General features: G+C 44.4%; 25 protein-coding genes and 6 long non-coding RNA genes across 49 annotated transcripts in view; 17 read left to right on the top strand and 14 right to left on the bottom strand.

The window, feature by feature from the left end:
* Positions 1-2,069: 2,069 nt before the first annotated feature.
* On the bottom strand, positions 2,070-5,094 carry sumo1 (small ubiquitin like modifier 1). Its single transcript, XM_071479748.1, has 5 exons — positions 4,946-5,094; positions 4,501-4,575; positions 4,061-4,138; positions 3,890-3,961; positions 2,070-3,565 (listed from the first exon to the last, which is right to left on the bottom strand). Exons 1-5 carry the CDS (start codon positions 4,955-4,957, stop codon positions 3,497-3,499), a joined length of 306 nt encoding a protein of 101 aa, XP_071335849.1. The 5' UTR covers positions 4,958-5,094; the 3' UTR covers positions 2,070-3,496.
* Positions 5,095-5,217: 123 nt separating this feature from the next.
* map3k2 (mitogen-activated protein kinase kinase kinase 2) lies at positions 5,218-16,155 on the top strand. Its single transcript, XM_071479747.1, has 17 exons — positions 5,218-6,072; positions 7,720-7,792; positions 8,182-8,300; positions 8,740-8,780; positions 8,873-8,972; positions 9,064-9,177; positions 9,403-9,499; positions 9,620-9,750; positions 9,879-9,958; positions 10,082-10,146; positions 10,249-10,341; positions 10,444-10,683; positions 10,774-10,922; positions 11,019-11,150; positions 11,507-11,636; positions 11,744-11,921; positions 12,180-16,155. Exons 2-17 carry the CDS (start codon positions 7,738-7,740, stop codon positions 12,397-12,399), a joined length of 1,944 nt encoding a protein of 647 aa, XP_071335848.1. The 5' UTR covers positions 5,218-6,072; positions 7,720-7,737; the 3' UTR covers positions 12,400-16,155.
* A 769-nt stretch (positions 16,156-16,924) lies between these two features.
* LOC139622423 (uncharacterized) lies at positions 16,925-18,313 on the top strand. Its single transcript, XM_071479746.1, has 3 exons — positions 16,925-17,438; positions 17,523-17,638; positions 17,816-18,313. The coding sequence occupies exons 1-3, from the start codon at positions 17,309-17,311 to the stop codon at positions 18,308-18,310; spliced, it is 741 nt and encodes a 246-aa protein (XP_071335847.1). The 5' UTR covers positions 16,925-17,308; the 3' UTR covers positions 18,311-18,313.
* Positions 18,314-19,260: 947 nt separating this feature from the next.
* On the top strand, positions 19,261-27,221 carry cyp27a2 (cytochrome P450 family 27 subfamily A member 2). The gene is made up of 10 exons (XM_071479745.1): positions 19,261-19,518; positions 20,316-20,506; positions 20,798-20,997; positions 21,084-21,281; positions 21,415-21,578; positions 23,687-23,853; positions 25,139-25,220; positions 25,348-25,569; positions 25,692-25,822; positions 26,418-27,221. Exons 1-9 carry the CDS (start codon positions 19,261-19,263, stop codon positions 25,806-25,808), a joined length of 1,599 nt encoding a protein of 532 aa, XP_071335846.1. The 3' UTR covers positions 25,809-25,822; positions 26,418-27,221.
* Positions 27,222-28,445: 1,224 nt separating this feature from the next.
* tmem198ab (transmembrane protein 198ab) lies at positions 28,446-43,261 on the top strand. Its single transcript, XM_071479743.1, has 5 exons — positions 28,446-28,781; positions 39,622-39,905; positions 39,996-40,577; positions 40,846-41,045; positions 41,156-43,261. The coding sequence occupies exons 2-5, from the start codon at positions 39,749-39,751 to the stop codon at positions 41,306-41,308; spliced, it is 1,092 nt and encodes a 363-aa protein (XP_071335844.1). The 5' UTR covers positions 28,446-28,781; positions 39,622-39,748; the 3' UTR covers positions 41,309-43,261.
* Positions 43,262-43,311: 50 nt separating this feature from the next.
* desmb (desmin b) lies at positions 43,312-51,587 on the bottom strand. The gene is made up of 9 exons (XM_071479742.1): positions 50,739-51,587; positions 48,346-48,406; positions 48,164-48,259; positions 47,133-47,294; positions 46,807-46,932; positions 46,498-46,718; positions 46,120-46,163; positions 45,685-45,773; positions 43,312-44,354 (listed from the first exon to the last, which is right to left on the bottom strand). Exons 1-9 carry the CDS (start codon positions 51,299-51,301, stop codon positions 44,313-44,315), a joined length of 1,404 nt encoding a protein of 467 aa, XP_071335843.1. The 5' UTR covers positions 51,302-51,587; the 3' UTR covers positions 43,312-44,312.
* A 2,516-nt stretch (positions 51,588-54,103) lies between these two features.
* dnpep (aspartyl aminopeptidase) lies at positions 54,104-61,084 on the top strand. Of its 2 annotated transcripts, none has more exons than XM_071479692.1 (15): positions 54,104-54,246; positions 54,669-54,759; positions 56,098-56,186; positions 56,356-56,469; positions 56,999-57,124; positions 57,575-57,699; positions 57,871-57,955; positions 58,177-58,284; positions 58,589-58,666; positions 59,052-59,132; positions 59,255-59,415; positions 59,511-59,550; positions 59,669-59,770; positions 60,184-60,351; positions 60,782-61,084. In XM_071479692.1, exons 1-15 carry the CDS (start codon positions 54,241-54,243, stop codon positions 60,830-60,832), a joined length of 1,425 nt encoding a protein of 474 aa, XP_071335793.1. In that variant the 5' UTR covers positions 54,104-54,240; the 3' UTR covers positions 60,833-61,084. The 2 variants fall into 2 exon arrangements, with proteins under 2 accessions (XP_071335793.1, XP_071335795.1); XM_071479694.1 differs by having other exon boundaries at positions 54,222-54,368.
* Positions 61,085-62,488: 1,404 nt separating this feature from the next.
* ptprnb (protein tyrosine phosphatase receptor type Nb) lies at positions 62,489-93,877 on the top strand. 5 transcript variants are annotated; one of them, XM_071479669.1, is made up of 23 exons: positions 62,489-62,704; positions 66,707-66,757; positions 68,402-68,512; positions 68,594-68,699; positions 68,797-68,959; positions 69,050-69,500; positions 69,673-69,816; positions 69,938-69,972; positions 70,062-70,234; positions 70,591-70,677; positions 71,321-71,400; positions 71,501-71,565; positions 72,185-72,394; positions 72,510-72,800; positions 72,905-73,052; positions 73,182-73,255; positions 73,388-73,465; positions 90,512-90,631; positions 90,716-90,882; positions 92,164-92,217; positions 92,531-92,595; positions 92,722-92,795; positions 93,208-93,877. In XM_071479669.1, the coding sequence occupies exons 1-23, from the start codon at positions 62,626-62,628 to the stop codon at positions 93,277-93,279; spliced, it is 2,898 nt and encodes a 965-aa protein (XP_071335770.1). In that variant the 5' UTR covers positions 62,489-62,625; the 3' UTR covers positions 93,280-93,877. The 5 variants fall into 5 exon arrangements, with proteins under 5 accessions (XP_071335770.1, XP_071335767.1, XP_071335766.1 ...); XM_071479666.1 differs by having other exon boundaries at positions 62,490-62,704; positions 69,047-69,500; positions 72,525-72,800; XM_071479665.1 differs by having other exon boundaries at positions 62,490-62,704; positions 69,047-69,500.
* Positions 77,781-79,200, bottom strand: LOC139622292 (uncharacterized). The gene is made up of 3 exons (XR_011691188.1): positions 78,457-79,200; positions 78,050-78,089; positions 77,781-77,926 (listed from the first exon to the last, which is right to left on the bottom strand). It is a non-coding gene; the product is annotated as an uncharacterized lncRNA (long non-coding RNA).
* Positions 83,815-90,440, bottom strand: LOC139622411 (uncharacterized). 2 transcript variants are annotated; one of them, XR_011691232.1, is made up of 4 exons: positions 90,426-90,440; positions 84,512-84,601; positions 84,105-84,144; positions 83,841-83,981 (listed from the first exon to the last, which is right to left on the bottom strand). It is a non-coding gene; the product is annotated as an uncharacterized lncRNA (long non-coding RNA). The 2 variants fall into 2 exon arrangements; XR_011691231.1 differs by lacking the exon at positions 90,426-90,440 and having other exon boundaries at positions 83,815-83,981; positions 84,512-85,462.
* Positions 90,783-93,211, bottom strand: LOC139622413 (uncharacterized). The gene is made up of 3 exons (XR_011691236.1): positions 93,015-93,211; positions 92,713-92,775; positions 90,783-90,907 (listed from the first exon to the last, which is right to left on the bottom strand). It is a non-coding gene; the product is annotated as an uncharacterized lncRNA (long non-coding RNA).
* A 1,588-nt stretch (positions 93,878-95,465) lies between the features above and the next one.
* LOC139622399 (tubulin alpha chain-like) lies at positions 95,466-98,861 on the bottom strand. Its single transcript, XM_071479698.1, has 4 exons — positions 98,698-98,861; positions 97,320-97,542; positions 96,723-96,871; positions 95,466-96,629 (listed from the first exon to the last, which is right to left on the bottom strand). The coding sequence occupies exons 1-4, from the start codon at positions 98,698-98,700 to the stop codon at positions 95,655-95,657; spliced, it is 1,350 nt and encodes a 449-aa protein (XP_071335799.1). The 5' UTR covers positions 98,701-98,861; the 3' UTR covers positions 95,466-95,654.
* Positions 98,862-99,478: 617 nt separating this feature from the next.
* On the bottom strand, positions 99,479-101,477 carry LOC139622397 (tubulin alpha-1A chain-like). The gene is made up of 4 exons (XM_071479696.1): positions 101,422-101,477; positions 100,816-101,038; positions 100,569-100,717; positions 99,479-100,484 (listed from the first exon to the last, which is right to left on the bottom strand). Exons 1-4 carry the CDS (start codon positions 101,422-101,424, stop codon positions 99,504-99,506), a joined length of 1,356 nt encoding a protein of 451 aa, XP_071335797.1. The 5' UTR covers positions 101,425-101,477; the 3' UTR covers positions 99,479-99,503.
* Positions 101,478-103,009: 1,532 nt separating this feature from the next.
* LOC139622398 (tubulin alpha-1A chain-like) lies at positions 103,010-104,847 on the bottom strand. Its single transcript, XM_071479697.1, has 4 exons — positions 104,796-104,847; positions 104,456-104,678; positions 104,209-104,357; positions 103,010-104,124 (listed from the first exon to the last, which is right to left on the bottom strand). Exons 1-4 carry the CDS (start codon positions 104,796-104,798, stop codon positions 103,144-103,146), a joined length of 1,356 nt encoding a protein of 451 aa, XP_071335798.1. The 5' UTR covers positions 104,799-104,847; the 3' UTR covers positions 103,010-103,143.
* Positions 104,848-106,594: 1,747 nt separating this feature from the next.
* On the bottom strand, positions 106,595-122,457 carry bin1b (bridging integrator 1b). 9 transcript variants are annotated; one of them, XM_071479699.1, is made up of 16 exons: positions 121,874-122,435; positions 115,658-115,738; positions 115,358-115,412; positions 114,932-115,026; positions 114,029-114,124; positions 113,642-113,749; positions 113,135-113,227; positions 112,166-112,251; positions 111,961-112,036; positions 111,794-111,849; positions 111,549-111,593; positions 110,767-110,809; positions 110,279-110,431; positions 108,462-108,515; positions 108,275-108,376; positions 106,595-107,930 (listed from the first exon to the last, which is right to left on the bottom strand). In XM_071479699.1, the coding sequence occupies exons 1-16, from the start codon at positions 121,952-121,954 to the stop codon at positions 107,829-107,831; spliced, it is 1,326 nt and encodes a 441-aa protein (XP_071335800.1). In that variant the 5' UTR covers positions 121,955-122,435; the 3' UTR covers positions 106,595-107,828. The 9 variants fall into 9 exon arrangements, with proteins under 9 accessions (XP_071335800.1, XP_071335804.1, XP_071335806.1 ...); XM_071479703.1 differs by lacking the exon at positions 121,874-122,435 and adding an exon at positions 120,234-120,392; XM_071479705.1 differs by lacking the exon at positions 121,874-122,435 and adding an exon at positions 116,134-116,319.
* Positions 120,348-125,480, top strand: LOC139622416 (uncharacterized). Its single transcript, XR_011691241.1, has 3 exons — positions 120,348-120,487; positions 123,521-124,389; positions 124,737-125,480. It is a non-coding gene; the product is annotated as an uncharacterized lncRNA (long non-coding RNA).
* Positions 122,658-133,038, bottom strand: LOC139622401 (indian hedgehog B protein-like). The gene is made up of 3 exons (XM_071479709.1): positions 131,663-133,038; positions 127,995-128,256; positions 122,658-124,366 (listed from the first exon to the last, which is right to left on the bottom strand). Exons 1-3 carry the CDS (start codon positions 131,960-131,962, stop codon positions 123,669-123,671), a joined length of 1,260 nt encoding a protein of 419 aa, XP_071335810.1. The 5' UTR covers positions 131,963-133,038; the 3' UTR covers positions 122,658-123,668.
* Positions 133,039-134,326: 1,288 nt separating this feature from the next.
* On the bottom strand, positions 134,327-147,304 carry nhej1 (nonhomologous end-joining factor 1). Of its 3 annotated transcripts, none has more exons than XM_071479713.1 (9): positions 147,219-147,304; positions 144,981-145,139; positions 144,334-144,546; positions 143,820-144,041; positions 143,393-143,531; positions 142,852-142,910; positions 135,276-135,459; positions 134,963-135,072; positions 134,327-134,824 (listed from the first exon to the last, which is right to left on the bottom strand). In XM_071479713.1, the coding sequence occupies exons 3-9, from the start codon at positions 144,517-144,519 to the stop codon at positions 134,750-134,752; spliced, it is 975 nt and encodes a 324-aa protein (XP_071335814.1). In that variant the 5' UTR covers positions 144,520-144,546; positions 144,981-145,139; positions 147,219-147,304; the 3' UTR covers positions 134,327-134,749. The 3 variants fall into 3 exon arrangements, with proteins under 3 accessions (XP_071335814.1, XP_071335815.1, XP_071335813.1); XM_071479714.1 differs by lacking the exon at positions 147,219-147,304 and adding an exon at positions 145,829-145,933 and having other exon boundaries at positions 144,334-144,647; XM_071479712.1 differs by lacking the exon at positions 147,219-147,304 and adding an exon at positions 145,829-145,933.
* On the top strand, positions 146,129-160,811 carry rpgrb (retinitis pigmentosa GTPase regulator b). The gene is made up of 19 exons (XM_071479470.1): positions 146,129-146,464; positions 146,553-146,659; positions 150,672-150,819; positions 151,469-151,594; positions 151,920-152,012; positions 153,242-153,304; positions 153,400-153,558; positions 153,750-153,899; positions 154,022-154,180; positions 154,269-154,424; positions 154,511-154,635; positions 154,869-155,060; positions 155,252-155,438; positions 155,658-155,752; positions 155,920-155,979; positions 156,298-158,439; positions 159,949-160,140; positions 160,228-160,342; positions 160,446-160,811. The coding sequence occupies exons 3-19, from the start codon at positions 150,789-150,791 to the stop codon at positions 160,655-160,657; spliced, it is 4,257 nt and encodes a 1,418-aa protein (XP_071335571.1). The 5' UTR covers positions 146,129-146,464; positions 146,553-146,659; positions 150,672-150,788; the 3' UTR covers positions 160,658-160,811.
* LOC139622396 (nuclear factor 7, brain-like) lies at positions 148,346-150,304 on the top strand. Its single transcript, XM_071479695.1, has 2 exons — positions 148,346-148,450; positions 148,560-150,304. The coding sequence occupies exon 2, from the start codon at positions 148,577-148,579 to the stop codon at positions 149,978-149,980; it is 1,404 nt and encodes a 467-aa protein (XP_071335796.1). The 5' UTR covers positions 148,346-148,450; positions 148,560-148,576; the 3' UTR covers positions 149,981-150,304.
* Positions 160,812-163,522: 2,711 nt separating the features above from the next.
* LOC139622410 (dynein light chain Tctex-type 3-like) lies at positions 163,523-166,270 on the top strand. The gene is made up of 6 exons (XM_071479740.1): positions 163,523-163,661; positions 163,760-164,019; positions 164,321-164,362; positions 165,084-165,207; positions 165,339-165,416; positions 165,768-166,270. Exons 2-6 carry the CDS (start codon positions 163,993-163,995, stop codon positions 165,839-165,841), a joined length of 345 nt encoding a protein of 114 aa, XP_071335841.1. The 5' UTR covers positions 163,523-163,661; positions 163,760-163,992; the 3' UTR covers positions 165,842-166,270.
* A 1,600-nt stretch (positions 166,271-167,870) lies between these two features.
* Positions 167,871-175,587, bottom strand: cybb (cytochrome b-245, beta polypeptide (chronic granulomatous disease)). Its single transcript, XM_071479685.1, has 13 exons — positions 175,435-175,587; positions 175,028-175,120; positions 173,356-173,466; positions 173,106-173,190; positions 172,716-172,864; positions 171,731-171,912; positions 171,351-171,483; positions 171,000-171,092; positions 170,608-170,861; positions 169,682-169,844; positions 169,438-169,584; positions 168,873-168,997; positions 167,871-168,007 (listed from the first exon to the last, which is right to left on the bottom strand). The coding sequence occupies exons 1-13, from the start codon at positions 175,477-175,479 to the stop codon at positions 167,890-167,892; spliced, it is 1,698 nt and encodes a 565-aa protein (XP_071335786.1). The 5' UTR covers positions 175,480-175,587; the 3' UTR covers positions 167,871-167,889.
* A 7,384-nt stretch (positions 175,588-182,971) lies between these two features.
* On the top strand, positions 182,972-209,189 carry LOC139622391 (growth hormone receptor-like). Of its 2 annotated transcripts, none has more exons than XM_071479689.1 (9): positions 182,972-183,227; positions 195,271-195,380; positions 199,097-199,235; positions 200,694-200,863; positions 202,889-203,067; positions 203,150-203,303; positions 204,059-204,146; positions 204,362-204,431; positions 204,633-209,189. In XM_071479689.1, the coding sequence occupies exons 2-9, from the start codon at positions 195,290-195,292 to the stop codon at positions 205,317-205,319; spliced, it is 1,578 nt and encodes a 525-aa protein (XP_071335790.1). In that variant the 5' UTR covers positions 182,972-183,227; positions 195,271-195,289; the 3' UTR covers positions 205,320-209,189. The 2 variants fall into 2 exon arrangements, with proteins under 2 accessions (XP_071335790.1, XP_071335789.1); XM_071479688.1 differs by having other exon boundaries at positions 194,976-195,380.
* On the bottom strand, positions 200,874-203,053 carry LOC139622418 (uncharacterized). The gene is made up of 3 exons (XR_011691243.1): positions 202,917-203,053; positions 201,751-201,894; positions 200,874-201,665 (listed from the first exon to the last, which is right to left on the bottom strand). It is a non-coding gene; the product is annotated as an uncharacterized lncRNA (long non-coding RNA).
* A 950-nt stretch (positions 209,190-210,139) lies between the features above and the next one.
* dusp27 (dual specificity phosphatase 27) lies at positions 210,140-217,917 on the top strand. 2 transcript variants are annotated; one of them, XM_071479661.1, is made up of 6 exons: positions 210,140-210,243; positions 211,144-211,302; positions 211,617-211,735; positions 213,052-213,283; positions 213,466-213,683; positions 214,619-217,917. In XM_071479661.1, the coding sequence occupies exons 2-6, from the start codon at positions 211,187-211,189 to the stop codon at positions 217,402-217,404; spliced, it is 3,471 nt and encodes a 1,156-aa protein (XP_071335762.1). In that variant the 5' UTR covers positions 210,140-210,243; positions 211,144-211,186; the 3' UTR covers positions 217,405-217,917. The 2 variants fall into 2 exon arrangements, with proteins under 2 accessions (XP_071335762.1, XP_071335763.1); XM_071479662.1 differs by having other exon boundaries at positions 210,223-210,243; positions 211,087-211,302.
* Positions 217,918-218,893: 976 nt separating this feature from the next.
* LOC139622383 (glutamic acid-rich protein-like) lies at positions 218,894-223,192 on the top strand. Its single transcript, XM_071479674.1, has 2 exons — positions 218,894-221,876; positions 222,545-223,192. Exons 1-2 carry the CDS (start codon positions 219,698-219,700, stop codon positions 222,865-222,867), a joined length of 2,502 nt encoding a protein of 833 aa, XP_071335775.1. The 5' UTR covers positions 218,894-219,697; the 3' UTR covers positions 222,868-223,192.
* LOC139622386 (protein NLRC3-like) lies at positions 223,064-230,215 on the top strand. The gene is made up of 8 exons (XM_071479677.1): positions 223,064-223,558; positions 223,671-223,800; positions 224,318-224,403; positions 225,134-225,380; positions 225,695-225,751; positions 226,640-228,284; positions 228,865-228,975; positions 229,515-230,215. The coding sequence occupies exons 4-8, from the start codon at positions 225,143-225,145 to the stop codon at positions 229,654-229,656; spliced, it is 2,193 nt and encodes a 730-aa protein (XP_071335778.1). The 5' UTR covers positions 223,064-223,558; positions 223,671-223,800; positions 224,318-224,403; positions 225,134-225,142; the 3' UTR covers positions 229,657-230,215.
* Positions 229,656-237,099, top strand: LOC139622385 (NLR family CARD domain-containing protein 3-like). The gene is made up of 9 exons (XM_071479676.1): positions 229,656-229,673; positions 230,478-230,591; positions 230,704-230,833; positions 231,351-231,436; positions 232,169-232,415; positions 232,531-232,587; positions 233,500-235,144; positions 235,770-235,892; positions 236,433-237,099. Exons 5-9 carry the CDS (start codon positions 232,178-232,180, stop codon positions 236,572-236,574), a joined length of 2,205 nt encoding a protein of 734 aa, XP_071335777.1. The 5' UTR covers positions 229,656-229,673; positions 230,478-230,591; positions 230,704-230,833; positions 231,351-231,436; positions 232,169-232,177; the 3' UTR covers positions 236,575-237,099.
* On the bottom strand, positions 232,594-233,063 carry LOC139622419 (uncharacterized). Its single transcript, XR_011691244.1, has 3 exons — positions 232,941-233,063; positions 232,846-232,909; positions 232,594-232,791 (listed from the first exon to the last, which is right to left on the bottom strand). It is a non-coding gene; the product is annotated as an uncharacterized lncRNA (long non-coding RNA).
* A 330-nt stretch (positions 237,100-237,429) lies between the features above and the next one.
* On the top strand, positions 237,430-244,695 carry LOC139622393 (zinc finger protein 513). The gene is made up of 7 exons (XM_071479690.1): positions 237,430-237,579; positions 237,883-238,127; positions 239,464-239,586; positions 240,255-240,389; positions 240,847-241,353; positions 242,528-242,733; positions 242,952-244,695. Exons 2-7 carry the CDS (start codon positions 238,088-238,090, stop codon positions 243,564-243,566), a joined length of 1,626 nt encoding a protein of 541 aa, XP_071335791.1. The 5' UTR covers positions 237,430-237,579; positions 237,883-238,087; the 3' UTR covers positions 243,567-244,695.
* Positions 244,696-245,252: 557 nt separating this feature from the next.
* plaat1l (phospholipase A and acyltransferase 1-like) overlaps positions 245,253-245,498 on the top strand; it is a 3,852-nt gene continuing 3,606 nt past the window's right edge. The window contains exon 1 of the mRNA XM_071479729.1: positions 245,253-245,498. This exon is cut by the window's right edge and continues 104 nt beyond it. The gene's annotated coding sequence lies outside the window, so the exon portion shown is untranslated.

Below are 245,498 nucleotides of genomic sequence, written 5' to 3'. Positions count from 1 at the left end.
GCCGCCGCGTCGCTGGTGCCGCTGCTGTGGAACCTGAGCTCGGTGGTGACCAACCAGACCATCGGCTTCCCGCCGGAGTTCCGCCTGCCCCCGGAGCCCGAGTCACAGCGCGTGGGCTGCGGCATCGGGGTGGGGCTGGTGGGCGCCCTGCTGATGGTCGTGTCCGGGGTCATCTTCTGCACGTACAGGTCACCGGGGGGGCCAGGGCCCGGGGTCCACCGGGAGGGGCCACGACCTGCACCAGCAGGGAGAGATAACCCTGCGTTTGAGTCCCAGGATCACCTGTGACCTGTGACCTGTGACCTGCGACCTGCGACCTGTGACCTCTGACCTGTGACCTGCGACCTGTGACCTCTGACCTGTGACCTGTGACCTCTGACCTGTGACCTGCGACCCGCGCCTCAGTGTGTGAAGAGTTTCCCGCCGGGACACAGCTGATCATACACTGAGCTCACCTGTGCAGTCATCAGCCACACCTGTCCGGTGGGCGTGGCCTCGGCACAGGAGAACTTCTCACTATCACAGATTGAAACACAGAAAATGTATAAAATAGATCAAGAAATAAACCTTGTGTGTGTGTGTGTGTGTGTAGAAAAAAACTCTGATATTTAATTTCAACTCATGAAAAAAAACCCAAAGTTCTGCAAACCTGACACCAGCTCATGCATCTCTTTCCTTCCCAGCTGGATCCTGTGGCTCAGCGGCTCATGTGTTCATGTCCACAGGGATAATGCCTCTTATTTTGCATCGACCACAGCCTCAGCCACTTCCTCTTCAGGCTGCACCAGTCTGTGTGATGGTGCTGCTTCATGTGACAGTGACATTACTTGGTTTGAAATAAACGACATCATCTCCTCTGAAAACACCTTTATTTTTTTGTCTCTGGAAGGCTTTGACCTTTGACCCTGTCACTTTTGGTCCCTGGTTCTGTGTTGTGAATGTTTATATTTGGTAACTACGGTAACAGAAACATAAAAGTAGGGAGAGTCTGAGTCTTTGTTGAAAATAAATATGTCCTGTTTTCAGGGTCCAATAATTAAAACATAATTCCAGGTGCAGGAGGAAGTCAGTGATATATAACAACACAATAAAAGACACAAAGCTTTGGTGTTTTTTCTTAAATATTTTATTCAAAAAAAGCAAAAGGCTCATCTCCAGAATTTCAAACCATCTGTATCAATGTTCCTCTAATGATGAACAGTCCCTTCACCTCACTGAGATCAGTGTTATGGCTCAAATCACAGCCCGTCCTGCCTGGGGGGTGGGGGGGTGGGGGGAGTCTCGTTCACCTGAGCTGCTCACTGACGCATCAAGGAAGTTTGATAACAGTCGCTCAGGCCGGGAAAATCCAATTGAGGCAATATATCTACTTTCAAGGACAGTTGTGACGTGCCTTTTTATGACGGCTGACAGCCATTTAATCTGTAACCACTGAGTCACTGCTTCACTGCTTCACTGAGTCACTGCTTCACTGCTTCACTGCTTCACTGAGTCACTGCTTCACTGCACTGAGGAAGGGGTCGTTCTTTCCTTTGAAGCTGCTCCTGTTGCCTCATGTCTGGCAGTGGAGACAGCTGCTGTGCCTCTGAATAGACTGTGCACTGACAGCGAAGCAGTCCCACAGGTGCAGTTTAACCATCACCCGCTGACACATTGGTTGATATTATCTGAGGAGTGAAATAACCAGACACCAACGTGTGATTATTTCACTCGTCGGGAGCTGAGCGTCTCCGTTCTGCAACTATCTTTGTTTGTGATTCACCTCCTCACTAATTTCAGGGATGACACGTTTTGGGGCTGCGAATGATCTTAACCTTCTTGAGGAACTTCATACAGATAAAGAGTTTCATCCCAAACACAAAAAGGAAAGCTTTAAAAACAAGCGCTGACAGCACAGTTTAACAGATGACCAGTCGGGCTCTCTGCAAGCTGCTGGAGGACACAATCCACCGAGTTTAAAACACTGTGGCTGTCAGCCAGCAAAATATTTCCAGAACGGGTATATATTTCAATATATAAGTACAGAATGAGACCCTCCAACATAAATTAAAGACGACACCGGAGATACATGTGGTATATCATTCAAACACACTCTAATACTGAATACAACATATACAAGTAAATCACAATGATCATTTAGAAAAATGTTTCAAATCTCAAATATTATCATATCAGGTCAATTATCATCAGAATTTTACAATGTCATTATGGTGCAGTTCTTCGAACATGGCGTACACAGGCTGTGAATGAAAATGACTCAGATCTACAGAAACAAAGTTTCATGACGAGTGGTTCTGAGGATGAGCCACAGAGAGACTGACTGTCCAGTGATCCGCCTGTTTCACACTGTGTCAAAGTGACCCGCTGTCCGCCAAATGCCCTGAATGTAAATACAGAAAACATGGAGTGAACTGCATCTTTGACGTCTGACTTGGTGTCAGACTCTGTCCTCAGGAAATTAACACGAGTGCAAGCTAATGTATTTTTGTACAAATGGACCATGAGGCCGGTTTTAAAGTCGACTGACCAGAAACAGACTTAAAGGAATAGTGCATCCAGAAAGTGTATCAGCGACACTGTGTGCTCAGCTGACCCAGCTTTGTTTCAGCTTCCTCAGACTTGTGTTTTTGCTGCAGAGTGCACGTATTGTGAGGCGGCTTCGACTGTCAAACACTGGGGCAACGTGTCACGTTTTCAAGCAGTTGAAAACATTAAAATGCTCCTGACCAGCCGCTCTGAAACCAGTCGGCACAGAGCTTCTTATGTTAGGGACCTAAAAATCACACAACCATCCTCAGTTTATTGTAACATTAAAATTTTGGTCTTTAAAATTTATGCTTAAATTACAATATTATTCAAAACAAAAGTGTTTGCTGTAGTGAACGACATTTTCTAAAAAACTATTTGTCTAAGTATTTACTGAACTTTGTGGACCCTTAGTGAAACCGTTTGGCTTCCAAACACTGAAATTATACAGGAGCAGTTTGGTGAACACTAAAAAAAAATGTTCACAGCTGCTTTATTTCCTTGAGAGGAAGGTGAAGCAAAGATGTGCGAGCGCTCTCACTGCCTGACAAACACACGATAACTGCACCTGTCTTGCTACTGTCATACACATGTGAAGATGACAACAACGTTTTCCTTTTTGGGTGAACTATTCCTTTAATGCTGCTTGTTCCTTGGTAGCATTACTTGCCTCTGCCCACACCCAGAATGATGGAATAAGAAACAAACAAACAAAAACAAGATGCCATGCGTTTGAATGCTATTGCTCGGGTCAACAACATGATCATCCCTGCACTTCAGAGTACCACAGACCCACTGTCCTTTTCCTCGTCCTTACCTCAGTCCGTTCACCTTCCCACCCTCACACACATGGAAGCCCTGATAGAGTCGCTTTTGATCCAGATGGTTTGAAACTGAACAAAATTACGTACATACATACAAAATAAAATACAAAATAAAAGAAAAAAAAAGTTTTAGAAATGCAGGAGGTTTAATCGTTCCAAAGTCCACCGGTCTGTTCTTGATAAACCTCGATGACGTCCTCGTCCTCCATCCCCAGCTGACAGGAACAAACAGCAAAGACAGGAGAAACATATTTTAGCAACACCACAAGATTATCATTCTTCTTATGCTCTTCACATTTTACTATAATCATTTCTCAAACTATCACAAACTCTTAGCCTGTTATTTCCCCCTGTATGTGTATAACACATCTGCAGAATCAAGCGTTTCTCATCATGTAGTGCACTGCATTAACTAACGTTTACATTGGTGTGTTGCAACAGCCAACTAGAAATTCATCTCATCAGCCAACATTTCACTATAATGTTGCTGCCTTCAGCTACAAGACAAAGGGACGCTCAAATCAGAGAGACAAGGGTACCTCTTTCGGAGTTTGGTTATCTGCAATTCTCTGTCCTTCAAACAGAAACCTTAGCGTGCTCGCCGGGACACCCTGGAAGAAACACATCAACACAGCGATGTGAAATAAGGGCCTCTGGTGCTGTTGGAGCTGAACGTCTACTAAAAGCTCAGACTCCCTCTTTCCTCATACCTGTCTCTGGCTGTAAGACTCCTTCAGCTTTTTTAGATGTGTCGTCATTTTCACCTTAAAGTGGATTTCACTGCTGTCCTGTGGGCAGCAGAAGCACACGTAGAGTTAAGTAAGGAATACTAAATATTAACATACTGTGAGAATATTATTCTTTGTTATATTACAGTATGTGCCACAACTATTATTGTCATCAGCCCTCACAGTCCATATTTGGTGCATCTTAATTAACAAGTAATTACAGTATTCACATGAAGTTTATCACACAAGTAAACATATTCTCTGGCTCATTCAACAGAAAACTCTCGATGAAGTGTTTCGTTTTTTCACTCAGTGCTATTTGTTGATGAAGGAACAGGTACATCAGCTCCTAATGTCCACAGCGACCTATTACCAAGTTCAGCACAGTGGCTCCCTTCCATCAGCCTTGCATTTATACACACCTGACCGATCACTTTTAATTTGATGTATTCTCCGTCCTTCTTATCCCCACCGTCTTGGCTGGATGGTTTTGTCTCCTAAAAGAAACAAGACACAAACAAAACACAGAACATTTAAACGCCACACACACATTTAAACGGGCCTATAGGCTCGACCTCGCTCACTTTACCAACACTGATACTCACATTTCTGTATATATCGGTTTCAAAACGCAGGTGAAGCTTCATGTTTCGTATCAAAACTTTGAAAATGAACTAAAACCGAAGCTAACTGCTAAGCTAAGCAGCAAAATAAGCAGTGAGCCCTGGGCCTTGAGCAACATAAGCTAAAGGTTAGCATGTTAGATAACCACATACGAGGCAGCAGCCACAAAAACACTAATTTACCCTTTTTTTTCATTTCGCTTCATCTCGAACAATAAAAGACTCTTTGAAGTTGATATCTCACCGTGTCTGACATGTTCTTGCCTCTGTGTGTGTGTGAGAAATGCTCCGAGAACAGCGTTAGCGTTAGCTTCCAGTCGCAGCTTTAGCCTGATGTTATGAGAATTCAACATCGAACGGAGGTGACGACACAAACCAGTCCTTTCAAAATAAGATGAAAACATTATTGACAAGATTTTGCCAAAGTCTCTTTAGCTCTAAAAAAAAAAAAAGGAAAATTAAAGCAATTAATCAGTGTTGTCTTAAGGTAAATTTATATTCTTTATAAACTGGCAGCATAGACTAAATTTAATATCAACTTTGTAAATAATTTATATGTGTATAAGTACATTGTCACCTACTGAGATTTTAAAATCTTTTTGTAAAGCTACTCCTAGATCAAGTAATTAAAATTAAAACCACACTGAACCATTTTCTAAATGTCACTATTTCAAAGTGTATAAAATACAGCCAGTAAATTACAGGTATATTAACCCACTATACACCTGGATAATCATTTAAAACGTAGGGTCTATTTTACTCCTTTGTGTACAAACGTTATTGACGTGATGTTTAGGCACTTTAGATTTAAACTGAATTTCTTTGACATCAAAAGTTGTGTTTTTGTGTGAGCTCCCAACGAGGCTGGGAGACTGTCAAGTCTGCCAAAATGAAAAATGACATTTCCGGTTAATAACTGTCAACATAAAATACAAAATATGTATTTATGCTTTTCCCTCCCACACTGTGCTTTTATTTTGTCAGGGAAATCCGTCAGTTTCCGGTAGCGCTGTGTTCACTGGCCGGTAACTTGACATGATCGCGGAGGCAACAGCGAGCGGAGCTATCGTCAACCAGTGTGTAAAGTGTCACAAGATGAGAGCTGCCCGTTGACTTTGCATTTTCTCTGCCGCGCAGAAACGAGGCCACTTTCTCGGATAAGCCGTCATCTTGTCGTTTCCCTGCCGGGAGAGACCCTCCGGGCTCAGCTGGCGGCCGTCGGGCCTCGTCGTCGCGGCCCAGCAGGACTCGAGTGAAGTTGAGAGCGGACCGCCAAACTTCTGCTTCCTCCGGCGGCTCTCCGCGGGGCCCGGGGCTCTTGTCACCGGCCCTGTGGATGAGGAAGTGAGAGCGAACCTAATCAGCCCCCAGGTGAGATGATGGAGGTGAAACAGTTCGGTTCTGACCCGACATCTGTTCGGTTGATGGTTGCTTTTGACGGAGAGCAGAGTTAGCATTAGCTTAGCTTGTTAACTTCCCTGGCCTGACAGCTAGCTGGACACGGAACTCTTCGGCTGGCGTTAGCCACCTAGCTTCCCTTATCAGCCATGTATGAGCAACTGACCGTGTTATGGTCATATTTCAAGATGCCACAGCATTCAGAGAACACGTTTTGGCCGTGGCACGTCCTGTCAAACTGGCTAGCAACAGTTGTTAGTCAGTTTAGCTTACGGGGCTACTCAGCTAGCGCTAGCAAGTTAATTTAAGGCTAATTGTCCAGTAAAGGAGGCCACAGCAGTGGCAGTGTTGTTGGTACCAGCTTGGCTGTGATCAGCTCAGCACACTGATTTGCAAAGGACGTGAATTGTTTGATTATTGTAAAGTGCTAAGCTAATGTTGATGTTGCAGCCCACTCTCACCAGCGTGATGGAGTAGTCAGATTTTACGTCACTCGGAGACAGTGATCAATCAGTGATGATCAGAGACCCTGATCGGCAATATCCAATCAGCTCCTGATCAGCAGAGGCCATCTTGACTGTGCAGACTTTGATTTCCAGTCCCGCTGCACAGAGTCTGGTGCAGAGCCTCTGTCTGTAGTGTTGCACCACGACTTCACACCATCAACTCACACTTCACAGGAATATTGTGACAGCTGGTGATGAGTGTGCAGAGGGAGAGCCCAGGAGTATAGCTGCAACTTGTGATTATTTTCATCATCATTTAACGTATTGTATCATATATTACCTTTATTAAATGTCATGATGCGTGCTATTGGATGCCTCTGCCCCACTACACTTCAGAGGGGATTATTGCACATTTTCCTCCACTTAAGAGCTGATTAATCTATTAGTTGATAAACAGAAAAACAATCTGCAGCTGCTTTGATAATCAGTGAATCATTGCAGTTGATTTTCAAGCAAACACTGAAACAATGCCCCACGATCTCTGATTCCTGTCTGCTTTTCTTTGTCATTTATCACTGCAAACAAAATATTGTTGTGTATTTGGACTTTTTCCTCACATATGGTTTTGAGAAGTTGCAATGGGCATTTTAGACTAAATGTGTATTTGTGTAGTCAAGTTGATAATGAAAATAATTGTTCCTTCATTTACACATTAATTTCACAGCTTTATCATGTTGCAGATTAAGACTTAAGTATCTGGTAACTAGTGATAAATTCATACTGTCACTATTATTAAATAAAAAATGCCCATGGATAAATTGACCAAACTGTAATTGTGAAATTTCCTCCTTTAATGCATTTTGATTTGTGGTAAACAGTTTTGTTTACAACGACACAGCTTTAGATTTATTTCAGGCAACACCAGCTGGAAACCACGACTCCCAGTTTGCTGCTCCACCATCATGTGATCATGTGATGTGATGACACTAGCTGCACGACTCAACACATGTTCTTCTAACTTAAATAGATGCTGTGATGAAAAGATTTTCGACACACACACACACACACACATCTGACCCCTGTAGACGAGGGGTCTCCTGCAGCAGCGTCAGGCTCGAACTTGTGTCCCGATCAGCTGCGTGTCGGGATTCATGTTGTGCTTTTGCTGTTGCAGGAGAAAGGAATCCCTTTGATGGGAGAATCCTCTTTCCTGGCCTCCTGGGTCAATCGCCGTGCCATGATGATGGGTATGTATGCATGTGTGTGTGTGTGTGTGTGTGTGTGTGTGTGTGTGTGTGTTTGTGTGTGTTAAGACAGCATCACTGTTTGGCAGGAAGCCAACTTGTCTTTTGTCAATCCTTCAACCCAGGGAATGTTTTTTTTTCTCCCTGAACAATGTTTCTTTGACATCTTCACCTCACAGTAAACCTTTGTGTTATGTGCTTCTATGCAAGTGTTACTATGGTTACGCTCTTTCTACCTGAGCTGTAATTGTCATTTAAACGTAAATATGTTAGTGTGTGAGATGTTTTTGTGATCACCTGGATTTTGTGATGTTTGTCCAGTTTTTCACCCTTTAGGTTTCATCAGTTTTAAGGTCTGTTAAACAAACTGAAATCTTGTTGTTGTCGCTCAGATGAGCAGGAGGCGCTTAACTCAATCATGCAGGACTTGGCCGAACTGCACCGCTCCAGCCGTCCTGCCATGTTCCTGTCAGACCTGGGCAAACCCAAAGCCTCCTCGCCCAAGAACCAGGTAAACACGGTGTGAGGTGAAAAACACGAGAACAAGCAAAACTGTCAGTCAGAGAACATGAAGAAGCTGTGAAGTAGTGTTAACGAATCTATTACTCTGACTCATTAAATGAAGAATTTAAAGACGGTTCATTATACTTAGTGTTTGATAATGAGATTTCACAATAAAGGCCTTTTAGGGAACATGGGGGTTTGAATGTGAAACTGGAAAATGTTGCAACAGCAAGTTTACACAGAGAAAGAGACCAAACCAAGGACGCTTCATCCAGTAAAACCACTGCCTCTATTTTGTGATCTGTGTTAGATTTGAATAATTTCCTGATATAATGTCACAAATGAATTTAGGAATCGGATGAAGGGGTCAATCAGTGCTCAGTCTGTGTCATCCTCATCTGTCAGTGCTCACTCACTCACGCAGGTTTCTCTGCTCCTCCCAACAGAACGACGTCAGGGTGAAGTTCGAGTTCAAAGGGGAGAAGAGGTGAGGCTTCTACCAGGTTCATGACTTTATTATCAGCAGTGCAGACCTGTAGCTGTGCCCTCCTGACCTCTGACCTCTCTTCTTCTCTGCAGGATCTTGCAGTTCCCTCGACCCGTCAAGCTGGACGACCTGAGGTCAAAAGCCAAAGTGGCGTTCGGTCAGACGATGGACCTTCACTACACCAACAACGAGGTGCGAGGCTCCACAGGCTGGTGCAACTACACACTTTTTCTTACTGCTGTTGAGTGAAATATTAAGAGGAAGTTGTCTTTTCTTTTTGCAGTTGGTGATTCCTCTGACCACTCAGGACGACCTGGACAAGGCCGTGGAGCTGCTGGATCGCAGCGTTCACATGAAGAGCCTGAAGATCCTCCTGGTGCTCCAGATGTCCTCTCAGGTCAGCAGCTCCCACCGTCTTCCAAACATCTGGAGAAAAAGCCTCCATCTTGGATTTTACACAGTTTACAGCTTCAGAGACACAATGTGATGTTTTCCAGTGGTGTTTTTAGTCTGACTGACCAGATATTTACCTTATATCATTAAAGTCTCTCTTTTTTATTTTTCATCGGGTTTTGTCTTTTAAAAGTTAACAGCCTGTTTTGTTCCTGTTCTGTTTCTGCAGAACTCTTCCTCCAGTATGGACCTCTTGCCGTCCCACGAGGAGCTGGACAACACAGGATTCAGGGTTGCAGACAAGAAGAGCATGCTGACTTTGATAGGTGAGGAAACCCCAGACAGTAAACAAACTCAAATATTATCTAGCTCCACACCTCATCCCACAGATAATGATAAATAAAAATCTTTCTCTTTACCGTGGTTGCTGCTCCACCAAACCTCAGGTTCCCATTCGACAGATCGCAGCTCTCCTCCTCCAGGATACATTCCCGACGCTCTCCAGCAGGTGGCGAGGAACGGCTCCTTCACCAGCATCAACAGTGAGGGAGAGTTCATCCCCGAGAGCATGGATCAGGTGAGTGTGTGGAAGGCAACAGCATTTGGTATTTAACAGAATATTTTTGACACTCCACCCAAGAACAAACGGATCAGTGTTCCTGCGCTGAGGAGGACGTGCTGACTGAGTGTCTTTGTTTTCGTCAGATGTTGGACCCCCTGTCCATGAGCAGTCCGGAGAACTCTGCGTCTGGAAGTTGTCCCTCTTTAGACAGCCCGCTGGACAGGTGAGCAGCTTGACACTAACAGATCAGAACCTTCACCACTGCTCTTTAATAACAGGTGACGTGTAACTGAAACAACACTGATAATGAAATAAAGGCTCAGCTGTTGCTTCTGTCTTCATGCAGCGACTACCCAAAGTCCAGGATGCCCAGAGCACAGAGCTACCCAGACAACCACCAGGACTTCCCGGGTAAGTGTGTGTTGTCTTGTCCTTTCTTCTGGATGTCACTTCTTCCTATCACAAATTGTGTTGTTGTGGGTTCTTCATCATCATCATCCTCTTCCTCTGCAGAGTACGACATCCCGGTGTTTGAGAAGTCGGGGAAAGGGGGAACGTATCCTCGACGATATGGAATTCCCTTCGGCCTTCAAGACTATAGTGATGGTGAGTGTTTGTTTTTTTTTTTAAATAAGATAAATGATTTGTTGATGAATTGTTCATATTCCTCATCGTTCATGCTTCTCCTCCTCTTCCTCTGCACGACAGGGAGGAAGACCTTCCCTCGGGCTCGGCGAACGCAGGTTCATGGCTTCCGCTCGCCGGTCAGCTTCAGTCCGACCGAGCAGTCGCCCAGCACTAGCAGCGGCAGCAGCGTCTTCACCCCCGACCTGGAGGAGGCCCCGGGACCTGCCAGAAGGCCACGGCGGGGCAGCGACATCGAGCCCAACCCCAATCCGCCGACCGCCCCCACCCTCTCGGTCATGGACATCAGTCCACCCAGCCGCTGTGAGTCGCCGTGCTGGTTTTATCTGTCAATGCGACAGCGGCAGAAAGTCTTTCTCCTGTGATTTCATTCTGTCTGTCGTTTTCCTCCAGCTCCACGAGCGCCAACCAACTGGCGGTTGGGAAAGCTGCTGGGTCAGGGCGCCTTCGGGCGGGTTTTCCTCTGTTATGACGCCGATACTGGACGGGAATTGGCAGTGAAACAGGTCCAGTTTGACCCGGAGAGTCCGGAGACCAGCAAGGTGAGGATGATTCAGACCGTGTGTCGCTGGTGCATCACAGCTGGAAACAGCAGAGATGACAGAGAGATGACTGTGATGTCTGTGTGGCTCATGTAGGAGGTGAGTGCGTTGGAGTGTGAGATCCAGCTTCTGAAGAACTTGTGCCACGAGCGGATCGTCCAGTACTACGGCTGTCTGCGAGACACCATGGAGCGAACGCTCTCCATTTTCATGGAGTACATGCCCGGCGTGAGTGACGCTCAGTGAACTGCTGAGGATGATAAAAGAGTCTGAATGTGTGTGCAGCTCAGCTCAGTGTGGAGGGGTCACATTTCAATATTATAATCAATCTTTATTTATAAAACACTTCCCACAACAAATGTTACAAAGTGCTTCACAAGGCAACAAACGGAACAGATGAAATAAAAGTAGAGGCAGTAAGAATAACTGTTAGAACCATTGAAATGATGAGATGTTAAATCAAAACAACAATAAAATCCAGCAAAAACGGATCAGAACAAATAAACGGGTAAAGATGTTGTTGTAGTCAGAGATGGACACAATCAGTGAGAAATATAACAAACACTTCCCGTTGCGCTGCTCAGGGCTCCATCAAGGACCAGCTGAAGTCGTACGGAGCGCTGACGGAAAACGTGACGCGCCGCTACACCCGGCAGATCCTGGAGGGCGTGTCCTACCTGCACAGCAACATGATCGTCCACAGGGACATCAAAGGTGAGGCGCTCTCATTGTTCCCCAAAATTCATCAGGATTTTACTGTTTTCCACCTGACGACACAGCTGTAACAGCTGTTTGATAAACTCCGCGGCTTCCTCGTCCAGGAGCCAACATCCTCCGGGACTCGGTGGGTAACGTGAAGCTGGGCGACTTCGGGGCCAGCCGGCGGCTGCAGACCATCTGTCTGTCAGGAACAGGCATCAAGTCGGTGACCGGGACCCCCTACTGGATGAGCCCGGAGGTGATCAGTGGAGAGGGCTACGGCAGGAAGGCCGACATATGGTGAGAGCTCGCCGGCTTTAGATGTTTAAAACTGTCGTCATCAGTAAAAGGTGACGAGTTAACAACAGACGCTCTGAGTGTAGAAGCTCTCTGTTTTTATTTCATGGTGTTAGTGGGATAAAACACCGTGGGGAAACTCTGGATTTATCACAGCTCTTGTAGGCAAAGGCAAAACATGCAGAAGAAATTGTATGAATGTAGATTTTTGTACATTAAAGACGAAATCTGTGTTTGATCGTCCTGTAACTTTGCCCTCAGGAGCGTTGGCTGCACCGTTGTGGAGATGCTGACCCAACGACCCCCATGGGCAGAGTTCGAGGCCATGGCAGCCATCTTTAAGATTGCCACCCAGCCCACTAACCCGGTTCTCCCCGCCCACGTGTCGGACCACTGCCGAGAGTTTCTCAAACGGATCTTTGTAGAGACCAAGCAGCGGCCGTCTGCTGATGAGCTACTGAGGCACATCTTTGTACATTAACCCCCCCCCCACCCCCCCCACCCCCCGAACCTTGAAACCCCCCGCCCGCCTGCCGAACTGCCAGATACGGCCTTACCTGATGGGGCGTCCTGCCTCTGACCCCGCTCCCCCCACCTCCGAGCTGAAACCACATCTGACCAGGAAGGACGGGCTGGATTAAGGTGGGGTGTGTAGGTGGGGGGTGGCGCGTACCTGCTCCTCCTGTCTCTGTTTGTATGAGACTGCCATAGAGGACATGATTTTTATTTTATTTTTCTCCGCAAGTTGCACCTTAATTTGTCAGGACGGAGCACTTCCTCCTGAAGCGATGTAAAACGACTCTTTGAAAACGTCTCCTTTTTTATGTTTGTACGGTTTCTCTCTTCAAACCTTTGGAGTGGGACAGTGTCGGTGTTGTGGACCTACAGGAGGTGAGGCCTGACTCCCCCCCCATCTCGCTGACCCGACCCCAGAATGTAGTCTCCTGCCAAAACCCAGAGCGCCGGTGATGACCTGGGCCCGCTGCTATAGACGAAACTGCAGAGAACACTCCCCAGCGACAGTTCCCACCCACCCCCACTGCTCTGCTCTGTCAGATGACACGTTTCGCCTCTGCTTCCCCGTCTGTAAACCACCCTCCCTGCTCCCGCCCCCCCTCCATCTTCGTTCTTTGCCGTGTGCCTTTTCTGTTTTTAGACGCAGTGTAGGAACGAGTCTTGAGTTTGTGGATAATCTGTTGTTCTTAGTCGCAGTCGTTTTGCCTCCTGGATAAAACTGCCTTGGCACCGTTAGCCCGAATCCAGCTGATCTCAGTTCAGCCGTAGTGTCCGTTTCTGCCTTTTCTGCTCAGCTCATTCGCTTCATTTCCTGGCAACAAAATGCGCTTCAGACTTTTGGTTGTGAAACTTGCCACTGTTTGTTTTAAGTTTCACCTTCCAGCTGGTTCTCAGACAGCGACCGGGACTTTTGCCCCAGAGACGGGAGCAGTTTCCAGATGTGTTGATTTCTCTCTTCGGTTGCTTTCCTCCTCTGCTTCTCAAAGTGACCAGTGGTCTGATTGGTTGACTCTCGTCAGGGCAGCTCAGCCTCTGACGAGGAGTCGGGTGGATTCACTGTGAGGACGTTGACTCTTCCTGGTACGTCACTGGTGCAGCAGCAGCTCACATTCTGGCAATTTTGTACAAATTAGCATCTGAATGCTGAGGAGAATGTTTAAGAATATTTTAGTTAAATAGTTAAAATTTAATTAAATGCAGAGTCATTCAAGCCTAAATAAGTAATAGTTATATCAACTAGAGCTAAAACAAGTTACTTGGCGATTGTTTGGAAATGATTCTGTTGAATATTTGCAGATGTTTTGAGAGTTTTCACAGTTTATAGATGAAACAGTTGAGAAAATAATGGTCGGATGAACTGACGGTGAAAATGATTCAGGTGCATCAGAATTATTATTTGAGTGAGGAAACATAAAGTAAGTGAACCATCCTCAGAAACTTTCTGAAGACCACTTGATTACTTGAAGCACTGAAACAAAAGAGGAGCGTTTAAAGAGTTGATCTGACGCTGCAAGAAGCTCACAGCTGATTGGCCGGATGTCTGGCTGTATGACGCTGTCCCACTGTTTTTTGTTGTTATTGCTCAATAGATTTCAAAGTAAACAAGTGTACGACATGTGTAAGACATTTCCAGCTGCTCATCGTTTAACCAACAGGTACATTTCCAGTTAAAATGTCTCTTCAGTCGGTACCTTCAGCCTGTGTCATACCGGACTCTCATCGTGTCAGACGTGTTTTATGTTCGTGTTCTTTGTTTTTGGCCTCACATGCACTCCCACAGAACAGGTCCACACTTGAAGTCGTTTACAGTTTCTCTCAGAGCTTCGCTCCTGAACAGCGCTCAGCCTGCAGCCTCTGCCGTCGCCAAATCAGAACCTTAACTCGTTACTTTATCCAAACCACAAACGCTCCGATCAACGCGTCGTGTGTCCTGCTCGGCCGTCGCTGCAGCTTCCTCTCCGCTCTGGCCAAGCGTCAGTAACGTCTTTCTGTTGAGTTTGATTCATAGAGGTTGTTCACGGCATTGGCTCCACAACTATGCACCAGTAACAGCGGACAGAGGATGAAATAAGTTCTGTACAACCAGCAACACCTCGGCCTGGTCCCGCTTTGGATGAGAAGTGATGTTTTTAGGCAGCTCTGTCAGCAACCAATCATAATGCTAGATGGACTAAATGTCCCACCTCTTGCTCCAAAATAGAGGACAATGATAGGTCCACTGAGCTGGGTTATCTCAGCACTCAGCTGATCTGTTGTCACGTTAATCAGAGTCCTGATGTGTCAGTGTCAGTGTGCATGAGCAGCACAGTTGTCAGTTGTGGGCAGAGCTGCAGTCATATTAACTCACTTCCCACCATGCACTGCAGCTGGTTTGGTTTGGTCTGGAGGTCCCGGAGCACGAAGCAGAGTGACACACCAGGGTCTGTGTGGTCATGTCAGAGCAGAGCTGCATGTTTGTTTCTTGGTCTCATTTCACTCCCCGGCGGTGACAGGATTTCCTTGCCAGGATGAAATTAGATGTTGGTGGATCGGTACTGGGTTTGTAATGGTGTGTAAAACCTGTGGGTCGACACACAGCTCAGTCTGGTTTGTGTTTGGTACTGATCAGTAATGAAATGACTGATACACACATGTACCTGTGACACTGGTACGAAAACAAAACTCATGGGGTCGGTCACTGATGGCACCTGTTAAACAGCTGCCTCTTCTCGGCCTTGCTCATCGTCCAGGAGAGCCAGGCCACAGTGACTCAGAGCTACTAACCACAGGCCTCATTTTTCCCTGAAGGCACTTAAACTTGTCTGAAAGATTCAGACTGTTGTTGCTCTGTGGTAAGTGTTCAGCTGCAGTCATCACCGGTAGATCTGCACAGGTTGTGGAAGTTTCTCTTTTCTGTCCAGGAAACAGAAACAAACTCCTCCTTCACTCATGTTATGCATTTTCAGAACGGTACCAAACAAAGCTCCAGAGAAGAAAAAGTCATTTTAGAATATTTGCCTCCTGTATTGAGTTGGAGGCGGCGGACAGTGAACTGTCTGGTACAGATGGAGATTCAGTTGTAAACGCCGCCAGCACTGGTAAACCTTGATACGCACTACCATTATGCACTATCGATTATTCACTGATGCTTTTTCACGATTCCTCGTCAGCTGTCGCTCGTGCAGCTCGGTTCGGTTCAGCGACCTTTTCTTTGCACATTTTAAAGACTATTCTTTATTTTTACACAAGTGTGAGAGTGTGAGAGTGTGAGAGTGTGTGTGTGTGTGTGTGTGTGTGTGTGTGTGTGTGTGTGTGTGTGTGTGTGTGTGTGTGTGTGTGTGTGTGTGTGTGTGTGTTGATGGTTCAGTTAGCAATGACCTGTACATGAATGTAATGTCTCATTTCTACCGTCAGATGGCCTCGTTCACCACAGTGGATTAACTCTTTGGTACCAGTATTTGCCACCTGCAAACGCCAAGATACACCTGTAGTTCTCTCTTAGTGTCTAAAGCCACTGCTGCCACTCCTGGATGTGTGTGTGTGTAATTTGTGTGTGTGTGTGTGAGTTTGTAAACGTGCATTTACTGCAATTTGTGCTCATTGGACACTGCACCCGAAATGCCTTGAGCATTCTGACTGTAGGGGGTGAGAACATTAAAATAATAATGAAAATGAAATTTAAAAAAATCATGTACAAATGTATAAAATGAAAATGTACCCTTTTTTTTTTTTTTTTTTTTTTTTTTTAAAAAGAAAAGTACACTTATATCCCACATGTTTGGTCTCTGTGTATTGTAAAAGAAGCCATGTTTATAATTCTAATTGGTTTGTGACCAATACGCCTGTTTATATCAGATCTGTATATCAGTGGTACGCATAATTTTTTAATATATATTTTTTATTTTACTTTTTTTTAAATGGGAGATTGTATGCATGGTTGGGTCCTGAGAGACACAGCGGTGCCGTTGAATGGTTGCTGTTTTTTGGCAAAATTCTGGAGTATTGCCACAGCTCTGTGTTCATAATTACAACAATTATGACTATGACGATGAAAACAATAAAAGATATTTATTTCACATCTGTCTGTTGTATTGTTGTTTCATACAAACAGCCTCAGCCTGTGCCTCTGTTTGAAATCAATCTTCAGATTTGTGCTTGTGATCCACACACATAATAATGTGAAATTCATCCTGGATATAAATACTGTAGAAAATAAAAACAACTGAAAAATTAGATTTAAAATTTACAAATGTATATCTATGAATAGAGTAATAATAATATTACCTCATAATTTTGATAATCATTTAACATGATTTTTTTTTTTTTTTAATAATCAAGCAAGCCCAACGTTTTTATATTTCTTTTATCTTTTACTGGCGGAAATAAGTTTTTTTTTTTCCCTGCAAATTTATGACTTTATTATCTGAAGAGAGATTATAAATAATCTCAGATTATAAATCATTGCTACTTTAATATCGAAGAATTTCCCGAATTTTTATTAATTTGCCCTTTGGTTTCAATGAAATGAGGAAAATAAAGAAAATATACACCTAAATAAAAGACTTAAATTATGTATTTAAATTAACTTAAATTTCTCCTTCTTCCTTTGGCCTAAAACACAACAGATTTTTATGTTATGATTAAATTATACATCAGTTTGCAGTGTTTGCTCTTTGAGGGTTTGACCTTTTGACCTTTCTTGAAATGATCAGAGTTGGTACTTCATGCCTTACCCTCATTAATACAGTCTGTACAAGTTTCATCAGTGAGAACTATATCAGCGTAAAGTCTCATTGAATGAAGTCAGTTTGCTAAGTGGCTAATTCAGTGCTTTGTGTTTTATTCTGACTTGGTAGGTTGATGACAGCAGAAATGACTTTTTCAAGTTTGTGAAGATGACCCCAGAAGAATTTGACATTTTGCTGAGGAAAGTTGGGCCGCGACTCGCCAGACAGGACACCAAACTACGCAAAGCTATTCCAGCAAAAGACAGGCTGCCGTTGACCCTGAGGTTTCTGGCAACAGGTAAATATGACGACTGATACACCTGTTGTGTGCTGTTGTCTGAGGCCTTCATCTGTTTCTAGTCGTCTTCCCGTCCTCTTGCAGGAGAGTCCTTTAGATTCCTCAGCTGTAAATACAGGATGGGATGCAGCACTGTCTCAAAAGTCATTTTCGAGACGTGTACCGTCATACGCCAGCTGCTGAAAGAGGAGTTTCTTCAGGTGACACACTGCCAGATGTTTTACACAGCTGCATATTCGTACTATTGGCTTATAAATGTGTATTTGGTCCATGCCAGCCCTGTTTTTCCTCCTTACCATTATTATTTTTATTCTTGATTAATCAGCAGATTATTTTCCCAAAGCTCAGTGTGATGTTCTCAAATGTCTTGCTTCCAGTTGCCAAAACCTGAGGCTGCGTGGCGGACTGTCGCTGAAGGCTTCCTGCAGAAGTGGCAGTTCCCACACTGCGTTGGAGCTCTGGACACCAAACGCATCTCCATTCAAGACTCGGGACACAGCGGCGGCAGCTTCCGCAGCAGCAAAGAGTGCCCGGTGCTGCTGAGGGCTGCTGTCGATGCAGATTATAAGTTCCTGTACATCAGTGTGGGGGCTCAGGGTGAGGATTCAGACGCTTCTCTTTTTGAAGACTCAGACTTCAGAAGAGCTCTGGATGAGGGTTTGCTCCACCTGCCACCTGCAGAGCCTCTGCCAAACTCAGATATTAAGTTTCCGTATGTGTTTATCGGGGATGCGGTGTATCCTCTCCGCTCTGACCTCCTCACACCTTTCTCCAGCGAGGACATGGACCGCAGTCAGAGGTCCTTCAACCACCAGCTGTCCAGAGCACGCCGGGCTGTTGAACACGCCTTCAGCATCCTCGCAAACGGGTGACAGATTTTCCACACCAGCATCCACCTGCACCCAGACAAAGTGGTGAAGGTCACTTATGTCTCCATAACTTCCTGTGTGGGCGGCACTCGGAGGCCTACCTGCCTGTCGGACCGTCAGACAGCGAGGATGCTGACAGGACTCTGGTGGAGGGGACGTGGAGAGGTGAAGGTCTGGGTGTGATGAGACCAGTCCAGAGAGAGCGGGCGGCCAGCTGCAGCCGTCAAGGGGAGGAGGTACGAAGCATCATAAAGGACTACTTCTTGCCTCCAACGGACAGGGCACTGTGATTGGACGGCTGCCTCTGACGTGAAGTCAATTTTATTTATATCACCTAAATCACAAATGTGCCTCAGAGTTTTGTTTCAGATTAGTTTTATCAATCAATGATCACAATCTTTAGTTATTTTTGTCTAATCAGTTAATTACCTCATCTCTACACTATTAAGGACTCAGTGTGAGCAAAAGCTGTGACAAGAAGTGATTATGAATTAAAACATTATAAAGTGGATTAAGTAAATCCTCTTTCCTTTGCTGTAAAATAGTGAACATTCACTTTCAACCCGAACACTGCAGCAGCCCTGCATGACCTGCAGGTGTCAGCATCACACCGAGTATCAGAGGATCAGCGCTCCAGCTCACTCAGCTCAGGAGTCATCACACTGTAATCAGGCTCCTGTCAGGTCAGATGTGTTTTACTTATTGTTGGAACATCACTTTATTTTCTATGTGTTCTCTATTCAGAGACACAGCAGAGGGATTTATGGACAGCCTGGAAAATCTGGATTACATAACAGTACAGTAATAAATGGTTAACAGGGCAGTGGGCGCAGTACTGGAAACCGCCTGTGGGAGGGTGAAAACAATAAAACTGCTCCGCTCCAAACAGACTCACACAAAACAGTCGCTTCAACAACACATTCGCTCCATCCAGAACGCACAGCTCCCACAGCATGACCTCCCCGGCGGCCGCAGCCCGGCCTCTCCGCCTCTCAGCACTCTGCCGCTGGGCACTGCCGGCGGCCCGGGCCGGTCCGCAGCTCGGACCCGGAGCGACCGCCGCCGTCTCGGTCAGAAGAAACTTGAACGTCCAGGCGACAACTGAGGCAGGAAGGCTGAAGAGCATCGATGACCTGCCGGGCCCCAGTATGTCCACCACTCTGTACTGGCTGCTTGTCAAAGGATATGCGGACAAGGGCCACTTACTGCAGGTACACAGCGCCAGGCTGCACAGGACTGAGCACAAAACCTGAGTGATAGTTTTTATTTATTAAGTCCCTTCACTGATCTAATGCTCATCACCTGGGCTTCTACAGATTAGATGGAAGGATTTGTCTTTTTATTAAAATTATATATATATATATATCTTTGGTGGTAGTTGGAGGGTATGTGCAGTCTTGACATTTATTTTTAGGCAAATTAATTAGAAATGTTTTTCACTTTACCCTAAAGTTTGCAGGTACATTAACTGTGTCTACAAGTTTATGAAAATGAAGTAATTATCTAATTTTCTCAGACTAGCTAAATGTTCTACAAATATTTTGCATGCTACAGTAGCCAAGAGTTATTTTACTGTTTGAAACTTGTTGATTGCTGCAGGCTTTTGCACACAGGAGTAGAGCAAACATTTAGATTATTTTATGCAAATGAAAGTAGCAATATTATTATTATTATTATGTACAATACTGTAGTTAGTGGTGGAGCATGCAAACTACTTAAAGTATTAGATGGAGTATAACCTCATATTACTGCATTCTTTTTTTTGATGCATGTAAGTACTTTGTGAAGCTAATTTGATTATTTTACACGGTTAGATCATTAAAACTCTATAATTGTTGAGCTAATTATATATTTTGTTAATCAAAATAGTAAAGTAACCAGTCACTTTAGATGTGATAATTTTTATAAAGAACTGTATAAGTATCTCATCAATCAGTCCCTGTGTAAATGTGTTTGGTTTAAATTCCAGTTTACACTTTTAATTTTGCACACTGTCACTATGTTCAAGGGTCTACAGAAGAGTCTGTACGGACCCATTTGGCGCTCCAGGTTCGGCCCATTCGACCTTGTCAATGTGGCCACTCCAGAGCTCATCGCTCAGGTGATCCAACAGGAGGGTCGCTACCCGGTCCGGGCCGAGCTGCCTCACTGGAAGGAGTACAGGGAGCTGCGAGGACAGGCCTACGGTCTGCATGTGGAGTGAGTGGAGAGAGACGACATAGCAGGATTAATAATAACCTTTAACTGAGGATGTCACCTCAGGTCACCTGACAAATGATGACCAAAAGTAACAGAAAAAATGGCCATAAATCGTAATTAGTCTTTTTCACTTTTTAATTGGAAGTCAGGCTTAAACCTCTGTAGAAAGCCTCTACTTTGCTGAGGTGTCCATGATTTCATAAGAACTTGTGAAGGAGTTCCTCAGGACACCTTCATAGGTCTCCTCAAATTTGTAATCTGAATAAACATTAAAGCCTTTTCACTTTCTAGCACAGGACCAGAGTGGTACCGGATCCGCAGTGTCTTGAATCCCAAGATGCTGAAGCTGCAGGAGGTGTCGGCTTTCACCACCACCATCCACGGCGTGGTCGGAGATCTGCTGCGACGCATCGAGTTCCTCCGCTGTCAGAGTCAGGACCAGGCCACAGTTTCAGATGTGGCGTCTGAGCTCTATAAGTTTGGCTTTGAGGGTAAGAGGTACTGCAGTAACACCAGCGGGGGAGGCCACAGAGGGAGGTGACTCATTTGACTCCTTTCCTGAATTCATCCCCTGCAGGTATCTCCTCAATCTTGTTTGAGACCAGGCTGGGCTGCCTGCAGGAGGAGATTCCCCAAGACACACTGCGCTTCATCGCCGCCGTCAACAACATGCTGACACTGTCTGATCTGGTCCTCCTTTTCCCGAGCTGGAGCCGCAGCATCCTCCCCTTCTGGAAACGCTTTGTTCAGGCTTGGGATGACCTCTATGACGTAGGTAGGCAGCAGATGAAAGACAAAAGAGAAAGTTTATGCCTTCTGGAGTTCCGATTTTCGGATTTAGTTGCACGTTGGTAAAATTTTGTTCATGTTTGCATCCATATTTTTTGGCTCGTGTGTTTGTACGGTAGCTCAGGCCCTCATCAACAGGAGAGTGGCTGAAATCGAAGCCCAGGTGAGCAGTGGTGAGCCGGCAGAGGGCATGTACCTGACTTACCTGCTGTCATCTGACAAGCTGACCAGAGCCGAGGTCTACATCAGTGTGACAGAGCTGCTGCTCGGAGGAGTCGACACGGTGAGGGGGGGGGTTGGTGCGGCTGGTACCAAGGGTGTGGTTTTATTTTGTCTGGTGTCTCTAACAAGGTTGAAGATGTCATGGCTGGTTTTCCCTCAGATGTTTGCAGCTGTTTGTGCCTCTATACAAGATAAACATCACTGCACAGCGAGATAAGTCCTCACAGGAAACAGTGAGACTTCAGTTGGTTTGTGACCCAAAGAAGCAGTTAAAGTGATCTAAACATCAAAGGGAATCATGCTTCAGGTGGAGTTTGAGTTGGAGTTTGAGAACTGGGATGTTTAGCTTCCCCCATGTTACACCATGTAGTAATAGTTCACCACAGTTTGTACAGTCACTTCCTGCTTCTAGAGAAAATCATCATTGTCAAATGATGCTCTGTCCTGCACTGAAGTCATCAGCTGGGAATGTCCCGTCTCTTCAGAATAACAGGACCATTTATTACTCAGAAGAATTGCTCTTACTTTCAACCTTAGGTGAGTAGTGCACTGCCTGTACCTGCATTTTTAAGACCTGACTTTGCTGAAGCCAGCTGTTATGGCCAAATTCGACTTTGAAAATAACCAGAGCTGAAACCTGATAGTTTGTTGGAACCTGTAAACATTGTAAACACCAAGTCAGAGGTGTGGACTTAATCTGGGACTCGTTGATCTTGATGTTCGACTTAACACAGGACTTCACAGCCAAATCTTACCTGACACCTACCAAGCAGTGACCTTGACCCACATCTGCACAAACACACAATAATAATATCAATAATAATTTAATGATGATGTTACAATCTGGATTTCTATACCAGTGTCTGAGAAACAGCTTTTCACTACGTGCCCTTGAGCAAAACACTGAACGTGTTGAACAAACGAGTTGTAGTGATGCCTGGAGGTGCAGAACCAGCACACATGCTCCAGCAGTTCTCTCAGTCTGGCTGTTGTGTAACTCAAGGTGTTGAGAAGAGCAACAACCACACAAGTTATTTTTGTGTCACCAGGCAACAGATCGTGACTTTGCTCTTGATATTAAATTCCCTAAAGCTTTGTGCTGCTCTCATTGAGATCATCACAGTTTAGCTCGAGGGAATCAAAACCTCCAACTGCAAAAACAGGCTGACAGTCACTGCTGCTGCTGCTGCTGCTGCTGCACACACGGCAGCCCCAGAGCCTGTCTAGCTACATTCCCAGGTGGGGTTCAGACTTGTTGTCACTGTTTCATCCATGAGCTGGAGTTTGTGAACTCTGTGACAGCAGCGAGATTCTATCATTAAAATAAACACAAGAGGACTGATAAAACAACCACAAGCTGTTATTGAGGTCAAGAGAAAGTTAAATATTGAAAGCTACATGACTTGATTTTCAAGAACAAATGTAGACGTTTTCATCAGTGGAATTTTAATTTAGTCAAAAGTGATGATTTTAGATGTTATTTTGTTTTTTCTGAGCAACGTCTGTCAAAAAGAGGAATTTGGTTAATGATGACATTTTACTTTTTTTAACAGTTGTGTTGTGGTGTGTTAAAACAAACTGTCAGCAGTGGGTTCCCATCCCGGATGAGAACCTGATGGAGCTCGGTTCAGGGCTGTTTCTGAGATTTCTTATTACAGCAGAGCAGGTGGAGACACCAACACTAACGAACATTTGTCTTGTTCTGCAGCTTGTTGGAGCTTTAAGCAGCAGCCTCAGGCTGTTATTATAAGCCACAGTTGGGCCTTATATATAATGGGTATATATAGGCTGTATATATAGTGGGGTAAAAGAGCACACACATTTAAACTATGAGCCGACATATTAGTTTGTGCATACAGCTGTCGGCACTGTCTGTAAGTATCATCTGACATTCCATTGCCTATGTATATGCTAAATATTTAATCTAAATATTTAATCTCATTACGCTCTCTAAGGGCATTACCAGACAGAAACTATCCCATTAGACTGCTACTCACTGAGTTTTGGACACTTTTCAAGTGTGAGCACACAACATACTCGGAACCTGTTTAGAATCAGCGTGTAGGATCTTAAATGTTTCTGTGTTTTCTGTTTTCTGTGTGAGCCACATCAGAGACAGATTTCTGTTGCTTTGTGACGGACTGTTTGTCGCCTTTTCCCTCCTCTCAGACGTCCAACACCTTGTCGTGGACGTTGTACCACTTAGCGAGGGACCACAGGGCTCAGGATCAACTGTTCAGGGAGGTGAACTCTGTGTGTCCTGACAGACGGGAGCCGACCAGGGACGACCTGAGCAGGATGCCCTACCTGAAGGCCGTCATCAAGGAGACCTTACGGTGAGCTGACGGCGTTGTCTCAGAATAAACTCGTAGAAGCAGAATCAACTTTTCATGAGATTTGTGAAATTAACAGATTCATTAACACAAGTGTTACTGTAGAAAACAAAACCCCATCCAATGTGCTCCAAGTAGTGAAGTGTGTCACTCGTGTAGGAGGAGTCAGCCTGACTCACTAATACAAATAAAATCTTTTTGTAGCTGTGGTTACTCACACCGGAGTGGTTAGATAAGTGCTATTACATGTCATCTTTCAGGTGCCGCTTCAGGAGGTGATAGTTTAGGCCTTAAGTTTTTCCATTATGTTGAATGGAGAAAGCCACAGCTGAGTCACATGGTGTGAACTGCAGTTGACAGTATATTGGACATTAGCCTACATGTCAGACATGTTTGTAGTCCTCAGACCCTTGTAGAAGGACTTCAGTGGTGTGACACCAGTTCACGCAGCTGCTGGAAACTCATTGACTCAGTGAAAATCTGTCGGTTTAAATCTGTAGAATCTGAAAAGACTCACCCTTGAACACAGAAGTAACACATCATGAGGAGTGTAGTGCAGTCAGTCATGTGCGTAACCAAGCACACAAACCATGCACACACAGCTTTCACAATATCATATGATGCAACAGTACAAATTAATATCCACACGATGTTGGGATTTGTTCTTACCTGATATTTTCAGTCCAGATATCAAAGTCTTGATTCATCTCCTGCATGAATCAGAAAGAGTTCAGCAAAGGTATCAGAACAATTATGTCTGGCACCAATATATATTATTACAAGTGTTAAGTGTGATAAACTGTGGACCACTGCTGTGTGTACTACATGGTCACAAGTAAGTGGACACCTTCCTCAAAATGTTACCACTCTGTAAAACATCTCTGCTGTGGTTTAAGATTTTTATTTTCACAGCGTCCACGTCTCTCACATGAGCTGGAAGGAGTCGGTCTCCGTGACCAGTAGCTGCACTTTTCTACTTTAACTCATGTAAGATTTTGAAGGCAGAACTTTAACTCTTAATATCTCTACATCCTGGTTTTACCACATTACACAAATTACCTGAATTGTTACTCCGTCACCTGTCATGTTTAGGAGGAAGTGTGATAGCCCTGGTTGATATTTGTCATCAGTTTTATCACTGTTATCTGGTGAAGTTGGCATGAAGCCAAGTGTAAAAAACACCATTCACAATGACCAAGGAGGAAAGACAAATAAGCACGAGTTGTTTCCGGATCATGTTTCTCACTGATCTGGAGCTTGATTGTCTCTGTGTGTTTTCCTCCAACAGCCTTTATCCTGTGGTGCCTGGAAACGGACGCTTTGTTTCAGAGAATGAGGTGATTGTGGACAACTACTGGTTCCCAAAGAAGGTGGGGACACAGAGCCAGAACATACCTCCAAGTGCTCCTTTAACTTTAATATCAGAACTTCAAAAACAAGCTGTCAAAAATAAAAGAAAGTGCTGTTTAAATTATCTTTATTATTTTTTCTTTTCAGACTCAGTTCCATCTGTGTCATTACACAGCCTGTCACAATGAGGCAGAGTTTGTTGACGCAGAGCGCTTCATCCCGGAGCGTTGGCTTCGTCCTGACTCAGCCAGAGTGACGCCCGGCTGCTACCAGCACCACCCCTACAGCTTCATCCCGTTTGGTGTCGGGGTGCGAGCCTGCGTGGGGAAGAGGGTGGCGGAGATGGAGATGTATTTTGCTCTTTGCAGGGTGAGCGACAAAGAGACACTGAAATCTCATTGTTGTTTTCCAGACTAATAATGAGTGAGGAAACAAACCAAACTTACTGATCCAGCAGCAGCACACTGACCAGTTTGTGTGTCGCCCTGCAGCTGATGCAGCACTACAAGGTCCAGCCAGAAGACGGTGCCCCAGAGGTGGAGCCTAAAACTCGAATCCTGTTGATCCCAGCAAAACCCATCAACCTGCGCTTCCTGCCCAGAGCCTAACGAGGGCCGTACAGGTGCTTACAGTAAAACACCCCTACAGACTAAAACTACACTCAGATGGTTTTTGGTTCTTAAAACCCCAAATAATTCTTCTGATGGAGATCAACACTTCAGATAAAACACCGAAGAAGAAAATGTGGATCTTTAGCTTCAAGTACAACGATTATTTTTATAGAAATTAGATAGAAAGTCTGGTGTTTGTCAACCTGCCACACCAGAATCTGCATTTCCCACAGTTCTCCAGCAGTGGTGTTTATCACAGCTGTTATCATGGCCATAGTCAGGATGGACAATATTATGAGAATAACACAATTTTCCTTTAAGTACAGCGTAGTTATCACACAGTAATTTACATTTTTGAACATAAATTGCAAATTTATCAAAATGTTTTCCTCTTAAACCAAGTATATTACTTAAAAGTGACACATGAATCAACTTCTATCAACAGTAGGAACAGTGGGAATCACAAAACATTTAGAGACAAGTTTTTTTATGCAAACTGTTGAATAAAAATAAGTCTGATGGTCTCTGGACTCTCTCACATCTTCATACAAAGTGAGGTTTTCTTTTTCTGTTGGTTGTAATTTCCTGTTATCCTTGTTTTTCCAGGAGAAGACAAGGACCAGAAGGACTAGCTTTGGCTCTGTGATTCTGCAGACTAATGATACACACACACACATTCTCAGCCTTTTATTGAATAACAATAATCATATTCACTGCATATATCTGTAGAGCAACCAGCTGCAGACTCTGTGCATGTGTGTGTCTATGATTACGTGTCACTGCACATCCTCAGTAAAAGCTGCTGACTCACTTTGCACAAAAAGCTCTTGTTACCAATTTGTGATTTCACAAATCCTTGTTAAGGTTACGCTGCAGTTTCCAGTTTCAAAGGCGTGTACGGACGACACACCGGGTCCACACTGCCCCCCTCTGACAGTGAGCTGGAACAGCAGCCTTTGACAGCACCGTCGTGGTTTAAGTTTTAATAACTCTTACTTTTATTCACCAGCTAAAGACGTTTGTCACATTCAGCACAAGGTTTCTGTTCAGCATGAAACGTAAAAACTGGTTTTATGGAGGAGGGAAGGAAAGGACGAAGTGATGATGCTGAACTGAAACATCTGGAAGTTCCTTAACTTTTGCTTCTACAGGTTACGAGTAACAACTTGTACATAAAACAAGAATATGCTAAGAGTAAAATCTCTAATAATTCCACAGGGTCGTGGACGTTTTCTTAATGTTCTCCATTGAGTTGCAACGAAATGTTACTCAGTGACTGAAATAATCTCTCAACATATCACTTTCATATTCCTGCAGATGTTATTTTTCTAACAATGTAACTACAAATATAAAATATATTTAAGTATGTAACAGACAAACATAAATGTGTAATAAATGTGTTTCAGTGTATTTTTGTGTGGCCTCATCCTTCTCAGGTTTAAAGGGTCAGTTTGGACTGACTCAGCGACAGGAGGGAAACGCCTGCAGTGTTTTTATCTTTTTATTGTACTGACCTGAGCATGTTCCTGATTTGATTAACTTGTCTAATCATGTAGTTAATCCATGTGAGGAGTCAGGATGTTTATTGACCATGTCATGATGAAGCAGACAGGTCAGCTGGAGCTTGTTTCCCTGATGCCCTCTGTTGGCCAACCAAGATTTCCATGTCTTTTTAGGTTATGAAGCAGGCTTATGTTTCCCCGTCCACCAACCGCCCTGAGGGAGGAGATGTAAAACTACAAATAATATCCTCTTATGAATTTAAACACTTCAAATAAAGCACAGGAAAAGAGTAAAATATGGGACCGTTAAAATACTTTTAAAGCCTTATTAATTTGCTGTGTTTGTTATTATTTTGAAAGGTAAATCCCTCCACTTCCTGTGGTCTCACTCTGTTGGCTTGATGTCTCTGCTGCTGCTGCTGCCACATGCACTGCAAAAAAGTTCACAACCCAGTGATTTTATTTTCCCTGTGCTCTGTTTGCAGTGTGGCTCCTGTTTGTGGTGTCATGTACATTTACTCAAGTATAATTGCTCCAGTTACTGGTTAATTAAACATGTACTGATGGAGTTTATAAAATACAATTAATTCATCTTCTCAGCTCTGCCAAACAGAGACACTCTGACCCTGGGGGGGGGCGACCCCTCCATAGTGAGAACCACTGGACTGAAATTAGCCAGTTTTACTTAAATACTTTGAGTACATGTTGTACTTTTACTAAAGTAGGATTTTAAATGCAATTGCTTTCAGTGGAATATTCATTTTCACAATGTGTTATTGGTGCTTTTCAGTAAAAGACAATAATACAACAACAATATATCATTTATTATAATAAAATTATAGTTATTTATGCAAATAAATAAAAATGCTCTAAAGTACAGTGAGGGGCAAAAGTTAAATTGCACTACTTTGTAATTTTGCCTACATGTACAATTTTACAGCTAAAAGATATATATATTTTCAACAACATTAAAAGTGGTTAAAACAAAAGATTACCAAACTAAGTGTGAACATTTCTGCTCTAAAACGAGTCCTTGCTCAGTAACGCTGTGTTTGAAGGCTCAGCCTGCGGGAGGCGCTGCGGGATTTCCTGACTTCTCCATCTCTCTCTCGCTTCATGTGATGCAGACTTTGTCCGGACCCGTCACTTTCTGCAGCGGAGGCCGCCGTCCTCCCCCCGACACCACCCTCCATCTCTCACCGCCCCCCGGCCGCACCGGAGCCGCACATCTGCACACACAGTCCCGCTTCTGGCCGGAATGTAACCCGGGTTATTCTTCATTACAGCCCGGTTCCTGTGCCCCCCCCCCCCCCATGGAGGACTGAGAGAGGTCGGGGTCCACCGCCCTGCTGGCCGCCGGGGAGAGAGGCCGCTCCACACCGACGGGAGGACGCCCGGGTCGGGGACGACATGCTCGGTGTTTGTGGCTCGGCCGAGGCGCGTCCACCTGCCGGGGATGACGAGCACGGTGCGTCTCCTTTGTCTCCACACGCACACGCACACGCACCTGCTGTCAAACACCGTGAAAGCCTGTTTTCGTGATTCAGCAGGTCAGCACCGGGCCTCGGAGGCTGAAACCCGGGTTAGATCCGGGTTCGATCCGGAATGTTGGGGTTTAAATGGAGGCCGAGGTCGGTGATGTCTGACCCGCATGGCCGCACCGGGGTCGATCATCGAGGCAATGGCTTCTGAGGATGGATGGATGGATGGATGGATGGATGGATGGATGGATGGATGGATGCTGTTTTTACCAAAGAGAGTCGGGAGGTCATCTCTCCCAGCGGTCCCTGAAGGGGTCTCAGTCTCAATAAGCTCGGTTTAATGTCAGGTTCTCAGTGTTTAAGAGTGTAGGAGTAATAATTAGATTATAGGCTGTTTTTAATTTCCAGATGTTGTTGCATCTGCTTTGGGAGCCAGTTTTGAATTCATCTGAAGTTATTTTGACTGATTAATCTCTTTCAATTAATCGATAAATTAATCAATAAAAACACACTCTAGTTTGAGCTTCTTAAATGTGAAGATTTGCTGCTTCTGTGTTTTGTATCATTGTAATTGAAACAACACAATTTATTGGTTTGTACAATTGATTTATGGACATTTTTCAGTATTTTCTGATCATTTATGGTCTGAAATGATTTAGAAAATTAAAATCCATGAGGTAATTAGTAATTAGTAATTAGTAATTAGTCTGTTCTGGGTTTAACTGGAGTTAACTAGATAACTTGAGAAGGCCCTGGATGAACTTTGAGTCTGAGGCGTTTAATGTGTTTCTATTTTTGGTTGATGGAGATGTGTGAGGAGCTTCGGAGGCTGGAGACACTCGGGTCCTCCCTGAGCGTTGAGTCGGATCTTATTTTATTATCTTTATTTTATTAATTAGAGGAGAGAACAGTGAGGAAAGGATGTAGGAGTTGGTCGTGGAAGTGGCCTCTGGATTCCTGTGACTGTGAAGGTTTGAAGTGTTCACTGCAACAGTAATATGTGTTTTAACGATGTGTCAGCTTGTTTAAACTTCCCCAGGCTTGATGCAGGTTCAGGTGAGTATAGGTGTAGTTTGAAGCAGGTGTCACTGCAGGAGGGAGGGGGCGGACGACAGCTGCAGATTGGATTTTTCTGTGATGCTCAGGTACTGAGTGATGGTGACGGGTGTTGTGGTGCCTTCAGGCAGGTTGTTTGTATCACATATATAGAGAGACATGTGTTTTTTTAACCTTTCCCTGCTCCTAGAACGACAAAGACGGTTTTTGAAAAGAGAAAGTCAACATCCTTTTTTAGAAAATGTGCGTTTTTGTTGAGCAGCAGCGCTCTCACAATGTCAGCCACTTCAACATCTAGCACAGAGCGCACTTAACCTTGCATACTGAAAAATACAACACTGTGAGTGTGCTTTAAAGGCACATTTAGACGAGACCAACTCCAGCTGTTTCTACACCCACAGGGACCAGAAATAGACCTGCATGGGAATTTAAAGTTTTACCTCTTCATGCTCCCTGGAGGTCAGTGAAAGGCCCTCTGGGAAATGTAGGACATGGGCAGCTGAAGCAGGAGAGGCAGGTCAGAGGAGAGCTTCAAGTTCACAGACTGAAGCTGTAAGACGGACAGAAACCCTGCCGGCGCTTTGTGTATTCATAGTCTTATCAGCGCAGTCAGGCGGCACAGCTCGAGCTCTGTGGCCCGCCGGGGGAATGAAGAAATACCACAACATGTCACCTCGGATCCACTAGTGGGTCAACATCTCCGGCATGGTGCTGCCCACATTCCTCCCTCCACCCCCCCACCCCCACTCCTCTGAGCACTTTCTACTTTCTCGTAGAAGTTTGTGTTCATCAGACTTCAGTTCTTTCACATGACTCATCTGTTTTAACACCTCACTGTCACACAGATCGAAAGCGCTGCAGCTGTTGGAGAAAACACACCGGTTGTGCTCCGGTGTTGCATTTAGTTGCCGTGTTGTGCATCAGCTAAAGTCTGAGAAGCTGCAGGAAGCATCACGTCAGACTCTTCTCCGAGGCGTTCAGGGTCCAGCAGTGAAGATGGGCTCAGCGGCTTCAGCTAATTAGTGCACGGTCTCAAACGGCGAGCGGAGCCCCGCAGGCTGCTGGGGGCCAGATGTTTGTTCAAAGACTTGGAGCCTGTTGTCGGGGCCCAGAGGTGCAGCCTCAGGAGAGTCTGGAGTCTGGATCCAGCTTCAGGATTCAAACGAAACAGGCAAAATGTAGCTTAGATTATTTTCTGCAGAGTGAGGTCATTTATCAGGAAAAACATCCACAGCCTTCACTGTGAGGATTTACTGCTTTACATCACTGTAAACGGGAATATTTACAATGAACTGGTTCAATAATAAAAACTACACACAGTTGTTTCTAAGCTGCTTCGCTGCAGATTGATGAATTCAAACAGTTTCACAGTTACGTTGGAGGGAAAGTTTGACGTTTATATGTCATAAATGACTTAAAAGCTTAATTCTTCAATCATGAGCCTTGAACATGTTTCACTGCTGTCTGACACATTTTCATTGAAGTCAGCTGATCAGTGAAGAAGTCCTGAGTCCAGCATGTAGAAGTATCTCCGTTTTAAAACGACCGCCGTGACCTCGGAGTGAGGTCACAGCGGCCTCTGTGAGGTGAGGCTCGTTATCCTCAGCCGCTGAGGCGTGAGGCTGCAGCCTGCCGACGATCGAGCGTCATCGAGCCACCTGCTGTGTGATCACGCTGTCACTGGAGCTGACGTGTGAGGGCGAACAGAGAGGATCATGGGGAGTTCCTGCACGTGCGTCTGTGTGTGATTAGTTAAGTTGAGTTAGTTGCAGACATTGATCGGTTTTCAGGAGACACGCAGCCTCTGTAACGATGGCGTCTGGTTGTTATTTGAAGGACTTCCTCGCTGGTTCTCTGTGTGGCTCCTTTTTGCTGAACTTGAACTGATCTGGCTGGGCGGGGCTTGGGGCGGGGCTGAGGGCAGTGACTGCTTTGTTGTGACATCACAAAGTCCCAGAAGTCCTGACGGCTGGTTTTAAGGCTCAGTTTCTGAATACAGGCTGTGTGCATTTCTCTGTGGACTGAGGCTTTGATACTTTCACAGTATTATTATAGAACCTAGACCTGCTTTATAATCACAAACACATGGACATCCACCTTTAGACTGGGTGGAGCTTTAAGTGACGCTGACCAGAGTTAAAGAATCTGTGCTCAAACTCCTCTCTGTCGAACCTCTGGTGTCAAACACAGATTTCCTGACCTCACTCCTCAGAGTTACAGACACACTGGGATGTTTTCAGTTTCTCCTCCATGGGAACAAACATCATTGATATTCCTGAGCAGCTCCCTCGGGGCGGTTGGTGGACGGGGAAACGGCGCCCCGGCTGAGGGATGTTCAGTCATACTGAGCAGCAGGAGGGTTGTTTTTACGCAAGAGTGACTCGTCAGCTGAGAGCAGACGAGGGCGTTTAGTTCCTAGAAGTCCTCAAACATGCTGCGGCAGGTCAGATGACACCTGAGAGGAACCTGTTGCTCCTTTGCTTTTCAGTGTTTTTCTGATTGTGAAATTGATGCAGACAGAAAGTTCAGAGCACGACATTCGCTCCAGTCTCGTTATCTCGGCGTTCCACAGACTGGAGGATTATCTAAGCCGCTCAGACGCCACACAGGCCGATGTCAAGTGATCGGCGTGAAGACGATGAAATTGCATCAGAGATTTTTGTCCTCGATGAGTCAAACGAGTCGTTAAGTTTTAGGTATAAACACTTAAACACATGAATCTGAAGCAGCTGTTCGTGTCTGTTAGTTTTGCTTTAAGTCTGAAGTTAAATCTTCATTTCTGAATTTCTACTGAAACTATTTTTAAAAACTCAGTTTTGAGCTGCAAATCAGAACCAACCAGGCTGGTTGGAGCAATTTTCAATGAATCGATTGTTTCACAGTTTCTCAACCTGAAGTCTGAATAATTTAAATATTTTTAAAGATGTTTCATCAGTGTTTTCTATTCTTCAGACTAAAATAGTTTGTGTAGAGGCTCGTGATCGATGCTGCCCTCTCAGCACTCTGTCAGGGTGGAAACAGTCTGACATGGACAAAGACCTCAGTGTCATCCTCCTCCTCCTCCTCCTCCTCCTCCTCCTCCTCTTCCTCCTCACTGCGATTCCCCATCAGCAGATTCTCCACATTCTGCCCAATCAGAGGAAATGACAGCAGCCACACATGGTTTCATAAGTGGAGCAGCCCATTCAGCTCTCAGCCTTATGTAACCTGCTCAGCGAGCGTCTGAGGAGGTGTGAGAACGCCTCGGCCCTCTTGGCGCTGGCGGTCGTGTCTAATCCTCGCAGAGTCGTGCCGGTGTTTTTGGGAGAGAGCCGACGAGCGCTGCAAATAATCTTCATCTAAACACATGTGGTTGTTCTCGTGATGGTTTTGGTTTCACTCTGAGCCTGAGGGGACGTTGAGATGGACGGGTTCTTGGCTCTGAAACTCCGTCCTCAGCAGAAACCAGCACCTGCTGGACAACAGTGACAACCACAACACACTTGAAAGCCTCTTCTTCTGCCATTTTAATTAAGAAATCAAAGAGAAGATGATTGAGCAACGTCTGTGTGTGGAAAAACAAGAACGTCCCAACAGGAGCTGCACATGTTCCCTCCTGCTGGCATCTGTTCTTGTAAGTTAGCTGGAAATATGTGAATGGCTTTAAAGCTCCATCCAGTCTAAAGGCAGATGTCCATGTGTTTGTGATTATAAAGCAGGTCTAGGTTCTATATTAATACTGTGAAAGTATCAAAGCCTCAGTCCACAGAGAAATGCACACAGTTATTGTGCAGCAGACAGAATGTTTTGGATGCAGATGGACAGACACCTTCAGTCGGGGTGGGGGCCCCCGTTTGTTCCTCTGGATCCTTCCCTGGAGAGCAGAGCTGTCGTGTCCTGACCCGTGTGACCTGCCTGTTGTCAGTGGTTCTGTCTGACTCAGACACGTGACCACACACACACACACACACACACACACACACAGATGTCATGATCCTGCCGCTGTCGGCCACATCCTCCCCTGCACACAGTCACGTTTCCACAGCAACTCTGGCTGGCATTGATCGCCACGTGCAGAGGGACGGAGGTTGGGGTGCCAGGTTATCGGCAGGGTGATTGACGACAACAACCCCTCTCCCTCGCCGCCTCTCTCCCGGAAGCTGACATGCAAACCGGTGACACACTCAGTCTTCCGCTGCAAGCGGCGGGACTCTGGCAGCTCGCTCTGAGCTCGTCGTGAACGGCCCCTGTTTCTGGCAGCTCACCCACCAGCAGCCTGTTACCTTGGATGGCTCATGTGTGACACTGAGAGACAGAGAGAGGTCTGTGTGCATCGCAGTCTGCAGCTCAGCTCCTCATTAAAGCGCCGGCGTTCAGACGCTGCGAGGAGGGAAGAGGCTTTGGATGAGAACATGTTGCAGCCTTGGTCGAACCGGCAGATTTCTCAGGTCAGTGATGCAGCGAGGACGAGATTTATCTCACTGTCTGCTGCACTTTATGACCTAAAATCAGGCTTTAGTTTTCTCACTGAGTCTTTAAGATACAGCAGAGATGTAAACTGTGATGCAGAGCTGGGAATGATCCATTATCATGACGATCGTATTTTATCAAAATGAATTCCAAGAAAGTTTTAGTTTGTTTGTTGTGGATAATTTCTTATTGCTCTTAATGTTATTTTGATTCATTTCTGTTTATTTTATGTGATTTTTAAAGGCAGATGTCCATGTGTTTGTGATTATAAAGCAGGTCTAGGTTCTATATTAATACTGTGAAAGTATCAAAGCCTCAGTCCACAGAGAAATGCACACAGCCTGTATTCAGAAACTGAGCCTTAAAACCAGCCGTCAGGACTTCTGGAACTTTGTGATGTCACAACAAAGGAGCCACCACCCCCCAAGCCCCGCCCACCTGGACCCACCATCCAACCTTGCAGGATTCGGTTTCTCAGATTGTTTACCTGGAATCAAATTTCCAGCCTTAAACTGAAGAAGGTGAAGTTCAGGAGAACAAAGTTCAATATTGTGATCGTCAATATTTTAGATTAATCGCTTTATCAGCTGATTAATAATGAACATGGATGTTTGCAGCATCACTTTAATAAATACATGAATCCTCCCTGTTAAACTCTAAAGGAACCGTCGACATGTTTTTTATGAATGTGAGCGGATTTTTTTTCCATGTTGCACCTGTTCTTGAACACATGGAGGCTTGTGCGTCGGTTTGTCTTGTTTTGAATCGTGGGAGTCGTTGCCAGTGCGAAGGGTTTGGAGCGCAGCTGAGGCGCAGTGAGTAATGCATTATGAGGCTGTTGCGTAACACAACACGGTGGGAAGGCCGCTGGCTTTTTTCTCCTCTCCTTCCTTTCCCTTCTCTTTCACCTCATCTCTCCTTTTTCAAATTTCTCCTTAATCTCATCACTGCATCTTTCTCTGCAGACGGGGGGGGGATGTACCTGGTTTATCAGAGAGGAATGACATTCTGGGGTTTCTGCTGCCTTCCTTCCTTTCCTCTGTTTTTCCTACTTTGAAATGTTCTTTTATTTTGTTCCCTTCCTCTCACCCTTCGTGCTTCCTTGTTCTCCCGTGTCCGGAGAACCAGCTTTAATCACCAAACGGAGGAGAGATTGGAGCAGGAATATTATTCAATGAGTGCACGGTGAGCAGATGTAATGAGTCACAGGGTTATGAAACCTACACGGTTAAAAAAGTGAAATTAATTTAAACCGAGAGAGGTCAGAAAACATCAGGGCGACAAAGAGGACGCATCTAGAGAAGTGAAGTGAAGTTTGATCCAGAGAACAAAGATGGAGTCTGCTGACCTTCCTCTGTCTTCACGCTCTTTACACCTGTGGGCTCCTGAACGCATCACTGTTCAGCACCTGCCTCTCCAGAGTTTCCTGCAGGCGCCTGAACACATCAGGACGTTCTCAGCCGCTCCACAGTTCATGTTTTCAAATCCTTTCAATTACTCAGGAGCCGGACTCTTCGGCCTGATGCTCGTCAGCTTCTCCGCCGGTCTGTGCGCTCAGTGTATCAATAGACGGAGCTTTCTTTATTCATGAAAAGGCTTCGCTGTCTCCCAGCCGCTGCCGCCGAGTTCACACTGATGATGTCATTGGTGAAAATGGCTGCACATCTGTGTCAGTGTGTCTGGGTCTAATCGACTGATCCACAAACAGCTGGAACCCTGCTCAGCGGCCTTTCCTGTGCTTTTTGTCTGATTCCTGTGTTTAGAGATCAGCTTGTTTTTTTTTCACTCCTGCAAAAATGATTTTAAATCCTTGCACCAAATTCCGATGATCAGCTGATCAGACTGAAGTTACTGACACTGCGGAGGAGAGCTCAGGCTGGCTCTGACTCTCTCTGTAGCATCATCACCAGGCTGTGTTACTCAGTGTGACGTGGCGCTCAGGTTCGTCATATCCAGCCTGTCTCCATCGGTTTGAGTCGACACAGAAGCTGCAGAGGCAGAATTTGTCTCGTCGTCCAAGAAACATTCAAGAGTTTTTCTTTCTCGCACCAGCTGCATCGGTCTCTTCCAGGCCTGCTGCCACTTTTACAGCCATTCTGTGGCTCCGGTGCAGAAAGAAAGCTGAGAGATGACAGGAAACCAGCCGATACTGGAACACATTCAACACAGGCTCCGGGTCCTTCACGCACCTGCAAACAAAACCGAACATGGCTCCACAGAGAACCAGTGGTCAGCATCTCTGCAGGGCACCCTTCATTTTTTAATATATAATAATAATAATAATAATAATAATAATAATGTAAAGCTGTGTTATATTGTCCATCAAGGACCATGTGAAGATGAGTTGTTATGATCTGTTCACATCATCAAGATTTTCTTTCATAACTTCAATACTTTGACTTTTTAACTAACAGAATCAACGTTTGTCAGTTTACAACATAATTACATAATAATTATTTTTAATAATGAACAACATAATAATTTACAACATAATTTATATGAATCAAATAATGAACTCAGAAGATGTTCAAGAATTGTTAAAAACAAACTTGAATTTGTGCCTCAAATATTTTTGAAAACCTGCTGATGTGATGTCATAATGGTGTGTGTGTGTGTGTGTGTGTTTGTGTGTTAGTACAATAACACTGCAATATTTAGCAGAGCGTTGCTCTTGGAGCACACACACACACACACACACACACACACACACACTGATGTATAGGAAGACATTCAGAGGGAACAGAGGAGGCCATTGATTGGCTCTCACACTGTTGCTATGGGAGTTTAAGCTGCTCTTCCATTGGCCAAGCCTTGGACCAGGCCTGAGTGCCGGCCGGCTCTCTGTCAGCATCCCACCGTTGTCATGGCAACAGACAGGAAGCAGGGCAGGAGGAGGAGAAGGTTGTTGTTGTTGTCGCTGATTTGAACAGGAGAAGAAGAAACTCCTGTCGTTCGTTTCCTCTGTTTATTTTCACAGAGATGATCTGACTGCAAACACAGAAGCTGCACACTTTGATCTGCGGCGGTACGAAACAGCTTAGTGCTTCCACACACACACACACACACACACACACACACACACACAGGGTCACTCGGTAGCAACCTGCTAATCCTCCACAAAAAGATGATTATTAATGTGACATGTTTGGATGAAAATGGGGATGAACATGTAGAGAAAGAGGATGTGTGTGTGTGTGTGTGTCTGTGTCTGTGTCTGTGTGTGTGTGTGTGTGTGTGTGTGTGTGTGTGTGTGTGTGTCTGTCTGGTTTGTTGTGAAGAAATTTGTTGGGATTTTCTTGCACAATTCATCCTCTATTTCCTAATGACTGTTTCTGTTTTGGCTCTATTCAAATGCAAAAGCCTGTGTACACACATTTGCTTCCAGTAAATGAATAAAAATGGCGACTCAGCCACACGTCACGGTGGTTTGGTTGTGAGCGGCTCAGTCACAGTGACTCTGTCGGGGCTCGTCCAGCAGGGTCAGAGGTCACTCTGGCTCACAGCTGCGTCGGTTTTAATCCACCTTCCCTGCAGGAAAGTGAGACGGACGACGTGTTTACCTGCTCCGCCCCCTGTCTGACAGCAGCGAGCCACGCTGTGGCGGCAAAACAACTGAGAGTACAGAGGATTTTTTATGATTGGTCCAGTGGTCATTTAACCCTTTGATCTCAGTTTTCACTCCTTTGATTTACAGACTTTAACTCTTCGTCGAGCTGCTCAGTTTGGGTACGAGTTTGAGATGAGAATGATTTCCTCCCATCAGAGGACGGTGTCAGGAAATAAAACCTTGTCAACAGGTCTGTGTGTGAATCTGCTCCATCAGGACTGGAGCCTCAGGGACGTCATTAACTGAAGAGAAGAAGAGAAGGAGGCTTCCAGGTCAGGAGAGCAAAACAGGAACAGACGAGTGAGAGATGGAGGAGAAGAGGGAGGAAAGATGTAGGGAACAAAGAAGGAGAGAGGAAAGGAGAAGAGGCAGGGAGGGGTGAGGGGGGAGCTCGTGATAATCAGAGGAAAGTTCCCCAGACAGGAGTTGCATAAGCACCTCTGACCCAGAAACCTCCCACAGCTGGACTGAACTCACCCCGAGGAGGGGACGACAACAGCTGGAGGAGGAGGGAGGAGGTGAGAGAGGAAAGGAAAGGAGAGACAAAGAGAGTGAGTGTCCTCCTCTGAGCTGTTACTAACTTTATTTGCACTCTTCAACGTAACATCATCGGCATCTCAGCATTTCCCGAGGTCTTGAAAATCCTGGAGAGTTTGGGAAATTCAAGAATTTGATTTGAGCGAACCTGAATTTTGATTTCTGCCCCGCTGTGTGTCTTTGTGATAGTTTACTCATCCGTGTGTGTCAGGAGTCGCTGTGCAGCTGCAGACACACACACACACACACACACACACACACACACACACAGATGCTGAGTAACAGAAAGCGAAGGAGAAAGTGCAGGGAAATGTTTTCACCAGGAGCTGTGTTAAACAAAAGACGGTAGTGGAATACAGATGAGGCTGAAGGCGAGGACACAAGCGAGGGAGGGGCCATTGTGATGAGGCAAATAGAGGGAGACGAATCAGAAAGCACTTCAACAAGCTGAGGAGATAAGATATTGATAAGATAGATTTCACTGATCACAGTGAGACATTGTCCTGTGACAAAAAAGACACTCAGGGTGGAGGGAAGGAGCCGCCTTCACTTCAGGTCGTCATGAAAACCATTATAATCACAAAGCCTGATGGGAGATTGACTCGATGTTCTCTTTGTGCTGGAGTGGCCTGGAGAACGACGCTTCTTGTTCTCCTTAAACGCCTCACAATCAAACACGAGGCTCTGATTGCCCCCGTCCACCGAGCCCGAACCCCCGCTGCTCTCGGAGCTATTATTATCCACTGTTTCCGCCATCAGGGGATGCCACACTGTGTGTGTGTGTGTGTGTGTGTGTGCGTGCGGACACTAAACTAAATCTGTTTTACACTGCAGTAAATTTGAAAGCCACTTTATTAGAGGGGGTTTGGTTTGTGGCAGTGATGCTGATCCTGTGGATGATGCTGCTGGTTTTTCCTGGTTGAGCTCATTATATTTAAATCGGATAAACTGCACTGACAAATCACACAGTTACAATCAGTTCGTCTTTACACTGATTTCTGCTTAGTTCCATCTTCCTGAGATCATAAAATCAGTCTCAGTCGACAGTGAGTTTTTTGTCTTGTTTGTCTGAGCTTTCTTGAACGCATTAACCTCAAAATTTGAATATAAAGGTCAATATAGTTTAAAGGTAAATTTCATGGTGCAGGATTGAAGTGTTTTCTTCCTCTTCTCCTCAGGTGAAACCATGCGGCTGGACAGTGCTCCTTAGCCTCCCCTGTCCCTCGCCTCCCACCTGATCACCTCTCCTCCTCCATCTCTCCTCTCCGCCTCCTTGTTCCCTCCTTCTCTCTCCTCCTGTTCGCCATGACGACCACCCTGGAGATGCTGCTGGCCCAGTCCGACCAGGAGCTGAGCCCCGAACGGCTGGACGGCTGCGAGGAATCCGCCGGCCGTTACAAGGTGGTTCCCTCCGTCGTCTGCTCGATGTGTTGTCTCTTCGGCATCATTTACTGCTTCTTCGGTGAGTTGGGAATTCTCTGCTGTGAGCGGTCGGTTTCCTTGTTGAGTTGCAGCCCTGTTGATGGCGTCGTGCTTCTTCTTCCTCTTTCAGGCTATCGCTGCTTCAAAGCGGTGATGTTCCTGACGGGCCTGATGTTCGGCTCCGTCGTCATCTTCATGCTCTGCTACAAGGAGCGCGTGCTGGACACCCAGCTGAGCGTGGAGGCCTCGGTGGGCATCGGCCTGGGCATCGGCACGCTCTGCGGCCTCGTCACCATGCTGGTTCGCAGCGTGGGCCTCTTCATGGTGGGCCTGCTGCTGGGCCTGCTGGTGGCCGTGGCCACCCTGGTTGGCATGGAGGAGCTTTCCGACAGCCCGCCGCGCTCCGTCTGGGTGCCCCTTGGCGTGCTGCTTGGCCTGGGCATGCTGTTTGCCGTGCTCACCCTGCAGTGGCAGCGTCTCTTTACCACGCTGTCCACGGCAGTGTTCGGGGCAGCAGTGATCACAGTGGCTTTGGACTACTTCGTGGAGCTCTTCGCCCTTGTGTTGTACATGTACGAGCGGATGAAAGCAGCGCCGGGGAAGCCTGTGTGCTGGCTGACGTGGGTGGTGCTTGGAGTGTGGCCCGCCCTCACCCTGCTGGGTGTCGTGGTCCAGTGGAAGGTGACGGCTGAGGGATACTCCCACACCAAGGGTGAGGAAAACCAGAGGTGCTTGTGTCTGAAACTGAAAACTAGTAGCACAGTCTGACTGGTTTGGTTTTGTGATGAGAGCCAGATCTTGTGTGGTTTGTTCCACTGTTCCACCTAAAGCCTGATCCCAGAGGTGCTGTCTGTGAGGGGTTCGGAGGGAGTGTCCCCAACAGCAGCACGCTACTGATGTCTGAACGTTTCCATGTGAAACCTCTGAAAACACAAACACGTCACAGATAAAGTGTCCTCACCACCCTCTGTCCTCCGCAGTGATCATCAGCCGGCAGCAGAGGAGGATGCAGGTGATGCGGATCCGTCAGCGGGACGACCGCTACCGCAACAAGAAGAAGAAGAAGCAGCAGCATGGCTCCGCCTCCCACCATCACCACCAGGCCAAGCAACTTGCAGAGCCCGCCTACCGCCGCAAACCCAACCCCATCCGCCGCTACGACACGGACGTCCTCTCACCGGTGAGGAGCCTCAGTGACGCTGTTTTGGTTTCTGTTTGTTGCTTTGTTGAGGTGTAAGTGTCGTTGTCGTTGAACAACCTTCAGGTTTGAACCGAACTCTCTTTTTCCAGAGCTACATCCAGAGTTTCCGAGACCGGCAGGTGCAAGGCCAGCCCTTCCCGGGACGGCTGGTTGGAGGACCCCATGCCGTGGTGGATGTTGGCTATGACTGCGGCCCCACGGCGCCCCTCACCGGGGCAGCGGGCCCTTCGCTTCGGGTCTGACCACTTCTCACTCTCCCAGACACCTGAACGCACCACAAACAAGGGAGATACATGACTGTGCGATAACAACCAGACCTGGGTGCAGTCACCCTGCACTCGAACACACCACCGCTGGGTTTCATGCAAAGATTCTGGGTTTAAATACAATCTGGGTTTAGCCCCCACCTCTAAGAGGATTAAAATGTGTTTCAGGCTGGATTTACAAACACGTTTAACCCTTTACTCGTTCAGTTTTAGATTACAAAGCTCCGCCCTCCTGGTGGACACCTGGAGCGTCAGTGTGGTGCAGAGGTTCGGTCGACCTCTTTTCACTGTCTCTCCGTAGATTCAAATGCACAAATGCATGCATGCACTTACACAAACACACACACTGCAGCTGAACTCGGCAGCCTGCTGTACCCAGCCCCGACCTGTACGTCTCCATCTCAATGCAAACCAGATCAGGGATCGGAGCTTCGGTGCAAACCGCCTCAGGTTCAAACACAGGCATCATACGAAGAATCCCAACACAACTTTGCCCTCGTTCATCGTGCAGTTTTTCAGCTGGGGCTGTAGACGCAGCCGGTTCCTCAGCCTCTTAAAGACCCAACAAACTTCAGCTATAAACAGAAGCGAGGCCCTTAAATGCATCAGTCGCTGTCTGTGCCATCTGGACTACAACACTCCTCTTTACTGATGTTTCTAAAGGGGGAACCCTCGGTCACCCTGGTGCTGGACGATACACTTCTTCTCTCTGAAGGCTGGGGAGTCTGTTTAAACAGGTGCCTTGCCCCTCCTTGGACTGTACCACTCAGCATCAGGAGGGGGGTTACTGGCAGATCTCCCATCGATGGCTTGTTTTTGCATTAAATGTGATTTTCTCGAGGTGGGGGGGGGGGCAGTAGCCATAGAGCTACAACAAGCAGGGTAGAAAATACTGTAGTGAGTTTGGCTGGTTGTCTTCACAGATGCCTGGATACACAAGGAGGATTTGCTTCTAGCCGACAGCAAGCGAGCCATATTTACACTGGCACCTCGGGAGGTTTCACCCAAACACACGGAAAAAGATTTTTTTTCAGAGCAGAAAAACATATTTCTGTGATTATTTTTCACTGCAGTGCAAACCGTCGGCTCTCCGAGAGATTATTTTACACCTTTAAGTGTTTAAGTGTCGCGTCAATCTTTCCATCGCTGGGACAGAACCTTCTTCCTATTTTTAGCCATAAAATAATGCAGCACATCTTTGGAGGAAATTTGTGGATCAAAGCTTGAAGTTTCATTGAGACTCAGCTCTTGTGTCTCAACTCGACGTGTTGAGTGTCTTCTTCTTCTTTTGTGCAATAAAGGAAACTTCCCGCCACAGTGTGACCGGTTTTCGTGCCTCCTGTCCGAGGTGCCGGTGTAAACAGGGCTCGGGACCCGTGGCCATACCAACCTGTACTTAGACCAATGACTCCTCCGTCATGTGCATTGATTTTCTTTATTTGGGGACAACACGACATTTTCGTCCACAGTGAAAATGTGAATGCTTTGTTATCGTCTTTATCTTTTTTAAAGGAAAAGCAGATAAATGTGTGGGAGGGAGACGCGGTGGGAGGGGGGGGTAGATTTTTATTTGACATGCATGATAGTGCCCCTCCATCCCGCCCCCTGATCCGCCCTCGTGTGGCTTCGTTTCGGCCCCCACCAAACACCCCCTGCCCTTTCACGTACATCGATGTGAAACTTGTACATAGGTCACGGCACTTACTAACCTTTGTCTTACTTTTACTGTTTTATCTTTTCATTTCAACAGTTTCTTTTTCTTTTCTTAGGAGTTGAACTTGTTCTTTTCCTGTGGGATGTATTTATTTGCTGATTTATTTATTTCTGTGAAGGAGAGTGCAGTGTCATCACTGTGGCCAGTGACTCCGTGCTTTTTTTAAACTGAATTCTGACTATGATTATTAAAGCATGTGTTCCTCTGGGCCTGTGCACCATCAGTGTGTGAGTCGTCTTTTAACACAAGGACATGCAGACGTCGATCAGCTGTAACATGAATCCACTTCACTTTTATTAGCCAAAATTATCTGAAAGTCACAGGGGATAACAGCCCCCCCCCTCTCTCTCTCTGGTGCTTTCTTAGTATTCTCTACCTCGCACAACCTCTCCTTCTATCTCTTCATCTCCAGACGCCTTTTAATCTCCTCTTCCATCTTCTCCTTTTTCCCCGCATCCCTCTGTTGATAAGGACAAACACAGGCACATACAGTCCGCCTCCTGATTGGACAAAGCAGAGACTCTGACCTTGAGGAACAGCACAAGATGTAAGAAACCAGAAGAAGAACCAAGTATCTGTTCACTTTACTGCATTTCTGATGAGCTTGTGGATCTGTGCACACTTTAATGATTAAAAATGGTCATAAGCTGAAATGCTAAAGCGGAGGATTTCCTGCAGGTTTTCTGTGACATTTAACTGTAATTGCAGGGTATGAAGTGGAGGCAGCGTCAGAGTGTGTTATTTAGAAATGCTTTTACCTTTTTCTTCCTCTTTCAGATGCACAGGTTGAATATTTGATGCACTGCAAAAATCTCCATTTTATCAAGTCTGTCATTGAGTCTTTTTCCTGATTTTACTGCACCAATCTTATTTTTTCTTATTTCAGGGTAAAGACATTGATCTCTGCTGAGAAGAGGTTAAAATAATCTTGTCCATCGCTTCTTTAAATAAAATAAGGTTTTGAGGCATCATTTAAACACAGGACTGATGTGATTACATGGAGATTTTCTGTCGTGCAGCCTGTGCACCCACAGATGCACATGTATGTTGCATCCAGCTAAACCACACAGATAAATAGACCCTGATAAAGTTACCCTGCTTTACATCCACATATTGCAGTAACTTTCAAACAAGAGCAGTAATGATGAGTTTGTAAAGTCTTTGTTTGCTTTGTTTTATTTGTGCATCTTTTTTTTTTTTGTCTTTTGTTTTTCTTCATCTGTCCGACTGTGGAGGGACGGATTTCCTCTCTTCTTCTGCAGGTGATTACATGATGTCCTGCTGGTGCTGCGTCGACTCGCTGACAACCTGGAGGGCAGAGACACAATCACTGATGTGGACGCACTGAGTCTAAGCTTGGACAAATGAACCTGACTGTGGACGGTGGTGAAGCCGGGAGCATCTCAGAAAACAAAGCAAGTATTATTTCTCTGGAGAAACACTCTGCTTTCTGTCTGTAGAGTTTCATGCATTAAGTCTCTTCATTTCCTGGTAGAAACACAGATACACTGTAAAAATCCTTTTCTCAAACCATTTGTCTGCAAATGAGTGAGTTTTTTGTGTTGATTTTTTTTAAGCTCAGACCTGCTTGGTAGTTTTCTAGTTCAGTGAGATCAACTTTTTGTTCTTGTCCTTTTTCTCTTTGTCTCATTTCATCCATTGTTTTAGTGCAGCGACCGTCCTCAGACTTTCCCTCTGAAGAGAGAGGACCTCGTTTCTAGAACATGTTTGAAGTTGATTTCTGCTGGTTTGGCACTTGTCCAAAGAAAATAAGGTTCTCGGGACTCAAACAGATAAAAATGATTTTAAATCTGGAGATTTATTCTGTGATTTATGTGCTGACATGTCCCAGCAGGCCGTCCTTCTCCACCGTCTGCAGGGCTGCACGTGAGCCGAGCTAAACCGTGTTTTTTTTTTATTGATAAAGCAGCAGCCCCGACCTGTCAGAACGCGTTTTCCCAGAATGCTTTGGGATGTCTGGATGCCACTTAGGCTGAACTAGTTGTTGCATGTGTTGTTGTGTTTACTTGGAAAGATGTGGAATGCCTCCCGAATGTCGTGCAGCTGAGGCTTTGATGTATAATCATACATCAAAATTATAAACATCATAAATCACGAGACCTGAATTCGCTGGAAAATTGGCACATATAGCTTCCATCAACCTCATCTGAGCCATGAGGTTTATTTTTTTCAGCGTCAGACTCTTTGTCAGTTTAGAGCCGAACAAACAGGAGCAGTGACCCAGTCTAAATATTGATCACTGCAGACACGAAGCCATTAGTTTAGGATCAGAATTTATAGATTAGACAAGTCAATATGTGAACAGAGTGGTTTAAAGTGGCCGGAAATTTTTAGGAAAAGAGGTTTTTGTTGACTGTTTGTCTAGACTTTTGTTTTTCATCAGATTTACTTACAAAGATTATTTTTGGTTTGTTCTCGAGATTATTAAACGAGAAGAATAACTCATGAATTTATGGGTTAATCTTAATCCACAAAGCTGCTCCAGCTTCTTTTATTTTGAGACATTTTTCTAAATATAACAAAAAAACTTTAAAATTAAAAATAGTTAATAAAGTTTTGTTTTTAAATATCAGGTCTCACTGTGTGTTTGTGTGTGTGTGTGTGTGTGTGTGTGTACCTCTCCATCGCGGGTCTCGATGGTCTTGATGAGAACAGTTTTCTTTGAATGCATCTCAGTGGCACGCTGCTGGTGTTCAGGGCTGGTCTCTGTTTAAACAAACATCATCATCATCATCATCATCATCATCAGTATCAACATGTCTGACTGTCAGTTATTCGTGTGAACATCAACCAGATCAGAAGTTGAATTCTTAACGTATTACAAGCAGATTATCCATCAGTAGCACAGATGAACTAATTTATCATATTAAACCTTTTGTATTTAAATCAGCTGTTTTCAGAGCATCACATTCTAAAACTACATATTTAAACCAAGCTGCATCAAAAATCCGGTGATGAAACTGTAATGAGGGTCACAGGCTCCAGACTGTGCTGGTTTCAGAGGTGTGTGCCCTCTAGTGGTGCGTTCAGGTGACAGTGGATGCAGTCGTACCTCGGAAGCTCAGGGTGGAGTAGCTCTGCACGGGCAAGGTGATCCTGCAGGGACAGAAAACAGGCAGATTGGAGGTTTACTGTTTAGCAATCAGTCTCTTTTCTGTCTCTAAAACCTGCTCAATCAAACCCTTTTTTTTCATTTTACAGACTTAAATCAGTAAAATTATTTTGAGACTTAAATCACACTTTTTTTTTTTTTAATAAGTAAAAACAAAAAGTCAGGAGGTTAAAAATAAACCTGGTCACCAGTTTGAAATGAGTTCAGGAAATCAGGAATTACAGAAACTCATTATTAAACTTTATTAAATTTATTATAATTTATCTTTTGTGCAGGTTAGATATCAAACACCTGGTCCAGCTGTTTAATCTGAGTCACCTGCTCTCCTCTCCTTCCAGCAGCTTCCTGTAGGTGGCGATCTCCACGTCCAGCGCCATCTTGACGTTGAGCAGGTCCTGGTATTCGCGGAGGTGGCGCGCCATCTCGTCCTTCATGTTGGCGATCTCTGCCTCCAGCCGGGCGATGGTGTCCTGGAAGCCGCTGGCCTCGCGTCCGTGACGCTCCTCCATGTCCCTCATCTGCCTCATCAGGGACTCGTTCTGGATTTGTTACAGAGAAGAGAAGTCTGACATGAGGCCGATCTCAGGGGGTAGATCTTAAAAGTGTGTGTCTGTGTGTGAGACGTACGGTGCCTTTGAGTGAGTCGATCTCACAGGTGTAGGCCTGGATCTGGTGTCTGAACTCCATGGTCTCCTGCCGGGCCTGCTTCAGTGCCTCGTTGTTCTTGCTCACCGCCTGGTTCAGGTCAGACACCTGCAGGGGCAAAGGTCAAAGTTCAGGTGTTAAAACTACCAGGGTCTGCTGACCTACAGGTGTACTCCAGGACACTGTGACATCACTGTCACCACCCAAATTTTGATTAAATATTATTTTATTATATTGACGACCTGCAGATACACCTGAGTTAATAATGGTAACATCTCTCTCTCTCTCTCTCTCTCTCTCTCTCTCACCTTGGACTTGTACCAGTCCTCGGCCTCTGCGATGTTCTTGGCGGCGATGCCTTCGTACTGGGCTCTGATGTCTCTCAGCGCCGCCGTCAGGTCTGGCTTGGACATGTCCATCTGGATCTGGACCTGAGTCTCCTGCATCTGGGTCTGCAGCTCGCGGATCTCCTGCAACAGGAGGAGGAGGAGGAGGAGGAGGAGGAGGAGGAGGAAGAGGAGGAGAGAAGAGAGAAGAGAGAGGACAGGTCAGATGGGGGTTAAACCTGGATATGTGTGAGTGAAGCTTGTAAACAACCTGATTCAGTGCTAAAGTTATCGTCTTAAAGAGGCTTTTTATAAGTGTTCCCTGCTGTTTCTTCTGGACTGGTAAATAAACAGCTGCTAATGCTAATTGCATACAGCTCCTTTACAAGTGCTTTGTGCTTCTTATGAATCTTCTTTATCACCTCTACCCTTTGATTTAGCCTGATTACTCATCACTGGTGGTTTGGTGATCACAGTATTAATGCTGCAGCAGCCACTTGGCTTTGGCACCAGTCTGGAAACACACACACACACACACACACACACACACACACACACACACACACTCACACATATCTAAGCTTACAAGCCTCTGCTGTTCAGACACAGTGGACGTCCACTGCTCCTACACACAGTAATTTTAGCCGTACATCTGCTGCGGGAGATTTCAGCACTCGGTGCCAACACACAAGCTTTGTGTCTGAAACTGTAGCTGTGCTTCACCAATCCTCTCACTGGTCATCTCACACACACAGAGAGAGACAGATGTAGCAGCAGATGCTAACAGACAGACACAAACAGGCCACCAGCAGCACAGTCAGACAGGACACTAGCAAACTTTCAATTTCATTCCTAAAGAACTTAGTTAGTTCCCTCAAGTTATAATTTCTGCCCTTAAATACTCCAAACAAATGTTATTAGCACTTGTAATGCATAGATCTGTTGCTGTAAAGTGCTGACATCTTGTCAACAGAGCACTGAAATGTGGCCAGAGAGACAGAAGAAGAAGGAACCTCCTCGTGGATCTTCTTCAGGAAGGCGATCTCCTCCTGCAGCGTCTCGATGCGGCGCTCCAGGTCCAGACGAGCCAGAGTGGCAGCATCCACGTCCTGCAGAAGTTTGGTAAATCAGTCAGTGTTCAACCTTTCCCTGTATGATACAGATATAAAGCAGGGGTGTGACGTGCAGGACTCACCGCCCTGAAAGCAGCCAGGTTGTTTTCTGCTTCCTCTTTCTGGAGAATCTCCTCCTGGAGTCTGGAGGAGGTGACAGTCATCGCTGATTAACTGAAAACCATCGGGGCTGAGCTCCTGAGCTCAACACTACAGTTTTATTTCTCTGTTTAAATTCTTTCAAGGACGTTGTTCAGCTTCCTGTCAAATCCAAACATACTGAGTGAAATTAACCTAAAAAAAACTCCAAAATAAGCTCCGCCCACGAACAACTACAGACATGACCTCACTGCCTCTGTAGATTTAGATGTTTGCAAAAAAACATTGTTTGCAAAAAGATTTTATCAGTCAAACATCTGACCAGAAACAACTCGTTTATTGATGTAATACCAGATGTTATTGTAATCCTCTTCAGCAGTGAACACACACTCATTTTATTTATCACACCAGAGAAGCACCTGACATCAAAATGTACCGAGGAGACAAAGAGATTAAGGACAGAGATGGAAAATTCAACATCTACGCAACCGGCCTGAATAAAACGACCTCTGGACAAAATCCCGACAGCAATAAAAGGAGATAAAACCCCAGATAAAAGCTCCATTTTATTCCAGTCTGAGTGTAAATCCCTGTAAAAGACCTTCCAGTGAATATTTAATATTTAATTTAAACTGCAGTAGCGCTGTCTTCTCTCTGAACCGCTATAAAAGTGGCACTTGAGATGTAAACAGAGTGAGGGAGAAAGGACAGACCATCAGAGATCCTTCAGATATGTCTGAGCTCTTTCCTCTCCTTTTATAGAAGAGGACAGTGTAAACACAGTGTGTGTGTGTGTGTGTGTGTGTGTGTGTGTGTGTGTGTGTGTGTGTGTGATGAGCTCTAACTTTAGTCAGACTCGTGCAGTAACACACACACACATTAGTCATCGTTAACATCGTCACAGAGAATTTTCTGGATTGAAAACAGCAGCAGACGAGAGTTTGACTTTAGGTTCATCTTCACTTCAGTTCATTGTGTATTTATAGAAACATACACATGATATATGTTTGTTTTGTTGCATTAGTTTAGCTGTAATTCTGTGAATAAAAGAGCCAATACAGCGAAAATCACTGCAGCACTAAAAGCAGCATTTGTATTTGTTAATTAATGTTAATTATAATGATCTTTAAGCAGAAATAAAAGTAGAAACTTCATAACAATCATGTAACAATAGTCAATTACAAGCAAAAGTCCTTCAGACATTTAAGTTTTATCAGCAAAATGTCCCTAAGGTCCCAAACCATCGGTAGAAAGTAGAATATTTATCCTTGAAATGTAGAAGAAAGTGTGAAATAGCATAAAATGAAATGTAAAACTACATGAAGATGGTTTTTAGTTCTTAAAATCACAAATATTTCTTCTTATATATAATAAAACACTGCAGTGTAATGTTAAAGTTAACTTTCCACTTCATGTTTTAGGCTGTTTTCAGCATCACTGGTATGTTGTGTGCAGGATATAAAATAGAAAATGTGAACTTTATCTTTAATGGTCACACACATGACTCTGCTCAACAGTCCAGCTCCTCGTTCTCCTGCTGCTGGAGTAAAATATGAAACTGTAATTGCTTGTTTCTCTGTTTCTCAAATTGAAATTTAACGCTGTAGTTTACACTGTGTCAGGTAATTATTCTGCTTCTCAGCCTCCGTCGAATTATTTTTAAAAAAAAGTCTATTTCCCTCTTAATCCCACACAAGCGTGTCAGTCAGCGTCGGAGTCAGTGGACGAGTTCAACCTCAGCTTGGTTAAATTCTCCTCCCACCACATCAACAATGAGTCATCCTCAATCTTCCTCCTCTTATGAGCAGAAATTATTTTTATTTTGTTTTCACAACTTGGTTCAAAATGTCTGAGTATGATCCTGAACTTTGGCTAATGAGTCTACGGAGGCCGATGCCCCGCCCACTAAGGATGAATTAGCCAATAGCAGGCCTCTGAAGTTTGTGTTCGAGCTGCTTCTTATCAATCATCTTTGTTATATAAGCTTCTGAATATTAAGCTGGAGCTGAAACACTGACCTGCTCCTTTTAAAACCAGCAGCAAGTCACCAGGTTAAAAATACTTTGTGTAACCACAACAAACAGCAGGTGACACACACACACACACACACACACACACACACACGTCTGTGTCATCACGCTCACACACACACCTTCATGTGGTCGGAGTGCATCAGATGTGTTTATTCACACTCCGTCACGCTGTCGAACTGCCTCCAGAAATCTTTCTTTTTTTTTTTTTTGCTCTCTCTCTCTCTCTCTCTCTCTCTCTCTCTCTCTCTTACTCACACTCACTCACACTCACACACACACACACACACTAGTAACCTGGTAACCTCCTCTTAAAGAGACACACACACCCTTCTCGCCCCTCCCACCTGAGTTTGAGCTTGTCGAGGTCGTCGGTCAGGTTGTCCCGCTCCACCTCTATGCGCGACCTCTGATTGGTCAGGATCTCCACCTGCCTCCTCAGCTCGCTCATCTCCTCCTCGTACAGGTCGGCGATGCGGGTCGGCTCGCGTCCGCGCAGGCGCTCCACCTCCACCGCCAGCGCCTGGTTCTGCTGCTCCAGGAAGCGGACCTTCTCGATGTAGCTGGCGAAGCGGTCGTTCAGGTGCTGCAGCTCGGCCTTCTCGTTGGTGCGTGTGGTCAGGAACTCCTGGTTGAGGGCGTCGGCCAGGCTGAAGTCCAGGGTCTCGCCCATGCCGGCGTAGGAGCGTGCGACGGAGGCCCTCGACGACGCCATTGGGCCCCCGTAGTAGCTGGAGGAGACCCGGTAAGTTGGCACCGACTTGCTCCGGGTCACCTCATAGACCCTGGAGGAGACATGGCCCCCAGCGCCGCCACTGTGGGCATGCAGAGAGCGGTTGAGGGAGGGCGAGGCGTAGGTGCCGTGGCCGAAGGTGCGGCGGTAGGAGGAGGAGGAGCTGTAGGAGGCCATGTTGGAGGATACGGAGAGCCTGGTGAGGGCTGCAGCAGAGAAGAGCACTGAAGAAGAATCTCCTGCCCCGGGCTATTTGTAGTTACCCCCTCCCTTGCTTTCTACCCCCCTCCTCCCTGTGAACTACCCTCCCTATGTCTCTCAGGTCTCTCTATCTCGCTCTCTCTCTTTCTTTCATTCATCTCTTCCTTCCTTCCTTTTCTCCCTTCCCTCCTCTTCTCCATCCACCCTTCATCCTTTCTCTCCTTTTCTCTCTTGCTCCAAATTCTCTTTTCTCCCCCGTGTCTCTTTCTCTCTCTCCAGCCGTCCTTTATTTTCCTTTCTCTCTCAATATCCTTCCCTTCTTTACCCCCTTACCCCTCTCACCTTAGCTCCTTCCTTCCTCCTCTCTTCTTCTTCCCATTTCTTTCTTCATCCCTCTCTCTTCTCCTCTCCTTTGAACTTCTTTGGTATCATATCACTTGTTTTGCCCATTTATACCGAGACAAATGTGGATTTTTCATGAAGAAAAATCATGAGAATCAAATGTTTGCAAAGAAAATTGTGACTTTATCGCCAGTGTCGCACAATTCTGCAAAAGTCTTTTCGTTTCCACGTCCAGGGTCAACGTTATTAAAATCAACACTTTCTACAACATCTGTGCGTTGCCAGATGTTTTGTGGCAAAAGCTGCCACACGGCTACAGCATCACTCATCATCCTCAAGCCGTCAGGACTTCTGTGACTTTGTGATGTCACAGGATTTGGTTTCTCTGAGTGTTTACCTGAAATCTGCTATATTTTCATTACAACACTCAGAAAACGGTCAGCCAATCAGAAGAGAGGGTGGGTCATTTTGGATGACAAACGTCTTCGTTCTCTCTCAGATTCATGAGAAAACCTTCCTCTCCTGCCTCCGTGATCTCATGACATAACAATGCGAGGATGCGAGGACGGTGGCTTTCAAACCTCTGTGTCGTCCTCACATGGTGAGGCGGCGCAGGTTGTTAATGACGGCGCCCGAGGGGGGAAGAGCTTTGACTAACCTGCCTTAAAAAGGAAAACTATCCCATCCTGAGAGACTGAGAGGGACAGCGTGTGCCGGCAGGAGAAAGCCCACATTCACAAACAAAATGTGCCATTAATGATGACATCAGCGGGCAGTGTGACAGTGGGGTGGATTTAGAGGGAGGGTTTCCCTCTGTAAGTCTTTCATTTTTAAACTCAACGATATCTTGACTTTATTCTTGATAGAAAATATTCTCTTATTAAAACATACAAGAAAAAAGAGAAGATTTATGTGTTTAAAATGTAGACTTCAGTTGATCTCGATTCTAAAATGACAGAAATTAGGATGAGGAGCGGAGTGGGTCCATCATCACTGTGCAGTATCAGAAGACGAGTGAGACCGACATCAGGATTTGGGTTTATAGTCTGAAACCTGCAGCTGGAGCTGGAGCCCATGTTGTGCTGCTTCACTACCTTTTTTTTAATTAAAATATTTTATTGCACTTTGACATAAAATGACTTGTTTTTGACGTTTAGATATTGAACGTCTTTTATCAAAAGAAACACTGAAAAACTGTTCCTAATAGACGCTTGAATCTCAAGATTTCTGGGTGTGATTTGGCTTCATGTAAAGTGAGTTGTGGTGTCTGCAGGTGAACCAGTATCATCCCAGTGATCTTGAGTGAGAACTGTTAGAGCACAGTCCCGATAACGTGCTGCTGCTGTTAAACCATCAGAAACACAGAACAGTGCTGGTGTGTGTTACAGAAACTCCCATAGGATCCCAGTATGTCCAACACTCCCACTGCTGCGTCTCCGCTGCAGCCTGTTGCTCTCATGTCTATTAATAGAGTCTGAATCCTAACGTGTGTGTGTGTGTGTGTGTGTGTGTGTGTGTGTGTGTGTGTGTGTGTGTGTGTGTGTGTGTGTGTTTTCATCCCTCTGGGCTTCCTCAAGAGCAGGGGAGACGATGTGAGCTGACAGCTGAGGCAAACATCTCTTCATTGTTTTCTGACTCTCCTCTTCTGCTTCCTCCTCCCTCCTCCTCCTCCTCCTCCTCCCTTGGTGTTTAGGACCATATAAGGCTGGTTCCTGTGGTGATGCAGTGATAAATGGCTGTAAACTAACATGAGTGAGTCAGGAAGAGACAGTGAGGTCTTTACATAGGAACTTAAAATAAAACCAAACCAATGATTCATTGATTGATTCCAAGCAAACGCACTTTACTGATCGTTGCATTCGTTCATTGAAGTCACTGAGTAAAAGCAGAAAGATGGACCAGCACCAGCTTCCACCTCTGAGCTGCTCCTCACCTGTTCCACCTGCAGACCCCTCACATCTGCTGGCCAATCCCTGCTCTTCATTCCACACAGGTGAGTGAACATTTTCCATTGTTGGCCCTTAATTGTGGAATAGTTTGCCACTCAGTATTAGACCTTCTCCCTCCAATATTATTTTTAAAAAAAACCCCATCTCCTTTCTTTAATGCCACCATGAACACATGCTTGACCACACACCTGCAAATCTCTTTCTGATTTTATCCAGATATTATACTTTTATTAATTTACTAACATCCTATTTATATCTGCATTTTTATTTAATCGTTTTGTTTTTTTCTTGGTTGCAATCATCAATCAAATAATCCCATCTTTTAATCTCTCTGTAAATCACCTTGTTGTTTTTACATGTGCTCTTTAATAAAACGTGTATCATTGATGAAATGACCCTGAAATAAATGAACAACTGAGATTAAAGTTGAAAACCCTTTAAAAAAGTTGAATGCAGTGTTTTTCTGAGCAGTCTGTGCGGGCGCTGTAGTTCACCGCCTGGCCGCTGGGTGGCGCTGTGGCGCGGTGTGTCTCTCTCTCTCTCTCTCTCTCTCTCTCCTGTCCGGTCATCCGTGTCCTTTCTTTCCTGTTGCTCTGCGGAGTTCAGGCTGTGAAAGTCCAGTTAATGCAGGTAAGCGCCATAAACCGGTCTTTTTTATTGTGTCCGCGGTGTGCGAGGCGTTGCTCCCTCACTCAGCTGCGTCGACCTCGGCGAACACAGGAAAAGCAGCGAAGAAGAAGAAGCGCTCGCAGGTTAGCTGCCGAAGCTAACATCCGGTGCCTCTTTTATCGGACAAATCCGGGGATTAAGCCACTAATTAGTCTTTAAAAAAAGTTTATCGGGAAAGTGTTTGTAATTTCGTTAATATTTTTAAATTATTAACCAGTGTCGTCTTGGTTTTTATGTCTGGTTTCGGAAAGTAGAAGCGAAGGCTCAAAACTTTTGCTAACTGTCCGAAGTTGGAACTTGCCGCCGCGGCTGCTAGCTTTGCTGTCTCACTCCTTGAGGTTATTTTCTCACTTTTGTCTTTTTTTCTGGCTGTTTTCTGTCAGAGTTTGATCATGAACAGCTCCAGAGAGGCCGTGCAGTCCGCTGCCAAAGAGTTTCTGCACTTTGTCAACAGAGGGGTGTCTCCATATCACGGTACAGTCTCAAAACTGGGATTTATCCTTTAATTTCACTGATTTTTCATCAGCACAAACCCAACATTTACATTTTTTGACCATTAAAAGTGTTTAATGGTGGAGAGTCACTTTACCTGCACATGTTTACGTACATTTTTCCAATATAAAACCCCTAAATATTCCAGTATTGATTTATATCATGATAGATTTTATGGACTCTACAGACAGGATCAGTCATGTCAGTCCTGCACATTAATTTACAATGATATATCCATATTAATCCATAAATGTACTGAATGTTAAACTAACAGATCCCTCAGTACAATTATTTTTTGTGTCTTTATTGAACAAACTCCCAAAAAAAAACCGGTTGAACGTGCTGTGGCATCAAAAACCTCCTGCAGCTGCTGAGCAAATCATAACATGTTATTTATGATTTATACTGCTTGAGATGAACAGTTCAGAGGAGGTGTTTGATTAAAGACGATGATAACCTGGCACCTGTTTGAAGTTTGATATGAAGTTCTCTCTCTAATGATGAGAAAACAAAGAGATGTGCATGTGTCAGCGTTGAACAGGTGCCACGTCGAGGAGCGGTCCCGTTCAACACATGACTTTGAGCTTGAGATAAGAGAGAGTTTCTGCAGATGAAACATAATTTTATAATGTCTCTCACCTTTGCACTCTGATCTCTGATGTCCGAGAATGTGCCGCTCACAAATAAAGACCATAAAGGCAATAAAAATTTGCTTTATTTGGATTCTGCATAAGTGGTCTATAAACTGCGTTCCAGTCAGTTGTGAAGGAATTTCTTCATGTATGGAAACAAAAGAGAAATGAAATAAAAAAACAAGCCCATGTTTGAAAGAAATGCACAAGTTAACAGGACTCATGAATGCAGCTCAGAAAGCTCAGCAGCATCCAAAACAGGACAATAAGATTATATTTTAATGAAGTTTCACAATAAAATGGACAGGATGCTTTACTAGTTTCTTAGACTTTATTCTTTGCAGCCAATGAAACAGTCATGACTTCAAACCTCAGATACAAACTTAGTCTGCAAAACCAGTATTCATGGATGATTTAAAAAAACCTGATCAGTCATTTTTAATCATACCTGATGGGTTTTCTCCAGGAAGTGCTTCAGGCTGAGAGAGACAAACCCTGATTTAATCAGGCTCCAGGCCGTCAGCATCACTGATAAAAAACTGAAAAGTCATGTCCCACATAATCAGACTGGTACAACTAGTTTCAGCCTCAGTGAAAAATCACTCAGACCTTTACAAAACCCAATAAACCTCAGTGCAGCAGTGAACAAAAACGTCATCATTTTTCCCTCCTCTTTCTCTCCCTGCAGTGGTTGAAGAGTGCAGACAGCGTCTGCTGGAGGCAGGATTCATCGAGCTGAAGGAGACGGAGCAGTGGGACATCAAGCCGGCCAGCAAGGTGAGCCAGGGTTAATGGTCTTCTGCAGGGGGGTGAACACAGCTGCCTGCAAGGTGTAAAGGATTTGACATGCTGGTGGTTTGTTTCTTCAACTCCAACTGAACTAGATTCATTATTTTTGGCAGCTTTAGTGCTGGATGAGAATCTGTCATATCTCCCCTCTCTGCAGTACTTTGTGACCAGGAACTTCTCCAGCCTCATCGCCTTCGCTGTGGGCGGACGCTACCTGCCAGGAAATGGCTTCTCCATGATCGGAGCCCACACAGACAGCCCCTGCCTCAGGGTGAGAGCCCGCCCACTTCTACCTGTCAAATCGCAGTCTGCCTCTCACCTTGTTTACCTCCCTGGAGACCAACTCAGGAGACTGGGGATGTGAAATCCACCAGCAGAAGTGAGCTCAGATACACAGGAAGAGAAGCAGCTGAAGTGTGAGGAGACACTGATGTGGTGAAGAGTCGCACATGAAGAGTTTTTCATATTATTGTGTCAGATGTGAGTTTCTCCCTCTGATGTTTGGGCGACAGGAAGCCAAACTGTCGCAGCGCGTTGTGCTGACCAGAGGCGTCTGCTGTTTGTGCTGTGATGCAGAAAAATAAAAGCACATCACATTTATGAGGCATCAAATGATACAGCTAAAAATGGGTCAACACTGGCTACAGCCACATCATCGGGAGGGGGGGGGTAGGCACAGTGTGGGAGTCTTTAATGTTAAATCTGAGATATTGATTTGACACAGGAAGCAGAGGAGCGCTGTTCAGTAGATCAGGTGTTTGTTTATTGGTTTATTAGAGGTCACGTTTTCTGTGTTTCAGGTGAAGCCGAGGTCGAAGAGGACGAAGCAGGGCTGTCTGCAGGTCGGGGTGGAGTGCTACGGCGGCGGCATCTGGAACACCTGGTTTGACCGTGACCTGACCATCGCTGGCCGTGTCATGGTCAAGGTACCAGGATTATGAATAATATGACTCATATTGTCAGCACCTGGAGGATGTTTAGCTGCAACTTATTAGCATGTAAAACAGTAACTGTGAGTCATAACATCCATATGATTATATAAATACATCAGACAAAGAATAAGAAAATAAATGTGAAAATATTAACAGGAATAAATAATTAAAAATGTGGAAATATGATGAGAAATATATAAAAGCAATACAGGAAAAGCATTTTTAAAATTATTTTATTTCTCTTTATATTTCCACATTTTAAAAAATTATTTATTTTACTTATTCCTGCTTTTATTTCCATGTTTACTTTCTTATTCTTTTATAGATTTATTCTCTTTCTGGCCTTTCTGTGCATCCATACAATGCAGCTACAGTTTGAGCAGATGTCTTCCTCCTCCTCATCCTCCTCCTTTTCCTCCTCCTCTGCTCCTCTTCCTCCTGCAGAGTGACGGCAGGCTGCTCCAGCGGCTGGTCCACGTGTCCAGGCCTCTGCTCAGGATCCCTCACCTGGCCATCCACCTGCAGCGGGACATCAACGACTCCTTCGGCCCCAACAAGGAGAACCACCTGTCAGTAACAGCAGCGTATCTGGAAACATTTATTCTGTAGAGATGAGCTTGGATTCGTTTGTCCTGTGGAGTCATCTCTTTGTCAGAGTATTTATTTCACTGTTGTGTGTCATTGCTCCAGTTTGTGTCATAGTGTTAATGTGTGTGTGTGTGTTTGTGTGTCTGCCTCAGTGTGCCCATTATCGCCACTGTCGTCCAGGAGGAGCTGGAGACGGGCTGTGCATCCTCTGGAGACGCCTCCGCTGCTGCCAGCACGGTAAAAATAACACTCACACACACACAGACACAGCAAGCTGCAGGGAAACTTTAAAACTTAGAGACTGGATCCTGAAGTCTGAGCTTTACAACCGTCCTTAAGAAGCTGCTCTGTTTTAGGATAACTAGTGACACTAAACACCTTCTATCAGCTGATGTTTTAAACACATGAAGAAATGAAAGAAGTGAAAGATGACGTGTTGCACCGTCGTCCCTCCTCAGGCGGAGAAACACCACCCAGCCCTGGTGAAGGTGCTGTGTTCGGAGCTGAGCGTGGAGCCAGAGGCCCTGCTGGACTTTGAGCTCTGTCTGGCCGACACTCAGCCCGCGGTGAGTAAAACATTGACCACGTCTGTCACCTGTGTGAGTCCAGGTTCTCACCCTGAAGCACGGTCTCATATTTCTTGTAACGCTGGCACAGAATGAAGAATTCCTCATATTTCAGCTGCAGCTCGAGTCACTGTGGCGTCTGGATACAAACAAATCACTAATGTAACTGCGTCTGGAGGTGGCTCCAAATAAATCTGTCCTCTGTCTGTGTGATCTCAGATCCCTGTTTGAACAATAATCCCACAGTGGGAGGAAACAGAAACCAGGAGACATATTTTCTATCTTCCTCTCCTCCTCTGTGCAGGCTCTGGGAGGTGTGTATGAGGAGTTCATCTACTCTCCTCGTCTGGACAACCTGCACAGCTGCTACTGCGCCCTGCAGGTCAGACATCACCAGAGCTTTATCCTCAGCTTTTACTCTGTTTTTTATTTTCTGCTCTGAACTGTGATGATCTCTGTGGACTCTGTTCTCTCATGCTGCTTTCAAACACATTTATTTCTACAGTTCAGTTTATTTACAGACTTTCAGCAGTTACTCTTCATGAGACAGCCTCATAATTAAGTGCTTGATTAAACAACTTAGTGCTTCTCTGGATGAACAGCTGCTAAATTCATTAACATGAAATCATTTGCTTTTAAAAAAGCACATGAGTCACAAAGCATTCGTTTAATTACACTCAGCAGGAGTTTTAACAATGAAAAGCTTTGTAGCTTTTAGTGTGCTGCCGACTTTATTTCTCATTTCTCACTTCCTGTCTGTCCCTCAGGGGCTGATGGCGTCCTGCTCTGGAGACTCTCTGGCCAAAGACCCCAACGTCCGCATGATCACTCTGTACGACAACGAAGAGGTGAGCGCTGACGGGACATTTCCTCAAACGTGCTGCGATTTTAAAACAGAACTCGTTCCTCACGTGACATCAGGAATAAAGCTGAGCGTCTGCAGTGACGGTGTAACGTGTGTGTCCTGTAGGTGGGGTCAGAGAGCGCTCAGGGGGCTCAGTCCAACCTGACGGAGCTCATCCTCAGCCGCCTCTCCTCCTCCCCCTCCAACCTCACCGCCTTCCAGCAGGCGGCGCCGCTCTCCTTCATGATCAGCGCTGACATGGCGCACGCCGTGCACCCCAACTACCAGTCAGTGTCGACAACGAGATTTTTACTGACGTGATGTTTCTGTTCAGGATCATTTATTATTCTATTATTATTCATGTCTGATCACGTCTCCTCAGGGAGAAGCACGAGGAAAACCACAGACCGTCTTTCCACAAGGTGAGCAGATCGATTTGTTGATTATTGTTTATAGATCCTGATCTGACCTCATCACCACCTGATACAACGACACTGATGTGACTTTAACTCATGTTTGTCGATGTCATTTCTCTCTCAGGGCCCAGTGATCAAGTTCAACAGTAACCAGCGCTACGCCACCACGGCCGTCACCGCCTCCATCGTTAGGGAGGTCGCCAGCCAGGTTGGCGTGCCCCTGCAGGTACAGCGCGCGCGCGTGTGTGTGTGTGTGTGTGTGATTATAGATGAACTGTTTGCAGATGGAGGCTCAGCAGCTTCTCATCTCTTCGTGCGTCTTGAGTCACTCGGCAGCAAACACAGATCTCCTAGCAACGTGCCGGACGAGCTCCAGAACAACAGAGGAGAAGAAAAGCGTCTGTGTGTGAAATAAAGACTCAGAGTGTTTTATTAATGGCATCATAAGAAAAAAACAAGGTGACGGCCCAGATGATGAAAGACCAGAAACGTTTTCTTTTCCAGGGCTGCAGCTACTGTCACAGAAAAAACTCGCACTAATCTTAGAAAATACAGAGAGGACGCTTCTAAATATGGAAATCACATGTGGTGTTCAGCATCCGATCATGCGTTTGACCTGTGACCTCTGTTCCTCTGCAGGACGTCATGGTCCGTAACGACAGCCCGTGCGGAACCACCATCGGACCCATCCTGGCCGCTCGCCTCGGCGTCCCCGTGGTCGACATCGGAGCTCCGCAGCTCTCCATGCACTCCATCAGGGAGATGTGCTGCACCTCCAGTGTCCTGCAGAGCACCACCCTCTTCAAGGTGAACACACACCTCCTCTCTGAGCGACATTAGCAGCAGCAGCATGAGACAAGTCAGGTCGACTTCTGCAGCAAAAAGGAAACACAAACACACAAACACTTTACAGAGGTTTTCTCTTCAAACCTTATTTTATACGCCTGCTGACATTTGATATCATTCATTTTCTTTAAATGAGCACAGAGTTGACTCAACATCTGACGGTCGTTATGAAGTCAGCGTCCTGCAGAGCTCCTGGGCTGAGCTGGAACAATGAGCCGAGGAACAGAGAGTCAGAAAAAACAGATTTTTGTCACAGCTCGTTTCAGATGAGTCAGACGAGGTCTTTGCTTTTAAAGCTTTGTTTTTGCTTTTACTTTATTGCAGATATTTGTCACTTATTTTCACTTTGTTTTTAATGACGACCCCACTTCCTGTCTGCTTCCTCCTGCAGGGTTTCTTCGAGCTGTTCCCCACCGTGAGGAGCACGCTGGTCGTGGATTAGAGGCGGGAGGATCGTTTTCAACATAAGAACACATGAGGATTCAACACATTAATGCAGAGTGTTAACATTAAAGATAGTGTTTGTGTTGAAAATGACAAATCCTTTTTTAAAGACTGTGATTTCTCTACTGTGGATGATGTTGTGCACCTGCATATTAATTATATTCCCTGTGAAAATCGCATACAAAGACCACACGAGCACTTCCTGATCTTTATTGTTTAGAAAATATTAAAATATAAAAGCTGAACAGCCTTTTCTTGAGTTGTCTCCTCTTTGTGTCCGACAGAGAAAAGCTAAATGAGGAGGTTTCTTCCTGCAGGAGGACGGCTGCTCTGATTTAATTCCACCTCCTACATTTTAATAAAACACTGAGGAGCCAGATGTGCTGCTCTGCCAAGTATCTGAGCAGGTTTTTGGCAGAATGAGAGAGACTTCAGATCCATGTGAGCCACGTCATGATGCAGAGTCAGAGAGTGAAGAGGCTGGAGAGGAGAAACATCCACACTGCAAAAAATGCCTGTTTTCCTCAGTCAGGTAGTTTTTACGGGCAGTTTTATTCCTGCAGTTATGTTAGAAAGGAGTCGAGATTCCTGTCAAGGTGGAAAAAGATCCCCCTGGTTCATCGTGCAGCACATTTCCTGCAGATAAACTGAAAAAACAACAGTTCAGTACAGAAACCTGCAGTGAACGACCAGTGCTGAGACTGTCAGAAGTTATTTGAATGTTGACTATACACAAATAATGCAGCCATCAAATATAAGAATTAAAGTGCATAACAAAATTAAAACATAATTAGAATCATGTCAAAATTATACTTATATTCATTTTTTAAAAACGCACATGATAAAAACAAGGTAGCATCGATGCATCAGTGTATATTTACAGTCTCGACTCAAATGTGACCATTAAAGCTTCATTCTCAGATTTCATTTCTCTGACATTTTCACACCTGAATCCTGTTGAGTGAGAAACTGAAGCACCTGTGCAGGAGGGATCAGCAGCTGCAGGCCAACACTGCTCACCAGTGGCCTAATAACAGGAGCAGTAGCACAAATCTTCATATTAACCTCCTGTTCCTCCTCCTCTGTCTCATGTTGACATTGTTACTGTGTCTGCTGAGGGATAATGTGATTAAAAACAAATCAATTCAGGAACACGCAAGAAAATATCCAAGGAAAAAAAAGCTGAAACTGGATTATAGGACCTTGTGTTCATTTGTGCATATTAAAACACAGAGGGATCAGAAAGTCTTCAGATATTGCAGCTTCATAATGAAATAAAAAAAAGTTTTTTTTGTGTGAGCTCAGCTTCTCCACCTTGACTGGAGTCCACCTGTAAAAGCTCAACTATGGGGACAAGAGTTGCGACTTAGACACAGCTGGAAACATCAGTTTTGTGCTTTTAAACCTTAGACAGCAAAACCAACCTGTGGCTTCCAGGGGCCTCCGGGGGTCTGGGGCCCACTCTGCCTTGCAGGAAATAATGGAAACAGTCGCACAGCGATGGGCAGAGTGTTGAAGCAGTGTGAATATGGTTATTTACATTATTGTAGTTTTTTATTTGCTCAGTTAATTTCTTGCAGTGTGGCGCCTCCTCTTGCCCGCCTTTTCCGACCAGCCCTTGTCTCTCACACACACACACACACACACACACACACACACACACACTTCCTCTCCATCAGTCCTGTGCAGCAGCAGCAGCAGCAGCAGCAGCAGCCTCCTCCCGGAGATGGAGAGCTGGTGAAGGCGCAGCAGCAGCGGCGGCTCTCCCCTCCTCTCTCCGCTGGATGTACCATGAGGTCTCCGCGGCTCCTGGCGGCTCTGTGCCTCCTCCTCACCGCCTCCTGCCGCCTCTGCGCGGCCGCCAGACACGGTAAGAGTCCGCGGATCTGGTGCGCTTCTCTTTTTCATGAAGTCGGTAAATCACGACCTCCCCGGTGAGAGGTTCCTGTTGCAGTGTTCCTGTAGACACGGATCCTCTCAGCAGGGGTCCGGAGAGACCGTACAGCACTTTACCCTGCAGTTTCTATCTTCTTTACAGATTCTTTATCAAGGATATTGTAAAATTAACAGTTTTTCTTATGGAGTTTTGTTGCTCCTCCCATCTGTTCTACTCTACTCTGTGCAGATGCAGGTTTATATGTGAATATTATTACTAAATGATGAGCTGTAATATTCAGATAATAAACCTATAGTGAGTTTTATTCATCTGTAAATATGTGATCAGTTTTGCTTCTGTGCAGGCACCAGGCTGCAGATCAATAAGAGAATTGATCTTATTGTATATATTTGCTTTTCCTGCCTCTGATCTGTGAAATAAATTGCGTCACTGGCCGTGTCTGTACCTGAATCAGTCGTTTTGTTGTTCAGTCTGCAACGACAACAACAAACACAGGAAGGGAGGTGGTGGTTGCTCTGAGAGAAAGTAGTTCCAGCCTCTTTGCTGTGTGTCTGTGAGCTTCACCTGCAGAAGCCTTGGTCAGTAATAACATTTTGTTGATTCCAGGTGAGGTAAATGTAGAATAATGTGCCATGAAGCTGCTGTTTCAGGCGTATTCACTTCCAGAACAGGAGTCGGTGAAAATACAGATGAAGTGTGTTGAGTATCAGAGACTCAGTGACCACAGTGAGACGGCTGCTGGAGTCACCGTCACAACGTCTATTTAGTAACTGCCCTGCAGCTTTCAGTCATATCAGACTGTCTTCCTCAGCACATTGAATTTCTCCAGGCTCTGATTTGAGGCCCCCGACCCCTTGTGCTCCTGAGCTTTTGTCTGCAAGGCCTATTCAGTATCGTCTCACTGCTGGGAACCACAGAGACACCAGATAAGACTAAAAATACAGATTATTATTAAGCCACTGAGTCTGTAATTGACTCATAAAATAACGTGACAGTGAATTAAATGACAATCTCCCCCAAAAAAAGCAATGAATGCAGCTTTGAACCGTCGGTTCAGCTGCTTGTGTTTCCAGCAGATAATAAATGATAATGTAGGCAGTAAAGCCCAGTTAATAAAGACGACCAACAGAGACATGTGATCATTCAGCCTCTGCGAGGTCTCACCTGAGGGTTCATTGTAGTAAAAAACATATTGACACCTGTGCTGCAGTAACACAGGTTGAATGTAGGTGTAAAAATCCCCGCAGGAATATTAAAGCAGCATTATAGGACGTCATGCAGTCATGACTCACAGCCGACCCCTCAGCGCCGTCTGCTCTCAGTAATTACAATGGTTTCCTGTTTCCTTGATGCACTTAACGCAGCGCGGTGTTTCAGCACCGTGGAGAGCGACCAGCAGAGCCGATGAAATCCTCCTCATCCCAGCGGCAGCTTTCTAATCTGAAAATATGACAAGAAGAAGGAAAACACGATTCAATTACACCCCGTATGGATTCATACAGGGGTTCTATTATCTGCTCTTCGCCAGATAATGTTGTTTTAATACTGTGTGATACTCCTACAGAGACTCTGAATGTCTGTCTGAGCAGTTTAGAGTTTCATGACAGTTCAGATTTAAAGCTCCGTGTGATGAGTGTGAGTCGGTGTAAAGTTAAAAGTTCAAAGGTTAACTTAGCTGTGGAGGGTTATAACCTCTCTGGCCCTGCTGCCGCTCAGCGACACGACGCAGGCTGACTCATTCCACCTTAAATACCCTCTGGCAGACCAGAGGACGAGCTCGCTCTCGCAGCAGCAGCAGCCACAAATGCCAACAGCACCATTACGAGAACAACACTGACTCCAATCTGCAAGTTAATGGACGATAAAAGCAAAGCACAGAGACACTGATGATGATGATGATGATGATGATGATGATGATGATGATGATGGTGGCAGGCTGGGGTTGAGTGTCTGAGCTGATCATGAGTCAGCCTGATTTTTTTAATTAAACCTTTTGACAGAAAACACATTTTAAATAAATAATTGTGCAGTTATTTTAATGGATAATTGGCAGTGGCTTGCATCACCTTCTCCGTCTTCAGTCAACAGAACCGAAGACGTTAGTCATGCTTTAGTCTCCTGTTGCAAATAAATGTGATTACTGGGAGACAGGGTCGGTTAAAATACCTTCATCATCATCATCATCATCATCACTCCTGGTCTTCAGCAGTGGGGTCCTGACCAGAGGTCAGCGAGCAGCAGCCAGACATCGTGTTTTCTTGAATTAATTCCAGCTGCTGAGATGTTTTTGAATGCAGCTCCTGAACGATGTGAGCAGTGGCTTCAGATTTCTGCCTTTGTAATTCTAGACGCCACTCAGCATATTGAAGCTTTTATTTTGTTGGCCGCTCCCCTGCACAGAAGCAACCACAGGCCAGAAAACAAAATGGAGCTGGTGCTGTGTGTAACCTCGGAGGAAACCCTGTATGTGATGGAGGGGAGAGAGCCAGACGGTGACTTTCCACAGTACCTACTCTCTCTAATTAGATCTAACTGGAGAATTAAGTTTTGTTTGTGAGACAGGGAGAAAAGCTGGAGGAGTTTCCCCTGAGAAACATGAAGCGCTGCTGCCGCCTGAAGCCACTGACTTGAGTCTGAGCTGAGTCATTTTCATGGTTTTTCTGTTGAAACTGAAACAAACAGGAGGAGATTTTATTTGTTTCTGTGACTCCCTGGATTAAAAAGCTGCTGCTTAGTCAACTTTCCTGCACATACCCCCCCCCCCAGATTCCCTTCTCCATTTTTTACAGTGCACATATCAATCTGCTCATTCGAGATTCAATTACACAGAAATCCCTTCTAAAGAGTTGGTAATGTGGTGTGTTAGTGGAGGTGAGTGAGTGTGGTGTGACTGACAGTGATGGAGATCTTCTAGAAACAGAGAGGAGAGGCGAGGAGGGAGGACAGGGACAGAGAGAGACGCCGGGAGGAGGGAGGGATGTGTGGGTGGAGGAGAGGGGACAGAGCAGAGATTAGTCATCATGTTGAGTTTGGATGGAGGCGACGGACGGATGGATGGATGGATGGATGGATGGATGGATGGATGGAGGCAGAATCTCTCCGTTCTATGTTTAGCTGCGTCTGAGCTTCTGGTTTAATGGAGATTCCCTCTCAGTCATCAAGCAGGGCTGTAGTAGAGAAGACGACCGTCTCCATCATCTGCAGAGTATCTGATGTTTGAAATCTGTTCCCGCCCTGATCAGTGATGTCACATCAGCCCCTCTGACGTCTCTCCTTAACGCTGAAATCTAAACTGCTCCTGCAACATCAGAGAGGAAACAGAGATGAGAATGGAAAGGAAGGAGGTGGAGGAGAGCTGAGTGTTTGTGTGCAGGTTGTTCTGAGTCCTGCAGGACAAAGTGTATTTTCTTTAGTTATCACAGGATGTGTGAATAATACAGAGGACTGTATAAATCCTTAATGAAAACTCTGCTCAAACAGGCGTAAACAAACAGAACGGAGCGAGCGGCGTCACATCTGCTGTTTACTGCCTCGCAACAGATCAGGGCCGGGGAAAAGGTCAACTGTAACACACACATACACACACAAACACTTTCCCATTCAAAGACGCTTAGCAACACAAGAGCGACGTGATATTATCTGTCTGTTACAGTCCTGTAATAGACTGAATTTGCATGGTTTCATAATACAGAGATCAGGTAGAATTGAAAAACCTATTTAAAAAGTTGAAATTTAAAAACCTTCCCTGAACTGAAAGTGTTTGTTTTTCGTCTTGTTTCCACACTCATTAACATTATCACCATTAATGACATCATCCTTAATTGCGACACAGTGTTGACTCTTGAGCAAAACACCATCAACATTATCAGACTTCGTATTTTCAGCTCCAGCTCTGTGTTCCTGCGTTTCACAGGCCTCCAGGTGGTTCTGAAAGTTCGGAGTTTCTCAGTGTTTTCTGTCACTTTGTGTTTGCAGGTTGCTTGTTTGAGAAGAAACTCTGTCCCAGAGATCAGCTGTGCAACGACGGTGAGTGTCTGAGTTCACATTCACGTCACACGCTGTCTTTGTCCAGAGTTGTGCTCCAGCACATGAAGAAGACGATGCAAGTATTTATGTTAAAGGTCACATGTTTTACGCTTTTCCGGTTTTCATAATCTTATATAAATTCACACGTTCTTGAAGCCAAGTTGGAGCTAAAACCTCCCCAGTAGCAAGCTCATATTTACGGTACCCTGAATGCCACGTGACAAGAATAGTAAATCGCCCAGGAGTGAGTGATCCTGAGTGATCCCAGCAGGCCACAGTTGCAGCAGCAGCGACGCCTCTGATGTCTCGTCTGTCCATCAAACAGTCAGCAGCTGGTTAGCCGTCACAGCCTCTAACAGGCTTGTCCATAATCCCTCAGTGGGTCTCCTGCTTCCTTCCTGCCTGTTCAAACACGATGAGGATGTCGTTACAAGAGCGAGCACCTGTGTGCCTCAGCCTTCAGACACGGCTGCATTATTGATGGCCGAGAGTTTCTGTGTCCAACCTGAGGATGTTTTGCTCCCTGTTCCGAGCCGAGGCCTCATAGTGTTGATGCTTCAAGGAAGTGCATGTACTGAAATGCATGAAAAAGGCAGAGAGAGTAACAGGTTGTATTTCAGACTCTATTACACAAACAATCAATGTTAGAGTCTGAAACATCTGTAATCTGTTGAAATGATTCAGTAAAATCGGTGGTGTTCCAGATTGCATTGAAAAAACAACTAATTTTGTGTACTTCTTACTTGTGGAATATAAAAATGATTTTAATGAATCCAGACTGTGATAACAAATAACCTATTTTGTGTCCTTAGATACCTCTAATCTGTGTTCAATCTGTGGAGTATAATATAATATAATTCCAGACTGCATTTCACTTCTACATGTCAGGGTTTGTTCTGAGTCGTCGGTTATTGGAGCGTGAGTGAAGGTGACGTGTGTGAGTGATGATGCTGAAAAGTGTGTGTGAGAAAAGATCAGTTTGTGTGTGAGGCTCCTGACAGAGGCTGCGATAACCTGGCAGAAAGAAAGGGACGGGGCGAGCGAGAGAATAGAGAGAGAATAGAGCGAGACTGGAACATAAACAAGGTCTCCCTCCGTCAGCTGCTCTCGGCCAATCACAGCCCATCCCTGGCCGTCTCTATGACAACAGTGACATCACTTGCCTGACGACTGTGTGTCTCCCTCGTGTGTGTGCGCGTGTGTGTTTGATGAGAGATGGGAGGAGACAGAGGTGATGACTCACCAAGGGCCACACACACACACACACACACACTCACTCTGTGTGTGTGTGTGTGTGTGTGCACTTGAGTGCGTTGGGTGTGTTTTTTGAGACTTGTCTATGTGTTTGTGTACTTCTGTTGTGTTTTCATACACTACATTGTGTGTAGGTGTGTGTGTTTGTATTTGGTTTGTTTGGGAGTATCTGCACATTCGTTATTTCATCAGACTCACACAAAAATGTGATTTCATTGGTTAAATTAGAATATTAATGTGATGTTAATGTGATGTTCATCCAGATAGTAAAATACCACGACCCCCGTCCCGTGGACTGATTCTGCTGTTTACCGTGCACACACAGAGACGGGAGGAAACAGCTGATGTCTCCATGTCACTGGCTCTGAGTTGTTGTCTCCTCCTGTGCAGATGGTTTGTTCGGACAGTGCCAGGCCCCTCACCAGGAGCCTGTCCGGTACCAGGTGTCTGTGCCCGTCCTGCACAAGCTGCAGGAAATCCTCAAAGAGCTGATGGTGCAAGGTGAGTCTCTGCAGCTTGAGATGCTCACTTTTCCTTCAGGGGGTCAGAAAAAAGTTGGGTTGACTGATGTTTCCTGCTCAGGTCTGACATGGAGGGATGACGTGACCCAGGCGATCATCAGCCGAGAGCTGAGTCATGTTCCAACCGTCGGCTCCGCCTCTAAACTTCATTTGAAGACGCCCAAACAGTAAGTCCAGTAAAGACCAACAAGCACAAAAGAAAACACATAAATAAAATCGTGCTTATCATTTTTAGATAATCTGAATCTCTGTCTTATTTCCCAGGCCCTCCAGACTGTCGGGCTCCGGTCAGCGTAGGGTTCAGGGGCCCGAGGATTCAGCTGACCCCGAGATGATGCAGCAGTATGTGGACTACATGATCCTCGATCCCTCCCGGTCCTCCGTCCACATGCAGACGCCCCTGCTGGACCCCTACACCTACCACCAGGTGGGTTTGGAGAGGGGGTTATAGCAAAGAGGGGCCACTGACACAGACCCCTCCCTCCCTGACCTGACGTGTTGTGTGTCGTTGCAGCAGCAGTACGGCTACCAGGAGGAGGAGGAGCGCTCCCTCAACTCTCTGGATGATAACCCAGCCTTCCCGCCCTTCGCCTCCCCCTCCCGCTCCAGATCCAGAGGAAACCCTTTGGACCGAGACCATCAGCTTCTCCAGGACCTGGTGTCTTTTTACCTCACCTCCCCTTCCTCCTCTTCTTCCTCCTCCTCCTCCTCCTCTTCCTCCTCACCTGTGCAGTCCCTCTCCCGTCACAGGGGGGCGGTAGCAGCAGCAGCAGCAGCTGCAGGTTTCCCCTCTTCACTGGCTTCCTCACCCTCCTCCTCATCTTCCTCTTTCTTCCCGGAGCTGGACTTCCCTCTGGACTACGGCGAGGACTACATTTCCCAGATGTCCCAGCTCAGCAAACAGCAGCAGCAGGAGCAGGCAGAGAAGAAGGCACAGAAGGAATACAACAGCCTGTCAGGGCTGGACGGTGAGAGAGGAGAGAAAATAAAGAATAAAAAAATAAAATGATCTTAAACAACTGATATCAGTGCACAACCAAAAATATGTCTGTCCTACTGGAACTGTCTTCATTTGGTGTTTCTGAAGTGAAGTGGAGACACAAACTGGTGCTAATGAAACCCATGTGCTGTGTTTGATAGAGAGCTCTCTGCAGAGACTGGCTCTGCTGCTCGATCACTACGGCCTCGACATCAAGGACCTGTCCCCCGAGCAGAAAGACAACGTGCCGGCCGCTCTGAAGCAGCTGCAGCTGGAGAGCTCCTTCGCCCACAAACAAACCAAAGGTCGGGGAGCTCAGCAGCTGCTGACATTAACGTCTTTTAAAAGGCACTAAACAGATATTTAGCAGTTAAATGTTACAGATCACAATAAACAAGAACCTTATGTTTTTGTGTTTCTATCCAGATAAATTCGGAAACGATGCAGCCACAGGAAAGAAGGTGAGAATATTGTCTTTTATTAATGTTGTCACTGTTTTCTTGTAGAGGGGCCCTTTAATTTCCTGTCGTCTTTTATCTTCATCCGTCAGATCACAGAGGGTGCAGTGGGATTCAAGATGGCCGCTCCAGAGGCTCCACCTTCCACCATCAAGTCTCCCAAAACAGAGGGGCCCCAGAAAGAGACGGCTCCCACTGCAGCATCCAACCGAGACAAACCGGGGAAGGAGACGGAGGGGTACGGCTACATCGTCACCAACCAGAGGTCAGTGAGCCCTGAGTGAATGAATGAGTGAGTGAGTGAATGAACGTGGTGTCAGGTTATGGTTGTTTTCATGTTGTTTTCATGTTGTGAAAGACTGGAGTCTGTGTGTGGATATTAAAGATGGAGGTGAAAGGAATATGAGTATCAGCTCAGGACAGGAAAGGAAAGGAAAGGAAAGGAAAGGAAAGGAAAGGGAGAAACTGAGGGAACGAGTTGAATAAAAAGTGAAACAGCAGAAGCAGGACCTTCAAACTGTTCCACCTCTGCTCGAGCGCCTGAGTCTGTTCATGTGTGTTGACGCGTGTTCGTATGTTGATGTGTGTGTGTGTATGAATGTGTGTGTTTTGTCACCGCAGCCCCCTCAGTCTGAACGACGGGGTGCGACTGCTGGAGCTGCTGTCAGAGAGGATCGGCCTCTCCACCGGCTCCTTCATCAACATCAGGTAGGACCGAGGGCGCCCCGTCCTGCTCGCTGCCTCCGGATCCTCCTTATCGCAGCTCGTTTGCTGGATCACTGACTCTTTTTTCACGGGATTGAACCTGAACCTTCGCCTAAAGCTGCTTTTGGAGGCTGAACGCCAGATGAGACGTGAAGTCTGGTGGAGCTGAGGAGCAGTGTGTTGTGTCCTGCATGTGGAAGTGAATCACGGCTTCTTCCTTTTCCTGCTTGATCTAATCGCTCACCTTCCAATGACCCCTGACCTTTGACCTAGAAGTGAAAACTGTTCAGATCACAAAAATCTCCTCCTCATCAAGTCCTTTTATCCTGTAATTAATTCTTTAATTCATATGTTTATTAGCTTCTAAAAATACATCAATAATAATGATTTAATTATATAATATTGCAGTAAACACCCACTGAGTATTTTTACTGTGAAGTATTAGTACTTTTACTTCAAAAAAGGAGATTTTTGTATTGTATCTACTGGTGATGTTGGCTCTCGTTTCAGTTTTCTTACGTACGGTTTAAACCTGAGAGTCCACAGTGATCAACTAACATGTAATTCAACCAACAACATGACCAGAAGCACAACAGTTAGACAACAGTCACACGTGAATCTGTGTTTGTGTTGTTGTTCTCCACAGTGTTGTCGGACCTGCCATCACCTTCAGGATCAGGCCGAACTCCAAGAACCTGACAGCTGGAGGGGTGGCAGAGACGGCAGGTACGTTCCAAAGCTTTTATTTTGAAAGTTTGGAAATGTATGTATACATTTTAAATAAATTCAGTGCTGTTGAGTTATTTTAAATGTTTTACATGTTCAGTTGCAGAGAAGAATTTCCTGGAGTCAGAGACGGGCCTGAAGGTGCTGCAGAGCGGCGTGGGAGAGGTGGGTGCTGTGTTCGACGATTGAGGGAGGAAAATATTATTTCCTACCAATACTGTTGCTGTGACAGACATTTTATACATTTCATACGATGGGATTAATGTGCTGCTTACATGTTCAAGCTTTAATCACTTCAATGCCCCAGAATTTGTCATATATCCTTTATTTAAAAAGCATTACTTTCCATGGCTACACCTTCATTTCTTTTAGCTTTTGTTCCTAAAGTGCTAATTCAGTTGAACTTGACTCTGAACTCTGGGTATTTGCTTGGTCAGTGTGAGCAGCAGCAGGATGTTTGGTGAGTCAAAGTATAAAAGCAACAACTTCACTCTTTCTTCTTTAATCCAGTTTATTTTAGACACTTTGAACACTTTGTGCTCATTGATCACTTGTATCTCAGGGAATAAGTAGAGAAACTTCATGATATTCTTCGACAGTCTACCTTAAATCCACTTAGACAGAGAGTGCCTCACATTCCTGAGGAGGCCCACAGAGAGGAGGGAGGAGGTCTGAAAGGTCAGGAGAGACAGTTCGTCCCAGGAGGAGGAGAAAGAGAGAGGTTGTGCTGAGCTTGATGCGCTCATTTTGCCCATCCCATCCTTTTTCTGCCCTCCTGCCACAGAGGAATGATGGGAAAGCTTTGCCCCTGGCGACCCGAGTCCAGCCCGGCTCCCGCTGGCTGTTTGCCACTCTGGTGGCCATGGCCTGCATCAGCGGCATCCTGGTGGCAGCCATGACCATCGCCTGCCTGCGTCACCACGCTCACCGCCTGGCAGCGAAGAAGCTCGGCCTGGGACCAGAGGGAGGCAGCTTCAGCCACCAGGAGTACCAGGTGAGTACCAGGTGTAAAAACACTGACGAATGAGGGGAGGGAAAGAGCAAATGTACTGTAGAAACTCTTGTAGTACTGAGGAAAAAACACATCGTACGCATAACTGGCTCACCAGGACCTGTGTCGCCAGCACATGGCCTCCAAAGGCGCCTTTGGACGCCTGGAAGCCGCTGCCCTGGGCGCCGTGGGAGGAGCGAGCGGAGGTGGTGGTGGAGGAGCTGCTGGTGTTGGGGGAGGAGTAGCAGGAGCGGCGGCAGGCGGCGGCGCAGACTCAAGAGTGAGCAGCGTGTCGTCCCAGTTCAGCGATGGAGCCCAGCCCAGTCCCAGCTCCCACAGCAGCACGCCGTCATGGTGCGAGGAGCCGGCACAGGCCAACATGGACATCTCAACCGGACACATGATACTGGTCAGTTACTGGGAGACGGGAAGAGGTGAAAAATTCATCCTCACAATTATTATATATAATATATAATATATATATATAATATGAAATAAGCTTTATTTATAAAGGCCTACATGGAGGACCACCTGAGGAACAAGGACCGTCTGATGAAGGAGTGGGAGGCGCTGTGCTCCTACCAGGCTGAGCCCAGCGCTGTCTCTGTGGCTCAGAGCGACACCAACACCAAGAAGAACCGCTGTCCCGACTCCGTGCCCTGTGAGTCCAGCACACAAACACCTGTTCATTCAGATCACAGCAGAAACACAAGCAGGACCAGCTTGTCCAGGTCGTCATGTGGAAGTGTCGTTAAAAACAGAAACATCACATGATAATCATCTGTTCCAGACGATCACTCGAGGGTGAAGCTGAAAGCAGAGATCAACCCTTCGCGGTCCGACTACATTAACGCCAGCACCATAGTAAGTTCCCTCCACTGTCATGATGTCGTGTGCCATCATCATGTCAGAGACTATAAGATCCATCTAAACCATTTCCTGAGAGAACACAGTTGCTCTGAGCCTGGGATGACCTCTGTATGACCTCTCCTCCAGATCGAGCACGACCCCCGGATGCCGGCCTACATCGCCACCCAGGGCCCCCTGTCACACACCATCTCTGACTTCTGGCAGGTGAGAACAATTAATGCAATGTTACTTCATGTCCTGTACATCTGTACTGTTTGATGCGGAAACTGAACTTAACAATTTATTTATTTTTAGCTTCAGAGTGACTTGCACTTTCTGATTATATCATTATGTCTGATGTCCATCATGAATAAATCCACAGAAATCATATAAAAAGATCCTCTTCATATCTGCAGATTACGTTTTTGTGTTTACATCAGTATCAAAGTTATCCAGTGATAGTTTATGTATATTTAAAGGTACGTTGTAAGGAGGAAATGCTGATTTATATTTCAGCATTCTTTTAATGATCATTTCTAAATGGCATAGTGTCTATTTGACAGTTCCGGTCTGAGGTCTGGAAATTACCTATTTATTTAAATACTGACAGAAAGAGCTGTTGAGCCTGAAGAGGATTTTCATAGAGCACAGGGGATTTGAATGAAATGACAGCAGCTAAGACACTGAGGAAACACTGGGACTGAGCTGAGGACCTCCTGCATCACTCTTCAGGCTGTTTATAAAGCAGTGGGATGAAACGTCCTTGAGCTGAAGGCCACTGTGTGTGACAGCACAGAGCAAAACCTCTCTACTGACAGAAGGACCAAATCACAGGAGAGAGAAAATACAATACAAATAGTGCTGAATAAGGAATGAAAGATGCCTTATAAGACTGTAAATCCTTAAGAAGGTATACTACGCTGTCTATCCTAATAGCTCAGGCTGTTATAGGACTCCTTGGGATTACAAAGGGTGTGAGTTCAATTCTTAGGAGAGTTTTTGAATTTTGAAATTCAATACTCAATGAAAACACTCAAAGTCTCAAAGAAATAGTGCACAGACGTCTGATTAAATAGCTCAGGCTGTGAGAGAGCTGCCTGCTACATCTGACTGTGCAGGTTCAACTCTTAAAGGGTTTAGTGATTTTAAAAAAGAAAATCTAAGACCAGTATGAAGGAGTTAAGGACTCTAAGAAAAAGGATATAAGTGTGTTTCTCTGACTATGCTTGTTCAATTCTAAAAAGGTTGAGCCACTTTTCAAGTCCAGCACCCATATGGAAGACTGAAGGACTCTAGGAAACAGAGTGTGTCTGGTCAAGTAGCTCAGGCCAGTTAGAGGACTGGTTGGACCTTCAGATGATGAGAGTTCAATTCTTATGAGACTCAGTCAGTTTTGAAGTTCAATGCAAACACTCAAAGTCTCTGAGAAACAGCGCTCAATTGTTGGGACCAGTAGCTCAGGCTGCTATAGGACTGGTTGGGATTGTAGAGAATGTAAGTTCAATTCTTATGAGATCCTGTGAATTTTGAAATGCATTACTCAATGCAAACACTCAAAGTCTCTGAGAAACAGCAGTCACAGGTCTGACCAAATAGCTCAGATTGTCAGATCGTTGCAAAGAGAAGTTCCATCCTTATGAGGCTTTGTACATTTTCCAAGTCCAGTTCCCTAAGTGAAGACTCAAAAGCTTGAGGCTGTCATGTCAATAGACACGGTGACTCACCGCCTGAGAGCTTGAGGCTGTCGGTTCAATCAAATGGCCAAAATAAAAAAAAACAAACAAAAAAACTCCATCCCTGGTGGCGCAAGTGGTTAAGTGCCTCACAGATTAACTGGAGGACAAGGGTTCAAATCCCATCTAACCCAATCATTTTTGAAGGCCAGAACCCAGAAGGTAGTCTTTAGATTGCTCAAAGAAGTGGGTTTGAAAGAACCGATATGGTGGCTCACAGGGTTAGTTCTGTGCTTTGCAGTTTTGAGGTTGTGGGTTCAATACCCAGTTAATTTTTAAGTAGAACAACCAGAGAGAATAACTGAAAACCTTACAATGAGACCCTTTCAGGGTACCAATACCAGTGGCATATGGTGTTAGTGAGCTACTCCAGAAATCTATAGGTTGTGAGTTCAATTCTTGCTTATTCTTATTACTTTTGGCATCCAACACCCAAGGACAGACTTGAAACCTTTAAAAAAGGTTGTGATCATGTGTTCACCCCAGTAGCTCAGAGTGATAGAGAGTTATATTGCACAATTGGAGGTTGTTGGTTCAAGTCTTGGGTAATCCATCTACTTTTGATGTCCAAAACTGGAAACCTCTAAAAAAACACTTTTTATTTCTTAATTTTAACTAGTTCCATAGCTCAGGGTGTTTGAGGGCTATTTTAGAACATTGGAAGAAACCTGTTGGCTGGTTTGCTCCAATACTGAGATGACAGAAAATGTCAAACATCATCTTTTCTTATGTCCAACTTGTTAGCGCAAGGAGATAGAGTGCTCTTCTCAAGATTTTAAGGTTTGAGGTTCAAACCCCAGGCAGGGATGCAACTTTTAAACTTCATGGAACAGCACTCAAAGGAAACAGTCAAAAGGTCCAACAAAATCATGGCAACTATGCCTTGCTTGATAGCTCAGAGGGATATATCTCCACCCTGGTGTTATAGGTTGTTGGATCGAATCTCACAGGAAGATGCAACTTTTAAACTTCATGGACCAGCGCTCAAAGGAAAGAGTCAAATGGTCCAACAAAATCATGGCAACTATACCTTGCTTGATAGCTCAGAGGGTCAGACCTCTACCTTGTTGTTGGAGGTCCTGGGTTCAAATCCCACAGGAAGATGTGACTTTTAAACTTCATGGGACAGCGCTCAAAGGAAAGAGTCAAATGGTCCAACAAAATCAGGGCAACTATACCTTGCTTGATAGCTCAGAGGGTCAGAACTCTACCCTGTTGTTGGAGGTCCTGGGTTCAAATCCCTCAGATGGATGTCACTTTTAAACTTCATGGGACAGCGCTCAAAGGAAAGAGTCAAATGGTCCAACAAAATCAGGGCGACTATACCTTGCTTGATAGCTCAGAGGGTCAGAACTCTACCTTGTTGTTGGAGGTCCTGGGTTCAAATCCCTCAGATGGATGTCACTTTTAAACTTCATGGGACAGCGCTCAAAGGAAAGAGTCAAAAGGTCTAACAAAGTCTTACTACCTGTGGCTTGCATGATAGCTCAGAGGGATATATCTCCACCCTGGTGTTATAGGTCGTTGGATCGAATCTCACAGGAAGATGCAACTTTTAAACTTCATGGAACAGCGCTCAAAGGAAAGAGTCAAATGGTCCAACAAAATCAGGGCAACTATACCTTGCTTGATAGCTCAGAGGGTCAGACCTCTACCTTGTTGTTGGAGGTCCTGGGTTCAAATCCCACAGATGGATGTCACTTTTAAACTTCATGGGACAGCGCTCAAAGGAAAGAGTCAAAAGGTCCAACAAAATCATGACAACTATGGCTAGCTTGATAGCTCAGAGGGATAACTTACTCCCTTGTTGTGAGAGGTTGTTGGATCGAATCCCACAAAAGGATGTAGCTTTTAAACTTCATGGAACAGCGCTCAAAGGAAAGAGTCAAAAGGTCTAACAAAGTCTTACTACCTGTGGCTTGCATGATAGCTCAGAGGGATATATCTCCACCCTGGTGTTATAGGTCGTTGGATCAAATCTCACAGGAAGATGCAACTTTTAAACTTCATGGAACAGCGCTCAAAGGAAAGAGTCAAATGGTCCAACAAAATCATGGCAACTATACCTTGCTTGATAGCTCAGAGGGTCAGACCTCTACCTTGTTGTTGGAGGTCCTGGGTTCAAATCCCACAGATGGATGTGACTTTTAAACTTCATGGGACAGCGCTCAAAGGAAACAGTCAAAAGTTCTAACAAAGTCTGAGTAACTATGACTGGTTTGATAGCTCAGCGGGATAGAGGTCTACCTTGTTGTTGGAGAGCCTGGGTTCAAATCCCCCACAAAGATGTAACTCTTATACTTAACACTTTTAAAGTCCCCTACACCCAGAGAGTAGCTTCAAATACAAACCGAAAACTCTTTCTTTCGGGGAGGAACTTGTGGTATAATGGTTAAGTTCCTCCCCACAATGTGGTCGCATGGGCGACAACCCCGTAGTCCCCGGTTCGATTCCAGCTCATGTCGAAACGACAAAAACCCAGTTGGGCAGTAGCGAATGGGTGAGGGGGCCGTGTCCCCGCCTCCCCAACCCTGTAGTCCCCGGTTCGATGCCAGCTCGTGTCCAAATGACAAAAACCCAATTCGGCAGCAGGGAATGGGTGAGGGGGCCGTGTCCCCTCCCCGAGGTTGGGAGAGGCAAAAGCAGGGGGTTATGCAATACACAACAGCATCAAGTTCCAAATTTTTTTTATTAAAACATACATGAATCAAAGCATGCTGGTAAGGGAGGCGTGCTGGTAAGATACAAAATATTTCAAATGTTGACTTGTTGCTTAAAGCCGCCTATCTCAGGCTGCCTTTAAAGGCCTGAGATAGGCGGCTTTAAGCAACAAGTCAACATTTGAAATATTTTGTATCTTACGTCCCAGCTGAAGCGCAGGAACGCCGTCTCCTCCGTCCGTGGCTCTGTGGCGCGTCCGTGGTCCCCTCCAGGCACTGGACCGGTGCAGCATCTGAGTTAACATACAACAAAGCTGAGAGTCAAAAATTGAACAATAACAAAGTTTTGTGGAATTGATAGCTGACAGTGAAATGTGGAGGTGAGAAACTGCATATTGTTGTGGATTTGGACTGACCTGAAGACTCCTTGTGAATGTTCCATTGTTCTGCAGCCATCTACAAAGCAAAAGAGAAAATAAGTGTTAATCAATTTGATTTGGTGTTTTTTTTGCAAAAAATGTGGACAAAGATGTAAAACAAGCACAAAGAGTGGAAGAATGACACAACAAAGACGCACAAAAGCACAAAAAACGGGAGCAAAACGACAAGAAAGAAGCACAAAGGACAAGAAAGAAGCACAAAAGGACAACAAACAGAAGCACAATGAGGACAAAGAAGCACAAAGGACAAGAAAGAAGCACAAAAGGACATCAAACAGAAGCAAAATGACCACAAAGAGACGCAAAACAACCACAAACAGAAGCACAGTGACTAAGATTTGAAGCATAGAGATAGTTTTAAGGCTTAAAAGATGAAAACTCACCCGTTTTCCTTCAGAAAATGTGTTTGTCTGAGAAGGCAAACACAGAGAGCAAGAGAGGGAGGAGGGGTGATGAGTGCACAATCAGCACACCTGAGGAGCTCTTCTTCTTCTGTGTGTTTGTTGGCGGCTCAGTGTATGTGAAAAGGTGGATATCGCCACCCAGTGTGTGAGAGTGTGTAGTGTCATGGCTTTCGATCAAGTGAATCCTGAAGAAAAAGAATAAAAATATAAAAAATATATTATTCCTAATACTAATAATGATGATGGTGGTTACACCCTATTCCCTAATGCGGCCTGTATTATAAAAGCTAGCAATCCCCTTGTGATTTCCCTGAAATTGTGTCCTGTGCTGGATGATGATTTTAGACTCCATGCCTGCCCTGCCTCAAGTTGTGTTTCTTGGTCTCTCCCTCTCTAAATGATATTTCCTACAATGCATGAGTATATGTTGTATATCTTCCAGAGTGTTACACCACTGACAAAGATTTGTTGGACTTTTCACTCCTGAGGAGTTGGGGTGGAGCATACACAAGTGCACGCACACACACACACACACACACACACACACACACACACACACACACACACACAGAGAAAGACCAGATTGAAAAGCTTTGTTGAGTCTGAGTGAGTCTAACATTTGTAGATACAAGCTGGTACCAAGAGAACATCAGCAGCCGAGCACTCTCTCTGCTTCTAAACTGTTTCTGACAGAAGATTTTGGTATCTTTGACTTTAAGCAACAACTAATTATTTCAAATATTTTGTATCTTACATGGGAGCCTAAACACTGGAACGGCATCTTCTCCGTTGGTCTGTATGACGTCTCCGGTCCCCTCCAGGCACTGGACTGGTGCAGCACCTGTGTTCAATTCAGTTCAATTCAATTTTATTTGTATAGCGCCAAATCATAATATACATTATCTCAAGGCACTTTACAGGGTCAGGTCAAGACCTTACTTTGTTAAAGAGAAAAACCCAACAGTTCCCACAAAGAGCAAGCACTCGGTGACAGGGCGGAGGAAAAAGTCCCTTTTAACAGGGAGAAACCTCCAACAGAACCGGGCTCAGGGTGGGGGGGTCTGCCTTGAGCGGTTGGGTTTAGGAGGAGATAAAAAGAGGGGGTGGGGGGAGGAGAGAGGACAGAAGAGAGAGAGAGAAAGACCAGGAACAGCTGTGTCGGTAATGGTGTTATCAATAATAATGACAGGTAACAGTGGTTAATAGTAAAGATGAGTAGTGGTGGATCTGGATCCTGCTGCTCCAGAGGCAGAGAGACCCGCAGAATGAGGACAGAGAGAGGGAGAGAGAGGAGAAGCACAAACTACGGAGGAGAAAAAAAAATACAAAGTTAATGGCATGAAGTCATCGAGAGAGAGAGAGAGAGAGAGAGAGAGAGAGAGAGCGCCCAGTGAATCATGGGAATCCCCCAGCAGTCTAGCTCTATCGCAGCATAACTAAGGGATGGGCCAGGACATACCCGAGCCAGCCCTCACTATAAGCTTTACTAACTAACATGACTTTTGTGATGACAGAGGAGTCATTATTAACATGAACAAACTGGAGTCTATCTGACAGATGTGACTTAAACCAGCTTAGTGCGGTTCCTTTGATGCCGACCATATGCTGTAGTCTCTGTGATAGAATCTTATGATCGATGGTGTCAAATGCAGCACTAAGATCTAGTAGGACAAGTATAGAGACAAGTCCATTGTCTGAGGCTATGAGGAGATCATTGGTAACCTTAACCAGAGCTGTTTCTGTGCTATGATGGACTCTGAAACCTGAGTGAAAATCTTCAAACAAACCATTTCTGTGCAAATAATCACATAACTGGTTTGCAACAACCTTCTCAAGGATTTTGGAAATAAAGGGGAGGTTGGATATAGGTCTATAATTGGCTAAAAGATCAGGATCAAGAGTAGGCTTTTTAAGTAGAGGTTTAATTACTGCAACTTTAAAAGCCTGTGGTGCATAACCAGTTGATAAAGATAAGTTAATCAGACTTGATAAAGAGGTGTCGATTAAAGGAAAAACTTGTTTGAACAGCCTTGTTGGAACAGGGTCTAGAAGACAAGTCGATGGTTTAGATGATGAAACTGTTGAAGCGAGCTCAGAGAGATGTACAGGAGAAAAACAGTCAAAATATAAGCCAGTTACAGTGGACTCTGAGGTTGCTGAACTGGACAATACATCTGAACCAGCTGTGGGGAGGAGATGGTGAATTCTTTCTCTAACAGAGACAATTTTATTTGTAAAGAAGCTCATAAAGTCATTACAACTGAGGGCTAAAGGAATAGATGGATCAACAGAGCTGTGGCTGTCTGTCAGCCTGGCTACAGTGCTGAACAGAAACCTGGGATTGTTCTTGTTTTCTTCTATCAATGATGAATAATAGGATGTTCTGGCTTTTTTTTATACGCCAATAGGCTGTCTTTCAAGGCCTTTAGAGATTCTTCCAGGTTAGTAAACCCCATCTGACTCAATCCTTTTTGAAGGCCAGAACCCAGAGGGTAGTGGGTGGGGTTAAGGTTGTGGGTTTGATTCTCCGTTAAAATGTGTTTGTCTGTCACACCTGAGGAGCTCTTCTTCTTCTGTGTGTTTGTTGGCGGCTCAGTGTATGTGAAAAGGTGGATATCGCCACCCAGTGTGTGAGAGTGTGTAGTGTCATGGCTTTAGATCAAGTGAATCCTGAAGAAAAAGAATAAAAATATCCAAAATATATTATTCCTAATACTAATAATGATGATGATGATGGTTACACCCTATTCCCTAATGCGGCCTGTATTATAAAAGCTAGCAATCCCCTTGTGATTCCCCCTCCCTGCTTCTAAACTGTTTCTGACAGAAGATTTTGGTATCTTTGACTTTAAGCAACAACTAATTATTTCAAATATTTTGTATCTTACATGGGAGCCTAAACACAGGAATGGCGTCTTCTCTGTAGGTCTGTAGAACGTCTCCGGTCCCCTCCAGGCACTGGACTGGTGCAGCACCTGTGTTAACACCGCCTGAGAGCTTGAGGCTGTTGGTTCAATCAAATGGCCAAAATAAAAAAAAACAAACCAAAAATTCCATCCCTGGTGGCGCAAGTGGTTAAGTGCCTCACAGAGTAACTGTAGGACAAGGGTTCAAATCCCATCTAACCCAATCATTTTTGAAGGCCAGAACCCAGAAGGTAGTCTTTAGATTGCTCAAAGAAGTGGGTTTCAAAGAACTGATATGGTGGCTCACAGGGTTAGTTCTGTGCTTTGCAGTTTTGCGGTTGTGGGTTCAATACCCAGTTAATTTTTAAGTAGAACAACCAGAGAGAATAACTGAAAACCTTACAATGAGACCCTTTCAGGGTACCAATACCAGTGGCATATGGTGTTAGTGAGCTATTCTAGAAATCTAAAGGTTGTGAGTTCAATTCTTGCTTATTCTTATTACTTTTGGCATCCAACACCCAAGGACAGACTTGAAACCTTTAAAAAAGGTTGTGGTCATGTGTTCACCCCAGTAGCTCAGAGTGATAGAGAGTTATATCGCACAATTGGAGGTTGTTGGTTCAAGTCTTGGGTAATCCATCTACTTTTGATGTCCAAAACTGGAAACCTCTAAAAAAACACTTTTTATTTCTTAATTTTAACTAGTTCCATAGCTCAGGGTGTTTGAGGGCTATTTTAGAACATTGGAAGAAACCTGTTGGCTGGTTTGCTCCAATACTGAGATGACCGAAAATGTCAAACATCATCTTTTCTTACGTCCAACTTGTTAGCGCAAGGAGATAGAGTGCTCTTCTCAAGATTTTAAGGTTTGAGGTTCAAACCCCAGGCAGGGATGCAACTTTTAAACTTCATGGAACAGCACTCAAAGGAAACAGTCAAAAGGTCCAACAAAATCGTGGCAACTATGCCTTGCTTGATAGCTCAGAGGGATATATCTCCACCCTGGTGTTATAGGTCGTTGGATCGAATCTCACAGGAAGATGCAACTTTTAAACTTCATGGAACAGCGCTCAAAGGAAAGAGTCAAATGGTCCAACAAAATCATGGCAACTATACCTTGCTTGATAGCTCAGAGGGTCAGACCTCTACCTTGTTGTTGGAGGTCCTGGGTTCAAATCCCACAGGTAGATGTGACTTTTAAACTTCATGGGACAGCGCTCAAAGGAAAGAGTCAAATGGTCCAACAAAATCAGGGCAACTATACCTTGCTTGATAGCTCAGAGGGTCAGAACTCTACCTTGTTGTTGGGGGTCCTGGGTTCAAATCCCTCAGATGGATGTCACTTTTAAACTTCATGGGACAGCGCTCAAAGGAAAGAGTCAAAAGGTCCAACAAAATCATGACAACTATGGCTAGCTTGATAGCTCAGAGGGATAACTTACTCCCTTGTTGTGAGAGGTTGTTGGATCGAATCCCACAAAAGGATGTAGCTTTTAAACTTCATGGAACAGCGCTCAAAGGAAAGAGTCAAAAGGTCTAACAAAGTCTTACTACCTGTGGCTTGCTTGATAGCTCAGAGGGATATATCTCCACCCTGGTGTTATCGGTCGTTGGATCGAATCTCACAGGAAGATGCAACTTTTAAACTTCATGGAACAGCGCTCAAAGGAAAGAGTCAAATGGTCCAACAAAATCATGGCAACTATACCTTGCTTGATAGCTCAGAGGGTCAGACTTCTACCTTGTTGTTGGAGGTCCTGGGTTCAAATCCCACAGGTAGATGTGACTTTTAAACTTCATGGGACAGCGCTCAAAGGAAAGAGTCAAAAGTTCTAACAAAGTCTGAGTAACTATGACTGGCTTGATAGCTCAGCGGGATAGAGGTCTACCTTGTTGTTGGAGAGCCTGGGTTCAAATCCCACACAAAGATGTAACTCTTATACTTCACACTTTTAAAGTCCCCTACACCCAGAGAGTAGCTTCAAATACAAACCGAAAACTCTTTCTTTCGGGGAGGAACTTGTGGTATAATGGTTAAGTTCCTCCCCACAATGTGGTCGCATGGGCGACAATCCCGTAGTCCCCGGTTCGATTCCAGCTCATGTCGAAACGACAAAAACCCAGTTGGGCAGTAGCGAATGGGTGAGGGGGCCGTGTCCCCGCCTCCCCAACCCTGTAGTCCCCGGTTCGATGCCAGCTCGTGTCCAAATGACAAAAACCCAATTCGGCAGCAGGGAATGGGTGAGGGGGCCGTGTCCCCTCCCCGAGGTTGGGAGAGGCAAAAGCAGGGGGTTATGCAATACACAACAGCGTCAAGTTTCAAATTTTTTTTATTAAAACATACATGAATCAAAGCATGCTGGTAAGGGAGGCATGCTGGTAAGATACAAAATATTTCAAATGTTGACTTGTTGCTTAAAGCCGCCTATCTCAGGCTGCCTTTAAAGGCCTGAGATAGGCGGCTTTAAGCAACAAGTCAACATTTGAAATATTTTGTATCTTACGTCCCAGCTGAAGCGCAGGAACGCCGTCTCCTCCGTCCGTGGCTCTGTGGCGCGTCCGTGGTCCCCTCCAGGCACTGGACCGGTGCAGCATCTGAGTTAACATACAACAAAGCTGAGAGTCAAAAATTGAACAATAACAAAGTTTTGTGGAATTGATAGCTGACAGTGAAATGTGGAGGTGAGAAACTGCATATTGTTGTGGATTTGGACTGACCTGAAGACTCCTTGTGAATGTTCCATTGTTCTGCAGCCATCTACAAAGCAAAAGAGAAAATAAGTGTTAATCAATTTGATTTGGTGTTTTTTTTGCAAAAAATGTGGACAAAGATGTAAAACAAGCACAAAGAGTGGAAGAATGACACAACAAAGACGCACAAAAGCACAAAAAACGGGAGCAAAACGACAAGAAAGAAGCACAAAGGACAAGAAAGAAGCACAAAAGGACAACAAACAGAAGCACAATGAGGACAAAGAAGCACAAAGGACAAGAAAGAAGCACAAAAGGACATCAAACAGAAGCAAAATGACCACAAAGAGACGCAAAACAACCACAAACAGAAGCACAGTGACTAAGATTTGAAGCATAGAGATAGTTTTAAGGCTTAAAAGATGAAAACTCACCCGTTTTCCTTCAGAAAATGTGTTTGTCTGAGAAGGCAAACACAGAGAGCAAGAGAGGGAGGAGGGGTGATGAGTGCACAATCAGCACACCTGAGGAGCTCTTCTTCTTCTGTGTGTTTGTTGGCGGCTCAGTGTATGTGAAAAGGTGGATATCGCCACCCAGTGTGTGAGAGTGTGTAGTGTCATGGCTTTCGATCAAGTGAATCCTGAAGAAAAAGAATAAAAATATAAAAAATATATTATTCCTAATACTAATAATGATGATGGTGGTTACACCCTATTCCCTAATGCGGCCTGTATTATAAAAGCTAGCAATCCCCTTGTGATTTCCCTGAAATTGTGTCCTGTGCTGGATGATGATTTTAGACTCCATGCCTGCCCTGCCTCAAGTTGTGTTTCTTGGTCTCTCCCTCTCTAAATGATATTTCCTACAATGCATGAGTATATGTTGTATATCTTCCAGAGTGTTACACCACTGACAAAGATTTGTTGGACTTTTCACTCCTGAGGAGTTGGGGTGGAGCATACACAAGTGCACGCACACACACACACACACACAGAGAAAGACCAGATTGAAAAGCTTTGTTGAGTCTGAGTGAGTCTAACATTTGTAGATACAAGCTGGTACCAAGAGAACATCAGCAGCCGAGCACTCTCTCTGCTTCTAAACTGTTTCTGACAGAAGATTTTGGTATCTTTGACTTTAAGCAACAACTAATTATTTCAAATATTTTGTATCTTACATGGGAGCCTAAACACTGGAACGGCATCTTCTCCGTTGGTCTGTATGACGTCTCCGGTCCCCTCCAGGCACTGGACTGGTGCAGCACCTGTGTTCAATTCAGTTCAATTCAATTTTATTTGTATAGCGCCAAATCATAATATACATTATCTCAAGGCACTTTACAGGGTAAGGTCAAGACCTTACTTTGTTACAGAGAAAAACCCAACAGTTCCCACAAAGAGCAAGCACTCGGTGACAGGGCGGAGGAAAAAGTCCCTTTTAACAGGGAGAAACCTCCAACAGAACCAGGCTCAGGGTGGGGGGGTCTGCCTCAACCGGTTGGGTTTAGGAGGAGATAAAAAGAGGGGGTGGGGGGAGGAGAGAGGACAGAAGAGAGAGAGAGAAAGACCAGGAACAGCTGTGTCGGTAATGGTGTTATCTTTACTATTAACCACTGTTACCTGTCATTATTATTGATGAGTAGTGGTGGATCTGGATCCTGCTGCTCCAGAGGCAGAGAGACCCGCAGAATGAGGACAGAGAGAGGGAGAGAGAGGAGAAGCACAAACTACGGAGGAGAAAAAAAAATACAAAGTTAATGGCATGAAGTCATCGAGAGAGAGAGAGAGAGAGAGAGAGAGAGAGAGAGAGAGAGAGAGAGAGAGAGCGCCCAGTGAATCATGGGAATCCCCCAGCAGTCTAGCTCTATCGCAGCATAACTAAGGGATGGGCCAGGACATACCCGAGCCAGCCCTAACTATAAGCTTTACTAACTAACATGACTTTTGTGATGACAGAGGAGTCATTATTAACATGAACAAACTGGAGTCTATCTGACAGATATGACTTAAACCAGCTTAGTGCGGTTCCTTTGATGCCGACCATATGCTGTAGTCTCTGTGATAGAATCTTATGATCGATGGTGTCAAATGCAGCACTAAGATCTAGTAGGACAAGTATAGAGACAAGTCCATTGTCTGAGGCTATGAGGAGATCATTGGTAACCTTAACCAGAGCAGTTTCTGTGCTATGATGGACTCTGAAACCTGAGTGAAAATCTTCAAACAAACCATTTCTGTGCAAATAATCACATAACTGGTTTGCAACAACCTTCTCAAGGATTTTGGAAATAAAGGGGAGGTTGGATATAGGTCTATAATTGGCTAAAAGATCAGGATCAAGAGTAGGCTTTTTAAGTAGAGGTTTAATTACTGCAACTTTAAAAGCCTGTGGTGCATAACCAGTTGATAAAGATAAGTTAATCAGACTTGATAAAGAGGTGTCGATTAAAGGAAAAACTTGTTTGAACAGCCTTGTTGGAACAGGGTCTAGAAGACAAGTCGATGGTTTAGATGATGAAACTGTTGAAGCGAGCTCAGAGAGATGTACAGGAGAAAAACAGTCAAAATATAAGCCAGTTACAGTGGACTCTGAGGTTGCTGAACTGGACAGTACATCTGAACCAGCTGTGGGGAGGAGATGGTGAATTCTTTCTCTAACAGAGACAATTTTATTTGTAAAGAAGCTCATAAAGTCATTACAACTGAGGGCTAAAGGAATAGATGGATCAACAGAGCTGTGGCTGTCTGTCAGCCTGGCTACAGTGCTGAACAGAAACCTGGGATTGTTCTTGTTTTCTTCTATCAATGATGAATAATAGGATGTTCTGGCTTTTTTTTATACGCCAATAGGCTGTCTTTCAAGGCCTTTAGAGATTCTTCCAGGTTAGTAAACCCCATCTGACTCAATCCTTTTTGAAGGCCAGAACCCAGAGGGTAGTGGGTGGGGTTGAGGTTGTGGGTTTGATTCTCCGTTAAAATGTGTTTGTCTGTCACACCTGAGGAGCTCTTCTTCTTCTGTGTGTTTGTTGGCGGCTCAGTGTATGTGAAAAGGTGGATATCGCCACCCAGTGTGTGAGAGTGTGTAGTGTCATGGCTTTAGATCAAGTGAATCCTGAAGAAAAAGAATAAAAATATCCAAAATATATTATTCCTAATACTAATAATGATGATGATGATGGTTACACCCTATTCCCTAATGCGGCCTGTATTATAAAAGCTACCACTCCCCTTGTGATTCCCCCTCCCTGCTTCTAAACTGTTTCTGACAGAAGATTTTGGTATCTTTGACTTTAAGCAACAACTAATTATTTCAAATATTTTGTATCTTACATGGGAGCCTAAACACAGGAATGGCGTCTTCTCTGTAGGTCTGTAGAACGTCTCCGGTCCCCTCCAGGCACTGGACTGGTGCAGCACCTGTGTTAACACCGCCTGAGAGCTTGAGGCTGTTGGTTCAATCAAATACCCAAATTTTTTCAAAAAAAATTCCATCCCTGGTGGCTCAAGGGGTTAAGTGCCTCACAGGGTAACTGGAGAGCAAGGGTTCAAACCCCATCTGACCCAATCCTTTTTGAAGGCCAGAACCCAGAGGGTAGTCTTCAGATTGCTCAAAGAAGGAGCTTTCAAAGAACTGATGTGATGGCTCACAGGGTTAATTCTGTGCTTTGGAGTTTTGAGGTTGTGTGTTTGATTCTCAGTTATGTTTTAAATCGAACAAGCAGAGAAAAAGACTCACAATTTTACAATGAGACCCTTTCAACGTACCAACACCAGTGGCTTATGGTGTTAGTGAGCTGCTCCACGAAACAAGAGGTCAGGAATTCAAATCTTGCTTATTTGTATTACTTTTGACATCCAACACCCAAGGACAGACTTGAAACCTTTAAAAAAGCTTCTACTGTTGTGTTCACCTCAGTGGCTCAGTGTGGTAGAGTGTTACACTGGAGAGTTGGAGGTTGTGGGTTAGCTGTCTACTTTTGATGTCCAAAACTGGAAACCTTTAAAAAAAAAAAAAAAAAAAGACTCTTTAATTCTTAATTTTAACTAGTTCCGTAGCTCAGGGTGTTTGAGGGCTATTTTAGAACGTTGGCAGTAACCTGTTGGCTGGTTTGCTCCAATACTGAGATGACAGAAAATGTCAAAGATCATTGCTTCTCATGTCCAACTTGGTAGCTCAAGGAGATAGCTCTCTGCCCTGTTATTGGAGGTCCTGGGTTCAAATCCCACAGGTAGATGTGACTTTTAAACTTCATGGGACAGCGCTCAAAGGAAAGAGTCAAAAGGTCCAACAAAGTCTTGAACCACATGGCTTGCTTGATAGCTCACAGGGATATATCTCCACCGTGGCTTTGGAGGTTGTGGGGTCGAACCCCACAGAAGAATGCAATTTTTTAAGTTCACAGTTTTCAAGTCCCACACCCAAAGAGTAGCTTCAAATGCAAACCCAAAACTTCTCCAATTGGGGAGGAACTCGTGGCGTAATGGGTTCGTTCCTCCCCACAATGTGGTCACATGGGTGACAACCCCGTAGTCCCCGGTTCAATTCCTGCGCGTATCCAAGTTACAAAAACCCAATTCGGCTCTAGGGAATGGGTGAGGGGGCCGTGTCCCCTCCCCGAGGTTGGGAGAAGCAAAAGCAGGGGGTTATGCAATACACAACAGCATCAAGTTTCAAATTTTTCTTTATTAAAACATACATGAATCAAAGTTGTGCCCCCTCAGCAGGGAGGCATGCTGGTAAGATACAAAATATTTCAAATGTTGACTTGTTGCTTAAAGCCGCCGATCTCAGGCCTTTAAGCAACAAGTCAACATTTGAAATATTTTGTATCTTACGTCCCAGCTGAAGCGCAGGAAGGCCGTCTTCTCCGTCCGTGGCTCTGTGGCGCGTCCGTGGTCCCCCTCCAGGCACTGGACCGGTGCAGCATCTGAGTTAACATACAAGAAAGCTGAGAGTCAAAAATTGAACAATAAGAAAGTTTTGTAGAATTGATAGCTGACAGTGAAATGTCAACGTGAATATTGCATATTGTTGTGGATTTGGACTGACCTGAAGGCTCCTTGTGAATGTGCCATTGTTCTGCAGCCATCTACAAAGCAAAAGAGAAAATAAGTGTTAATAATCTCAATTTTATCCACTTTTTTCATCATTTTTGCAAAAAATGTAGAATTTGTGTTTTACTGTCATGTAGTTAGAATAAAATATACACAATTATTTGTGATATAGTGAGATAAGAAATAAAACTAGAATTAATCATAACTAAGGACATGACAGTTGCAATAATTAGTCTGTCTATGATGATATGTGTAGGTGACAGGGTTGACACTCATACTCTCCAAATGCCACTCTGTGGAAAGTATCAGATAAAAGAGCCTGATCCTTGCTATGTTACATACACAGTATGAGGATGAAACAGAGTACAAGCTGAGAGGAGTAATACAAATGCAAATGTATGATTTCCAGGTGCTAGTGTGTCCACCTGCATGAATTCCCATTACAGCTTGTTGGGCCAACACAAGAAGCTATGAGGCTGGAGCTGGGTCAGGCTGTGGAAGGAGTACACCTTTAGTGAGTGGGTGGATTAGTCAGAGACGCAAGAGGCAGCGTGACTACAAAGATGTAAAACAACCACAAAAAAGCACAAAACAACAACGAAGAAGCACAAAACGACAACAAACAGAAGCAAAACAACCACAAATAGATGCAAAGTAACTAAGATTTGATGCAAAATGACAATGAAAAGATGCAAATTGACTCGCAATAAAAAGTGAATAATGTAGTGAATGCTGTTTGTGATGATCTTTGTAGACACAAAGAGCGCTCTTGATTCCAAGGCAGAAAAATAAGTAAAATGGCAGCACGGTAAATACAAAGTGATTAGATAGAGATAGTTTTAAGGTTGAAAGATGTGTCCGCTGGAGCAAAACTCACCCGTCATAGCTGAAAGCTGACCCCCTGGTTTTTGTGTTCACCTTGTGTTGATTGATATCAGCGTGGACTGCGATTTTTTGGGCTCCATGGATGATATTTTCCAAAGTAAATAGCTCCTTCAGAAAAGAGAGCAAGAGAGGGAGGAGGGGTGATCAGTGCACAATCAGCACACCTGAGGAGTTGGGGCAGAGCACACACACACACACACACACACACACACACACACACACACACACACACACACACACACGCAATATAGTCAAGAACAGCATTAAAATGAAATGAAACATTTTAAATTAGTTTTTTTTCAGGTTTTAACATCTAACAAGAAACAAACCATGACATAGGATGAGGTCAAACCCACTGAGCAAACATCATCCCACCAATAGCTCTAAGTTGTAGACTCCACAGTCGCACCTGAATCCGCCGCAGACCCGAGCACCTGCTGACGGCTTCTCTCTAAGAACTGACCCCTGACCTCAGAGCTGTGACTTGTGTTGCAGATGGTGTGGGAGAACGGCTGCACTGTGATTGTGATGATGACAGCTCTGGTGGAGGACGGAGAGAAACAGTGTGACCGCTACTGGCCCGATGAAGGCTCGTCCCTCTACCACATCTATGAGGTGAGAGAGCTCCAGGGGGCAGGGGCCCACTCTGACAGCACCACCCACTCATTAAAAGGTGTCTCTCCTGTGTGTTTGTGTCAGGTGAACTTGGTGTCAGAGCACATCTGGTGTAACGACTTCCTGGTGAGAAGTTTCTACCTGAAGAACGTGCAGACACAGGAGACCAGGACGCTCACTCAGTTCCACTTCCTGAGCTGGCCGGCCCAGGGCATCCCCACCTCCACCCGCCCGCTGCTGGACTTCCGCAGGTACTGCTGCTACCTGTATCAACACCTGAGAGGGAGGGTTCATACAGACAGGGCGCAGAAGTGCACTGCACAATAATTGAACAATAATGAAGACTTTTACAGAAATAATTACACTTAAATTACAGATAAACGTGACTAAATATGAGGAGTTTTTGTTTAGGTAAATTCAAAATTGAAATGTGCTCAGTTTTGCTGATGAAGCCTGAGTGATGTGACTGAAAGCTCCAGAAATGTTAACTTTAAAGTCTCGGTTTCACATCGTCAGCCATGTTGGAGCTTTTGCTTTAATTTGACAGTGATGACACACATTTTCATAATTAGCAGTGAAACTCAGATATTGTATCAACACTGATGACACAACAACAGCTCTTTCTCCCATCCTTCGGTCTTTCCTCCCCCGCTCCCTCCTCCTCCCTCCCCCCCGTCACTCCTCTCCTCCCACCCTGTGCGATGGAGGTCAGCGGGGCCTTGGTTTAATTTTGAACATATCTGTCTGTGTCATTCTTGTGGTTTGCAGCTAGTAGTCTGGGTCCAGTTGCATAGTCACAAAAATGATCATGGACTGATGTGGCTGCAGCAGGAGGTCCATCGCCGAAAACCCCTTTTTTCACCCCCCCCCCATCTATCTATCTATCTATCTGTCTATCTGTCTATCTTACATGCAAACTGCTGAAAATGAAACCGTTCACTGACTTATGTTATTTAGTCCTTCAAGTTTTATTTTGAAAGTTTTTTTCTGATTGGAGGGAAACACACTTCCTGCTTGTATATTTAACCTGTTGACAAAGTTTCAGTCCAGACACATGAACGAGCATCACAACAGTTGTATATATAACATAGATATTGTGTTTCTTTTAATGGTGATAATACACATGATTACCAGTCGGAGTTTTTATTTCGCTCCTGTCTAAGCTCATGACAGAGTGATGTTAGATATACACTTTATTACACCTGCACAGCCACATCATCCGCTTCTCTCTCTTCGAGATGGTTTTTTGGTTTTTCTGTTTCATGCTGTAGCGACAGTCGAGGTCGACAGGAAGGTCAGGGAGCGGTGCTGTTGACCTGGACTGTGTCACATTCAGAGGCGTTTCCAAAAAATCAGAAACACTGTGAATATAATGTCGTCCAGTACAACACCACCTTTAACTATGAGCTCAATAATAAACACGTGAATTCACACATTCACTGAAAACTGAACATTATGTCCTCATCAGATTACCATCACTTGATTGGCTGATTCATATGCTGACTGACTGTTTCTCATATTTCTCGCCTCAGGAAGGTGAATAAGTGCTACAGAGGACGCTCCTGCCCCATCATCGTGCACTGCAGGTAAACTTCAGTTTTCATTTATACCATCAAATAAAGACAAGAAGCTAATTTAGATTTTTAAAACCGTTCAGATGATGCAGATCCGCTCTATAGCAGGACCACATCAGTCCACTAGGTGGTAGACATGCAACATTTTTGCAGTGTTTCTGTTTCATCTGAAAACTGAGAAACTTCACCGGTGAATATTTATTTTCCAGTGTAAAGCACATTGAAACTTTATTTAGTGTTACCATAAAGCTCTCTCTCATGCATCAGTGAATGTCTGAATTTTATCAGTTAGATCCTTTAAAACTCTGTGATGCTGTTTCCATAGCGACGGTACAGGCCGGACTGGGACGTACATCCTGATTGACATGGTTCTGAATCGCATGGCTAAAGGTGAGGTCTAGAGGCACAGCATGTGTTTATATATGATCGTGTTTATGGGCTGAGATGTGCAATGTTAACGTGTTTCACCAACAGTCACCGTGATGTAAAAGTGAAACTGCCTCTCACCTGTTCCAGGTGTGAAGGAGATCGACATCGCTGCCACACTGGAGCACGTCCGCGACCAGAGGCCTGGGATGGTTCGCACCAAGGTGAGTGAAAGAAACAGCATTTCATATCGTAGACTGGCACAAGTGCATGAACAGTCCCACCACCATGAAACAGATAAATTCAGACGGAACCTGAACTACACCTCAGAGGAGGAGAAATCAGTGAAGGAACTGAAAACCAGGCTGAAGATCAGTGATTCTCAAACTTTATCACAACTTCAAACTGACGCAGATCAGACTGAAAACAAATCCAATACTTACGTCCAAAGTAGCTTCTGCCTCAGAGGCTGAGAGAGGAGGGAGAGCTCAGCTGCTCAGGTGGAGTCAGAAGTCTGCTGCTCCTCCGTCTCCACCCTCCACCACCACCTGACGGCCTGCAGGTGTAGAACAGGGCGGTTTAAAAGTCAGTACGGAGGCATCAATGATAATTCATTGTCTTTCTTCCTGTTTCCAGGACCAGTTTGAGTTTGCATTGACCGCCGTCGCCGAGGAAGTCAACGCCATCCTCAAAGCTCTGCCCCAGTGAGACCAGTATAATCCAGACCCCCCCCGCCCCCCCACCACCTGACTCTAGCTCTCACTTACCTTTGCTTTTCTCTCTATGATGATGATGATGATGATGATGATGATGATGATTGTCATGATCTGTGTGTCGGGTGATGCCCTGAAATGTAACATGACTTTCAGGTGTGGGGGGATTTACCTTTACACAGGTGTTTATCTGATGTTTAAGTGTTTGTGGCGCCGCTGTGATGTGTTCAGGGACATTCAGAGGAAAAAGATGAAGCTCTATGTCCCATCACACTTTAACTAATGTTTTCAAATCCATCCGGAGTCCAGCGTCATTTTAACACAGATCACTGGTTTAGACTCAGAAGTGATGGGATGATGTTGCTTGTTCACACATCTGTAACCCCCCCTCCCTCCTCCTCTTCCTCCCCCTCCTCCTCACTGCGTCCTTTGTGCCATTCAGATCATTTGAAGTGGATTGATCGTTGTTTACCTCATGCAAGTCAGAAAATGAAATAAAAAAAAGAAAGAAATGCTATTCTATGAAAAAATAAAAGCTATTTTGTATCTGTGAGACCTTAAATAAATCTTTTTGTGTTCAAGTGCTGCAATCACTCCGTTCGACTTGTGACTTTCCTCATCTGACACACAAAAACAAACACAAATGATTATTCTACATCTACTGGCCTGTATATTCAAATATTTATATCATTTCATTTTTTTTAATTTTTTCCAAAAATCTAATTATGTGCTTTTTATTAATCTTGTAAAGTCTCAAATGTTTGACACATAAATAACAAATGAACAGCTCTTAAATAAATGGTGACACTTTTTATTTTCCCAGGGATCAACATGTATTTGTTGTCCAGTCTGACTCCAGGACTAAATATTTGACATCTTATTTCAGTCATCTTGTCTTTAACAGGAAATAACATGAAGCATCTTAAAAAGAAGGAGCTCAGGTAAATTAAATAAACACTTTAAATATTTTTTCAACCTTTTAAAATTAATGACATTAATATATTTGCATTAGATGTGAATCTAACTGATTTATTTTTTCTATTTCTTATTTAATATTTAACATTTTGTAAGACGGATTATACAACTTTTATTTATCTGCCCCCTGAGGCGTCACTGCTTTTAAATACCATGTAGGATTTACTGAAGCTGGTTACAGGTGATAACTAGTGATGAAATAGCTCGATTGATTTTTTGTCTGTATTTGTGTCTGTGGACGTCCTCTGAAGAAAAAAGCTGTGGCCCCATCTTCTCCAACATCCCTGCTCCTGCCTCACTGATAAATCTTTTGTTCCTTCTCAGTTTGTTTCTCGAGTCCTGACCCAGAAACGAAGCTTTCTGCTGTCCCTCAGATCTCAGAGGGCTTACCCTAGAAACGCCACGTTATCAGACCCCGCTGCTGCTCCACAATTAGACGACACTCGCCCCCATCACAATAGCTTCCAAACCATCACTGAGCTCCAGCTGCAGGAGATTAAAGCCTCGTCAGTTATAAACATAATGGAGGTTTAATCCACTGCCAGAGCAGGTCAGTGAAGTAATTCTTCATCATCGTCATCATCATCTCCACCTGGGGCTGAAGTTTAACTCGTTTCAGAATCACAGGCTGCAGTTTTGTGCACAATTACAGACAGAAACAAAGCGTAAGACTGTGCATTTCTAATTAAAGGATTAATACTAAATTCTGCTGACTGACACTAAGAAAAGTGTCAAAATCCACTTTATGACAGTGAACTGAAAACCTCTGAGTTTAGACAACTGGACAAAGTTTTACACTTTAGGCTAATGAATAAAAATATTTTACACCTTTTACCAGTCACATTACTTTTACTAAATCTTTAATACTTGAACACTGCAGGTCTCCACCTCATTTATCTGTTACTGTAAATCAGTTTCTTCTGAGAAATTATTTAGCATTTTATGTCATTTCTCTGGTTTTTGTGATTTGCTGACTCATTTATCTTTGGACAAAACCTGACATTTAACCTTTAACCTTGGACTTTTCCTTTCATCACTTTCTGGGGTGTCATTGACTAACCTGCCAGACCTTCACCTTTAACACTAAGTCATTAACATGATTCAAACATGTCTTAATGCAACATTATTAAATCATTACATCATCACTGCTCGGCAAACATGGCTGCACACATCAGCTGATTTAAGGAGTAAACACAGGAGACGTAATGATTTCTTGGTCTTTATTAGTTGGGATGAATAAAAATGAGGCAGGAAACTCATGTAGCTCACTGGAATGTGCAGAATTTGAAGGAATGAGTCCAAACTTTGTAGCGACAACACTTTTTGGTGTTCAGCTTCTTTTTCTGGGATTGGTGGACTAATGGAGCTGCATCACGCAGCAGATGGTTCAGTGACCTAGTACTCCTCGCCCTCATCCTCCTCCCCGATGCTGTCGGTTCCCACCTCCTCGTAATCCTTCTCCAGGGCGGCCATGTCCTCTCTGGCCTCTGAGAACTCTCCCTCCTCCATCCCCTCTCCGACGTACCAGTGGACGAAGGCCCTCTTGGCGTACATCAGGTCGAACTTGTGGTCCAGCCGCGCCCAGGCCTCGGCGATGGCGGTGGTGTTGCTCAGCATGCACACGGCCCTCTGCACCTTGGCCAGGTCTCCTCCAGGAACCACAGTGGGAGGCTGGTAGTTGATGCCCACCTTGAAGCCTGTGGGACACCAGTCCACGAACTGGATGGTGCGCTTGGTCTTGATGGTGGCGATGGCAGAGTTGACGTCTTTGGGAACCACGTCACCACGGTACAGCAGGCAGCAGGCCATGTACTTGCCATGACGAGGGTCGCATTTCACCATCTGATTGGCTGGCTCGAAGCAGGCGTTGGTGATGTCAGCCACAGAGAGCTGCTCATGATAGGCTTTCTCTGCTGAGATAACTGGGGCGTAGGTGGCCAGAGGGAAGTGGATACGAGGGTAGGGCACCAGGTTGGTCTGGAACTCCGTCAGGTCCACGTTCAAGGCGCCGTCGAAGCGCAGGGAGGCGGTGATGGAGGAGACGATCTGTCCAATCAGCCTGTTGAGGTTGGTGTAGGTGGGACGCTCGATGTCCAGGTTCCTGCGGCAGATGTCGTAGATGGCCTCGTTGTCCACCATGAAGGCGCAGTCAGAGTGCTCCAGGGTGGTGTGGGTGGTCAGGATGGAGTTGTAGGGCTCCACCACAGCTGTGGACACCTGGGGGGCCGGGTAGACGGCGAACTCCAGCTTGGACTTTTTGCCGTAGTCGACAGAGAGACGCTCCATCAGCAGAGAGGTGAAGCCAGAGCCAGTTCCTCCTCCGAAGGAGTGGAAGATGAGGAAACCCTGGAGCCCTGTGCACTGGTCAGCCTGCAGGGAGACAGTTTTTAAAATGTTGTCACGTCACATGAATCAGTGGATTTTACTGTTAAAATGCCAAATGTTCAACAGATCTGAACTCACCAGTTTACGAGTCCTGTCCAGAACCAGGTCGATGATCTCCTTGCCAACTGTGTAGTGACCACGGGCATAATTGTTGGCAGCGTCCTCCTTTCCAGTGATCAGCTGCTCAGGGTGGAAGAGCTGGCGGTAGGTGCCAGTTCGCACTTCATCTGCGAAGCAAAGAGTGATGCTCCACTTCACTCACAAGTCGAACCACTGAACAAACTGGATTTGGGTCCATTTTTTTTCTTGGGACTTTGAAATTTATTGAACCTCATTAATTTTCTGCTTCTACATTTGAGAACTTCAGTTTCATTTAATGAAACTTGTTCGTGAAAAACACATTTACATGTTGGACAAAACCGCCCTTGTTTCAGTTGAATAAATATTTGATTACATGTAAACTTCCTGTTTAATCTTGAGAGAAATTGATGTTTATTCCTGAATAATGTATTAATTAGGAAATGGTGTTTAAACTGAAGTTATCAAACTAAAAAACTTACTTCATAATTCTGACATTTTTAGATTAAACTATTATATATATATAAATCATTTAGAAATAACTCAGATTAATCAAAGGCCCTAGTTTCGTCTTTATTTAGTAAAATCAGTGTTTACCTATGACTGTGGGCTCCAGGTCCACAAACACAGCTCTGGGGACATGTTTGCCTGCTCCAGTCTCACTGAAGAAGGTGTTGAAGGAGTCGTCTCCCCCTCCGATGGTCTTGTCGCTGGGCATCTGACCGTCGGGCTGGATACCGTGCTCCAGACAGTAGAGCTCCCAGCATGCATTGCCCATCTGTGTGCCGGCCTGGCCGACATGCATAGAAATACACTCACGCTGTAGGAAGAAAAAAAAAAAAAAGAGGAACAAAAGATCAGTCACCTTGCTTGACAACCACCGACAGGAATCTGCACCGTAAACCACTTCACATGTAAAATGTTCTTTAATGGTGTTCTGCTGCTGTGCTGGTTTGTACAGCAGCTCCTCCTCTGCAGTGAAGTCACTGACCCAGATCACACACCAACTACTCCACAGGGCCTGCGCCTGTCACCAGGATATGCCCTGGTTTGATTTTTATAATAAGCACCATCACAGTTCTTTCACTGCTTAAAAGACAAAGTCATCTCAATGTTGTCCACAGAAACCATTTGCTTTTTTTAATAGCCCACTATTTCTCTTACTGTGGTCGGACATCTGCAGGCTAAACTACATTTCAGAAATTTTGTGCACGCATGTGCTTTGGTGAAATTTAGGCGGGAACTTTTCTGAGAATCCCCAGCCTCAGGTGACACTTTCAGCAGACCTGATGAATCATGCATGCTGAGTCACACCGCAGGTTGCTGCAGGCCTGTGGCGGGTCCACTCTGCCCCCCCCCCCCGCCCCAAAACTGAGCTGGAGCGGAAGCAGCAGCAGCAAAAAAAAAACCCACCAAAGGGGAGGAGTATCACAAACACCCCCACCTCCTCCCTCCCCCATGCTACTCGCTGCAAAGCCCTACCTTTGTGTAACGTTCACGGACAGGGCGTTATCTGATGGCGCCCGCCAGCTCACATGTTCCAGGCTCGGTTCCTGCGCTCACGGGAACAGCCGGCCACACGGACACACGGCTCTGCAGGAGCCACTTTAATTCATCCAGCGAATAAGACGAACTAGTTCCGCCGTGTTTTTGTCCGCCATCTTTTTTTATTTGAAACTGCGCCAGTAGTTTGGCCTCGTTCCACGTCACACAACGTTACGCACACACTGGCGGGCTCATCACCGCCAACTCCACGTTAATACAACACAATTTAACGGATTTCACGCAATTTTAAAACTACATATAAACTCTTCAACATATAAACACCTAATATTTGATCATTCGGAACTGCATATAAGACAAAAAAATGTAGTTTTTTTTCAACCTCAACAACAGCAAATCTTTCACCGATGTTGTAAAAAATAATAATAAATCGAGTAGATGTTTTTAAATATATTTTGGCTTGAATACTCACCATTTTTCTGACAGTTTTTCTCCTTCTCTCCGACGTGAAGTATCGGTGGCTGAAGGCAGTTCTGAGGAGCGGAAGAGGAGCTGGTCGTATTTATAGTTTCGTGTTGGGGCGGGGCCAAACTGGCGGTTTGAATTTCCTGCCGGCGGGAGCAAACGTTAGCCGGTGCTGCGTTCAGGTGTAGCCAGAAAATCTCAGCTTCTTACAATAAAAATTAATTTAAGACTTTTTAATACTAAGCAGAATATAATTTGATATCTTTTTCACAGTCAAAGAATGACGGAAAACCAATGAGAACAACACGGTCCATAATTGTTTGTTAAGTACATGGATTTATTTCCCTCATTCATTAGGTAACCCTCATTAAACTGGCTTAACCAACATATATGTACTAAAAAAAATCAATATACAGAGGATTGGCAGCATGATTTGTCAATAATTTTGTAATCAAGAATAGTTCGTATAATGGAAAGGTCAAACAGTGAAATAAATTATATCCTCTCATTTATTTAATGAGTGAAGACTGTGCACTGTTTCGAACACCACCGGAGAACCTCAGGTGTTTATGATGACAGGTGCTGCACATGGTGGTGTGCAGCATCGGACTGAAATGTTTTAGTGCTTTTCAAGTGAAGCACGTGATCAGAAACACGTCTCAGTTTATTGTTTGAAGACAAGGACACACATGTGTGACCATATGTGCAGTCATCCACATTTGTACAATTTATCACATTTCATCTCTATTATGTCTAAAAACAGTAAGAAGACACATTGCGCAACCCTGCTGGTTTTGTTTGTTTATTTCATATTTAATATTCCTCCCCCTCTTCCTCTCCTTCATCGCCGATGCTGTCGGTTCCCACCTCCTCGTAATCCTTCTCCAGGGCGGCCATGTCCTCTCTGGCCTCTGAGAACTCTCCCTCCTCCATCCCCTCTCCGACGTACCAGTGGACGAAGGCCCTCTTGGCGTACATCAGGTCGAACTTGTGGTCCAGCCGCGCCCAGGCCTCGGCGATGGCGGTGGTGTTGCTCAGCATGCACACGGCCCTCTGCACCTTGGCCAGGTCTCCTCCAGGAACCACAGTGGGAGGCTGGTAGTTGATGCCCACCTTGAAGCCTGTGGGACACCAGTCCACGAACTGGATGGTGCGCTTGGTCTTGATGGTGGCGATGGCAGAGTTGACGTCTTTGGGAACCACGTCACCACGGTACAGCAGGCAGCAGGCCATGTACTTGCCATGACGAGGGTCACATTTCACCATCTGATTGGCTGGCTCGAAGCAGGCGTTGGTGATCTCTGCTACTGATAACTGCTCGTGATAGGCTTTCTCTGCTGAGATGACTGGGGCGTAGGTGGCCAGAGGGAAGTGGATACGAGGGTAGGGCACCAGGTTGGTCTGGAACTCCGTCAGGTCCACGTTCAAGGCGCCGTCGAAGCGCAGGGAGGCGGTGATGGAGGAGACGATCTGTCCAATCAGCCTGTTGAGGTTGGTGTAGGTGGGACGCTCGATGTCCAGGTTCCTGCGGCAGATGTCGTAGATGGCCTCGTTGTCCACCATGAAGGCGCAGTCAGAGTGCTCCAGGGTGGTGTGGGTGGTCAGGATGGAGTTGTAGGGCTCCACCACAGCTGTGGACACCTGGGGGGCCGGGTAGACGGCGAACTCCAGCTTGGACTTTTTGCCGTAGTCGACAGAGAGACGCTCCATCAGCAGAGAGGTGAAGCCAGAGCCAGTTCCTCCTCCAAAGGAGTGGAAGATGAGGAAACCCTGGAGCCCTGTGCACTGGTCAGCCTGCAGGGAGACCAAATATCAGAATTCCTTCCATACTTGATTACACCCTGAACTGAAATATGACATTTTTGCAGGCAAACTCACCAGTTTACGAATCCTGTCCAGAACCAGGTCGATGATCTCCTTGCCGATGGTGTAGTGACCACGGGCGTAGTTGTTTGCTGCGTCCTCCTTTCCTGTGATCAGCTGCTCAGGGTGGAAGAGCTGGCGGTAGGTGCCTGTACGGACCTCATCTGTGATTGGAGAACACCAAAGATACAACAAGTGGTTCTCAAATCCAGTTCAACCTGCAGTAGGCCTACACGTTTGCATCAGAAAATCAAAATCTTACCTATGACTGTGGGCTCCAGGTCCACAAACACAGCTCTGGGGACATGTTTGCCTGCTCCAGTCTCACTGAAGAAGGTGTTGAAGGAGTCGTCTCCCCCTCCGATGGTCTTGTCGCTGGGCATCTGACCGTCCGGCTGGATGCCGTGCTCCAGACAGTAGAGCTCCCAGCATGCATTGCCAATCTGGGCTCCAGCTTGGCCAACGTGGACGGAGATACATTCACGCTGCAAGAACAAGTCGTTCAGATGTTAAGACCTACTTCAAAATAAAACAAAATTACATCGCACTCTTACATTAAAGTTTTAAAAAACGAACAATCAGCTGGTTGCAGCCATGTTTTAACAAGGCAATGATTCACTTTAGGTAAGTGGGAGAAAAATCTACAGTCCTTCACAAGCCAGTTACGCCATGAAGGGAATTAACTGTAGGCTACTACAGAATAACATGATGAGGTCATGTTTGCATCTCTGAAAACTAACAGGTCTCAAATTAGCCTTTACAGAAGAACAGTGCTGTCATAATCTCCCAAACATTAATGTGCACTGCACACATGTTATTTTCTGTGTTTTGTTCTGTAACTAGGACACAAAATAAAAGTCGTCCTCACCATGTTTTCGTCTCTGGAAGCAGTCCCTTGTTCACCTGAGATGAGTGGTTGGGGATGTTGTGTCAGGTGTGAGTGCACAAAGCTGCTTTATAGCGCAGCATCACCAGGCAACAGCTTGTCGTGTTGTGGTAACTAGAGGAGCTGCAGAAGCAAACAGCACCTCCCTCAATGAAAGATGAGGAGGAAGAGCACAAAAAAGACAATCTACTGGTATGCTCTCCTGCACAGATCTAAGAAACAACGGCTGTTGTTACACACATGAGTAACTACCAACAAGTGGCTGTGAAATACGACCGATAACTGTTGGCTCTCCACTCAAATTTCATATTTCACATTTAAGACATGTTAGTTGTTGCTGTGCAGCGACCAGGCAGGTGTTCAAACTTGTTCCAGGATACTTAAACAGGCCTGGAAACATGGCTGATGGATCAAACTTATGACCTTTCAGTTACAGGATAAAAAAAGTTCTGTATATAAAAAATACTTCTCTAATGGAGCATTGTTCAAATTAAAGGTCCCACATTTTACACTTCTCCTGTGGTTTATCTGAAGTGTTGATCTCCAGCAGAAGATATATTTGTGGTTTTAAGAAGCAAAAACCATCTCAGTGTAGTTTCACATCTCCTCTCTCAGGCTTCTCTCTGGAGCTCTAGTAACAACAGGACTGTGAGCCAATCAGAGGAGAGGATCTGAGCCTCAGTATTAATATAGAGCCTAGACCTGCTGGCATGGACATCTACCTTTAGACTGCACTGGACCTTTAAACTTGGCCCTGTTATATGGCCTCCCTTTTCTAATCTCACAGAGGAGAGAAAACCGATACCTCCCCAGAGTGACCTGAATAGGCTTTTGTTACAGATCAGCATTACATCACCACTTTGGTCGAGATTCATTTGCAATGCAAAGGTGACTGCCTGCCTGGGGAAAACATTAGAGCACGCTTCTCTCTAAGACAGGTGACATTTGAGATTATTGTGTCTTTTCCAGCAGGTTACTGAGCATCGATGATGTGATAAATATTCCCTCTGAGTTTTATCACACCGAAGAAAAAACACAGCACTAAATTTAAGTGCGTTGTTTTAAGGTAAAGACTTGGTGAGCAGTGATTGTTATAATGCAGTTCCTTCCTAAAAAGAGGGAAAACCTTTGAGGAAATTACAGTGTCTGGCAAAAACAGTTGTGTTTCTCTTCAGACACTCTACTGTATGAGCTGAAAGCGGCTCTTTTGCTACCTCTGCATCTGAAGGTAACCTTAGAGACACGCTGACAAACTGCTTCCATCTGCCAAGAAACGATTGCCAGAACATGCTCCCATTTAGTTTCCCTAGTTACTCTTTTCTCAGGCCGTCTTCGCTCCTGGATGTCAGCTGATCCTAACAGGCGAGGCTGCGGTTCAGAGAGGTGTGTGTGCATTTCACTCAACGGCAAACACTCTCATTGCTGGAGTACACAGATAGCTAGAGGGAGAAACTAATCTTCAGCACACAATGGGGAGGTGGTGGCTGCTGTGTTCCTGCATATTCTCATTATTACAGGACAGACTTTTTTACCTTTTCTAACACATTTTCACACAAATAAAACAGACAAATGCTCAGCAGCTTTACTTTATTTCCCATTTTATGCTCTTGTTTTGAAATGTTAAATCAATATGTGATGTTGTTACAGTTTTGTGACTGAAACTGTGGCTTAGATATGTAAAGAATAAAACCTTGTGTTACACTCTTAATATTCCTCCCCCTCTTCCTCTCCTTCATCGCCGATGCTGTCGGTTCCCACCTCCTCGTAATCCTTCTCCAGGGCGGCCATGTCCTCTCTGGCCTCTGAGAACTCTCCCTCCTCCATCCCCTCTCCGACGTACCAGTGGACGAAGGCCCTCTTGGCGTACATCAGGTCGAACTTGTGGTCCAGCCGCGCCCAGGCCTCGGCGATGGCGGTGGTGTTGCTCAGCATGCACACGGCCCTCTGCACCTTGGCCAGGTCTCCTCCAGGAACCACAGTGGGAGGCTGGTAGTTGATGCCCACCTTGAAGCCTGTGGGACACCAGTCCACGAACTGGATGGTGCGCTTTGTCTTGATGGTGGCGATGGCAGCGTTGACTTCTTTGGGCACAACATCTCCACGGTACAGCAGGCAGCAGGCCATGTACTTGCCATGACGAGGGTCGCATTTCACCATCTGATTGGCTGGCTCGAAGCAGGCGTTGGTGATCTCTGCTACTGATAACTGCTCGTGATAGGCTTTCTCTGCTGAGATAACTGGGGCGTAGGTGGCCAGAGGGAAGTGGATACGAGGGTAGGGCACCAGGTTGGTCTGGAACTCCGTCAGGTCCACGTTCAAGGCGCCGTCGAAGCGCAGGGAGGCGGTGATGGAGGAGACGATCTGTCCAATCAGCCTGTTGAGGTTGGTGTAGGTGGGACGCTCGATGTCCAGGTTCCTGCGGCAGATGTCGTAGATGGCCTCGTTGTCCACCATGAAGGCGCAGTCAGAGTGCTCCAGGGTGGTGTGGGTGGTCAGGATGGAGTTGTAGGGCTCCACCACAGCTGTGGACACCTGGGGGGCCGGGTAGACGGCGAACTCCAGCTTGGACTTTTTGCCGTAGTCGACAGAGAGACGCTCCATCAGCAGAGAGGTGAAGCCAGAGCCAGTTCCTCCTCCGAAGGAGTGGAAGATGAGGAAACCCTGGAGCCCTGTGCACTGGTCAGCCTGCAGGGAGACCAAATATCAGAATTCCTTCCATACTTGATTACACCCTGAACTGAAATATGACATTTTTGCAGGCAAACTCACCAGTTTACGAATCCTGTCCAGAACCAGGTCGATGATCTCCTTGCCGATGGTGTAGTGACCACGGGCGTAGTTGTTTGCTGCGTCCTCCTTTCCTGTGATCAGCTGCTCAGGGTGGAAGAGCTGGCGGTAGGTGCCTGTACGGACCTCATCTGTGATTGGAGAACACCAAAGATACAACAAGTGGTTCTCAAATCCAGTTCAACCTGCAGTAGGCCTACACGTTTGCATCAGAAAATCAATATCTTACCTATGACTGTGGGCTCCAGGTCCACAAACACAGCTCTGGGGACATGTTTGCCTGCTCCAGTCTCACTGAAGAAGGTGTTGAAGGAGTCGTCTCCCCCTCCGATGGTCTTGTCGCTGGGCATCTGACCGTCGGGCTGGATACCGTGCTCCAGACAGTAGAGCTCCCAGCATGCATTGCCCATCTGGACACCAGCCTGACCAACGTGGACGGAGATACATTCACGCTGCAGGAGCATAGGAAATAGGTAAAGTTACACACCTTTGAAATTGCACCGTGCAGCCTGGATTCACAGTTTGTGATTTAGCATGTGCTTGAAAGGCGTGAAACTGCAGCAGCTTACCATGGTTAGAAATTCCTGCTGCTGACGTTGAGGATCTGCAGCGGAGGTCAGCCGTCGGTGTGCCTGCTGAGATTTGTCTGGTACTTATAGTTCCTCCAAACTCTATGGTAACAAGCTTTGTTGTCAATAAATGGGGGGTTAACTGGGTGTAGCAGAGGGGAAAAGCCAATAATTCAGCTGTGGAACACATTGTGCAAACATGCTCCGCCACACATCAATAACCCTTCGTCCTGCACCAAGATAATGTATAACCCTGACCCCACGTATGTCAGGCACATAGAAGCCATTTAAGCCACAGGCAACAAAGCAAACAGTGCATTGTTTTAGTGTTTGTGGAGTGCACTGAAGATTAATGAACTCTCTGAGATCTTCATGGAGATTTTCTAAAGTCAGTAGAAGATATTCAGTGAAATCCCCAAATATTTGCAACCAGAGACTTTGCATAAATCCTTCTCACCACCTACGAACAGAACAGTAATCCTACACAGAATTAAACCTTTTATTCTGGCTATTTGTAGGGGTTAGGTTGAGGAGAGCCAGGGTTAAACTGATGCTTGAGTAAGATGAGAAATCCACAACACGAGACATCCACAAACACAAAAAATACAAATGGATCACAGGCACAGATTTAGCAGAATTATTTCATTGAATCTGTAATGAGAGAAGAGATATCAGTAGCAAATTCATGTTTACTCTTTATAGAAATTCATACTTTTATATACATTTATGTCACTTTCTGCATGTGCAGTGTACAAACTGACCAAACGGTCAAACTTTTTAAATAAAATTAGCAAAAGAAATGATAAATAAAAGTTTGAAATGTGTGATTAAAAATGAGCCTCTCTGGCCTTGAAAATATCGTAGTGAGTTTTGTGCTTCTGTTTCGTGTATGTATGGAAAAAACAGGTGCAAGCGACAACAGGACCATCTCAGTTTAATGTTTAACCAAGAGGAATGCTACAGAACTGTTTAACCCCTGAGTATATTTATTCTTTTTTAATGAATGTGTCATGTTTATGTTACAAAAGCTTTTATCTATCAAGTTTTATGTGTTTTTTAAGTTTCACTTTCACAGAGGACAAATGTGCAGAAAGTGTATTTTTACTGTAAATGCAGAATCTGTTTGGCTGAGGCTCAGAACCAAAAAGTCTGTGGTTAGTTTCAGTTCAGTCTCTTTGGTTCTTGTCCTGTTCCCTTTCTGCTGTTTGATCCATTGTTGCAGCAGAGGAAGCGCCCCCCCCCCATCGCCCCATCGCCCCACCCCTGCTGCTCTGTTGTGTTTTCCACATGATTGGGTGTCCTGTTGTTATAGAGACACTGGAGGTCATAGTGCTGCTGCTGGTATGAAGCTCAAAATGTCAGCAACAATGTAGATTTGCAGCCAGAAGCCTGGGTCCAGTTCATTATATAATATAAATGTCATTAACACTGAGTTAAATTTAACACAGCTCATTTTTTTATAAAGCAGGCTGTTTCCTAAAAGTTTTCCCAGATTTCTACGACATGATTTAATAATTCAGCACCGCCTGTGTTTATTATAACCAGTAAATCTGATCAATGGACTGAACTGAACAAACCTCCTGTTAACGGAGCTGAATCCAGACCACAGCACCACCTGCTGCTGTATAAAGTAACTGCAGTGTGTACGTGCATCTTCTCACTGTCAGGAAGTTCACAAATATTTTAATTTTAATAAATACACTGCACACAGGCAAATCAATCAATGTAACTGCTGTTTTACTTTGAGAGGGAAGATGTGACTTTAACATAATAAAGTACAGTAATAAAGACACTGCACATGTTGTTTCATTCATCTTTAATGACTGATTTGATCCAACAGATGGTGCATTAGTTACCACATGTTCCACATGACTTTGATTTCTGCAGGAGATTTGGTTTGAACCACTTTATAAGACAAGCCCATCATTCAGAACCAAAGGGTTTACATTTTAATGGTTTAGCCTCATGTAGCTGTAGTACGCAGTCTAGACCTGGTTTCTCCTGGGAAAGACTCAGGTCCAGTCAGATAGTCCCCGCTGGACTGGACAGCTCAGAGATCCAGAGTCAAAAGAGTCAAAGAAAAATATTTAAAGAGTTAGATAACACACATCTCCTGTGTCAGAGTCCTGTGTCTAAATCAATGGTAAAAAGTCAGAAACAGTGGTGACTGAAGATTCATCAGCAGCTGAGTTTGATAATGTTTTGCATTCATGCCTCAATAAACAAATGATTCAAAAATCAAAATAAAACCATATGCGCTTTAGAAAATTGAAGCCACACACCAAGACATGTCCTCAAAATGGCCAATAAAAGAAATGAAAAACTACTGTTCCCTTTGACAATCCTACAAGCCCAGGAAACTGTAATAGATTCTGACAAAGCAAGGCGAAGCCCTGCGCACATACTGTGGATATCTGGTGTTCTCCAGGGCTCTAGTCCAGGACACCTGCATTTTTTAACAATCACGACCAACCTGGTGTCACAGTGTTTGTTGTGTTACAGAGTAAATGACAATACAATCAAATGCTTCATGCAAGGAACTGTGAAAAGTTCATTTTTCAAAAACTGTTGACAAAACACAACATAAATACTTTGACATTCATACAGTACATCCATGACGTATTTCTCCTCTTTGAATATTGCTCACACACGGTTTTGTGTTTGATTTGAGTTCAGCAAAATATACATAATTTAGGAAAAAGAAGAAAAGAAAAAGACAAATGAATAGATTTAATATGTGTCGTTTAATTTAACATCTCAAACATTTTAGATAATTGTGCATCTATCATCCTTTAACTTTGACACTTGTTGAATTTGTTTTGCATAAATCTGAGTCAGTGATGAGTAAACACTGACACCGATTTTAACTGCACAAACAAATCATCTGGTGTCATAGCCACAAAGATGTCCCTGTATTTCAGTGCACGTTTCTAACCATGCTGTTCCAAAACATTTTGCTGTGTAGACAGATATTTAATGACTCAGATAATCATCTGAGGAGTCCGGGGCGGAGAAGAGAGCAGAACCCGAACTTCAAATCTTCTGGGTAAAGTTTTCAGGGAAAACACCTTTGGCTGAAATATCTTTCTTCTGCGACCACTGAGACTCCTGCAAGCCCATGAGCCAGCCGTCATCCTGCAGAGAGACACAATGCAAACCGAAGTTCACTGCAAAGCCTTAAAACGCCACACGACAACACGACTGATGCTTAAGTTTAAATAAAGGTTACACACCCCGACGTGCTTTCTCAAGTTGGACGGTAAATTTCAGTCGCGGTAAATATTCAAAACGAAAGGAAATTTTCTTTTTTTCTTATATTTCAAACGCAGACTTCAGATCAGGTCGTGATCTGTGCTGAAGACTCAGTAGGATACTGACTGGTTCACATGTGACTGAAGTCATAAGGTAAAGGTAAAAGGTAAAAGAAGTGTAAATATAAAAGAGACAAATAGACATGGAAAGGTTAAACTGCCACTGACCTGTTCATCTGGGTTGTCAAAGGCCAAAACCAGAACAACATCTCCCATCTTCAGCTCCAGCTCGTCGCCGTCGGTGGCGGTGTAGTCGTGTATCGCTTTTACCTGGAGTCAGGAAATAAAGGTTTGATTGAATATGAACTCAATAACACACACATGTTGTTTTAAAACCAAACTGACGGAGTCTCACCTTGTAGAGGAATCCTGGGGGGAGGTCGCCATCGGAGCCATTGGTCACCGAACTCTGTACCAACAAATAATCAGAATCCAGGTTTATTATTAAAGAAGAAAGAAAAGGTTGATGTGGTGAAAAGATCTGATGAAGAAAATCTGAAGGATTAAAAAGAGAAGAGAAGATGAGGTTTTCCTGACGTTCACCAGAATGCGAGGGATTCTGGACCGTGGTCATTTCAAGACCCCACTGAGGTTCCACCTACGCCCCTCTCCACCCAACTCTACCTGGGCCTCTTCATCATCGCCCCAGCCACCCTGTTCCACATTGGCGCCATCGTCATCCCAGCTGGGCTCGGTGTACGTCTCTGCGGCGTAGCCTCCGTCCTCGTTCCAGCTTTCCTGACCTTCAGCCGTCTCTGCATCGTCCCAGTCAGGCTGGGTGTAGCTCTGGGCGGTGCTTTCGCTGTAATCCCAGCCACCCTCAGCTTCTTGTGGATACTGGAGGTCTTCATCCTGGGGTTCCTGCTCTGGGGCGGATTGTTCTTGCTGTGAGGTCAGGGGTTGTGGAGCGTTGTGGTGGGTTTGGAAGGACGAGGGAGGGTAGGTAGACATATTGTAGGGAGTGGATACAAGAGAGTGGATAATAAAGGTGACGACCGGGGTTGTGCAGGGGACGGTGAGGCCGGAGGAAAGACGCAGTTTACTTCACAGCCCATGAATTTGGAAAATATAGAAGGAAGAGCAGCTGTGGTTTTCAGCTCAGATGAACCCGTGCTTACCCATGAGTCCCATGATGGCGCCTTCCGTGCAGCAGTAAGAGACAAGACAACGAGTGAGCTTCCATCATCATCTTTACCCACATCAAACACTCAGACTGTGTGTCACTGTGTGTTCAGGCTTCAAACTGAGAGACTGAGAGACTTGACGGCTCATTAACTTATCACCTCTGTGGGTGGATCAGAGCGTCATGGTGGTGGATCTGTGTCGGTGAGTCCCGACCTACGATTAACAATAATGCATCGCAGCATTTTGTGTTTGTGTGCAGAATCCTCCTCTTAAAGTCTCCTTGATTGTATTTTCTATTTTCTCACATTTATTTTATTTTATGTTTGTAAGTGGAACCAAAGAAAAAGGCTGAAACTCGGCTGCCTGTCAGGATCCTTTTATCGATCACCATCATCGATAAATCTGATCAGCCAATAAGTGTCAAGCAAAACAAACATGCAAGTGTAAAGTGTGGCTGAATGGGCATGCAGGTACAAAGCCACACACACACACACACACACACATACACACACACACACACACTCCTCCGCCCTAGACAACGCGGGCTGTGTTTACAGCAGACCAAGACACTAAAAGTGTAAATTAATGAGTCTTTTTCTGGCCTAAAATCAGTCAGATTGAAAAGATCTTGTGCTGCCTTCAGTGTCTCACTAACGTCTGTAATAAACCGTCCGATACTCTGCATGGAAACAGCCTCTGACCCTCCACCTCTGACAACACACACCCACCTTGGGAGCTGGAACTGTGACGGGCTGTACCACCTCCACATCCCAGTCCAGCAGGTTCACCCCTGACCAGGGCTCACACTGCTCCACACACACACACACACACACACACACACACACAGCAGGGTTACTATCTGGGCAAATGATTTCTGTAGCCGTGAAGAGTCACGTTCAGCACAACTGGACAATCCGGGCTCCACTCCCCTGCTCTGATCCTGCTCAGACTCATGTCGTCAGCTAGTCTTCCTGACCTTCATATACTTATACATATGTCTGAGTCCACCTCAGAGACCTGTATGTGGAGGGGGTCAGTCGGTCTGACCTGCTGTGTCATCGTGGTCGTGGAGTCTGTGTTAGCGTCAGGCTCTGAGGCCTGGTCCTCGAACACGCCGCCGTGCTGCTGCTGCTGCTGCTGCCTCTGGTCCGGAGACGGCGTCAGTCTGGGGGGAGGCCGACTGGGAGGAGGCCCGGGCCTCTGCACCACCAAGAGGGTTAAAGCGAAACCACACAACACACACACACGTGCACACATGCAGAGCAGTGAGGCAGACAGAGACACATTAGTACACACAACATGATGGATGAAGAGTTTTTTTTATTATAAACCTTTAAGTGTTTGAACTTTTCTCCTGATGACACTTGTTTGCTCCTGAAACCTTAAACAAGATATAACTTAACACAATTTAGTGCTGACATTGTGTTTCTGTTTCTTTCACTGTCAGAAAACTGTAGAGATGATTCCAGTATAAAATACAGTCGCTCTCAAAGGCACATAATCAGGAAGTCAGTGTGTTATTTGGTGTTTTTTACCTTTGGTGCTGAGCTGGCTGATTCACTGTGGTTGGCTTCGTCACTGAGGGAAAGAAAAAGAGAGAAAATGAGGAAAAACGAGGTTGAAGTAACAGAAGAGAGAGAAGAGACAGCAGATAAAAGATGCCTCAAACTCATCACACGTGCTGCTCTCAGCTGTTTCTCAGCAGGTGAAACGTGGCCGACATCACTCAGAGCCAAACATGCAGACACACAGCTCATCCAGAGATTTACTGTCAGGTGTAAAAGCAGGGAGCGGACAGGACGTGTCACCTCAACACAAACACTTACAGCCTCAAAAACCTGAACATGATTTGTTCTCACAAAACAGACAAAAGGCATCATTTAACAAAGTCACAGGACATCAGGACAAATTATGTTTTTATTTCTGATTTTTAGTCTTGAAATATTGTGATTTTTGTCAAATTTGACTTTCTTGTAAAATCACAGCTTGTTCCTCAACACAGGTTTTTTTTTTTATTATGACTTTATTCTTAAACATTACTTTTAACATTGTCATGGTATTTTACTCAGCTGCAGTTCCTGGATAAATACTCTTATTTTGAAGGGTTTATGAAGGTATGTCTTGGATTCATATCATGCAGGAAAAGTCTTTTATACCATCATTAGATTTTATATTCTCACAGAAACCAATCACAGCTAAAATAAACGTTCTGGTTTAAATTGACAAAAACCAACAATAATCTCATGTTTCAGGTTAAAAAAGAAGCAAAGTGAAAAACAGGCTCAGCCACCGAGCAGCAAGCAGCAGCACATTTTACCTCTTCGCTCCGTCTCCTGTCGTAGCTGCTGCAGTGCCACCTTTTCTGCAGCAGGGGGCGGCGTGAGGGATGTTACTCTCATTTGTTTTACACGTTGAATAGTTTAAATCTGAAGTGTTTGAACCATGGAAGCATTACTGAACAGGGACAGGCCCAGGGGCCCCAGGATTTCTGGGTCCCAGGGGCTCGTTGTCTTATAATCCTTCCATGGTTTTAACCTTACAACTGTGTGTGTGTTGACTTACTTGAGCTGCCGCTGCTCCTCCAGTTTGGTCATGATGTCGTTCAGGTTCTGACTGAGCTGAGGAGACACACACACACACACACACACAGAGCAGATAAATATCACCCATCAATCAAATGATCAATCAATCACTTCTAACAGTGTGATCAATCACAGTGTTTGACTCACCTTGCTCATTTCTTTGTGGAACTTCTCCTGATGACCTGCCAGGCTCTGGAATGTGTTAACATAGACGCCAACACGACTGCACACACACACACACACACACACACACACACACACACACACACACACACACACACACACATTTTTAAATATTTGGAACAAGTCGTCAGTAAAGATTTTGTAGAGTTTAAAATAAAAAGTGTCTCACCTGTCCCACAGTGCTGGAAGCTCGTCTTGTAACTCCACGTTCAGCTCCTCAAAAATCTTCTGAGCTCGGCCCAGATCCTCCTCCGCCTGCACACACACACACACACACACACACACACACACACAGTGAATATTCATCTACTGAGTGTCTGTAGTCCACGTGGTTTAAGACAGTTGACACAGGCTCGTGCAGACAAACACAAACAGGGTTCAATCACTACGCATGTGAACGCCGCGAGGCCGTCACATGACAACAAAGGCTGTTTCTGTCGAACACATACAGGTAGCTGAGACACAACAACACTGACTGGGGATCAGATCACACCGAGGCTCTCTGCACATGATCAGCCGTCCTCAGAGGTCGTCTGTGCAGCAGGTTATTATGACTCATCGTTAGGTTTTGTTGCCAAGCGACATCTATGATCGGAGCAAAGGGAAAAGTCCACGTGGAATATGACGCAGGAGAGCGGTGTTCGATTCCCATCTGTAAGTAGCAGTTTATGTTTCTGTTATCCATCTTTGTTGTCATGGTTACAGTAATAACCATGACAACAAAGATCGTCTGGTGTTGAGGAGCTTCTTATTTTAACCCAAATCACCATCTTTTCCTAAACCTAACCAAGACATGACCGTTATTATAGTATCCGTGGTGACGGAGGTAGGTATGATGCGCTCAGGGCAGCCTGCGTGTTTGTTATTGTATCCATGACAACCTAGGTCAATACGCCTGCGGCTGTGGGGGCGATATTTCAGGAGACACTGCTGTGGGTCGTGAGGATGAGCTCGGGAGGATTTGGATCCCCTGATCTTGAGACGGTGGTCGTCTGGGGTTTCTACCTCTAAACCCTTTGATTGTCAGGTTCTTTGCTCGTTAACGCCACAATGCTGATCATGTGTAGAGAGCCTGCGGGGGACCAGGTGAACAGTTTTGGGGTGGGGGGGGGGGGTCAGCCATGATCCAGAGTTTCACCTGGTTGTAGGAGAGGTTAGTCTGAGCCACCTGGTGGGCTGATATCAAACCCTGAGCCCAGCTGGGAGCCGCCATCTCCAACAGGGCTGCTGGCTACCCACACACACCATGCAAGAGGGAGAGAGAGAGAGAGAGAGAGAGAGAGAGAGAGAGAGAGAGAGAGGTGGACAGAAAAGGTAGAAGTGGTGGAACAGACGAGAGAGAGGGAAAGACAAAAAGCAAACAAGAACAATTCAAGACAAACGCAAAAATGTTAATGAGCATTTACTTTGTGAGGGTTTTAATTAATACAGACAAGAGTCAATCAGCAAACTGCAGGTTAAGGTGGTATGACTCATTCATGCATCAGTAATAACCAATACCACCTTAAGTCTAAAAAAAGCTCAGAACTATTCCTTTGAATTTCAGTAAAAGCACCACAAACAAACAGGTAATTAGATTACAAAATAAAGGACACACACACACACACACACACACACACACACACACAGACACACTCGTGGTCACCTTGGCGATCTTGGCCTCGTCCTTCTTCTTTCCTTTCTGTAGGGAGGAGAAGTGATGCCGGGCGCTGTCAAAGTCCACCATCTTCCTGTCGCGCTTCGCTATACGAGCCTGCAGCAGAGCCCAGGTCAGAGCGCTTTAACATCACCTCACACACACACACACACACCAGCCTGGCACCAAAAGAGCGTTTCATCCGCCACAGAAAATAGTCCCCAAGTTTAGTGCCACACTTGGTGTAGTGGAGCACAGACACACAAACACACTGACGACAGTAAATCAAAGAACAGCAGCCTTATCCTGTTATCCTGATTTTTCAGAATAAAAGCCTTTTCTTCAATATTATTCAATACAAACACACATTCTAGTTCAGAACAGAAACATACAGACCTTGATGTCAGGGAACTGAGTCAGGTATGTGTCCATGCAGCCCAGGGATTTGTCGGTGATGTTCTGGTGGTAGTCTAACCACAGGGTGTCTGTGTCCTGAAACACAACCCAACAACACCACTTAGAAACCCACTGGTTCACCACTACAACCACTTTACACTGGATTTTCACACTGCTGCACTGAACGACTGTTTCTCCTGGTGTTTGCTTGTGTAGCCTCCAACATGCACCTGCTACAGTCCTCAAATCTCCTGCTGACATCAAACTATCTGCTCACAACAGCTCAAATCCAGCTCTTGTTTCTGCATTTTCTCTGTGAATCACCTGATGCTCAGAGCTTCTAAGGCCAGGACAGTCATGTTTACAGTCCAGCAATGTGAAAACATCTCTACCATCTATACCACAGCTCCACAGAGAATATTAAAGTCTGCTCTAAAACCAAACTGAACATGTCTACTTCCTCTACCACAGAGCTGAACCAGTGTTTCCCACAAACTTCAGAGTCTCTCCACAAAGCTGCTGCTGTGGAAACGTGTGTCACTGATTAAAAAACCCGCCCTGGTTGGTAGGATACACTGGAAGCTTCCTACACTTTACCTCCAAGTTATTGTCCATCTCCTTCTCTATCATCTCCTTCAGGGGGAAGGAGAGACGCGTGCAGTTAAGAAAAACAAAGTGTTAGCAGGTAGAAAAAGAAGGAACAGACACAGAACGAGACGACAGTGAAGTTTCCTCAGGCTGTTTGAGGTGAACGTGAACAGGAAGGATGCATCGGGATCTGTCTGAAATTTAGGACTCATGACAGAAGTGCCTGTGTTCAAATGTGAAAAATAATTTCCTTGATTTCCTACAATTTGAAGGCTCAGAGACCAGCTGAGAGTAAACTCTGCTTCCTGGTCTCACCTCTACCAGCGTGTCCATCTCCTCTTTCCCGAACCATTCGGGTTCGTACATGTCGGCCAGACAGTCCTGCAGCCGCCGCGACGCATCATGCAGAGCTGAAACACAAACAGGCAACACAACAACACACAAATTCATTTGCATATATATTTCTGCTTCCCTGCAGAGACAGATTTATTTGTGCAGGTAAACAAAAATATCTCTACATATTAAAAATACTGGAATCAGCCGATTAAACAAACACAGTGTGTATGTTTTAGAAAATCCCACAGGATTTAAATGCTGCACCACATGAAACGTCACTTTCTGCATCAGTGCTTTAATCACAGTGCACTTCATTAAGTAATTAATGACAAACGGCTGCTGCAACAGACTGCTGTACTGTGTAGTGGGAGCGTGGAAGTGACGTGAATCCAAACACACACTCACTCTTCACTGCCGTCACGTAGGCTTTCAGGTCTTTCTGCAGTTTGGTGCCTTCAGCCTGAAAGAGCAAAGAAAAGAAAATCACAGTTAAAGGGTGAATGAACAGGATGGATTAAATGGAGGTGGAGGACTGGGAGCTAGAACAACAGATTAAAGCTTCAGAGACAGATTTGACACTTTCTGACTTCTCAAAAATGCTGCATCAGAAACAAGCATCACGTCCTGAATCTGCTGATAAAAAAACAGTTTAAGTCTCAAATAAAAAATCAAAAAGAAAAGTGAAGGTGGAAATCGGCTCCTGACCATCTGCTTGTTGAAGTTGGCCACCATCTCCTCGAAGGCAGCGTCTCGGGTCTCATCTGCTTTGCCGAGCTTCTGCAGGACCTGCAGAAGAGACGAGACAAAAGCACAACATCAGTCGGATTTTGATCTTTTAAATCCGTCTGCTCTGATTTCACTCCAGCTCCTTTGTTCAGATCTGTAACTGGAGGCATGATCGGTCTATTTTCAGGCCGCCTGTCAAAGCCATGTGTCTCCCCTGTGTCTGCAGTGAACACCAGCTGTGTGTGTGTGTGTGTGTGTGTGTGTGTCACAATATAGAGGTCAAAGGTCAAAGCCTCAGTGACCTGCTGACACATGTAAAGCAGTCATGATAGGAAAAATGTTGCTCTGTCAAAATAAGAGTTTTATTAGAACAAAATGTAGCCAGCAACTTTTTTTATTTTAATATTCTTATAATATTTCATGTATTTATTTCACTGAGGAGACGTGACACTTACATCAGCCTCTGCTGGTTTTTATGTCCTGCTGCTTCCACTCTGTGTGAACAGGTATAAAATGATCACCATCTCATCACTTTCATTCTCCCATGATGCTTCACTGACATCAGTCGTTACACCTGTACAAACTTTATCTCACTGACTCCACGGCGTCGGCTCCACTAACTGATGAGAGACAGAGCAGAAATCATGAAGTTGGTTTCGTGGTTGTTAGTTGAACAAGGTCACCGGTGACTAATCTGATCAGATGACTGACCGCGAGCACATGGACGAGCCTCCACCGCCTCCACCACCTGCCACCCTAATCCTGTGACGGATACACAAACCACCATCAACACGGCGGAGGGGACTTCCCCACTGCTGCAGCGCACACACACACACCTGCTCAGTGAGCGTCCACACACTGAGTCTGTTTATAGCTCTCAAAGGAAACACATCAACCAAGTCCACTACACGTTTTACCAGGTAAAAGTAAAAATATATATATCTAATAATTACTGACTGTTAATACTGAAGCAGTTTACAGCTGCTTTAACAACTTTATGTTCCCAACCTGGGGGTCGGTCCCCTCCACAGGGTCCCCAGATAAATCTGAGGGGTCGTCAGATGATTGATGGGACAGGAAGAGGGAGGATTTAAATGAAACAAATCGTTTGTATCTTAATCCAAAAAGTAACCAGTATCTATAGCTGTATAATAAACACAGTGCAAACAAGTGGTCTATATAGTGGCAGTTCATAGAAATACTCAAGTAAAGTACAAGTACTTCAAAGCTGCAGTACTTGTGTAAAGGCACCACTGAGTGAACACAGTCTGTGTCGATATGTGTTATTTATACTGTAAATCCAGGTACAATGGAACAGTGTGTGGAATAGTGGACCACTGTAGTCGTGTGTGTGTGTGTGTGTGTGTGTGTGTGTGTGTGTGTGTTAACAAAAGCCCGTAGCTGCCGGTGTTTAATTTCAACCGCCAAAAATACACACACGGGCAGTTTGTGGGGTATTAAGAGTGATGAGAAGGAGGCCTGGGGGAGGGAAGGTGGGGCTATAGATAGGTACACCCTCCCTACACACACACATATCTGAGCCCTGCCCACAGCAGTGAGGCATGCTGGGAGTCCAGCGAGGGCGGGAGGGACAGGTGCTCAGGCCAAGCAGGGCAACTTCGAGGTTTGATAACTTTGGGTTCGAGTTACTCGTCTTAGAGAGCGGTAAAAATATCTCATCTTTTTTTGAGACGTGATTCAGGCAAATAGATATTTTGAGAAGGTTTTCACATATTATAAAGTCCTGCGTATTATAGTGTTGAGTTACTGACATTATTTTATAATAATAATTTTAATAATAATAATAATGTGGAGGCTTCTGGAAACATCTCCTTTCTTTATGGTTTTTTGCATTTTAATCTTTTTTAAGACACGTAATTTTACACACTTGTAGAATTTATTAGGTTGAATCATTTATTTATTAGGTTCTTGTGACTAAGGCTGAAACCGCTCAACATATTCATCTCCTCTCTGCACACAGTGAAAACATGCTCCACATGTTCCTCTGGAAACTCAAGACAAGAGGAATCAACTATTTCATTATTGTAAAGTTACATTTTTAGTTAATTTTAGTTGAGAATAATGAGATGTGTTGGTTAAAATCGTGCTAATGAAAGGTGGGGTGAGACCTTTGGGTGCTGAGAGGGGGAGGTTAGTGTCATGGGGTCCTGCCTCTTTGACTCCCAGCACCACACCGGGTCTCTGGCTGCTTTCTAAATGGCACCACCTCCTCCTCCTCCTCCTCCTCCTTCATCACCACCACACTCATCTGGGTTCCTCTGAGGGAAATCTTCCCAGCATGCTCTGCAGCACAGCTGACGTTCCGACCACGGTGACACCCAGAGGAGGCTCGGGATTATTGTGTCAGCTGGTCTGAATCAAATTATATTTTACAGTGAAATATGAACCTCTGTCAGCCTGAGCTCACAAATGTCATCGATTTACTCATTCATTCATCTGAAACTGAATCTGTGACTCTGCTCGTTACTGGCAAAAGTAATCAGATTACTGCAACAGGTCAGCAGCCTTCTCAACACAACTCCTCAATGTGTTGAGAAACAACAACACGAGTGGCATCACGTTAATCTGAAACAGTGGTGATTCATTAAAACGATCAGCTGATCGATCGATTGACAAAGATCCCACAGAAAATAAATCTGATGGTCTGAGTGCAGAGTACTCGCTCCTCTGATAAAACACACGACAGTTGCAGGTTAACAACCTTTAAAGCTGCACTATTTTTATGTAACAATGGATCAAATGACAGTGTAATGTGACAGGTGCTGCTCATCACCTGAGCTGAACGTGCAGCTCTGCAGAGTCTTCCAGTCGCTCATCGCTCTCATTAAGTCGTTTTCAGCTGGTTTCAGAGAAAAAACTGTTAAAAGAAAGTTTGCACTGTTTTCTAGAGACCAGTCAGAGCAGCTGGTGGACATAGTGGAGCATTAGCAGCTTCCTCCGGAGCTGGTGGAGACCAAACACTGAGCTAAAAGAGGGAACACTGGTGGAATTTTTTAAATGTTGCCTCTAATAAGAAACAGCACATAACAAATATAAGAATAAAGTTGTAATTTTACTACAAAAAGTAATAATATGATGAGAATAGTCAAACCCTCAGCTCACAGGTTAACAAACATGATCGTGTTCAGTGCTGATGCTCGAATTAAAAACAGCTTCATCTCATTTTATCGTTCTGAGCCTTCTCTTCACTGAACAGGACGGAGGCGGGAGAGTAAAGGGCGAGTGAGTGTGGAGTTGAGCGAGGTGAGGGGTGGAGGGCAGCGTGCCAGCAGACAGACAGCTGAAGCCGGCGCTCCCCTCCTCCACCTCCACCGGCCTTCAGAGGGAAGATGATACTCTGACCTTCCTCTACGCTACCAGCTCTCCAACCTGAACGCCTCAGTATCGCCAGTTTGTCACACTGGCTCCAAAACACGTCTTCCAGATAAGAAGATAAGAAACTTCAAATTCCCACAAGATTTCACAAAATCTTATCTCCCTACACTTCCCTGAAATGTAAATTCTGGTGGAAAATACTAAACCCATGTAATGTTACTTTAATTTCAGACTACATTTGACAGTTTTTGTATCAGATTTGGTCTAAAATATCAGAACTAGCTGATGTAAACTGCTCTTTATGTCATAATAACCTTCAAAATTTCCACATACATGGCTTTTAATGCCAAACCAGGGTTTCTTTCAAAAATGAGCTGCACTTTATACGATAGACATGTTCTTCTTTCCTGGTTGACAGATTTTCCACATCTTCCTGTGGGAATCCTCCTGATCTCAGTCTAACTTCTCTATATAGTGAATACACATTTCACGTCCCAGCAGGTCTGAGAACGTTCAGCAGTGAGTTACAGCGGCAGCAGCTGCTATTTAAAGTCCATTTGAGCGCTCCTGAAATGATTGATCGGGCTCTGCAGACTAACAGCAGGAGGACAGACCAGCACAGAGGAAGTCCTTCACTGCAAAAATCACATCAATTCATTTCTGTCTGTAAAATGATCCTAAAAAAAACAAAACTGCTTTCTTCCTACAAAGAGATGACTATCAAACAGGTGGAGGTTAACCATCTAAAACACTTAAGGTCAAGATCCTGGTTTTGCTCAGTGTCCTGCATAAAATCCAGATGTGCAACACAGCAGTGCAGCGCCCTCACTCCCCACCTCAGCACAGAGACCCCTCTCACACTGGAGATGGACACAGGGACCTAGACTGGCTGAAGTAGATGAATCCTCTGGATGCTGGTTGCCAGGTTTGGTGTCACCGTGTCTTTATAGAGACTGAAACCAAAACCTGTCCGTGAATAACCTGTGCAAAAGCTGGAGATGCTGCGCGGATGGATACACTGATATTCCTCAAGAAATAGTCCCAGCAGCTAATATTTCTGTTGTAAACAGTGAATCAGTGATGTGTATTTCTGCATCTTCCTCTTGATTTAAATGAGATATTTGTAGGTTTTGTGACTGCTACATAGCTAACGTTAGCATTAGCAGCTGTATAGAAGAAACGTTGTGGGCTCAGCATCAAATTTCAGTCATTTACTCACCAGCAGCACTGAAGTTAGCATGCTAACCAGCTAGCCCCGGAGATAGCATGCTAACCAGCTAGCTCCGGCCCGTCGTGTCACTTTCTGTTAGCGGCTAACTGTAGCTTCCAACCTGCCCTGAAAACTTATTATAATTATAACCTCTTATTATTATTAGTAGTAAAAAGCTGTTGTCCATCGACAGTCAGCTCCACCTGGTTCCGACAGGTAGCCACGTTTGGTGGCAGAGAAAGCTCACAGAAGGCCCCTGTGAGGTAAGCTAAGCTAAGCTAAGCTAAGAGAAGCTAATTCACACCTGACTGTACGTCTGCAAGAGAAACAAACATTTATCCCAATAATGCCGAACAGTTCCAAACCCTAGCAAGCAGTGGCATATTTTATTCATATTTGTTTGAAGAAAATCTAACTTTAAGAGAGAGGCCGTTGGAGGTTTGGGGATAAAGCAGTGAAGTGTGTGCAGCACAGACACAAACAGGCTGGTTTAAAGTGTAAATCTCCTCCTGGTGTCGCACTGAGGTGATTAGAGGGTAAAACCTCAGCAGGCTTAAGCAACAACAGTGATTAGGACAATAATAACTCAGAGGGCTGGACGCTGAGGACAGGGACAGACAGAGAGACAAACAGGTGAAGCTGCACCATGACTCATTCATATCTGGTTTTAATATAATAACAAGTGTAAACTGTTTACATCGCCCCCCTCCAGTGGGAAGCATCAGCCCTGCAGCTGCCTTGCTCAAGGACACTTCAGCAGTGTGTTGAGCCTCTGAGCAAATCTCTACACACAGTGAAATAACAAATATCACAGTTTAATCACCTCAGGAATCACAGTAATCAGTGTGGGAACAGAAGCTCTTTTACTTTGAAAGGACACAAACTAAACACCACTTTATCACATTAAATGCTCTAATTATTCATTTAACCTGTTACCTAAAGGGGTAAAATCCCCTTAACTTTACCAATACCACAAAAAGCACCCCTGGACTAAGTGGAAATGAAGGGGTGGATATGAGGTGAGCACATTAAAGAGTCGTTGGAGGGTTAAAGTCTTTAAAGTGTAAAATGTGCAGAATCCTAAATTAGAAATGTAAGAAATGAAGCAATGGAGCATGAGCTACTTTCCCTTCATTTACACAGCAGGTTGAAACCACAGACTTCTCACTGAGAAGGGTTGAAATACCAGGAGTCGAACCATGATGGGAAAATTAAAGCCTTTATATCAAAATTATAAGTTCATGAATGCTCCTATTATTAGCTTCTAGTTTTTAGTTATTTTTACCCACCTCATAATAGTGCATGTTACAAACCGCCAGGAAAGCTGTGCTGTTTGAAAGTACATTTGTATATTATGGTATATAATTTAAGGTGGTATTAATGGTTGTAAGGTGGTATTAATGGTTTCCTGTGCGTTTTGAAGCTTTAAAGCTGTAAACTTGTGATTTTCCAAAGGCACTGACAGACTCTTGACTCCAGGGGTCTTGCTGCCTTTAGATACCTTGATATATATGAATTAGTACGTTGGTGTACATTGACACCAACGTTAAGCGGTGAATGAAGCGGTGTCTGAGGGTGACAGGCACGGGGGTCCGGTTACACAGAGCAGCGGGACACCGTGTCCCTGGAGCCTGCAGTGCACCGCTCACCTTCTCCTGCGCCCTGGTCAGCCTCTTCTGGACGTTGATGGCCAGTTTCCCGGCGGTGACCCCTTTCCCTATCTCGGCCATGGCGCAGGGTGTGGAGGGCTCCCCGGTTCGTGTCGGGACCAGCGAGGAAGAGGAGAGAGGGGGAGAGATGTCGCTGAGGGAGAGCCTCCTCTGGATACCCACGGTGCGTAAAACCCCTCCGGAGGGAGACTTGGCTCGTTGCGCGTAACTCTAATCCCGGTGACAGCTTCTTAAAGGCGCAATGCGTAATTTAATCCGGGTTATGTGTGACGTGACAAAAGAAAACACAAGAAAAGAAAAGAGAAAACCAACAAACAGCAGGTGGAGTGTGGTGAGGAGAGCAGCGGGTCGGATGCAGCTCTCGGCTCTTGCTGTTAGTTGATGGAGACTTGAGCTGGACATGCAGAGATATTGTGTTTCCTCCTCATCCTCTTAAAGGCGCAGCGGGCCGGTATTATTAGCAGACAACTGTTGCACACATGCACCAGGCGCTGCTGTCTTTACACACGGCTTTATTTATGCGCACAGAGCTGTTTCCAGTCAGATGTGAGGGCTAAATCAGTACTGCCCCCCCCCCCCCCCCCCCCCCAGCCCACAGAGGCACATTCACCAGCTGCAGATACAGAGTGAAAGACATGAAGCAGGGGGCTCCTGCTTGGTGAACAGGAGGCCGGTAGATGTCAGTAAAGGTGCGCTCAGGTGTCAACAGGTGAGCCACGCCCCCTTCAGATCAGTCAGGCGGAAGAACGAAGCGACACGCAGCTCATTTCCATATAATTTAATGTCAAAAATAAATCTTTTTAATATCTCTTCACCCATAATAACTTCATAAACATTACTGGATTTTCTGTAAACAAATAACACTTAAATACACTCTATCATTAATCTACAATCTCTGTATTAAAGCAGTAAAACAACCTATTTACAAAGAGCACAACCACCCTGTGGACACTATCACACTAAATCCCTTCATTTCTTTACTTTACAGTTACATCAGTTGGTTTTTAATATACATTATAATATCAATGATGGATTAAGGGCAAGGTTTAAGGGCTTTAGGAAGTAAAACACCTTTAAATTGGCCAGTGACTTTCCCCTTAATTCACACATGAATTTAAAATATATTTCATAAATTTAATTTTGGTTCATATTCAGGTGAAAGTGAATGAAATTTGAATTGAGGTGTTTTGAATGTTTACCCAGATTAAGGGTAAATTAATTCACAGATTGAATATATTAAGGGTTTTAAATGGGTTTTCTGCTTAGATTAAGGGTTAAATTGATAATTAATATGTAAATTAAGGGGGAAATCACACACCACTTAAAAGCCAATTTCAAATTAAGGTGTTTTGATGTGTTTAGTTTTTTAAATTAATGGACAAATTAGAGGATCTCTGGCTCCCGTACCAAACTACTCATATTTAGATTAAAATGTATGGTTCATGGTGTAAATGAAGGATTAATTAGAGGATTATTGTTTCAGAGTGTTTTCAGGATACAAAGTCTTTGAAACATCTGTGTTTGTGAACTTTTTTGAGGTCATTCTGACTCTCAGTGCTCTTATATTCTCTCTCTGAATCCACCTGTGTCACTTCACAGTGTCTTTCTCCCTCTTTTCCCCATCAGGCCTCAGCAGGAGCCCAAACGTCTTCCATCCTGTCAGGTAGTCCATCACGGTCCTGTCCAGCCCGACAGGCTTGTGTTTGGGGTCCGTGTCCATCACAAGTTGAGGGGAGCAGGTTCCTTTCTGTCAGTTTTTACCTTTTGTCCTCCCTCACCTGTCGTCCTGGGCCACGCCCAGTGGATGGAGGCGTCCTGAGTCCAGCAGCATCCTCCCCAGCCAGTGTAAAAGCTGAGAGTACCAGTGGATCCCATCACTGTGGTGTCCGGTGGTACCAGTCCAGCTGTGCATCAGCCTCAGCGGGGAGAAGGCCCAGTGAGCCAGGGAGTGCTGGTCCACCACGGCGTAGCAGGACGCCACCACCCTGTCCACCACCACCGTCCCCTGCTGGGTCAGCGGTGCAAATGCCCCCCTCCTCTCCCTCAGGCTGACCCGGGTGATCCGAGACAGATGCCCCTCTCTGTGCCTCTGTCCCGGTTTACCCTCCGACACCAGCACACATTGTCCTGGCCGGGCGTCACTGGCGTACACAGTCCTGAGGGCGCCATGGGCCGGCACCGCCCCCCCTGAGCAGTTCCCCTCAGACACAAATATCAGGTGTGCAGCAGTGAGAGAGAGCTGTGCCCCGGATTCTGTCTGCAGGGTGTAAAAGAGTTTTCGGGTCACGGGGTCACGGTCCAGGAAGGTCAGGACTTGGCTGTAAACCAGCTCACCGCTGCCGTCACTGCCCGTCGAGGCCAGGACTCGTTCTCCGGGCCGCAGGTCGCCGATGGGCTTCTGACCGCTGCCCTCCACTGTGACCAAAGCCCCCCCAGGGAAACAACCTCCAGACTTGGCCGCCACTGAGTGGTCTGAAAGACAGAGAGACAGGGAGGTTAGAGGAGGAGTCTTCATTCTTCAAGCTCAGAGGCTCAGGCAGGAAGAAAAATACAATACAGAGATCAGAAAAATAAAAACAGAGCCTATTTAAATAGATTTTTTATTTTGTTATTATTATTATTATTATAAACATGTCTTTTTTTGGCAGGAACGAGCTTCTGTAGAAAAGAGCACGAGCACATCATAAATCTTTCCAACTCCCTTTAGCTAAATATTGACTTTCTTCTTTACGGGACATAAAAGAACAATAACTGAGCTGCCAGATAAAAGCTCCTGTTTGCAGCTCTGAATAATGACTGTGTGTGTGTGTGTGTGTGTGTGTGTGTGTGTGTGTGTGTCCAGGCAGGATTGTGTTGGTGACAATGCGTCCAGGCACTTGAAAGTGACACTTGAGGACAGTCTGAAGACTATCTGGGGATAAATATTTGGGGAAGGCGGGAAAGCCGAGGCCAGCTGATAAGATAAGTCAGGTGAAGGAGGAAGGAGCAGAGCAGGAAATTCAGCCAGCAGGTTAATCATCTGACAGACCCACACCTGAGTCCAGGTCAGACGTTCAAAACATGTCCCAGGTTTTTTTTTTATTTATCTATTGTAATTATCATATTTTTATATATTTACATTAAAAAAATATATTTTCAACAGATCCCAATAGGAAGCTTAAGTTGACATTTTATCAAGATATATTAAAATGGTGGAATAATTGTGTTTATTAAGTCTGTATTTTGAGTTATATCATAATTTTCTCATCAGTGTCTCTGTCATGTCATGATTCTGAATTCCTAACAATTAATCTCAGATTATTTAATTTGAGAAAATGAATCAGATGCTTGTAATTAAATCCAACTTGTGACCAGCTCGTGACAACAGTGTTATCTTCCACAGCCCTTTTACACTTGTCATAATGTTAACGACACTTTAAACTTCCTGTTGTGGTGTTAGATTACCAGGCTCTGTTCGTTTCATACAACACAATCGATTTTATTTAAAACCCAGAACAAATTAGCAACAAAATAAAATGCACACAGATTTTTCAATAAATATGTCAACTCACACCAACGGATCACAAACTTAAACCTGTTATTGAACTTTCAGTCACCTGAAACCACCAGTGTGAGGATGAAATGTCCCTTTTTTGATCAATCTTTGGTTCTTATTTTGGCTGTATATTTATGTCCTGGAGTCGTCTCTGAACTTGGTTACGTCTAACCACATAATGGCACCCTGGACTGGAAATAATCTACAAAATAAACTCCATTTGAAATAGGAAAAATAAATAAAAATAGATCCTCTGAAAGGCTGATCAGGACATAAAACATCTCATGAAACCTCCCGGGTTTGAGACTTTAAATCATCATGAGTGAGATCTAACAGAAAGAGTCACAAACAGTTTGATTTTAAAATAAAAAAGTGACTTTCCTCTGACAGTATTAGTGAAAAACTGAAGATATTACCTTCCTAACTCTGTTCCTGGTTTGACCACAGTAATATTTCTCATCCTGTGGATGTGAAGCAGCAGAAGTCTGAGGTGAAATGTGGTGATTATTAATCCCTGTTTGCTCCTTGTCTCATGTCTCCCCCTGTTTTTCAGTCCAGTCCTTCACCCACAGGGTGCCGGTGCTCTGCTGCCCCCTAGTGGTTCTTCCCTCTTGCTGATTACAGTCCAGCTGCCCCCCTTTCAGTGCCTTTAAGAAGGATTTGGGGGATTTGTTGTCGGAGAGCCCATCAGTTACAACTTTTCCTCAGCTGGGTGGATTTATCTTCATGATTTCTTTTCTTTTCTTTGTCTTGTTTTGAGGAATTTCGAAGAAAAACAGGAGAAAAAAGGAGAAATCAAAAATTTGAAAAAAATACCAACTTGATTGGTTGCCCTTCTGATCAAGTCAAGGACTGGGCCCTCGCAACCCGATCTGGGAGGGAAGGAGAGAGGAGGAGAAGACACAGGAAGGGAAAAGAGAGAAAAAGTAGGAAAAAGAAGAAAGACAGAGGGAAAAAGAAGGAAAATCTCATTACCACTCAGTGTAAAATGTGTCAGGGGGTGTTTACGTGGGTGTTTCAGCTCTGATTCATTTGTAACAAGAGTGTGTGACTTTCAGCACATCTGTGTGTCCACACTGGGATGACACAGTTGTGTTACTTTTCATGCTAACTGCACATTTTCCCCAATACACACTGCGTGTTGCTATGAGCAGTCCACATGCTGAGTACGTGCCATCTAGTGTCTGTGCATCTTGTCTGGATCAGGGGAAACCGATGTGGACCAAATCTGGACGTGGTCAGACCTCAGCAGGGTGTTAAAGACCTCTGTAAACTCCAGGTCCAGGAGGAGACTGTGGAGGGACCACATCACCAGCTCCGACTACACCGCCTCCCTCCACCTGAGAGCCACCGTCCTCACCGACAAGTGAGCCGCCTCCTCGGGTTCCTTCCTGCTGCTCTGTGCAGACGTCAGATCAGTGTCTGATCTCAAGGAGTCCGGCAACGACGACCTGCTCACTACCTGAGGAACCCTTTTCTGGATGAAGTTCACCGATAAATAAAAACTCTTTGTGGATTTATTTTTGGAAGCATCCTCACTTCACAACTTACACTTAATTCAGTGTTTTAATGTTAACTTGAACTCCAGCAGAAAGTGAAACTGAAGCTGAGTCTGCTTTAACAAACTACCACAGCTCATCTAAGCCACGAGGGACCTCACAGGAACAGTGCACTAACTCTACCAAGGAGGTTGCTTCGATCTTCTTCCCTCTGCCAACATCACACAGACGCTTTTCTTTCCCTAACAGACAAGGACGATGGCAAACCTCCTGCTGAAGCCCCACAGCAAACATCTTTCATTTGCTAAGTGTCAGGTCTTACACACTGATCCTCTCTGCGTTTGCTCAACCATTTGCGGCCATAAAGTTTGTTTATACGTTAGGAACCGTGGGTAAACAGGCGTTATTGTCCTGATCTTCTGAAATCACCAGACCTGAGGTCGTCTGACGCACAGATGAGCCTGTGTCTGTGTGAGGAAAGCAACAAAGCCACAAACAGCTCAGAGAAGCTAAATTTGAGATTTGCAGAACCTGAGGAAACATGGGGTGAGGATGATGAGAGAGGAGGAAGAAGAGGGAAAATATAAGAGCTGGCCACTTAATTAAGATGCAAGCAAGAGGAGAGTTAGTGATGAAGGACAGAGGAGAGGAGGGAAGGAAAAAGGCAGCAGAAGCAGTTCCTGTTAGAAGCTGCTGTCGAACTCCTGTCGCTTTGATCACGGCACAAAATGAATTCAGTGCTTCTCTGACCGATGGACGATGAGAGAGGTGAGGGCTCAGAGTCCAGCTCAGCCTGTGAGGTGGAGGTCTTCTCCTGGAAGCAGCAGAGACCGCTTCAGACCTGGTCCACACACACTCAGAGAGAAGGTGTGTTTGTTCTCTTTTCACCAGCAGATGAACATCCTGTCAGGGTCTATCCTCAGGAGACCCAGCTCTTAAAGGCCTCAGTGCTCCAACAGCTACTTCACACAACTACTGTCACGCTCCACGTCTCTGAGGAGGTTGTGTTTTTTTAAAGAACCCTTTAAAAACACTCCTATCATGTGATCTGCACTGGGTCTCTCACCTGACTTGACGCTGCAGTGGATGTGGGCTTTGGACTCATAGTAGACCCAGTCGAATCCGGCCTCCACTGCCAGCCGGGCCAGCATGGCGTACTTGTTCCTGTCCCGGTCCGAGGTGGTGATGTCCACCGCCCGGCCCTCGTAGTGCAGCGACTCCTCTGAGTGGTGGCCGTCCTCGTCCCAGCCCTCGGTGACCCGCAGCCGGACCCCGGGCCAGAGGTTCATCACCGAGATGGCCAGAGAGTTGAGCTTGTCTTTGCAGCGCTGCGGCAGAGGAGACAGTGACTTTATTCTGACTTTATATTTTGATGAGCAGCTTTAAAAGAAGAAGAAGAAGAAAAGAAGCTGCCAGCTTTTCTTCTTCCTCTTCTTCTTCGTGTCTTGTTTTTACGCTCAGAGCCTGCAGACATGACCCTTGAACTTTTTTCTGCTGTTTGTTTGAACTTTATGACGATGTCGGAGTTAAGGCCCCGCCCTCTGCTGCCGCACCCACAGCCTCCACTTTACAACCAGTTCAGAAACTGATGGACTCTGGCTCTTCACAAAGACCCATTCTGCCTGCATCCATCCACTTCACCAAACCCCCGTCACCCCCATCAGCCCGGTCACCCCTCTCCCCCTTGTCTGTGGCTTCAGCTTTCCCACAATGCACCCCTGCTGTCCCAGCTCGGCCTGATGTTTGCTCTCTGTGGTGAGCGAGGGGAGCCAAGAGGCTATGTTGGGGATAGAGGGGAGTTGAGGGGGTGAAGGGGGGACTGTGAGGTTACAGGGTGGTGGTGGTGGTGGGGGTGACGGGGGTGGCAGCTACATGAACAAGAGGTCCTCAGCGTCCCTCTAAACCTGGAGTCTGGTCAGGGTGAGCAAACAGAAGGTGAGAGGGCCCATTGAGGGACTCGTTCAACTCCCTCCTGCTCCGGCTGACGCAAATAAATCCCCCGGTCTGCCCCGTTTACCTGATCCACACCCAGGGTGCATCAGGGTGCTGGGGGGGGCGGGGGCGTCAGTATCTCAGGTGACCTTTCAGATACACCTGGTCTGAACAGGTACAGGTAAATATCACGATATGATGATAATCTGGCGGGATGATGAGTTAAGAGACATAACAGCTGTAAATTCAAGATGTTGTTGGAGCAGAACTTGAAGGTACGAGTCTTTCGTGGTCAGACCTGGTCCCGGGTTTCAACACCCCTGGGACAGATGAGCCAGATGTTCAGGAGCCAGCTGGTCCAATGGGAGCTGTGGGCATGAACATCACAGCCAGCAGCTGTTGGAGGGCAAACTTTAAAAAGTCTAAACTGTGACACTCTGGTCAGTTAAAGGTCACAATCTAAAAGCTGTGGAGTCTGTAGCTGCTCTGATGTGGACTCAGCCTGGAGGATGGGGGGTTTATCAGCAGCCCAGAAGGAGCTGAGAGGAGCCAGCTCCAGACTTATTAAATGCAGCTTGTGTAGGTGCGGGTCAGACTCTGAATGCATGTCTCAGTGATGCAGCGTTTCCTGAATCTCTCCCTGTTGAGGCCGAAAACTGGGATTAAACCCTATAAATGTCTTTTTCCATGTTGGCTGTGATAAGAATAGCTCGGTGGCTCGGTGGCCACAGATGCCTTTTCACAGTGTTCAGTGTGGATTTTAACGTCTGATGTTTTCTCTCTGCGGTCAGAGCAACGAGCTGGACTTCATAAATCAGAGATTTTGTTGGTTTTCCCTTCAAGGTGCGCGGATCGCGGGCTTCTGCAGGAGCGGGGTGTGCACCAAACCGCAGGCCGACAACACGCGCCTGTGCACACTCCCTGCTGCAGACGGCCCCTGTGAGCGGCCCCTGTGCAGACGGCCCCTGTGCAGATGGCCCCTGTGGGCGGCCCCTGTGAGCGGCCCCTGTGCAGACGGCCCCTGTGAGCGGCCCCTGTGCAGACGGCCTCTGTGAGCGGCCCCTGTGAGCGGCCCCTGTGCAGACGGCCTCTGTGAGCGGCCCCTGTGCAGACGGCCCCTGTGAGCGGCCCCTGTGCAGATGGCCCCTGTGAGCGGCCCCTGTGAGCGGCCCCTGTGCAGACGGCCCCTGTGAGCGGCCCCTGTGCAGATGGCCCCTGTGAGCGGCCCCTGTGAGCGGCCCCTGTGCAGACGGCCCCTGTGAGCGGCCCCTGTGCAGATGGCCCCTGTGAGCGGCCCCTGTGAGCGGCCCGCAGGCTTGTTTTCCTCAGATGGGGACAAAGTGCGCCTGGTTCCACAGCGACGAGTCACTTTTATTATTTTAGAGCCGCGATTTGCTGAAAGCGAGTGATGCGCCTTTGTGCAGCAAACCTTTATGCCAGATTATTGTCGGGTATAAATAACTTAACCTTGAACCTTTTGCTTTTCGTTGCAGCTGTTTTGACAGAAATATGAATTCATTAAAAGGCCGAGTTAAATGTGGAGAAAGACCCTGAACGGCCGCGGCTGTTTGCGGCGGCAGCGCCCGGGAAAAGCGAATAAAAACTAAAGAGGCAAAAAAATCTGTATAATTAAGGCTTGACACAAGTGAAGCGGGCTATTTTTGCACATGTGCCCTGAGAAAACAAACAAAAAAGTAACACGAAACAGCAACAGACAAACAGGAGGCTGTCTCCTGCGGCTTGGAGCGACGGAGGAGACCAGAGGAGCGCACTCCTCCTCCCATGGACAGGTTCAAGAGCTGCTGTGATGCCTCCTGCTTTCCCTGCGCTTTCTGGATAATGTGACAACTGGAGGGAGAAATCAGAGCCTGAACCTCGGGAAGGCTCCATCTCTCCCGCGTTCACGGAGCCGCGGCGGCGCGCTTTCACTCCACACGTGGGTCCGTGGACATAAACGCAGCCCGGGGAGGAAGCCCGCGGCCACAGGAGCCAGATATAAATACTTTATTCCTGGGGAAATTGGGAGTCAAATAAATTCCACCCAGGGCCACATCAGTGACGGTGTCGTAAAAATGTTTGACAGTCCAAAAGGCGACTGTTAACTCTGGGCAGTCGGGCTAAAAACGACAACGGTAAACATCAGCACACGCTTGACCCGGGCTCTAACTAAATACGACTTTTGGCTGTTTTTCCACCCAAAAACATGACGTGAAACAGAGGACATAGTGTTTTAATTAAGAGCGACCGCTTTTCCAGACATTTTTAGACGCGGGGTTGCCCTCTTTTACGCACGAACTGCCCGCAGTGAACCTCTGAAGCTGCTGTGGCGCAGAGGAGCGGAGCTGAGATTCAAACCGGTCACTCAGCTGCAGCCGCTCCGCAGAGCTGACGGAACACAGAGGCTTTGTGACCATCTGCGTTTCCAAAGAGGAGCAGCACTGCAAGAAATGTCCATCTTAAAACTGGTTTTATTTCAGAGAGAGCCAAAGCTGCTCCTGCGCGTCAAATCAGGTGACAGTTTGGAGAAAGTGGGCAAAACGTCACATGTTCCCCTGAGACAGCGTTAAAACGATTCAGCTTGAAACAGATTTTTGGAGAATTGCTCTGAAAAGCGCGTTTTGTCTGACAGGAGTAATTTTTTCTGCCGTGACGAACCTTGAGTCAACACGAGAAAGATAAGTGTCCACGCGTTTAAAGACTGGGCAAAGTGCAGCAGGTAAAGCGCTGAAATACCTCCGCAGCAGAGGGTTTCTGAGCCGAGGGGCCCAGGCTAAAAGGCACTAGGGTAGCCGGGGGTGTTACCTGTGTCATCATGCGGTCTGCACCTGTGTTCTCCTCATCCTTGAAGATGATGTCGGGGTTGTAGTTGGGAGTGAGCTCCTTGAAGCGCTCAGAGTTCCGGGTTATTTTCCCTTCGTACCTCCCGCTGGCCCCTAACGTCTTCTCGGCCACGTTGGGGCTGAACTGCTTGTAGGCGAGCGGCACAAGCTTCCTCGGTGACCGCCTCTTGCCATAACCTCGGCCCGGTCCACAGCCCTCGCTGACCGGCGAGAGGAGAAAGGCGCACCCGGCGAGGCACGTCACCAGCGTCGGGAGCAGCATTCCGCCCCGGGCCCGGTGTGTCACTCCCCCGGCGGGTGGCCTAAATGTCACCGCTTTATTTCTTTAGATGTGACCCCTTGCGTGGGCTCCCCTTGATAATTTTAGAGTGGACGTAACGGAGCAGGACTCATCCCCGAGTCCCCAAAAGTCGCCATTCCCGGCGCGTAAAAGTGGCCAGTGCGCCGCTGGAGACGAGCTGGAGAGACCTGAACCTGTCCTCTGCTGCTGCCCCGAGTGCACGCAGAGGCAGGGGCATAAATAGGCGAGGTGAGTTTATCTTGGCAGGCAGGTTCAAAGCGGCCTCTCTGTGTCGGAGCTGTGAGAAACGCGCTTCAGACAGACACGGAGGCGCGCAGTGCGTAGGCTGGCTGCGCCGGCTGGGCTCGGCGGTCAGAGGGTGTCCCCGCAGCGGTTTCTGCCTCTCGGGTTTGTCTCAATGCGTCGCTGTGGCGCAGGGCTGTCGGCAGAAATGGAAATGGAAGAGATCCTACTACAGTACAGATGAGGTGCCGCGCCCTGCTGGACCTGCCCTCTGCTCCGTCCTCTCCTCCCACCGGGGGGGCGCAGGCCCCGCGGCCGCCTTCATCTGTTTACTGTCAGCTGTGGCTTCAGCCCAGAGACTGTCCGGGCTGCCCTTTGGACCCCGGGCTTCAAGTCAAGACGCAGGTGCGACCTGCAAAACCTGCAAAACCTTCTCACCCCCCCCTGTAAGATTTTAGACCCGCTCCAGAGGGAACTAACAGTCTGTGCTGTGAGTGAGGACGCACGCCTCTGACCATGACCCCTCACCTTTATCCGTCCTCTCATCCTGCACAGGATATACAGTGACATCAAAGTTACCCTCACTCTGCTGGGGACCTCCAAGAAAAACCCTCAAGGACCACCGTAAGGGCCCCGGACCCCAATTTGGAAAACCCACAACCTCAAGAGAAAAATCAACCAGTATTATTTTGTGGTGAAGTACTGAAATATACCACGTTCCTTGAACCTGCTTTTCAATCTCAGCTGGTGACTCTTTTTTGTCATTTCCTACATTTCCCAGAACCCCCTTCCACAATCTGATGATATTCACCTGAGAGGCAGAAATATGTTTATAGGTTTATAGCTGATTTGTGACAGTTTACATCATCTATTTTTGCAGTAGTGTGAAGAATTACGTTGATTTAAAGATTTAAATAAATTTATCACAGTACGAGTTTGATACTTTATCACAAGAAATAAGGAGAAAATCCCAAATAAATCCTCGTGAGAACCTGTGCTCTTAGATTCTGGGATGTTTGGTGTAAAAGGTCCATCCATCTGTGTCACATCCACATACTGTGATGGGATGTTTTATCCACATTGACAACCACTAACTGGAGATGCTGAAAATAACTGGATGTGAACATCTGACCACAGGTTACTAAACACGGACCCAGACAATAACATGGGCCCTGAAGTGACCTACAGCTGCTCTGTTTTTGTTGTTGAAGATGTTCATGGTTGACGGTCTGTGCCGAGCTCTGTCCCCGCACAGGTTACCCAACACCCAGCCGCCGAGCCCAGCGAGCCCTCTGCTGATGTCATACCCTCCATCACAGGAGGCCAAACTGGGGTCTGAGAACTGCCAGGGGGTCTTTACAAGGGTTTTCAGGGGCCCATAATAAGTTTCTGTTGTTTCCTTTCACCAGATTTTGGGACAAACAGATAAAATGTAAAATAAAATTAAAAAATAAACTATAGAATCTAGACCTGCTTTATAATCAAAAGTCATATGGACATCTACCTTTATACTATATGGGACCTCATTATTAGGGGTGGAGTTACCAGGAACTGCAATGGAAAAGTGACAAATAATACACCAATATCTTCTCGTGTACCTGATGCATTTCCCGTTAAAATGAAACCACACAGAAACACTTGAAATCCTTCAGAGCCGTGCAGACAAACACCGACTTCAATAGCATTCCCCAGATGCTACAACACCTTGAGTCAACATCTCACTGTGCTCTGAAAGGAGAGAGGCTGCTCTATCACCCGCTGTCAAACCGTTATCCTCCATCTGTCTGAGTCCAGGACGAAACTAATGACTTCAGAATGACTTTAGATATAAACACAGGCGATTCTGTGGTTTAAAAAAAATATAGATAAAATAATCTGGAGGCTGCATACAAGGAGAAAAGGATTCTGTTGATTAAATCTAATAAAAGTGAAAGTTACTGCGATGAAAAAGCAAAAAAAAAAACAAAAAAACGTCCTTTGGAGCTAAAAAGGCCTCGACATGTTCAGTTTACAGCTGTTTTAAGTTTTTGAGTTATTTTTTACTGTATTTTTTCTATTTACTGTAACTGAATCTGTGAATAACACAAAGGAAACTCATCAAAATTATATTCACATCTTTAATCAACAGTTTGTGTGACTTTCATAAAACCCCCAAAATCAATAAATCGGTTACAAACTACATCGAAGTTCATTGTTCAATAATCACATAAAAAAATTCAACTAGTCACCTGTTGAATTACCTGAATGTTTAAAATGGAGGTTTACAGCAGTTATCAGATAAAAACACGCCTCATATCGCAGTTCACAAAATTATTAAAATAAGAAAAATGTATTTATTCAGTTAAATGTTGAATCTAAAAGTTCATGTGATCAAGTCTCGACTAAATTAAAACCACATAAAGTGTCTAAAACCATAAAAGTGAAGAGGATTTGAAGTCAGACCCGTTTTCCATTTTCCTCCAAGTGGAAAAAAAAGCACTTTTTCTACTGAAGTTCTTAATTGTGTGTTTGTCCTACTGCTCGGCCTCATCTGAACAGTCCCACTTTCTTCTTCTTAGGTTTGGACGGTCGCTCGGCAGGTTTGGACGTGTTGGGCAGAGACTGGAGGACAAGGAGGACAAGGAGGAGAAATTCGACAAATTTTCCACTTCAGCAGAAGTTTCTTTGGAACCTTTGATGTGACAGGACTTTAATGATAAAAGGTGAATATGTGAAGCTGACGTCCTCTTCCACTCCTACCTGTTGTACTGTGGCTCTGTCGGCCATCTTGGCTGTAGTCGTGTCTGTCTGGCCGTTGTGGCTCTGTTCTCTGTCCCTCTCAGCTGTTTCCCTGCTGACAGATCCGACACCTGAAGGATGAGGACACAGACGATCAAACACGCTGTTGATTTAACATGACGCTCGTGGTGAAATCTTCTAAATCAAATCTCGTGGCAGCAGATTCAGGATCAAAGAGAAATGCAGTTTTTTTTGCTGCACCTCATGTGGCTGATTCTGAATGAACTCTGAAGCTCATCAGCAGTGAGCGTCCTCCACTTTAAACCACACACACCTAAAGATGGGGCGAGGTCAGCTTCCTCTGCGGCAGGCGGCTGCTCCTCCTCGACGGAGTGCTCCTCTGACAGTTTGCGTTTTCGCGTGAGCGTGGTTCTGTGAGCGATGACGGAGGCGTACAGGTGCTGCAGGTCGGCGTCGAAGCCCAGAGCCGCCTCCTCAGAACACACCAGAGGAAGAGCCTGATGGGAGGAGACAGACGTTCATTACTGCCAACGCCAGGTATGTTCACCTTCATCTTTACCTCCAGTAACATGGTGTTAAATAAATGTCACCTCAAATGTCCTCTCATCATAAACAACAGAAACAGCCAAACAACTTGTTTTAGATGTTTCAGACGTCTCATTGTGAAAATGTTTAGGCTCAGTTTATATTTTAAGAGCTTATGTGATGGAATTGTGCACCATTTTCTGCTCTGGATGTATTCTTACTGGAGATTTTAGCGTGTTTGAAACCTGCTTTCAGTTCTCTTGTCTGTTTTTGTACATTTCATGTCTTTATTTAGATTCTGCAGAGGTTTCAGGTGTGAATTCTCCTCAACATACATACATCTGTCTGTTCAGTTCTGCAGCCTTGAAGCCAATAAATAAAAAGAAATAATTAGATGCATGAACTGAAAACATGATTTGAAGTTCCCTTTCAGGCGCAGCTTGGTGCCTGAGGGTATGTTTGTTTTATGGCGCTGCTGTGGGAGTCACATGTCTGAGGTGTGATGCAGGGTGTGCTGGGGCTGCGATAAGCCTCTAATCAAAGCTGCATTATTGGCACAGCTGACCACAGGTAGACTGGTGAGCAGGAACAACTGAAACACACACACACACAGCAGCTCCGTCAAACCACAGGCCTGACAGATAAGGGTGCGTGTAAACTCCTGCGACATTATGCGAACACACGGCCGACGCATAGAAAAACACACACTATTCACTAAATCCTGATTTTTTTCTTCCCCCGATGGAGGACAAACTCTCCAAATTAGCTCCTCAAATATTGACCGGGAGAAATTGGTGGTCTCCTGCTCGCTGTCAGGGCAGAGGGGCTCCTAAACACACTTTGGTCAGGTTTCGAGGTTTCGCATTGATTTATTTTTGTTATTTGTTTGTTTAAATATCGTAAAAATAAATGTATGCTCTGCTGAGGCTTAGTTCTGCTTTGGGCACAGAGAAACCAATGTGCTGAGGGGAGAGAAAGCAGCAGAAAGCCGATCCTTATTCTCTCTTTTTATTCCCCCGTCAGTGACCCCCTCCTTCTCTGGCCGCCAACCGGCTCACTTCAGATGATTTGATCTGAAATATTGTGTTGAATCCAGCCGCCCTGAGGTGTATTAGACGGTAGTTTAAAGCCCCTCCTCTATTTCTATAGAAGCCTGTTTCTCCCAAAAAAGAAGAACGAGATTAAAAAATAAAATTTCAAATTCAAATGATCAAAATGATATTATCACAATTTTGACTTAACAGGGAGACTTAATTCAAATGTATCTTATAATTTTTTTGGTATTTTCCTCTGTTATCAAACCCTGTATGTATTTCTACCCCTGTCTGGGCAGACCTAGGCTTCCACACCGCTCTGTATTTTGGGAAAGGTATAAAAGTGGTAACAGGGTGTGAACACAGCGGCGGAGGAGGAGGATTGTTATCTGCTGCTGCCGACCAGGAATGAAATGCCAGACGGAGAATAAAAAGGTGATTACGGCAGGTCAATAACCTCTGGCCCGTTTTGTCGAGCTGAGTAATGTTCTGGAAAGTTCCTCCCTGAACAAAGTCCTCCAACCACAGAGGAAACGAGCAGGGAGGAGGAGGAAGAGGAGGAGGAGCGCTCACCTGGTGGCCACACCTCCAAACGCCGCCCCCCCGCCCACAGTAAAGCATGTGAGGGGAAGGTGATGAGAGGAAAGGGGGAGGGTTGGCAGCGCGTTGGTGTTTCTCTATTATTAGCAGGTAAACAGCTCTGGTTTTAGACTCGCTGCTGCTGCTGTTGTTGTTTTTTAAGCGGGGGGTCTGGTGCCGGAGAGTCTCACACTCACTTTCCCTCCTCCTCGCCTCTGTCGCTGACCTCATGTTTGCTTTCCCTCATTCCTCTCGACCTCATTTTCTCTCCATGTGACCCCAGCTTCCTGTCCCCGATCCAAGAGTGATGTGTCGCTCGCCGTTTGAACCCCGAGGTCTGGAGGTCACGTCCTCGGAGGATTAAACTCCTCAAGGACGAGGTGAAGGTGCAGGGTCTGAACAGGAGGACGACAAGGTTGACTGTGTGTTTTAGATCCTGTCCCAATTGAATATTGACCATTCAATTCAATAGTTTAACATCAATAAATTCCACTGATATATGGAAAAACACGGCAGCATCATCGGTCTCAACCTGTCCCAGGACTCTGCTCTGACGCCATCCTCCCCTTCCCTCCGTCTCCCCCTCACCTCTCCTCTGACCTGGTTTGCTGCCGTCACATCCCCCTTCAGGGTGGTGACACAGAGAAAGAGCCTGATGTCCCATTAGGAGTCAAAATAATATCTCAGGTCCAGTTATTAAAAGGCCTCCAGTGGCCACCGCGGGGCGAACAGCCCACTGTCTCTAATTCAGTTCGATGTGGTGGAAATCTTACGATACGTCACTTTTCTTCTGCCTAAAGAGTCTGAACGAGGTCCTGGCAGGAAGTGCAAAGCATGAATATTTTATAGACTTCATTAATGTGTCACTTGACGCCCTGGTACACCAGGACCTCCATATACAAATGTTTACTGTTGAAAATCTACTGTAATCTACTGAAACAGAAGCATCATTATCAGATTTTCTCTCGTGCTCCAGGTGTCGTCATCGGAGTCGCCTCAGATTCTCAAAATGTGAAGCAAAGCATCAGGTTTTGTTTTTACTCTTTAATATCGACATCAGCCCTGAAAACATTGCACTGTTTTTGAGTTTTGACAAAAATGTCAACTTTTATTTGTATCTCTACACTCAGATTCTGATACTGGCCTTAGAAACCTCGTGTCAGCTCTGGTGTCTGCAGGTTTGAGGGAAAGAGCAGAACGAGCCTTCGCATGACAAAAGTTTCTTGTCTGAACTGTGAAAATTCGTCTTCTGTCAGCTGAGGAAACACCAATATTTGTTTGTGGCTGACATTCATTTTAAAGCTGGCTCGGTTCACCGCACACTTACAAAATGTTGCTGTAACAGGAAGTGTTAAGTGTCACAAATAAAATACAGTATCCCAGGAGGCGGTTCTTGCAAATTGCGCCCCAGCGTGTTCACGTGCCGACAAGTGCCGCTGCCGTGTTTTGTGTTCACTGCTCTCATGTTGCTCGCAGTCTCATGATGTCTTTGCGGGACGCCGCACTCGGCCGGTCCAGGCTGGGGCTCGGCCCAGCGACCAGCAGCTGAAGCAGGGGAGCAGCCAGGCCACAGAGGCCCTAATTACAGAGCCCGAGTGGGGACAACCCTGTGGAAACTGTGTGCAACTGACAGAAGCTCAGGAGGAGGCGGAGGAAGAGCTACTGTACGGAGATGTTTTTGTTTTGCCATCTTTAACTCATCATAGAATAAAACTGCAGCTACAATTTAGGATTATTTTCATTATTTCATGTTAAAAAAATATCAGAAAATTGTGAGAAAAGTCCATCTGAAGTTCCCAGAGCCCAAAGAGACGTCTTCACAGGTTTTATTTGTGTGACCAAACCCAAAGATCTTCAGTTTATAAAAAGAACTGCAGCAGATCTCACAGTGCAGCAGCAGGAGTCAGAGGAAGTTTAACATTTGGTTCAATAAGCTGAATATTCTGTTCAACATCGCTCATATCAGCCTCGCCTACTTATCACCCAGGCCCTGAATTCCTCAGGTCTGTGAGATAAAGAGCTGCTCGCTCTGTTTGAGAGTCAATGATTTACCGAGGAGGAAGAGGAGGAGGCTGCCACCTTCCTCCCCTCTGTGGGGTCCTTGTTCTTTTCCTTTCCTCCTACTCCCTCACTTCTTCTCTCACTTCCTCTGCCCTCCTCTGACAGGCAGCTTGTTTTGAAAGCGTCTTGAAGACCCAGTGCCTCAAACAGCAGCGACTACAACATCATTTATGTTGTGGCTTCAGTTGTGAGTCTGTTTGTGTGACGCGAAGCTTCACAGTTGGTGTGGAAGAACTCCACTGAGCTCTAACACCTTTGTGGCTGTGTTGTATTTATAGCTGATGCAGGGGGTTAGCAGGAGTCCTGCTGTACATACTGTACCTACGCCGTAACACAACACCAACACAACACTACACACGCACATGATCAGGCCACGAGGCTTTGATTATAACTGTATTTACGTTCTTTCTTTTATGTCACATTATATCAAACTTTATATTAAGTACATTAACGATGTGAAAGAAGTGATGGTGGTCCAGTGTTCTTTATCATCCTCAGTGTCCGTCATCTCCACCGACATCACAAACTCACAAACTGTGACAGTATCAAAGCGCTCAGTCCTGCACGGCTGCCTCCATCAGCTGAATGAAAAAAGACGTTTCCTGCTCTGCTCTAAACTTTGAGCCTCTGGGTGAAGCAGACAGATATTAGGATTCGTCTGCTCCTGTCGTGCCTGCGCAGAAAGAGCTACGCAGCATCTCAGGATCATTTTTCATCCGTCTGAGCACATAATCATTACAGCTGCTCTCAGTGGAGACGGAAAACTGCACAAAACTGCAAAGAAGAACAGGATAGTTTCTTGTTCATTCTCATTTTGTTTTTCAAGCAGAAACTGAGCAGAAAAACCTTCAGCTTCAGCAGGACGAGCAGGAAATTTGGAGTAAGGAACGCCACAATTGGAAGCCACAACATTTTGGCTGGAGTGTGTGATTCTGTGCAGCTTGAGTGAGGTGTTTCGGTCAGACGTGGCCACTAATTGTCACATGTCGTAACACTGCAGAGCGGTCGCCGTGGGGCTGTGAAGCGGGAAACGGGCGACGTTCCCAAACGGTGACAATTCAATTCAGAGCTGACAACTGTGACGCTGCGCCGAAAACTGCAAAGCATGCGTCACAGTGAGACACACACACACACACACACACACATTTCTGCACATAAACATGAAGATAAGGAACGCAGCCTCAGTGACACACACACCAACTCTCAGCTCAGAAAAACCAAAAGTATGCGTCACAGCCTGCTCTGTGGACAAGCAGACACTCCCCTCTGCCAGGTCATGAGCTGCTGCCACCACACACACACACACACACACACACACACACACACACACACACACACACACACACACACACACACACACACACACACACACACACACACACACTCCAAATTTAGGTCCTAAGGGAAGCTGATGTGATCCTAAAAGGATTTGAATTTTTTTTTCATCCTTCAGCTCCATGACCAGCTTTAGCCTGTACCCAAGTTAAATCCAAGTGTGTGTGTGTGTGTGTGTGTGTGTGTGTGTATCAGTGGGAAGCGTAGGCTAATTCCACCCATGTAAATGTTGACCTGAGCTGGGTGGGGTGTTTGTGTGGTGACTGGGTGGGGAGGGGCTTTCATGGAAAGCTGCAGTAGAAAATAAAAGCTCCTGCTCCTGTCATCATCGTCTCTCTCTCGCTGCCCCTCTGCCCTTCATTCCCCTTGGTGTGGGCAACAAAGGCCACAAATGGCGCAAGCACAAACACGCACAAAGAGGGGGTGATGAGGCGGATATTTGCCCGCTCTGCTGTCTTTTGGCACTCGGCACGTAAATATCTGCGTAAATGTCAAAGAAGTTCAAGCTCGAGGGAGAAAAAAGTGAAGCTGGTGGTTTTGACGAACACAGGAGACACATAGAGGCTGAGCTGAACCTGTGGCTCTGATCCGTCTGTTAGTCATTCATACAGCCGCTTTTAAAGCAACAGTTTTTGGGAAATAGGTTTATTCATTTCCACTTATTCATTTTCTGGCATAGTTAGAGGAGAAGATCGATATCACTTTGGAGAAGCTGCGTCCAAAGCCAACAACATCCACCTACCAGCACCTCTACAGCTCCCTGATTCACACGTTACACCTCCAGTCTTCAGTCTGCACACAAATGAAAGAGTAGAAACAAGGTGCTGGACGAAGACTAAGTCCTCAGAACACTGAGGGCTCGTGTTGTGTTTACATGTGATTGTTTTTCCAGTCCTCTGATTAATGGTTTCATCTATTAAATCAAAGGAGACGTCTCCAGATGTTTCCAAGCTTCATCTGAAAGTCCTGAAGTTTAACAGCTGGGCAAACTCTATTCACTGAGGAAGACCGTGAGATGAACAGAAAGCTGGTAAGGGGACCTTGAGTTGGGAATGTTTTTCTAACTATCTTGACAAGTGATTTTATTAATTGATTATCAGCTGATCGGCTTGTTGATGAACTCAAAGCAGGTGCACGTTCGTCACAGACGTTTGAAAAAATTATATATCAGTTCTGAGCATGGCGAGAGAACGTTGCCACGGAAACGGACACAGACAGCAACACAAACAAGTCACACACACACACACACACACACACACACAAGCATGCAAAGGCCCTACCCTGATAGATAAATACTACACACACATGCCAAACGCCTTCACCCTTTCTCTGATGCACACACACACACACACACACACAGTGGTCCATGCAGTGTATGTGTGTGTGTGTGTGTGTGCGTGCTCCTCTGTTTGACGCATCCCGGTGACATTTTTCCCGAACACGTTTTATTCCAGTTTGGACTTTGGTCTGGAGGCGGCCTCCTCGCAGCCCGGTGGAATTTGCCATGAGAGAGGAGACTTTGATCCACTGCAGCGTTTCTCTTCTTCTTCTTCTTCTGTGGTCTCTGACTGTCTGCTCGCCCTCCTCAACCATCACACGGTCACCAATAAGCTGAAAACAGAGCCGCCTCTGTGACCCTGATGTAACTTTCCATGACTCCTTGTACCTGAGCTGGAGCCTTTCCACAACCTAAAAATGTGAATCTTTCCCGGTTTGTCCTTTTGCAAAAACAGGCTGTTTCCTCCCTGAAACCACCACATGATGCAAGTGATGAGCTCAACAAACTGTGGATTATCCTGCAGAGTCACCCAGGAAATTTTCCTACACTCAAGTTCTCTGATGTTCATCTTTAAAGGTCACACATTTGAGACTTTGTCCGTTAAGTGTTGAATCCATGAGAAGCTTTGGCAACGACAGGTCAGCGTGTGTGTGACCCTCAGTGACCCTCAGGTGACTGAATGTAAAAATAAACCAGGAGGGAGACAACAGACACACCTTGAAAATTCCACAGGTAGATCTGAAATGTTCAGTCAGTCAGCCACACACACACACACACACAAGGAGTCAGGGGTCAACACAGTCAGAGATGAGAAATTCCACACCTTAATACAGTAAACACACACACATAGAAACTCTGAACACTCAGCTCCTTGCCTCATCCTGATTGGCTGACAGTAACTCGCAGTGACTCTAAAGTGAGTAACGGCAGCCAGACAGAGCTCTGCTTGTCCTTCCTTCATCATTTGGTTCTCGCCGTGCTCGCCACGGTTAACAATCAGAAAACGGAGCAGAGCGCATGGTAAAAACAGAGCTGCGAGGACTCCGGTGTGTGTGTGTGTGTCACTGACCTCTCACCTTCGCAATGAAGTCCTCTCTGTGGGTCTGCTCCTCAAAAACATCCGTCTGCAGCCGCTCTGGGTTCAAACACACACACACACACACACACACACACACACACACACGTTATAAAAGGTCTGCTACAGTTCAACCTTCACTCCAACCACGTGGTTCCCAACCTGTGGATTAAAGACCCTCCATGGGTTCCTCTGATAAATCTGAGGAACCATGTTGGAACAAATCTATTTATGTTTGATCTTTTAAAAACCTTCAAATCAAACAGAAAAAAATACAGTTTTGAACACGTCAAGGCCAAAAGCTGTGATGTCGCTGAACTATTGTTCATCCTGACTGATTGGTTCACACTGATTCTCACGTTAATTCCTGAACGAGCTCATTTAAATGTGGATAAAAAGCAGAGTTTCTGATGATGCTCCAAAAAAAACATCCACATTTCTTAATGTTCTTATTACTGATTTAAAATAAACACGTAAAATACATTTGTGCTGATATTTGCTCCATGTCAGTTGTGTTATATGTGTGTTACATATGTGTGTACCTCTGCTGAGTGTGGCGCCGTTCTCCCTGTAGTCCTGGATCTCTGCGTCCTTCCTCACCAGCAGACCTCCCAGCTGCTCCACCTGCCGCTGCAGCAGGCGGCTCATCGCCAGCAGGGGGCGCACCAGCTGAGCACACACCTGAGGACACACAGGAGGTCCTGTCAGAGAGGCTGTGGGGTTCGACTGCTCCTCCTCAGGCTGGACACACTTTTACAGGTTTCACCTTTTATATCACTTTAATTGTCATTTCTGTCCTTGAAGTCTGGTACAACCGTCCTTAACACTGAAATTTGTACATTTTGTTTTAAGTAAATACATCGACAATGTTCAGATTGGGAATAAAGAGGCCGTATAAAGCATCACAGGTTCAGAGGTCACAACAACGTCACAGCCACTGAAAGTTCAAACCTGACACGTGGACCGTACCAGTGTGACGGGGACGGGGGTGCAGTGGAACTCCCAGTAGAAGGGCAGCCCTGCCAGCTCGCTCTTCAGCCTCATGCTGATGTCGCCGTCCTCCTGTCGCGTCAGGGACATCTGAGCCTCATCGGCAGCTCGCTCGCCGCCTCCTGACAGACAGGGCTGGACCACCTCACACAGGTGGGAGAAGAAAGCTTTGACTGGGGCTCGCAAACGCCTGTTCAGCTCCTGGTGGAAGAAAACAGGATCATCATCATTAAATCTTTTATCTTTTGTTGGCAGATTGAAAGACATAATATTTAATATAATATTTAAAGCTCCACATAGTATAAAGTTAGATGTGTTTTTTGATTGTAAAGCAGGTCTAGTTTCTATATTTCCTGCATTGTCATTGCACTAATGTGTAACTTCATAACAACATTTGTCAGACGCGTCCTTCCTCTCTAAGTGAGCACAGTCACACCTCCTTGGGTCAGTCAGTAGATCTTAAAATGCCGCAACACAGGTGCCACATGTGTACCTGTGCTCGGCTCTGGATGGCAGCCGAGTCCATCCTCTCCTCCCACACACAGGCCATGTCAGTCAGCAGGACGTGGTACGCAGAGTCTCCAAACCAGATCTTAGTCAGGAGCTGGCAGCCGCTGATGGTCACAGGAAGCCAGGGGCGCTGGAGGAGCACGTCAGCTGGGGCTCCGCTGACCTCCATCACAGCAGAAAGTATGAAACTTACACACTAAATGGAAAAGAGACCCACACGCTGTTAGGAGACCGACAGGTGGAGACTTCCACGTCTTGGATGGACCTGAAATGCTCCCGGTTGAATCATTAGGTCACCTGTGGGAGAAAGAAGCAGTACCAGAAGCCTGTGGACATAAAACCTGAGCAGCAGCGAGTGAAATACAACTCCCATGGTGCATCTCAGTGAGGAACATCCAATCACAGAGCTTCTAATTATTTGTCACAAAAACAATCAAACTAGTCCTGTTTTAGGGTCCAGATGACACACGTTTGTTTAATGTGACAGTTCATCAGTGGGGTTCAAAACAAGTAAAAGCTCTTAACAAAATGCATGTTCTGAGATGGCCCTGGAAGTTGATGCCTAGGAAAACCCACACCCAAAACACGGTGCAGTTTTCTTTTTTATCAAACATTTTTTCTTTTCTTCACCTCTGAGGAATGCGCCCCCAAAGCCTGGACTGAGATCTGTTAACGCCGCGACAGACGCCGTCCTGGCCGCATAATCACCACCCTGCTCCAGGGAGACCGCGGTGGCAGCTCCTGCGGGCTCCCGGCTCCTCTCTGCTGATCTGTAATGGGGCTGTTTTTCTGGGAAAGAAAAGAGGTATTTCTCGTCAGTCGCCATTTGACACACAAAGGCGCGATTCAGAGGGTGACTCATGCCAATTTGGAAATCGCAAAAACACCAAATCAGTAACTTTACGACGACAATATACAGCTATACAAAGCTGGAGACGGATGCCAGTGGTTGGAGAGCATCAGGGCAGGATGTAGTCCTGACACGCTGCGTTCTCGCCTGCACCAAAGCCCATTCATAAATCTCAGTATTTAAGGTTCCCTTGCTTCGCAGTAAAAAACCAGTAACAGCACCAACATAAATAAATTCTGTTTTTTTAAACAAAGTTTTCAAGCTAATTCATGTCGAAAGTACGATGGTAAAGAGAACAAATTGAATTTACAAATCTCTGAATTTTAAAGTTTTCTTATTTATTAGCAAATACAGTTATTAGACATCTTATGCTTTTAAACTGTGGCTGAATTTGTATCAGCTATTCTTCGACTCAGCAACTATCTCGCTAACAAAATTAACCATATTTATTGCGAAAATGCCAACATTTAGTCATAAACTGCCTGTTTTGTTGGCTAATTCGAGGCAGAACATGTTAGTTGTTTTTCTGCCGGACTTTCTCTGACATAATTAAATGTTTATCAGTCATTACAGCATCTTATAACACATCTGGAGACACAATAAAACATGGAAACAAGCGCATCCGTACTTTAAATGAACCAGCCTTTGCTACAAGAGAAGCAGCTCCGGTGCCGGATCTTGTTGAGAGCCACGTATTGCAACTCCGTAGTGAAACAACAGCGCGTTTCAAAGGTTCCGCTCATAACAATCCTGCTAATAAATGGAAAATCTCTGTTTGTGAGCGATGGGTTAAGATATACATGGAATACCTGCGAGAGCAACACTTGTAGTAATAAAATGTTGTATTTTTTATTTCAGTTTTAGGGCATTATTTCTTTTTATAATAATAAATTCGTGAACTTAACTGTTTTACAGCTTTCTTACTGGAAATGAAAACTAGTGTTGGTGCCCATGTTTTTTCGGTCCGTAATTTCAACCAACGTTAATTCAGTTCACAAGTGGTTTTAACAATATGCACAACTATATTGCATTAACCATCTTAACCATTTAAAAAAATATATTCTTCTGTATAGATATTTAAATGTTCGCTCGTTCTCATTGCCCCTAAGCATGATGGGAAGAACACTACTGCGCATGCTCACGGCGCCGTATGTATACGGAAGTAACCCGAAATCCAGAAAGTTTTTGCTGCACGCGCCAGCCGGACAATTCCTGCAGGACTGGAAAGGCGCCCTTCGTGCTTTTTATACATCCATGCTCAAAAGTAAGTGATTAATTAATGATTGTAAAAGATTTTCGCAACATATGACCGTGTTTGTGACACGACAAAAATGTCTGCCAACCATTCTTAGAGACTAAAAAAGACGATTGGATTCAGCTTCGCACCAAACAACAGCTTCCGCCGGGTGAGTCCAGCTACACCACTGCTGCTTCGACCTGCTGACTCCACAGGCTAAAGGTGAGTTTTCAGAAAAATAACAGGACTCAGAGACAAGGTAAATTTCAGTTAAGTTGGTAGAAGGCGAAGGGGAGTGATGACACCTGGGCAACCTGACCTTCAACCTCTGGAGCAAGATGAAGGACATGGTCTCCGACGGTCCTGTGGTTCTGGACCCAAACACTGCTGCTCCAGGACTCATCCTGTCTGAAGATCTGATCAATATCAGAGAAGGAAAGGAGCAGCCGCTCCCTGAAGATCCAGAGAGGTTTGATCCTTGCTGCGTTGTCCTGGGCTCTGAGGGTTTTAACTCAGGGATTCACAGCTGGGATGTTGAGGTTGACGACAATGCGTCCTGTGGACTGGGTGTGTCAGTAGAGTCTGTCCACAGGAAGGGAGTCGTAACGCCTGGATCGTGGTTAATATGGTTATATAAGGGTAGATGCACAGCACGGTCACCTCCAGCTCTACTCACTGATCTCCCAGTGCAGAAGAAGCTCCAAAGGATCAGAGTGAATCTGGACTGGAACAGAGGAAAACTGTCGTTCTCTGATCCTCATACTAACACACACATACACACCTTCACACACACTTTCACCGAGAAGCTGGTTCCAATCTTTTCCATTACGGATAATTTTGCAGTGAAGATGGCACCACAGAAGGTCTCTGTGACAGTGGATTAGAGCAGTTAGAAATAAAGAGGATGATTATATTTAGAACATTTTTTTATTATTATTTTTTTTCATTCTTAAACTGCATCTGTTCTCCTGCTGTTCCATTATTGCAAAGGTATAAAGGTATGTTGTTGATCTTTGCATATATGTAAAATGATTTCACTCATTTTCTTGTCTTTATATTTGGATTTTTTTGGCCTTTTTAGTTTTATTGATATTGTGTTGTTCCCAATTTTTTTATTTATTTTTTTTATTTTGACTTTGTGTGGAGCTAGGAAGAGCAGCAAACTGATGGAGATCCAAATAAAAACACTTTAATCAATAACTGCATGTTTGATCATTGTTCAGAATCAACGAACTTTATTTGAAATAATAAAGCTATCAATACAAAAAGAATCAGCAATGACATAGGTACAAGTTCATCTGTCATCTATATTCAAAAACTAATTCAAGTCGAAATAAGCTGGTCGTGACAGCAAATCACACCAAACTACCAACTGAATTTACACATTTTAAACTTTACTGACTTATAGGCAAATACAGTTATGAGGTAGCTCATGATTTTAAACAGTGACTGCATTGGTATCAGCTATTCTTCAACTCGGCCACCATCTCGCTAACAAAGAACAATATTTAATGCAAAAATGCCAAATTTAGTCCTAAACTGCCTGTTTTGTTGGCTAATTCGAGACAGAAGAGGTTCCCGAGCGAAGCTAGCTAAGAGTTTGTTTTTCTGACGCGGTGGGCTTTGTCTTACATACTGACATGTTGTTCAGTAATTATCCGGCCACACCATCTTATAACACATCTGGAGACACAATAAAATATGGAAACCAGTGCAGACGCAGCTCTGGCGCCGGGTCTTGTTGAGAGTCACGGATTGCACCGCCGACGTCAAACAACAACGCGTTTCAAAGGTTCCGTTTGTCGAGCGATGAATGAAGGAATCTGTCAGTGTGTAGCAGAGCTCCGCCCCTCATCTGACTGGCCTGAGATAAACAAGGAAACAGGTTGTTACCAGGTTGTTACCCTTCCACTGCCGATCAAATTCAGCCTCATGACCAAACTAACAGCTTCCTCTGAGTGAGTCCAGCTGCACCACTGCTGCTTCGATCTGCTGACTCTCCAAACACTGAAGGTGAGTATGACAAAAAACAGGGCTCAAAGTGAAAGTAAACTTCAGTGAAGTCAGTGGAGGGGTAAGGGGAGCCATGACTGACTGTACTTTCTGTCTGCTGTGTTTTCAGCTTCACTTACAGACTAAATGGCTTCCAGATCAGAGGAGGATCTCTGCTGTCCGGTCTGTCATCAGGTCTTTACAGATCCTGTTCTTCTGTCATGTAGCCACAGCTTCTGTAAAGACTGTCTGAAGAGCTGGTGGAGAGAGAAACCACAACGACTGTGTCCAGTTTGTAAGAGAAGATCTTCAAGAGAACATCCACCTTGTAACCTGGCGTTAAAGAACCTGTGTGAGTCCTTCTTACAGGAGAGAGATCAGAGATCTTCAGAGGCTCTCTGCAGTCTGCACTCTGAGAAACTCAAACTCTTCTGTCTGGACCATCAGCAGCCAGTGTGTGTCGTCTGCAGAGATTCAGAAAAACACACCAACCACAGATTCAGACCCATCAATGAAGCTGCTCCACAACACAAGAAGGAACTTCAGGAAACTCTGGAGCCCTTAAAGGAGAAGTTAGAGGGTTTTAAACAAGTTAAAGTGGAGTTTGATCAAACAGCAGAACACATTAAGGTCCAGGCCCGACACACAGAGAGGCAGATTAAGGAGCAGTTTAAGAAGCTTCACCAGTTTCTAGAAGAGGAAGAGGAGGCCAGGATGGCTGCACTGAGGGAGGAAGAGGAGCAGAAGAGTCAGATGATGAAGGAGAAGATGGAGGCTCTGAGCAGAGAGATAGCAGCTCTTTCAGACACAGTCAGAGCCACAGAGGACGAGCTGAGAGCTGAAGACGTCTCATTCCTGCTCAACTACAAGGCTGCAGTGGACAGAGTCCAGCAGCGCCCCCTGCTGGATGATCCCCAGCTGGGCTCAGGAGCTCTGATAGACCAGGCCAAACACCTGGGCAACCTGACCTTCAACATCTGGAGCAAGATGAAGGACATGGTCTCCTACAGTCCTGTGGTTCTGGACCCAAACACTGCTCATCCAGATCTCATCCTGTCTGAAGATCTGATCAGTGTGAAACTAGGACAGAAACAGCAGCTTCCTGACAATCCAGAGAGGTTTGATAAATACATGTACTCTGTCCTGGGCTCTGAGGGTTTTAACTCAGGGACTCACAGCTGGGATGTTGAGGTTGGAGAAAATACAAGCTGGTTACTGGGTGTGTCAGCAGAGTCTGTCCAGAGAAAGGGAAACATACAGTCTGGATTATGGAGAATAGGGTTCTATAAAGGTGAATACACAGCACGGTCACCTCCAGCTCCATCCATTGATCTCCCAGTACAGAAGAAGCTCCAGAGGATCAGAGTGAAGCTGGACTGGAACAGAGGAAAGTTGTCATTCTCTGATCCTGATACTAACACACACATACACACTTTCACACACACTTTCACTGAGAAGCTCTTTCCATTCATTTTAACCGGGTATCACCTCCCAGTGAAGATCGTACCCCTGAAGGTCTCTGTGACAGTGGAACAGATCAGTTTCAGATAAAGAGGATGATTATATTTATAATATTTCTTAAGGGGAAAAGTCAGTGAATTTAACCTCTTACGCTATGCCTGTCCTCCTGTTGCCTCGTCATTGCAAAGATATGTGTAGTTTTCTTTTAGTTCCCACTTTCTTTGGTTGGACAGCAGCAGGGGTGCCAGCCCTATGAGAGGACTGCTTCCAGTTCACTGAGCCTCGCCTCTGTTATGGCAAATAAATGACTTTTCATCACATGTATCATTACTATGGGAGGCAGAGGAATAACTAAACATAAGAAACACCCAGCATAGACAACAAGAGAGAGAGAGAGAAGCCATTGGTAACTGCTAAGTGAAAGAAACAAATAATAAAAAATATAAAAGAGCTCCACTTTAACAGTGTGTTGCATTTTTGTTATTATTGTTTTATATTTTTATGTAAAATCTTAATTTGATAAATAACTGGTAACTATAGCAATCAAATAAATATAGTGGAGTGAAGAGTACAATATTTCCCTTTATGTTGTGGAGTAGATGTATAAAGGAACATAAATTGGAAATACTCAAGTCCAGTACAAGTACCTTATAATTGTACTGAAGTACAGTACATGAATATATGTATTCAGTTACTTTCCACCACTACAGAAATACTACTATGTAAAAAAAACAAACAAAAACAGCTTCAAGTCTTAGGAAAACATCCTGTCCCTTTAAAGTGGCCAGCCTCGTAACCTAGGAGACGTTTTGTTTACTTCCGGGTTGTCCTGGTCGAAAACAAGAGGGGCACCTACACGCCCACGACACCGAGCAAAGCGGATTAAAATCCCGCAGAGATGGCAGGAGAGACTGAGGACGAGATACCAGGTCAGTGACAATAGTTTTCTTATTATTCTTCACCTCCTCAGGCTCGTAACAGCCCGTTTAAGATTCTAAACGTTAGTTAGCCGCCATTATTTAGCGAATTAACGGTCCAGATAGTTAGTTAGCTTCTTCTTTAGCCGGCTGGCTAACCGAGAATAAACCATCTATATATGCTTTAATCTGTCGGTTAATGATGTATTCAGCTTGTTTAATCCTCACGACTGGTTCAGTGTTTAACTGTATTAACTATTTATATTCTTCTGTTTTCTCTTTGTGAAGTACTTTAAAAGTTTATTTTGAAACGTAAATGTTAATACGTTATCTATTGGCTTTAAAACCCTCGTATTACTGTATTATAATGATTATACTTATAATAACGTGAAAAGTCAATGTTTGGTTTGGTTTTATTTTGTCATACTTTACATATTCTGACTGAAGTATGTGAAAATAATATTAGTTTTAGATGCACTCTTACTGACCTTTACAGGACTTCCCACACATTTGTAAGGAAAGAACAATTTCGACCTCCTGCTTTTTGATCCACTGCAAAAACTATTTGATTTCTAATGATTACTTACTGCAGTATAAAATTGTCAGATTAATCAGTATCTGAAGCAATAATTCTTCACTTGTTTCCTTCTTCTTCTTACAGAGTCAGGAGCAGTTTTCACTTTTGGAAAGAGTAAATTTGCTGACAACGTCCCCAGTAAATTCTGGCTCAAAAATGACATCCCGCTCAAAATAGCTTGTGGGGACGAACACACCGCCTTAATAACAGGTAGGAGCCATTGTTAAGCTTTTCAACTGTGCTAGGAAAGTGTTAAAAACTGTTGCAATACTCGAGTTTTACCCTGACTACAAGTTTTCATTCTGTTGTTTGGACTGTGTTACTCAACCATGCATGCAAGACATAACAGCTGTTAACAGTTGGCTTTTCCCAACGAGGACATTTTTTCTTGCTTACAATGAAACAATGAGATGAAAAAAAAACATTTTTGCAAAATAGTCGGCCTTGTACAGATGTTATGTATCACTTCAAAACAAATCCTCAAGCTGAAGCATCATAAACACCAGCTCAGGTTGTGCTGTCTGTGTCTCCACAGAAAATGGGAAACTCTTCATGTTTGGCAGCAACAACTGGGGCCAACTCGGTCTGGGATCCAAACTGACTGTGAACAAGCCTACATGTGTCAAAGGTTGGTTTTTAAATAGCTCTCTGTTCCCTATTTTAGTCTAAAGAGGAGTGAGTATTGTGTGTAAGTGCTGCCACTGACAGCTGCCGTCAGCCTCTTCAAAGAGAAGTGAAGAGAGAGTCTGTCAGAGGAGGAGACGCCTCCTTCAGCCACGGCAGGAAACATTTACTCAAGCTCTGCAACATTGTTTGTTCAACGTTTTTTTAACTATTATTTTATTTTTTTATTGATCTTGTTCTTCCAAATTGCTGCAGCTACAAATGCACAGAAAAACCAGTCTATGATTAAACTCCTCACAGCTCACAGACAAAACACAACTTGTAATAAGGAGTAGAAAGTAAACAATACAGACCAGTACTATACTGAGTAGTTTACATGAGATTTTATGGATTCATATTTTGTGCCAGCAGAGACAGGTGTGGTGTCACTTAAACATGATTTCCGTTTATCTTTCATTGCATTGTGGGAATTTTCACATGTAAAAAATTGATTAGAATGTGAAATGAAAAATGCAAAGTAAAAACATTTATAGAATACAAGGTAACAGATAGGGACACGACTTTAGGAGCAGAAGAGTAGAAGAGTCCTTCTGAACAACTGTAATCCCAGTCTGGAGGGTCCCTAATCTGCTGTAATCTAGAGACACACAGAGGGAGGGAGATGGAGAGACAGCAGGTTTCTGTGCACTACTGCTAATATAAAAGTATTAAGGAGGTTTGATTCCCAGCATCTTCTTCTTTAAACCTTTAAGTTCATTAAACTAATGTTGTTTTGTTTGTGTGTTTGGTTTTATATAAGATTGTTCTCGAGTTTACATGGTCATGTTTTTGTTTTTATCAAAGTAAAAATTTAGTTGGGAGATGATTTCAGAAAAGGTCTGATTTTTAAATATGAGCATTAAAGTTCTTGACCTCAGTCACAATGACAAAAGTGCAGAACACCAATCCCAAATTAGTCCCAACTCAAAGTTATTTAGGAGCTTTTCCAGGGTTTTCATTCGTTCATTAGCCAACATGGATGAGAAGTCCTAATGAAATCAACACACCTACTGGCCTCACACGTCAGCAGATCTGTCTCCATGACAACGTAGCAAACTCCCTCCCCTTATGAAGACGTTGGGATGTGGGATGGTTGAAAGTGCAGGAAAAAGCTAGTAAATGGACCCTGAGTTAGGATCTTTGTGTCAGACTTTTCCGAGGTGAAACTGCTTAAAATCATTTGTGTAATTTCAGCTCTGAAGAGTGAGAAGGTTCAGCTCGTGGCCTGTGGAAGGAACCACACTCTCCTCTGCACCGGTCAGTGTCTGAGTGTTTTCAGTCAGTTAAAGATGAATTTTAAACTTCCTGTCTCGCTCACTTTGTTTTCTTCTTCTCTGGTGTTTTCTCTGCAGCTCAGGGAAAAGTGTACGCTTCAGGGGGGAACAGTGAGGGGCAGCTGGGACTCGGCGACTGTGAGGAGAGGACGGCGTTTCAGCGTGTGGATTTCTTTGATTCACATGGACCAATCAAAATGCTCGCTGCTGGTTCAAACACCTCGGCTGCTCTCACAGGTGAGACTCTGCCTCATCGATACTTCACCTGAGATGATGATTTTAATTAAGTGGCGAGACGAGTGTCCTCTATGTTCCATGTCTCCTCTTTTCATTCTCATCAGTCATATTTTAACAGGCTGTTCAGAGGCTTTAGATCAATGACTGTACTTGATCTGTTTATGTTTGCCCCCCCCCCCCGCCCACCGCAGAGAGCGGAAAGCTGTTCATGTGGGGCGACAACACGGAGGGTCAGATCGGTCTGGGGAAGGAGAGTCACGCCTGCTCGCCACAGGAAGTCAGCGTGGGACGGCCGGTCAGCTGGGTGTCCTGTGGATACTACCACTCTGCCTTGGTGACAGGTGAGCAGAGACAAGCTCAGGAGCCACAGGCTGCAGCTGATGTCTCAGTAACTCACTTCAGCATTTCTCTCTGGACTGAGTTTTGGTTTCAGTTGTTTAAAGTTGTTTCCTCTGTGTCTCAGTTGACGGAGCTCTGTACACGTTTGGTGAACGTGACAGCGGTAAACTGGGTCTGGGCACCGACCAGCTGCCCAGACACCGAGTCCCTCAGCTGGTGAAGAGCATCAAGGAGCCGGTGACACAGGTGGCCTGTGGGGGTGGACACACTGTGGCGCTCACAGGTAACAAGCAGCAGACTCAGGAGGTGGACGCTGACCAACCATCAGATCCGGTTTGTCTTCGACTCCTCTCTCTCTCTGTCTCCTCCAGACGACGACGTGTACACGTTCGGCCTTGGCCAGTTCGGGCAGCTCGGTCACGGGACGTTTATTTTCGAGTCTCGGCTTCCACGTCCGGTCGAACACTTCAAGAAGGGCCGGGTCTGTCAGGTGGCCTGTGGAGAGAACCACACCGCTGTCATCACTGGTAAATACTGCCTGATTTTATTATCATCCAGCCCCTGTTTCACTGCCGCCACCAACCTGAGACGCTGCTGTCATGTCTGTTTTCAGACGGGGGTTTGCTTTACACGTTTGGAGACGGCCGTCATGGTAAACTGTGCCTGGGAGAAGAAAACTTTACCAACCAGTTTAAACCAACTCTGTGTCCTCGGTTCCTCAAGTATAACGTTCAGGCAGTAGGTGTTTCACCTGAGTTTAGATTTTATTTCAATTCATTTGTTTATATATTGGAAAGATGAATAAAACTGAGGTTTAATGTGATAATGTTCACAGTTAAATTCACATTCAAATGTTTAATGTATTTGTCTATTTTATTCATCACTGTTATTGAAAAGAACCTCTTGTTCTGTTAAATAAAAAAAACCAAAAATCATACAAATGGTGAGCCGTGTGTGTTGTGCGTGTCCAGGCTGTGTGCGGCGGCTGTCACATGGTGGTGCTGGCTCGGCCGAGGGATCGGAGCTGTGCTGAAGTGGTTCTGGAGGAGGACGACGTGACTGAAGATTACCTGGAGAAGCCCTACGTGGAGCTGCTGGGGGACACGGCCAACTCCTCCACCCTGCAGAGGAGCCTCTCCGCCCGGGTTCGCAGGAGGGAGCGGGTGAGAGCTCGGAGGAGGAGGCAGGAGTCATCCATTGATCAAACAGTGTATCTCACTGCACTGGCAGATTCATTCCCCTCATACTTGTCTATATTTAGAAATAACGTTGTATTAAATATGTAAATATGTTTCCGGGTGAACGACCACGTGACCCCTGGTTAATCAAACGCTCTGCTGATGTTTCCCCACAGGAGCGATCTCCAGATCAGTTCGGCGCCATGTTCCGCACTCTGCCCGCCATGACGCCCGGCTACCTCCACCCGCCGCTGCCCATCTCCAGCCAGACCATCCCGCCCAGACTGCCTCCACCTGAGCTGGCCCACAGAAAGGTGCTGAACGGCACTCACCAACACGGGAGCACAGGGTCAATCCACCAGGGTACCTACCTCTCCTAACCCTCCTCCTCATGTCTCCTCCAGGTTTAGGACACAAGTAAAAGCATCATAAACATTTGATTTTAATGCTCGACACCCTGGGTTCAGAATGCTGTGTATGAACGTTGCTTATCGCTGCATCAAACCAGGCTGAATCAGGAACCATGTGGTCACCCCTGGACCTGACTGGACTAACATGGTGTCCTGTTTTCTGCCTCGTCAGCGCAGGCAGGGGGCGAGACAGACAGCGTCGTGGAGAGCCTGACCGACACCGACAGCGTTAAAGGCCTAGGAGAAACCACAGACTTCCTCAACATGGTGAGAGACGAGGAGATCCCAGAGGCCTTCCCTCTTCCAGGGATGCTGTTCTTTATTTGACCTCTGACCTCTGACCTCCATGTGGACGGCAGCATTAGAGCTGAATGTTAGAGTTGATTTTTGTCAGTAATATCTGCTCATTTCCTCCTTTTTGTTCCTCCTGATAGACACATGTGATGAAGATGGACCCCAGTGATAAAACACTCACTCTGTCTCCAGTTCAGAAGGTAACTTTGTCTGTCAGACACTTAGGAAGACTCGACTGTTCAACATATTGAAGAGTCGACTCAACTTTTATTTCTTTAGCACCTTAAAAACATCTGTTTTGTTGGAGAAGAGTTGAGCATGTGTTGTCTGGTGGTTGAACACTGATTTCTGTACGGTTGTGCTCTGATACATTGATTAGGCTCCTCTCTTTCCTCTTTCTCCCATTATTCCCTCATTAATATCTGATTTTCTCTCTCTTGAGTTGTCTGCATGTCTCTTTCCCGCTCTAATGCATGCTTCTTTTTCATCCTCTTCTTGCTGTCTCGTGCCGGGCGTAGAGGAAGGGTAAGCATGGTAAGACCTTTAAAGGACAGAAAGAGACCCAAACGAGGGAGAGAAGCCTCTCGGAGCAGAGCAGTTTCTCTCTGACGTCCCCGTATCGAAAGAGAGAGACTGTCCTTCCTCGCCAGGCGTTACCCACTGAGCTCCTGAGGAGCCCCAGCGCTCGCTCTCTGGCCTCTCAGAGTCCACAGAGACAGAAGACATCAAGGCAGAACAAAGAGAATCTGATTATGGCCGTGGGGGAGCTGGAGAGGAGGCCCAGTAAAAACAAACCTCCGACTGTGGGGGACATCAGGAAGGCAGCGTCTAAGCAGCGTCACAGGCCAATTCAGGGTAAGAGCCAGCTGATAGAGGTCGGCAGGAAGCAGGAGCCAGGCTCAAAACAAAGTCCTGAAGCAAAAAAGACAGCCTCAGGTGTTGGCTCCAAATCTGAAGTGGCCAAAGTTAAACAAGTGCAGGCTAAAGCTGTGAAAAGCAAACCAACCGTCGTTCAAAGTAAACATCCAGGAGTTAGCTCGCCAGGTAAACGCAGCCACACAGGCTCACCTGGCTTTCACCTGAGTGAGGAAAGCACGAGCAGCTCTCACCTGGTTTCTGAGCTGAAAGGAGACACCAGATCTAAAGAGGACACAGATTTGTCTAAAAAATCTAAGAACGAGAAAAACAAAAAAGCTGCTCAGTCAAAAAAAGAAACTCAGAGAGAGGCGTCAGATCTGGGCCTGCTCGCCGGAGCCGCCTCACTCGCAGCTGGATCAGTGTTAGTGCACGAGGTGGCGTCCAGAGGCCGTTTTACCTCGCTGGGGTCACCCCTGTCTGACAGCAGCCGTGGGGACAGCGCGAGGAAATCAAGAAGCAACGAGTCTGAATCCTACGCTGCTGATTTCAGCAACAAATCAGCGGTCAGCATCAACATCACACCTGCGTCTGAGAGTCGGGACGAGAAGGGAACGAGTCAGGATGAGAGTGAGGAGCAGACAAACTCTGTAACAGTCAAACAGGAGGAGGAGGATGAAGATGAGAAGGGGCAGAGAACAAGTGCGGACGTAAGCGAGGTAGAAGAAGAGGAGGAGGAGGAGAGCCACAGTGGCAAGAAAGCCACAGAAGAAGAAGATGACAAAGACAGTGACACTCTTCAGCCAGAAGATGAGTCGGAAACTGACGTAGATGAGGAGGAGAGCAGGGGGGTGGAGGAAGACGAGACCGCTGCTGAGGAAGAGGAGGAGGAGGAGGAGGAGGAGGAGGAGGAGGAAGCAAGTGGAACAGAAGGAAGTGAAAGTGAAGATGAGACTGAAGGGAAAGAGAGCAGAGGAGGTGATGCAGAGGAGGAGGAGGAAGGTGAGGAAGGGTCAAGCCATGAGACAGAAAGCAAGAAAGGAGAGACTGAAAATGAGGAGGAGGAGGGTGAGGAAGAAGAGGGAGATTTGGAAAGTGAGGGTGAGGAGGAGGAGGGTGAAAGTGAGTCCTTAAAGTCTTCAGAGGAGAGAGAGGAGAGTGATGAAGAGAGTGAGAGTGAGGAGGAGGAGGAGAGAGAGGAGAGTAGTGCCGAAGAGGAAGAGAGTTATGAGGAAGAAGAGAGTGAAAATGAGGAGGAAAGTGAAGAAGAGAATGAGGAAGAGAGTGAGAATGAAGAGCAGGAGGAAGAGGAGGAGGAGGAAGAAGCAGAGGAAGAGGAGGAAGAGGCAGAAGAGGAAAAAGAGAGTGAAGAAGAAGAGGCAGAAGAGGAAGAAGAGGAAGAGGACGAAGAGTCAGAAAAGGAACATGAGAGTGAAGAAGTGGTGGAGGAGGAGGAGGAGGAAGAAGAGGAAGAGGATGAAGAGGCAGAAAATGAAAATGAGAGTGAAGAAGTGGCAGAAGAAGAGGAAGAGGAGGAGATGGAGGAGGAACAAAAAAGTGAGGAAGAGGATGAGAGAGAAGAGGCTGAGGAGGAAGAGGTTGATAATGAAGATGAGGAGGAGGAGGAGGAGGAAGAAGGTGACGAAGAAGAGGAAGAGGAAGAGGTCCAGAAGAAAAAATCTGCTGAAGTCAAAAGACAAAGTGTGAAATCTTCGAGCAAACAGAGGTCAGGGGTCAAAGGTCAGACAGCAGGGGAGTCGGAGGAGTTCTGGGGCGACGTTTTACCTCAGTACCTCAACCTGAAATAACTGAGCTGTGAGACCATCAGTGTTTTCATCGCTGATTAAAGGGAAACTGACATGTACAGTGGGGCCTGCAGGGGCCCAACAGCGGGGCCCCTGAGCTGCTGGACTGTAAGAGAAGTGAGTCCATGTGTTTTCTGTGGAACAACACAGGGCCCTGAGCTTTCTGCTGCTGCAGTGACACTCGGTGCCTTTCTGCTCATATTTATTACATCAGCTCTTCATTCTTTCTTTCTCTGACGTTTTATTCAGATCTGCTTTTGTGATCCCATCATCCTGTGGTGGTAGAAATCTTTCATAAACTGATCATTTGTCTTAAGTTTTGCTTGTAAAGTCTTTGTTTACTTGTGTTGCGGCAGCTTCCTTCTTGTTTTCTCTTCTCTCTTCTCTTGACCTTCTGCTGTGAGGCTCCGTCAGCAGGCAGCGCAGCCAGTCAGTCAGTCTTAGTCTCCAGACACGGTGCCTTGATCTATGGCAAAAACAAAGCTTTACATATTTATGCAGAATGATCCTTTTACCTCCTTTATTTTGCTGTTTTCAATCATTTCTGTCCTCTGTAATAAATATATGTGCTTCCTTCGGTTTGTGTTGTTTTTGTGTGTCAATTCAAAGTACGGCAACTTTCAGAAATTAAATAAGGATAGAGGGTTCTTCCTACATCTGTCTATAAACACACCTGACTGATGCCAGAGGTGATGTTTTCAGTTCACCATAAAGTGAGTCTCATGAAATCACAAAACAACCACTGAAATCTGAGAACTCAAGAATAAAGTTGTGGTATTTTGAATAACCAGGCTTTAATCATTTTCTGATGTCATGAACTTTTTCTCTCAAGTCCCTCTGCTCCAACTTCTGCTTCAAAACATGTCGTCATTTCATGCCAACATCCTCAGATCTGTTGTAACGAGGTCCTTAAAGGTCTCATCCAGTCTAAAGGTAGATGTCCACGTGTTTATGATGATAAAGCAGGCCAAGGTCATAAATACACACAGCCTGTATTCAGAAACTGAGCCTTCAAATCTTCTCAGACTCTGATGTCTGATGCTTTTCCTCTCAGCCGGTTTGTTGAGGGTTTGTCTGGTTTCAGGAGCAGGTGGGGCCTGTTTTCTTCTTCCTGTCGCGTCATCGTTTGTGTTTTATAATCCCAGCTGTAATCCCTTCCCATCATTCCCTGCTGTAGTCCTGTAGTTTACTTTCTTTCTCCAGCACTAAGAGCTTCCATTTCCTGCTGCAGTTTTTCTGTTGTCTTATTCTTTAATCTTACTTTGTGTGTCCTTTCCTCCCAAACCTCCTTTTCAATACATTGTGTTTCCTACAGTGATCAGCTCAGCAGTAAACCGTGCTCAGGCCTTGTATGTGCAGCTTTTCTGCCTCGTCTCAACTGGTAGAAGTAGTGAAAAAAATTATACCCAGTTATTTGATCCTGTAGCTGTAAAGTATAAACATGAAAAACAAAAACTAATTAAACTGAGCCTCATACGACACGTTGTTAATTCTCTCTTTTTTTGTCAGGATTTGATGAAAGGATTTGTTCAAAAGTGGAGCAAAGGTGAGGAGGAGGAAGACGAGAATGAAGAGGAGGAGGAGGAGGAGGATGAAGATGACGACAGTGATAAAGAGGAGGAGGAGAATGATGCGTCAGCTGGGACAGAGGCGCCGTCCTCACAAAGCTTGGAGGAGTCGGCGGAGGAGACTCAGAGTCCTGTAGGTTCACGGAGCTGAAGTCAGTGTTTGATATTCATCTGTTCACTGTTCCAGTCGCCACCAACGTGTAACTTGTGACCTTTACAGAGGCCTGAGGAGCTGAAAGAAGAGTCTGTGCCTGACGGAGAGCAGAAAGGTGACTCACATTCGTCTGTTTCCCCTTCGAGTGGCGTCTGCTCGCTGGGGCTGGGGTCAGGGGACGGTTGGGTTGAGAATCACAGAAAAGAAACTTGAAAAGAAAATCCAGCTGCTGTTACAGTGGTTCGTTGCTAAGTAACAGTTGAGCTACTGTGCAAATTAATGAGGCTGCACGTGTCTAAAGTCGGGGTGTGGAGGAAGAGGAGGAGGAAGCACAACAGCAGGAAGTGATAGTGAAGATGAGACTGAAGGGAAAGGGAGCAAAGGGGGTGATGCAGAGGAGGAGGAAGGTGAGGAAGAAGAGAGGGATTTGCAGAGCGAGGGTGAGGATGAAGATGGTGAAAGTGAGTCCTTAGGAAGAGGAGAGAAAGGAGAGTAGTGCTGAGGAGGAAGAGAGTGAAAAACTTGTAACCTATAAGTTGGGCAAGTTTTTTATTTCCATCATTTTTTCATTTTTACCTGTAAAAGAAAATATAAATGTTCTTCCAGTTTTAAAGAATGTTTTTAGAAATGTGGTCGATGATGTCTGATCTCCACAGCAGCTGAAATCACTGAGGAGCCCGATGCCACAGTTGACGGCACCAAACCAGCCAATGGGACGACAGACATCAGCTCAAAGAGCCAATCAGGCTCCAACAAAAAGGTAGAGGGCTGGAAGTCTGTTTGTGCAGCTCATAAAACGCAAACACCTCCCACAGCTCTCTCCTCTGTCCTCCCCCTCTCTCCTCTGTCCTCCCCCGTCTGTCCTCCCCCATCTCTCCCCTGTCCTCCCCCGTCTCCCCCCTGTCCTCCCCCTCTCTCCTCTGTCCTCCCCCGTCTCTCCCCTGTCCTCCCCTCAGCTCTCCCTCTTCAGACGCCTCTCCTTCTCCAGGTCGAAGCAGGCTAGCGACAGGGACCAAACCCCGGTGGACAGCACCGTCAGCAGGGAGGACGCCATCCAGGGAGAGCCTCCGTCCCCCACCATCACTGGGGGCAGCAACCCAGGGATAAACAGAGGTAGAGCACAGCAGAAATCTCTGCCCCCTGGAGCCAGAGGGCCTCGCTCTGGTGCCTGTGCAGTACTGTGATCCCAGGACTAAACTCTCAGGTGGCCTCAGTTATCTCCAAAAGTCAGACCAAAGTGCAAAAAGTTCTTCAGCAACACTTTACTGTGTTTTCTAGCAGTTCCCCTCGGGGAACACAATCAGTGGTGCGCAGTACCCTCCAGCTCCTCTGTGGCGTTTGAACTCTGCTGGGACTGGTTTTATGTGAATACACTCATCATGTCAGCCTGAATCACAAAGTGAATACACAACAGAGACACTGCAGACTCACATCCATGAAGATCTGTTGTCAATGTCTCTGACCTCAGTCCAGAAACAGTAAACTAACGTCCTCCAGTGTGACATCGCTGTCGTGTTGATAATCAATTAAGTGATTGCCCAAGGTGATGTCCTTCACAACACAAATCACTGCTTCAGTTTCATGCAGACAAAGAAAAGCTGCACAAATTGTTAATATAATATAAAATATATATATTTTTGCTCGCAGGTTATTTCAGCCAGGGTTCATATTATTGAAACCACCTCTGCCTGCTCCTCCATCTGTACGTTCACTTCCTCTTTGTCAATAAATCTATGTCATGGGCTGTGCAGCAGGGGTGATTTCAGAAATTTAGGGCTGCATTGAAGTGTTTTCATTATTGATCAATCTGCTGATTAATTTATTGATGAATCATTCATTGTTTTGTCTTTAAATGTCAGAAAATTGTGAAAAATGTTAATTGAATTAATTTACCATCATAGAAGTTTCAGAAAGATTCAGACTTTAGAAGCTGGAACCAGATTTTTGTCAGTTTTTGCTTGAAAAATAAGTGAAACAACGGATCACTTATCAAAATTGTTGCTGATTAATTTTCTGTCGATTCACTATCTATTACTTGAAAAGAGTTTAAGTTTCCAAAATGTTTTGATGCATTTTTCATTGCAGCCAGTGTAACTGCTGTGAATCCAAAGATTTTACGTCAAGTCAAATCCAAACTGTCATATATACAAAAATCCTGGACTGACTATATAGTTTTATTTCCCTTTCCCTGTATTTTAGTGCAGCTTTAAAATCAACCACTATACTTTAACCACTGTTCACAAGTGACCTACAGCTGAGCCTCTTGCACCAGTAGGACCAGTATCACCCAGCTGCTGGGAGGTTTTTAACTTTCACTTTTGTTAATTTGTTGTGTGGAGTGTGTCCTACCCAGCAGCTGAACCTCAAGCTGTGTGTGTGTGTGTGTGTGTTTGTGTGTGTGTGTGTGAGAGAGTTTTAAACTGTGAGGATGTATATATTCTTATTTATTGCGACATGGTCCTTGCACATTTGCACTTTTGATGTGATCTGTTTGCATTTAAAGGAGATGCATCAGTTTTATATTCTGTCGTGATAATCTCATTTAACTGACTCTCATGTTAATTTTTTTTATCACTCTGGATTTTTGTGACATCAGTGAAACATTTTGATATAAAGCTGAACACGAGTCATTATTTTTGTATTGTGAAAAGCTGAGTACATTAAAAACTACATTAAAAATGTTTTTCCCTCTGTTTCTTTTATAACTTGTTGTTTTAATAGAGAAATATGACATTGTGAGAATGAAAATTAAAGTCATAATTTGAAGGTTGTGTAAAAATGGAAAGAAAAACATCAAATATATATGAATAATGTGGACACTACTACTGAATGATTTTATTTCCCACACATACAGCTTTACATTTAATATTTGATCTGTACTCATACTCATTTGTGAAAAAATTAAGAATTTTGAAATGTGGTGATAGCCCAATGATGGTTTAATAAACTTATAATTTCTGATAATAAATTACAATACAACTGAGAACAGACTGTCACAAATATTGATAAAATCATATAAATAACTTAAATTGAGAGGTAAAATAAAAGTAAATAAATAAATAATAAATAAAAAAAAGTAATGTATGATTTTATTTTGATTTGTCCAGAGGATTTTAAAAAAAAAATATGTGTTTAAGTGCTTCAAAATGTGTGTAATTAATATTTCCCCAGCAGAAATAGTTTAAAATATATTCAGACTGCACAGATTTCGCTCTGGAGCATTAGCATTAGCATTAGCATTAGCTCCCGTTTTGTTTCTGGAGGTGACGTGAAAAGTTAAGTAATTTATTAGAATGCTAACTTCAATTGGAAAGTGACAGAAATATAAAAAGTATATTAAATATAAAAAAAACCAAGAGTTTCTTCTAGACTGGTAATTAAATAGCTGCTAATGCTAACGTCAATAGCAGGAAAGGTAATAACTGGTTAGCTCCCCCTGTGTTCGCCCGGCGGGCTGCGGGCACCGCCCGGAGGGACCAGGCTCATGCTCAAGTGTGTGGGTGAGTTTAAACAACATATCTTTGGACGCAGTATCTGAAAATATCAGTTTGACTTGGAAACAAGTGTAAATTTGACAGTTTGCAGTCGTTTCTTTCAGGTTTTGGACTGGACTTTATTGTGCAGTTCCATTAGTGGCCAGCAGGTGTCAGCCGCGCCCTCTCTGCGGGGCTCCCGTCGCTCTCGTCGGCCGTCGTTGACTGTCGACAGCCCGCAGGAAGTCCGCAGCCTCCTCCGTGTTTTTCTTCCAGCAGCTTCGCGTTTTCGTCTATTTCTAATTTTAACAAACAAACAAGCCCCGCATCTCCTGTTAACCAGCGGCGAACGACGGGAATGATGGAGTATCAGAACGGCAACGAGGTTTGTCCCTGAGTCGCCATTTTTGTTTTGGTTTACCGGGATAGCCACACATTCTCAGCCTACACCCGAAAAACTAGTATCTACCTCATTTACACTGAATTAAACTGCTAAACTGTCCACTGTCTCACTAATGATAATAATAGTAATGTTTAAATGATTGTGCTGATGTTTAATCTCATACTGTGTCCTTTCCGGGTATGTAATGATACTGTATGGACTGACGGACATGTAACCTGGATGTGTTCAGTGTAGTCAGGGTCTGAAAACCTGCATTGACCTGTTTGTTATTCTCTTTTTCCAGGGCTCCTTCAGCTCTGAAGAAGCTGACAGCATTGTCAAAGAGGTGATGTTAATCACATTATTCCACTCTATCAGGCCTCATCACTGTGTTTCAGCTCTTTGTGAGAAGTGAAATATTTAAGTCCAAATATGTCATTATTCAGCCTTTAATTAGAGCCTCACAACTTAGTTATTTCTATGAAATTACTTTGAAATTTCTCAGGATGTTATAAAAGGTTACTTCACACCCAGATAACTTTGATTCATGCACCTGGAGTCTTTTCATGAATAAATGAAAAGCACAGGAACAGTAATGATAACAGTAAGACAAGCCTGGATAATCCTGTTCTGTCATCGTTTTAGTCTGGATTTCACTTTAATTAGTGATGTGATGTGTTTTAAACTGAGCTGTATTTTTGCACATAGCTAGGGGCTGCACAATTCAACCAATATTAGTTCCTAACTTTTTGAAGTAGTGTGAAAAAACACCACATCAGACCATGAACACATGATCAAATCATGGCTGAAAGCTGCTTTTAGGGCTGTTTTTTTGTCACAGTTAGAAGAAATTGTTGGAAAGACTTTGTGTTCCCAGAGCTTTTTATCTAAGTGTTGTTCACTGCTGCTGCGCTCAGGTTTCTGACTGTGATGTTTATTGAAGTGCAGAACAGTGTTTGCTCTTTACTTTAGTGTCCTCAGGGTGAAACAGCATCCAGTGACTTCCACATGACTGTAAACTCATGGACCCGTGTGTGTGTGTGTGTGTGTGTGTGTTTGTTTCACAGTGCATCGAGGGCGTCTTAGGTAGTGACGACTACAGCCAGAGTCAGGTGAACAAGTGGACCGCCAGCATCGTGGAGCGCTGCCTAACGCAGCTCGTCAAACAGGGGAAACCATACAAGTACATTGGTATGAGTTTGTCTGCGTCTCTGTGAAATGAACCTTTTCAACATGAGAGTTACATTTTGTGTGCACATCTATACCTAAATGTTTTTGCCATGTTGTAATCTGTGATATTCAGACCTTGTTTGTCTGTGCAGTGACGTGTGCTGTGATGCAGAAAACAGGAGCAGGACTCCACACAGCTAACTCCTGCTACTGGGACACTGCCGTGGACGGTGAGGAGACATCCACTTCTGATTCACATGGAGAGAGTCTGATCAATTCAGAAAATAACCACAGATAACCAAAATCCCACAGCAGAGTTACAGCTCCACAGAATGGTGCAGAAATAAAAGGGAATTTAAGAATTTAAGACTTGAATTATTCCACAGTCTATTGTGATTAAATGTCCTCTGAAAATCCATGTCATTACAATGATCCCTTGTTGCATGTCAATCTTTCCTCTCTGTTGTCAGCTTTTTAATAATAAGAACATAAAATGCTAATGAGAAAAAATCAGCTTTGGATCCTCCTGGTCCAAAAGTTCAGACCTGAAAATCACTGTTTTCATTTTCTTGTCTCTGCAGGAAGCTGCACTGTGAGATGGGAAAACCACACCATGTACTGTGTAGTCAGCGTGTTTGCTGTGGCCATCGCATAGAACACACACACGCTGAAATATACATGTTGATATATATATCTATAAATATACTCAAATGATCACCACTACCATCAGAAGAGGAATGCAGTGTGTCCCTATGAACAGCAGGGGGCCACCAAGTGCCAGAGTCCACATCCATACAGCTGTTTGAACGCCTCAAAGCTTGACCTTTAACAGCTGGATTTTCTTCAGCCTTCAGATGCACATCATCATCTTAATGTATTTATCTTCTCATGTCACTGCAGTGCTTTAATAGCTTCACATTAACCTCTATGTATCACTGACGCCTGACAGACGGAGCTGTGTCCAACACATCCAGTGTTTTTGTTCCCTGTTTATTCTGTGTATCATGTCAGAGAGAGAAAAAGGACTTTTGTACTCAGATCAGTTCGCTGCAGGAAAATAAACAGGAGATTTCTGAGCAACACACTCTGACGTTTGAGTTGTTTTTTTTTTTTAATGATTTATCTTTTATTAAACTGTCATGTTCAGTTTTAATTGTCTTGTAGTTTTTCTCCTCTGCTTACCTGGTTCTTTATATCCACTGAATGACTGTAGACATGAACTTTTAGTGCACTTGACTAAAATGAGGCTGTTTTTCATCGCAGTGTTTTCTTTGGTCACCTGTTCTCATTAAGGGGGGAGTTCTCTATTCTGTGTGAAGTGGTTTCACAAAGTGTCTGCTGCTGCACATCAATAATTACAACATGTTTTAGGTGGAGGAATTTCTACACAGCTTTTCTGAAAGTTCAATTTTATTATCCATAAAAGGAAATTCACTTGGTCCTGTGTGCAAAAATGTACACAAAGACTGAAAAAATCTGACTGACAGCAGTAAACAAACCACACACACACACACACACACACACTGACAGGTTTCTCTGTGATAATTAGCTGCTGTTACATTTATTTATAAAAAATTAGAGATGCTCTTAAAACAGCTCGTCCACCAGTCCCTCCATCAGTAGATCCAGAGTGATGTCATATATTCACGTCCTGTTTTAGCCAATTGTCCAAAATGCAAACACATTGATATTAAACAGAGGGAAGCAGCAAATCCTCACGTTTCAGAAACTGAAACAGAAAATATTCAGGATTCTTGTCTTGATAAGCGATCAGTCGACTGGCGATTCATTTTCTCCATCTGCAACTTGTTAAGACAGATTTTGATGAGTAAACTTTATTAGCTGTTGATGCCTCTTCAGAGCTGTAACTTCATTTAGTATTCAAAGTTTTTGTTGAACTGTTGTGGAAATAATCATCAATTTTGAAATGAAAATCATGTCATTCTTCAGGTGTCTGTCACATATAGGATTAATAAAATTAGTAACATATGTCAGCCTATATTCCTGCTGTCTTCACGTCTATGCTTCTGTTTTCTGCTGAATTTACATAAAAAATACGACATTCAGTCTCTTTTTTTCAAGAAGGATCACATGATCACGTAAAAAAACTAAAACAACCAAACGAAAACAAATTTAAAAAGCTCCATCCGGGATTCACCAGCTCATTATGTCTAAAACTGAAAAAGAGTGAAATATTTGGCACACTGACACACACAACTCAAGCAGCCAAAGTTTTAAAGCAGTGTCTTCTCTCATTTTTTCCTCACCAGGTTTGGAAACTCAGAAATCATGACCGTGTCCACCCCTGGCAAAGCACAAAGACAGCTAAAAAAAGTTTTGAAAGCAGCAGCAGGAGCAGCAGCGTTTCACTTACTGATGTAACACAAAAGGAGAACAAAGTAATGTGGAAAATACCACAGGGGTATTTCCTCCTTTTTTGAGCAAGACTGCCATCTTTGCAAAACGTTTGTGGTGAGAAGCAACGAGCAGAGGAACAGTCAAGTTCAGCTGAGCAGTGAGGAGCTGCTGATGTCTCTCCTCCCAACTAAATTCATGTACATTCAAAGACATAAAACTTGTGGTGTAAAATGTGCAGCTCAGTCTCAGGTCTGCGTTTGACCTCCACTGCTACTTGGGAAGTTTCCTCTCTCTCGTTGTTGTGGTCATTTTCCAGCAGTTGTAGATTTTCTTTTCTTTTTTTTTTTAGAAGTTTTCTTTGTTGAAGATGAACTTGACGTCGGCCTCTGAGTGGGACAGACACTGTTTCGACAGAGATTTCCCCAGCTGAGGCGGACCACACAGGAAGACTCCCACTTTAGTTCTGAGGACACAAAACACCATTTAATTGATTACCATGACATGATATATTATCACAGATATGTATGTTTTAATACATGCATAACAATGACAGGCTTGCAGATGCTATGCCGATATTTAACTCTAACTGTAACCTATATTAAGTATGCCGAATTAGCTATTAGCAGTTCCTGTTTGCTACGCATTATGGATTATAGTGACAAATATCACTGGATTACTTTGATCCTGAAGAAAAAGTACAAATCTGATCATCCTCAGGCAAGTTCTGCAGTTACAAAGAGCATTTCTTTTCTTTTTGGATTTTCTTTTTAAATGGCTTAATTACTGTCTTTTTTGCAACGTACAGCCAAGATAATTGAATCCCAGGAAAGTGTAAGTCACACTGAATCTAAAAGTATGTGTGTGTTTTCTGTGTGTTCCCATTTGTCTTGATGCAAATTGTGGCAATTGGACGTTCCCTGGATTTCCAGCTAGCTGACTTGCTTCTGTTCCTCTGTACATAAGGTATTAGTCAGAAGACAAATATAGACTTGTAGTGTGTTAATACTTTTCAAAAAGTGCAAGTGAAACATCACACAGTTGGTTTCTTGTATAAAACAGAAGAAAACACTGTGGACAATGTGTCAGATAATGTGATTTGAAGCCCTCTCAACCACAAGTGCTCAGAACAGACGTCTCTACATGACTGGAGTTAAATGTGGTAGTTGGTAGGCGGTGGCCCAAGTGGAAATAGTAGCAGCAGTTATTGCATTAGTAGCGTTACATTAAAAATCACTTTGATATCGTCTTTGATTTAAAGGTCAGTGGGTGCCGGTGGGATCACTGTACACTGTGTGTGTACACTGTGATAATGTGATAAAAGGCCTCACCCTGGGTGCTTTGACGCAATGTTGGTGAACTCGTTGTCCCAGTTGGGTTTCCCATAAAGTGTCTTCTGTTTGAGCCCTGTAATCGGGTCGTTCTCCGCCTCGTGGTGAACACGGAAATGAGCCGCCTGACGAGAGGAAAAACTGAATTTAAAGGACTTTTTCAGCAAACAGACATGAAAGCAGTTAGTCAGTGTACAGATGTGTGACCAGGTTGTCAGACACTAAAAGTTCTTCAACCTTTTCAGATGTTACGTTATCATATGTAGAGGTTGGAAAATGTGCAGCTTTTCAGGAAGTACAAAAACTTTTATGGTTTTTACTTAAAGATTAAATTTTTGAGTATGAGTGAGTCTTGAAGAGGGTTTTCTACAACATGTCCTCAACACACATAGTCTTAAAAGACAATAAGGTGCTTTAATGGAGAATTTTTAACCTCAGTTGAACAGATGCCTCCAGCCCTTTATAGCAGAAAAGCAGTTTTGCGGTTTTCTCTTTGGTTTAGAAGAAGACAAGGACACATCAGGAAGAGAAGTGACCATGTGTAGGTTTGAAGTCTCCATCGTACCTCGGTCTCCTTCCAGCGGGTGAGGTAGATGTTGTAGCTGAGGAAGTCGGTCATGCCCTTCTCCGTCATCTGACCCTCCAGAGACTGCAGCAGGTCTGCAAACCACTCGAAGGCCTCCGTCTCCGGACACAGCCAGTAGAAGTAGATCTGAGCAGAATGGCAACAAACAACATGAGTCACTGTGTTTACCAAAACATGCAGGAATTATCTGGGATTTTTTTTGGTGAATTTTGGTCCCTCTCACCTTCTTGGTGAAGATGTCCTGGTTGTTCTGGATGCGTTTGTACCACACAGACTTGAGGATGGAGGCGAAGGGAGTCACTCCGATTCCCGCGCCCACCAGCATGACCACCTCGTAACGAAACACGTCTTCGCTGGCAGTACCAAACGGGCCATCGATGGCAACCCTGAGAGACATAGACAGAGATACTGGTTATGATGGATGGATGGATGTACAGTATCATGTTATTATTCTATGTTTTTCAATGTAAAATCTTAATCTGAAAAGCAACTGCAGCTCTCATATAAATATAGAAATACATAAATTTGCCTGACATGTAGTGAGTAAATGTACTTTCCTATAGTGCTCAATGCAAAGAAAGAGTAAGAGTGGGGAAGAATAATGCAGAACTAAATTTCAATATAGTCACCCACCGTGTAAGACGACCAGTGTCACTTCAACAAATTTTCATTCGTCAAGTTTCATTTCATCAAACAGTAATGTGAGAACTTCTGAAATCTCAAAATCTTGCTGAAAAATGAAATCTGTTTTTTCTACATCTAGAGCAACTCAAACCAAGGTGCTTGTCAATGGAAAATAACATGTATGTGTAAGTAAGCAAGCAGCAAACTGCTCTGAAGGTCCTGTCAGCAGAGGCAGCAGCTGTGGATAAAGGCCTGAAGAGAAGAGAAAATGCTGCAGCTTGAGCAGCAGGACCCACTGTGGGTCACTAACTGGACGCTGGAAGATTATATTCTTTTATATTATATTAGATTATATACACTCCTGAAACCGAGAACAATTGCAGACACACACAATAAACCCCCCCCCACTGACAGCCTCTCAAAGGAGAGCGGGATCGAGGAGGCAGAGGCTGCAGTTAAACGCAATCAAGAGCAATTCCAGACATAATTTTCCTCTTTCATCACCCACTTCCACACATGTCATACTTGGGCAGTTTCCAGGCCTCCTGAGTCTCGTTTTTGTCTCCCCCACAGGCCTCGTACAGCGCCTGAGTCCAGTCCCCGACGATACGGATGTGGGCGCTGAAGTAGTCCTCCTCGGGGGCGGAGGTCAGGGTGAAGGGGTGCCACTCCAGCCTGGAGATGGAGGGACACTGGATGAAGACGTACTGACCCACCTCCATGCTGAAGCCTTTCCTCTTCATCTGCAGCTCCAGAGTCTTAGAGGGGTGCATCACTACCTGCAGACCAGGTACAGGGTTATAGTGGGGTTAGAGATAGAGGTTCAAATGTCTCTGCAGCTGAAAAAAAGCTTAACTTCAATGTGTCTGAAAGGGTTCAGTGTCTTTACTTTGTCTTATAATCAAACACATACACACCTTGGTGATGACCACTTTCTGGTGGGCTCTATAGATGCGAACGATTCGCTCACACACATAGAGAATCATTGGCCCCAACACCCACTTCCATGTCTGGAGAAAGGGAAATGATACTAAATTATTACTCATGATTATTATGAATAATGTTCACAGCCTAAAAGATGATGTAATTATCTAACATTATTTTGGTTGATATGAAGCGTACAAAAAAGCCTTTTCACACTAGACTGAAATACAAAAGGAAACACTCAAAACATAAAGCAAAACAATTTCCTGGTTGTTATTTACAGCAACACTGTATGGAAGCGAAGGTGTCCTGCAGTGAACACCCTGCTGTCTTTAACAGCTCACCCCCGGTGGGTTTCCAGCAAACACTGGTACAGCACAGTTAGACCCATTTTTTCCCCAGTCTTCAAACTGGTCAGCGCAGGCCTCTGGTTTGTTGGTCAGCAGGCTGTCATGTGTCTGCCCTCGCACAATACGCCTGCAGTCACAAACACATTATTATTAATGATTAAACAATGATCAGAAGTATTATTATTATACATGAGTCACATTTTAGGACTCAATAGTGGCTCAGTGCACGTTAGCTTGGTGCTACTGAAATGCAAATTTGTTTATTTTATTTAATTGTGTATCACATTTAGTTTAAATTTAATGCCAAACTGTGAATGACCAGTTCCAAACCAGGTCCAGTAGAGGTCTTGTTTGAGTGAGGCTGAACTTCTCACCCATAGCCGTGGAACACCAGGCCGATGAAGAAGATGATAAAGAGATGGTGGGTGTACCAGAACACCTCGAAGTACGACCTGCGGATCACCTCCATGGACGAGGTGATGATGAGGATGAGGGCGAGCGTGATGGCCACGCCTGTCAGCCCGGCGATGGTGGTGAACATGACGATGGTAGGGTTCTGCATCAGAAAGCAGTTTGGATTGTTAGGGAAGTAAGAGTTCACTAACTTTTCTTCTCAGATAAAATCACACAGTTCATTAGTCACATTGTGGGTTGTGGTCACGGGGTCGTCCCCTTTAACAGTTCCTCAGTTGTTTCCACTTTAATCTCAACACCCCTGCAGGTCAGGTTTATTAGCTAACTTCCCACATGTACCAAATGTCTGTTTTGTCGTAGTTCCTCTCACTGCTGAGGCTGAACAGAGGCACATACTCCTCTGGTTGGTCTGCTGGTTGGATTGTCAGGAGACGAGGAGTAAATACACCAAGGTTGAAGTTAGCTTGCTGTGTGTTTAGTGCCATGTTCTCTCGAGTGTATTGCGACCATGTTGCATGGTGATTCTTCAGCGTTTCTGGTCTCAGATACAGAGCAGGTGTTGATCACTGAGTCTTTAAATATTAGACTTTGTTTGAGGCGGAGGACATGAGAAGCTGTTTGTTTTGATGCCACAAACGATGTAATGGTATGCATGGTGTGTTTTGGCTTTATAAGAAATACATTTGGAAGTTAAATACTGTAAAGAGGAAGTTTCTAAAATGACAAAATATTGGCAAAGACAAATGCCTCCAAAGAGGAAGTTTGTCAGATGAAGTAATACTTTTTTTAGACACCAAATTTAGCAATCCAGCTTTGGTAATTTCACTCTTTAGCAACACAAAAAGCATCCAACTACAAGATATTGAATATTGAATATATATTGAAAAAAAAAAGAAAAGACACCACACAAGCATGACCTTGTATTCTCCAGTGACCACAACTCACCGTCTCGTTGGTCCTGATAGGGTTCAGGAAAGGTAGGTTGTCCCCGTTGCCGATTTCAGAGAGGACAAAGGGCAGGAGGCTGCTGTTTCGATTCAGTTGGGCGTCCATGAAATACTCAAAGTTAAACAAGTGTGCAACAATGTGCACGGCTACGAAAAGGAGAGAAAGGAGATGTATATGAGTTAAGTCAGTGAAAAAAGATCAAGAAAATGAATTCAAAGGTTCATAACAGGGAATTTCATGACAGAGATGTGGGATGTAAAAAAATTGTGCTATAATATCAAATGAATAATATTTTCCAACTCAGTAAAGGAAAATCTAAAATACTCTTGTTCAGGTCAATAAACAGCATCTTTCTCTGGTAAAGACTTTGTCACACAAAAACATTACCTGTATGGAAGGCAATCATATACGCCACCAGTTTGTGAAAGGTGATGTTTCGGTCCAGTTGACGGGCGGCTGTGCGGCTGCAGCACTGAATGCAAACAAGAAAGACAAATATAGTAATGTTGAAATAATGAGGCGTGAGAAATAGGAGAAAATCTGTAAATTTACTCCTCTAATAATGATAAAACCTGGGAATAAAAACATTTTTTCTATGATCTAGAGTTTTGGAGTAAACTTTAGTTTTCATGGGTACCTGGATGGTGCCACGGAGGAAGGAGAGGAGGTTTCGGCAAACTGGCAGCAGAATTAACATACAGTTAAAGTTGAGGGCGGCAGCAGGAGCTCGGGCCCAGGACAGGGCATGCTGATGAGACAGAGAGAGGGACGATTAAATAATACATTTCCTTTAATACTGGCAGGCATGTGCTTCCTTACATTTGACCCACATTTTATTTAACACTGTATAAATGTTGAAATAATCCCTCCATCCTTTACATTGTTTATATCCACTTATCCCTAGTAGGGTCCTGTTGAGCTGCAGCTTATCCCAGATGGCACGAACCAGTACAAATACAGTATCTTTATTTATTAGTGTTAAAGTCACAGTGGTAATGTAATGCAGTTAGAACTAAATGCTGGTGAAAATGCGCGTGCCATCAATATACTTCCCTTCACAATTAACTGATACGAATATTATCTTTAATCCTGAACCTTAAAATCATCTCAGCCTCAACAAACTAAACCTTAACTTTTTTATTTTACAGATCTCCTGATACTTTGAGGGGTAAAAGTTAAATTATACAACAGTAATTATGGATATTGTTCCTCATCTCTTTATATTTGTGATGATATTTGGTTCCATGACATACAGGTAAAAAAAGTAAGAGCCTCCGTGTTTCACTTCTGCTGACTTGAGGCCAGCTGTGCAGCAGGTGGTATCAGCTCAGCGTGAACTCAGCTGCAACCGCAGACAAAACTAGACGTCAGCCCTCCTTCCCTTTGCTACGTGCATGTTTTATTGTATGTTGACACAAAGCCATGTAGATAAGGTGAGATTAATGTGGGCGTGGATGTGTTTATTTATCAATTCTGTGAAGTGTTTACATGGTGCTGGGGATTTTAAACTGTGTCATTTCGTTACAGGAAGGACATGAATAATTCAGCTGATAAAATTCAAGCTTTGTTTCTGTGATATCTAAGAAGAACTGCCCTCATAGCACTAGTCAAACCCACAGGGCTTTATTTTAAACTCTAATGGATATATATTAAAAAAAAGACCCAACATGTCAGATTTATATTCTTATAAACATCCGATAGCTTCAGTTCACACAAGCAGAACAGTTACCTGCCAAAAAAACTTCTCTGCATCAATCATTTTTTACACTCTGCTGGTTTTTATCTGAGGAATCTTTAAATATTAAATCAAACTGAAATAAATCAGTGTCGTGACTGTAAACACAAAGCAACCGAGTGGTGAAAATGTTTGATATCATAGAAGATTGTAAAAGCATCAAATATTCTGACTCCAGAGGCTGGAACCAAAGTGTTTGGTGAAAACTAACAAACCTAAATGATTGTTCAGTCATTAAAACTGTTGCAGATGAATTTCCTGTTGATTGATTAATCGATTCATTGATCAATCTGTATTCTGCTGCAGTTTAAGGGAAGAGAGGAGGTGTGGGTGGATGTGCTGCAGTGTCTGTTTGAGTATGTTAATGATGGGGTCTCCTAACAGCTGCTGCATTATGAGGAACTGAAAGAGACCAGGTCCTTTTTTTTGAAATGACTCGTTTTATATTTTCCTAGAACATTAATTATCTCTGTTGAAGCTGAGAACAGACACTTAACCCTGTAAATGAATCAAAATCAGTGAAGAAACTGTAAATTTAAATATCAGAGCGAGTGATGCTGCAGGTCAGACTCACCCCGAGCAGGACCCTGGTGTAAAACCATCTCTCCACCAGGAAGTTAATGTAAAACTGCACAAACAGGTATGCATTGATCCCCAGCCACACCAGCTGAAACACACATCCAAACACCTCAGGTTACAAGACAACATTACACCAATAATTCAAAATTCATTCAGGGACGAAACGACTGGATCAAGACAGTTTCAGCAAAAAAGCCAAACTCAACAAAAACACAACACAAACCTGAGGTGTGTTTTATAATTTAAAGTTAGATTCAGATTTTACTCCAGTGGTTCCCACACATTTTAGGTCATAACCCTTCAAATGAAAACATTATCTAGTTGTCTACTAACTGCATCTCACAAAATATTCCTCACTATAAGGCGAATAAAAATAGCTGCAATTAAGGCAAAAATACTCACAATAACAAAGATGGAGAGTCCTTCATTGGCAACAAAGTTCCCCATGGTGAGAAGAGCCTCTGAGACTGTGTGTGTGGAGGAGAGTGTGTCAATGTGATAATGTAGAAGGAAGCAGGAAGCAGTGAAGGAGGACAGTAAAGAGCACAGTGGCCTGATTACTCACCTTATAACCTCTGTCAAGAGCAAATGAGGAAGTCTGACGTCCCGCCAGTCGCTGGTTCATTCCTCATTAATTCCTCTAATCAAAGAACTTCCTCATTGAGTCTTTGTAAAAAATATGACTCCTGGTGTTTATCTGTGAAATGTTTAAGCACAAAAGCTGCTCAGAGACCAGGGAATAATGAACCTTAATCTTTTATATCTAGTAGAAATAACATACTTAAAGCTGCCCTTTTCAAGAATTCATATTAAAGATCGTTAAAGATTAAAAAGCATTTTTAAAGATCAGTAATTTTCTTATGGCTGCAACTTATAATCACTTGAAAAATGTCCATGAAAAGTTCCCTGAGTCCAAGAAAACATGACATAACGTCTTCAAATGTCTTGTTTTCTCCGACAGTCCGACAGTTTAAAGGTCCATATTTTACACTTCTCCTGTGTTTTATTTGAATGTTGATATCCAGAAGAAGATATGTTGGTGGTTTTAATGTGTTAACTCTGGAGGGCAGGTGACCGTTGAGGAGGAACTTGATGTTTGATGGTGACACTGTGAAGTCGTAGGCAGAGGAAGTGGAAGGTTTCTAAATGTGAAGTAAAACAGAAGATTAATTGCCACACGCTTCCTGTTTCAAGCTTAAGTGCAGAAAGGGAAACACCTGAACCAAAACCTCAAATTAGCTCAAAAATCATTAAAAAAAACAAGTGAAAAATTAAACGATCAGTCTGTGATCTCAGTGTCTCAGGAGGATGGACGGCTGTTTGATCTGAACAGTTCGGGCGCGTTCAGTAACTGGAGCTTTGAAAGAGCGAAGCTGAGCTGCAGCCTTTTAGTTTTCACTCTGTAATGAAATGAGCTCGCAGCAGAGACACAGCTGCATCTCATTTCCTGCTGTGAATAAAGTGCTGATTTCACTCTCAGGAGCTTTGACAGGATCCAGGGGTCCTTGTTGCACAGATATCAGAGGTGTTTGCAGAGACCTTTAAGAGGAGGAGGGGTGTCTGTGCTGTCTGTCCTGAACCCTGAACTGATGATGATCTAGTGGTTAGAGGTTTTCTAGGAGGTCTGTGAGGAGGTCCAGGGTCTTTCAGAGGGACTCATGTGTCTTCAGTTTCACGCCTTAATAAATGAAAGTCATCCCACATTAAATCGACTTATTCGAACGTCTGCAGGGTCATTGCTTTATCTCTGTATGTCAACATCCTTTACCAGCCGCAGAGGCTCGTCCTACTGGCTCTCTTGTTTGAGAACGATCATATTTTTATTTTGAAAAAATCTAAATTAAAATACAGAACCTATATACAGTGAAAATATAATCAGGGTCAAATTTTGAAGTTTGATTTAGGTTGAAAAGAGCAACGCAGTAAAACTGCTTTCAACACAATTGCAGGAATTAAAATCCGACTTTCACTCAGGATTAATGTCAATCAGATCACTGCTGATGGTCCCGAGGGATTTGATGTCGTAGATTATATCACACCAGCTGAAGTTAAATCCTAAAATGGTTTCCCTTCTCCACAGGAAGTGCATTTGAGGCTGCCGCTGAGCAAGGCACGGCTTACTGTATCTGTTGACATCTGTCTGGTGCTCGGTGATTAAAACTGCGTCCACAGGAATTTGTCTCCACTAATGCAGCACATCACTTGTTGTGCAACATGGACAAACGGTGTCAGTGCGTTACTGCCACCTAGCAGGACACAACAGAGGGTGGTCGGTGAGTGATGTAGCTTTATTATGAAAAATGAGGAGTAAAAGATGGAGTCATCAGAGTCCTCTGTGAGGCCTGGAGTCGATTTGTAGCTGTGGGAGAGAAGCAGAGAAAATGTTTATTCACCCTGATTTTATTTCACGGTAATTCAGACAATGAACAGAAAAAAACAACCAGTAAGAATCTGATCAATGAAGCACAAAAGAAGAAAACTATTTTAATTAATATAATAGCCTTGTGTGCATGTGTGGAAAACTGTGTAGTGTGTGTGTGTGTGTGTGTGTGTTTTACAGTATTGGACTCATTCTGTCACATCTCATGTTTGTCACTCTGCCATTAAACTTCAACCTTGTTCAGTCTGAATAATGTATTTTCCCCATTCGCTTCCACAACCATCTGTCTGCTCGTTCGACACAGCTGGAAACACACACACACACACAGAGTATAGATGCGCTGTATAACAAACCTACATAAGAACATGAGCTCGTATCCTCTCACTGACATGTGTATCTTTGTGTGGCTGCTGAGCAGAAACATGTCTCTGGGTTTAAGAGACGTTTAACGAGCCTCTCAAAGCTGCTGCTGTAGTTTTACAAACCTCTCTGTCGCTTCACCACAGTCATGTGAATAATTTACAAAGGTTTTATTATTATATTGTTATTGTTATTATTACTGCTAAATCATTACATCCAAAGTGATATGAGTTAAAGGCATTTTTCCAAGTTAAAGCTTTAAACTCTCGAAACATCAGAGACCCAGACTGAGATGAGGAGTCTGTTGAGACCAGAATCAGAGATTAGCAGACGGATCAGAACCGTTAGTGTAGTTAGCATCTTTTATTTGTTTATGTTGTTTGGCTCTGGCTCTGTGTACTGACAAGGTTTCAGGGTTATTTAGCCCCGCCTCCCCTACCCCACAAGTTGGTGGTTCCCTGGCTGTGTTTTTATGAGACTGTCATTGGTTCACTGCAGTTCAAGGTGGAAACACTCAGTCATGGTGCTGACTGGGTCAAGTCTGCAGAATGTGGCCTAGTATCCACAGTCTGACGTCCATATTTTGTGGATTTCCAGTTCAGCCTGATTCATAAGAACATCCACGTCCCCGCAGAAACCTTCAGGTGGTTCAAGAGGCTGTTTCCTTGAAAGTGTTTGAGTGGGTCTTATGCAGGGTCGTAGATCACCTGTTGCGTCTCCTCTTCAGACTGTTTCTGGTATTTTCTTTAGCTTTAACCATAATTTGGCAGTCGCCCCCTCACCCTGAGCAATCAGCAGAGAAGAGAGCACTTTATGTAAAATGTCAAAGTTGGATGGATGACGCAGGATGAAGCATTGTGGCATATGCTAAATGATAAGGACTGCTGCTGGAGGTGAAGGTTAGAGCAACATTCACATGCTGTGTAATTTAGACAAAAGGCCTTCCAGTGATTTTCCTTCCTAATCTGGGGGAAGGGGATTAGATTTAATCTGTTGCATAGCGACTGTGACATCACCACCGACCCATTTCACAATGCATAATCATGAAGTGCCGTGCCAGACTGCGGTCTCTCCTTTACATGTCTGAGCCACCGAGGACGCTGCATCTGAAACCTCTGCGCTGCCAAGCACAACCAGGGCAGGGAGGCTTCAGGACTTTCTGGTTCCCTGGACCAGGGGTCATATTCGGGGCTTCTGTGGTACGACGTGGAGTCCATCTAAATGCAACTAAAAGTTCCTAGCTAGTTCTTTCTCTTTCTGCTGGATTCACCAAATTAAATTTAAACTTTTCTGGTGTTTTATTTGAAGTTTCAGATAAGATTCAGAGCCTCTCTTCTGATTGGCTGACTGTTTTCTGCAAGGTTGGATGGTGGGTCCAGGTGGGCGGGGCTTGGGGCATAGCAGGGACAAAAAGGCCTTTAATAATTCATTAAATGCAGGAGTTTAATGACATTTATATCACATTTTAATCAGAATTTCCCGGCATCAATGAGCTGGACTACAAGTGATCGTGGGTCACATCATTGAGCCAAACTGCTGGTCAGTCATGTGACGTGTGACATGGACTGTAGGGGTTGGGGTGTGGGGTCGTGGTGTACATTGAGGTTATAACCCTTAAATCTGTGATAATTGCTTAGAAATTCCACTTGCTGTTACTGTGGTAACCGTGTTTTCTTTTGAAGTGAGACACATCAAAGGAGGAGTCCTTGATGATGGAACAAAGAACTCTGATGTCATTAAGAACGTGATGGCACAAAGAGCTAAATGAAAGATTTGCACAGCTAAGACATTTTACCTTTCACGTAGTACTCAGTACACTAAAGTCAGCACAGAGCACAAAGTACACTGGTGTTGTTCACTGTCTCAAAGACAAGAATCTCAAAGATGGATCAAACAGACGTCATGAGTCTGGACTCTCGTGTGAAGTCCTACATTGAGGACTGGGAAATGGATGTCAGACGAGAACTGAAGTCTGCCAAGATGCGGCTCTTTCAGGTGGGTACGCCACCTAGCAGAGTCTTGCTGAAGACTGAAATCGAGACCCTGACTGCAGTCCTTGATCTGCTGCAGGGGAAGGGACCACAGGAACCCCCCACCATGACCAAGCTCAGGGAGGAAAACGCTTCTCTCAAGGCGAAGCTGCGTGAGGCCGAAAGCAAGCAGAAGGAGGCCGCCAGCAGCCTCTTTGCCCACAAGAAAATCAACAGGGACCTCAAAAACCAGCTTTATCAATGTCGGGAGAAACAGATCCAGACTTTAAAAGCAGCAGACAAGGCGAACCAGGATATTCTTCGTCAGCTGAAGGAGGTCGAGCTGATCTCCGCCACCAAACTGAGCGTGGAATCAGCTATCAATATGGATCTCACCTGCCAGCTTGAGGAGGCCCACAAACAACTGCAACAGCAGACGGAAGCCAATCAGGCTACAAGAGAAGGTATGGATCTCTGTGTCAGCGCAGAAGACATTCAGGTCCAGGTAACGGAGAACGACCACAAGCTGGAGCTCCCAGAGGAGGAGGCACCCAAAAACGAGGAGGACAAAGAGGCTCTTCAGTCCAACATGGAGGAACTAAAGTCAGACCACCATGTTGTTGATGAGGAGTGCATTGAGAAAAAGGAGGAGAAAGTGGTTTGCCTCAAGACAACTGAGCTGCAGAAAATCACAGAGGCTGCAGTCACTGAGATCTGGGAGCAGAAACAGGCCATGATGAGGAGCCAGAGACTTGAGATCGCCAAGCTCCAGGCTGCCGCGAGGACGGCCGAGGAGCAGCTGAAGACCCAGGATCAAGAGTCAAAACAAGTCCTGCAGAGCAAGGAGCAAGAGTGGGCGCTGAGGTTCGAGGAGCAGGACAGGCTGTTAAAAGAAATGAGCGAAAGGAAGCGCCGGAGAAGGAACTGGTTCGTCAGGATGTTCGTCTGCGGCTCTGGACGAGCTGCAGAAGAGTAGGGGGATTGTGTATGGGCTCAAATTAGGGTCAGTAATAATGCTGTCACACATGCACTGCAACCCAGTGCATGTGTGACAGCATTACCCAGAGGAACTGCATGTGACACAAATGTCACTTGGATTGGACATTAAACAGACTTTACCCTGCTCAGAGTCTGTGTAATGTCCAACTGAGCCCATGATTTTGAGCTTGTAAAGTGATGTTCATGTGTGAGCATCACTTTACAAGCTTAAGCCTTATTGACCCTAATTTGAGCCCATATTTGAGGTTCCTAACACCCAGCCATCCGTGGAGGGGGGATCTCTCTTTGAATTGCCTCTCCCGAGGTTTCTTCCCCCATTGGCTCGTAGGGAGTTTTTCCTCGTCTTCTTAGAGAGCTTGGGCTGGTGGGGAGCCGTGGTCGATTGGCCTGTAAAACCTACTAAGACACTGTAACTAAAATTTGCAATAATCAAAAATAAAAACATTGCAATAAAATTGACAACCCCATCAAAAAAAATCATACAGTTTTGTGTCATGCCTGTAAATAATTATTACTGTGACAGTTTATTTTAAATCCCCTGTGTGGGATTTAATTAATGAACGGTTTAAACGCACTGTAACGTAGTTGTATACACTGATTAGTGTGTTTCACTTTTAGTGGGGGCTGCTGTATAAATAGCAAGATAGTAAAATGTGATTTTATAAAATATGTCCAACTGAAGAGAAGTTGTAGTTTGATCTGGAGCACAAGACTCTTTATTCTGGATCTCATCAGTTTTCCTCAGCTGGCTTTACTCCACCCGTCAGCACCCGTCTTCTTTGCATGGTCTCTGCAGTGCTACAACATGCATGAATCATGCATGAGCTCCTTTCTGCAGGACCGGGGTGCATATTAATATCATTGCAGTTGTATTTTTAAGTGTGTTTATGTGTGTGTGAGATCTATCAGTAGTCATCGATCATACTGCCTGAAGAGGGCCAGTTGTTCATTTCACTTCTCTGTAAATTGTGAGTTTTCTGCAGGTTTTTAAACCATCCAGTGAGAAACTGAAACAATACGTTATGTTCACTGCAGGGTGACTGAGTCATGATCTCCAGCCCTTGTATTTCTCAGTTTGCCTGTTTTCTGTGTGGGTAATGTTTTCCAGGGTCTAATCCGTGCCTGGGCTCAGTTACAAGTTTATAGTACAACCATAAGTGTTCTTCCACAACCGACACGTTCGTGTTGAAGCTGATAGAAAATTGTACTTAAACACACACCACTGCTCCCCCTCCTTCACATCGGCTCACATTTAGTCGCCTGGTTGCCTTCTTCGCTGCATCCCGGGATCTGGATCCGTTTGATGAATCATTCAGAGGAGGATGCACTCCAGCTAATTTGAGCCATGCCTCTCAGCTGCGGGGCACTGAGCAGTCATGCTGTTCTCATTGGTAAAACATCAGTGAGGAGACAGTAAACGAACAGAGCGACATGCACTGGAGGCCTCTCAGCACGGGAACCAAACAAGCTGCTCTGGAGAATAATCTGATTATTTTTGTCTCTGTGGGGCAAAGCTAATACTGATCTGAGGCGACTGCTCTTTCACACGTCGTATGGGGCCGACTGTGCTGCTGCAGGGGCCAAAGTTTTCCTAAAATACACATCACAACATGCAGGAATTTACATGGTCACGTCTCTGCATTAGACTTAGTATTTTCAATATTTAAACATTTGAGTTGTTGGCCCCTTGATAAAAATATATTTGTGATTGGCTGAAAGATTCTGCCTTTATAAAACTACAGGATCTCATGAAGGCATTTTGAAACAATAATAGTTTTTCCAGAAGAAGCAAAGTTAAGGCCAGAGAAGAGTCACAAATTAAACTACGGTTCAGTTACAGCCTCAGAACACAACAACTAAATGGTTGAGATTTTTTTTTTTCAATAGCTATTCTGAGGAAGTATTAACCACAACAACAATAATAATGTAATACTGTCTCATAATTTAGATTTAATGATTTTGGTTTGAGTGTAATTTTGATTTGGTGAATCTCTCTTTCTAAAATGATCATTCTGACACATTAGAGCTGTGTGAATCTCAAATGTAATGATGTTCACTAACTCTCACTAATTCTGAGTCGTTTTATTTTTGTCTGTTTGCATCTCCCAGGCTCTGATCTGTATTTTTTATTGTGGCTGCCTGCTCCTCCAGACGCCCTCCAGCGGCGCAGAGCGGGGCGGACAGGGGGTGTGTGGATCTCGGGGGGGGGGCTCGGAGCTCCAGCTGGTGTTTGGCTCATGACGCGGGATCAGGTGGAGGAAAATCTTCTTACAGAGGAGCGTGGCAGTAGAAATACACGGAGGAGGCAGTGAACGCAGCACTGATCACCAGCTCCGTCTCCTCCGCAGAGTTCACCCGGACTAGCAGCTGCGTCGACCGGCTGCCGGCTGCTCCTGGCCCCCGTGTGAGCCCGGTCTGAGGGATCACCTCCCGGGCAGCTCTGAGGCAGCAGCAGGCGGCTCCCCGGGGGGTCAGTTACCTGAGAGGTAAGACAGACTCATGCTTCATCATCTGATGTGCAGACAGCGCCTTGTTCATTAAACTTTTCTCCCTAATTATTTCATTAAAAACATCATGCATGTAATGGGCGGTAAATTTAGCAAAAGTAATGATGATAATTCAGTTTTATGTGGATCTGGACTATTATATTCTGTCATTTTATCTTTGATCTTTAATCTGCTCTTTTTGAGACTAAAACCTTAAATATGTGATTGTTAAGTGTCATGAATTAGTTTTCCAGCTAAACAAAGTGTGTGTGCAGCGTCGCCTGTAGAAAAGCTGGTGTAATAGTTCACTGACAGGTAAACAGCTCTTTGTACCTGTTTCACCTGTTGCACATGTTCTCGCCCTGAACGTCTAGAAAAAGACATTTCAGTGATAAAGAGGCAAAACTAAAAAGCGTAAACGACACAGTGACACCTGTGCAGATCCATACAACACTCTGAGATGCCAAACATCAGTTTGATGTAATCATGGACTTCATTGTTAATTTTCTGGGTTTGCAGGCGTTAAACTTTTACATAGATTTTCCACCTTTGTCAAGAAATATGAGAAGGTTCTGGAAAACCATTGAAATGAAGGTTATAATCTAAAAATAATAAACTATAAATCATAGAAACTACATTTATTATGTTTATTCAATAGAAAATTACATCTATGAAATTATTTTTACTTTTTTGTTTCCATTAAATCCTCTCAGTCTGACAACAACAGACAGAAGTTGTAGTGGTTGTGGTTGTGGTTGTGCTACCTGCCTGATGTTGTGCGATGGACTGACTGCAGTGATGCTCGTTGTCACATATTATGCTTGTTGTGATTGTTCCTTGGTTTGATGTCTTTTTAGTCCCTGCCACTTTGCTTTATACCAGGCGGCCACTGTTGTAAATTAAATAATAATTTGTTCTGATTGACTTGACTCGTTAAATACTTCAAAAACATTTTAACACCATTGATCAGAGCCTAGATGACGATTGCAGTGGATTTAGGTTTAGTTTTTCTCTGCCACCGCGGTGACTTTGGTGTTACTACAGAACACAAAACTACCCACCAAACTAACACAACTGCCCCCGTCCTCTGGAACCTACACTTCCTCCATACCCACATGTGCTAGAACAGATAAGACTGGGATCACTTGTCACTTCGGCCACACCTTGAACATGCAGGGGAAAACAAGATGTTTTCTGTGGCTGATGTCCGTCAGACACTGAACTAGAAATCAAGATTGATAATAAGACAAATCTACAAAAGGACTGACCTAAAGTGAAGGTCTGTGGGAAGTTTCATTCAAAGAACGTGAACATAACTCCTGCATGTTTGATCAACTGTGACCCGTCTCGTCTCCGCTGGACTCTTTGGTTCTTTAGTCTGAGCAACCTGCAGCACTGAGGCAGATTTTCAAAGCACAGCTTGTGCAGATCAAAACATTTAATACCCAGCAGCCTTTACAGTTAAACCCCCAGTGTTCAGAAAGCTTAAAATCACAAAGTAAAACACATACATTAAGCTTTTGTTGTCATTTGTCAGACTGCTGTTCGTCTGAGTTGTTGCAGATCTGACAATGAATAAATGGCTCTGCAGAAGATTTACCATGTGCTAAACCATGTGTGTAGTTTACCTCATGAAGTTAAAATTTAAAGCTCTGACCTGAAGTGACATACTCCTTGAAATGAATGTATAAGCTGATTTATGAGTCGATGTGGAGAAGGGGAAACGATGGAAAGATTTTTTTCACATTGGTACATACAGATTAATCACACTGAGAATGTGGAGAGGCCACGAGGAGAAATGATTATTAAAAGAACAGCCTCTCTAACCTCTTCGGTGATTCTCTCATAGTTCTGATGAGTTGTTTAGTGGATTCTGGATGTTTCCTGATCGGTCGACGTACTGTGCAGTGTTGTGATGTGGCTGATCGTCCTGGAACTCGACACTTATATTCACTACATCGTTTGTTTCCTCCTGTTATTATTGTTTCTGTCCAGGCAGTGTTGTCATGTAACCTCCTCTTAAAATATACAGATGCAGTTATTAAAAAATTCCAACTATAACAATATTTTTCATAATTATATTATTATAATTGATATTATTCACTATTTTGTGACATTTATAGACAAACAATGAATCAGCATTTTGTATATTCCATGTTAGACATTGGTGTGTTGGCGTTTCAAAGAGTTAGACCTGAAGGAAGATCAGGCTGGGATCAAACATGTTCATTTCAATTAATTTGTACTTTGCGGCTGTGACCTTTTCCATCAGTGCTGTGGTGTGTTATAATTAAATTTTCAATTCAAAATGAAAAATAACCTTTCAGCTGAAATATTACAGAACTGTTCACAGGGCAGAAAACTTGCACCTGACCCTGGTGAAGACTTGAGACTATCTAATCAAACCTGTCGCATAGTAACACAAGATAAGATCCTTTATTAGCCCCACAGTGGAGAGATTTGCAATGTTACAGCAACAAAGTGGAGGGTACAAAAAAAGAAACTGCATCATGTCAATATCAAATACTTAAAAAAAAAAAAACAAGGAGCAGATCCTAGACAGACCCTCAGAAACTGAGGTCGGGTCTTGTTGATTTGCTGCCTGCACTTTGTTTAAAACTCCTGAATCCTGCTTATGTAAGGATGAAATCAGTGTTCAATGGAAGCGAGAGGCAACAAGGAATTTCCTTGAACTGCAGTTATCAGCATTGTATAGTATGTGCTGTCTCCTGTACATTTGATTGGAAGATCCATTTAAACATATACGTTAGTTCCAAGAGTCACATGTTCATTATCTGAGCAGAGCAGAGGAAGCTGCAGGCGTCTTGTTTTTCTCAGCACAGGGAACAATGTCTCTGAACAGGCCTGAGCAAAGAGAATTAAATTAACTCCATGTTAAAGGGCAGAGACGAGACTGAGAATATTAAAGATTTTCTCTTTTAAATATCTGCAAAACACCAGCGTGTCACATGGTCACAGTCGCTGCGTCCCAGTTCAGGGGCCTCATCCTTCAGAAGCTGCGTCTCAGGACTGACCAGACTGTCCCATTTCAAAGGCTCCTTCAAATGTGGCCTTCGTTTTCTGGGCAATGAAGCCTCCAATGGATGGACCCTTTGTGGCCCAACGTATCCCAAGATTCATTGCGCGCCTGTAATGACAGCAAACAACACAGACAGAAACCTGAGGATTACAGTTTTAAATGTTCGGTACAACTGCTAAAACCGAGGGCCTTGAAACGGGAAAAAAAGTTATCTGTTGTTAAGGGTTGCTTGGCAACAGGAGCAGCACTTTGGGACGCGAGCAAGGCTGGTGACGTGAAGTAAAAATCCTCCGTAGGCCAGACCGTCTCATTTCGACGGCTACAAAGGGCCAAACCTTCTCAGACCACGTCCTCCAAAAACTGTGGCACAAACATTTGTCTTGAGCATCAGGTCTGATAAGTCCAAGCATGATTTCCTGTGAAGCCCTTGAATCCTGTGCAGGACAGTCGGACTCCACCTGTAAACACTAAAACTACTAGAAACAGTTCATTCATAATTAGTATAAAACTGTGGTTTGAACTTCAGTCATTTCTACGTCATTGCTGAACAGTAATGTGATGTTGTTGGAATGAGCCGTCCGGCCGCTGTGTTCACTGTGTCTGTGTGTGTCAGCATGTGTCAGCCTGCTCTTGATCATGATAGCTGTCTGTTAATTAGTGACAGGTCAAAGTGAACATGGGATTATATAACACTGCAGCGTTAATGCCAGACGTAACATGTGACTCCCTGTGGATCGAATGCCCCTGTCTGTTCAGATCTGTGTTTCCTGTGTGTGTGTGTGCGTGTTGCCTGAGGCGCTGTGTGAGCTGTGATGGGTGGATGCTCTGACCACTGCTGGAATGGAGCTCCAGAGCAGCGTACATCCTTCAGATAAGACTTATCACTGCGGGATCTGCACATGACGGTTGGAGCCGAGGCCGACAGAGCGTCTGACAGAAACATCTTGTCAGTTCTCCGTACTGCTACGTGAGAGCTGGAGCAATGATAACGTTTCAGGGAATGAGTTTTAATGCCGGTTTGCAAGCTCCACCTGTCACTCAAAGAGGCCACGCCCTCAATTCTCCATCACTTTAGTCCTTAATAAAATGTAAACAGGTGAGTTGTATAAATTCAGCCGTACAGGTGTCATGAAGGAGGAAATGATCTCTAGAGACCAGAACAGTTTCTGTACCAGGCTGTAAACATGTTTCTTTCTGCTGTAAAGTTGGACATTTGAACATGGGAGTCTGTGGGACTGACTCACTGCTGGAGCCAGACTCCAGTGGTCGTTAGAGGAACTGCAGCTTTTGTCACTTTCACGTCGGCTTTGTTTTTTTAGCCTTGGCGGTTCGATATTTCAGGACCATAAGTGTACCTTGTGTTCATGTTCCTCCACATGTGTGTGCTTACGTGCACCATTGGTGTTTTCATCAGGATGTGGGACAGTTATCTTAGCACACCTGCTGAACGCACCTTCAGATTTGGCACAAACATTCATTTGGACTTCAGTCTAGTGGCAGTGACTGTGAGTTTCCAGAACCTTTAACTATGAAAACCATCTTTAACTAACCTGGTTCAAAATGTTTTGGGCCTTAAGCATCAAATACCTACATTTTTTAAATTACAGATGATGCACTGTGTGCACTGGAAACCTATTACTTAAAGTTATTTTCAATAGTTCCTTCATTTCTGAAATGGTATGTCCGCACTGACAAAGCAGGTTTTGTGCTGTTCTGAGTCTGACAATGATAAACTGAATGCAGCAATTAATTCAACTGAATGTCACCAAAATCCATAAACCTCCTCCGTCTTTAAGTGACTGCGTTTCTGTAAAATCTCCTTTTCCTGTTTGTGTTGGGATTTAATGAGAATCTTTGTTGTTAAAGGTCAGAGACTCGTCTGTGTGATGAAACAGCAACAACCCCACAATTTAAATAAACCTTATCTCTTATTTTAAAAAGCTTTATAAATGTCTGCGCTGTCAGGATGAATGTCTCCGTCTCTCCATCGCAGCCCCTGCCGGCTTTCACATGAGGACAAACAATCATATTGATCAGGGGTTTGCAGTTCCAAGGAGAGAATGTCATAGAGACAGTTTTAGTATAAATGAAACAGTCCTGTGGTTACACAGGAACAACTCGCTGCTTTAAATGTCAACGTTTGTATTGAGAAAGGTAGAAAGAAAAAAAAGATCTTGTTTTTTTCTGCACAGTGTTTTCAAAGCCGCTGCAGGTTGTCGACACGCTGGGGACACACAGGGCAGGACAAGACTGCTTTGGACCCACTGAGCCGAACTACAGGTTTAAGTTAGCAAGAAACTGTTCAGGTGAAAAATCAGCAACACTTCTAATTCGTTATCCATGTTGCTTTCACCACTGGTAGTCGTGACTGATCAGACCCAATCAGGGAGCGACTGTGGGTGTCTGCGTCATTGTTTCCAAAGGTCTCCGATTCTACCAGACTAGAGACCAGACTAGAGACCAGACTAGAGACCAGACTGGACTAGATTAATTGACTAATTGTTGCAGCTCTAAACAGTTGTAATTATTTTCAAGCCTGCTGCTAAAACCAGCTGATTAGATGGAAATCAAACATCTTTATCCATTCATGAATGTGAGAGCGTCCTCGTCTCCAAACTGGACGTCATATTTCACCTCCTCCGAGGTTCAGTTCAGTGAGGATCAGCTGCAGCCCCGAGGGAGCGACCACTCCCACCGTTCAGGGTCTCTTCTCTCCGCCACTCGATATGTGTGAGTGCAAACAAGTGAAGCTACTTAACGGGGCTGACTCATAGATCTACTGAGGTTTTCCTGTGTGACCGCTGTGCAACGAAAGTACTGAGAGCCACTGAATGAAAACGTCTTTTATGAGTTTGTGTATTTATACTTTTGGTTGGTTGGTATATGCCACGGTCAGCAGGGACATAAGCAGTGATTGAATATGAACGTGAAGGAGCCTCACAGTAAAGGAGAAAAAGGAAAGTTGAAAAAAAGAGAAATAAAAAGAGAAATGATATAAAAGCATTCATTGGTATTTTGCAGATCACTCACAAAATATTCACACGATGAGTTAAATTAACTGATAATCAAAAGGATTAATGCAGCTTTTCCAACTCATGTCCCACTTGAAAATCTCACAAATGAAGCCCTTTTTATTTTGAATCATTTTAATTTTGAGGTGATGTATTGAAGGTGTTGCCAGTCTGCTGTTGTTTCCCTTGCGGATCAATGGTAGTGAGACTTTGGTCAGACTGCTCAGTAACCTGCCTCCCTGTGTACTGACATCCTGTTGTGATGTGTGCGCGGTGTCCGGACGCGGCGCCGCTTCACGTTAAGCTACGCCATGCGGTTGTATAGATTTCCCTGTCAGCCCGGGGGTCATCAGAAAACCTTTCCTGCGGGAACTGATGTGCCGCTGTGTGGGCAGGGAACTGGTCGTCAGGGAAACAGGTAAAGCACGTGAAGTGATTGGCTGTTGAGGATCAGATAGCGAGGCAGGCGGGCTGGAGGGATGCTGCGTTCACATGACAGATGAACCTTTAAGAAATGGGTCAGACATGAGTTTATTAATGCTGCTCTGTGTGTGAAGGTATTTCTGTTTGTTATTGATGCTTAATGACTGAGCTCAACGGGCTGCAGCTCCTGTAGTGTTGTGTTTCTCTGTAACACACACAATGTGCAACACAGAAGCTGGAACAGGTTGTAAAGCAGCCGCTGGGCTTAAGTACCACCGGGTGATGGATTTGGTGCTGGGCTCCAGTTTTCTGGGCCCAGAACACGAGGGTTGAATGATTTTAATGAATGAGTGTGTGATTTTTGGAAAATCCAGAAAAACGTGAAATCAGAGGGGATTTCTCGCCTTTTTTTAAGCTGCAGACAGTTAATCACATTAGATGTCATACGTTTTCTACTCAATTACAGGTCTGCACATACCCCAACAATTTGGTACTAATTACATGGAGAATGGAGACCATTTATTAAAGTCTAACTGATACTTCCTTCAAGTCAATGTCCTGCAGCTGACCATGTCAAAGCAGGAAATTTATGGGGGGTAAACACCATAACAACTCAAATTTGTTTTCCTTTTGGGAATTCTGGTATTTATTTAACTATATAATTCACAGAATTTAAATGTATTAACCCCACTGAAGACCTGCTGATACTGGAGGTAATGAGTTAATGACTTAATTTCTAAAATTGATAAATAGTATTTTGGAATCTATTTTTGGGGCAGAATTAACGCAGGGTAAATCCAGCGTGGCACAACAAAGACCGACTTGTTGACAGTGTCGTCTCTACAGAGTCACAGTTGATTCATCATTCTGATCCCTCACAGTTCATTCACATCACTCTTTCATTTCCTTTTTCATTAAATATATATATATATATATATATATATATATATATATATATATATATATATAACACAGTTTCTTGTCATGTAGAAAATGATTTTATTTCATTATCACAGGTCAAGTTCACTTCAGTTCTCCTTTAAAAAAAACTGTAAATATCATAATAGTTATATTAAATGCTGAAGTGGCAGCAGTGACACTGACTGTCACTTTCCCAGCTTTATGACCCTCATGTTTTATCTAGTTTGGTTTTTCTAGTGGCGTTTGAAGAGGCCTGATGAAGGAGCAGAGAGGTGGAAGTCATTGCCCTGTTGCACTGAGAGAGAAGTGATGTTGACTGCTGTTTGAACAGCTCAAAGCTCCATTAATCATACATGTTTAGTTGTGTATTAGTGAGTTTTATCATTGTTTTCCTAGTAGAAGAGGTGGAGCTGTTTCTGCTCAAAATGTTCCAGCACTGATCTTTGAACCTGCTACAGAATATGACTCATATTTAATGATGTAGAAAGTAGTACTTTTTCTTTCGCCTAAGTCCTTAGTACATTAGTACTGCATGTACTACTCAGCAAAGGAGCCTCTGCTTGCCAAAGTCCTCAGTCTATAAAACTACATGTTATTATTTCATACACTTTGCAGTAACACTTTATTCCCTTCAGCCTTGAGTCAGATTGTGCATCTGTCAGACACATTGTTGGTATTATTAGGGTCCAAGGACGTGGAGATGTGTTGCATAAATGACTTTAGCCTGAAATAAATGAGCCTTCTAAGAGCACACATGGTCACCTTTGTATCTGTGACAACAATCAGGTGTGGGAGTGGTTTTACCACGTGTACTGTGGATTTACAGGCCAATGAAAGAGGCTATCAGTGTGATGTCAGTCACATAGTAATCACAAGTATACAAAGCTGGGTGTTATCAACGTTATACCTCAGCTAATGAGCGGTAATGATACATTAAACTGTGCAGTCATTATGGCCACAGTAAAAGAGTGAATACAGTCCTTTAATGATGTCCTGACGCTGTTTGTCTCTGAGGACGAAGCAGCTGCAGCGGGGGCTTGTTCAGTGTTTCTGCAGCGTGGAGTAGGAACAGCAGTGGATGTGGCCCCTCTGGGTTGAACCAGATTAAACAGACTACAGACGAGTAAAGACATTCACAGAAGCTTCTTCTTGGCCTGAGGAGGAGTCACATGGATGAGGCGTGTGCGGGGCTTTCTCCTCCGGCTGCTTGTATAATGTTTGTGTGACAGGAAGTCATGAATGAGCTCAAACCCTGGAGTTGTAGTGAGGAAGCCTGAAGGAAATGGGCTTCATTCATAAATGTTTCCTAAACGAAGCACATGACTATGGTGTCTCCTATAAATGGAGGAATCTCTGTTTGTCTGTCAGTTTTCTCTACCGCCGCTCATCCGATCGACAGGTGGGCGTGTTAATGACGACCTGAGAAAGTGCAGAGTCGACTGGGAAGTTTTTTGGATGAAGCTACCAGCCATATTTTACTCTCCAGTGTTTTATCTGAAGTGTTGATCTCCATCAGAAGATATATTTGTGGTTTTAAGAACCAAAAACCATCTCAGTGTAGTTTTACATCTCCTCTCTCAGGCTTCTCTCTGGAGCTCTAGTAACAACCATGCAAACACCCAAGTATTTGTGTTTCTGGCCTTGGGCGTGCACGGGCCTGCAGAGGGTTTATGCATCTGGCCTTTGGACTTTCACTGAAAAATGTGATGATGAGGCAGTTTCAGTTCTAAGAACCCAGCCTCAGCTGGGTCGTGCAAATCCACAGAGCTGCATCTGAGCAGGGAAACAAAATGAGCCTGATTTATCACGAGTGACTTTCAGATCCTTAAACACCGTCCATGGGTTGTGGTTTTGGTATAATCTCCAAGCTCCAGTCTCCAATTAAAATCTGAGCTGTATTGACAGTTCTGTCGGTGTCGGTGTGGAGTGAAGAGGGGAGGACGGCTGATGTGGAGGGATTAGACAGCTGCAGTTCAGTTTGTGTGTTTGGTGTTGTGGTGTCCTGGTTGATCTTGCGGAACAAACACTTGTCTCTGGGCTTTTCGTGGCAGTCATTTGGTCCTGTGGTGTGTGAGGGTGAGCTGAGGCTTCCAGATAGAAGCCAACAAGGCCTCGTTTTAATCCTCCCCTCCTGCAAAGATCAAGGCCGAGATTATTCACAGTGATTGTTGTCTTAGTGCTGGAGGATCAAGCTGCTGCTGTTTGCATGTCACTTCTGTCATCCTGCTCCTCATAAGAGCAGACTTTGAAAGCCCTAAGCTGCCATGTGACTTCATTACTTCCACCAGTTCAGAGTCTTGGAGCTGGTCCTTTACATAAGGCTTTTAATTGATTGTTTTCTCCAGTTGTTTTATGTCTGATGTCCCTGGTTGACTCTCAGACAGATGTCATGTAATTAGATCAGCTGGCAGAGGAAAGAAGGAATAAATGAATTGAAGGAAAGAAAGAGAAGGCAACAAAAAAGTAGGAAGGATAAAGAACAGGATAAAGGAAAATAAGGAAGGACGTAAAGAAGGATTGAAGGAAGGAAAATGGAAAGAAGCCTGAGGAGGAGGAGAAGAACGTGGGGGCTGTAGAGACAACTGAAGCTCGAACTGAATCATGTCAGATCGAGGTCAAGGACGCTCGATTAATCAGATCCACAAATGAAATCAGTTCATCAGGACTTGGGTCAGAGCTGGTACCAGAGCCAGACCTGACCGAGGCTCCCTGCAGCAGCACACTCACAATAAGAGTCAGCTGTTTGCCTTTTGATTCAGATACACTGACCTCTGTTGCACGCCGGGACAGATCACGAGCTGTGTCCACGGGCCTCCGACCTCAGGACGTCTTCCAAGGACACAAATGTTTTTATAACATCAAGTTTAGACAGATTCACCATCTGGTTGATTATTGATCAGATATGAACTGATTTAATACATACGTTTTCACGCTCCAGTCTGTATTTCATTCTAACACTGACGCATCATTTTTGTTTGGGCTGACTGATGGCACGTGTTTTCTGGCAGGTGGGCTGACCCTGATCCTGCCACCTGGTCCACCTCCAGGTTCAGGATCTAAGTCAGGCACTGGTTCATTAAGTCACACTTCAGTTTCCAGTTCCTGGGTTCCTGGAAAAGTTGGGAGAGAGTTCTGTGCAGCCCTGGTTGGTTAAAGGGATTTGATGGCAGGGAGTTTTTGGCAGGTGGACTGACCTTGAACCGGCAGAGTCCTGCCTTCACAGGTAAACGCAGCTAAAGTTTCTGATGTAGAGTTCCTGGATTTAAAAGCTTTTTAATGGGGTCCTCAGTTCTTGGACGAGGTCCGTGTCATGTAGATTAAACTGATCGTTGGCCGGTAGCTTTCTGTCAGATGAGCCAACAACTGTGGACACAATGATCACCACCTGACGGTGGAGGGAGGACCTCTTTTCTATGACATTTGTGCAAAGGAATCATTTTAGACGTAATTTTACATATAGTTCATATTTTCTGCTGTGATGTTGTGTGCGTAAGTTCTGTCCTGACGTTCTGCACATGCTCAGTGGTCACTGACAGAGCTGTTCACTGGACTAAGCTGATTAGAGTAATGAGCTTTCAGCAGACCTTTAAAGCCCAAAGATCAGTGGGTCTGATGAGCAGAAGCCTAATTAGTAGTGAGGGACACATAAGGATCTGTGTATGTCCCCTTCACATACTCATACTGCACAGTATCTATATTTATATACTGCATATCATCCTGTACAAGGGACCGACCAGCTCTTCTGTACAGGAAGCCACTGAAACGATGCAGCTGATGTTTAATGAGATGTTTCTGGATGAGTGGTGATTAAAACGCTGTCATAATCATAACGTTTATTCTTTATCGGTCAGATTCATTAAGACCCTGCCCACCTCAAAGCCATTTACATGCTGAAATATGTCATCAATAATCAATCAATAGTCAAAGCGTCCTCACAATTGCACAAACAAATGGGATGAGGACTAAATGTAGTGCACTCAACCTGTCTCCGACCTGAATGACCACACAGGTCGTTTTTTTCAACGCACTGATACCTCGGTTGTCATGGTTACAATAATAAATAACGAACTGAACATAATTCAGATTTAAATTGATTAATTCGGTTTGAATACAGCTTGGAAATGAAATGGCAAAAATAATCTAATGAAGAGAAAAACTAAAAAATTTAGTCATATATCCTTTTGTCTGTTTTGCATCTGATTTTTAATTTAAATGAATAATTAAATGATTTGCTCCCACAGGAAGAGACTGATTTTAGGAGCTTTTTTCACTGCAGCAACTGTGGGAACAGAGTGGGAGGAAATCCCTAAAATAAGCTCAAATTAGTTTTTCTATGATCTACTTTGTTTCCAGGAAAACGATCGGAGTGATTCTTTGGAGAGCGTACATTCTTGAGGGGGAATTTCTTGTGGCGTTGGCATCACTGAGGACTGATTTGATGTTAGAGAGGGGGCAGTGAGGGGGCTGTCGCTGCTCCTCGGAGCGATCACGCTGCTGCTCTTCAAAGACTGAATGTCCACTTTCCTTGGGTCACATGTCTCTGCTGGCGGATGTGAAGAGCTGTGGGGTCATGAGGTGCTGTTGGGCGTTTTCTCAGCCTTGAGCTCATGTGTTTGTGTTGTTTGTTTGTTTCTGTTTGTGTTGACAGGAGGACAGAAGGTGGCAGGATGCTGTGGCTGCTGCTCGCTCTGCTTCCTGTGGTGGGCTGCAGCAGGCTCGTCATTCAGGATGTCACTTATAAAGAAGGACAAGACCACAGTGAGTCTGAGTCTCAGTTTTTCTACTCGACATTCTACTGAAACCAGACGTTGTGGACAAGTTGTGTATTTTTTTAACAGCAGAAAATAATGAAGGAAGCAAGCCTCTTAATTAAACCAAGCAGCCAGTTCATTAGCAGCTTCCTAGCTGATTAGATTACACTTGACCTGAGCAGCGTGTTTGAACTGAACTGGGCTGTTAATTGTGATCTCATGAGGCCCCAAAGCTCCACATCTCACTCTTCTTCTGTGGTTTATCTGAAGTGTCGATCTCCATCAGAAGATATATTTGTGGTTTAAGAACCAAAAACCATCTCAGTGTAGTTTTACATCTCCTCTCTCAGGCTTCTCTCTGGAGCTCTAGTGACAACAGGTCAGTCAGCCAATCAGAGGAGAGGATCTGAGCCTCTCTTCTGATTGGCTGACTGTTTTCTGAGTGATCTAATAAAATTATAGCAGATTTCAGGTAAACACTCAGAGAAACCAAATCCTGCAAGGTTAGATGGTGGGTCCAGGTGGGCGGGGCTTGGGTGATGCTTTGTTGTGACATCACAAAGTTACCAAAGTCGTGACGGCTCGTTTTAAGGCTCAGTTTCTCATTTTGATTTTATTTCAACACATAAATGTCCAAATGTCTGATACAGAGCATATTTGTGCAGGTCTAAACTGGTCCCAGTAACAAACAGAAACTCAAAAGTAAAATTAAAGTTATCAAAGCAGCAGAGCTGTGAGTCATCCTCCCCGCTGAGGTTTCATTGAGCCGCTGACACGTCCAGCTGAGCGTGAATAAAGTGGCCGACACAGCTGGCCGCCGTCTGAGCCCGAGCCCGACAGACAGCTGCTAATTTCTTTTAAAATAGTCACAAACCCTTGTGGAAAGTTTCCACTGACCCCAGCGTGAATGTCACTGCACCACATCTACTGGACGGTTACCAAATCGATCGGTTAAAGTGGAGACCGGAGCTGCACAATATTATTTCTACAATACATCTGACCGCCAGCAGCTCGCCCACTGTTGTGACAAAAGGATTCATCCTTCGTTGGTTTGTTTGTCAGCAGGATTACACAAAAACTACCGAACCGGTTTCCACTGAACCTGGTGGAGGACTCGGTTAGACAGAGAAGAGGAGGCTTTCACATCGACTGGACGCTTAAATCAGCCTGTCACATGTTAATGTGTCATCAGACCTGACTGAGATTTGTCTGCTTTTGTTCCTAATGAAAGGTCATTTATGCGTTTGACAAATGTCACAGCGACCGAGTGCATTTGTTCGATACCACAGTCACAGTATTTCATGTCCAGGTGTCTCTGTGTCTGTCGCCTGTAGCAGCTTGTTTCACACACTGAATACATACCTGAGCTGTAGATCGACAGGTATAATAAAGAATCACGTTGTCAGTGCATTATTTCAGATTTCAGAGAAACTGTGCTCTGACCACACAGGAATATACACAGGCTTATTTCAAAGCTCACAGGAAATGAAATGCCACTCACAACCTTTTGCTGCTGTGGGGCTGTGTCACCACGGTAACCAAACGATGCTTCTCATCAGAATAAAAACTGCATGTTGCAGATCAACACACGTGTCTTTTTCTGGATAATGGCACCAGATCACACTTTAGAGCGTTTACAGCTGGTGTTAATGATTTTATCTCCGCTGGATTCTTCCTGCTTTGTGATGAGATCTCAGTGTGGATTTACAAAAATCCAAGCACAGTGCAACTAAGAGACCTCCAGATGTGCCGCAGTGCTCTTGTGGATATCAACACTTCAAATAAAAATTTGGGACCTTTAAGAACCAGTAACAATAATGGATCACTGAGTGGGCCGACCAGACGCAGGCCCCCTCTCCACAGCGGTGCCGTAAAGTCACGACTATATGTTCATGTGATGGATTATTCTTCAGCCAGTGTGAAGTCTTTACAGGTGGATTTTTATGAAGAGATGAAAGGAAACAGGAGGCTGCCTCGGTTTTAAAATGTGGTGATGAAAAGAACACGTATGTGAGAACAGAAAATATCTTTCCTTTTACATGATTCATCTGAGAGTAATTCTCCTGATTATAGCCACTTGTCACCTTGATGTAAAAACTGATTTAATTCTCTATTTAAAAACAAACGGGACATTACAGGCTCTGTCCAGCACCTGCAGCACAATCTGATCTGCTTCAGGTGTGAAGCTTGTTTTGTGACCAGTGGGCGTCCTTTCTTGCTTTAATTCTGAGAAGTGGAGGTTGTTGATCAGAAAGTCCCTGCAGCGTGGCTCACTGAGCTTCTTACAGCCAACACAACAGGTCTTTGTTTCCCTGCTGCCCTCACTCCGCAGCTCCGTGCATTCTCTGATGGATTACTGCCGGCCTCCAGCTGCCATGATCTGTGAAGGGCATGTGATGTCCGGCTTTTTCTTTTACATGATAAGCAGGACGACGAGTCTTTGCAGTTACATATATACATGAGGAAGGAGGAGAGGAAATACTGCATCTCAGGGGGTTCAACTCTTGTTTAACTTGACAGGATGAACCGTAATAAATAAAGGATTTAAAGGTTAATATTTTATCTTCTCCAGTGGTTTATCTGAAGTGTTGATCTCCATCAGAAGATATATTTGTGGTTTTAAGAACCAAAAACCGTCTCAGTGTAGTTTTACATCTCCTCTCTCAGGCTTCTCTCTGCAGCTCAACAAGTCAGGAAATTAAAAAACACACAGACGTCTGCCTACTTTACATGGACCTTTATTAATGACAGTTAGAATTAAACAGTTGTCACCATCAGGTTAGATGTTGTTCTTCTCATGGTTTAACTCGTAAATAAAATAATCTTAAATCAAGTTAAAATATCTCTGTTCAGAATAGAAACCTTCAGAGATCTGTCTCACTTCCACACCTTTGCCTCTGATGATGTGTTTTGTGTGTTTTTTTCTTACAGTGTGTTGGTCTGTGTGTGTGTGTGTGTGTGTGTTTGTGTGTGTTTGTGTGTGTGGGCAGCTCTGTTCTAACTTCCTGCTGTTTTCAGATGCTGATTAGTTTTCCACTGCTGCTCTAAATCACAGTCATGAGACCAACAGCCTATCAGGGGAGGGAATAGATTGTGTGTGTGTGTGTGTGTGTGTGCGTGTGTGCGTGTGTGTGTGTGTGTGTTTGAGGTAGAAACAGATGAAATTAGGAGATGGATTTTGTTGAAGTGAGAGAGAGGAGAGATGACAGTTGGATAATTGATTTCTTTCCTTCCCCTGTAGCTCTGTGTGTGTGTGTGTGTGTCACTGAATGGCCATTTTGATGCCTCTCCATTATCTGTCATTGCACATATTTATATTGGAAACCACAGTTTACAGACATGTTATCCGACACAAAGGAAATGTGTGTGTTTGAGTGTGATAACAGAGCTGCATGTTAACTTTTGCAGAATGTAGGAGAAATCTACAGACACAGATAAACAGAGTTTCTAATAGTCTAAAAGAAGAAAATTGACCTGCCAGTTGTCGCACCTTAAAGCTCCACACAGTCTAAAGGTAGATGTCCATGTGTTTGTGATTATAAAGCAGGTCTAGGTTCTATATTAATACTGTGATACCCCCCCCCCCACCTGTCTGGACTCGCACATGCATGAAAACACCTGTTCCTGCTCAGAGCTGTCAGCTGTCGCCGCGGTGCGGCTGCAGACACCTCGATGGGGCGGGCTCGCACTGACTCACCTTTGTGATTGTGTTTTTTTTCACAGTGGAAGTCGCCGTGACAGCGAGGCCTCACATCTACTACTGCCGCTCGCCCAACATGGAGGACTTCACCTGCTGGTGGCATCCGCTCGACAACCTGACAGACGGAGAGGAGGTCGCCTACGTCCTCACCTACTCCAAAGAGTATGAACAGTAGATTGTTTTTCTGTTCACACAACTTTATTGTCCTGAGTTGTCTGCATTTATTCTGATGGCAAAAATGTGATGCTCTCATGATGTCATGCAGCGCTATGAAGTGGTTATTTAACCTGGGTCTTTGTCAAAACCACAAAAAGAGACAGAGAGGAGAACAAAAACAAACAGAGCGACACTGTTGTTCCTCATGAACACGAGCGTCACATGACACAACACAGGAGAGCCGGCTCCTCAGGTCACGGCTCCAGGAAGAATCCTCGACATCAGACTGGAGCTACGTCACCACACAGAGTTTACTCCATCGCCCACTTAAACGTGGCGTGGAGATCCCTCCCCAGGCAGCTTAACCCAAATTCACACCATGATTCACATGACCACGGTGGGTCAGCAACTCACATGTGACCTCAAAGTCAGTCAGAGGTCACATGGAGGTCATGAGAACCTAGTCCAGCTACACACACCTCAATAAGTCTCCTGACTCTACCTGTGCAAAGCGTTTCAGGCTCCACATCCCTGCAGCAGAACCTGATGTTCACTGCTGGATCGCTGTGATCCCCCATCACCGGAGCGAAGAGGCTCAAACCAGACAGAACAGCCTCAGATCAAAAGTACGCCACAGTTTCTGGGTCAGTTTGATTTCTCATGCTCCACTTCAGCGTGAAGCTTTTAGCTCATCGATGTTGCAGAGCTGCTCTGAAATCCTGAACCCAGCCTCACGTGGCCGCAGACAGATGCCAGCCTTCCCATGAGGTGCACACGGTGAAGAAACTGCTCCCAGTAATGAGGACAAATTGGATTGTGCCTTTGACCCGACACAGCTTCATTGATTGTTGTCTTGTCTCTCCTGCCCAGGTTTGTGTGTTTGCTCTAAACGACAAGAACAACTGGGAATAAATGAACAGTTTAATAAGTGAATTATGGTTAAAGTCTGCAAGCGTGAGCTCAGTGTCGTCTCTGAGTTAGTGGAGGATGAAGACTGAAGAATATTTTTTAAAACAAATGTCTTTAGATTTGACTTTTTGGACACAAACGCTCCTTTAGACAGGGTGTGAAGGAGAGGTGATGAACACAGGAGCTGCCTTCAGGTCCATCCTGTCATTTATTATTGAGGTCAAATTAGATCAACACAAACCAGCTGACTGAGAAAGCCTGAAGCTTTTTCCCGCCCATACGTCAGTGAGTTCAAATCCTGAGGAGATGAAATGCTAAAGTACATCTGGGGCTTAAAAAGCATCACAATTAGGGCTTAAAACCAACATTTTTAAAACACTACAAGCTCTTTACAAGCAGTTAATACAAAAGCTGCTTTTTTCTTTTTCTGTATCCAGGACAGTAAATCTGTGTCATATTGTTATACATCCTTTAAATGGAATATGAAATTTCTTCATCGAATGGTTGATGATTGAATGGTTGTTGATGGTTCATCAAAGCATTGTCTTTTCACAGCAAAGGGCCCACACATGAATGTCCAGACTACGTGACTGCAGGCCCCAACAGCTGCCACTTCGACAGCAGCCACACGTCCATATGGAAGATCTACTGTATGAATGTGACCGCCATCACCGCCCATAGGAACTACACCTCCCAGGAGCACTGCCTGGACGTGGCAGAGATAGGTGAGGACGGCTGGGGATGTCTGGTTTGAAAGTTTGTCTCAAAAACTTAAATATTTCAAAGGAATTTGGTGCAAAATGAAGCCAAGGAACATGTGATCAGTTTTTGGTGCAGAAATATAAGTGGGTGACATGGAAGCAGGGTGGGGCACGTGACTTCAGTGGCAGTGGTTCACCCAGAAAACGCTCTCATGCTCGGCCAATCAGCAGAGCACCAGGAGACTGACCCGTGGTCAGAGCAGCAGGTGTCTCCAAAAGCATTCAGGCATAGCATAAGTAATGTGAGATGCCTTCAGGCGTCTCTGACTTTGATTTATATCCACGTTTATATTCCCCCCAGAGTAAAAGCTTTGTTTGTTATGTGGATTAGTTGAGACTGAATAAAAGATCTGTTGTATTCCTCTTTTCATGGTCATGGTCACAGACCTTCTTGCATTTTTCAGCACAACAACCACAGCTACACACAAATACATAACAGTGACAAACATGTTAAAAGCACTAGAAGCAGCTGGAACTAGGATGAATTTTCTTAATTATCAGGAACATGTGAAACAGTTTATTTGCACTGCTGTGGAATTAGCTGTGGAGCATTTTTTTTGTCTTTCAAACCCATTTAAGAGATGCTCACACTCTTTGAAAGGCTCTTATTTTGGAGGAGATTCGGTTTGAGAATAGCAGGAAGCCTCCGCCAGCTGTTAATCTTGTTTATTGGGGACCAAATGTCTGTTATTATCCAGATGCTGCAGATTTGGACTGGATGGGTCCACCTCCTGAGCTTTGAGATGCAGCAGAGTGGAGGTCTGCTCTGTGTCATGTGAAAAAACAGACATGTGTGATTTATCAGCACTAAAATGTGTGTAACAGTCATGCATGTGAGTCCTTGTGACTACCATGGTGATCTTTTGTTGGTCTCAGATGGCTGAGGTCAGGGACGTCGCTGTTATCACGGCCCTGCAGGGAATTGAACCCACGCCTGCAGATAGAGGAGTGTCGCTGAGAGCGCACGTTGAGAGTGAGAGGCCGTTTACACTTCACTGTGCACGATGTCATAAACATGGAAACACATGGGAAAAAACAACTGAGAGCAGCTCAGTCAATTCTTACAGAGGCTGTAATCAATATTTTTATCATAACAATGTTTGTTTGCACAATAAAAGCTGTAAAAAAACAGAACACTTACAACCAGTAACAAACTCTGCTGGCTACTGCCTATTAATGAATGGACAGAAGAAGCATCATTCTAGGACTGCAGCTAATCACCACTCAACATTTTTTATTTATTAATTTATAGTTTGAACTGTGACATGTAATAAAAAATAAATTCTTTAAATGATTAATTGATTGTCTGTGGATAGAGTGATTGATTGGCTGTTTCAGCAGAGCAGAGATCATACGATACGTAACACACTGTTCTCATGAATGAATGAATGAATAAAACCTTTTCTTTAAGGCTTAGATTTGAATTTCAAAATGCAGCCTGGTGCTCTGCTGTACATTATATACAAATATAAAAATAAATATCAAAGTTTTAGAAACAGACTCATTTTCCTAAATTCTAATACAAGACATTTGCAGGGAGACATGAGGTGAATTTCGTCCATGTTGTAACTGACTGAATGTGAAAGAGAAAGAGAAATCTTCCATGTTTTGTGTGTTTAATCTACAAAGCAGCAGAGAACTGGTGTGGTTTTAAAAACAGGTCGTAATGAGTGAGGAGGTTTCTCAGGAGTTATCTCATTTAGCTCCATGAAGCTCTTGATGTGTGGATCATCAGTGATTCAACATGATAACAGAGAATATATTCACAAAGACGTCTGACTGTCATCCACAGGAGATGATTTATTGCGAGCATATGACTGCGTGATTAGTTCCAGTGCATTCTGGGCCGGAAAATGTTGAAATGCTGATTAAAAGACAAGAAAGACCCGAGCCTGGAGCTGGAGCCGTTTCTGACCAGATACATTCAAGTCTTTCTTTTCTCTGTCCTGCCTCCTCATTTCACAACCTGCGTGTGTGTGTGTTCCACAGTTCAGACCGAGGCTCCAGTCAACCTCACCTACACCCTGACAGACGCCGGCGGGGATGAGATGGGCCACAACGTGCTGCTGTCCTGGACGTACCCGGTGCCCTCCGACCTGCAGTACGGCTGGATCACGCTGGTGTACGAGCTGCAGTACAGACGCGTGACGGAGCCCGACAACTGGAAGGTGCAGCAAACACGACCACAGAGGGGGCGTGGCGTTCCCAATAAAGTGAGCGTGTGTAATACTTTGTGTTTGCTGTCGGCAGGTGAAGCACCCGCTGCGTGAGCCCCACGTGGAGCTGCTCGGCCTCCCCTTCGGCGACTACGTCATCAGAGTTCGCTGCCGGTCGCACAACTACGGCCTGTGGAGCAAGTGGAGCTCCACACTGATAATGAGCATCCCCACCAGACCGCCGGCGGGTACGCCCACACTGAGGGTTTCCATGACAACACCAACACAGCAGCAATTAGCACCTTAATAACTGTAGCTTCCACTGTAGTGATGGCGGTAGTTGTCGTGTTTATTAGTCTTTTTTTTTGCAATATTATGACTTAAATCTCAATATATTGAATTAATTATTAGGACGTTGATCGTCATAATTTTTTTCGATATTATATTCTGTAATATTCCAGTTTTAATGACAGAATCTCAGATATATTTTACATGTTTCTGTGCGATTTTCTCTTTTTGTTTGTTTCCGTGTCTCAGCTGATGAACCACATGATGTTTAACAGGGTTTTCTATAGAAATAAATCCCAGGATTTCACTGATGTTTGTTTGGAGAATTAATGGACAAATCAACTTTAGACTCTGATATAGTGGAAAAAAATGCTCCTTGTATTTAATTTACTTTTTTAAATAATTTTTAATGTTTTCCATTTTATTTTATTCCTACATTTTTTTTCCACGTGAGATAATCAGAAGCAGAGCGCAGCGACGTCCTCCTCTTCTGCTCCGTCCAGCTCACAGGTAGAGAAGCTGAGCTGGTGTGGAGTCGAGGATTATTCTGCATTCAACAGGAGGCTCTGCTGTCTGCCTGAGAAATGTCATTTTCTATTTCAATTAAACTTGGAGCCCTGAAGCTGCAGGGGAGAGGGAGAGGAGGGGAGGAGAGGGTGGAGGAGAGGGGAGGGACGTGACTCTAATGAGGTATCCTCTGGTTGAACGTGTGCAGGTAAACTGGTGGTGCTGATCCTGGTGACGGGGGTCGGTGTTGTGGCTCTGCTGGTCATCGCCTTTGGTGTTATTCCACAGAGCAAAAAGTGAGAAAACACACACACACACACCTGTTTATCCAGTAACAATAAAAAAACTGAGTAAGTGAAGAAGGTGATTTCTAGGACACAAGGTTGGATTTCTTTCTCCATCTTCCTGTTTGCACGTCAGCGTGTTCGGTGTCTGCTCCTCGCAGCTCCTCTGCAAACATGTGTTTGTGAGCTCTCCTCTCTGACTCCCTCTCTTCATGTTTTCACCTTAGAATCAAAGACTACTTCCTGCCGCCCATCCCCAAGCCGCGGATCATCGGCATCGACCCGCTGCTCCTGAAGGTAACGCTGGCCCATCATACCTTTATTTTTTCTATTTATATTTTTGCTTTTTCTTCCTTATTTCCTGTTTTTCACTTCCTTTTCCTCCACCTCTTCCATCCTACCTGTACTTTTCCCTCTGCTGAACCTCTTCCTTCATCATTCCTTCCACCTTTTCTCTTTTTTTCCATCCCCTGCACCCGTTACCTCCTCCACCCTCAGAAGGGGAACCTAGATGAAATCAACCGTCACTTCAGCAACTTCCACAGCTACAGGCCTCCGAGCTACACCGAGGAAGTCTGGGACCAGGTCAGCGCTGACAACGTCTATCGCACCACGCCAAAGGACTGCAGCGTCCCGGCCGACCCCACGGACCGGGAGAAGGACGCGTTAATGGTTCCATGTGACCTGACGCCTGTGGCCGCACATCATCAGCTTACAACCCAAAACCTGACGTCGTACGTACAGAGCCTGTCGCCCTACTGCTCCTCGCCTCCTGAGGCCTTCGCCTCGCCGCAGGACATGCCCTCCCTGTGGCCGAGGCCCGAGATCATGTCGCTGCCAGGGACAGACTACAGCGTGATGGGAAATCCTAACTCTGTCCCCGCTCCTGATGCCACCGCTGTTCCCGCCAGTCGCTCGCTGCAAGATTTCTACACCTGCGTCCAGCTCATGAATGAAAGCGGTGAGGTTCATCTGGTGCCGTGCCTGCCGCCGCCGTACTGCCAGGAGTTCCCACCACCCCCGAGGGTCGATTTTGATGCAGCTGAGAAAGAAGAGAAGAAGAAGAAACTGGCCGACTACCAAGCCAGGAAGAATGTGATGAAAGAGGCGAAAGATGGCGACGAGTCTGAGAGGAGCGAAGCGGCCGTCCCTCTGCTGCCTGAGGCTGTCGACAACAAGGGCTGAACGACAGGAAGCACAAAAACACAAGTACTCTGAAAACTGCTGAATGTGCTGAAACATGGAAACTGTTGCCACGTGCAAAGTGAGCGTCTGCGGTAACCTGCAGGACGTTTGCCTCAAACGAGCAGATGGAATTCAACGAAAAAACATTGCAAACACCGTTTCTGGTGCAATAACAAACATTGTGTTTAACCAACACGTTTTCTTTTGCAAGAGCTCCTCTGGACCTCAGCTTGTTTCTGTTTGTGCAGCTCTGGTCACTGTCCAGACACAGTTAAACTCTCGAGGACTGAACCTGTTGTTAAAGCTGCAGGTGGAAAGATTTTAATGTAAAAATCCAGTTTCGGGTGAAGGAAACTGTCAGAGCAAAATCATTCAGGTTTATTCGTACAGCACGTTAAAAACAACCAGTGGACCACAGTGCTGTACACAATCTGGTTAAAGGCACAACAACAATAACGTAGTGAAAAAATGACAAAAAACAAACACAAAATGAGGCAAAAATACAAATTCTAAACTAAATTGCTGCAGACAGGCACGCCATGAAACTGCCTCATGCAGATTTAGATGAAATGAACACCACATCCCCACATGCTGCTTCTCCCAAACCGCTGTCTGTGCAAATCTTCGCGTCCAGGGTCGTTCGTCTTTCTCAGGAAGAAGAAATAACAGGTGTAATTCATTGGATGTGGAGCTCTCGGGTTGTTTCAGGTTGGAATGATAGTTGGCGTTTCACACTAATCAATAACCTTTTGTTTGACTACACAGACATACCTGTAGTTTTCCTGCTGTACTGAATGCACTGATTGTACAAACAGCTGTTGTGCTGTTGAACAAACTCAAACAGGAACCAGGTTTGGTTTTCATGTGGTAGAAATACCTGCTAATATCTACTCTGTATCGTACTCCAGCTAGTTTAGTTACTCCAGTTTTCATATTCAGGATATGGACGTAACCCATTATTATTATACATGTGGTGGTCCTAACATGTCCCAGCTCATTAAGGGAACATTTGATTATCCTGAACATGAATGGAATATTAATCCACGTCTCTCTGTCTCTGAATCTGTCTCGTTATCTGTCTCAGGTCTCACTTTTGCTCCGTCCGTCAGTGATTAGCTCGACTGCAGCAGTTTGTGCTGTGACGTCTGTGTGGGGAGATCAGGATGAGAAACCGACAACACGGTGATGCCCAACAGATTTATTCCAAACATAAAAACAACTTCAGGTCAGGAGGAAACAAACTGTACATTTCACCCTCAGGAAGACGTAAGCTGTGAATTTAAGCTCCTGTTGCAGAATATCTCTGGATTTCTTTTCGTCACACAAACTCCTCTGACACTGATCGAACACACTGCATCAGCATTGTGTTGTTTTCTGAACTCTCCAAACTATTTATTATCCAGAGAACATACGAAGACTTTGGTTCTAAAACAAGGAGTCAGAATCAGCAGGATCCTCTCCGACCATAACTTAGGAAGTATAATATATTTTTTATACATTACTTTCGTCTGACAAATGTAACAAAATTACAGAAAGTATTTAGTTTACTTTAGAGAAGCTGAATGAATAACCTCAGGTAGTGTTTAGTTTTTTCAAACAAAAAGTTTTCCACTGAAATCAGATTTTTTTATTCGACAAACTCAGAGTTTGTAAAAGAGAAGGTTTAAGCACGTTATCATCAAGTCGTCTTCATCAGAACAGTCAGGTACAATGCCGCTGCTACTCCTGCAACTTAAAGGACAGTTCTGATGCAGCTCAACCAAGCTAGTTTCCCACACATGTGGAGGTCAGTTCTAATGGCTGTTCCAGCTGCTGCTTTCTGTGTTTACTTCAGTTCAGACACGAGCATTTGAAATGATTCAGAAAATACAAGATTACAGCGTTGAAGTGACTCATTGAGCCACTTAATAAAAAAAATACAGCAGGTTCAAATACAGCAGAAGTTCCCTTTAAGGCCTCAGTATGTCGCCTGATAGAGTCTGAAACCTTTCCAACTTTCTAAAACAACCTCACGATCACACAGAGACACACAGTTATTACATGTGTGCAGTTCATTGCATCAATATTACAGAGGTGCAGATGAAAGTTGAGGCAGTGGGATGTGTCCAGAAGGAGACTGACAGCAGGCTTTGGCTGTTCAAACTGGGTAATTTTAAACATCAGTAGCACTTTTCCATCCCTCATTGAGAAGATCTCAAGATAGATGACCTCCATTACTAAATCGGACATTCTTAATTTCACACTTTTAGGTCCCAACTACCTCACATCGGACTCGCTGGTGACCGTAACCTGAAAATGACGTCTTAGTACTTCATGTCCCAACTCGTATCACAGACGTCTCCGACGCTGTTTCCAGCTTTGTTGCATCTTTGTGGTGGTAAACCTGAAGTTTTCCCACCTTCCAAAAGTAGAAAACTGACGCTGCCAAGCACCAAAGACGGGAAAAGATAATTGGATCAGTTTGTACCAGGTTTTCACTGTTAGCTGTTGGGCATCACAACAATTTTAGACTCTATAATCCTCGACAATTGAGAAATACTGTAACCGTGGTGTTGAGACGGGTTCTAGATGGTACTGATAATTTATACCTTTACTGTGTTTCCTCTCTTGAAGTATCCTTAAAGTGGCTGTCGTTCTGTAAGTGTCGCTGTGGTCTGTGTTGGTGTGTGGCTCCGGTCATCGTTCTGCTCCGAGGTGGATCAAGGTGCTAATTGGGAATCAGTCAAAAGCAATACTGACCCCGATTGACTTGACTTGAAGTGGATCGCCAACTATAAAACACTTGTCGTTGTACGCTAACGTCACTGCCCTCAGCACGTCATCCCCTTTCCCTCCTCACCGTGGGAACTCATCCAGCGCTGATGCTGTGCTGTCACTGTGTGTCTCGCGTTGATGTTGTGCTAAAATCTATTTTTGTGCCCAGTGTGCCTTTTTTTCACAGAGCAGCATTTGTTTGCTGTTCCTCTGTTGTGTTGAAATCTCAGCAGATGGCTTACCAGCCAACGTGCCATTCCTACACGCCTGCAAATGTTTTCACGGGAGGAAAATGGTTGATGAGTAAAGACCTACAGTATATGCACATTGTGTTGAGTGTTAGTTAAATTTTCACCTTTTATTGTGACACAAACCACTAGATAATCTCTTACTTCAATGTGGGACTCAAGAACTTTCTTCTTGTCAGACAAAAATACTTAATATTACTCTTCAATGCAATAAAAAGTGAAAAGGCAGCTACATGTGTGCAGGGTTTATCATTTCCACCATAGTGCAGACAATTTGAATCGAACTGAAAACTGATCAAAAATCCACTTCATTGTTAAAAACACTCATGTTTGCTGGGTTCTGGAAATTGTAAATAGTGCAAATGCAAAAGGCAGTGACTTTTATATTATGCTGTTAAAAGTGTGGGTGTGGGCCTCTAACTTTAATTTAACCATCTCTCCATCAGCTTCACGTTGGTCAAGTAGGCCTATGTTTAATATGAATGTTCTGGTATGATGAATGTAATCCATTATGATTTCTTTTCTTATGCAAAGTCATTTCATACGAAGAGATAAAGGTTCTTGAAAGTTCTGCTAAAGGTTTTTAATGAATGAGCTCAGTTAGCGGCTTTAGCGAATCCGAAATCACTTATTCACAATTAACCATCACTTATTCTATACATGTTGCAGATATGTTCAGCCTATCGAGGGACTTTTCAGATAGAGTCAATAAATCATTTACTGATGTTAATCGTGACAGCGTTACAAAGCATTCAAAACTTTAACTGTTTTAAATTAGCTGTAAACTTCATTTTTATGTGTCAGGTTTTTCTTTCATGCTCACAACACTTTTCCATTATAGTAAATAAAGTCTATTCATATTCCTCTCTTCATGCATTTCATTCTACAGCGCATTTTCACACACACATGAGCTCACATGGTTTCAGTCAGGAAAGGAAGTTTAGCTCCAGTCATAATCAGCTGTTTGCTGATAGAAGAAAATCTCCTTTAAATAAAACAAAGCAAAAATAAGCATGAACATGAGCTCTAAGACAAAGGGAAATGTGCAGTAAAAGTGGTTTAAATGTTTAGATATTTCACAGACTTTACTTTTCTACTGGAAATAGAAATATAAAATAATTAGAATTTGTTAGCCACATTTGTCTCGACCTTAAAAGACTCAGTATATTTCACAGGTCTCATATTACAATAGAACAATGACCTCATATTAGTGTGTATGTGAGAGAGAGAGAGAGAGAGAGAGAGAGAGACCCTGTGACTTAAATTAGCTGCATTCTGCTGCTATAAATAGTCGATTGTCGGCTGACTGTAGATAAACACAGAGATCTGAGCTCAGAAGAAAATAAAAAATCAGCTCTGCAAAGGCAGACGTCACAAAAAGCAGAAGTTAAAGTGAACTGTGGTAATTACAGAAACTATTTAACATGTCTGAGTGTTAATTGTGAGACTGATGTTGTTTTTTAACATGAAAGTAACAAAACCCAACAGTCATTTAATCATTAAAGGATCAGTTCACACAAAAATCACAAGTTCTGTAAAAAAAAACATTCAAATTAAATGAGTGCAGAGACAGAAATATCTGGAAAAATACAGAAAGAAAGGAAATATTATAGTCTGACTGTGAGTCGACTAATTGATTGTTTAACAGATTAAAATGATTCTCAAATTAATCTGCAGTGATCCATTAATAAGGGGTGTCGAGCAGTCGTCGTATGTCAGCTGGAACTTCCTGATTACTCGAGTAAAAGTACTCAGGTACCTGCAGCTCTGGTGTCAGGTGTCAGGGCCCCCGCAGGCCTGGTGGGGGAGGTGGGGAGGACTTGGAGAGGAGGGGGGCTCTCTAACTTTAGGAGCCTGTGTCAGTCCGACTGCCATCAGCCTCAGACCAGACGACACTGTGAGCGACGGCCGTCTCAACGGAGGTAAGAAAACACACACACACACACACACAGATGAGGTGTTTTTATGAAGCTGAAAAGCAGGAGACCAGTTTCTATTTGTGTGAGTTTTCACACTCCTGATGAGTGTTGTTGTTGTGTTGTTTTAAAGCTGGAAGCTGTTTGGCCTTTGAGCCGCTGCTCTCAGGCCTGACAGGCTCTGAGGCAGCTGTCACCTCAGCTAAAAATAGATCCACTGGAAGGCCTCACACACACACACACATTTTATGTACACTGATTTCCAGCAACTACAGTTTGAAACGTAGGTTTTTCTTTTTTTTTTAAACTTTGATTTGTAGGTGAGGGAGCACAGATCCAGTGTGACGGACCACAGTCATTTTCCCTCCACCACTCTTATCTGTGTGGATGCCAGTCTTCACTCTTTCATGAAATAGTCCTTTTATCTAAAGACATCTTGTTTTTCCAGATCGTATTTCACCCCGAGCTCAGAAAAGCTCACACACTTTTCTCTGAGTGCGACACAGAGTCACGAGTCGTCTCTGTCAGAAATGGTTGAATGATAAGTCATAAACTATTCACTCCTCCTTCTCTTCTCTCATGTGTATTTCCTAACGATTACATGTCACATTTCGAGTGTAAAACCTGTGATTTGGTCCTTTACTTCATACCAGAGCTTTGTTTCACACCAAAGCTGGAAACTGATTTTTATAATTGTAGTAACTCGTGATGAGTGTGTTTCAGTCTCATTCTTTCAATGTGCTGCTGTGTAAATCCCACAGATTTAGAGTGACTCCGAACATGATGGAGGGACTTTTCTGTGTCAGTTTATAAATCTTTGTCAACCCGTTGCATTTGACACTAAACCAGGGTCCACGTCAGGTGAGAGGACAAATCTGAGACGGTAATTTGTGTATGTGTGGACAGAGGGAACCAGTTTCACCAGCAGGAAGGCGGGATCTTGGTTGCCATGGCGTCGGCCAGTGAAAGTGGGGAGCGCGGGGATCAGACGGTTCCTGATGGAGACAAGGAGGAGATGAGCGTCAGAGGAGTCCAGTCTCACTACCTCCGCTGCCCCTCCCCCAGGCAGGAGACCACCTTCACATTGCACCACACACCAGACTCCTGTTTATTATCAGCGAATTTAACCGTCAACCACTGGAAACAAACGTGAAGCACATTTCAGCTGCTTTAAAGCTGCATTTACCTCAGATTCACACTTTCTCACCACAAATTTAATTTCACAAGTTTTTTCCTTTAATTTTAAATCCCTGTTGATGTGGCCAATTCATCCAGATAAACTATGTGAACATTTTATTTTAAAAAGATAAACTCAATAAGGGATTGTGCAGCCTTGCTGGGAGTACCATCATCATTATCATCATCTCTGTCTCTCTCAGCTTCTCCACGGTATCCGAGTCCAGGTTTTCCATGATCTCAGGCTCTGACGCTGCGAGTATCTTCATGGAGCCCATCCACCTCTCGTCAGCCATCGCTGCCAAGAAGATCATCAACGAGGGTGAGACACTGCTGCAAAAAAACACCAGCATCTTCAGTTATGAATTCTCTAAAATGTCAAAAAACAATAACAAAAGTCCTTTAGTAGCTGAAGTCAGATCTGAAAACAGTGTCCTCACACTCCTGTTAATCACTCATTCTTTCAATAATTTGCACCATTAAAGTACAATGGTGCGAGTCCTGGATATAATTTGATTTTATGGGTCTGTCTTGTCAGTAGCAGCATCTCAAAATCTAGTTCAAAGACCTTATGTCAGTTTATTCTGTGTGTTTTATTTCAGCGCAGGAGCACCAGTTAGTTTCATTTCTTCCTGTGCTCACAGAAAAATGGGAGAAGAAGAAAGAGCTCGTTTCAGTCGTGGCCCCACAGCAATGATTTATCCAGGAGCCTCTTAAATCCCGACAGCTGACTCTAGTTGGATTTTTATCAGTAAATATTTGATCTGAGCAGGCTTACAAAACCAAATTTCATCAGATAAAAAGTGTTCTTAATGTAAAGAACAATAAATTAAAACTGTTATGAGAATAAACAAATCCTTACATTCACAAAGCTGTGAAGGATTTTAACAATTAATCAACTGCAAAACTTCACTGGTTGTTGGATCCAGAACTACTGAAGTACCAAGAGACCAGGCCAGCATCCACACAGCTTATCTTTAGCTCTGCTCTTCACTCCTCATACAAATGCAGCAATTGGAAAAATGATTTCTTTTTCCACATTCAACAGCTCTGATTTAGTCAAATACCCTTCAATTAGAGTGAAGCCATGTTTCATTCCTTCAGCTCGTTACCAGAAGGAGACGTTGATCGTTGGAGGAGCAGAGTCTCGTTAATTGAGGAAATTATTCTGTCTGACGCATCAGAGAGCGGCTCCTGTTTCAGGCGTCTGCTCTGTCCTTACATTACATTAGTGGCAGCTTAATGGACGATACATGTTTCATCTGCAGGGAGACAAATGCTCTCTGTTGAATACTGGCTGCATGTCTGCATTTATGAGCTGCTGCTTTTCAAGCTGTGCACCTCCTGTAGCTTTGTGATATTCAGAGAGATCAAAACGTGAATTATTCCTGCTACAGCGAAAAAACTCCTCACGTAGCAGACATGCAGTGATTATGGCACTAAAGATGACCTTCCTCTGGTTTAGTAGCTGTACTTCTGCTCTGAGGAGTTAGTCAGACTTCAGGTATTTTAACATCAGTTTCATAATGCAGACATTGATTTTTCCCAGGGGCAACAACTCTTTAGCCTGTTGCCAGGGTAGGAGTTGGAATACCAACAAATAAATCCTTCAATCTCGATGGTTGTGTCTTTCCTCAGAGCTGCCGCCTCGAAGTGTGCGTGCCGAGTCCGTCCCAGAGTCCATGCTGGAAACCGCCGAGCAGCTGATGGTGGAGGACCTCTACAACCGGGTCAGGGATATGATCGACGACCGCAGCCCCTACAACACCCCCTGTGTGCTGGACATCCAGAGGGCCATGGTGCAGGACCGCCTGGAGGCTCCCATCAACCCAGTGGATGAGGTGTGGCCCAACATCTTCATAGCAGAGAAGTGAGTCTCCACAGGAAATTGCAAAAGCTTCAATTATGAATGTCTCATTCCTTAAAAGAGCATTAAAAAATCTCTGAATATGGAGGGATGTGGTCTTCACTGGAGGGCGATAACTGGTTCAGCATTACCTGCTGAGATTAGATCTCTTCATTCTACTCTCTGAGGTCACTTTTCCTTCTCAGATCTGTTGCAGTCAACAAGGCTCGCCTGAAGCGAATGGGCATCACCCACATCCTCAACACCGCCCATGGCACTGGGGTCTACACGGGCGAGTCCTTCTACGCCGGCATGAACATCCAGTACATGGGCATTGAAGTGGACGATTTCCCCGACGCCGACATCTCCGTGCACTTCAGACCCACCGCCGAATTCTTGGACGAGGCTCTGCTGACGCACAGAGGTGAGTCAGGGTTTGCTTTGTCTGAGTGTCTTTGTCTCCACTGTCTGCCTTTTCTTTTTTTATGATTTATAGTTCAACCAACACGGGCCTCAAAATCAAAGCATTTATGTAATTGTCTCCTCAATTCAGAGTTTTCATTTCTAATCCTCAGAAATCAGTTTATTGTTAACTTTAAAGTTTGACATAAAGAGAACAAAGTTATAAATCTTGAGATTCTTCATCATTACTGTGATGTTGTTGCTCTGTGATTCCCAGAGATTTTTATTTATTCCATTATTACTTAACATGGGAGGATACACAGGACTTCTGTTTCACTGGGTTTAGCCAGAGGCACAGTCTTTATCTGTATGTCCTCGGGCAGAGGTCGACAGTGACGCAGTAACAGATCACAAACAGCTCGCCGGACATGTCTCAGGGATTTACCCAGCATCCCACTTTCTGAGAAGTGTTTCATGGACCATACAGAGTACTTCTATGTTCCTGGAAGAGCGTCTTGTTATGGTCGCTGTGACTGTCTCTCATTCATTTAACTGCAGCTGATTCAGAAAATCTTGCCTGAAGACGTCAACAGCAACGACTGTAGTTTGTCGCCCTTTGAGGGCAAAACTTTCATCATCAAATCTGCAGCATATGTTTTGTTTTTAACTTGTATTGAGAGTTTTGCTTTTAATGTGTAGAATATTTTACCACAGATTAAATATTTACCTCAGACCCAAAAACAAAAAATGGATCATTTTAAAATGAGGGCATCAAAACAACTACAAAAATGTCAGAGAAAACTCAATAAAAACTTTACTTTAACTCCCTTATTTAGCATTTAACAGTGTATGAACCATAACTCTGACATGAAATACTTAAACTATAAAATATCTCAATAATAATAATAATAATAGTAATAATAGTCGATCAATAATCACTGTTTTCTTTGCTTACAGGAAAAGTTCTTGTGGTTTCTATGATGGGCATCAGCCGCTCTGCTGTCCTTGTGGCATCCTACCTGATGTTTTTCCAACACATGACCATCATGGAGGCCCTGACTTCCATAAGGAAAAAACGCGCCATCAACCCCAACGAAGGCTTCCTGAAGCAGCTGCGAGAGCTCAATGAGAACCTGATGGAGGAGCGTGACGACGACGACGAAACGCTCAGCCAATGCTCTGTGATTGACGCTCGTGCTCGCGCTCGCATCTTCAATGAAGATGGAGACGATGATGATGATGATACTGATAAAGAGGAAGAGCAGAGTATGATTGGAGTAAAAGCTCAATCCATCATGATGGAGGAGGAGGAGGATGGCAAAAGTGTGATGAGCAGTGTTGCTTCCTCCGCAGCTGCTGCAGCGCTCAGGAGTGGGTTGATTGGAGTGCAGAATGGTCTGGACAACCAGGGATCAACCACTGCTCAAGAAGAGATTGTTCTACCTGATCAGGAGGGAAAGGAGGACGATGACGATGGCGTTGGCAGCATGATCCGCGAGTGGCAGCGGAGAAATGAGAAATATCAAAGTGAAGAGTGGTGGGAGGCACAGCTTAACAGTGACGGTGAGGATGAGGAATCTATTTCAGGGGGCCAGTCAAAGAAGGACGGTGTAGATGTCGACGTGGAGAGCGTCACCAGTGAGGATGTACGAGCTGTGAAAGAGCGGTTGAAGCGTCGCAACAGACGCCCACCTTCAGATGCAATGTCCACCTCCAGCTGCACCAGTTACTCTGATCTTTGGAAACAGCGGCTGAAGGAAATTGAAGAACAAGCCGCTGCTCGCTACCACAAGAAAGAGGACGATGAAGGCAGTGAGAGCACCACTACAGAAGGAGGAAAGAAAAATATTAATGACGAAGTGGAGAGTATCCTCTCTGACACCAGCTCCATGTACAACTTTTGCCAGAAAAACAAGGAGAAGATGACACCTTTGGAGCGTTGGCGCATCAAGCGGATTCAGTTTGGCTGGAACAAGAAAGATCGTGAGGATGGAGAGAAAAGTTCTGTCGGAGAGGGAGAGAAAGGTGACGGCGAGGGGGAAGCGAAGACACCATCTTTCCAAGATGTCAACCTCACAGCGTATCAGTCGTGGAAGCTGAGGCAGCAGAAGCGTCTCGGGGAGGAGAACACAGAGGAGATTTTAGAACTGAGTCGAGGTGAGGACTCTGCCACAGTCAAAAGGAGGCAAAGACGCGAGGAGATTCTGGAGCGCTCAAAGAAGACCTTAGAAGAAAGTCAGTCCATGTGTGGCTGGGAGAATGAGAGCTGCGTTAGCGGAGGTACAATACCTCTCTCTGCTTTCTGGGCTGGAGCCGGGGTCAACGGCCCGCCAAGTGTCGCCAACGACGACAACATGTCCATGCTCAGTGGCAGCTCATCAGTCATATCCTCGGTTTCACAACCTCGTAGATCAGCACAATCTACAGTTCCACTTAATCCCATGTCCCCAGTTCCTCCCATCCTCCCGGTTCCAACTGTCCAGGGCCCAGGAGGCGAGCCAATGGTCAATCTGGCCAGCATCCAAAACTGGATCGCTAATGTCGTCTCTGAAACGATCAAACAGAAGCAGAGCGAGATGAGCCTGCCTCCTCCATCACGTGCAGGATCAGAGCTTAGCTATGGTGGTGCAACAAGTGTGATTTCTGGCAGGGGAGTAGATGATGACAAAGCGTCCTTGTTGAGCGGTGCTTCCTACTCCAGCGCTCTGTCCCAGGGTCATGGCAGGGCAGCATCAGTCCTCTCAGGTGGTGGGTCGAGCAGCATCTCAGGTCTCAGTGGTAAAGGTTCGGCACTGGGCTCCACCCTCAGCTCCACCCTGGGTTCCACCCAAGGCACTAAGAAAAACAAGATCACCACCACCAGTGTCCCCCTCTTCAGCCTCTTCCAAGACCAGGTCAACCTGGGAAAACTGGATGCCATGGACAAGGAGATGAAATCTGAGATGAGGGGCAAGATGAATACCTACGAAAAGAAAAAGATCTTGGAGGACAACAAGCGCAGCACTCTGTACAAGAAAAAGAAACCGAAGGAGGATGAAGATGAGGAGGAGGAGAGAAAGAAGAGAGAGGAGGAGTTTCTTGAAGAGACAAAGAAAAAGGAGAAACCTAAGAGGACTTATGGCCTCTCCGGGTGCCTGAATCTCAACCCAGCACTGGAGAAAGATAAGAACACCAGCGTCGACGATTGGCTTAAAAGTGTCAGGCCTCCTCCAAGGAAAACAGCCTATGGAGCAGAAACTGACCCATCAGAGGATCCCTACGATGATCTCGATGCCTCTGCTTCTGAATTTGATTTCTCCAGCCGCAGGGCATCCTATGCTGCCGATGAAGAAGATGAGGAAATGTATAGCTCCAGATACAGATCGAGGTTACGTGAAGATCTGTCCAGTGAAGATGCAGAATATTCCTGCAACGGGTTCACACAAACCCGCGGCTACAGCCAGGCAGGCCGGTCGTACGGGGCTTACAACGAGAGCGATGAGGGGACGGAGAGCTACAGCGACTTCTCCACTAAGAGAAAGTTTGGTCACCATTCACGATATGAAAGCAGAGAGACAGAAGAGAGGAGCAGCAGGAGGGTGCAAGCCAATGAGGAGGAGGAGGAGGAGGATATTGCTACCTTCATCGCCCAAACCAGGCAGAGGATCAGAGCTCGGGCTGCTGCAGAGGCCGAGGACGATGAGGTACTTGCTGCTTGGAGGGCACAGCAAGAAGCAAGGTCACATAGCCGGAGTGAATCTTAGAAAATACTGCTGACACGGGGAGGTTTCAGAAAATTAGAGCTAATTCCATGGTGCAGACAGTTAGAAGAGATCTCTTTTAACTCAAGTATTTGTTTCCCAAAAAGGTTTAAAAGTGTAATACTATCTAAAGGCTCACTGTACAAAGAGTTGAGGTGGATGAAGGAGTCGGTCAAGCACTATTGTTCATGAAGTCATTTTTTAAAGTACATCCCTTTTTTAAATTGTGGATGTCTATATTTAGAAGTATTTGTAGGGAAAATACCTTTCTCTGCTCATCATGCATCAAAAATGAACTAGGATGAATGTTTAGAGCCTGTATTAATACTAATAATGATTATAAACATAATTAAGTTATTGGTTGCACCATTGTTGAATGTATCTGATCATAAAATACACTTAGTGCAGAATGTATTTTCATACAAGATGATGTAAAGCTCCTGAAAAGAGAAGATCAAATTCTATTTGTACTGTTACATTATTTTATTATTGCAATAAATATTCTGATAAATGAAAGGCTGTGGATTTGTGGTTTAATTTATTAGCATTCTTATTAGCTTCATCAAAACAGATGCTAACAGCAAACAGATGTTCTGGAATAATTCAGTTAACATTATTTCTATGTAAAAGACTGATTAACCAGAAAATGCATTTTAAATGACTCCTTCTTGTTTCCTTCATTACCTGCACAGGCAAAGATGACGCCATGACTCCATCTATATATTACATTATTTTTCAAGGCACTTGTGTGGTTACTTTTAAATTTCTGATTTCAACAGACAGCTGAAGGCTCTGTGGGGAGAGCGTCTGATTTTTATTCGGGACCTTTGAGGAATTTGAGATCAAAACATCCAGTTTACTTGTATTTCCTGGAAAACTGTCTCCTAATTCTGCTCTTTTGCTTTGGTTTGATGATCGTGAAAAACAAAACAGCTCTTTGTTTTGTTTTTTGGGGTTTTTTAGAAACAGCTGTGTTGACATGCATGCAGTGGATATGAAAATGTGGATCACTTGACTGTATTTCTAATGTTATACTGCTCTCTAGTGGACAGAGTGAGTAAAGTTTTTGATGTCTTGAGATTTGAAAATGTGAGGGATATTTCAGGCTGGTTCATGAATCAGATGAATATTCACTTTATCTAAAATATAAAGAAGCTTCTATCAAATCTTATCTTTAACTATTTCTCATATTTACCTCACAAAAACCAGTGAGACTGATTTAAATTTCACAGGTGTGATTTTGTGTGTACTGCAGCTGTGAACTGCAGGGAGGATGGGAACAGTGACATAAAGCCAGTACATGTGAGACTATAGCCCTCATTACAGCTCATTGAGAAGCTTTACATACCACGGTGGGATAAATCACTATGGGAATGTTGATCTTCAAGCTGTTGTGTATACACTTAAATCCAGAGTCACGGAAAAGCTTCGGCCATGACCAATCTAAACATGGTAACGGAGACATTGCCTGTTTATTATTCTAAAATTGTGACCCCTGGCTGGACAAAATATTCATAACATACTCTTATATATTATATTATCCCACTGACTTCATTCATTTCATTTATCTGACTGCACTGCAGTGAGTGTTATTTATTTTATCATTCATGAGCTTTGAAACATGAAGGTTTTATGCATGTATCATGGTTTGAGCTGGTTACACTGAACATTTATTTTGAAATGTGCACACTATCAACGTGCCTGACGAGATAACGGTCCTCAGGTGTCGAACTCTAGTTTTTATGATGTCACTGTTGTGATTGTATTATTTCTCGATTCATGTGTAAAATCTTATTGTCATGCAACTAACCTGGGGTCACTTTTCCATCAGGGCCCACTATCAGGTTGGTTTTGTCCAGATTGCCACAGAGTTTCTTGAGTTCTCTTTTTATTAGAATATAATAATAATGATCAGAGTTCAGATCACTGCAAAAGACTGAGTACTTTTACTTGTGATACTCATACAAGGTGGGGGACTCACTGTGCAGTGGAGTAAAAAATGATGGTGGAGGGTGAAGTGAAGGAGAAAGTAAGACCAGAGCTGAGAGATTAAAGTACAAACCCCAGTCTGTTCACACATGTGAAGCATGAGGCTGAAAACGTGGCTTCAGGTCACCAGGCTGTGGACGGAGAGATGACGCGTGCTGCGTTTCTGCCTCTCAGCATTAATGAAATCCTTCTCCGAGTGTGTGAGGGCTTTTCATAACAGACAGGTGGTTGAACCCGGGTGGGACGACTGCAGGTTTGTTCCATGCATTCAACAAACTGAGCAGCAGAACAGCGGTTCTTGCTCAAGATGGCGAGCTGGTGGACCCCCACAGACGTGCTGGACAGTCTGGACCTGGAGGAGAACTCGATAGTGTCTCGGGTTATTCAGGCGGTCGGGCTGTTTGGAGACATCCTGTCAATAGAGGACACGATGGAGCCGATGTTGTCTGAAGAGAAAAGAGGGAAAAGTCCTGACAGTGATGAGGCACCGGACGAGGAGGAGAAGGTAGAAAGTGTTCAATATGCAGATGATGAAGAAAAGATGATGATGGAGGAAGACGAAGCAGAGCAGGTGGAAAATGAAGAAGATCAAGAGGCTGAAGACTGGAAAGAGGAAAAAGAGAACGAACACGAGGATCTGCAAAGAGGAGACAAAGAGGAAATGGTGGAGAAAGAAGGAAATGATGATGGACACAATGATATGGAGAAAAAAACTGAAGTAGATGTAAGAGAAGAAGAGGAAGAGAGGACAAAAAAAGTGGTGGAGGGAGAGAAGACTGAAGGAGAAAAAGAAGAAACCACAGAGGAAGCATTGGATGAAGAAGAAGAGGAAGATGAGACACATGAAGAGGAAGAAGCAGAAATTGAAAATGAGAAGGAGGAAGGTGAGAAACACAATGAGGAAGAGGAGAAAGGAAAATGGGAAGACGATGAGGCAGAAACAATGGAGAAAGAAAAGGAAGTAGAGGCTGAAAAAGGTGATGAAAATGTAGAGAAGCAAGAAGAGGAGAAAGAGGGAAGAGAAGAAGAGCAAGAAAATGAGGTAAACAGAGAGAAAGAGGAGGAAGAAAAGGACAAATCAAAGAGTCAACAAGAGAAAGAAAGAAAGCAGGAGGAGGAGACTGAAGAAGAAGAGAAGAGGGTACAGAGTGATGAAGATGAAGAGAACAAGTTTGAAAAGGACAACAATGAGGTGAATGAAGAAGAGGTGAAGAAAAACAAAGAACAGAGGCAGACAGAGGAGGAAGAGATAGAAGAAGAGGAAAAGAATGTTATTGAGGGAGGAAAAAACAATGACAGAGGAGAGAAAGAAAAAGAGGTTGATGAAAGAAAAGAACAGGAGGTAGAGGTGGAAGAGAAGCAGGAAGTGGAGGAGTATGAGGAGGAAGAAAAAGATGGAGAGAAAGAAATAAAAGCTCAGGAGAAGGAAGAAGAAGAGAGGGTTATGAAGGAAGAAAGTGAGGATGATGAAGATGAAAAGGGTGATGTAAAAGAGGAGAGGAGGGAAGAAGAGATTGATGAAAAAGAAGAAAAGGAGGTTATGGAGACTGACGGAGCTGAGAAAGAGAGGAAGAGCCGTGAGAAAGAAGAGATAGAAGAAAGAGAAGAACAGAGGGAGGTAGAGGGAAAAGATTTTATGAGGGAAGACAGTAAGGATGACAGTGTAGAGAAAGAAAAGATGGAGGAGGAGGTAGAGAAAGAAAGAAAAGATGAAGACAGGGAGACAGTTGAGGAGGAGGGAGAGGAAACTAAAGACAAGGAAGTGGAGAAAGAGACAACAACAGAGATTAGAGGAGATGAAGAACATCACACTGAAAACAAAGAAGAGGTGGAGGGAAGAGAGGAAGAAGAGGCAGAGGAAGAAAATAAAAAACAACAGGTTGACAGAGAAGAAGAAAAGGAGGCGATGATCTCAGGCCAAGGAAAAAATGCAGAAGATGAAAAGTGGAAAGAGGAGCCAGCAAATCAGCTCAACCAGTCAGATCCTTCATCACCTTCATCACCTTCGTCGCCTTCATCACCTTCATCACCTTCATCACCTTCATCACCTTCGTCGCCTTCGTCGCCTTCATCACCTTCGTCGCCTTCATCACCTTCATCACCTTCATCACCTTCATCACCTTCATCGCCTTCGTCGCCTTCATCACCTTCGTCGCCTTCATCACCTTCATCACCTTCATCACCTTCATCGCCTTCGTCGCCTTCATCACCCCGACCAGATGTTGAATTTGCTCCCACACTGAGTCGTGATGGTGCGGACGATGAAGATGAAGCTCACAGTTTCCTCACAGATGAAGAGAGAGGCTCAGTGTCTGCCAGAGACCAGAGCGGGGACATCTACCCCTCATCAGCGAGCAGAGACAAAGAGCTGGAGGAGGCTGCTCCGAGCAGCACAGACGCTTCAGCTGGGACTGTGACCCACACACGTCTGAGTCTGAGGGATCGGCCGGACCGCTCCAGAGACGCTGCCCCTGAGGGCCACACAGGTAACCGCTGCTCTGCTCCTGGTCCTCGGAGGGTGACACCAGCGTGGCACTGCACCTGTGTGAGGAGGTGAAGGCGTGCAGCCTGTTGCCTGCAGCTCCTGGTCAGGTTACAGTTCTTCTGTTGTTCTGATTCAAATGTGCTGAGTCAAGATATAAAACTGAGCTGAGGAATGAAGTTCAGCCACCAGCTGTGTTGTAGTTTTGTCAAATCAGTGAGCCAACAAAGGGAGCAGCACTTTCACAAGCCAAATATACTTGGACTGACTTAGCACAATTAGTGTTTATTCTTTTCTAAGTTCATTAGAATAGAATTAAGAGTGCTCTAACATTTGCATATGTAATTTTCCCTGAGGTGTCCGGACCTTTGCATCCAGCTTTCACTTGGTTGTACATCTGAAACCTTTGGTTATTTGTGCTGTGAGTGTTTAAAATGTGGAGCCACTGGTTTTAGAGTCTGCAGTGTAGAGAGGAGGTTACGTAACTGCAGCAGAGACTGGCTGCAACACAGTTACTGAAAGTGGAGATTCAGGTCAGAGAATTCATTCATTCATTAAAATCTAATTAAAATTCCACAAAGATGACACTCACACAAAAAGCAAATGTCTGATAATTAAAAACCTTGCAGCCTTTACTTTTTCATTTAAATTGGATGATATTTCCACTTCCAGATCGACGGGCATCAGGTTGCAGGCTGGAGAAAAGAGTGACATTGATGGATGCAGCTGGTCAGCCGATGGTGTCCTCACAAGAAAACAAGGAGCCCGGTCCAACCCCAAACTCCCCCAGCACAGGGACCCCTGAGCTGGAGACAAAGGAGGACACAGGAGACAAAGAGGAAGAAGGTCAAAACTCTACTGAGATGAACGGCGAGGTGGACAAGAAGAACAGCAGCCGTCAGTCATCCAAGTACAAAACTGTGTCCTACAGGAGGATCCGGAAAGGAAACACCAAGCAGAGAATTGATGAGTTTGAGGCCATGATTAACTCGTGATCAAGCCCTGAATGTTATCAGAGGGTTTGGGTTGATTGACCAAGGGTCCAATTTCATTACATTTTATGAGAAGTATGAATAATGCATAGGCCGACTGGAGACAAGATATTTAAATATTATAATAAACTTCATGTATCTGTAAAGTATCAAGAAAACAAACATACTGACAGTCCGAATTAATAACATGAAAACTTTTTAACGAAAAGTGGAGCTGATTTGTGTGTTTTCCAGTTATTGTGAACTTCACAGTCTGATAATCACCACTGTATTATTTTCATGATTGCACTTGATGACATTAAACCAGCTTGCACAGCATCATACTAAATGTAGCTTTGTGTATGTTGTGTGTATGATCAACATTTTCTTGATTTAATATTGTAATGAATATTTTGGAGATGTGTGATCAGCTAGAAATGGGTACAGCTTCAGTTTGCTTTTAGCCAGCACTTTACCTTTGTAGTAAAGGAATTTATATCTGGAGTTAATTGGTTTTTGTTGGTAATGAGCTCCACAGTGGACAGCCCTCCATGCAGAAAGCTGATTGTCTGAATTAAATCTACATTGTGGTATTTTGCAGTTGCCATTCACCGCGCTCCTAATTCCTGTGCTCCTGTCTTGCCTTTGAATGAGTCTGCAGAGAGACTCTGGGCTGAGCTGTCAGATGACTTCCTGCATGTTTCTGTTTTAAATAGTAAATATGGGAAACAAATCCACGTGTCTGACATCACAACAATAATAAATGAAATATGTCAAAATCCCAACGTAAACAGACGTCTTATTGTGAAAATCTGCTCCTGTTCCAGCACTTCCTTCCGGATACCCTCTGACTCACGACAGGAAGTAGCAAACTTGTGAAACTAGTTACCCTGCAGGTCTCTGCAGGTGGAGGAACAGTTTTCTTCTTCTTCAACTCTCTGACTGTTTCAATAAAGTGTAAGTTTGCTTTGTGTCATACGTTCACTTTGTCCTTCGAGACTTTCCGTCTGTGTTTCCTGTTGTGTAACGTTTGTAGGGGAATTCGCGCTAAGCTAACTTTTCAAATCTGTTATGCTAGTTGTCGGACACCAATTATGTTAAAATGTGATTTAAGTGTATAAAAAGCTTCAATATCAAGTTTTTGTCATAATCCTTATATCATGATGTTACAGTTCACTCCTTGTGTTTTAGAGTAAACCATGTATTTTCTCTTTGTGTTGCTAACACAAAGCTAACACCTACACCATTAAATAGAAAACTAGCTTGTGTAACATTTTGAACAAACTGGCCTAAAATAGACAGAAACGTCAAAAATGTTCCAACCATCTTGTGTTTGAAGATGAATTTTTATGTTGTTGGAATATTGAGTTACTGGTATCAAACAATATGATGAACAGCTGATGTTTGTTTCTGATGTCACTTGTTCATAACAAACTGAATTTCTTAGTAATTTTTTGCATTTTATCTGCTTTAGATGTCTCGAACCAGCTGAGAGCCAACATCTGTCAGTTTATCCCTCTCTCTATGTTTGTATTCCCTGGAGAGGAAACCCCTTGAAAAGTAAGTTATATTAATTTTGACAATATTTGGACACTTGATCCAGTTTTATATCATGTACACTGATGTATTAAAATCATAAATCATTCATACACCTAAACTAAGTTTAGCTCACATGCCAAAACACCTCATTTGTTGTTCTGAAGTGTCTCAACTCTCAGTTCTGCGTGCTTCGTGTCTTCAGTGTGGAGTTTGACTCTGTCTGAACTCTCAGAAGCAGCGTGGCTCGTAGCTGCTTGATGATACAGCAACTTTGATAATGATTAATTAGGCCAACAATAGTGGATGATAGAGTTATTACATTTTTTTAATGATCTGTTAATGCATTTTAGTCATAGTAGAAATAGTAAAAGGAAGAGTCACTGATGTCCGACATATTCAAACTGTCAGGAGCAGCAGTAAAAAAAAAAAAAAAAAGGATGACTGCAATTATGAACAATTACACATTGTTATTATCAACCAGGGATGTTGTGGCACTAAATACTGAGTCACTCAGCCACTGTTACATCCACAAAAAAGGTCAATATCAGATCCAATTCCAATCCAGTGTATTGGAAAGGTGCATCCTTAAAAATACCTCTGAAATATATATCTAAAAAACAACTGAGCCGCCAGATTTAATCGCAAAAAATAATCTGGAAAAAACTGAAAAGCAGAGTTGATCAACAGGACACATGAGGAATCATGATGATGTGAACCTTTCATTTTGGTAAAAACCCTCTGATTCTATCAGGGAGCAAAGATGGAGACGCCTGTGATGGAGCAGCTGCTGAACACTTTGCAGGATTTGGGAGACAAAGAGCTGAGCCTCTTCCAGTGGTACCTGCAGCATCCTGAGCTACTGGGTGGTTTCCCTGCCATCAAAGTGTGTCATCTGCAGAATGCAAGCAGAGAGAAAACTGTGGATTTGATGGTCGGCATGTACACGCCTGAAAATGTTATGCAGGTGGCAAGATTCATTCAGTCCAAAATAATGGAAGGTCAGTCACAGGAAGAGGAAAAACTTGAAATACGTGGCATGTTGTGCAGAAACAACAATGTCAAATACATTTATCAACATCTGAAATATATTTAAAGCTCAAGCTGTATCTGTTTCACTTTGCCTCTGTCAAACCTCTTGGTTTTGTCACTATGTGTTTCGGGACAGTTAAAGTCTGAGGGCAAAATCTACAGACATATTCTGTATATTTTGTTATTTTGAGGTCTTGCAGGCATCATGAAAATAGAAAATGTATCATTTTAATCGAGACCTATTTATGATTGAAGTGATTTATGATTCACTTTCCTCCAACAGGAAAACTGTCTCAAGTTGGTCCTCAAGATCTGTCAGCTCTTGCAGCTTCAGCAGCAGGTAGAGTTCAATAGATTTTGTGAGGGGACGTCAACAATGCACAAACTTGCAGGAGAAAACCAGTGGTACCTGTTGACTTCCACTGATAGTTAGCAAGCAGAAGATTCATGCAGTTTCCAAACCAGGCTAAGATACAGCTGCTCAGGCTGCTCGCAATTGTCTCTGTAAAATGTGGCAAGGATGGGTGGTGGGAGATGGGCTATTCTCAGTCTTCAAAATGGAAAGAGAAGAACAAAATCACATCTAAAAGGCCAACACACCTTCAGTATATAACTCAATAGGCAGTGCAGCAAGTTAAAGTTAAAGTGTTAGTTAGAAATATCTAGAGTTGTGGCACAGGCGCGAAGGGATACTGTTTTTTTTATGACCTAAAAACTGTTGTTTGTCCAAAACAAATTGACTCTATTTACTATGAAAGATAAAACAGAGTATCATCGACGTATCATCGTAATCTAAGAAATATCGGTGCAGTTTTTCTGAGTGTTATTAAACTGTTTTGTCTCATGTTGACATGGTTAATCCTACATGTTGTGGCTACAGTGGTTTGGTTGATGATTACTTATGTTTGTTTTCAGAGTAACAAAAACTTGGTCTCTTGTCTTAGCATTGCAATAGAAAGAGTTATCAAAGGAAATGTTACCTGCTGTTGTGACATGGCAAAAATTAGCCCCCTGAGGTAAAGTGCCCTGATGAAATTGTCGCCTCTGACCAAAGTGAAATGTCAGATCACAGCTGTTGATCAGGGAGAATCTCTGAGTCGTCACTTCTTCTACAAGAGTTTAGATCCAAATGTTTGAGGAGGAGGTGTGGATTAATTTCACTGTGACACTTTCTGTTGTGACTGGGGCTTAACTGGGTCATTTTATTATCTGTTGTTTATTCATCCAGAGGCTCTTCACAAGTGCCAGCCGAAACTGAAATCTAACCTGAAGAAGAGGTTCCAGTGTGTGTTTGAGGGGATCGCTAAAGCAGGAAACCAAACCCTTCTGAACCAGATCTACACAGAGCTCTACATCACAGAGGGAGGGGCTGGAGAGGTCAATGATGAACATGAGGTCAGACAGATTGAAACAGCTTCCAGGAAACCAGACAGACCAGAAACAACCATCAGACAAGAAGACATCTTCAAAGCCCCACCTGGAAGAAATGGACCAATCAGAACAGTGATGACAAAGGGAGTGGCTGGCATTGGGAAAACAATATTAACACAGAAGTTCACTCTGGACTGGGCTGAAGACAAAGCCAACCAGGACATACAGTTCACATTTCCCTTCACCTTCAGAGAGCTGAATGTGCTGAAAGAGAAAAAGTTCAGCTTGGTGGAACTTGTTCATCACTTCTTCACTGAGACCAAAGAAGCAGGAATCTGCAGGTTTGATCAGTTCCAGGTTGTGTTCATCTTTGACGGTCTGGATGAGTGTCGACTTCCTCTGGACTTCTACAACACTGAGATCCTGACTGATGTTACAGAGTCCACCTCAGTGCACGTGCTGCTGACAAACCTCATCAGGGGGAAACTGTTTCCCTCTGCTCGCCTCTGGATAACCACACGACCTGCAGCAGCCAATCAGATCCCTCCTGAGTGTGTTGACATGATGATAGAGGTCAGAGGGTTCACTGACCCACAGAAGGAGGAGTACTTCAGGAAGAGGTTCAGAGATGAGGAGCAGGCCAGAAAGATCATCTCCCACATCAAGACGTCACGAAGCCTCCACATCATGTGCCACATCCCAGTCTTCTGCTGGATCACTGCTACAGTTCTGGAGGATGTGTTGAAGACCAGAGAGGGAGGAGAGCTGCCCAAGACCCTGACTGAGATGTACATCCACTTCCTGGTGGTTCAGTCCAAACTGAAGAACATCAAGTATGATGGAGGAGCTGGGACAGATCCACACTGGAGTCCAGAGACCAGGAAGATGATTGAGTCTCTGGGAAAACTGGCTTTTGAGGAGCTGCAGAAAGGAAACCTGATCTTTTATGAATCAGACCTGACAGAGTGTGACATCAATATCAGCGCAGCCTCAGTGTACTCAGGAGTGTTCACACAGGTCTTTAAAGAGGAGAGAGGGCTGTACCAGGACAAGGTGTTCTGCTTCGTCCATCTGAGTGTTCAGGAGTTTCTGGCTGCTCTTCATGTCCACATGACCTTCATCAACTCTGGAGTCAATCTGATGACAGAACAGTCAACATCCCAGATGTTTGAACCAAGAAAAGATGAATCTACAGAGACAGACTTCTACCAGAGAGCTGTGGACAAGGCCATACAGAGTCCAAATGGACACCTGGACCAGTTCCTCCGCTTCCTCCTGGGTCTTTCACTGCGGACCAATCGGACTCTCTTACGAGGTCTGGTGACACAGACAGGAAGCAGATCAGAAACCAACAAGGAAATAATTTTGTACATCAAGAGGAAGATTGAAGGGATTCTACCTTTAGAGAAGAGCAGGAGTCTGTTTGATTGTTTGTATGAACTGAAGGATCCATCTGTAGAGGAGGGGTACCTGGAGTACCTGAATGCAAAGAAGAGCATAGCGTAAGTAACTGGAACTCTGAAATCTTAATTGGAGAGTAAGAAATAAATAATTGTTATTATGTTCATGGTTATTTTCCTCGGTGTGAGTGGCTGTAATGTGTCAGAGAGACGCTGTGAAGCTCTGTCTTCAGTTCTCAGATCCCAGTCCTCTAATCTGAGAGACCTGGACCTGAGTAACAAAGACTTGCAGGACTCAGGAGTGAAGCTGCTGTCTGTTGACAGAGGAGTCCACTGTACTCTACTCTCTGTAGAGATGTCAGGATTTTATTAGTTTGACTTAGTGTAAGAACAATAATGATAATAATTAAACTTGAGAAGATGCTATTTGCATCCAGGTGTCCGTAGCCAACAATGTTATTTCCACCAAGGTGTCTGCAGCCATCATTATTGACTTGTGTTAATGTCTCTGTTGTTAACAGATACAGTTTATAACCAGGAAGGATTTCTATGGTTCTGTCACAGACTGAGTCAGGACTAAACTGGACCAAATCCAGATAAAAAGCTCATTGGTCAAAGTAAGATGGTAAGTGTGTAAGTGAATATAAATGATCTCACATGCATCATTTGTGTCTCTTTCTAGATTGATAATCCGTGCGTTAGAGCGGGTAGGCAAAGAACTGGCTGAGAACGACGAGCTGATGAGGGTGCGGTGTAATGTCTGTGTTAAATGCCGGAGACCAGTCATCCTCAGGTATGGAGAGTCTTTCTACAGGAAAAACTTGATTTATATAGCACATTTAAAACAAGTGGAGTTGACCGAAGGCAAAGCAATAGCATTGTGAGTGAAATGACATCAGCAGTAAAGGAACAAATAATAGAAAATGCATGAATAACAACAATATATAGCAATGATAAACACAAAACTCAATAAAGTACACTCTTCTCCCAACTGGTTTCGGCAAGAATTTGATTCACCAGCCTGGTCATAAGAAAAATGGGAAGGATCCAGAATCTGATTGGTTGAAGGTAGCTGGTGATAGACAAATGGTTCATCCAATCACCTGCCAAGTATATGTATATAAATGGTGAAATGATTTCTAATTTTGTTTTTAATCACTGAATATAAAAATTAGCTAACCTTATTTTACAGTGCAATTTAAAAATGTTACAAAAGGCTTTCGTGAAGGCAGTACTACACTTGTGTGTAATATTGGTGCAGCAAATAACAGTGTGTATCTTTGCTCAATAATAATGACACAGATTTAACAACACCTTGTTCCTTTTTTTCAGGTTTTTTCAGAGTCTTAACCTGGGGAACTCCTGGTGTTTAGCTGTATCTGATTTAATCCCTCTTCCATCTGCTTTATGTCTCTCTGCTGTGGTCCGGCGTGTCATCCCAAAGATACTGAGGCTGCATCGTGGCTTGGACTAAGTGTTTCACATTCACATGTGAATGATGTATATTTCACAAGTATCTTTTCTACTCCTGTCACTGACAAACAGGACAAACAGTGTTGGCATTTTTTTTACTTTGCTACCAGACCACATGAATTACTGTGTTGTTTAATTGTTGAATTTAATTTAATGTACAGTTATTTTTCTGTGATATAAGCCACAAGGTGGAGCCTGGGTGGAAGTGAGACTACAGTCTGTTGATGGCAAACATACTCTCACCCACCTGTCACTCAAAGTGGCACACCCTCAATTACGCAGAACTTTAAACCTAAATAAAATTTAAACAGCTGAGTTATATAAAACTCACCTCCTGTACAGTTGTCATTAAGGAGGAAATTAGCTCGAGAGACCAAACCTGTTTTTTGTACCTGGCTGTAAACGTGGGCATTACAGGAACTGCAGTTTTTATCTAGTTTTTAGTGAAAAGTGAAGCTGATTTGTGTGTTTTCCAGTTATTGTGAACTTCACAGTCTGATAATCACCACTGTATTATTTTCATGATTGCACTTGATGACATTAAACCAGCTTGCACAGCATCATACTAAATGTAGCTTTGTGTATGTTGTGTGTATGATCAACATTTTCTTGATTTAATATTGTAATGAATATTTTGGAGATGTGTGATCAGCTAGAAATGGGTACAGCTTCAGTTTGCTTTTAGCCAGCACTTTACCTTTGTAGTAAAGGAATTTATATCTGGAGTTAATTGGTTTTTGTTGGTAATGAGCTCCACAGTGGACAGCCCTCCATGGAGAAAGCTGATTGTCTGAATTAAATCTACATTGTGGTATTTTGCAGTTGCCATTCACCGCGCTCCTAATTCCTGTGCTCCTGTCTTGCCTTTGAATGAGTCTGCAGAGAGACTCTGGGCTGAGCTGTCAGATGACTTCCTGCATGTTTCTGTTTTAAATAGTAAATATGGGAAACAAATCCACGTGTCTGACATCACAACAATAATAAATGAAATATGTCAAAATCCCAACGTAAACAGACGTCTTATTGTGAAAATCTGCTCCTGTTCCAGCACTTCCTTCCGGATACCCTCTGACTCACGACAGGAAGTAGCAAACTTGTGAAACTAGTTCCCCTGCAGGTCTCTGCAGGTGGAGGAGCAGTTTTCTTCTTCTTCAACTCTCTGACTGTTTCAATAAAGTGTAAGTTTGCTTTGTGTCATACGTTCACTTTGTCCTTCGGGACTTTCCGTCTGTGTTTCCTGTTGTGTAACGTTTGTAGGGGAATTCGCGCTAAGCTAACTTTTCAAATCTGTTATGCTAGTTGTCGGACACCAATTATGTTAAAATGTGATTTAAGTGGATAAAAAGCTTCAATATCAAGTTTTTGTCATAATCCTTATATCATGATGTTACAGTTCACTCCTTGTGTTTTAGAGTAAACCATGTATTTTCTCTTTGTGTTGCTAACACAAAGCTAACACCTACACCATTAAATAGAAAACTAGCTTGTGTAACATTTTGAACAAACTGGCCTAAAATAGACAGAAACGTCAAACATGTTCCAACCATCTTGTGTTTGAAGATGAATTTTTATGTTGTTGGAATATTGAGTTACTGGTATCAAACAATATGATGAACAGCTGATGTTTGTTTCTGATGTCACTTGTTCATAACAAACTGAATTTCTTAGTAATTTTTTGCATTTTATCTGCTTTAGATGTCTCGAACCAGCTGAGAGCCAACATCTGTCAGTTTATCCCTCTCTCTATGTTTGTATTCCCTGGAGAAGAAACCCCTTGAAAAGTAAGTTATATTAATTTTGACAATATTTGGACACTTGATCCAGTTTTATATCATGTACACTGATGTATTAAAATCATAAATCATTCATACACCTAAACTAAGTTTAGCTCACATACCAGAACACCTCATTTGTTGTTCTGAAGTGTCTCAACTCTCAGTTCTCTGTGCTTCGTGTTTTCAGTGTGGAGTTTGACTCTGTCTGAACTCTCAGATGCAGCGTGGCTCGTAGCTGCTTGATGATACAGCAACTTTGATAATGATTAATTAGGCCAACAATTGTGGATGATAGAGTTATTACATTTTTTTAATGATCTGTTAATGCATTTTAGTCAAAGTAGAAATAGTAAAAGGAAGAGTCACTGACGTCCGACATATTCAAACTGTCAGGAGCAGCAGTAAAAAAAAAAAAGAAAAAAGGATGACTGCAATTATGAACAATTACACATTGTTATTATCAACCAGGGATGTTGTGGCACTAAATACTGAGTCACTCAGCCACTGTTACATCCACAAAAAAGGTCAATATCAGATCCAATTCCAGTCCAGTGTATTGGAAAGGTGCATCCTTAAAAATACCTCTGAAATATATATCTAAAAAACAATTGAGCCGCCAGATTTAATCGCAAAAAATAATCTGGAAAAAACTGAAAAGCAGAGTTGATCAACAGGACACATGAGGAATCATGATAATGTGAACCTTTCATTTTGGTAAAAACCCTCTGATTCTATTAGGGAGCAAAGATGGAGACGCCTGTGATGGAGCAGCTGCTGAACACTTTGCAGGATTTGGGAGACAAAGAGCTGAGCCTCTTCCAGTGGTACCTGCAGCATCCTGAGCTACTGGGTGGTTTCCCTGCCATCAAAGTGTGTCATCTGCAGAATGCAAGCAGAGAGAAAACTGTGGATTTGATGGTCGGCGCATACACGCCTGAAAATGTTATGCAGGTGGCAAGATTCATTCAGTCCAAAATAATGGAAGGTCAGTCACAGGAAAAACGACAATGTCAAATACATTGATCAACATCTGAAATATAATTAAAGCTCAAGCTGTATCTGTTTCACTTTGATCACTTTGATTCACTTTCCTCCAACAGGAAAACTGTCTCAAGTTGGTCCTCAAGATACATCAGCTCTTGCAGCTTCAGCAGCAGGTAGAGTTCAATAGATTTTGTGAGGGGACGTCAACAAGGCACAAACTTGTAGGAGAAAACCAGTGGTACCTGTTGACTTCCACTGATAGTTAGCAAGCAGAAGATTCATGCAGTTTCCAAACCAGGCTAAGATACAGCTGCTCAGGCTGCTCGCAATTGTCTCTGTAAAATGTGGTCAGGATGGGTGGTGGGAGATGGGCTATTCTCAGTCTTCAAAATGGAAAGAGAAGAACAAAATCACATCTAAAAGGCCAACACACCTTCAGTATATAACTCAATAGGCAGTGCAGCAAGTTAAAGTTAAAGTGTTAGTTAGAAATATCTAGAGTTGTGGCACAGGCGTGAAGGGATACTGTTTTTTTTATGACCTAAAAACTGTTGTTTGTCCAAAACAAATTGACTCGATTTACTATGAAAGATAAAACAGAGTATCATCAACGTATCATCGTAATCTTCGAGATTTCACAGCATGTGACAATAAGAAATTTCGGTGCAGTTTTTCTGAGTGTTATTAAACTGTTTTGTCTCATGTTGACATGGTTAATCCTACATGTTGTGGCTACAGTGGTTTGGTTGATGATTACTTATGTTTGTTTTCAGAGTAACAAAAACTTGGTCTCTTGTCTTAGCATTGCAATAGAAAGAGTTATCAAAGGAAATGTTACCTGCTGTTGTGACATGGCAAAAATTAGCCCCCTGAGGTAAAGTGCCCTGATGAAATAGTCGCCTCTGACCAAAGTGAAATGTCAGATCACAGCTGTTGATCAGGGAGAATCTCTGAGTCGTCACTTCTTCTACAAGAGTTTAGATCCAAATGTTTGAGGAGGAGGTGTGGATTAATTTCACTGTGACACTTTCTGTTGTGACCGGGGCTTAACTGGGTCATTTATTATCTGTTGTTTATTCATCCAGAGGCTCTTCACAAGTGCCAGCCGAAACTGAAATCTAACCTGAAGAAGAGGTTCCAGTGTGTGTTTGAGGGGATCGCTAAAGCAGGAAACCAAACCCTTCTGAACCAGATCTACACAGAGCTCTACATCACAGAGGGAGGGGCTGGAGGGGTCAATGATGAACATGAGGTCAGACAGATTGAAACAGCTTCCAGGAAACCAGCCAGACCAGAAACAACCATCACACAAGAAGACATCTTCAAAGCCTCACCTGGAAGAGATGGACCAATCAGAAGAGTGATGACAATGGGAGTGGCTGGCATTGGGAAAACAATATTAACACAGAAGTTCACTCTGGACTGGGCTGAAGACAAAGCCAACCAGGACATACAGTTCACATTTCCCTTCACCTTCAGAGAGCTGAATGTGCTGAAAGAGAAAAAGTTCAGCTTGGTGGAACTTGTTCATCACTTCTTCACTGAGACCAAAGAAGCAGGAATCTGCAGGTTTGATCAGTTCCAGGTTGTGTTCATCTTTGACGGTCTGGATGAGTGTCGACCTCCTCTGGACTTCCGCAACACTGAGATCCTGACTGATGTCACAGAGTCCACCTCAGTGCACGTGCTGCTGACAAACCTCATCAGGAGGAAACTGCTTCCCTCTGCTCGCCTCTGGATAACCACACGACCTGCAGCAGCCAATCAGATCCCTCCTGAGTGTGTTGACATGGTGACGGAGGTCAGAGGGTTCACTGACCCACAGAAGGAGGAGTACTTCAGGAAGAGGTTCAGAGATGAGAAGCAGGCCAGAAAGATCATCTCCCACATCAAGACGTCACGAAGCCTCCACATCATGTGCCACATCCCAGTCTTCTGCTGGATCACTGCTACAGTTCTGGAGGATGTGTTGAAGACCAGAGAGGGAGGAGAGCTGCCCAAGACCCTGACTGAGATGTACATCCACTTCCTGGTGGTTCATTTAAAACTGAAGAAGGTCAAGTATGATGGAGGAGCTGAGACAGATCCACACTGGAGTCCAGAGACCAGGAAGATGATTGAGTCTCTGGGAAAACTGGCTTTTGAGCAGCTGCAGAAAGGAAACCTGATCTTCTATGAATCAGACCTGACAGAGTGTGACATCAATATCAGCGCAGCCTCAGTGTACTCAGGAGTGTTCACACAGGTCTTTAAAGAGGAGAGAGGCCTGTACCAGGACAAGGTGTTCTGCTTCGTCCATCTGAGTGTTCAGGAGTTTCTGGCTGCTCTTCATGTCCATCTGACCTTCATCAGCTCTGGAGTCAATCTGATGACTGAACAATCAACATACTGGTGGATTAAACTATTTCAAGATAAATCTGAACTTACACATTTCTACCAGAGAGCTGTGGACAAGGCCTTACAGAGTCCAAATGGACACCTGGACCTGTTCCTCCGCTTCCTCCTGGGTCTTTCACTGCGGACCAATCGGACTCTCTTACGAGGTCTGGTGACACAGATAGGAAGCAGATCAGAAACCAACAAGGAAATAATTTTGTACATCAAGAGGAAGATTGAAGGGATTCTACCTTTAGAGACGAGCAGGAGTCTGTTTGATTGTTTGTATGAACTGAAGGATCCATCTGTAGAGGAGGGGTACCTGGAGTACCTGAATGCAAAGAAGAGCATGGCGTAAGTAACTGGAACCCTGAAATCTTGATTGGAGAGTAAGAAATAAATAATTGTTATTATGTTCATGGTTATTTCCATCGGTGTGAGTGGCTGTAATCTGTCAGAGAGACGCTGTGAAGCTCTGTCTTCAGTTCTCAGATCCCAGTCCTCTAGTCTGAGAGACCTGGACCTGAGTAACAAAGACTTGCAGGACTCAGGAGTGAAGCTGCTGTCTGTTGACAGAGGAGTCCACTGTACTCTACTCTCTGTAGAGATGTCAGGATTTCTCAGTTTATTGGATAATATTTAATGAAATTTGACTTAGTGTAACATTCAGTAAAGATCATAAAAATAATAGTAATGATAATAATTAAACTCAAGAAGATGCTATTTGCATCCAGGTGTCCGTAGCCAACAATGTTATTTCCACCAAGGTGTCTGCAGCCATCATTATTGACTTGTGTTAATGTCTCTGTTGTTAACAGATACAGTTTATAACCAGGAAGGATTTCTATGGTTCTGTCACAGACTGAGTCAGGACTAAACTGGACCAAATCCAGATAAAAAGCTCATTGGTCAAAGTAAGATGGTAAGTGTGTAAGTGAATACAAATGATCTCACATGCATCATTTGTGTCTCTTTCTAGATCGTTAGTCCGTGCTATACAGCGGGTAGGCGACGCAGTGCAAGAGAACGACGAGCTGATGAGGATGCTGAAAGAGAAAGAGGTGAAAGAGATCAAACAACACTGGAGACGAGTCATCCTCAGGTATGGAGAGTCTTTCTACAGGAAGAACTTGATTTATATAGCACATTTAAAACAAGTGGAGTTGACCGAAGGCAAAACATTAGCATTGTGAGTGAAATGACATCAGCAGTAAAGGAACAAATAATAGAAAATGCATGAATAACAACAATATATAGCAATGATAAACACAAAACTCAATAAAGTACACTCTTCTCCCAACTGGTTTCGGCAAGAATTTGATTCACCAGCCTGCTCGTGAAAAAAATGGGAAGGATCCAGAATCTGATTGGTCAAAGGTAGCTGGTGATAGACAAATGGTTCATCCAATCACCTGCCAAGTATATGTATATAAATGGTGAAATGATTTCTAATTTTGTTTTTTAAACACTGAATATAAAAATTAGCTAACCTTATTTTACAGTGCAACTTAAAAATGTTACAAAAGGCTTTCGTGAAGGCAGTACTACACTTGTGTGTAATATTGGTGTAGCAAATAACAGTGTGTATCTTTGCTCAATAATAATGACACAGATTTAACAACACCTTGTTCCTTTTTTTCAGGGTTTTTCAGAGTCTTAACCTGGGGAGCTCCTGGTGTTTAGCTGTATCTGATTTAATCCCTCTTCCATCTGCTTTATTTCTCTCTGCTGTGGTCCGGCGTGTCATCCCAAAGATACTGAGGCTGCGTCATGGCTTGGACTAAGTGTTTCACATTCACATGTGAATGATGTATATTTCACAAGTATCTTTTCTACTCCTGTCACTGACAAACAGTGTTGGCATTTTTTTTGCTTTGCTACCAGACCACATGAATTACTGTGTTGTTTAATTGTTGAATTTAATTTAATTTAATGTACAGTTATTTTTCTGTGATATAAGCCACAACATTTTATTTGCAACAGAATAAACAAAGTCATAGAAATGCCTGTTGTGGAACTGTCATCTTGTCACATCAAAAAAAGGAACTCATTATATATTAGCCTGTTAGCTGGTCTGCCCAACTCCCGGCTATTACAAAAATGTGCAAAGAGGTGGAGCCTGTGTGGAAGTGAGACTACAGTCTGTTGATGGCAAACATACTCTCACCCACCTGTCACTCAAAGTGGCACACCCTCAATTACACAGAACTTTAAACCTAAATAAAATGTAAACAGGTGAGTTATATAAAACTCACCTCCTGTACAGTTGTCATTAAGGAGGAAGAGTTTTTTGTACCCAGCTGTAAACGTGGGCATTACAGGAACTGCAGTTTTTATCTAGTTTTTAGCAAGTGTTCAGCAAGACAGCAAACACACAGCTTATTCAAGATGCTAGCATTTAGCTGCAATGGTTCAACAACATTTGTCTTGGACTGCAGTCCAGAGATATGACATTATCTAGATTGATGTTATATGCATAGGCTCACATGTTAAGTCACTGTATGCAGTGCTGCATACACAAACACACACACACAAAGTCCTATTTTTGCAGCTCTCGCTATTCAAAGTATAGTATATAGTGTGTATATATATATATATATATATATATATATATATATATATATACTACAAGTCCCAGAACGCTCTGCTGCTGTCAGTGACGTCATTCGGAGCCCGGACCCGGCGTCGCCCTGTCAGCAGCAGTGTGCGCTTGGCAACAAAAGAGTGTTTTTGAAGGAGTTAGCGACGTTTTCTCGACGACAATATTATTTTCTGGGACTTTATCACAGGTAGGTTTACTGGCGAAGTTATATCTACTAATGTAGATGGTATTTCAGGTTAAAAGTTGAGATGACAGCTTAGTTCGTAATGTTAAAGTTAGCCGGCTAGCTAGGTGGCTAGCAAGATGGCTCCGACTATTTGCTGCGAAACAACAACAAAGAATGAATCACAGCGTTAACTTTAAAGTGGCAGAAGTGTGTTGGACGCCATTTAATATCACACTGCAGCTGGAAGTAAATGTAATGAATACTTTATTGACTTTAAAAAGAAGGTTTGATCGTTTTTCAGTGGGCGCTGCTGTCGGTGTACAGCCGTCGTTTCAGGCAGTAGTTGGGAGCGATGACACCGACGCTGTCGCTGTCCGTTGGAGGAAGAGGAAGAGGAAGGAGGTGATGATGATTACATGCAGTTAGCTGGCTGCCTGGCTGGCTGACGGACCGACGGACCAGAGCCCACTTTTGTGTGAGGTGTCTCCCACGACAGCCGGGGCAGGATCTGGGACGAAGAGAGGCGAGGATGCCGCGGAGAAAGCAGTCCAACCCCCAGCCGGTGAAATGTGAGTTTCGCTGTTTTATTCCAGCTGTTTGCGGCTGGATCTCATGTCCTTATGAGCTGCCCTTCACTTCTCAAACTTTAAATCACAGTCTTAGTTTAAGGAAGTGGCTCTTTGTTGCTTTTAATAGGAGCCAAAGTCACTTTAATATCGCCTTTTCACAAGTTTATACCTGTTTTGAACCAATACCAGTGAGTTGCCAAGGAAAGAGCCACATAAAAAGTTGCCTAACTGGTCTAACATATTGACTTTGCAGGCTCTGTTCCTTCCTCATTATCTATCAAAGAGGAAGACTGCTGGAGTCATGTTGTCCTTTAAGCAGATGTGTTTGTGTGTTATCTCATCCTGACTGTTCTGGCTCAAGTTGGACTCTCCACTTCCTCTCTTCCTCTTCACAGGCCGTTACCTGACCTCCCCACCACCCCCACCCTCTGCTCCCTCCTTTCCTTCCCCTCGTTCTTCCTTTCTTTCTTTCATCGTTTCCTGTGTTGCTTCCTGTACACCCCCACCTCACCTTTATCTCTGTGTAATTCTTTAATTTTGTCTCAAGAGCATGTGCTCAGGGGTCATCTCATGGAGTTTCAACATCAGTATGTTCACATCGGGGTACCGGCAGGTCTGGAAAAGTCTTGGAAACCATTGATTTGAGTTTAATCTAAAAGGAGGCCATTTAAATTTAAGACAATCTTAAGTTTCATTTACAAACATATTAAATATTTTTTCTAGCCCACCATACACAGTTATGAACTGTGAATCTGCTTCTATGAGAGGGTTGGAGCCACACAGCAAGTTTTTGGTCGAGCAGATATGGATTTAAGCTCAGTTGCTGTTGTGCTAAAAGTGACAAAACAGCTATTTTAGTGTATGAAAATGTCATGTTTCATCAGTGCTGTGTTCTCTCCACTGTTTCTCATCCCTTCTTTCACTTCTCTTCCTTTTCCTGACTCATTCCTCACCCTCCAACTCTTCCTCCTCTGCACTTATCTCATCCTCACTGATTTCCTCTGCTTGCCTGCCTCTGTTTTCTCCCCGTTTACTCTCTTCCTGTCCACCTCCTTGACTCTTGTCCATCATCTTCTTTTACCTTTTCTGAGCACTAATCTTGGTTATCGCTCTGTCGCGTCTGTCCTGTTTCTTTTAGTTTTTGCATCTGAAGCCACTTTCTCCTGCCAAACACTAGCCACACATGATTCCAGTTTTATACGTCCAAACAAAATGCACCTCATTCTCTCTGATTTTTCTTCTCTCACCTTGCTCATTATTTTAATTTATTGCTATGTGTTTTGACATGTTTTTGCACAAGTGATCAAGAGAATTGTTTGTGTATTTGTGTGTTCAGTGGAGTCGGAGGACGGGGCAGTGGTGTGTGAGCCGGGCTGCCTGGTTTTGGAGAGCGACTTCCTGCTGAGCGGAGAGCTGGAGTTTGGAGACTCCGAGATCATGGGGCTGGATAGAGAGGCCGGTGAGTCATATACACACACGTCAGACTGTACATGTAATGTAACAGGTGGAGGAAGGAGACAAATACTGGAACGTTTCGTCTGGTTCTGTCTCCATTGTGGTGAATTAAAGCCGAATGATGCTTGACATCAGGGTGTGAGCTCTACATGGAGAGTCGTACCAGAGCTGATGTGTGTTGTTCAGAAACAAATGAGGATGAGCAAACAGTATATTTAGCTCCAATGCTTCTGTCAAACCTGCTCTGAGTGCTTTAATTACACTCTTAGTCATCAGTTTCCATATGTCAATATCGACCGTAGAGGCATACGAGATGAGGTGTTTTTTATAATCATGTTGACTGTTTGTAAAATACGTTTCTGACAAGTGAAAACGAGTTGAGAGCGTCTCCGGAGGTGTTCACTGCAGAAACAGACAAAATCATCAAATCACCTGTTGAGCTGCCAAGAGGAGCTCAAGCTGTCAGAGAGAGGTTGTCTTAGAGTCAGAGCCGTCTCATGTTCAAGCCAACATGGTAATTCACAAGCTGAAATGTGTTGGTGACTGAGCAGGTGTCCTCCTGTCAGAAATGCTTATTATGAGCTTATTATTCAGGCTGGTTGACACAAATGTGTGGTTTTGAATTGACTCCACACAGAATGAAGCAGCTGTTTACCTCTGTTCCCTCCTCAGGTATGACGGTCTTCTCTCTGAGTGTGGAGGACGACTCCTTAGCTCCAACAGACTCCACTTTCCCAGCATTCCTCTCCTGTAAAGGATGTGGTCAACTGCTGGGAGACACGCCCCTGGGGGCGGGCTTAGATCTCGGTAACTGTCAGACAGTTTTCTTCTTTTTCTTTATCAAAGACAGAAAACAAATTACACAACCCATTCATTATTTTAGAAGGTCTTTACATTTCCATATTAAGACATTTACATCATAAAGATATGGGACTTCTATGAGTCTGAAGAGAATACGTTTTCAGTTTCACTTTCACAGCGCTATGTCAAAACTTGTGTTGAGTGTTTGACTGTGTGTGTTCTCCCAGACATCGGTACAAACGTGCAAACATTATTCATTGTTAATTTATACTGTAACAGTATACAGTACTACTGTGCATCTAATGTTTTACAGAGTGAGTTGTTCAAACCCAAAAATTCATCCTGGTGTGTTTGGTATCTTTGAAAATCTTTGTGGAGTTTAGCGTCTGACTTGCACTAATCGTGCTCAGTTGCCTTTTGTCTTTCTCTCGTTCTCATATCAAATTTGATTAATTTCGTTCAGGTGTGGGCCTGGACCTTGGGGCGGAGCTTTATTGTCTGTCCTGTGAGGAAGGCCTCCAGCATGCAGCCTCCATCGACTCCTCTCAGTTGGAGGAGTCAAACCTGTCGGACAGATCCATCAGCAGCAGCTCCGACCAGAAGAGGAGGAGCGTGGGTAAGACGGGCACTGCTGGTGATGTCCCTCCAAAACTGTTCTCCTGCTCGCTGTGCGCCTTCACCTCGCGTTACTCCAACCACCTGAAACGTCACATGAGGATCCACGACGGCCAGAAGCCGTACCACTGCCCAGTCTGCCCCTACGCCTCAGCCCAGCTCGTCAACCTGCAGCGCCACGCCCGCACGCACACCGGAGAGAAGCCGTACCGCTGCCCCCAGTGCAGCTACGCCTGCAGCTCCCTGGGCAACCTGCGGAGGCACCAGCGCATGCACTCACAGGAGAGACCACAGAGGAGGGAGAAGGAGAAAAGACGTGGGAGACGGAAAAAAACAAACACTGGAACTGAAGATGGTAACACAAACACACACACACACACACACACTCACCTAAACATTAACATTTTCAGCTGATTGACTGATTGTGACAGTGCTGTTGTTTTGGCCTTTTTGCCTATTCAGCTGATAAATGTTTGAATGTACAGACTCTACTTTGTGGCTTAACTCAGGCGGAGTCACGTGAAACCATTTCTCTTTTTGCTGGAAGAAACCTTTTATATTCCATGAATATTTAATTGTGGTGCTGAATTGTTTTTTCCATGAAAGGCTGCTTTAAAAGCTTCTTTATGATAATATTTAGCATTTTTTATGTCATAGTAATTGTTTAGATCTACAAAGTAAAGTCTGTCACAAGAGACAGATTAAATAGAGACGTGTCACAAATGAAGTTGGCTGTAATTTAGGATATCTCAAAAACACTGGATCCTACATTTCTTATCATACAACCTCCCTTTATGGAAAATACCCACATTTCTCTGAACTCAGGCATTTCTTGCACGCAACACTTGAGTCAGAAATATCACACACCCAAAGTAGAAAGTGCTCTGTGTGTAAAGGTTTTGGAAAAGACTGAGACAAGAACTAGATCCATGAATGCAGAAAAATAGAGTGAACGTTACAAAATCTCAGGTGGAGTCGAGCTTTGGGAAGTAAATAGATCAAATTCTTGGTTTATGAACTGCCAGAAAAGAAACTTCACAGGTTTTTATTTTTAGTGTAACAGGGGAAATTTTTCATTCTGGAGCAGAAAAGAGGAAGCGACGAGTTGAAACTGAAAGAGTTTAAAAAATGAGGAAGAGCAGTTGTCTGGTCGACTGCTTATCGACTTGAAACCAGGAGGAAGAAGAGTTTTACATTTCAGCTGAAACTCGTCTAGAATCACTTTACTGAGTGAAAAATAAAGTCTTATTCACTTACAGGATGTTGGTTATAAAGGTAATAAACGGTCATATAATAAGTTTATACTAACTTTAGAAGAAGTTAAAGGAGGAAATTTCTGATTTAGATGAAAGGTAAAAACTGCGGGATGTTTTGTTTTGGTTAAATGAAAGAATCCTCACAGCAGAATTAGAGTTGGATCAAACCAGACTCTGTTCATTGTTCTCTGATCTTTATAAATAAAGCTCTTTTTAAAAACCCCCTCTCTCTCTCTCTCTGTCTCTCTCTGTCTCTCTGTCGTCTTCGTGCAGTCGTGTCAGACCTCACCCTGCGAGTGTCCCAGGACTCGGGCTACCTCCAAACGTTGGGGGGCCTCGGCTCTCCCTCCGCCCCGCTCCCTGTCCTCCTCTTCCCCCTGTGCTGCCGGGTGTGTGGCCTCACCCTGGAGGAGGCCGACCTGGAGGGGGACAAGGCCGAGGGGGAGGGGGAGGGGGAGGGGGAGGGCGACGGAGGACAAGTACGTTTACAAAAACTTTTTGTTTTCTGACCTAAAACATGTGACTCATGATGAGTTCACTCACAGAAACATCATGTCCTCGTCTGAATTTGAAATGTATGTTGTGTAATGTTTTGTTTCCATAGCAACAACAGTGACTTGCTCCCCAGAAAAGTTGAACTTCAGTACGGTAGTTGTTGTGCTCGGCGTTACTTACACCTGTGTTCGTATTTGTTCAGGTGTGTCGGCGTTGCTCGCTGGACCTGCTGTCTAAAGATGGACCGGGACCTCCCTGCAGCCCCGCCGCGCCTCGGGGATCCCGACGGGGTCAACGAGGCAACAAGCTGTACCGCTGCCCTCACTGCCCCTTCCTGTCCCACTACCCCAACCACCTGGCCCGCCACGCACACACCCACTCTGAGGAGAAACCCCACCGCTGCCCACACTGCTCCTACACCTCCTCGCATCTCGACAACCTCAAACGCCACATGCGCGTGCACACGGGCGAGAAGCCGTACCAGTGCCCGTCGTGCAGTTACGCCTGCGGGAACCTGGCCAACCTGCGGCGGCACGAACGTATCCACTCGGGCGCCAAGCCGTTCCACTGCGGCGTCTGCGGCTACTCCTGCAACCAGAGCATGAACCTGAAGAGGCACATGCTGCGGCACACGGGCGAGAAGCCGTACGCCTGCGCAGAGTGCAGCTACACCACGGGCCACTGGGACAACTACAAACGCCACCAGAGGAAGCACGGGCACAACACGGACAGCTGGGACAAACACGCGCCCATCAACGGCCTCAGCTGGGGCAGAGACACTCAGGAGAGCCAGAGTCAGGGACAGGAAGACAGTTAGAGTGTGTGTGTGTGTGTGTGTGTGTGTGTGTGTGTGTGTGTGTGTGTGTGTGTGTGTGTGTGTGTGTGTGTGTGTGTGTGTGTGTGTGTGTGTGTGTGTGTGTGTGTGTGTGTGTGTGTGTTTGTTTGTTTGTTTTGTGTATACACTGGTGAACCTCCAGCTCAGGTTGGAGCTAAACTCAGGTGCCTTTGACAGACTCAATGACTGTAGCGCTGCACTGACTTTATAACGGGGCATTAATGTGTGTGTGTGTGTGTGTGTGTGTGTGTGTGTGATGCATGGACGCACGCACACACACACACACACACACAGACTTTAAATCAGTGACATCATCAGGTTTCTCTCCTCTCCTCTGTCACAGAATCATGATGAAGTGAAATGTTTATTTTTTCTCTACAGAGAATCTATATTTTGCTAACGTGGTGGATCATCGTCTCACAGGCTTTAAGTGGTTTTAATTAAGGTCTGGGTGGGTTTCTGTTTTTCACAAATACGGCTCAACTCAAGTTTCCTGTCTGAATCTAACACATGTCATTGAGGAGGAATTTCACACCTTTACTTCCTGTTTTGGCTCAAAGACCATCCAGAATTTTTCAGGTCTCGATCCTGGAATTTCCTGGAATTCAAATACCTTTACTCCAGAAAAGGAAACTTTTACTGTTTCAGACGATGTCCTCGCATCTTTCAGTACAGATTCAGTGAAACTTAGTTTGTGTACATCTCAGACATCAACAATCCAGAGAGACAAAGAATTTAGTCATGAAAGAACCTTTATTTTATTAAATCATAAACTTTTTCTCCAAACGCTGAGAGACCTGGTGTTTATTTCCAGTTTATTTTTGTAATTCTGTGCTGTGGTCAAATTTGGACTCAAGGTTCAGTTGTTGACAGAAACGTTTCCAGGCTCTGTAGATGATGTGAAACCTGTTCTTCTATTGCGAGAATCCCAGAGCTGCATTTCTTCAGGCATTAGTACTCGTGTGTTTAATAAGCTATTAATCAAGTAGCAGTCAATCAAGTCCAGGCTCATGAAGCAGCTCTGGGAACTGTGAATTTATCAATAAACGTCTCAAGTAGAAATATAATGGAATAAACAAAGCTGTCTGCTGAACGCTGAACATTTAACAAACGAGCATTTTTTTTTCTTTTATTCTTGATGGTTGTTCAATGAGCCGTCGGTCTCTGTGAGCAGGTGGATTTTCTGCACTTTGTGATAAATTTCAGCAAAAACATATGAAAGAAAAAACGCTGACACCTCCAGGGATTGTCATAAAGCCTGTGCTCACACATCCAGAAATTTTACCTGGATTAAACAAACAATGTGTTAATTAATGATGAGATGGTGAACTGTTCCTTTTATCTTCATGCTGATGTATTTTTGTGATAATCCAGTGGGTTTTAAAGGGATTAAAGACGGATCCTGGACAACAATGATATGTTACTTTTAAACAAAAGAAATTCTGATTATGGTATTTAGAGATCAATATTTCCAGTATCTTTCAAACTGAATAAAAGTGTCAAAAGAAATGACTTCACAACAGGAACATCTGGAAAAAATCCTGTTTGCCTCCTAAATTCTGTCTACGGCTGCAACTAACAATTATTTCCACTGTTGATTTATAAAATCCCAGAAAGTGATAAAATGACCAATGAAGTCTCTTGAGACAAAGAGAAGCAGCAAATCCTCACAGTTTATGTCTGATCTTTTGATCTTTGATTAATATAAAAGTTTAACAAATTCCAACTGAAGCCTCATTTAAAGTTTTTTTTCCTGAGATGCTTTCAGGGTGAATTGTTTAGCAGATATTGTCTTTTCTAAAACTTGGCTTTAACTTTTAAAAAAATGTTTTTTCAGAGAATGAATACAAAAGGCAGAAACTAAATTGTTCTGTTTAATTTTTCATGTTTTTATTTTAAACTCTAGAAATCTAT

The sequence above is a fragment of the Trachinotus anak genome, unplaced genomic scaffold (assembly GCF_046630095.1).
Source record: "Trachinotus anak isolate AG129_WGS33_773 ecotype Australia unplaced genomic scaffold, CSIRO_AGI_Tana_v1 ptg000006l, whole genome shotgun sequence".
Classification (NCBI taxonomy): domain Eukaryota; kingdom Metazoa; phylum Chordata; class Actinopteri; order Carangiformes; family Carangidae; genus Trachinotus; species Trachinotus anak.
The sequence above is the reverse complement of the archived record's forward strand: the minus strand, read 5'-3'. Positions and strand labels throughout refer to the sequence as shown.

What these genes read in the sequence shown, in the direction of transcription:
- LOC139622423 (XM_071479746.1), top strand. Translation starts at nt 17,309, where the DNA reads ATGACCCCAGAAGAATTTGACATTTTGCTGAGGAAAGTTGGGCCGCGA. An exon ending in CCTGAGGTTTCTGGCAACAG is followed by an intron (nt 17,439 to 17,522) that starts GTAAATATGACG and finishes GTCCTCTTGCAG; the next exon opens with GAGAGTCCTTTAGATTCCTC. An exon ending in TGAAAGAGGAGTTTCTTCAG is followed by an intron (nt 17,639 to 17,815) that starts GTGACACACTGC and finishes TCTTGCTTCCAG; the next exon opens with TTGCCAAAACCTGAGGCTGC.
- LOC139622391 (XM_071479688.1), top strand. Translation starts at nt 195,230, where the DNA reads ATGTGTTTGTGTTGTTTGTTTGTTTCTGTTTGTGTTGACAGGAGGACA. An exon ending in TAAAGAAGGACAAGACCACA is followed by an intron (nt 195,381 to 199,096) that starts GTGAGTCTGAGT and finishes TTTTTTTCACAG; the next exon opens with TGGAAGTCGCCGTGACAGCG. An exon ending in CGGAGCCCGACAACTGGAAG is followed by an intron (nt 203,068 to 203,149) that starts GTGCAGCAAACA and finishes TGCTGTCGGCAG; the next exon opens with GTGAAGCACCCGCTGCGTGA.
- tmem198ab (XM_071479743.1), top strand. Translation starts at nt 39,749, where the DNA reads ATGACGACCACCCTGGAGATGCTGCTGGCCCAGTCCGACCAGGAGCTG. An exon ending in CATCATTTACTGCTTCTTCG is followed by an intron (nt 39,906 to 39,995) that starts GTGAGTTGGGAA and finishes TTCCTCTTTCAG; the next exon opens with GCTATCGCTGCTTCAAAGCG. An exon ending in ACACGGACGTCCTCTCACCG is followed by an intron (nt 41,046 to 41,155) that starts GTGAGGAGCCTC and finishes CTCTTTTTCCAG; the next exon opens with AGCTACATCCAGAGTTTCCG.
- ptprnb (XM_071479665.1), top strand. Translation starts at nt 62,626, where the DNA reads ATGAGGTCTCCGCGGCTCCTGGCGGCTCTGTGCCTCCTCCTCACCGCC. An exon ending in CATTTGAAGACGCCCAAACA is followed by an intron (nt 68,700 to 68,796) that starts GTAAGTCCAGTA and finishes CTTATTTCCCAG; the next exon opens with GCCCTCCAGACTGTCGGGCT. An exon ending in ACATTAACGCCAGCACCATA is followed by an intron (nt 73,256 to 73,387) that starts GTAAGTTCCCTC and finishes CCTCTCCTCCAG; the next exon opens with ATCGAGCACGACCCCCGGAT.
- cyp27a2 (XM_071479745.1), top strand. Translation starts at nt 19,261, where the DNA reads ATGACCTCCCCGGCGGCCGCAGCCCGGCCTCTCCGCCTCTCAGCACTC. An exon ending in GGATGACCTCTATGACGTAG is followed by an intron (nt 21,282 to 21,414) that starts GTAGGCAGCAGA and finishes TTTGTACGGTAG; the next exon opens with CTCAGGCCCTCATCAACAGG. An exon ending in ACTACTGGTTCCCAAAGAAG is followed by an intron (nt 25,221 to 25,347) that starts GTGGGGACACAG and finishes TTTTCTTTTCAG; the next exon opens with ACTCAGTTCCATCTGTGTCA.
- LOC139622393 (XM_071479690.1), top strand. Translation starts at nt 238,088, where the DNA reads ATGCCGCGGAGAAAGCAGTCCAACCCCCAGCCGGTGAAAT. An exon ending in GGGGCTGGATAGAGAGGCCG is followed by an intron (nt 239,587 to 240,254) that starts GTGAGTCATATA and finishes TTCCCTCCTCAG; the next exon opens with GTATGACGGTCTTCTCTCTG. An exon ending in GGGGGCGGGCTTAGATCTCG is followed by an intron (nt 240,390 to 240,846) that starts GTAACTGTCAGA and finishes AATTTCGTTCAG; the next exon opens with GTGTGGGCCTGGACCTTGGG.
- map3k2 (XM_071479747.1), top strand. Translation starts at nt 7,738, where the DNA reads ATGGGAGAATCCTCTTTCCTGGCCTCCTGGGTCAATCGCCGTGCCATG. An exon ending in TTAGACAGCCCGCTGGACAG is followed by an intron (nt 9,959 to 10,081) that starts GTGAGCAGCTTG and finishes GTCTTCATGCAG; the next exon opens with CGACTACCCAAAGTCCAGGA. An exon ending in CAACCACCAGGACTTCCCGG is followed by an intron (nt 10,147 to 10,248) that starts GTAAGTGTGTGT and finishes CTTCCTCTGCAG; the next exon opens with AGTACGACATCCCGGTGTTT.
- LOC139622397 (XM_071479696.1), bottom strand. An exon ending in CCTGGAGCCCACAGTCATAG is followed by an intron (nt 100,718 to 100,815) that starts GTAAGATTTTGA and finishes CTCCAATCACAG; the next exon opens with ATGAGGTCCGTACAGGCACC. An exon ending in TGGACAGGATTCGTAAACTG is followed by an intron (nt 100,485 to 100,568) that starts GTGAGTTTGCCT and finishes GTCTCCCTGCAG; the next exon opens with GCTGACCAGTGCACAGGGCT.
- LOC139622386 (XM_071479677.1), top strand. Translation starts at nt 225,143, where the DNA reads ATGGAGACGCCTGTGATGGAGCAGCTGCTGAACACTTTGCAGGATTTG. An exon ending in TCTTGCAGCTTCAGCAGCAG is followed by an intron (nt 225,752 to 226,639) that starts GTAGAGTTCAAT and finishes TTATTCATCCAG; the next exon opens with AGGCTCTTCACAAGTGCCAG. An exon ending in AATGCAAAGAAGAGCATAGC is followed by an intron (nt 228,285 to 228,864) that starts GTAAGTAACTGG and finishes GTCTCTTTCTAG; the next exon opens with ATTGATAATCCGTGCGTTAG.
- LOC139622383 (XM_071479674.1), top strand. Translation starts at nt 219,698, where the DNA reads ATGGCGAGCTGGTGGACCCCCACAGACGTGCTGGACAGTCTGGACCTG. An exon ending in TGCCCCTGAGGGCCACACAG is followed by an intron (nt 221,877 to 222,544) that starts GTAACCGCTGCT and finishes TTCCACTTCCAG; the next exon opens with ATCGACGGGCATCAGGTTGC.
- LOC139622396 (XM_071479695.1), top strand. Translation starts at nt 148,577, where the DNA reads ATGGCTTCCAGATCAGAGGAGGATCTCTGCTGTCCGGTCTGTCATCAG.
- desmb (XM_071479742.1), bottom strand. Translation starts at nt 51,301, where the DNA reads ATGGCCTCCTACAGCTCCTCCTCCTCCTACCGCCGCACCTTCGGCCAC. An exon ending in TGAAGAAGATCCACGAGGAG is followed by an intron (nt 47,295 to 48,163) that starts GTTCCTTCTTCT and finishes CTCCTGTTGCAG; the next exon opens with GAGATCCGCGAGCTGCAGAC. An exon ending in TCGAGACCCGCGATGGAGAG is followed by an intron (nt 44,355 to 45,684) that starts GTACACACACAC and finishes TCTGCCCTCCAG; the next exon opens with GTTGTCAGCGAGTCGACGCA.
- sumo1 (XM_071479748.1), bottom strand. An exon ending in AATTAAAAGTGATCGGTCAG is followed by an intron (nt 4,139 to 4,500) that starts GTGTGTATAAAT and finishes TGCTGCCCACAG; the next exon opens with GACAGCAGTGAAATCCACTT. An exon ending in AGTCTTACAGCCAGAGACAG is followed by an intron (nt 3,962 to 4,060) that starts GTATGAGGAAAG and finishes TGTTTCTTCCAG; the next exon opens with GGTGTCCCGGCGAGCACGCT.
- LOC139622401 (XM_071479709.1), bottom strand. Translation starts at nt 131,962, where the DNA reads ATGCTGCTCCCGACGCTGGTGACGTGCCTCGCCGGGTGCGCCTTTCTC. An exon ending in CAGACCGCATGATGACACAG is followed by an intron (nt 128,257 to 131,662) that starts GTAACACCCCCG and finishes CCTCTGCCGCAG; the next exon opens with CGCTGCAAAGACAAGCTCAA. An exon ending in CCACTGCAGCGTCAAGTCAG is followed by an intron (nt 124,367 to 127,994) that starts GTGAGAGACCCA and finishes TCTGTCTTTCAG; the next exon opens with ACCACTCAGTGGCGGCCAAG.
- LOC139622398 (XM_071479697.1), bottom strand. An exon ending in CCTGGAGCCCACAGTCATAG is followed by an intron (nt 104,358 to 104,455) that starts GTAAGATATTGA and finishes CTCCAATCACAG; the next exon opens with ATGAGGTCCGTACAGGCACC. An exon ending in TGGACAGGATTCGTAAACTG is followed by an intron (nt 104,125 to 104,208) that starts GTGAGTTTGCCT and finishes GTCTCCCTGCAG; the next exon opens with GCTGACCAGTGCACAGGGCT.
- nhej1 (XM_071479713.1), bottom strand. Translation starts at nt 144,519, where the DNA reads ATGGAGGTCAGCGGAGCCCCAGCTGACGTGCTCCTCCAGCGCCCCTGG. An exon ending in CCATCCAGAGCCGAGCACAG is followed by an intron (nt 144,042 to 144,333) that starts GTACACATGTGG and finishes TTCTTCCACCAG; the next exon opens with GAGCTGAACAGGCGTTTGCG. An exon ending in TGACCTCGCCCCATCTTTAG is followed by an intron (nt 135,073 to 135,275) that starts GTGTGTGTGGTT and finishes CTCATCCTTCAG; the next exon opens with GTGTCGGATCTGTCAGCAGG.
- LOC139622410 (XM_071479740.1), top strand. Translation starts at nt 163,993, where the DNA reads ATGATGGAGTATCAGAACGGCAACGAG. An exon ending in AGTATCAGAACGGCAACGAG is followed by an intron (nt 164,020 to 164,320) that starts GTTTGTCCCTGA and finishes CTCTTTTTCCAG; the next exon opens with GGCTCCTTCAGCTCTGAAGA. An exon ending in CTGGGACACTGCCGTGGACG is followed by an intron (nt 165,417 to 165,767) that starts GTGAGGAGACAT and finishes TTGTCTCTGCAG; the next exon opens with GAAGCTGCACTGTGAGATGG.
- cybb (XM_071479685.1), bottom strand. Translation starts at nt 175,479, where the DNA reads ATGGGGAACTTTGTTGCCAATGAAGGACTCTCCATCTTTGTTATT. An exon ending in CTGGTGTTCCACGGCTATGG is followed by an intron (nt 171,484 to 171,730) that starts GTGAGAAGTTCA and finishes TTGTGACTGCAG; the next exon opens with GCGTATTGTGCGAGGGCAGA. An exon ending in ATTGCGTCAAAGCACCCAGG is followed by an intron (nt 168,008 to 168,872) that starts GTGAGGCCTTTT and finishes TTGTGTCCTCAG; the next exon opens with AACTAAAGTGGGAGTCTTCC.
- LOC139622399 (XM_071479698.1), bottom strand. An exon ending in CCTGGAGCCCACAGTCATAG is followed by an intron (nt 96,872 to 97,319) that starts GTAAACACTGAT and finishes TTTGCTTCGCAG; the next exon opens with ATGAAGTGCGAACTGGCACC. An exon ending in TGGACAGGACTCGTAAACTG is followed by an intron (nt 96,630 to 96,722) that starts GTGAGTTCAGAT and finishes GTCTCCCTGCAG; the next exon opens with GCTGACCAGTGCACAGGGCT.
- bin1b (XM_071479699.1), bottom strand. Translation starts at nt 121,954, where the DNA reads ATGGCCGAGATAGGGAAAGGGGTCACCGCCGGGAAACTGGCCATCAAC. An exon ending in CTCAGTTCCCTGACATCAAG is followed by an intron (nt 113,750 to 114,028) that starts GTCTGTATGTTT and finishes GCTCTGCTGCAG; the next exon opens with GCTCGTATAGCGAAGCGCGA. An exon ending in TCCACAAAGAAATGAGCAAG is followed by an intron (nt 111,850 to 111,960) that starts GTGAGTCAAACA and finishes GTGTCTCCTCAG; the next exon opens with CTCAGTCAGAACCTGAACGA.
- LOC139622385 (XM_071479676.1), top strand. Translation starts at nt 232,178, where the DNA reads ATGGAGACGCCTGTGATGGAGCAGCTGCTGAACACTTTGCAGGATTTG. An exon ending in AATGCAAAGAAGAGCATGGC is followed by an intron (nt 235,145 to 235,769) that starts GTAAGTAACTGG and finishes GTCTCTTTCTAG; the next exon opens with ATCGTTAGTCCGTGCTATAC. An exon ending in TGGAGACGAGTCATCCTCAG is followed by an intron (nt 235,893 to 236,432) that starts GTATGGAGAGTC and finishes CCTTTTTTTCAG; the next exon opens with GGTTTTTCAGAGTCTTAACC.
- rpgrb (XM_071479470.1), top strand. Translation starts at nt 150,789, where the DNA reads ATGGCAGGAGAGACTGAGGACGAGATACCAG. An exon ending in GACTGAGGACGAGATACCAG is followed by an intron (nt 150,820 to 151,468) that starts GTCAGTGACAAT and finishes TTCTTCTTACAG; the next exon opens with AGTCAGGAGCAGTTTTCACT. An exon ending in CCACACCGCTGTCATCACTG is followed by an intron (nt 154,425 to 154,510) that starts GTAAATACTGCC and finishes GTCTGTTTTCAG; the next exon opens with ACGGGGGTTTGCTTTACACG.
- dnpep (XM_071479692.1), top strand. An exon ending in CCTCCGCTGCTGCCAGCACG is followed by an intron (nt 57,956 to 58,176) that starts GTAAAAATAACA and finishes GTCCCTCCTCAG; the next exon opens with GCGGAGAAACACCACCCAGC. An exon ending in CTCTGTACGACAACGAAGAG is followed by an intron (nt 59,133 to 59,254) that starts GTGAGCGCTGAC and finishes TGTGTCCTGTAG; the next exon opens with GTGGGGTCAGAGAGCGCTCA.
- dusp27 (XM_071479661.1), top strand. Translation starts at nt 211,187, where the DNA reads ATGGCGTCGGCCAGTGAAAGTGGGGAGCGCGGGGATCAGACGGTTCCT. An exon ending in AACATCTTCATAGCAGAGAA is followed by an intron (nt 213,284 to 213,465) that starts GTGAGTCTCCAC and finishes TTTCCTTCTCAG; the next exon opens with ATCTGTTGCAGTCAACAAGG. An exon ending in GGCTCTGCTGACGCACAGAG is followed by an intron (nt 213,684 to 214,618) that starts GTGAGTCAGGGT and finishes CTTTGCTTACAG; the next exon opens with GAAAAGTTCTTGTGGTTTCT.